Raw genomic sequence first — 226,028 nt, 5'->3', positions numbered from 1 at the left:
AACAACATTGCATTGTCGTGATAGCTACAGTGTGGTCGGATGATCTCATTTCTTTTGCAAGCCTTTTTCATAAAGGAACCATATATTAAGCTCTCACGTCACATATTACAAGACGTGATAGAGCTATGTAGCTATGGTCGGGCATTCTAAGGTCTGTTGCTACCTAAAAACATGCCCCTGCCCAGTCACCTGTTTGAGCAAGTGATCTGTATTACGGGGTTGACCACTTTTCTCACACCCAGACAGAAGCTAAAGGTTACTGCTTAGGAGCATCAGTCCATGGGTAGCTCTCACTGTTGCTGAAGTCAGTGTCAGTATTTTTATTTGCTTTTATTGGTTACTCTGTCTTCAAAAGAGAACATTACAATCAATATTTTGACTTTACTTCCTGAACTTGTCAAATAAATAACCAGACGGACAAATAATGTCTCAGTCAATTCTCTCAAGGTGGTTGTGAGTCATTAGGTGGAATACGATCAGTCTTACCAGGGGCTGGAAGACCTACTGTAGACTCAAAACAAACAATACAGTTCTTCTCAAGAGAGTGTATAGTACTAATGTTTTTAAGAATCTATGATGACATACACCAGAGTATGTGAGTGGAGCGGCGCTGGAGTGGAGCGAGGAGAGGAGCCTGCCCAATTTGACTGGAGAGTGCAGAGAGATTCCCAAAGGCTGGAGTGTCCAATTTCGCACCAATAGCTTCTCCAGTAGCACTCACTTCACAAACTCAGGGCATACCCGGCCCAGCATGCATTTGTAGTCTACTTGTGGGCTGCTTTAGGCCCTTGCTTTAGCTACTGTCATGGAGTTCGCTAAATATTTTCATAAAGAAACTGAAAAAACAAGGTGACTTACAAAGATGAGGACCAAGAGCAAGAGAGGGAGTGCGGTGATGTAATGTCCACAAATAAAGAATCATTGTGGATTCTGAAAAGACACAAATCCTGAAAGCTTGATGGTGTACTTACTACGTGCACATGCTAAAAGAAAGGAATGAGGTGGTTAGCTAATTAAGTCATTGCAGCCAAGTATTTATAAACAAAAAATCTGATCTCTTAAAAGTTTCCTTAATTTTTGTTCTATTATCTATACAATAGGCCATAATTGATTTTGGCCCAATAGGCCTGACATATTTAATCTTTCAAGCAGCTTACCGTTTGGTTGAGTTATTTATTTTATTATAGAAAATATTTTACCCCTTTTTTCGTGGTATCCAATTGGTAGTTACAGTCTTGTCCCACCTCTGCAACTCCCGTACGAACTCGGGAGAGGCGAAGGTCGAGAGCCGTGCGTCTTCCAAAACACGACCCCGCCTAGCCGCACTGCTTCTTTGACACAATGCTCACTTAACCCGGAAGCCAGCCGCATCAATGTGTCGGAGGAAACACCGTACACACTGGCAACCGAGTCAGCGCGCATGCGCCCGGCCCGCCACAGGAGTCGCTAGAGAGCAATGGGACAAAGACATCTTGGCCAGCCAAACCCTCTCCTAAACTGGCCGGCACTGGGCTAAATGTGCACCGTCTCATGTGTCTCCCGGTCGCGGCGGCTACGACACAGCCTGGGACCGAACCAGGATCTGTAATGACACAGCTAGCACTGTGATGCAGTGCCTTAGACCGCTGCACCACTCGTGAGGCCTGGTTGGGTTATTTTGCCTAAAAACCTTTAAAAATAAAAAAAAAACTCTGCATGCCTGCCCAGCCTGGCAAGAGTGGCCAAAAGGGTGTTCAACATCCCCAGTGGCTCTGCAAGCACAGAGAGGATATTCTCTACTGCTGACTTGCTCTCCAGGCACCATCGCATGACCCTGAAGCAACAGACTCTGGCCAAACGGGTGTTTCTAAAAATGAATTCAAGGCAATGAGGCATTGTTCATTTGATTTGTATTTAATTCAAAGTAAGTCACAGCTAATATGCACAATTATACACTATGATGATTTAATACAACAAAGTGTTGTGCAAATGCTGAGCGCTTAATATCCCTGACCCCCTACAAGCCTAGCGTGTCGCGTTCACTAATTCGACACAATATATTCCTTTATAGGCTATAGCCTTGAAGTATTTGAAATAATATAGCCTAAAAAATTCATTTCCATTTCTTTTTAGGCTCCCTTTGTGGCTCCTGACCTATTTAGAGTGTTTATGTGCATTTTAACATGACATGTAGCCTATTTGAAATGATATGAGGCTTCATACATTCACCTTTTCATGTTTATTATAATGCTTTTCATTCAAAACATATGGTTTGGTTTCAATACTTCAAAACCAAATAGTATATCCAGGTAGTCACACAAATTGATGGGTGTTGGTTAAATTGTGATTTTAATGAATGAAGTGAATTTGGAGAGACAGTTTTTTTCCCCGTGAGCAAGGAGCGGATTTTAGCGGAGTGGTTGGAAAGGATATGGAGCACCGGAGCTTGAGCACCACTCCATGAGCAATGAGCGGGATTTCTGACCCCTCAACTCCACTCACATAGTCTGACAGACACTAATACAGTGAGTATCGTCGGGACTCATACCTTGTTTGCACACCTTATAAAGAATACCTAATGGTAAGCTGCTGAGCCTTTTATATACCAAGAGAGTTCCCAACCATAATTATCATGCCTGTCTACATCCATTCTGACATTCAACAAACTGTATGGGGACATAAACAAACAAGAAACCGCTCCCCCACAGGCAGTGTTTCTGGTGGGTGGAGACTAATGCGGAGAGGCATAAAACTGTCCTACCTCACTTTAACCAATACAAAGGGGCAATAAAACTCTAGACCACTTTTATTCTACCCACAGAAAGACATACAAGGCCCTCCATCGTCCTCCCTTTGGCTAATCTGACCATGAACCCATTCTCGTGCTTCCTGTTTACAAACAAAGGCTCAAACAGGAAGTACCAGTGATGCGTTCAATACGGAAGTGGTCGGATGAAGCAGATGTGAGGCTACAAGACTGTTTTCCTATGTTCTGAGATACATCCGATACCATTGAGGAGTTTACCACAACAGTCACATGCTTCATCAATAAGTGCATGGATGATTTCGTCCCCACCGTGACTATATGAACATATCCAAACCAAAAACCATAGATAACAGGCAATATCCACCTAGACTAAAGGCTATAGATACCACTTACAAGGAACAGGACACGGATATGGATGCATACAAGAAAGCCTGCTTCGACCACCAATGAGACATCAAACACGCAAAAGGACAATACACTCAGAAAAAAGGGTTCCAAAGGGGTTCTTTGCGGAGGGATAAGCTTCTACCAAGAACCTTTTTGATCAGAAGAACCCTTTTGGACAACAAGGGTTCTTTGTAAGGGAAAGGGTTATATAACCTTTAACGTCCTTAGCACCGTTTTTAGAAGAAAGGGTTCTTTGATGATTCTTTGAAGGCAAGAAGGATTCTTTGGAAGGCAGAAAGGCTTCTACAAAGAATCATATATAATATTTTACAGCATGCTCTACTTCAGGGATATTTTCAGAATTGTTTGTTTTACTGTTATATCAGCTGTTTTTGCATTGATTGGTTGATACATTTTATGCGACACAAAGATAAATAACATATCGATTTCTAAACCAATCGAATCTGTTAGTAATTGGTTGTTCCAGTTTTCAATCTTCACTTCCCTGGCAATCATTCTGAATGCAGGTTGCGGGTGATTAACAATTCTTCTTGTTGGATATCCTAACTCTAGCTGGATTCCAATAGGAATTACACATCACTTTGCAAGCCAGCATAATGTGACTTGCAGGCCTGATGTGGCCTGTAAACCAGGAGATTCCTAACACCCCTGTGTTTGGGTATAACTATGCCCTCAAAGAAAGGCCTTATATATGCAATGTATTGTCATAAATCATTCCATTTTAAAGGCTAATAAGGCTGGTCATAGCGGGTTATTGGAAGAACGCTTCATAGAGGGTCCTAGGTAGAACCATTTACAGGGGGTTACAGTGATCTGGTACTGCTACTCCCTGTACATAGCTCCACAGTGATCTGGTACTGCTACTCCCTGTACATAGCTCCACAGTGATCTGGTACTGGTAATCCCTGTACATAGCCCCACAGTGATCTGGTACTGGTAATCCCTGTACATAGCCCCACAGTGATCTGGTACTGGTACTCCCTGTAAATAGCTCCACATTGATCTGGTACTGCTACTCCCTGTACATAGCTCCACAGTGATCTGGTACTGCTACTCCCTGTACATAGCTCCACAGTGATCTGGTACTGCTACTCCCTGTACATAGCTCCACATTGATCTGGTACTGGTACTCCCTGTACATAGCTCCACATTGATCTGGTACTGCTACTCCCTGTACATAGCTCCACAGTGATCTGGTACTGCTACTCCCTGTACATAGCTCCACATTGATCTGGTACTGCTACTCCCTGTACATAGCTCCACATTGATCTGGTACTGGTACTCCCTGTACATAGCTCCACAGTGATCTGGTACTGCTACTCCCTGTACATAGCACCATTCTTGTGTATTTTATTTTATTCGTCGTGTTACTATTTTATTAACAAAAATCTGTATCATTGGGAAGGACTTGTAAGTACGCATTTCACGTTTTTTCTCAAATTTACTCTTGAGCCAACATCTGCAGAGTTTACAGTGAATGTGGTGCCCACGAACATTGTGAATATTGTCTTTAATAGGCACATTGTTGACAGAGTAACACGCTTCTCTATAACCCCGGCCTTTGTGTACGGATGACCGACTCTTACCAGTATATCCATGGGGAAAGAGTTAGTCATGCTACTTTGGGGCGGCTGAGTGGAGACATCCAACATGTGACATCAAAAACCCACTCTCCTCTCACCCTGTGCATCACCGCCAACGGTCTCTCTCCTAGTTATACGTTTTATACACACATTTTCTGTTAGCTTTGAAGATTGTATTTTCCCTCTTAGTATGACAGGGTCATGGGAGTAAACAATGGTGATGCCCAAACCCTCCCCAAGAAACCTCTCAAAGTACCGTGCACACACACAAACACAATGACAGCAGATATGAAGTAAACAATCATTTAAACCATTTTATTTGATCATCGCGTCTATTTTGGCTCGTAGCTATCACATTCATAAAGATATTTTCTTTTTTTACATTAAAACCACAATCACCATTGTCTTGATGATATTGCACTTCCGTCGTCTCCTTCACTCACTTCCTGGACCCTGGTCTCCTGTCACTTCTCCTCTGTGCCCCGTGTCCCTCGCCCTCAGTCTCTCCACCATGTCACAGTTTGCATGACTGGATGGCCATGGCGTCCTTGGGCCAGTGGTAAGAGTCCACAGCAAACTCGTCATAGTCGGTGCTGTAGATGAGGGAGCGCACAAAAGCCTCCTTATCCTCAGGCTCCGGGTACAGCGTCGCCATCTTGTGCTCGTAGGCAAACTCCACGATCTGTAAGACACACAAATGCGATAGTTCATAGGTGTACACTGTATAGACTGAGTAGTACACAAAACGTTAAGAAAACCTACTCTTTCCATGACATCGACTGACCAGGTGAATCCAGGTGAAGGCTATGATCCCTTATTGATGTCACTTGTTAAATCCACTTCAATCAATCAGTGTAGATGAAGGGGATGAGGCAGGTTAAAGAAGGATTTTTAAGACAACTGAGACATGGATTGTGTGTGTGTGCCATTCAGAGGGTGAATGGGCAAGACAACTCAATATTAGGAAGGTGTCCCTAATGTTTGGTCTACTCAGTGTAAGTGTGAAGACCTATTGAGGGATATGGAAGCATGAAGAACTAAGGACATGTTCGTGTGTGTGCGTGCAGACGTGTGTGTCTGTGTGTGCGCTCACTTTTACGGCCAGCTTGAGAGAGACATCTCTGATGGTGTTCAGGGGAGGGTACAGTCTTCCCTCCGACAGATCCTTCTCTGTCACCAGGTCAGCAATGGTCTGTCAGAGAGCAACCAAATGGATGAGTTATGCACACACAGTCAAACAGATATTCGGCACAAATAACACATACACACATTTTACTGTAAAGAGTATTGAGACATTGGAATGCATTTTAAATCAAGTTAGATTGGATTAGATGTTCTATATGATATACTGGCTAGGTAGGCATGTGGGTATAATGGGTGGCAATCCGTGTAGATAATGTGGCTAAGACTTGGCATTCATCCCGCCCTCCTGCTGTTGCGCAACCGCCCTCCATCCTCAGTCTACCTCATTGGCAGGCTGAGTGTGGCTCTCATACGCCTGAGGCCCATGATGACAGTATCAAATCAAATATGAAATTGTCATTCAGCACTGCACCCCCCCACTTATGCATCACTGTGAAGTTTTAATCGTCTCCCATGTCTGCAGAGCCAGGCAGCCGATTGGCATTCGCACAAGAACAGCCCTATGAGAGGTTATCAGTTTGGCCATTTTTTCTGACGGTTTATTAACTGGGCTCACAGGGATATTATTATATTTGCCACTGAGCTGGGGACAGACATGAGGACATGTTTAAGGGATTTCCTTAATGATCTGTAAGCACAGACTGGGTTTCACTGTAGTGTTATTGCAGACTTTAGTGTAGTATTTTTGCGGACTAAAGTCTGCAAAAACACCACAATGAATACTGTAGTATTTACAGTAGTATACTGTAGTATTTACAGTTAACTATAGTACACTGCTCAAAAAAATAAAGGGAACACTTAAACAACACATCCTAGATCTGAATGAAATAAATAATCTTATTAAATACTTTTTACTTTACATAGTTGAATGTGCTGACAACAAAATCACACAAAAATAATCAATGGAAATCCAATTTATCAACCCATGGAGGTCTGGATTTGGAGTCACACTCAAAATTAAAGTGGAAAACCACACTACAGGCTGATCCAACTTTGATGTAATGTCCTTAAAACAAGTCAAAATGAGGCTCAGTAGTGTGTGTGGCCTCCACGTGCCTGTATGACCTCCCTACAACACCTGGGCATGCTCCTGATGAGGTGGCGGATGGTCTCCTGAGGGATCTCCTCCCAGACCTGGACTAAAGCATCCGCCAACTCCTGGACAGTCTGTGGTGCAACGTGGCGTTGGTGGATGGAGCGAGACATGATGTCCCAGATGTGCTCAATTGGATTCAGGTCTGGGGAACGGGCGGGCCAGTCCATAGCATCAATGCCTTCCTCTTGCAGGAACTGCTGACACACTCCAGCCACATGAGGTCTAGCATTGTCTTGCATTAGGAGGAACCCAGGGCCAACCGCACCAGCATATGGTCTCACAAGGGGTCTGAGGATCTCATCTCGGTACATAATGGCAGTCAGGCTACCTCTGGCGAGCACATGGAGGGCTGTGCGGCCCCCCAAAGAAATGTCACCCCACACCATGACTGACCCACCGCCAAACCGGTCATGCTGGAGGATGTTGCAGGCAGCAGAACGTTCTCCACGGCGTCTCCAGACTCTGTCACGTCTGTCACGTGCTCAGTGTGAACCTGCTTTCTTCTGTGAAGAGCACAGGGCGCCAGTGGCGAATTTGCCAATCTTGGTGTTCTCTGGCAAATGCCAAACGTCCTGCACAGTGTTGGGCTGTAAGCACAACCCTCACCTGTGGACGTCGGGCCCTCATACCACCCTCATGGAGTCTGTTTCTGACCGTTTGAGCAGACACATGCACATTTGTGGCCTGCTGGAGGTTATTTTGCAGGGCTCTGGCAGTGCTCCTCCTGCTCCTCCTTGCACAAAGGCGGAGGTAGCGGTCCTGCTGCTGGGTTGTTGCCCTCCTACGGCCTCCTCCACGTCTCCTGATGTACTGGCCTGTCTCCTGGTAGCGCCTCCATGCTCTGGACACTACGCTGACAGACACAGCAAACCTTCTTGCCACAGCTCGCATTGATGTGACATCCTGGATGAGCTGCACTACCTGAGCCACTTGTGTGGGTTGTAGACTCCGTCTCATGCTACCACTAGAGTGAAAGCACTGCCAGCATTCAAAAGTGACCAAAAAAATCAGCCAGGAAGCATAGGAACTGAGAAGTGGTTTTTGGTCCCCACCTGCAGAACCACTCCTTTATTGGGGGTGTCTTGCTAATTGCCTATAATTTCCACCTGTTGTCTATTCCATTTGCACAACAGCATGTGAAATGTATTGTCAATCAGTGTTGCTTCCTAAGTGGACAGTTTGATTTCACAGAAGTGTGATTGACTTGGAGTTACATTGTGTTGTTTAAGTGTTCCCTTTATTTTTTTGAGCAGTATATAAATACTGTAGTAAAGTAACTAGTAACTATATACTATAGTAATTAATGTAGTGTTTTTGTGGACATTACTGTAATATTTACTATAGTGTTTTAATTTTATTGTCCTTGACATCAAAGTGGAGTCTTTCTCCTTCAGGAAACCTACTGGAGAATTTTAGGTTTCTCCAGTAGGTTGTACATAACCTGTAAGGAGGTAGGACTGGGGTCTGAATGGATAGTTCTGAGATTCTGCTCTTTTTTATATAACTGAGGTATATACTTTACCTGGCATGTAGGTTTCCCACTCCTAGGTGGCACAAATTGCGATATGGGGGAGGGGAATGGGCAAGGTATATGCACATTCGATACCGTAGAATATACTATAGTTAAAAAGTGTAGTGTTTTTGCGGGCTGTGTTTTTGCAAACATTTCTGTAGCATTTTGCGGATAATACTGTAGTGTTTACTATAGTATTCTACAGTAAACTACGGTTTACTATAGAATTCTATAGTAAACTGTAGTAGTTTTCATGTAGGGTCTCCAGAAAGGAGTGAAGATGAAGAGGGAAGAAGAAAGAGGGTAGAGGTATGGTGGAAGAATTATAGCGAGAGTGAGTGAAAAAAATTGAGAAAGAGATACGGAGGCAGAAAGAGCGAGAGATATGGAGTTGGAGAAAAGACATGGAGAGAGAAGGAGAAGAAGAGATATACAAAAGGAGAGAGAGATAGAGAGGGAGTTGAATAGGAAGTGACAGAGAGAAAGGAAGAGAGAGTGTTGAAAAAGAGACAGGCCAGATATAGGAAGATACAGAGAGAGTCAGTTGAAGAAGAGTGAAGAAGAGAGAGTTGGAGGGTGTGTGTGCGCGTGGGTGTGTATTAAGAGGATATTTTAATGAAAGTCTGTCACCAAGCTATTTGAAAGAAAATAAACTGATAATTGGATGGATGCATTTGTGTGTGTGTGTGTGTGTGTGTGTGTGTGTGTGTGTGTGTGTGTGTGTGTGTGTGTGTGTGTGTGTGTGTGTGTGTTACCTCTGCGGTGGTGAGGAAGATCTCATCGGTGACGTGTCGGATTGCACAGGCGGTGACGCCCAGGCCAACTCCAGGGAACACGTATGCATTGTTGCCCTGGCCAGGGAAGAACGTCCGCCCATCAGGGAGGGTCACGGGGTCAAATGGACTGCCACTGGCAAAGATGCCCCGCCCCTGGGCCAAACAAGTGTCAAGGGTGTCAACATGGGAAAATATATTATACTGTGCATATACTGTACCCCTCACCTCTAAATTAACTTTCCCCTAGGGTCACTGTAGTAAGTACAATATGTGCTCTTAATCAATTTAGGAGTGGCTGCATGTCCAAATTCTCTGGACGCCTCTTCCCGATCTCTAAACAACTGAACCTTCTGTACCATGTGTGGGATTACAGGCTGCTCTGGCGAACACAGGACGTTCGGCTGCCCAGAGGTTGAATTCTGGCAAATTTCAATCGTGCTGTCAATCAAATTGTGTGGTGTTGATCAATGATCAAAGTTGATCAATGATCAAAGTGAAATAACAGTTTTGTGGTTAAAATGCAGACTGTTTAGACTGTGTCCTGCTTATGTTTATGCTACCGCAACATCTTAAGTTACAACAGACAGTGGGTTGTGACCTACATCCTAAACGAACCTATAAAATATCAATTTTTTTTAACGTTACTTTAAATCGCAGCGGGGCTTTAATTTCAGCTGTTCAGAAATATGAGGCAGACGTAACCCAGACGTAACCTAACACTTGAGCAGAACGTGATTCCTTTGTTTAGCTCTGGGGAGGAGGCGCCCAGGTGGGCGGGACAGGGGGCGGAACTCAGTGGTTTGATTCGGTCACGCAGTCTCAGCCATCAATTTCACCAGTAAACACAATACATTCACATATTAACTTCTGTACACATACTGTTCAAGCACAGTGCTGTTGGACAGCACACTTCAGACCCACTCCAGTACCTCTGTGATGGCGTAGCACTGCTCGGCAGTGCACTCTGCCTTGCTGGTGGGGTTGCTAAGGGCGAAGATGATCGGCCTCTCATTAAACGAGGCCATGTCCCTTATGATTTCCTCCGTGAAAGCTCCAGAGATGGCCGCCACACCTAGAGAGCAGGTAGGCACCAAAAGCAAGAAAACGGACTGACACATGGAGGGACTACCTGAACTTAAACCCAATACGAAATGCTCACTATCATTTTCCGTTGCAAAATGTTTTGCTACGGTGTATCCTAATGAATAAGACCCACGAGAGAACACACTAACCATGCAGATTACAAACTCTAACCCAGGGGTTGTAAACCATCTCTATCCACCTGGAGAGATATTGGGTAATTGGAATTTCAATTAAATCTCAGTGATTTACTGGATTGTATTGAATTATAATCTCTATAAATAAAAGGTTAAAGGAAAATCCAATTGACCCCCCCCCCCCCTCCCCCCAGTGAGCTGATTAGTGTATTACCTATGATGGCTGTGGGTTTGAGTTCATGCACCACATCTACCAGATTCCTCATCTGCTCGTGCTCGTGGGCAAACCTCTCCTTCTCATGGGTCAGGTGGTCTCTGCCCTGAGAGTGGAAGAGAAATAGTTGGAAGACAGATTATGATGAAGCTTGTTTCTACACATGCCAACTGGCAGCTGCCAACAACTTATGCTCTATTTGATGATCTCTGAAATAAATACATAGAGGGATTCAAACACAGACACAGAAACACAAAGACTATCTGCAAGAGCCAAAGATTCTGAACTTCTCCACCCTAACCCACTTAAGGGAAATACGCTTGATGGGGTTTCAGTGGAGTCAAGTGCTATGTGTTCTGGTCACTAGAGGGCAGTGTTGACTCAATGCTGGTCTACAGAGTTGGTGACAAATGTACATCCAGCTTGCCAAAGGCTCCATGGAGTTATATTCCTATAAAGTTAATAACAACAGGCACCACCACTCTGCCTGCATGTCGGTCTTTCTGCCTGCCTGCCTGAAAGCCTCATCATTTAGTTGATCAAATAAGGATTACTTCTATAAACAATTCCCTCTTCATCTTTTATTGCGTCAACCCTGTGGTCAGAATGACCTTTTCAAGACAGACTGTCCTGGAAAAGGTCATACCGTGACAGAAGCATGGACACAATACCAGCTTCTGGTGTAATTGAGTGTGCGCTGTGCAAGAGTTATTTTTATCATTGACCGAACAGAATTGACTCCACAAACATGCCTCAGATGGCAATCTCCGGGTAGTTCTTCAGTCCCCAACCACATATGGATCATGACAGAGCTAAGACCGTGGCAGTTCTCGGTTGCAAGACATGCAATACCGTTGCCTGTGTCTAGACAACAACGGACTCAAAGGACTGGTAGACAACCAGGCTCAAACTCACCCACACCCTGGCAGCATCTGGTGAAACCCTAAATGAAATGCATAACACATCTACACCCCATGATATACTCTGCCTGTCTTGTTGAACTACGAGAGCAACTACTCTCGTTCAGACTCATGTCTGTCTGTCAGTCCATGACAAATGATGTATAATAAACATGGCTTGGGATCAATTCCATTTAAATTCAGTCAATTTACGAAGTAAACTGAGATTCTGTCAGTCACGTCATACATTGTGAATATATGCATGTCTATAGGTCCGGACAGTGGGGACTCCAGACAGAGCTGTGTCTACTCTAAAGGGGATGAGTGACCCTGGCCGAGTGGCAGAGCGGAGGTACTTGTATCACCTTGACGATGAGGCCCTTGGAATCAACCATCCAGATCTTCCTCAGAGCCTTGTCTTTTGGGAGTCCCTCCTTCTCCATCGCCATCGTGATGAGGTCAGCTATCCCCATCGCGGCCTGGGGACAAGAGGGAGAGAAAAGGGAGGGAGAGAGAAGTCAGATGTGATAAGAATGCCTCTGTGCCCCACCATTCACTTCCCTGATCAAACAAGGAATAAGTCCCTTGCTTTCACCCCTAAACCTGCAGACAATTGACCCAGTTATTATTCAGACTTATTGTAATCTTGACTCTAGTTATATTAATGCACACCTTTTATTTTGGGATTTAACTCAATGTAGGTCAGTGAAACGCTTGAAAGGCTCAACAAGTCCTTTTCTTCTGTTCTCAGCACAATAACCCTTCACTGTAAATGCCCTCAAACTCTACACATTACCATCTACTTCCCTTTCAATACAAAGTGGTCATGCATCAACATGGAAAACACATGAAACAAGGCATTTCACAGTCAGGCCAAGAGCCCCAGAGACTAAAAGACATTCTAAATGTCTCCCCATTACAAATGATGTTGTGCTAATCACAGTTTTATGGCCATGTTCTCCTGTTTATTAGAGACAGGGTCTGTTGTGCCACAGCCTAGTGGTGTACTAGACCTCAATAAAAAGCTCAGTGATTGGGAACGGGAATTTGAAGCATTGGTCTGCGGTTATTTCTGATTCTGTCATTAGGGGCAATCAGTCTGCCGTTTTTCTGAGCAGAAAAAAAACAGGAGTGAATTTGCACATTGACAAGAGCTCTGCACCCACCTCCCCTGCACCCTGGAATACAATGGTGTGGTCTGACATCTTGCTCTTGGTGACACGAAGGGCAGCGAGTAGGCCGGCCACCGCCACTGCAGCGGTACCTGAGGGGGGTTTGGGGGGGAGAGAGTGACATATATGATATAGACCTGCAAGTATGAGCTTTCCTCAAGTGAGTTACTATTGCAGTGAGAGAGAGAGAGAGAGTGTGTAAAAGACAGAAAACAGACAAAATAAAAGATGAGACATATTACAGAGCCACACCGTAACACAATCTCCTCAGTATATCATAGGGCTTGTACAGCAAAAGTCCATTTGCCCTTTATGTTGTCTGCAGTAATAGCATGCAGATTTACCAAGACAGAGAATTAGAGAGAAAATATGGTTTAGATTAGCCTGCAGAAATCACAACGCTACCAGGGCTAATTTCTGGGGAATGTAGTTTTATTTGACAGACAAACTAATGGCTACTCAGACATGGTGTGACTGACACTGTGGTCTCATTAACAGAGCGGATACAAAAAGTTTGGTCTGTGTCCCAAATGGCACCCTATTCCCTGTATAGTGCGCACAGGGCCCATAACGCTCTGGTCAAAAGTAGTCCACTACAGAGGGAATAGTGGTGCCATTGGCGACACAGCCCTAGTCCGGAGTCTCTGGACTTACTGTTACATTACTGTTGTTTTCCACAGGGCTCTATCAAACCCAACCCGCCGGAGAGAGAGCGATCAGAGAGAGCGATCAGAGAGAGGGATCAGAGAGAGGGATCAGGGGCTCGGTGTGTTCGTTTGAGATTTGAATTAGTGCTCCATGAACAAGCTATCTGATTTAAACTGATTGGATGAATGGGTGGATGGATGTGGGTGTGTGTGCGCACGCACCCGCGTGCGTTGGAGAAGAATAAAAAGTGATATAGGGAGGAAGGAAGAGAAAGTGGAAACGGAAAAAAAGAGAGAAAGGAGTATGATTGATCGAGAGGGAGTTTGAGTGCATGTGGTGTGTGTGTGTGTGTGTGTGTGTGTGTGTGTGTGCGTCGTGCGTGGGTTCTTGTGAGCACGTTATCGAGTCTCTGTGCAATTGACATTGGCATTTTGCAATTGAAGTATACGTGTACCTTGGATGTCATCGTTGAACGTGCAGAACTGGTTACGGTACTTGCTCAGCAGACGGAAGGCATTGGTATTGGCAAAGTCCTCAAACTGGATGAGACAATCCATTCCATACCTGTGGATAAGACAGCCAAGTCAGATAAGACAACATTCACATCCCTAGAGTTCAAAAAAAGGAGAGAGCTGAAAAATCAGAGTAATCACTTCCAGGACCGTGATAATGCTGTGTATCTACAGTAGAGGAATGTTGCCCACACACACACACACACACACACACACACACACACACACACACACACACCTCTGTGTAGCATGCTCTATATAGCGCTTGCCTATGCCAAGTCCCTCTTCTACACCATAGGAATAAGCACCTTCACAATTCTGTCCTGGAGAGGGCACTCCTACACTGTTGAGGAGTTACATTTGAAACGCGTGGAGTGGGATGCTGTATGAGCTTGGTGTGTTTATGCATACGACTAATTATGCATGCAAATAAGCATGTTTCAATGTGTAGGCTATACCATCCAGCGATCCACTTTGTCAATGACTTAGGCCACAAAAATACAGTAAGAAACTTGGTGTTCAGGACTGATTCCATGACAGGCTATTTGCCTCTGCTTAGTGGCCAATCCTCAAACAGCTGTCCTTCAGGTTACTAGACAGGTGAAATTGTCTGTCAAGAAGGGAGATCTACTAGCTACCACAAAGGAATGGAAACACTATAAAACCCTGAGTAATGGCAAGAATAGCAGGACCACCTAGTCAATCATCACCAGTCTACTTTACAAGCTAATCCACAGTCCACCCTGTTCACCAACAGACCTCGTCATCCACTAATACAAAACCCTACAAACACACGATACACAGAAAATAAGAAGTGCATTGCGAGTTGCTAAAATAGCCTTAGCAGAAAGTAACTCCTGGTTCCCATGCTCTCTTCTGCAGTGCTGTAAATCTGTGAAAACAGAGTAACATAAGCTCTATTAGCCAAGCCCAGTGTCACGCAGATACGATAGGGGTAGAGGGAGGGAGACGGTGGGACATTCATTTCTAATGAAAACTCCAGGGCTCGCATTTCGGCAGAGAGCGACGGCAGCCCAGAGTGTGGACCCGTCAACCACGAGGGCAAGGAGGGGGAGCGGCGATGTGAGTTTCATCCCCTTGTTCTTTATGGCTCTTTCTAGCTCCAATATAACTTGGTTGTCTCTCCCCTCTCTGTCTTTCTGTCCCTCTCCATTATTTCTCTCTCTACCCCTCTCGTTCGCTCCTTCTCTCCATCTTTCTGGAAAGCCCCACTTCGTCATACCCGGCATATGGAAAATATTCACCCCTAGCATTTCTGCAGCTTATTGTACAAATCACTAAAGCTGTTTCCCAGTTGGCCTTCTGCTGCTAAAAAGCTTAAGCATTCAGGGCAGGAGGAGGAGGAAGAATTGAGAGGGGGATGAGAATTGGAGAGGAAGGATGAGAGGATGAGAGTTGGGCTTCAGTGCTAATAAAACTTTAGCTCCAGATCAGAGAGGTGGGTTCCATCACTGTGTCTGTCTGTCTGACCCTATATTCATCAGACTCAGCCATCTGTGATACAGCACATTCTGTAAGTGACGATTGACGCAGGGAAGGACTGAACGAGCGCTCAAAACGAGCACAGCGGGACCGTGGAGAGAAAAATGTGTTTTCTATCAGGCAGAGGGGAAAGCAAAGTACTAAAGCAGTGCAGCTATGGCTACGTGGAGGACGCGAGAAGCAGCCAAAAAGGCACCAGAAACTTTTCATTGTCTCAGGGCTCAGAGAGGCGCACTGCGAGAGAGGCGAGGATGCTGTCGCAACTGCAGCACCACTACCGCCCCCTACCGTGCTTTAGTGTATCGCTACGAGGTCACCTCAGTTCATCCAGAAAAACAGGCGCCCTCGCATTTCTTCAAAGAGGTGGTTTTGGAGGCAGAGTGTTGTGGCTCTGTGGCTCTGAGACAGATGACAGCTCGTGTTGAATGTGACAAAATCATATAGTAAGGATTGGATAGCTTCGAGTTGAAGCACAGACTGATTTATCCTGTTGATAGATAGTACATGATCTACACAGCTCTGTATAGGAGTTCTAATGAGGACTGAATGGCCACAATCAATCAATCAAAACCAAAATGAGAATATTTGTGATGGAGGGAGAGACTGAAAACAGTGACTGTGTTGGATCAGTCTTGGCTAGGGTCAAGCCCCTGATCCTCAGGCCATACCAATAGAGAGAGGGGGGAGAGGGGGAGAAAAGGGAGATGGGGGAGAGGGAGTGAGGGCTAGAGGGGGGTTCCTCCGACCATAACAAAAACCCCTGGTATGTATTGACGATTTCCATTCTCCCCAAAAGCCTGTCGTCTTCCTCTGACGCCTGACGTCTGAATGGGCCCATCACTCCCACAATGCACCTCTCAGCTTACTGTAAAACACCCAAGACAAAGAGGCTGGATGTGCTTTAGGTGAGAAGCCTCTAGAAACTACCAATACGCCACACCCAGAGATGAGTAACATGCCTAGTAGAAATTCTTAAGTGAGGTTGGTGGAGAGAACACAGTCTCTCAGTGAGGAGGGAACAGAGAGAGGGCAAAAGAGAGAGAAACAGAGTGAGACGAGAAGACCTAAAGGTGTTGAGAGGAGCTCCTCTGCCCAGTGCTAAATCAGCCCATCAGCTCCTCTGTCAACTAGACTGTCCACTCAGACTCCTAGGAGACAGAGCGGCTGCAGAGACAACTGGAAAACACTCCATCCATCACTGTAGATTAGAGGGACAATGTGGAAAAATGATTCCTCCTTGCACCTGCTTATGGAAGTGTTCACAAGACAGTTCATCTAGCCTGGTCCCAGATCTGTATGTGATGAATAACCAACTCACAACAACCATAAGAGTTGGCAGATCTTGGACCAGGCTAACCACATCTCCCTGGCACAACACACACCTGTGAGCTAAGGCTGTGTGTGTGTGTGTGTGTGTGTGTGTCCCTGCTGAAGGGGCTCAGAATAGGTCTGGGTTGCTTACGCATTGGTTAAACTGTACCACATCAGGCCTTAACCAAAAAACGCAGTGTTCCGAAGAAAAGTTGAAGAAACACTCCCAGTAACGTAATGCAGATAAACCAATAGACGCACACACGCAAAAAAGCATTGCTGGTTATGTGCTACTGTACAAGGGAGAAGACGCCATAGATCTCAACTCAACTAGGTTGGTCTAAGTCTAAAAGGTAGGCCTAAACTTTACTACAAACTTTACCAGTCTCTTGTACACTGCACACTACACTATGGGGATAACATTTTAGTTGAGAGAACATTCAGGGAGACAGGTAGCCCTATGTTCCAAGAGGTAGCCTAGTTGGACAAAAAGTGCATTGGTAAGCAGCTTAGATAAATGACAGAGAACACTAACATATTTTTAGCCAAATATGATATAAATGTAGGCCTATATTTAAGTCCTTTTTTTATCTAATTCTTTTGGTGCGAAAATGTTCTAATATAATTGATTGAAGCGTACGTTGTGTAAATAACTCCAACACGTCTAGTGAACTGTCAAGCATGATCAACTTTAGATGACACATGTAAGATAAAGAGAACATTTGTTAAGTGGTTGATCACAGATTGTTTAAATCGGATTTGCATCTGTAGCCTATAGCTAGAGCCATCTTAAAGAATGTGAGGCACAAAAATGTAAGGGTTGAATTGAATTATTGATTAAAGGGTACAGTGGTATCTCTGTAGATTGGCTATCAATTCAAGTGTACTATTGTGTATAACTTCCTTGACTTGGTGACATCATCATGGTGACATCATCAAGGGTTGGCATGGTTATTATTGCTAAGCAATGCGAGGTTAAGTAAAACACAGTGTGGCGTTACTAGCATAATACCGTGATATCACAACAGTGTTGACATGGAAGGTTGACGTAACCGAATCATATGAGGTTACATTGAGGTCCCTATTAGAAGAGATCATGACAAGAACGTACCTAACCGAAGTACATATTGGCTGGACAGTGGGAGCGGCTCAGGTAAATTTTAATTTGGGATTAAGATACAGTACTTGCATAAAGTTACATGGAGAATGAAGGAAAGACGTGCTGTTGCCACATTTTCTGCGCTTGATACTGTATTTCTGACATTGTTTATCTCAATGGTGACATGTGATAATGACTAATGGATCTTTAGAGCTACAAAGCCTGATGTCATGAGAAGTGATCGCTTACAGGTTTTTTTTATTGCTTTGGTACTATTTTCACAAGTATGTGGTCAAATTTCACAACTCTTAGTGCAAAACTCAAAAAGATCAAAAACTTTAATCACATTTTCAATTGACTAATAAGCACAACACATAAAAATCACACAGTAACTTTTTCACCAGACCTGATCAGTGTTTCATCTAGAAATACCTTTCATATAAAGTAATTGCCTTTCACAATGCAATCTCAAAATACTTTTCATGTGATTTTCTCATTTGTTTAAATACTTTGACCATCACTTAATCCAACTGCGCTTAATGGTTAATCACTTAACCATTTCTTAAACTGGTTTGTCTATTATATATGGATTTTGATGGGGCCCATGCCCACCTATTTGACTTCTTTGATGGGGCCCATGTCCACCTCTTTGATGGGAAATAAAGCAGGCCATTGAGGAGAACGGTGACACCTTTGCCAATGTGGCATCCATCAGCCTACCAACAATCGCCTGGCTTTTGAAGAGGCACCAGGTATCTATGAAACACATTTACCTGGAGTCTTTTGAGAGCAACAATGACCTGGAAACAACTGCGGGTGAGTATTTTTTAAAACATTTTATTTATTTTTTATTTAACTAGGCAAGTCAGTTAAGAACAAATTCTTATTTACAATGACGGCCTAGGAACAGTGTGTTAACTGCCTTGTTCAGAGGCAGAATGACAGATTTTTACCTTGTCAGCTCGGGGATTCGATCTAGCAACCTTTTGGTACTGGCCCAATGCTCTAACCACTAGGCTACCTGCCACCCCTTTTGTTATATAGTGCTGTGCAGGTACAGCACTATATACTTCATTACTGTTACTATGATGCACATGCTACTTCACAATATCATATTGGAACTTTAAAAATAACTAACCAAAATATATTTTTAGAGGGTGATGGTGCTTGCTGCTGCTGTGAACCATCGCAAGTATATCTTTGTTGATGAAGCGGTCTTCAACCTGGCCTCATCAGCCAACGGTCGACCGTCCAAGTGCCTGGACAATGTGGGGGAAACATCTCCATGTGCGCAGCTATCTCTGAAGATAGTGTTGTAGGATATTAGGTCATTACATGGGTCCTACAACGCTGCACACTGTCAAGGTGAAGGGGACAAATATGGCATTGTGTGGGACAAGGTCAGGTTCCACCATGCAGAAGTGGTTCAGGCATGGTTTTGGGCCCATCCCAGATTCGTGACCCTACACCTCTCCCCATACTCTCCTTTCCTCAAACCTATTGAGGAATTATTTTCAGCATGGTGGAGGAAGGTGTATGATTGCCATCCCCAGGATTGCACCACCTTCCTTCTGGCCATGGATGAGGCATGAGACAACGTCAATGCAGACCAATGTCAAGCTTGGATTCGCCATGCCAAAAGGTTTTTCCCGCGGTGCATGAACAATGAGGATATTCACTGTGATGTGGATGAGAATTTATGGCCAAATGCTCAAGACAGACTTGAGTCAAATTAATGAGTGCTAAACGTTGTTATATTTTCATTCATATCATTTGTTTCAGTACATTTCTTACATTTGATTACAGATTGCAATTCTATCATGTTTTTTTTGTTGCATGAATGATTGTAGAGGATGTCTTTGAACACACATTGGATAGATATTATGGAAATTATAGATTTTCGGGCAATTTTGTAGGGTAATGTAAATGTATTGCCTAATGTGAAAATGGTGTAATCTACTGTAATTTACAGTACTGTAGTAAATTACTTTCAGCACTTCTAAGGGCGATTTAAAACCTGCATTGTTTGCTATTGGATTAACTGGTAGTTAAAAGAACTAAACTGAAAAGATATCAATATGTTGTGTTTTGGTGATTAAACCAATGTTCTCATTACATTTCACAATACACGTATATTTTGAATCAATGGTTGTGTGGTGAGAGATGCTTACAATCCAAATAAATGCACAATGGAAGGTTTTGAATGAAAGACTGGCTGCATTACAAGTGTGACCAGTTTGGAGTTGTTACCAAGAGTTGTGAAAATGTACCACATACTTGTGAAAATAGTACCAAAGCAATAAAAAAACTGTTAAAGGTGATATTTTTTGATATATTGGTATATACTACCCACCACTGCGACCTGTACGCTCTCGTTGGCTGGCCCTTGCTTCATACTCGTCGCCAAACCCACTGGCTCCAGGTCATCTACAAGACCCTGCTAGGTAAAGTCACGCCTTATCTCTGCTCGCTGGTCACCATAGCTGCACCCACCCGTAGCACGCGTTCCAGCAGGTATATCTCACTTGTCACCCCCAAAGCCAATTCCTCCTTTGGCCGCCTCTCCTTCCAGTTCTCTGCTGCCAATGACTGGAACGAACTACAAAAATCTCTGAAACTGGAAACACTCATCTTCCTCACTAGCTTTAAGCACCAGCTGTCAGAGCAGCTCACAGATCACTGCACCTGTACATAGCCCATCTGTAAATAGCCCAAACAACTCTCTTCCCCTACTGTATTTATTTATTTTGCTCCTTTGCACCCCAGTATTTCTACTTTGCACTCTCATCTACTGTCAAATCTACCATTCCAGTGTTTTAATTGCTATAATGTATTTACTTCGCCACCATGGCCTATTTATTGCCTTTACCTCCCTTATCTCACCTCATTTGCTCACATTGTATATAGACTTATTTTTCTACTGTATTATTGACTGTATGTTTGTTTTACTCCATGTGTAACTCTGTGTTGTTATATGTGTCGAACTGCTTTGCTTTATCTTGGCCAGGTCGCAGTTGTAAATGAGAACTTATTCTCAACTTGCCTACCTGGTTAAATAAAGGTGAAATAAAATAAAAAATATTCTAGAAGGTTGGAGTGTGTTAAAGATGCACTATGCAGAAATCACTCCGCCATTTCCTAGTTGTTTCAGTTTGTGACAAAACAAACAAGTTTCGTGTAGAGAATCATTGTACCATCTAAACCACTGTGAAATATATTTTCCATAACCTAAAATATTGTATTCTCAGCTCTTTGAAGATGGTGTACAAAATCTAAAGTAAAAGAGCAAAAAAACTAAACTTAAGAATGGGACGCATAGAAATAACACACAAGAACAGATCTACCACTTCTTAGACTTGTTTTCAATGAGAATGACAGATCTAACATTACTATGTGAATTCGGTCGCCCAAAAAGTTGCATATCTCAGCTTTAAGTGAAGCGTTAGTGAAGGGACATTGAAGAGGCTAGGTGAAAGATATCTTTGGATGTTTCCTATAATATGCTTCATGTAGCTGGATATTTAATTACTCTTTTTTCATCGTCATATTCATTTTATGGGTTAGAATCAAGTGCAATTGTTCGAATTTTGTGATTTTTCCTTTGTCTTATGTTTAGGCCTATGCTGTATGCCTATGTGTGTTTTGTCACATTGCTATAGAATTTGCACTCCTTTGGTAGCAACACAGAAGTTTGCTTACACTCAAAACCTCTCCATCTCTCCCTTAAAGAACATTCATTATAGAATGAAAAAGAAGACATTTGCTATAGGAGGAGGACGACTGGTGTTTCAGTGAGGAGATGGGCCTGCTGGAGACGCAGGAGAGAAACTTTGAAAAAGTATGCAGGCTAATGCGCAGACTCATGATGACACACGCCCCATTCAAAATCCAGCTCGGTAGAGGCATGAGGCTGGATGGAGAGAAAGGACAACGGGTATGAGAGGCTGGAGAAGCCTTAATAGAGGAAGATGGGTGAGAAGGTGAAGATGGAAGTGAATAGAATGACAAAGAACCTGCGGGTGATGTTGGAGGAATGGGCAAACGGGGAGAGAGAAGAAAAAAGGAGGGCGGATGAGAGGAAGAAGGAGAAGGGGATATGGGAGGTGGATAGAGATGAGTTGATGGACGAGGAGATCCTCAATTAGTGAGCAATCAAGATAAGTGGAAAAGGAGAGAACTGGAGGAGAGAAAGAGGATAGCGGAACTGATGGCCATCGAGAATGACGGAAAGTCGGAGGTCAAGTTGGGAGTGTGGCGATATCCAGACAGGAACAGTGAGGACATGCAGAGAAAGGAACTCAGTCTGCAGGAGAGAATTAGTAACTAAATGACAAAAGAGAGGAAGGAAGTCATGTACCTGGAGAGGATAATGGTACAAAGAAATGGGGGAGAGGTGATAAAAGAGAGAAGAAGAAGTGTGAAAGAGGTGATAAAAGAGAAGGCGATAAGTAAACTTACGTAAAATAGAAGGAAAGAGGAAGACATGGAAAGTGAGTGACGACATATTCCGGATTGCATGCCCTCCTGTGTGATTGGGAGACCGACGTTGAGAACACTGAATGGACTGATATTGATGATAGTGAGAGTTTTGAAACAAATTAGAAGAAGGAAGAGAAAGAGGGTGATGAGGAAAATAATGTGAATTTCCAGACAGATGAAGAACGGACAGGTGACGGTTGCACCAGGGGATTCAAAATCCACGAAATGACAAAGAAAGAGTGGGATGAGGAAAAGAAAGGAGACTAAGAGGTTTTGGGAGAAAGAAGAGAGTAATGAAGAATGAACAGACAGTGGGGATAGTGAGACCAAGAAGAGAGAGATGTAAAGACAGCCATGGAAAGAAATCACCCCAAAACTCTCCTTGGGGACCCCCAGCCGTGCCATGTATTTGAACTATTCCAGAGATAACAAACCTGATTCAACTTGTCAATTAATCCTCAATTAGTCAATCAGGTGTGCTCGTTCAGGACTACAATAAAATGGTTAAACGTCTGGGGGACCCCGAGGAGTGGTTTGAGAAAGGGATACGACCTAGACAATCCAGTAATGTGTAAAGGTAAAAAGGCTCTTGATCAAATCAAATATTATTTGTCACATGCGCCGAATACAACAAGTGTAAACCCTACAGTGAAATTATTAATTACAAAATAAATAAAAAAATGTGTTAAGTAAAAAATTGAAAATAAAAGTAACAAGTAATTAAACAGCAGCAGTAAAATAACAAGCGAGGCTATATACAGGGGGCACCGGTTAGTTGAGGTAATTGAGGTAATATGTACATGCATGTAGAGTTAAAGTCACCATGCATAGATTGTAAACATTGAGTAGCAGCAGCGTTAAAGAGGGGTCTGGGTAGCCATTTGATTAGCTGTTCAGGAGTCTTATGGCTTGGGAGTAGAAGCTGTTAAGAAGCCTTTTGGACCTCGACTTGGCGCTCCGGTACCGCTTGCCGTGCGGTAGTAGAGAGAAAAGTCTATGACTAGGGTGAATGGAGTCTGTGACAATTTTTAGGGCCTTCCTCTGACACCGCCTGATATAGAGATCCTGGATGGCAGGAAGCTTGGCCCCAGTGATGTACTGGCCCGTACGCACTACACTCTGTAGCGCCTTGTGGTCGAAGGCCGAGCAGTTGCCATACCAGGCAGTGATGCAACCAGTAAGGATGCTCTCGATGGTGCAGCTGTAGAAACTTTTGAGGATCTGGGGGCCCATGCCAAATCTTTTCAGTCTCCTGAGGGGGAATAGGCTTTGTCGTGCCCTCTTCACGATTGTCTTAGTGTTTGTACCATGATAGTTTGTTGGTGATGTGGACATCAAGGAACTTGAAGCTCTCAACCTGTTCCACTACAGCTCCGTCGATGAGAATGGGGGCGTGCTTGGTACTCCTTTTCCTGTAGTCCACAATCATCTCCTTTGTCTTGATCACGTTGAGGGAGAGGTTGTTGTCCTGGCACCACACGACAAGATCTCTGACCTCCTCCATATAGGCTGTGTCATCGTTGTTGGTGATCAGGCCTACCACTGTTGTGTCATCAGCAAACTTGCTGATGGTGTTGGAGTCGTGCCTGGCCATGCAGTCATGAGTGAACAGGGAGTACAGGAGGGGACTGAGCATGCACCCCTGAGGGGCCCCACGTGTTGAGGATCAGCGTGGCGGATGTGTTGTTCCCTACCCTTACCACCTGGGGGCGGCCAGTCAGGAAGTCCAGGATCCAGTTGCAGAGGGACGTGTTTAGTCCCAGGGTCCTTAGCTTAGTGATGAGCTTTGAGGGCACTATGGTGTTGAGCGCTGAGTTGACGTCAATGAATGGCATTCTCACATAGTTGTTCCTTTTGGCCAGGTGGGAAAGGGCAGTGTTGAGTGCAATAGAGACTGCATCATCTGTGGATCTGTTGGGTCGGTCTGCAAATTGGAGTGGATCTAGTGTTTCTGGGATAATGGTGTTGATGTGACCCATGACCAGCCTTTCAAAGCACTTCATGGCTACAGATGTGAGTGCTACAGGTTGGTAGTCATTTAGGCAGGTTACCTTAGTGTTCTTGGGAACAGGGACTATGTTGGTCTGCTTGAAACATGTTGGTATTATAAACTCAGTCAGGGATAGGTTGAAAATGTCACTGAAGACACTTGCTAGTTGGTCAGCGCATGCTCGGAGTACACGTCCTGGTAATCTGTCTGGCCCTACGGCCTTGTGAATGTTGACCTGTTTAAAGGTCTTACTCACATCGGCTACGGAGAGTCTGATTACACAGTTGTCCAGAACCGCTGGTGCTCTCATGCATGTTTCAGTGTTATTTGCCTCGAAGCGAGCACAGAAGTAATTCAGCTCGTCTGGTAGATTTGTGTCACTGGGCAGCTCGTGGCTGTGCTTCCCTTTGTAGTCTGTAATAGTTTGCCAGCCTTGGCACATCCGACGAGCGTCAGAGCCGGTGTACTACGATTCAATCTTAGTCCTGTATTGACGTTTTGCTTGTTTGATGGTTCGTTGGAGGGCATAGCAGGATTTCTTATAGGCTTCAGGGTTCCTTGAAAGCAACAACTCTACCCTTTAGCTCAGTGCGGATGTTGCCTGTAATCCATGGCTTCTGGTTGGGGTATGTACGTACGGTCACTGTGGGGACGACGTCATTGATGCACTTATTGATGAAGCCAGTGACTGACGTGGTGTGCTCCTCAATGCCATCGGAAGAATCCCGGAACATATTCCAGTCTGTGCTAGCAAAACAGTCCTGTAGCTTAGCATCTGCTTCATCTGAAAACGTTCTTATTGACCGAGTCACTGATGCTTCCTGCTTTAGTTTTTGCTTGTAAGCAGGAATCAGGAGGATAGAATTATGGTCAGAGTTGTCAAATGGAGGGCGAGGGAGAGCTTTATACGTGTCTCTGTGTGTGGAGTAAAGGTGGTCTGGAGTATTTTTCCACCTCTGGTTGCACATTTAATATTCTGATAGAAATTAGGTAAAACTGATGAGATTCCCTGCATAAAAGTCCCCGGCCACTAGGAGCGCCGCCTCTGGATGAGCGTATTCCTGTTTGTTTATGGCCATATACAGCTCACTGAGTGTGGTCTTAGTGCCAGCATCGGTCTGCGGTGGTATATAGAGAGCTACGAAAAAAATGGATGTAAACTCTCTTGGTAAATAGTGTGGTCTACAGCTTATCATGAGACTCTTCAGCTGTGTTCTAGTGTGGTCTACAGCTTATCATCACTCTTCCTCAGGCGAGCAAAACCTCGAGACTTCCTTCGATTTCCTGCACCAACTGTTGTTTACAAATTTACATAGGCCGCCGCCCCTTGTCTTACCAGAGGCCGCTGTTCTATTCTGCCGAAAAAGCTTAAAACCCGCCAGCTGTATGTTAATCATGTCGTCATTCAGCCACGACTCGGTGAAACATAAAATATTACAGTTTTTAATGTATTTGTAAAACAGCGGACATCTTCTTCGGCACCAAATTCACTCCTTGATGGTGGTACTACTGGCTTTGCTCATTGAGATTTGCAGTACTTGCACTTTTTGTTTTTGTTTGGATATCTGCAATTAGATAGTGTTAAGCTAAGTCTTATAAACATCAGAATTGTTACTTGTCTCATTATCATCCTCTCAGAATTCCCCATTTTCTCTGTAGGGAAACATAGACAGTGGCCAAGGCCTCTCCAGCCCAGTAGGTCTATAGGACATCACACCACAAAGGTAAGAACAAGACAAGGTAACACATGACTGGACACCTCTTTCACAGACCAACAGGTAACTGCAAAAATAAAGTAAACACTTGAGTTAATTAAGCAATTAACATCCTATCATATTTAGGGTAATGTATCAGAATGCCCAGTTGCCCATTATTTTGGTTACCATGTCTAGGAGAAGAGATCTCATTGACTTTGAAAGAAGGGTCTCATAGGAGCATAGGGTTTTAAAGTGTGTGTGTGTCAGTCAACAGATCTCAACCCAATTGAACACTTATTGGAGATTCTGGAGTGGCGCCTGGACAGCGTTTTCCACCACCATCAACAAAACACTAAATTAAGGAATTTCTCGTGGAAGAATGGTGTCTCATCCAGGGCTCTAACTAAATAAAAAAAATATTGGTAGTACTGGTGCTCACAACTTTAAAAAGTTAGGTGCACAACATAAAATCTAGGAGCACCAGAAAAAATTAAGCTTTGTATTAAAATCGATTGAGATATTTACGAATTATCTTTGAAAGACAGTTTACATGTTGATACAAATACCGGCCATTCATTCCTTGCTATGATCATCTCCTGAAGAAGCTATCCCTTTTCCTTTTTTTCTGTGGCCCCAAATGTTTGGATATACTGGTAAAGTTACCCGGGTGTTAGCTTGCTAGCTAGCTAATGAGGTTTGTGGGAGATTATTTTGAGTTAGTGCACGTGTTTTTTTATATATATTTTTTAAATAGTTTATTGTATGTATTGCATAGTTTCACATATAAATAAAGATGTGGAACGATGCAATATACTATAAAAAAACAACAAACCGTGACGACGAGGTACAACATGCACTAACTCTAAAGTCACAGTTTGTTGTTTTTTTATAGTATGTATTGCATCGTTCCACATCTTTATTTATATGTGAAACTATGCAATACATACAATAAACTATTTAAAAAATATATATATATATATAAAAAACACGTGATGAAGAGGTACAACGTGCACTAACTCAAAATAATCTCCCACAAACACTAGTGGGAAAAACAACAACTTAAATATGATCCCCAATTAGAGATAACGATGACCAGCTGCCTCTATTTGGAAATCATCAGAATTGTAATTTTTTGCAGACAACAAGTGTTGCTTCATGAGGTTTATATGTGACACACGCGCACACACACACACACACACACACACACACACACACACACACACACACTTTTCACTGATATCGGCTACTCATTGGCGAATGGACTAGGGGTGGAGTGCACAGATGAGGCCTCCATCAATATGATACTTTCCTAGCACTGCTAAAGCCATCTGGGGGACGTCACCAGCCCAATACAGACCTCTTTTGTTCTTGACACTTTCATTCTTCTGTGATTTACGGCTTGCGTGGATAATACACATTCGTACTGAAGGAAATAACTTGCCGAAACGGGAAAACACTTAAGACTATCACCTTTTGATGGGGCGCTGAGGTTTCTCACTAACTGCCAAACTTCCCCTACAGTGAGTGCAAAGCCTTTTGACACACTAAAATGTTTGATACTGGTCTGAAAAAAAATCCAAGATGGCTATGAGAGATGACAGCCGATTTCCCATGTGGAGGATCGCTCAGACGCGGCGGTGTTACGTCTGGACCGGCGCGTGGGATAAAGAGGACAAATTAAAGACCCTGGCTCCTCGAGGCAACTTAATTCCAGGCCCGATGAAACCTGAACTTGTACCTGGAATCTTTCCGGAAGTGTCCTCTATTTCCAGGTTTGAGGGGGCGACAGAAGGATGCATAGAGTGGGTCTTGTTCCTCTGCGTGAATACCAGGGAGCCGCTGGCCTCCATAAAGAATGTCATGGACAAGGGCACTCTGTCCAAGCAGGATAACTCACACTGTCCTAAACTTTACATATACCTGTACAGTACACACACACACACACACACACACACACACACACACACACACACACACACACGCCAGGGTCAGGCCCTGCTAGCTCAGTATTTGTTTCCATCTCCCTGTGTGTGCATCCACATTGGCTGCCTGTTCTTTAAGTGTCCCTGGGGGGCTGAGGGGCCTTGGGGGCTGAAAGGCCAGAGAGGCTGGGAACTAAGCCTTCTTAATAAAGCCCCAGCGTCTCGCCTCCCTCTTTCCTTCTCTCCCCCAGAGAGCAAACATCTCTCAGCAACACGCATTATTTCCCAAAATCCCCTCTCCATCATTAAAGACGGAAACAGTCTGCATTCCTTCTCCCCCTCCATCCCCATCCACCAAAGAGGTTTAACCCAAAGCTGGCCCTGTAACCATGACGATGGACAAACAGAAAGACGGATGACAGAGTTGTTGGGTTCAAAAGAGAGAATCTTTGCTCATTAAATTATTTGACATGGGGACAAAAACGTGGGGGAAATGGTCGAGAGGCACAGAGAGGGGCAGAAGTAAAAAAGATCCTCGACTTTTCAGGCATTGAAATGCCTTGCGTGCTGCCCTCTACACCAACCCCAATTCATGCAAACCTGAGGAGGCCAACTCTCATAGAACCAATTGGATTGCAAAGGAAATGTATCCTGTTAAGCAGTTAGAGAGGGCTCTTCACCCAAAAGATCAAAGACTTGAACAGTGTCTAGACTCTTGGTGGTCCTTGGTTCCTCTGGTTTAAAATATTGCGGGGGAGCGTGTTGACTGATCGGAGTGTTTCTTTCTGTATTCTTTTCCAATAGTCTGGCCAGCGACTAAAGGAGAGGGGACACACGTAGACTGTTTCACAGGAGCCACCTTGGACAAGACCTTGGCCTGAAATCAATGACAAATGCTTGCACGGCCTTTGATGAGCGAATATATAAAAATATACGAGGCAGCATGAGTATAAAAAGCAGCTTCAGAATATAAAGTGGTTCCAAATGAGTGCACGGCCCGCCTAAGAGCTCGCTCTGTTTCTCTCAAAATGAAACAAGAATATTATAAAAACTCCCAGACTATAATCATTGATTCACTCCTTCATTCATTCAATCTCCAACCCCATAATCATTTGTTTTCCACCAATCCGGCTCTTTCGGGGAAAAGCTCTGCCATTCCCCGGAGTTGTGAAGCCACCCGGTTATTAAGGAGTCATGTCTTTCCCCTGCCAGTTGGAGAGGCACCAGACCCTGGTCTCTGCTCTGCTCTGGCCTCTGTGGAGCTGAGCTGGTCTTACATTAAGCAAGGCAACACGTGACCAGGGGTGGTCAGGGACAGCTTTGTGTCACCGAAGCCAAAACTTCAGTCACTACAGTGACAGGACTGGACACACTCCAAGCCCAAGGGGAAAGTATAGGCCTCTCCATATTCATCCCCTTATTTATACAGTCATTGATCCATCCCCACAAAGTGATAAAATATCCAATATGAATGTACAAACCTAATGTAGATATGGAATACCAAACAGCCCTATATCCAGTTATGCATCTAAGCCCAGCGAGCCCATCTCTAACCAAACCTATCCTGCCATGTCAAGCACAACACTGAACGTTTTGGAGACTGGGATTTGAAAGGGCTAGATTGGTTACATCACTAGGCTGCAGGATATGATGGGTCTGTTGGTGTGTGTGTGTGTGTGTGTGTGTGTGTGTGTGTGTGTGTGTGTGTGTGAGAAAGAGAGCGTTTAGAAACATGGTGAATGGAGAACTCATAGTGTGGTCGGATATCTTTCTCAGTGTCTGACCACTTAAGTCAGCACTCAGAAAGGGCCTCTACCCACAAACCAGATGCACATAACACCCTCACATTCCAACCAGTGTAAACTGAAGGCTCAGATATGATGTATAAGCTCGGTAGACCCACAACACCATGTAACAGAATCAGCAAGAGGTCAGCTTGAGAACGACTCTGTGCTCTTTCGTCTGATGTATCATCGAAACTATAGTATGACAACATGTCGACACGCAGGCTTAGAACAGTATGTTGACTAAAGCTGGGCGACATGGACAAATATCCATATCGCGATAAATTGCCTGAATTGATGCAATAACAATAAATAGAAAGATAAAAACATTAATGTTAAAAAATAGTTTCTAACACATTAAGTTAACATTAATGTGCACCAGTTTTTTTATTTATCATCCTACTACTACTAGTTTGATGGTTGAAGCCATCAATTGTACCATTAACAATCACCCATATTAGCAAACTTATTTCATTTCAGTACTATAGGCTACTTATCGTAAACAATATCATCAAAGTGCCTGCAATAAGTGCCCAATAGACATTAATGGTAAATAACGTGCTGTGTAGTTTTGGAATCACTTTTATTGTAAATAAGAATAGAATATGTTTCTAAACACTTCGACATTAATGTGGATGCTACTACGATTATGGATAATCATAAAGAATTGTGAATAATGATGAGAGAGAAAGTTAGAGGCATAAATATCACAATCCCCCCCAAAATGTTAACCTACGCTGTTATTGGTAATGGTAAGAGGTTAGCATGTCTTGGGGGTGTGATATAAAATGTTAACCTACGCTGTCATTGGTAATGGTAAGAGGTTAGCATGTCTTGGGGGTGTGATATAAAATGTTAACCTACGCTGTTATTGGTAATGGTAAGAGGTTAGCATGTCTTGGGGGTATGATATTAAATGTTAACCTACGCTGTTATTGGTAATGGTAAGAGGTTAGCATGTCTTGGGGGTGTGATATAAAATTTTAACCTACGCTGTTATTGGTAAGAGGTTAGCATGTCTTGGGGGTGTCATTATTCACAATTCATTCATGATTATCCATATCATATAAGTGAATTCATCCAAATCATTTTGGTTGTCTAAAATGGGGGGGACTATGAACAAAAACCGCTGCCATTTCTAAATGGTTTACCCGATATTTAAGCTGACAGTCTGCACTTTAACCTTATAGTCAATGTATCATTTCAAATCCAAAGTGCTGGAGTACAGAGCCAAAACAACAACAAAAATTGTCACTGTCCAAATACTTGAGTCTCACTGTATATATATGAAGTGTTATTCAAAAACGCTATATATCCATTTTCAGAAACGTTGGTAAATTAGCTTTTATTGTTTAAAGAAATGATGTGACTGGTGAGTTTTTTTTCACTATCTAATCACGACTGATCATTGAAAGAAATGTATTTGTTTAAACTCTTTCACTTGGTTTCATTTCAGAGCCAAATAATCATGTTTTAAAGCAACATGCTATACATCCGCCTTACTCTCAGAGAAATAAGTAGTACTGCTAGGTTTTACACAGTCAAATATAACAAATAGCTTCATTCTTAATAAAGAACTGCACAAATGATACATTTGTGACATCAATATTTAAAACATGTTTTAAAAATAATTCTAAACAGTAATATGGGATCTGTATGCAAAACATTTGCATTTGACATTTTAGTCATTTAGCAGATGCTCTTATCCAGAGTGATTTACAGTAATTGCACTCATCTTAAGATAGCTAGTAGAGAGACATATCACAGTCAAATATAAAGCATACGAACATTCCATTCCAGCTAAACAATGGATATACAGCGTTTTGCCCACACATGAAGGTACCCATAAGCAATACTTTTTTATGAAAAAACACAAATGTGAAAAAAATTGGTGGATATAGCGTTTTGAAAATCAACTCTTCATATGCTGTTCCTAGGCTGATAAGGGCATTAGTGCATTAACCCTTTCAGAGTCACCATCCTGAACTTTAGATAAAACAGTGTAGAAGACGGAAATGTTGGTGTGATTCTTGGGCAGTAGTCATATACCTAATTTTCACTATAGGGTTAACCTTAACCATACTGTGCTGGCTCAGATACTTTTTTGGGCACGTGATCCTTTCCAGCTAGGTTCCAGTATATCTCGGCTTAGCTCGGCTTGGCTCAGTAGTGTGAAAATAGCTCTACTGTACCTGTCCGACACTGCCTTCATAAACTCCTCCAGCAGGTCATCATAGGCCTGGCCTCGAATCCTCTTGTGTCTCAGCCCGATATACAGAGGGTCCTTCAGCAGCTCCTAGAAAAATTGTGTGTATGGAGGAGGGGGGGTTGTTAGGGTCAGTTTGTACAGCTTTTCCATCTGCAGCAGCTAAGGGTATGTCACACATACTGTAGGAGCAGACATCACACTGTGAGGCATGATATGGAGAGATAGAGGTCTGATTGGATTCCATTTACTCCTGTATTTTAGACCACTACTTATCTAAAAAAAGACTGGGTTAGAGTTCACAAGGCCTCTATCCTTCAGACTCAGATACCACTGACCCTCACCAAATCAAAAGTGTTGGCCTTATCACCCTTGTTTGATTGAAATCCATTTCTGTTGTCACTTTTCACTCCTCACAAGGGCTATTATGGGAGAAACAAAGTCAGACTAGCTGATAACGCTTAGATCCCTAAATTACCTCATTGCTGTAGGTAAAAGTTCAAACTAAGCGTCGGGACAAAAATATGTAGAAGTAATTTGCTGAAAGTCATTGGAAGAAGTAATCCACTCTCCCAAAACTCTTCGTAGAAAACTGTCCTTTGGTCAATAAAGTGTTTTCTTTTGTCGGCCTATCATACCCCTTTACTAGAGATTCAAATGCCACTGGTGCTGGCTGGATTTGTATCAGACCTAATTCTTGGATTTAAAAAAACACCACACCCTTTCAAAGGATGGACCAATGGAGGAACCAATATGATGGGAAAGGTGAAATTAGGTTTGGTTACCATCAAAGTCCAGTTCACATCCTGAGTAGCTAGTCCATTTTATTGCGTTCCAAGCTGGCATGTTATGAAAGTTGTTTCGGAGACGGCCAGATTGAGACAGAGAGAAAGAGGGATTGACTAACTATGCTGGCACGTCAGCCCTTTTACTGAGGCCTGAGTTCAGGTTGAGTGGGCGTGTGTGTGTGTGTGAGAGTGGAGAGCAATGGCATCTGGTATTGTAGTGAATATTTAAAGGGTATAAGGGCTTTGAGAGGACAAGAGGAGACATTCTCTTCAAACAGACCAGGGTAGGACGCTGAGGAGTTGAATTGGCCAGCCTTAATATACCTCTCTGCTGTAGCCCCTCACATCTCTTCATGGAGTGGATGAGATGAGACTCTCCTCCATTCATAATGTTAAGTGCTCCCTTTACCCCAATGGATGGAGAGATGAAGGGATAAGAGGGAGGAAGGCGTGGAGTTGGGATAAGGATTAGGAGCAGAGGTCGCTGGGCGTGTGTGTGTGTGTGTGTGTGTATGTGTGTGTAGCTTGTCTGTATGTCTGTGGTGATCCTGATGGAGTGCTTGGTAAAGAGGAGCCTGGGATTAGAGGGCCCCTGTATGTGATTTATCTCACACACACACACACACACACACACACACACACACACACACACACACACACAACATCATGTCCACTCTACAATGTGTCTCTTCTTTGATGTGGTCAGCTAGTGTGTTTTGTGTGTTTTTATACTGTACTTCTATTTGTCTTATCTATCTCTGGCATGTCTGTAAAGAGAGCCACTTGGAGCCAGGTTCTAAATGCGGGATGTCCTCCCTAGGCTACTGCCAGTCTTCTACCCCCATCCACAATCCTGGCCACCCTGTCAGCCTCACTGTTTGCTTCAGGGGAGAACCATCCTCCTCAGTGAATTTCATTTTTAGATATAACTACACTAAATATATTCGTATGTCACCAAATAATTAATTAAAACACACTGTTTTGTAATGAAGGTCTACAGTAGTCTCAACAGCACTCTGTAGGGTAGCACCATGGTGTAGCTGGAGGACAGCTAGCTTCCGTCCTCCTCTGGTTACATTGACGAGGCGCATGGTTCTCACCCCCTTCCATAGACTTACACAGTAATTATGACATCTTCCGTAGGACGTCCATCAACCTATTAGAGTTCTTGTAGCATGAACTGACATGTTGTCCACCCAATCAAAGGATTAGAGAATGAATCTTGTACTGAAAGCATAAGCTACTGCTAGCTAGCACTGCAGTTGTGAGCTAGCACATGTTGTGAGTAGTTGACTCCGAGTGAGCAATACAATAGTTAAACAGTTTTGAACAAATTGTGACAATGATCTAGGCTGTGTGTAGCGGTTATGATACGGTTTGGCTTGGAAAGGTTTTTTTGCCTGGTCACATACAGCTGATGTGTTGTGAATTGAAGTCCACAAGCACAGGGAAAAAGGTGAGAAGCAGGAGAGCGCATAGATGTGAATAGGAATACAACGTGGCTGCTATGAAAGTGAACTCTGAAGGGACACCCCACTTTGGGTCCAGGAGAGCAGCCTACCCAACACATTGTGTGGGATGACATCACCGGGGTCTGATTTCAGTGTGTGTGTTGTGACACAGAGGTTATACCAGGTAATATCAGTGAAAGAGAAAGGGACAGAAAGAGAGAGTGAGTATGAGAACGAAAGAGCGAGATGAGAGAGAGCCAACTTTCCCATAACACTCACTGTTCAGTTTATTTCCCACAAGACACATTTAGATGAATGGCCATTTAGAGAAAAACAAATGTATGTGTTGTATACTCACTCTACAGATCTGTTTACTGGGAGGGAAAACAATGTGCAGACACAGAGACATGTCTTACTGATGAGTGTGAGTGTATACAGTTGAAGTCGGAAGTTTACATACAGTTAGGTTGGAGTCACTAAAACTCGTTTTTCAATCACTCCACAAATTTCTTGTTGACAAACTAGTTTTGCAAGTCGGTTAGGACATCTACTTTGTGTATTACACAAGTAATTTCTCCAACAATTGTATACTGACAGATTATTTCACTTATAATTCACTGTATCACAATTCCAGTGGGTCAGAAGTTTACATACACTAAGTTGAATGTTCCTTTAAACAGCTTGGAAAATTCCATGGCTTTAAAGCTAATTGACATCATTTGAGTCAATTGGAGGTGTACCTGTGGATGTATTTCAAGGCCTACCTTCAAACTCGTAGTCTGGCATCATGGGAAAATCAAAAGAAATCAGCCAAGACATCAGATAAAAAAACCGGAAGATCTCCACAAGTCTGGTTCATCCTTGGGAGCAATTTCCAAACGCCTGAAGGTATCACATTCATCTGAACACCACGCAGCCGTCATACCACTCAGGAAGACAGTGTTCTGACGTGTTCTGTCTCCTAGAGATGAACGTACTTTGGTGCGAAAAGTGCAAATCAATCCCAGAACAACAGCAAAGGACCTTGTGGAGATGCTGGAGGAAACAGGTACAAAAGTATCTATATCCACAGTAAAACGAGTCCTATATCGACATAACCTGAAAGGCCGCTCAGCAGGGAAGAAGCCACTGCTCCAAAACCGCCATAAAAAAAGCCAGACTACGGTTTGCAACTGCACATGGGGACAAAGATCGTACTTTTTGGAGAAATGTCCTCTGGTCTGATGAAACAAAAATAGAACTGTTTGGCCATAATGACCATCGTTATGTTTGGAGGAAAAAGGGAAGCCGAAGAACTCTATCCCAACCATGAAGCACGGGGGTGGCAGCATCATGTTGTGGGGGTGCTTTGCTGCAGGAGGGACTGGTGCACTTCACAAAATAGATGGCATCATGAGGCGGGAAAATTATCTGGATATGTTGAAGCAACATCTCAAGACATCAGTCAGGAAGTTAAAGCTTGGTTGCAAATGGGTCTTCCAAATGGACAATGACCCCAAGCATACTTAAAGTTGTGGCAAAATGGTTTAAGGACAACAAAGTCAAGGTATTGGAGTGGCCATCACAAAGCCCTGACCTCAATCCCATAGAAAATTTGTGGGCAGAACTGAAAAAGCTTTTGTGAGCAAGGAGGCCTACAAACCTGACTCAGTTACACCAGCTCTGTCAGGAGGAATGGGCCAACATTCATCCAACTTATTGTGGGAAGCTTGTGGAAGGCTACCCACAATCTTTAACCCAAGTTAAACAATTTAAAGGCAATGCTACCAAATACTAATTGAGTGTATGTACACTTCTGGCCCACTGGGAATGTGATGAAAGAAATAAAAGCTGAAATACATCATTATCTCTACTATTATTCTGACATTTCACATTCTTAAAATAAAGTGGTGATCTAACTGACCTAAGACAGGGAATGTTTACTAGGATTAAATGTCTGGAAATGTGAAGAACGGAGTTTAAATGTGTTTGGCTAAGGTGTATGTAAACTTCCGACTTCAACTGTATGTCTGTGTGTGGAAAATAGAGGAGAGAGAGAGATGTGCATCTGTGTATGTGCTTGTGTATGTGATGAGATGCAAGAGAGCTGAATGATGCGTCTATAACAGAAACAGTGTGTGTTTATGCGTTTGTGTGTTTGTGTGTGCGTGAGAGATGTCCACAGGTAGCAGGAAGCCCACAGCCCAGCACATCCAATAAATCACAAACATCCTATACAGGAGCTCTGCCATATCCCATCTGTTTACTGGACATGTTCCCAAAACATTACCCCTTGCTTTATCACGTTCTGGAATTACACACTACCACAGGGAGAACAAACTGACTGGGGGAGATCCAGGCTGAGTCTCCCATAGCACCCTACAGTATTTCCTAATTCCTATATACTTTTGACCAGGTCCCATAGGGAATAGGGTGCCATTTTGGACACAACCCAGTCTTTCCAGTCAAGGTCCAGACGTCGCATGCCAGACCTCAGTCAAGGAGTCCTCATACCTACCCAAGGTCAGAAATAAGCCGCTAATAACAGTCATGTTTTCAATTATTTACTGCCTACCTCCCGCCACCTCCTACCGCTGTGTAACCCTCTGTCTGTAGGGGCTGGAGCATGGCATCAGGCATCAGACCAGTGTGTCTGAGATAATATATTATGAGTCATGCCAAAGGAACTCCATATGGCTTAAGACACACAGGCACTCCATTTATCCTATTACAACTCATTTGGCCCGTCATCTCTTTAGAATAATGGAAAACTAGAGACGAGAGCGCAAGGTCCTAGTTCTCGTGAGGTTGTGTATCACATGCGCACACACACACATAAATCTGTGTGTGTGTCTAGGCATACATGGGTGCGCCAGTGCCTGAATGAGTGTTTGTGTGCCCGTAGTGATCCTGATGGAGTGCTGCTGGCACACGCTGCTGCCGGGGCGGGTGAGGTGATTTTTAAGGTAAATGTGCTTGGCCTGTCGTAAACTCTGACAGATGCTGCTGGGTGATATTATTTTGCAGTGCTACATCTGCAAACGCTTTACACATTTGGAAAACAACAGGCAGAAACCTGTAAAATCCTCTGAGTGTGAGGAAGAACACCTTTTCACACATGAAGGTTGCGGCCCATTCTAGCACTGTGTGATTTGAAGAACTGCCCATTATTCTCAACGGTTGCAGCACAGTCCCTGCCACAGACAATCATCATACAAAGGGAGAGTAGCATGAAATATGAGCACACACCGCTAAATGCACACATATAATAAAAAGATTCCATACAAGCATACATAAACTCAGCAAAAAAAGAAACGTCCCTTTTTCAGGACCCTATCCAAATAACATCACAGATCTTCAATGTAAAGGGTTTAAACACTGTTTCCCCATGCTTGTTCAATGAACCATAATTAATGAACATGCACCTGTGGAACGGTCGTTAAGACACTAACAGTTTACAGATGGTAGGCAATTAAGGTCACAGTTATGGAAACTTAGGACACTAAAGAGGCCTTTCTACTGACTCTGAAAAACACCAAAAGAAAGATGCCCAGGGTCCCTGCTCGTCTGCGTGAACGTGCCTTAGGCATGCTGCAAGGAGGCATTGAGGACTGCAGATGAGGCCAGGGCAATAAATTGTAATGTCCGTACTGTGAGACGCCTAAGACAGCACTACAGGGAGACAGGGCGGACAGCTGATCGTCCTCGCAGTGGCAGACCACGTGTAACAACACCTGCACAGGATCGGTACATCCGAACATCACACCTGCGGGACAGGTACAGGATGGCAACAACAACTGCCCGAGTTACACCAGGAACGCACAATCCCTCCATCAGTGCTCAGACTGTCCGCAATAGGCTGAGAGAGGCTGGACTGAGGGCTTAAAGGCCTGTTGTAAGGCAGGTCCTCACCAGACATCACCGGCAACAACGTCGCCTATGGGCACAAACCCATCATCGCTGGACCAGACAGGACTGGCAAAAAGTGCTCTTCACTGACGAGCCGCTGTTTTGTCTCACCAGGGGTGATGGTTGGATTCATAATTATAGTCAAAGGAATGAGCGTTACACCGAGGCCTGTACTCTGGAGCGGGATCGATTTGGAGGTGGAGGGTCCGTCATGGTTTGGGGTGGTGTGTCACAACATCATCGGACTGAGCTTGTTGTCATTGCAGGCAATCTCAACGCTGTGCGTTACAAGGAAGACATCCTCCTCCCTCATGTGGTACCCTTCCTGCAGGCTAATCCTGACATGACCCTCCAGCATGACAATGCCACCAGCCATACTGCTCGTTCTGTGCGTGATTTCCTGCAAGACAGGAATGTCAGTGTTCTGCCATGGCCAGCAAAGATCCCGGATCTCAATCCCATTGAGCACATCTGGGACCTGTTGGATCGGAGGGTGAGGGCTAGGGCCATTCCCCCCAGAAATGTCCGGGAACTTGCAGGTGCCTTGGTGGAATAGTGGGGTAACATCTCACAGCAAGAACTGGCAAATCTGGTGCAGTCCATGAGGAGGAGATGCACTGCAGTACTTAATTCAGCTGGTGGCTTCACCAAATACTAACTGTTACTTTTGATTTTGACCCCCCCTTTGTTCAGGGACACATTATTCCATTTATGTTAGTCACATGTCTGTGGAACTTGTTCCGTTAATGTCTCAGTTGTTGAATCTTATGTTCATACAAATATTTACACGTTAAGTTTGCTGAAAATAAACGCAATTGACAGTGAGAGGACGTTACTTTTCTTGCTGAGTTCACTTACATGCATACATACATACAGTTGAAGTCGGAAGTTTACATACAGTTAGGTTGGAGTCATTAAAACTCATTTTTCAACCACTTCACAAAATTCTTGTTCACAAACTATAGTTTTGGCAAGTCAGTTAGGACATCTACTTTGTGCATGACAAATAATTTTCCAGACAATTGTATACAGACAGATTACTTCACTTATAATTCACTGTATCACACTTCCAGTGGATACACTAAGTTGACTGTGCCTTTAAACAGCTTGGAAAATTCCAGAAAATGATGTCATGGCTTTAGAAGCTTCTGATAGGCTAATTGACATAATTTGCATCAATTGGAGGTGTACCTGTGGATGTATTTCAAGGCCTACCTTCAAACTCAGTGCCTCTTTGCTTGACATCTTGGGAAAATCAAAAGAAATCAGCCAAGACCTCAAAAATTAATTGTAGACCATCACAAGTCTGGTTCATCCTTGGGAGCAATTTCCAAATTCCTGAAGGTATCACATTCATCTGAACAAACAATAGTACACAAGTATAAACTCCATGGGACCACGCAGCCGTCATACTGCTCAGGAAGGAGATGCGTTCTGTCTACTTGAGATGAATGTACTTTGTTTGCGAAAAGTGCAAATCAATCCCAGAACAGCAGCAAAGGACCTTGTGTGCTGGAGGAAACAGGTACACAAGTATCTATATCCAGAGTAAAACAAGTCCTATATCAACACAACCTGAAAGGCCGCTCAGCAAAGAAGAAGCCACTGCTCCAAAACCACCATAAAAAAGACAGACTACGGTTTGCAACTGCACATGGGGACAAAGATCGTACTTTTTGGAGAAATGTCCTCTGGTCTGATGAAACAAAAATAGAACTGTTTGGCCATAATGACCATCGTTATGTTTGGAGGAAAAAGGGGGAGGCTTGCAAGTCAAAGAACACCATCAAAACCGTGAAGCACGGGGTGGCAGCATCATGTTGTGGGGGTGCTTTGCTGCAGGAGGGACTGGTGCACTTCACAAAATAGATGGCATCATGAGGCAGGAAAATGATGTGGATATATTGAAGCAACATCTCAAAACATCAGTCAGGAAGTTAAAGCTTGGTCGCAAATGGGTCTTCCAAATGGACAATGACCCCAAGCATACTTCCAAAGTTGTGGCAAAATGGCTTAAGGACAACAAAGTCAAGTTATTCAAGTGGCCATCACAAAGCCCTGACCTCAATCCCATAGAAAATTTGTGGGCAGAACTGAAAAAGCGGGTGCGAGCAAGGAGGCCTACAAACTTGACTCAGTTACACCAGCTCTGTCAGGAGGAATGGGCCAAAATTCACCCAACTTATTGTGGGAAGCTTGTGGAAGGCTACCCGAAATGTTTGTTAAACAATTTAAAGGCAATGCTACCAAATACTAAATGAGTGTATGTAAACTGCTGACACACTGGGAATGTGATGAAATAAATAAAAGCTGAAATAAATCACTCTACTATTATTCTGACATTTCAGATACTTAAAATAAAGTGGTGATCCTAAGACAGGGAATTCTTACTAGGATTAGATGTCAGGAATTGTGTAAAAACTGAGTAAATGTATTTGGCTAAGGTGTATGTAAACTTCCGACTTCAGCTGTACATACAGAGACGAATAGAGGAACATAGAAGGTAAACAGACCGAGACAAATCCAGACATGGCAGAGAAACACATTGCAAACATGCACGCACACAGACACTACAGACACATACTCTTAGAAAAAAGGACAACCATTTTTGTTTCCAGGTAGAACCATCTGTGAAAACCAAAAAGTTCCTGGAACCAAAAAGGGTTCCTCAAAGGGTTTCCATATAGGGACAGCCAAAGAACCCTTTTAGGTTCTAGATAGCACTTTGTGCAGACATATACACACACACACACACACACATATATATATGGTAATAAACCCCCATTTGCTCCCATCCTCTGGGAGCAGCTCCAGAGTGCATTGAGGACACAGACAAAGACTGAGGCAGCTAGTTTAAGTGGGTATTTTGATGCCTATAAACGTACGGGAATAGTTGAGAATCCCCCAAGCATCCCTAAACTGGATCTGTGCACCATAGATGGCTTCTGGATAGTCTATGGTCTTTCAAAATCTTTCAATAGAACAATAGAGTTCATGCATTGAAGAAGTGTGTATTGAGATGCCACTAAAGGGATGGGGGCCAAAGGTCATGGTATTTACCTCTGCTATGAGGTAGAACAGAGTGGGAGAACCTGGCAGAGAGAGGAAACATAATCCTATTCACCAAGATCCAATGCCACCTACTGTATTCATGCTGTAGTGTATGATCTTTCATTGATTTTCTCATAGGCCTTTTATGTGTGTTTTCTGAATAAGGGGGATTTCTGCTGAGTCTCAGTGTGTTTTGATGAAGTGTGAATTGTTCAGCCGACATAAGAGAACATGGAGAGAGTTTGTGGAGACCATCCGCACAGTGAATGCTACCGCTGACAGGGATAGGGCTAGTCCCTCTGTTCAACTCTGCTTCCCGTCTCTTTCCCTTTCCCTTTCCCTCCCCCTTCCTTTATTTATCCCCCTTTTATACTGGTGTCCTCGTTTTGTTGCTCATGGAGTGTCTCTCCATATCCATTGATTATTGCCAGTCGTTGACACCTTTGACCGGTCCTATACCCGGGTAACCCCAAATCCATCTCCCTCTTCTTTCCTCCCACCCTTTATCCATTTATCCTTCTTTCACAGCGATGTCTTCTTTTATGTCTCATTCTCAGCATCTTGATAACTGTCTAGATCATGTCTATCCTTGACCAGACCGACCCAACTAACCCCAAATCACCATTTATCCTCTCCCCAACTCTTATACGGAAACACAATCAGTGGCTAGGAGAGCAGGTCCAGGCCCAGGAAATCAGAAGATGGCTCAGAGTGGACTCAGCTGTGGCTTAAAAGCCAGGCAGCAGGCATGTGGTGGCAGTGCCACACCCTTGACATGGAGAAAATACACAGAGTTTAAATATAGCCGTGTACACAACACAGACTATTCTTAGTTTGCTCCTGTTTAACAGTGTAGCCACAGCACACGTGCCGCCCAGCCTTGAGTGAGGCTCCTCTTTTAGCTATAAAGAGAGGGCCAGGCCATACATATGACCAATGGGACCAGCAGGAAAAACCAAACCAAAAGGCCTCTTTGAATTCTGTTGACTGGCAGTGTTGGCGGGATGAATAGGTGCTTTTCTAGCTGGCATGGGTGAACGGTGCTGCTTTCCTCAGTTGCTTTTCCTGGTTGTAAAGTGTTAGAATTTCTCGTTTCTTGGCTGTTAGTGTTTGGAAATTGGAGTTTGGAGACTGAGGGGCTTACCTGATTATAACGTATTGACTTGAGGTTATTTACTTAGCTGACAAATTACATCTAGCATATATGTTACAAAGTTGACCGTTTTTTGTTATGTAGTTGACAAGTGTAGGATAAAGTAAAGTGTATCATCTTGTTTGCATGTAGCTATGTGTGTATTCATTTGGTTGTTAGGTGTGTCTCTTCTTACCTCATTGTCTGTGCCCACATCCAGCATGACTGGCAGACACTGCTGGGGTGGCATGCCTCCACAGGCCGTGTAGAGTGCCAGTTTGCCCACAGGGATGCCCATGCCGTAGCAGCCCAGGTCCCCCAGGCCCAGGATCCTCTCTCCGTCCGTGACACACACCGCCTGTCAATCACATCACATCTGTCAATCATACCTGTGATTCTATGTCAATCAAATACATTATCAGTCAGAACAGACTGTCTATGGCTCTAGAGAAGTAATTTCCTTTCGGCTTCCTGTTTGAAATGAAACAAATAAACTCTCAGATTAGCCAAAATTTGTATCATAATATCAGGCATTGAAAATACAGCAACTAGCAAATAAAGCCAACATATTCATTAGCCAATCAGTTACAGTAAGTGTACATGATTAAACAGGAAATATTCACACTACGTCAACAGTGAAGAGGTGACTCCGGGATGCTGGGTTCCTCTGTCCAATGTCTGTTCTTTTGCCCATCTTAATCTTTCCTTCTAATTGGCCAGTCTGAGATATGGATTTTTCTTTGCAACTCTGCCTAGAAGGCCAGCATCCCGGAGTCACCTCTTCACTGTTGACCTTTTTTAAAAAATTTTAAACATTTTTAGTCATTTAGCAGACGCTCTTATCCAGAGCGACTTACAGTAGTGACTGCATACATTTCATACATTTTCTTCGTACTGGTCCCCCGTGAGAATGGTGTTTTGCGGGTACTATTTAATGAAGCTGTCAGTTGAGGACTTGTGAGGCGTCTGTTTCTCAAACTATAGACTAATGTACTTGTCCTCTTGCTCAGTTGTGCACCAGGGCCTCCCACTCCTCTTTATATCCTGGTTAGAGCCAGTTTGCGCTGTTCTGGGAAGGGAGTAGTACACAGCGTTGTACGAGATCTTCAGTTTCTTGGCAATTTCTCACATGGAATAGCCTTCATTTCTCAGAACAAGAATAGACTGACGAGTTTCAGGAGAAAGGTCTTTGTTTCTGGCCATTTTCAGCCTGTAATCGAACCCACAAATGCTGATACTCCATGTTACGGATACAGGTAGTGTGTATCCTGTATGTGTATTTCTTTTCTCTCCTTCTCCCCTCACAGGTGACAATCATCATTCCCCAGTCAGTCACCAACCAAGACACCTGCTCCTCTTCCCTCAACCAATCACATCCCCTTTCCCTTGGTTTAAAAACCCAGTCAGTAGTTTTCTCCACAGTTGAATCTCACTCTCTGTATTGATCTATCTTTTGTTTTGCCCCTACATGTCACATTTGTCCGGTTATTTTGTGAGTATTGTTTTGTTGTTTGACTGTTTGTTTGTTTGTATGGTGGGCAAAGGGGGTAACCAGACCAGTCGCCCATGGGCCTACATTACACGTAGGAAAACAGTGTCTAAATACACTAGTTAGAACTGGGTGGACCACCCACTGTATTTTTGGTTAGTTAGCTAGCTGTTATTGAAATAGGCTAGTCTAGCTTAGGGGTGTTTTTGGAGTATTGTTTCTTTCCTTGGGTCCAGCTCAGCCCCTTTTCCTGCCCCCTTTACCGTGTGTTTAAAGAAATAAACCCTAAGAGTTTGACGGTAGACTTAAGTTGTCTGTGGTTTATGTTCTCACTGTTTCTTTTCACTATTATAATTTGCATGAGTTATGTTACGGGTCTCATTTCCATCCCCCCTAGACTGCAGGGCCAAAAGGATTCGTAACACTCCAGATACTCAACTAGTCTAAAGAAGGCCAGTTTTATTGCTGCTTTAAATCAGCACAACAGCTTTCAGCTATGCTAACATAATTGCAAAAGGGTTTTCTAATGATCAATTAGCCTTTTACAATGATAAACTTAGATTAGCTAACACAACGTACCATTGGAACACAGGAGTGATGGTTGCTGATAATGGGCCTCTGTACGCCTATGTAGATATTCCATAAAATAAATCAGCCGTTTCCAGCTACAATAGTCATTTACAACATTAACAATGTCTACACTGTATTTCTGATCAATTTGATATTTTTAATGGACACAAGTGCTTTTCTTTCAAAAACAAGGACATTTCTAAGTGACCCCAAACTTTTGAATGGTAGTGTATAAATATAGAATAAAACACACATCACGACAAAAGACAACACTACATAAAGAGAGACCTAAGACAACAACATAGCAACACATGACAACACAGCATGGTAGCAACACAACATGGTAGCAGCACAAAACATGGTACAAAAATTATTGGGCACAGACAACAACAGTACAAAGAGCAAGAAGGTAGAGACAACAATACATCACCCAAAGCAGCCACAAATGTCAGTAAGTGTCCATGATTGAGTCTTTGAATGAAGAGATTAAGATAAAACTGTCCAGTTTGAGTGTTTGTTGCAGTGACCCAGGGATGTGTGTGCTTTGGGGACCTTTAACAGAATGTGACTGGCAGAATGGGTGTTGTATGTGGAGGATGAGTGCTGCAGTAGATATCTCAGATAGGGGGGAGTGAGGCCTAAGAGGGTTTTATAAATAAGCATCAACCAGTGGGTCTGCGACGGGTATAGAGTTTTACAAGCAGTGGAGATACAGCTGAAGTCAGAAGTTTACATACACCTTAGCCAAATACATTTACATTCAGTTTCACATTTCCTGACATTTAATCCTAGTAAAAATTCCCTGTTTTAGGTCAGGTAGGATCACCACTTTATTCTAAGAATGTGAAATGTCAGAATAATAGTAGTGATTTATTTCAGCTTTTACTTCTTTCATCACATTCACAGTGGGTCAGAAGTTTACATACACTCAATTAGTATTTGGTAGCATTGCCTTTACATTGATTAACTTGGGTCAAACGCTTTGGTTAGGCTTCCACAAGCTTCCCACAATAAGTTGGATGAATTTTGGCCCATTTCTCCTGACAGAGCTGGTGTAACTGAGTCAGGTTTGTAAGGCCTCCTTGCACGCACACGCTTTTCAGTTCTGCCCACAAATTATCTATGGGATTGAGGTCAGGGCTTTGTGATGGCCACTCCAATATCTTGACTTCGTTGTCCTTAAACCATTTTGCCACAACTTTGTAAGTATGCTTGGGGTCATTGCCCATTTGGAAGACCCATTTGCGACCAAGCTTTAACCTGTTGTGGTATAGGGGGCAGTATTTTCACGGTCGGATAAAAAAACGTACCCGATTTAATCTGGTTACTACTCCTGCCCAGAAACTAGAATATGCATATAATTAGATTTGGATAGAAAACACTAAAGTTTCTAAAACTGTTTGAATGGTGTCTGTGAGTATAACAGAACTCATATGGCAGGCCAAAACCTGAGAAGATTCCATACAGGAAGTGCCCTGTCTGACAATTTGTTGTCCTTCTGTTGCATCTCTATCGACATTACAGCATCTGTGCTGTAACGTGACACTTTCTAAGGCTTGCATTGGCTCTCTAAAGCCACCAGAAAGTGGAATGGGGTGTCTGCTGTCTCTGGGCAAAGTACAACAGCTCTGTTTGTGAGTGGTCAGCCTGGGGACAGTGAGACTGAGATGCGCGTTCACGAGACTTCTCAATTTTTTTCTTTCAGCCTTTGAATGAATACAACGTTGCCCGGTTGGAATATTATCGCTATTTTACGAGAAAAGTAGCATAAAAATTGATTTTAAACAGCGTTTGACATGCTTCTAAGTACGGTAATAGAATATTTAGAATTTTTTTGTCACGAAATGCACTCGCGCGTCACCGTTTGGATAGTTACCTGAACGCATGAACAAAACGGCTGTATTTGGATATAACTATGGATTATTTGGAACCAAAACAACATTTGTTGTTGAAGTAGAAGTCCTGGGAGTGCATTCTGACAAAGAACAGCAAAGGTAATCCAATTTTTCTAATAGTAATTCTGAGTTTAGGTGACCCCGAAGTTGGCGGATGTCAAAATAGCTAGCCGTGATGGCCGAGCTATGTACTCAGAATATTGCAAAATGTGCTTTCGCTGAAAAGCTATTTTAAAATTGGACATAGCGATTGCATAAAGGAGTTCTGTATCTATAATTCTTAAAAAATTGTATGTATTTTGTCAACGTTTATCGTGAGTAATTTAGTAAATTCACCGGAAGTTTGCGGTGGGTATGCTAGTTCTGAACATCACATGCTAAAGTAAAAAGCTGGTTTTTGATATAAATATTAACTTGATTGAACAAAACATGCATGTATTGTATAACATAATGTCCTAGGAGTGTCATCTGATGAAGATCAAAGGTTAGTGCTTCATTTAGCTGTGTTTTGGGTATTTTTGATGCATGCTAGTTGCTTGGAAATGGCTGTGTGGTTTTTTGTGTCTATGTACTCTCCTAACATAATCTAATGTTTTGCTTTCGCTGTAAAGCCTTTTGGAAATCGGACAACGTGGTTCGATTCAGGAGAAGTGTATCTATAAAATGGTGTAAAATAGTCCTATGTTTGAGAACTTTGAATTATGACATTTTGTGGTTTTATATTTGGCGCTAAGTTGTCACTGGCTGTTGAATAGTGTGGGACGATTTCGTCCCACCTCCCCTAGAGAGGATAACTTCCTGACTGATGTCTTGAGATGTTGCTTCAATAAACCCACAATTTCCCCTCCTCATGATGCCATCTATTTTGTGAAGTGCACCAGTCCCTGCTGCAGCAAAGCACCCCCACAACATGATGTTGCCACCCCCATGCTTCATGGTTGGGATGGTGTTCTTTGGCTTGCAGGCCTCCCCCTTTTTCCTCCAAACATAACGATGGTCATTATAGCCAAACAGTTCTAATTCTGTTTCATCAGACAAGAGGACATTTCTCCAAAAAGTACGATCTTTGTTTCCATGTGTAGTTGCAAACCGTAGTCTGTCTTTTTTATGCCAGTTTTGGAGCAGTGGCTTCTTCCTTGCTGAGCGGCCTTTCAGGTTATGTCGATATAGGACTCGTTTTACTGTGGATATAGATACTTTTGTACCCGTTTCCTCCAGCATCTTCATAAGGTCCTTTGCTGTTGTTCTGGGATTGATTTGCACTTTTCGCACCAAAGTAGGTTCATCTCTAAGACAGAATGCGTCTACATCCTGAGCGGTATGATGGCTGCGTGGTCCCATGGTGTTTATACTTGCGTACTATTGTTTCTACATGTGAACGTGGTACCTTCAGGCGTGTGGAAATACATCCACAGGTACACCTCCAATTGACTCAAATTATGTCAATTAGCCTATCAAAAGCTTCTAAAGCCATGACATCATTTTCTGGAATTTTCCAACTGAAATAATCTGTCTGCAAACAATTGTTGGACAAATAAATTATTTGTGTCATGCACAAATTAGATGTCATAAACAACTTGCCAAAACTATAGTTTGTTAACAAGAAATTTGTGGTTGAAAAACGAGTTTTTATGACTCCAACCGAAGTGTATGTAAACTTCCAACTTCAACTGTAAGTAAGGCATTGGATCGTGATAAATAGTTTTATAAGAGGTCCTGTGAGCTCAGGCTGCAGAGGAAAATGCCATTGTGTTGACAGCTGTGAACAGGTGCAAGAACGGCTAGCGGCTGCAGCAGGTATATCTTTACATGCCAGGAATACCTGGAAGATTCTTCGTATTGACTCTATATGACAAGATCATGACTTGATATGGATGCCTGATGAAGACCTAAGGGTCAAAATGTTGTTGTAAATAAATATCACCTGAGAGCATGTGCAGCAGTGTGCTGCGTTTTCCTGTCTGTTTTCCATGAGTTTGTCTACAACTTCAGCACCTGTGGAAAGTACCTGGATGTGCGTATGTTCTTCAGCTTTGCACATAGCTGTACTGGCATATTAGAGCTCAGTTGGTTGTAATGGCCTCAAACAGGCCAGATCCTAACTGAAGATATCTGTTGAACTTATTGACATCAATGCACAATTGATGAGAAAGTTGGAAAGTATTCAGGCCGCTTGACTTTTTCCACATTTTGTTGTTTCGTTACAGCCTTATTCTAAAATTGATTAAATTGTTTTTTTTCCTCCATCAATCTACACACAATACCCAACTATGACAAAGCAAAAACAGGTTTACAGAAATGTTTGCTAATTTATTAAAAATAAAATAATTGAAATATCACATTTACATAAGTACTCAGACCCTTTACTCAGTACTTAGTTGAAGCTCCTTTGACAGCGATTACAGCATCGAGTCTTCTTGGGTATGACGCTACAGGCTTGGCACACCTGTATTTGGGGAGTTTCTCCCATTCTTCTCTGCAGATCCTCTTGAGCCCTGTTGGATGGGGAGCGTTGCTGCACAGCTACTTTCAGGTCTCTCCAGAGATGCTCAATCTGGTTCAAGTCTGGGCTCTGGCTGAGCCACTAAAGGACATTCAGAGACTTGTCCCGAAGCCACTCCTGCGTTGTCTTGGATGTGAGTTTAGGGTCATTGTCCTGTTGGAAGGTGAACCTTCGCCCCAGTCTGAGGTCCTGAGCACTCTGGAACAGGTTTTAATCAAGGATCTCTGTACTTTGCTCCGTTCATCTTTGCCTCGATCCTTGCTAGCCTCCCAGTCCCTGCCGCTGAAAAACATCCCCACAGCATGGTGCTGCCACCACCATGCTTCACCGTAGGGATGGTGCCAGGTTTCCTCGAGATGTGATGCTTGGAATTCAGGCCAAAGAGTTCAATCTTAGTTTCATCAGACCAGAGAATCTTGTTTCTCATGGTCTGAAAGTCCTTTAGGTGCCTTTTGGAAAACTCAAAGCGGGTTGTCATGTGCCTTTTACTGAGGAGTGGCTTCTGTCTGGCCACTACCATACAGGCCTGTTTGATGGAGTGCTGCAGAGATGCTTGTCATTCTGGAAGGTTCTCTCATCTCCACAGAAGAACTCTAGAGCTCTGTCAGAGTGATCATCAGGTTCTTGGTCACCTCCCTGACCAAGGCCCTTCTCCCCTGATTGCTCAGTTTGGCCAGGCGGCCAGCTCTAAGAAGAGTCTTGGTGGTTCCAAACATCTTCCATTTAAGAATGATGGAGGCCACCGTGTTCTTGGAGAAATTCAATGCTGTAGACATTGTTTGGTACCCTTCCCCAGATCTGTGCCTCGACACAATCCTGTCTCGTAGGTCTACGGACATTTTCTTCAACCCCATGGCTTGGTTTTTGCTCTGAAATGCACTGTCAACTGTGGGACCTTGTATAGATAGGTGTGTAACTTTCCAAATCATGACCAATCAATTAAATTTACCACAGGTGGACTCCAGTCAAGTTGTAGAAACATCTCAAGGATGATCAATGGAAACAGGATGCACCTGTGCTCATTTTCGAGTATCATCGCAAAGGGGGTGAATACTTATGTAAATAAGTACATTTTTTGGGGTGCAAAAATCAACAAAAAAAATAAATAATTTCGCGTGGTCATTATGGGGTATTGTGTGTAGATTGCTGAGGATTTTTTATTTATTTAATCAATTTTAGAATAAGGCAGTAAAGTAACAAAATGTGGAAAATGACATGGGGGCTGAATACTTTCCTTAGGCACTGTATATACAAAAGTATGTAGACACCCCTTCAAATTTGTGGATTCGGCTATTTCAGCCACACCTGTTGCTGACCGGTGTGTAAAATCCATCACACCGCCATGCAAACTCCATAGACAAACATTGGTAGTAGAATGTCTTTCCAACAAGTCAGTTCGTCAAATTTCTGCCCTGCTGGAGCTACCCCGGGCAAATGTAAGTGCTGTTATTGCGAAGTGAAAACGTCTTGGAGCAACAACGGCTCAGCCAAGAAGTGGTAGGCCACATAAGCTCACAGAATGGGGCCGCTGCGTGCTGAAGCACGTAGCACGTAAAAATGATTTGTCCTTGTTTGCAACACTCACTACAGAGTCCCAAACTGCCTCTGGAAGATAAGTCAGCACAAGAACTGTTTGTCGGAAGATTCATAAAATGTGTTTTCATGGCCAAGCAGCCGCACACAAGCCTAAGATCACAATGCGCAATGCCAAGCATCGGCTGGAGTGGTGTAAAGCTCGCTGCCATTGGACTCTGGAGCAGTGGAAACGTGTTCTCTGGAGTGATGAATCACGTTTTAGCATCTGGCAGTTCGACGGACGAATCTGGGTTTGGCGGATACCAGCAGAACGCCACCTGCCCCAATGCATAGGGCAAACTGTAAAGATAGGTGGATGAGTAATAACGGTCTAGGGCTGTTTTTCATGGTTTGGGTTAGGCCCCTTAGTTCCAGTGAAGGGAAATCTTAACTCTACAGCAGACAATGACAATCAAGACGATTCTGTGCTTCCAACTGTGTGGCAACAGTTTGCGAAAAGCCTTTTCTGTTTGAGCATGACAATGCCCTCGTGCACAAAGTGAGGTCCATACATAAATGGTTTGTCGAGATCGGTGTGGAAGAACTTGACTGGCCTGCACACAGCCCTGACCTCAACCCCATTGAACACCTTTGGGATGAATTGGAAAGCCGACTGCAAGCCAGGCCTAATCGCCCAACATCAGTGCCCGACCTCACTAATGCTCGTGGCTGAATGGAAGCAAGTCCCCGCAGCAATGTTCCAACAACTAGTGGAAAGCCTTCCCAGAAGAGTGGAGGCTGTTTTAGCAGCAAAGGGGGGGACCAACTCCATATTAATGCCCCTGATTTTGGAATGAGATGGCCGACGAGCAGGTGTCCACATACTTTTGGTCATGTAGTGTACGTGTGCCTTTCAGTAGCAGCTGGTGGGAGGAGCGATAGGAGGACGGGCTCATTGTATGTCTGGAACTGAATGAATGGAACGCTATCAAACATATGGAAACCATATGTCCTCCTATAGCTCCTCCCACCAGCCTCCACTGGTGCCTATCCCCAGTTATCCCAGTGTCCATACAGAGAATTTCCAAAAAGGCTAACCTCTGACTTCTAAGCCAGGGCTGCACATCTTCCTCCTGGAGAGCTACTCTGTTGCAGAGCAGAATTTCACTCTAACCCTGATCTAACACACTTGATTCTACTGTTTAGCAGTTCACCAGGATCTTGAGTCGCTGGATCAGGTGTGTAATTTACAACAGGCCTGGAGCAAAACCCTGCATACCCAGTAGCAATATCTGCCTTAAGCCATCAGATAGAACAACTAGGCCTAACAGTGTAAAGGGCATAGCACCCCTAATAGAGAGATAGGGTGCCATTTCAGAGACAACCAATTTCCGCACTATTAAGGGAAAAGGATGCCATTTCAGGTTTGACTATAGACTTACACGTATGTCCTTCTCTGGCCAGCTCTGGAGCACGGTGGAGATGTGAGTGAGGTCATGGATGGTGATGAAAAGCCCCCTGGAACAGATCAGAGATCAGATGAGTTATAATGAGTGAGACTAGATAAACTGTTTACAGTACCTTTCACATTGCGCATCAATTACCATCATAAGGAAATACTGTAATTTTGCTCAGTACGGAGAAAAAACATTGTCTTTGCATTCAGTTTCAAATGGTTCTTTGATACCTGAGTGGAAGCTTGGATTTAACTTTAAGCACCATTTCAGTAGCTTTTAAATCCAATTTTTCCCTCTACTTGTGCGGTAATATCCCAGAGCAGATGTCACCTGGAAAATGGATCGCTGGGCCAGGGACCCCTCTAGTGCTACTCTGCTTCAGGAAAAGCTAGATAGATACGCTTAGTCTGTGTGCGTGTGTGTAGGCGTACAAGGTGGGAGGTCCAGCCCAGAAGGGTTTCAGATCGGCCCAACAAAGCCATATGCCCATGATGTGGAGGCACCATCATCTTCATATGTGCCAGCAACAATAAAAAACATCTATATTGTAAAATCTGCTCATAAACTAAAAACACAGATCAAAGCTGGAAAGCGAGAAGGAAAATGTGAAGCACCAAACAGACCAAAACCCTGTTAAAAAAGAACCAGAACACAAAAAGAGTTGGAAAGAAGAAGAGAGACATGAACATGTCACATAAAAATAAACAAGTTAACTGTAAAGTTTCAGCGGAGGTTGACCCCAATGTCATGGCTGGGTATTAACTTACCTGCCAGACTTAGGTAACTAGAGGCAATAACAGTACAGAGATAGTACAACAAGTCTAATAGTAATGACAAACCTGTCACACCCTGATCTGTTTCACCTGTCTTTGTGCTTGTCTCCACCCCCCCTCCAAGTGTTGCCCATCTTCCCCATGTATTTATACCTGTGTTCTGTTGCCAGTTCGTTTTGTTTCGTGAAATCTAGCAGCGTTTGTTCCCCTGCTCCTGTTTTCTAGTCCCTTCCTGGGTTTTGACCGTTCTGCCTGCCCTGACCTTGAGACTGCCTGCCGTTCTATACCTTGCCCCACCTCATTGGATTATTGACCCTTCTGCCTGCCCTGACCCTGAGACTGCCTGCCGTTCTGGACCTTTTGCACCCTCTCTGGATTACTGACATCTGCCTGCCTTTGACCTGTCGTTTGCCTGCCTTTGTACTAGAAATAAACTTTTGTTTCTTCGGCACTGTCTGCATCTGGGTCATACCTGAAACCTGATGACACAATCCTTGTATCAAGGCCCACTAGATTAGAGCATTGGATTCTGTTGTGAGATTCAGTTAGCCATGAATAGTATGATAAAATGAGGGGTCACATGTCATCCCCCTGAGAAACTGCCAACCTTTCAACTACATCATATCATTTAGAAATGGAAACCTCTGGAGTTGAAACTTGGGTTTTGGGTTAGTCTCCGTGGTGTGTCTGTACGTGCATGTCTGTTTGCATGTGTGTGACTGTGCGTGTGTGCGCGCACATATACATCTATATGCATGTGTGTATGTGTGTACGAGGCTGATAGAGGACGAGTCAGTATGGGGGCCACATTACTTGAGTTAAAAGGTAGAGAGAGAGCCTCTCACACATGGTGACCCACGTCACTCACCCCGGGGCTCTACATATTTGGCCTCCATAGGTAAACACTGTGTCCTCCTGCCACGTTTCTGATGAATCCGAGTCGACATTTCCAAAATAAGAATAGAGAGAAAGAAACAGACAACGAGGAAATGAAGAGCAGGTAAGAGAAGTAAGGGATGGAAAATTGATTTTACAGCCAAAGAAAAGATTGAAAGGATGAGAGACATAAAACAAAAACGTCCATGGTCAGTCCTACTCTTTAAAATGTTTCAACTGGACCAGCAATGGCTGCCAGAGGCCACTCACATAACGAGAAAGCTAACGATCAGCAACAACTCACAAGTTTGACCATCAGTGATCAAACACATGCACACAAACACGTCATTGTCACGGATCCCTCTGGAACTGTCATTACGCACACCTGGTCCCCATTTCCCTGATTGCAATTGTATAAAATGTGCACTTTGTTTTCCATTGGGCAGTCGATTATTTTTCCCATGTCCGTTGGTCGTGTGAGTGCCTATGTGTTGTCTCAGCATGTCCGTTGGTCGTGTAAGTACCTGTGCGTTGTCTCAGCCTGTGCCGCGTGTTATTGTTCCCATGTCCGTTGGTCGTGTAAGTACCTGTGCGTTGTCTCAGCCTGTGCTGCGCATTGTGTATTACGGGTCTTGTCCCGTGTCGTTCTACAAGGTTTACCTTCGCTCTTTTGTTTGGGTACATCCCAGTGTTTTGTATACGTGTTTGTTTTGGGTGTATTAAAAACCCAGATGATGTATTTCCTGCACCTGTCTCCAAATCCTTTACATCAGCGCGACAGTCATGTTTGACACGCTTCATTGGTGGAACATTTGATCAGTCTGTCTCTGTGGCATTTAAACAGCTGTGAAGAGTTGGATTTGTTTGCAGTGTGTGTGTGAGAAGCCTGTGAGCAGTGTGTCAGAGGAGTGTGTGAGGCCTGCTGGGTGTGTTTGCCTGCAGCGTCCATGGGGCAGAGAGCTGAACTGCTGTCAATCCCACAGCTAAGAGATCCAGGCCAGGGAAAGGAGCATGTTGATGCTGGTGACGGTAGGGGATGGTCCTCACTGTCTGGACTGACCCCATTCACTGGTGTTGGTGAAAATGACTCGTCTGATATGTGATAGAAATGGACATGGCTCTTTAACACATTATGACCATAGATGTTCCTTATTACAGCATTTTAGCTTTATTATTTGTTCAAATATCTCACTTGAATTCTCCCAATCTGTCTCCGGTTTCACCTATCATTCTTTCTCTCTCAAACTATTTCTTTCCCTCTCACTGTCTGGCAATCTTGTCAGTCTCCCAATCTGTCTTGGGAGACGTTGACCCCATGACCCTGAGATGAGGGAGGAGGTGTCCTCAGCGCCTCTGATGCCTTTCCCCCGACCCCCTCTAAACATCTGGTGTTATAATAGGACATTCTTCTGATAATAGCTGCTAGAACAATCTTCAGCCACATCTCCTAGGCTGAACAGAAAGGGGTGAGATATTCCTGTGAGAAGGGGGTGAGAGCTGAGCTTTCACACCAAGAGTCTAATGACCCCATACTCATAATACCTCAGAATCACCTCATCTGGATCTCGGTGTAAAAATAAAAGCTAATCTTGAGAGGAAGGAGACAATACTGTTTAACAATGTATATGAGAGATCAAATGTGTTTAAAGAATGCACACCTTGAGATGGATTCAGAATGAGGTTGGTGTGGGGTGTTTTGTAACTGTCTGTAAGAACTTGCGCACTGATAGGTGGATGGTGTCATGACTGTCCTGTGAGGATCCAAATGGGTCAGACCAGCTTTGCTATAAATAACTTCAACCAGACCTCTCACCCACAGATGGGGATTGGGGGGGGGTACTTTCAAATTCACCCAGGGAATGTGCCTTTTGTCTTAAGATTTTTCCCAATGAAACTAACACATTCAAAAGCAACTATTGGAACAATATTTCTAACACAGAACGTGGTGAATGGGCCGAGGTGACCTAAAAGAACACTAATGTCATTGTGTGTTTGTGTTGTCATTAAGTGTTAAAGGAAATACTGTACCTTGACACGTATACCGACTGTGTGAAGTGTCCATCCAATGCATTGTGCGTGAAAAGGTAGAAAGTGTTTTTGTGAAGAGAGGGCCAATTTTAGGAGCCATAAGAGATAATACTTTTATTAAATTTGTACAAGTCACGCCCCTGAGTGAGGTCAAAGAGCGTGGCAGCCTGACGGAACCGCCCCTTTTGAATTACCTGTATAAAATGATGGGTAAAGAATTAACATATCAGACCAGAGAGACGTTGAGCTGCAGCTCACGTTTAAAGTGGTTTAAACTTTGAATCTCAACATGAGATAGAGACGATAGTCACCTCGCGGACAATCACTGGTACGGCTGATTAGCTGTCCTAAGTGAAGTATATAGAAAAGCAAATTTAAGTGGGACTCTGTTCAAATCATCGTATTATGCTACTCTCATCACCCCACTGGGAATCATTGACACGGCTGGCTGGCCTATCTTCAAAGAAGCATCTTCCAGAGCGAATGGAAGCAGAATAAACTCTGTAGTTCTGTTCAGGACTACACGACAAGTCACTGGATGACTGCAGAGGAGAACGGCAGTAGAATACAGGTGGGGACCCCTTTTGGGAAATCAGTGCTTTACAAGCGTGCCGCGAAAAGGCCCAACCAACCCCTTTTCCAAGAAGGCCCGGTTAGGAGAGATGCACGACAAACCAAGACATTTCCACGTAAATACATTAATGATTCTTACTCCAAGCGTGCGACGGTTTGTGTGCAATGTATAAGTGTGAGTAGTTTCTAAATGTACTAACATTGTCTCTGTCCCCCTTTCTCTCTCGCCCTTTTTGTAACAAGTAGCCATATTGTTGTCAGTCCACTAGGGACCTGTTTCTAATTTATTAAGTGTGTATGTTTATCCTGTGTTACCATTTAGTTAGCTAGTAAATACATAACTAAAACAATGTGTAGTCCTGAATCATAACTAAGGCTCGGGTTTGGATGTGATAGGTAAAGACCTTTAGAAATTAATTCGGGAGATGGTAACTCTTTAAAGAACTGCTCTCGTGGTGCCCTAAATCCTAATGAGTTAATTGCTACACGATTAATTTAATCAGGTAACAACTAAACATAGTTAGTGGATTAAATAACAGTCATCAGATTAATGACAGTGAAGTCACGACAATGGTATAGTCTTAGATAACAGAAAGGTAAAGTTTTGAGCCAGCCTATGTAGTTCCTCCTTGGAGACTTTGTGGAGAGAGAGAGAACAAGAGACCAGCGGATTGAAGGAAGAGCGAGAGAGAAGGAAAGAAAACAGCAGCGGGCTGAATCAGCAATACCGCTGACCCACAACCCAGCAGAAAACACAACCCAGGGAGTGTGTGCCGAGAGTGGGACCGCAGCAACAACACAGCCCCAGCAGGAGCTGCTCTCTACACTTGACCCACAACATGGCCAGAGCCCCAGAGAGACACCAACTTCTGACAGACTACCGACCCGTGTCCTCAACAAACACAGGGAGCCAGCCACTCACCCAAAATATATCCGCCCCCTGCACGCCACCGCTCACCCCATTTAAGACTCTCTCTGCTGCTCGTTAGCCGTAACCTCTGAACGGCTAAACTGTCACTAAGCAGTGTGAGCTGTGTGTGTGCACAGTGAGAATGCAATGGGAGGTGAAACAACCTGTGCCAGTTATGTGCTGTTCAATGCAACCTTTTTTTGTCAATGTTAATAGGATATTGAATGCATTCTAAAATGTCACTCAGAGAGACTTCTAAGTGCTTTTACCAGGCAAAAAGCCAAGGCCCAAACAGTGGGTTACATAAAACATCTGGGACAGTTTCCATACCTACAATACCATTGATACTAGCCTTCATTTAATGTGCATCTGTGATTGAAGTGGACAGATAGAGTGGAAAGATACAGGCATAGAGTGGACAGCTATGTACAGTACAGTTATACTGTGCAGTATCCACTTCTGGGTCCTGTGACAGCAACACAGCTATAAATGTTATGGTAGCCAGGTACCTACTGTATTTCTGTTAGAGTAATTAAAGTCTCATTATGAATAAGTGCTGTCATTGTTGAAATGCTATAAGGCTTATGAGTGTGTGTGTAACCCTGTCAGTTACACACACACACACACACACACACACACACACACAAAGGGCTATGACTAACCCTACACTGACAAGCTCTCACAGATGGTGAGACACATACCTCCCATAGTGATGTAATCCTATGGGTGTGTGTGTGGACGTGTTTGACCGGAGGTCCACACAAGAATAGTAAACAAACAAAAATTGGACTGGGGACATTTTGTTAGTCCCCACGAGGTAAAATGTTATTTCTAGGGGGTCTAGGGTTAAGGTTAGAATAAGTGTAAGGGTTAGTTTTAGGGTTAGGAGATAGGGTTAAGGTTAGGTTTTTGGGTTAAGGTTAGGGCATGGGTAAGATTACAGGTTAGGGTTTGAGTTAGGTTTAGGAAAAACAGGATTTTGAATGGGACTGAACTGTGTCCCCCCACAAGGTTAGCTGTACAAGACTGTGTGCGTGCGTGCGTGCGTGCGTGCGTGCGTGCGTGCGTGCGTGCGTGTGTGTGTGTGTGTGTGTGTTCCAGTGCATAGTTAAGGATGAAGCATTGCAGTCTGTTCTTAAAGATTTCATTTGTCTTTATGGAATGGAACAATAAAATGTGGTTTAACACATTCAAGACCTAGAATACAATGTGTTGCACCACACAGACTGATTTCCAATATGACCTCTGCTGAGACTCCACACAAATGGAGTATGAAAAACGTCTGTGGATCCCAGTGGAGATTATTTCAAAGCAGCTTAAAAAAACTGCTTATTCCAACTTTGTCCAGCTGCTGGGTAATGAAACTAGGATTCAGCTCTTTTCAAATGGCCTTCAGACTAAATGAAACACGAAGTCACAAATAACAAAAGATCAAAACTCTCAGATGTTCATTAGTAATGGTCTTATTTCACCACATCGCTGTAAGCCAATGGTCTAGAATAATAATGAGGACAATGCAGTGAAGGCAATAACTTTCCTCTGCAAAGAAATCATCTGTTTGGACTTGGAGATATTTTTCGTTTGGGAGGGGGGGGGGGGGGTTGTGACACAGCAAATATCTCTGGTCTTCACTCTTTCCAAAATAAACAGAACACTGTGGAATACCCTTTTGTCATAAGAGAAATCAACTTTTGTCTCCTACCAAAACATAACTTCTGTCAATAGACTGGAAAGATAGTGTGGGGTTGAGCACATGCTGTCATCCCTCTTAAGAATAATGTCTTGGGCAGCTCCTCTAAAGACCACTATATTGGAATAATTTAAGGGAAAGCAATATCAGAGACACACACACACAGAGACAGAGAGAGACAGAGAGAGACAGAGAGAGACAGAGAGAGACAGAGAGAGACAGAGAGAGACAGAGAGAGACAGAGAGAGACAGAGAGAGACAGAGAGAGACAGAGAGAGACAGAGAGAGACAGAGAGAGACAGAGAGAGACAGAGAGAGACAGAGAGACAGAGAGACAGAGAGACAGAGAGACAGAGAGACAGAGAGACAGAGAGACAGAGAGACAGAGAGACAGAGAGACAGAGAGACAGAGAGACAGAGAGACAGAGAGACAGAGACACAGAGAGACAGAGAGACAGAGAGACAGAGAGACAGAGAGACAGAGAGACAGAGAGACAGAGAGACAGAGACAGAGAGACAGAGAGACAGAGAGACAGAGAGACAGAGAGAGAGAGAGAGAGAGAGAGAGAGAGAGAGAGAGAGAGAGAGAGAGAGAGAGAGAGAGAGAGAGAGAGGAGAGAGAGAGAGGAGAGATGAGAGAGAGAGAGAGAATATAGAGAGAGAGTAGAGAGAGAAGAGAGAGGAGAGAGGAAGAGTAGAGAGAGAGAGATTGGACTGAGGAGTCATTTCTTTGACTGGATGTGGTATCTGACCGCAAGCTTAAGAAAAGGACTGACAGTACAATATTTGAGCCATGAGGTCGCTGGTTTCAGCTTTCTGCTTCTTCCTTCTCCTAGCGGTATTTAAAGACATGCTCCGGAACTTTTGCGACTAAGTATTATTTATACCTCTCTCTTTGGGCTGGATGTGTCAACTTGTAGTTCATACATGCATCATTTATGAGCAGAATTACTGTCTTACCTCAATTAGCCACGAAATCCCTAGTTTGAAAGCGACTGTTTTTCTGGAAGCCGTGCAGCGCCATTTTCCCTACATATTCCCCCACCTGCCCCAGGACCCTAGCAATTTGAGTTCAACCAATGAACTTCAGCCCCTCGACATTCGAGTGACAGATGGCAAGAGGCACATCATTCACACACAGCAGAGAGAGAGAGAGAGATATACAAATGACACTAGATGGCTTAATGAACTGGAGGTGGAGGCAAGGGTCAAACTGTACTCACGCAGATGCAACATACTCAATATCAATAAACATGGCTATTTTCATTATTTGTTTATCTTAACTAAAAGTTAAAACTAACTCAAGCAGGTTTCACATGACATACAAAAGAATGACATTGCACTAAGGAAGCCACGATAGGCTATACGGACACGCCTGATGCCCAAATTGATGACTTATGTCACACAGCTGAGAGTCGAGTGGAGAAGAATGGATTCGGTTCAGTCAGTTGTCCTGATGAGCCCTTCCCAGCTAGCTAGTTTATGCTTCTGGCTAAAAACTTAATCAAGAATTTGAAGCTTGTCTGCCAAAGTTGGGACTTGAGTGTTCAGAATCATTCAGTTTTTATCAGAGCAATTGTTATGTATATAAAAATAAATATGCAGCCATTAATGCCGCAGTTGTACATTTTCTGTGAAAATCGCATTTTAACCATCACTCTGGTCTGATATTGCATATTGGTAATGACTACACTATCTAGCAACATCGCTCTCAATTACTGAGGTATGTCTGACAAAGACTATTTGTTACAGGCTTTGATCTTGTCCCATCTTGATTACTGTCCGGTAAAATGGTAAAATGGTCAGGTTACTGTATGTATAGAATACTGTCATCATGGAATGCTCTGCCACCAGAGGTTACGCAGGCAAAAAGAAAGTTAAACTTAAAAACTAAAGACTTATATCAGTGTATCAATAATGTAACTGTACTGTATATAAGAATATGAATATTGTGTAAATTATATATATTTTTGTCTCTTGGTGTCTTTACTATATAAAGTATAACTTAATTTATTTGGAATGTAATATAATGTATTATGTTGTTCTTGTCTATGACTGTTCCGTACTTTGTTATGTATTTGTACGTTTTATGCGGTCCCCAGGAAAAGTAGCTGCTGCATGTGCAGTAGCTAATGGGATCCTAATAAACGAAACAGCCGGAGAGCAGTTCCCCTCTAGCGAGAGCAAAGGACACTCTGCCCCTTGATGTTGTGTTGCCCTCTTGCAGCACAAACTCATCCCATTGAGCAGTAACGTTAGACTGTATCACAGTGACATCCAGATGGCTACTACGAAGTAGGCAATATTACAAATGATTTATTGTGTAGGCCGCTATCCTACTCAAAATAAAATCAAGTGGGACAAAATTAATTGGTCACGTTAACTACCACTGGCGACATGTGATACAGCTGCCAAGCCCGCCTGATAGGAACCAACTACATAGCACCTTGATACAACATCGTTGCAACTGTAATTTGCACCGGCTTGTCGTTACGTTAACTAATTGCATGTCACGGTGACATCCAGAAGGTGACCAATACTACAAGTTATTTCTTCCTTGCCCATCGAAATAAACATCACTTTCTTTTACAAGTTTTAAATAGCGCCATGCTGCTGTGGTTGCCAGCTAGACGGAATAAACTTGCTAGCTGGGAAGGGCTCATCCGGACCAATTACTGCTGCTACATTTGACCCCACAGCGAGCTCAGTGCATTGCACATATCAAGTAAAGGAGCTTTTAGTGGCCAGTTACAGTGGTTCTTCCTGTAAAAGTTGCGTCTATGGCACGTTATTTAATTGTCAGCCATTGTTACCATTAATGCTAGTTAGACCACCAGAGGGCACCTTTGGCACGTTATTTAATTGTCAGCCATTGTTACCATTAATGCTAGTTAGACCACCAGAGGGCACCTTTGAGAAGCATTTGATAGCCTTCAATACTGGCTGTACTAGAGAATTTAAAACCTTTTTTTATAAGAACATAGTGTACAGGATAGATTTTAGGAAATGTAGATTAATTGATTTGATTAATATTATAGTGTTTCTATTCCAAGAAAAATGAAAACATCAGGGTTTCTGTAAGGAAAATATGGCACTGTGTGATGGTCAGGAGTAGGCTACAGTATTAAGAGCATAACATTTCCACACTCTAATTGTAGTCTAACCAATACCAAAACGAAGATTCAGTGAAAATATTTTTTTTTATATATATATTTCTTTTAAATCGCATTGATTTATCAAGACCAGTCCCCATGCTTGTCTCTGAGCAGCACGAAACGGTGCTGAAATAGATGACCACAGCGGGTATGCTATTGCTGCAAATCCTATTGCTTCTAACTTCAATATGCTTTTCAATTAAATAAGACCGACACCACTTTTAACTGCACATTACTCAACACTAGTGAAACTCATGTCACCTACGATAGGCCTACAGTATATTTTAAAATATATATTTTTCAATGACGTGACTTTCCACCAATAATTAGATTTAGAGAATTGGAGGATTATAAATGAATATATAAGGGGCATTTTTCTTTAGATATTCTCACAGATCAGATTTGCCCTAACGAAAAATGCCCCTTATATATTCTCACAGATCAGATTTGCCCTAAGGGGCTTTTATATAATTCTAAATTAATTAATTAATTAATTAATAATCACTTAGTTATTTTTTTAAACAATATTGGAGATTATTTTGTTTTCAAATAACCTAAAGTGAGCGATTGAAATCTGAATAAAGGGAAAAGTAATATTTATGAAGGCCAAAATATTTATTTCTGTTTTTAGAGGGAGAGAAACCATAAGCCTATCATGCCTATATTTTGGACAAGGACATCCCGGCCGGACAAACCCTCCCCTAACACGGGCGATGCTGGGCCAATTGTGCGCCGTCTTATGGGACTCCCAATTACAGCCAGATGTGATACAGCCAACCTAACTAAGAAATGCATTTGACGATTCAATTCTCCCCCTACCCTCCTTCTTGGCAAGAGTCTATTGTCCTACTAATAGCTCATAATGGCGCTGTACAACGTGACTGGTCGGGAGTAGGCTACAGTACTACAGTAAGAGCAAAATAATCCTAACATTTCCACACCCTAATTGTAGTCTAACCAATATCCAAAACGGAGATTCAGTGAAAATAAAATCATGTTGATTTATCAAGACCAGTCCCCATGCCTGTCTCAGAGCAGCCCTGTCTTGACCTCTGAATGCTGTCTCTTCCATTCATTTTGAAAGAGTATTTTCCAGTAAGCAGCAATTTGTTTACCTTTATTAGCCTTCGTTCCAATATTTCTGTCATTCAGTGATATTTATTCCCATAGTAATTCGTTATGGATCCATAACGAAATAAACATCTGCATTTTGAAAGAGTATTTTTCTAATTATTTTATTAACGAAAGCATAAAGATGCTGATGAAGAAATACAGTACTGTACAGTATATACTTACCCGACATTTTGCGGTTGCATGAGGTCGCTCACACACACTTTAAACATTTGGATAAAGCATTTAAAGCATTTTGAAGACACTTTGATTATGCTGTAGCAACATACTGTAGCACCATGACCAGGATCTCTTAATTTAAGTGAGCAGATTAGGGCTTTCAGGAGGAACAGAAAATCTAATACAGCCAATTGTCATAGCGTTTGCTGTCATTAAATGTTTAGACTAATATTATCAAATCGATTCAACGAATCACGAAATAGTAATTAACTAAGTCGGGGCACCACGGGAAAATTTTGTTTATAGAGTTTCAATTTCTCAAATATTCTCTTCAGATATTTTATAATCTTATTGATTACAGTCTTCTATTAATGTAATGGGTCCTAGGTGTAGCTGGTGTAGAGAGTCAGGAGCAGGACAGCAGATGAGTAATCAACGTATTTTTACTCAAAATATAAAATATACAAAGTAACAAATACACGCACACCATGACAGACCGAAAATACAAGTAACAATCACTCACAAAAAAACATGGGGGAACAGAGGGTTAAATAATGAACAAGTAATTGTGGGATTAACATCAGGTGTGTAAAACAAAGACAAAACAAATGGAAAATGAAAAGTGGATCGGCGGTGGCCAGCAGCGCGCCGACACCAACCTCAGGGACGACGCGGAGGACGAGACGCAGGGCGATCCGGATGGAGACGGTGGAAATCCCGCAGCAACAAAGGGTCCAGAACGTCCTCCACCGGCACCCAGCAGCTCTCCTCCGCACCGTACCCCTCCCAATCCACGAGGTACTGAAGGCCCCTCTCCCGACGCCTCGAGTCCAGGATAGCTCGAACAGCATACACCGAGGCCCCCTCGATGTCCAGAGGGGGCGGAGGAACCTCCTGTACCTCAGCTTCCTGGAGTGGACCAGCCACCACCGGCCTGAGGAGAGACACATGGAACGAGGGAGTAATACGATAATCTGGGGGAAGCTGTAACCTGTAGCATACCTCGTTCAGTCTCCTCAGGACTTTAAATGGCCCCACAAACCGCGGACCCAGCATCCGGCAGGGCAGGTTTCTTGTCGAGAGCCAGACCCGGTACCCCGGTGCGAACACCGGGGCCTCGCTGCGGTGGCAGTCAGCGCCCTCTTTTTGCTGCCTCACGGCCCGTTGTAGGTGCACATGGGCGGCGTCCCAGGTCTCCTCCGAGCGCTTGAACCACTCGTCCACCACAGGAGCTTCGATCTGGCTCTGATGCCACGGTGCCAGAACTGGCTGATACCCCAGTACGCACTGGAAAGGAGAGAGATTAGTGGACGAGTGGCGGAGTGAGTTTTGTGCCATCTCTGCCCAGGGGATGAACGCCGTCCACTCCCCCGGCCGGTCCTGGCAATATGACCGCAGAAACCTACCCACATCCTGGTTTATTCTCTCCACCTGCCCGTTACTCTCGGGTTGAAAACCTGAGGTGAGGCTGACCGAGACCCCCAGACGCTCCATGACCGATCTCCAGGCCCTGGACGTGAACTGGGGACCTCAGAGACTATGTCCTCAGGCACCCCGTAGTGCCGGAAGACATGAGTTAACAGGGCCTCCGCAGTCTTTAGGGCCATAGGGAGACCGGGGAAAGGGAGGAGACAGCAGGACTTAGAAAACCGATCCACAACGACCAGGATCGTGGTGTTGCCCTGTGAGGGAGGAAGATCCGTCAGGAAGTCCACTGACAGGTGCGACCACGGCAGTTGTGGAATGGGTAGGGGTTGTAATTTCCCTCTGGGCAGGTGCCTGGGAGCCTTGCTCTGGGTGCACACCGAGCAGGAGGAAACATAAACCCTCACCGTCCGCCCGATGCCAGGATGATGTGCACCAGGGACACATGCTCGGCGCGTGTAGCGGAGTATATCAGAATGTCATCAATATACACCACTACACCCTGCCCGTGCAGGTCCCGGAAAATCTCATCAACAAAGGCCTGGAAGACTGATGGAGCATTCATCAACCCGTACGGCATGACGAGGTACTACTAAATGCTGTCTTCCACTCGTCTCCCTCCCGGATATGCACCAGGTTGTAAGCGCTCCTGATATCCAATTTTGTGAAGAAGCGCGCCCCGTAAATTGACTCGATCGCACTGGCGATGAGAGGCAGCGGGTACCTTACCTCACCGTGATCTGATTGATCCCTCGATAGTCAATACACGGGCGCAGACCCCCATCCTTCTTCACAAAAAATAAACTCGAGGAGGCAGGTGAAGTGGAGGGCCGAATGTATCCCTGCCCCATGGATTCGGAGACATATGTTTCCATAGCCACCATTACCCCCTGAGTCAGAGGATACACGTGACTCCTGGGAAGTGCTGCGTCTACCAGGAGATTTATCGCACAATCCCCCCCGTCGATGAGGTGGTAATTTAGTCACCCTCTTCTTACAGAAGGTGAGAGCCAAATCGGCATATTCTGAGGGGATGTGCACGGTGGAGACCTGGTCTGAACTTTTCACCGTAGTCGCACCGATGGAAACCCCCACACACCTCCCTGAGCACTCTCGTGACCACCCCTTGAGAGCCCTCTGTTGCCACAAAATAGTGGGGTCATGATAGGCCAACCAGGGTAAGCCCAGCACCACGGGAAACGCAGGAGAATCAATAAGGAAGAGACTGATTCTCTCCTCATTACCCTCCTGCGTAACCATGTCAAGTGGAGCGGTGGCTTCCCTAATCAGCCCTGACCCTAATGGTTGACTATCTAGGGCGTGCACAGGGAAAGGCATATCCACAGGAAGAAGGAGAATCCCTAAACTATGAGCAAATGAATGGTCAATAAAATTCCCAGCTGCACCTAAATCAACTAGTCCCTTATGCTGGGAATGCGGGGAAAACTCAGGAAATTAAATAAACACATAAATACATGTGAACAACAGGGGGCTCTGGATGAGCCTGGTTCCGACTCACCTGGGGTGACACAATAGTGTCCTGCCTGCTGCCTCAACTCCCTGAGGAACCCCTCCAGCACCGACCAGCAGTGTGCCCTCTGCGGCCACAGATGGTGCAAGGAATGGCCCCTCCTCCGGTCGCCCTAAGTGCAGCACCTCCCTGTCCATGGGCGTCGGAGCGGAGGTGCTGGGGGAATGGAACTGACAGGTCCCGATCAGGACGTCCGCGGGCAGTCAGTAGGTTGTCCAGCCGGATGGACAGGTCCACCAGCTGGTCCAATGTGAGGGTGGTGTCTCGGCAGGCCAACTCCCGACGGACGTCCTCGCACAGACTGCACCTGTAGTGATCGATCAGGACCCTGTCGATCCATCCCGCACCTGCGGCCAGGGTCCGGAAGTCCAAGGCGAAATCCTGCGCGCTCCTCTTCCCCTGCCTCAGGTGGAACAGATGATTTTCACCCGCCGCTCGACCCTCAAGCGGGTGGTCGAACACTGTCCAAAAACGACGGGTGAACTCTGTGTAATGATCCAACGCCGCATCTCCCTCACACCATACGGCGTCGGCCCACTCCAGGGCTTTGCCTGAGGCAGGACACTTTCATGCCCCGAAGGAGCCGGGTGGACAGTCGCCAGGTAGAGCTCCAGTTGTAGTAGATAACCCTGGCATCCGGCAGCCGTCCCATCATATTCCCTCAGGAGCACGAGTCGAATCCCGCTGGGACCAGGGGAAATAGGGGTGGACAGTGAGACCTGTTGTAGTGGGGCTGGTGGAGGCGGTGAAAAACCTCCTCTCTCCAAAAGATCCATAGTCTGCCGCACGAGATCCGTGGCAGTGCCCAGACGTTGCAACATGGTCGCGTGCTGCTGAACGCGCTCCTCCACTGGAACTGGGAGGGCGTCTGCTCCTGCTGACTCCATTCTTTGGGTGAGTGATTCTGTAATGGGTCCTAGGTGTAGCTGGTGTAGAGAGTCAGGCGCAGGACAGCAGATATGAGTAATCAAAGTATTTTTACTCAAAATGTAAAATATACAAAGTAACAAATACACGCACACCATGACAGACCGAAAATACAAATAACAATCACTCACAAAAAAACATGGGGGAACAGAGGGTTAAATAATGAACAAGTCATTGTGGGATTGAAATCATGTGTGTAAAACAAAGACAAAACAAATGGAAAATGAAAAGTTGATCGGCGGTGGCTAGAAGGCCGTTGACGTCGACCGCCGAACGAACAAGAAGAGGGACCGACTTCGGCGGAAGTCGTGACAATTAATGTATTGTTACCTCATTAGTCTCATTTTTGAACATCGCAAACCCTTGGATATCTGCAAGAACCCTAACATAAATCAGCGATATAGAAATTGGCTTAATTATTTATTTACTAATTAACTAACCAATCGCAGAATTACATAAAACACACACAATAGGTCATACATTGGTTACTAACATGACACAAATTCAAGTCCCTAGTGGACGAAACCGATATGACGTCTTGATAGACAAAGGAAAGGGGTGGGGACAGTTCAAGAGCGGAAAACTCAGAGTGGATTCACTGTAATACAGTTTAACTACACTCATGACATGCTAATACTTTTAACATGAACAGCCGCTCATTAGAAAATAAATAGCAATTTACATATTTACGAGTGTATGCCTTTGTTGTCCCTCTCTGTGATCGCCGGTCCGTCTGCTGGATAATAGTTCATCAGAGAGTCTCTGGTTGCGTTCCCCAGAAGTCCCATGTTCTTTTGTGGTTGTAGCTTGTTATAATGGATACGTCAGAGTACTATTCGGAAATGCTCTTAGATCAGATGCGTTCACCAGACTAAAGTATTTTAACAGCTGCAGCCTAAACAATCTGGTCTTTAGTTTGTAGATTTCTTCACCATTTCAGCGTGGGGATGATCTCCACATTCTCTGGTCTTGTTCTTTTGTAGAGTTATAGTTTAAACCACTTCACACACCAGCGTCACCCGGCAAGTTTCGGTCTAGAGTAGTAGCCATTTCAACGTGGGAACCCTGTCCCAGCGTTATCTTGACTATATTTAAAATCTCCAACCATTTCAACATGTAGCGACAGCTCCATGTTTTCTGATCTAATGTACAATTTGTCGGGAGTCCTTTATAAGCACTCGCCTTGGAAGGTGGTTCCATGACGTTTGGGTATAATGTCTGTGCTCACGGGGGCATGGCCACTGACTAGTTAAAACTATATGAAAACCCATACTCTCATTTAGAAGGCAAACATCACATTTAATCTTTTCGAAAGTATTCCTATACTCAATCATTTATTTTACACAACATTCAGATGCAAACCCCATAATTGAGAAGTGCATACAAACAAAGAAACAGTATTGTGTGTCTCATGTCCGTCATGAGGTGAACAAATGAAACAAACTCAAAATGACTGTTCCTTAAGTGTCCACGGACCACTCCAACTGCTTGGAATATAGAAATACTGTTCAATTACTCAAACTTTTGATGTTACCGTACTGCAAAGTATTTCTCTGTGGTAACAAAGGGATGTCGGCACGGGTATCGAACCAGCATCTGTAGCAACGCAGTCTGCACTGCGATGCAGTGTCTTAGACCGCTGCGCCACTCAGGAGGCCCCATCCAAAGTTTTTAATGCTGATCATTTGCCTTGCACAACACAGAGAGGTGTTGGCAAGAGTCTATTGTCCTGCTAACAGCCCATAATTGTGTCCAGGTCAGGATAACCAAAACATTTCTTTATTAAAGACTATCAGAAAGAGTGTTGGTACTTATTTATTTTGAACCAAAGCCATGAATGAGTGATTCACTCAGCATTATGTAGGTGCCAAGGTTATATGACTGTGCCATCAACTTGATTATTTAGCAGACATCACTTGCTTATATTCAGTCAACACATATCTTAAGAATATCATGGAATATAATTGAACATTTTAATTTCTCTTAGAATAAAAGCCTTAGTGTAACAGTTTAGTAAGTAATACTAATGAGTAAAAACAAAAAATGTGTATTCAGGGTGTGCGCGTGCAGGACAGAGGAATAGCAATTCTTACACTATTGTTCTAAATTCAATCACCTTCTTCATCCTCATCATTCAGTTCATTGAAATTCAATTCAAGTCGTGCCCAATTATCAGTTTCTATTTGGTTTATGTTGCCCATTCACTGTCAGAGACACATTAGCGCCTTGGGACCGAAAAGCATAATCAGTGCTCTAACTCCCCCTTGCGCTGGTCTGAAGCAATGAAGCAGTGACGCAAGGTACCGTACTAAACCACAAATTACCTCTAAATCCCACAGCATAATCTCAAAAACTTTTAGTCGAGAAACCACTGTAGTCATCAGAGTGAGTTATGGTAAAGGTCAAAGACTAGAGAGGAGCCATGTGTACAGTAGAGGTCAGGTCAGTCATTAACAGCGTTAAGTAGAAAGGAAGTTTTAGATAAAAAGGGTTCAGGTAGAAATTCCCCCTACGATGTTTTGTGCAACTGTCTAAAAAGTTAAGAGACCTATAGGGGAAAAGATAACGGGGAAAATAACTTATGTGCAACTGTTGGCTGTAGGGTTCTGGAATAATAAACCCCCGTTTCAGTGAGTAAACCAGCGCCAACCAAATGACAAAATCAATAGCAGCAGCATACGGGGGAGGGAAAAGAGCCAATAGTAGGCACTGCCCATCAATAAACCGACCAATGCCAGTGCCTGTACTGACGTTCGTTCTGCTTGCAAGTTTTAAAAATAACTAATTACAACAGAACGGAGCGGCATCAAATAAGCTAAATATGCAGCAGAGCTCTGGGAGATGGAAAATAGCTCAGTTAAAATTCGAGACGGCGGGGGAATTTGGAACGGTGACGGAAGAATCCAGCATCAGCTGGACAAACAGTCCCTTTGCCTCCCTCCCCGATCTCCCCCTCTCCTGTATGCAGAGACATGAGAAGCATTCCCGCTGCCTGAACCGGCTGGCAGCCCCCCATTCCATAAAACCTCCGGAGTGAGAACATTCCCGGTCCGCGACGTCGGAAAATTATAACCCATAACCCTTCCTCCATCCCTCCCTCCCTCCCTCCCGAGTCACGTTTCTTTTTACTGCAGCCGTTGAGCAACAGCCAGAGCATCTTCCCATATGGAGCCTTCCAGGTCTACAGCCATTGACGCTGTGGTGGATGACATTGCATGACAATAGCAAACAGGACACTCTGCTGAGGACAGTGTCGAGTTTCTCTCAGGCCTTACGTTACAACAGGAGGAAAAGTCTCTCTTCCCAAAGAAAGACATCCTGCTAAAGGAATCAGAACCACAGACCTGCAGAAACTGACAAGCTCTCCGATATCTCTTAGCCATATGCAGCTACACTTTCCATTAATTAGCCCCTTCTGCAGAGATCATTACTTTTCTGGTGCGCGAATGACTGGATTGAAATGTATCAGATTTTAGATTTGACTGTGATCAATTACAGTGCGTTTCTGCAAAAGGCTACTTTGTGTTAGCAACAGAGGTCAAGATTGGATCATACCACATGAGAAAATTGCATTAGTCTTTCCACAAAGTTCAGATGGGATCTTATTTTTTTTGGGGGGGGGGAAATATCCTAAAAGTAGTATGGTGGAGATGGGAAACAGGTCAAAATGAGTTGTACAGCATCATTAAATAATGTATGTGAGACTATGATTTATGGAGCATTATATACTTTCTTACATTTACAGACAAATCTGGATTGAATTTTAGTAGATGTATGGGGGCAACACTGGGCAGGCTGCTACAACAATGTCCACTGTGAAACAGCTGTAGAACCACTTGTAACGGTATCCCATTCTGATTCCTCTTACATTACAGATGAGGAGATCACTTAGAACATTTATATGACACTATGACAGGCTTGGACTGGGACAAACATTTTATAACAAATAACCAGACATTCCACGCACAATCCAGATTTTAGTATTTTATTCAGATCTCCCATTTTCTTCCCCCAGAAGAAGAACAATGCTGTACTGGGCCAAGACTTTGTCTGGCTCTTGGAGATCACGATGACTGTTGGAATTCCGAGCCAACTAGGTGAAAACTATGTTGATGTTCCCTTTTAGCAAGGCACTAATTGCTCCTGTAAGTCGCTCTGGATAAGAGTGTCTGCTAAATGCTTAAAATGTCAATGGAAAAGTTGGTTTTTCGTTCAAAAACACAATTAGCCAGCATAAGACATGCACACCCTTATTGTTTTTTATAACAATATTAGTATTGGCATTTTCCATTTCAGCGTTGCTAGTTTTGACCTTTTAAATGATCTTTCATGTGTAGCAATGGTGGGGGGTTACAGGATGGCACGCCTTTGAACCTATCTTCAAGATTTACTTTACTACAGCAGACCTACTGTATGAGGTGATGAATGTGTGTGATGGGTGAACCCAACCCCACTAACACATATGTGGTCTTCTGTGGATTACATTGCAGGAGTATCTCCTAAAAGCTGAGAGCTAAATCAAAGGGATTGCTGAAAGACCAAGTCATGGGTCAGGTCAATCACAGTAGATCAAAGGAGTTTAGAAACTAAGATTGACCATGGTCAGTGTATGGTCAAAGTCACGTTAACAAAGTGTGGCATCTGTTGACAAAAACACAGTCGTATCCAGTAGGTAACCATGGAGTTGTCGATGTGACGTCATGTGAATGTGCCATATTTTCTCTCTTTATGCTGTTTCCAACATGACAACAACATATAAAAATACCGTCTAAAGGCAGAGCAAAGCTCCCAGAAAATGTGAATTCGCTTAGTAATGAAATGACACACAGGTTTAAAGGACAGGTTTAAACGACTGGCTTGAGAACCTGCCAACTGGTCATCTAATTTAAATTGAATATATCACAATGTTTATTTAATCTTATTATAGGCTATTGTGCAGTATCACTAGCCCATAGTTCATTTAATTAAGGACGGTTTATGAAGAATGGCCTGTCTCTAAACTGGTCTGTTTATACATACTTCAAGTGTCATTGTTGTGAAATGAAAAACATTGGTGTGTGTGTGTGTGTGTGTGTGTGTGTGTGTGTGTGTGTGTGTGTGCGCTTGTAATAGTATCCTTGTGGGTACTGGTAATCCCTAGGGGTTAGGTTTAGAGTTAGGGTTAGAGGTTAATGATAGGGATTAAGTTTGGGGTTAGAGGTTATGAAAATAGGAATGGAAATAAATGTTAGTTCCCCACAAGGATAGTAAAACATATACACTACTGGTCAAGTTTTAGAATACCTACTCATTCAAGGGGTTTTCTTAATTTTTTACTATTTTATAAATTGTAGAATAATAGTGAAGACATCAAAACTATGAAATAACACATATGGGATCATGTAGTAATGAAAAAAAGTGTTAAACAAATCTGAATATTTGTTATATTTGAGATTCTTCAAATAGCCACTCTTTGCCTTGATGACAGCTTTGCACACTCTTGGCATTCTCTCAAGCAGCTTCATGAGGTAGTCACCTGGAATGCATTTCAAATAACAGGTGTGCCTTAAAACGTAATTTGTGGAATTTCTTTCCTTCTTAATGTATTTGAGACAATCAGTTGTGTTGTGACAAGGTAGTGGTGGTATACAGAAGATAGCCCTATTTGGTAAAATACCAAGTCCATATTATGGCAAGAACAGCTCAAATAACCAAAGAGAAACGACAGTCCATCATTACTTTAAGCAGGGTTGGGTAGGTTACTTTCTAAATGTAATCCGTTAGTTACAAGTTACCTATCCAAAAACGTAATCAGTAACATAACTTTTGGACTACCCAAAATCAGTAACGTAATCCGATTACATTCCATTACTTTTAGATTACTTTCTACTTAAGAGGCATTAGAAGAAGACAAAAATGTATGTTACCAATTGAAAGACATCTATTGCAGGATAAATCGATGTTAAAGTTTATATAGCTGGCCATAAATGGATGTTACATTTTACTTTATGGGTTGGTTATGTAGGCTTTTTCTAACCCATCGCTTTCTACTACATATAATAATGCGACTAAATCATATCTTTACATTAAAACCAAAGTCTATCAGAATTCCAGTCATTCCAATAAATGTTATACCCCTTGATCTTCAAGAATAGGACTTGGAAATATAGAAGTATAGATTAGCCAAATTGTTTTACCTGAGCATGACCACAAAACTAAGGATTTATTAGTCAGCCCTACTCTGTTGTTTATTTTGTTGTCATGGAGGACTGATTGGGCTCATTGGTTCGAGTTGAAAAATAAATGCTGCACTCATGGAATGGCATGCTTTGCCAAGAGTGTGCAAAGCTGTCATCAAGGCAAAGGGTGCCTATTTGAAGAATCGCAAATATATTTTGATTTAACACTTTTTTGGTTACTACATGACTCCATATGTGTTATTTCATAGTTTTTTTTCCTGTAATGTAGAAAATAGTACAATAAAGAAAATCCCTTGAATGACTATGTGTTCTAAAACTTTTGACCGGTAGTGTACTCTCTGTGTGTGCGTGTATATGTTAGGGAGTTCAATTAAAAAGGGTTAGCAAATAAAAATGAGGCACTATAAACCTAACTTATTATCGCTTAATCATGTTTTCCCACAGCTTAAGAAATTGTGGGAACTGAGATCAAACTGCCCACAAACCAAGTTATTGAAACTTTTTACTAAATAAGATTTTTCACTGAGACACATAGGAATTATTGGTGTTGATAGTATAATATCAGCCTAAAATGTCCAAAGGAACCAATATGGATGGACAGGTCAGGGAGAGTAAGCTCAGATAAATGTATCCTCTCTTAGAGGTCAATGTAACTGTGACACCATGGGGAGTAGGGTAAAGTAGATCTATGGACTGCCATTGAGAACCAAATTGAAAAACAAGTATTGATTTGCATTTTACAGGCGGTTAGTGAACCAACTCTGGCATCGATAATCTATTCCCTAACAAATAAATTGGATATTTAATCAGTGTCCAAACACCATGTTCTGATCGCCCATATTGCCAAACATACTGCCAGCAAAATTGGTGGTGGTGGAGAAGTATGGTGACAATCAGGCACATGCAAACAGTCTGGCTAGCCATTTGATTAGCTGTCTTATGGCTTGGGAGTAGAAGCTGTTTAGAAGCCTCTTGGACCTAGACCTGGCTCTACGGTACCGCTTGTCGTGCGGTAGCAGAGAGAACAGTCTATGACTAGGGTGGCTGGAGTCTGACAATTTTCAGGGCCTTCATCTGACACCGCCTGGTATAGAGGTCCTGGATGGCAGGAAGCTTGGCCCCAGTGATGTTCTGGGCCGTTCGCACTACCCTCTGTAGTGCCTTGCGGTCGGAGGCCGAGCAGTTGCCATACCAGGCAGTGATGCAACCAGTCAGGATGCTCTCGATGGTGCAGTTGTAAAATCTTTTGAGGATCCATACCAAATCTTTTCAGTCTCCTGGGGGGGGAATAGGTTTTGTCATGCCTGCTTCACGACTGTCTTGGTGTGCTTGGACCATGTTCGTTTGTTGTTGATATGGACGCCAAGGAACTTGAAGCTCTCAACCTGCTCCACTACAGCCCCATCGATGAGAATGGGGGTGTGTTCGGTCCTCTTTTTCCTGTAGTCCACAAACATCTCCTTTGTCTTGATCAGGTTGAGGGAGAGGTTGTTGTCCTTGCACCACATGGTCAGGTCTCTGACCTCCTCCCTATAGGCTGTCTCATCATTGTCATGATCAGGCACTGTTGTGTCATCAGCAAACTTAATGACGGTGTTGGTGTTGTGCCTGGCTGTGCAGTCATGAGTAAACAGGAAGTACAGGGGGGGGGGGACTGAGCACGCACCCGAGGGGCCCCCGTGTTGCGGATCAGCAGTTGGGGATGTGTTGTTACCCTTTTGTAGTTAATAAATCCAATGTGAAACGTGATAAATAGACCTATAGTATCCTTAACTAACATTGAAAAAGTGAATCCATTATTTTCCAGCTAATTAAAAGTATCACTCCCCATCTTCTGCATCAAACGTGTAATGTCAGTACAGTAGCCTATGCTTCGAGGGGGGTGGGGCAAGTAGCCTAAACACAGACAGACACTGGAATACTATTTCTGAGTAACAGAGAGGGCTTTGCATAGGCGCTTTGTTGCATTGTGTTGTGGGACTAGAAAAAAAATGACTGGAACGTTAAACAATGTTATTAACCAGTTCCCATGATTTTAAAATAACGGAACAGTATAGATCACTTTCGTACCAGGTTCCATTTCTGTTCCTTGAAAAAGGAGAACACTGTTTTGGGTTCACACGGTTTTGGGTTCTGTTCCCTGAACCGGTTCTAACCCCCGCTATTGACCAATAAACATTCACGTGGGCGTGGTCTGGCACATAAATGCATATAAAAATCATTCAAGGATATTCGTATTGTAACAAAATTTGGTAAGAACATTCATATGCTAAATGACTGACTAAAATATCGATCACACGATGGTTCTATAACGGCCACATGTTTATATCTCTTTATCTGTTCGACTCAAGAGCGATGAAATTTTGCACATGCTCAGGGATATGATTGTAGCTAACCCACATGATATCTTAGACACTACTGGCTTGATTTTGAACAAACTTGGGTGAATGATGCGTCTCGCAATAGAGATCCATCATACACACTGATTGGCCAAAGGGCGCTGCATCATTCATGTAGGACGACATGTTTATTGTTGCCTTGTCTGACAATGGTTTAATCCAGGGGTGGGCAAACCCAGTCCTCGATGGCCGGATTGGTGTCAGTTTTGCCCCAGCCTCAGCTAACACACCTGACTCCAATAATCACCTAATCATGATCTTCAGTTTAGAATGCAATTTGATTAAATCAGCTGTGTTTGCTAGGGATGGAGAAAAAGTGTGACACCAATCAGGCCCTGGAGGACTGGAGTTGCCCACCCCTGGTTTAATCAGTGACTTGGCTTAACCTTGAAACCATTAAACATTGGCTGTACTAAACTCAACTTCTTTGTTTGGGGAAAAAGTGTGTATCCAGAGCTGAAGCCTGAAGTGCCAGAGCTGGAAAAACAGTGACTAAAGTTAACCATGTGGGTTGTAGACTCAGTGGCCATAGACTTCCATGGAGCATCAGGTTCAGTAGAGCACATGGCCCAAACAACCAATCCCTCAGCATGGATTTTATTAATCATCATGAAATGGATAGTTTGGGAAAGTAACTCAAAAATGATGTACTGTAGCTAGGGATAGCCACGCAACACTACAGTTGTATTGAGATTGAAAATGCATCGAGTCCTGCTACTGAAGCTTGCATCAGGCTCATTTGGTGTAACAGCTCTTTAAATACAGTAAATTGTGTTGTATATGAAATGTCATGCTCCTGATATATAGACGAATTCCTCAGATTGGCAACATGGGTTTTTAGCCCGGGTCAGAGAGAAAGGAGAAAGAGAGGCAGAGACTGCAGATGATGCTGTGCTAATAAGGTTGGGAGTTGGAATGCGAATGGGGCTTTTTTGGGGGGGTTTCCATTCACCCTGGGGGAAACAAAGCTGGATTCAACAAACCAGCAGTGAACCCTTTCCGTGAACAGACAAATGCTTGGTGTTAAGATGTTTCTGCTCGTTTGCAGTGGTCCTGAATCCCCGGTCATACGTGTGGTCATGTGTTCACACACACACACACACACACACACACACACACACACACAGCTGGCCTTTAAAAAGCTACAGAAGAACGGGCCTAAGACAGGTCATCGGCTTAAAACATATCTACTGGGGTATAGCAGCACAACACTGGCTCCCCTCCTTTCTAAACACTCTGCCAACATCTGCTCTGGCATCACTGCAACACACACATGCAAAACACACCCAATCGCACATATGCATGCATGCATGCATTTTTTGTCTGAAATTATTCAGACAAAAAATATCATTAAAAACGCACACACAATAAAGTTAGTGGAAGTAGCCGACGTGCCAACACAGGGTATTCCATAAAGCACCGTATTTAACTCTGCAACTTCTCCCTACTTGATGCTTTATGGTCCCACTTCTTTTCTCAAGAAAGGAAGAGGAATTTCTTCATCTCTGCCAGCTCCAGTTAGTATTGTGGAGGGAGGAAGCTTTGTCTGGGGTGTTGTGAACTGATTGTGTTTAGGGAGAGGCAGAGTGTGTGGTGTTCAGCTTTCATGAACTGAAAGGTTCTCTTGGACCTAATCACATGCCATTTTCCATATATTTTCTCGTGTTCCAAAACACCTGCTACTAACGTGTACTTAAAATAAAGAGGTACAGTAAATCTGAATTCAATAAAATATAAAAATGACTATATTTAGAATTGATATATAGAATGATGACGCTGAACTAACCTGGGAGCTAGTTTTCAGTAAATCAATGCATTGAAGGTTTGCTAAGCATTGACATGTTTACGCCACATCGAGTGTAAAGTTAGCGTGCTTGAAAATTCTATTTGATTATTGAATTGACTGTAAACAGTGATGCAGTCAAATCACTAAATCACTTTAGTTTTCCCCTGAAGCCTATGTGTGCAGCATTCCTGTGAGCCAAAGTCTTTTGTCACCCCAGAGAGAGCGAGAGCGAGAGCGAGAGAGAACAGTACAGTACAGGCTCAGTACAGGCTCAGTAAGCACAGCCTTGCCATTGAGAAGGGTAGAAACAGGAAAACCTGGCTCCCTGTAGAGGAAAGGCTGTGCAACGACTGCAAAACAGCAGAATCTGAGAGAGAGCTGCATTTCCTGACAAAATGTCCAAAATATAAATCAATTAGAGTGTCATTTCCCCAAATTTGAAACCCAAGGTTTCAAAGACCTCTCTGATGAGGATAGGCTACTCGTCCGGTTGGGGGAGGACGCAGAAAGCTGTGGGTTGGCAGCGCACTACATTGCTGCCTGCCATAAGATGAGGGACAGTGTCTGACAGACCAATCAACCTGCACATGTCCTCTATGCTTATTGTTCAATGTATGGTTATTTTGACCCTTGGTTATTGTTGTTCCGTTGACAATTTTGATTCTTATTATTTTAATATTGTACATATCCAAAGTAAGCTTTGGCAATATGTACATTGTTACGTCATGCCAATAAAGCACATTGAATTGAGAGAGAGAAGGAGAAGTGTGAGCCAGAGCCTAACTTATCCTCCCCCACAGAGAGAGAGAGAGAGAGAGAGAGAGAGAGAGAGAGAGAGAGAGAGAGAGAGAGAGAGAGAAATGGGGAGGAGGATGGAGATGGCTGGATCGGAGCGGAGAGTGGACGAGGTGATTGTTCAGCATAGCTCCGTTCCAGGACTGCAAGCTAAAGCTTGGCCAGAGGAGGTGAGAGGGAGCATCAGTCTGATGACCTGACGCTGTGTGTGTGAGCACACTGACCCTAATAGAATCCAGAACGCTGGAGAGGAGAGCCCTGCTTGTCCAAACATCTACAAGTTGTCTGCTATTAGGCCAAGTAGCATGGCTAAACCCACAAGGTCCTATAGTGACTTGGAGTTCTCACATACAATACTGTAAGAGTTAATCCTCCCTTAGCACCAAATCCTGTCATAAGTGCTCCAATACACACACAGGAAATTCAAAACCTGTAATGAAAGAGGAAAGGATATTAAGCTAAGGACCCTGGGACTAAACACCTCCCTCTGCAACTGAATCCTGGACTTCCTGACGGGCCGCCCCAGATGGTAAGGGTAGTTAACACATACGCCACGCTGATCCTCAACACAGGGGCCCCTCAGGGGTGCGTGCTCAGCCCCCTCCTGTACGCCGTTCACGCACGACTGCACGGCCAGGCACGACTCCATCACCATCATTTGCTGATGACACAACAGTGGTAGGCCTGATCACCGACAACAATGAGACAGCCTATAGGGAGGAGGTCAGAGACCTGGCCGTGTGGTGCAAGGACAACAATCTCTCCCTCAACGTGATCAAGACAAAAGGAGATGATTGTGGACTACATGTAAAAGAGGACCGAGCACACTCCCATTCTCATCGACGGAGCTGCAGTGGAGCAGGTTGAGCGCTTCAAGTTCCTTGGTGTCCACATCACCAACAAACTAACATGGTCCAAGCACACCAAGACAGTCGTGAAGCGGGCATGACAAAACATATTCCCCCTTTGAAGACTGAAAAGATTTGGCATGGGTCCTCAGATCGTCAAAAGGTTCTACAGCTGCACCATCGAGAGCATCCTGACTAGTTGCATCACTGCCTGGTATGGCAACTGCTCGGCCTCCGACCGCAAGGCACTACAGAGGGTAGTGCGAACGGCCCAGTACATCAGGTCCAAGAGGCTTCTAAACAGCTTCTACCCCCAAGCCATAAGACTCCTGAACATCTAGTCAAATGGCTACCCAGACTATTTGCATTGCCACCCACCCCCCTCTCCACACCACTGCCACTCTCTGTTGTCATCTATGCATAGACACTTTAATTAATGGTTTGAAGTCAGGTAATATCTGCAGCGGAAATTCATGTATTATCACAAAGGTTAGTGTAGAGAAAAAGGAGGAGGTGAAATTCAAGGTTTTTTGCTTATCCTGTCTCCAAACTTTTTACCAAGCAGACCCAAAGACATATGCTCTAAATTGTTTTACAAGGTCCTCAAAGTCTGTGGTAATTAATCCCAATGTTTTGCCACGTTCCTCATGAGGTCAGTGTAATTCCAAACCTTTCTAATTTTGCCTCCTTACCACACCCCCCCATTCCCTCTCTCTTTCTTTATGAAGTCTGATTGTATAATTTACAATACAACAATTCTGTTTCCTCCATGATGTGTGATAGCATGCATAACAAAAGAAGGAACAAAGTTATGAAGTGGTCATAAAATAGGTCACATGATTAACTTCTCAAACGTATTCGTATAAAAGGATTTGTGTAATATGGCAGTTACTCATTCCGGCTATCAAAGACTTGTCCCAGTCGAATGCTCTCGCGTCTCATGGATTAAACATCCAAGAGGGCAATTTTCTACTTAGCTACTTAACCTAAATGCTCATCGATCCAAAGGACACTCATCTTACATGCTTACAGCAGCAATGTGTGTGGGCCTGAATGCTTGCATCACACCACTTAAGCCTCTACCCGGGGGGCTGAAGCGCTTCATTGAGCACGTTGCCCCTGCAGACTCTGGAGGTAGCACAGTGGAAACGTCATCTCATGTTTATCATTAAGACATCATAGCCATTTATACTGTATGTTAATAATGTCCTTTTATAATCTCGCCTTTTGACTATGTAAGTCTAATTATGCTACAGCTTGTCCATCATTGGCATGACTGTAAAGCTCGCCACCATTGGACTCTGGAGCAGTGGAAACGCGTTTTCTGGAGTGATGAATCACGCTTCACCATCTGGTATTCCGACGAACAAATCTGGGTTTGGCGGATGCCAGGACAACGCTACCTGCCTCAATGCATAGTGCCAACTGTAAAGTTTGGTGCAGGAGGAATAATGGTCTGGGGCTGTTTTTCATGGTTCAGGTTAGACCCCTTAGTTCCAGTGAAGTGAAATCGTAATGCAATAGCATACAATGATATTCTATACGATTCTGTGCCGTTTGGGGAAGGCCCTTTCCTGTTTCAGCATGACATGCTCCTGTGCACAAAGCGAGGTCCATACAGAAATGGTTTGTTGAGATCTGTGTAGAAGAACTTGACTGTCCTGCACAGAGACCTGACCTCAACCCCATGGAACACCTTTAGGATGATTTAGAACGCCGACTGCCAGCCAGGCCTAATAGCCCAACATCAGTGCCTGACCTCACTAATGGTCTTGTGGCTGAATGGAAGCAAGTCCTCGCAGCAACGTTCCAACATTTAATGGAATGCCTTCCCAGAAGAGTGGATGCTGTTATAGCAGCAGAGGGGGGGACCAACTCCATATTATGGCCATGACTTTGGAATGACATGTTCGACGAGCAGGTGTAAACATACTTTTGGTCATGTAGTGTATTTATCTTCAAGGCCTCTCATTTCTCCCCCCCCCCCCCCCCCCCCCAACCAACCAAAAAAATATTGCAGTGGTCATTGTGAGTCATTGACACTTGACCTCTACTGCCGAATCCACTAAGGGGTTTTAACCAAGATAATCAATCTTTATTAATAAGATGGATTGGTTATCAGCGCTCACCTTAGGAGGTTCTTTGTTGGTGTTATTTAGTGTCGGTGAAATTAACATTTGTGGTGGTAGTTGTAGCAATACTGGTGGCAGTTATGCTAGCAAACAGCTCCTGCATTTAGTGAGTGACTAGCCACAAAGTCATTAGTTTAACTGAAATAAACAAAAAATGCCCTGTGTATCCTACACTTATGAGCTTATAGGTCCCAAAACTTAATGGATCCAGTAATCTCTGTGTTGTGAATGTTTATCTTCTCTGCCTACGATTAGCCCACCCAGAGATCAGTGAATCAGCTCTGTTCTGACACTTCATGGGGCTTGACCTCTGCCCCCTACAGTGGAGCCTAGTATTGACGTGTTTAGTCAGCGTGTAGCGGATTACAGACAGTAAGCCTGGGTAGGACCAACACGGCGCCTCTCCCACAGAGTGCTCTTTATACCTGAGAGGGAGGCAGTGATTAGAGAGCTAATATCAGTCTGTTCAGCCACTCTGATGGTCTAGACAAGCATATTGTGACGACCCTCCCACTCTGTCTGCCGTATTCTCTCTCTTTGTTCTTGTTTCTTTATTAGGATGCCGGTGGGCGGAGTTGGAAGGGTCGTCAGATAAATGGGAAACACCTGGGCTCGGGTGTGTCCCAGGATAAAGGCACCTCTTCCACAGTCATTGGGGGGACTCTCTCCACACAGACACCTTGTTGATTTTGGTTGTGTAGTTTTGTGGCTTTTTGGTTATTTGCTTTGGCACCTTTCAACACCCTGCATTATTACATTCAAGAATGCAAAACACTCACTTACACTACTGATTACTGATTACACATACCACTGTTAATGACTTAGTTACTTTATTTAATAAATATATATTTTTGTTACCCTTTGTCTCCACGTTGTCTCCCTTTTGTTGCGAACTCTGAGCCGGTTCGTAACAATATACACACACACACACACACACACACACACATCCATCCAGGCATAAGCACACACGAAAGCACGCACGCAAACTCGAATCAGGAATTCATTACTGTTACATCTAGATGGTGCTGCTTGTGCGTATAAATCTGCTATAAGAGTTAGAGAGAGAATCACAGAGACGGATACAGTTGAAGTCGGAAGTTTACATACACCTTAGCCAAATACATTTAAACTCTGTTTTTCAAAAACTCCTGACATTTAATCCAAGTAAAAATTCCCTGTTTTAGGTCAGTTAGGATCACCTCTTTATTTTTAGAATGTGAAGTGTCAGAATAATAGGAGAGAGAAATATTTATTTCAGCTTTTATTTCTTTCATCACATACCCAGTGGGTCAGAAGTTTACATACCCTCAATTAGTATTTGGTAGCATTGCCTTTAAATTGTTTAACTTGGGTCAAACATTTTGGGTAGCCTTCCACAAGCATCCCACAATAAGTTGGGTACATTTTGGCCCATTCCAACTGACAGAGCTGGTGTAACTGAGTCAGGTTTGTAGGCCTCCTTGCTCGCACACACTTTTTCAGTTCTGCCCACAAATTTTCTATAGGACTGAGGTCAGGGCGTTGTGATGGCCACTCCAATACCTTGACTTTGTTGCCATTTTGCCACAACTTTGGAAGTATGCTTGGGGTCAATGTCCATTTGGAAGACCCATTTGCAACCAAGCTTTAACTTCCTGACTGATGTCTTGAGATGTTGCTTCAATATATCCACATAATTTTCCTGCCTCATGATGCCATCTATTTTGTGAAGTGCACCAGTCCCTCCTGCAGCAAAGCACCCCCCCCCACAGCATGATGCTGCCACCCCCGTGCTTCGGTGTTCTTCGGCTTGCAAGCCTCCCCCTTTCTCCTCCAAACATAACAATGGTCATTATGGCCAAACAGTTCTATTTTTGTTTCATCAGCCCAGAAGACATTTCTCCAAAAAGAACAATCTTTGTCCCCATTTGCAGTTGCAAACCGTAGTCTGGCTTTTTTATGCCAGTTTTGGAGCAGTGGCTTCTTCATTGCTGAGCGGCCTTTCAGATTATGTCGATATAAGACTCGTTTTACTGTGGATATAGATACTTTTGTACCCGTTTCCTCCAGCATCTTCACAAGGTCCTTTGCTTGTTCTGGGATTGATTTGCACTTTTCGCACCAAAGTACGTTGTCAGGTGTGTGCGTACTGGTAGCGATGTCAGGTGCAGGAGAGCAGAGATTTGTGAACAGGCGCACACTTTGAGGTAAAAGTGCAAAACGCGCGAAACAGTCACAAGAATTATGTTTAACAATAAACATCTTCGTGAAATACCACGGAAAAAACAAACCAGTCTGGCGCGTCAACAACAAACACGTAACACAAACAATCTTACACAAAGACATGATGGGGAACAGAGGAATAAACACATGTACATTGATTGGGGAATAAAAACCAGGTGTGCAGGGAACAAGACAAAACAAATGGATACATGAAAAATGGAGCAGCGATGGCTAGAAAGCCGGTGTCGTCGCCCGCCGAACAAGGAGAGCAGCCGACTTCGGCAGAAGTCGTGACATACGCTCATCTCTAGGAAACAGAACGCGTCTCCTTCCTGAGCGATATGATGGTTGCGTGGTCCCATGGTGTTTATACTTGTGTACTATTGTTTGTACAGATCAACGTGGTACCTTCAGGCGTTTGGAAATTGCTCTCAAGGATGAACCAGACTTGTGGAGGTCTACAATGTTTTTTCTGAGGTCTTGGCTGATTTCTTTAGATTTTCCCATGATGTCAAGCAAAGAGGCACTGAGTTTGAAGGTAGGCCTTGAAATACATCCACAGGTACACCTCCAATTGACGTCAATTAGCCTATCAGAAGCTTCTAAAGCCATAACATCAACTTAGTGTATGTAAACTTCTGACCCACTGGAATTGTGATACAGTGAATTATAAGTGAAATAATCTGTCTTTATACAATTGTTGGCAAAATTACTTGTGTCATGCACAAAGTAGATGTCCTAACCGACTTGCCAAAACTATAGTTTGTTCACAAGAAATTTGTGGAGTGGTTGAAAAACGAGTTAATGACTCAAACCTAAGTGTATGTAAACTTCCGACTTCAACTGTATGTAGACAAAGACAGTGCTAACAGAGACAGCTAAGTTGTCCCTATAAGACCAGTTGACCATTTAAAAGGTGCTCTGAGAGGCTATGTGATCTTTAAACAGTACATGCAGGCTCGAGCTCCCCGACTGAGTTCCCTGTGAATCTAGGCTGTGAGTTCAACCTTGACTCAGGGGTAGACTTACCATAGTAAATGTCCAGGACACTAATTCGTATGATATATTACATTTCACATGGTAGGTATCAATCATTCTGTATGATATGTTCAGATTTCCAATTCATATGATAGGTTACGATTTGCAATTTGTACAATATGTTACAAATTTACAAAATGTATGATAAGTTATGAATTCCAATCTGTTTTGGCTAACGCTAACGTTAGCTAGGTGGTTAATGTTAGCGAGGCTAGGGGTTAGGGTTTGAGGTTAAAGGGTTACGATTGGGGAAGGGTTAGCTAACATGCTAAGTAGTTGCAAAGTAGCTAAAAAGTAATAAGTACTTAACATTTGCTAATTAGCTAAAATGACCAACCAACCTACTTTTGTTTTTGCCTTAAGTAACCTTCTGTCCTGTGTAACCATACCGGAAGTTGGGAAGAGATTTTCAATGTACCGATTCTATGGCACATGGTTTATTAACTGATACACAAAACAATGCCGTATTCAAAACTTAGAAGTTTTCAATTTAAATTATTATTCAAAATTCTTGCAACCAATAGAATGTTCTATATATGGAGGACACAACCATCCCAGCTCTGCAGATTTAGCTGTGAAGAGACAGAATCATTAGATCATTTGTTTTGGTACTGTCCATCTGTAGCTTGTTTTTCCTCGCAGGTTCAGAAATAGCTGAAGAATTGCAGAATTTACCTGGAGCTAATGCTGCAAATAGCACTGCTGGGTGATTTATGACTTGTTGCAGGAAACTAGGCATATGTCGCGTGTCACTACTTCACAGGAGAGGCATTTGAATGTAAGCTTTAATTTTTTTTATCAAAATGCATTTTTTTGTCAGAAATGCCTTCTGGAACATGTGAACAATAGAATGTTCATGATGTCACTACGACAACTGTCGATAGACGTAGTATAAACCAGCCTTTAGTCTTGAAATCTTTGGTTGTTTAGCACATGGCCTCACATGTGAATCCTTAAAGAGATGGGTGGGGCTGCGGCTTAAGAACATTGCTGAATGGGTGTAGACAAAGAGCTCTCCAGTAGGTTTACCAAAACATTCAAGGGCCATTTTGAGATTACAAGTTTATCAAATTTCAAAATCAGAATTACTTTCCCATTGTTCCTCAACTGGATTGTATGATAGACTTTTCTAGCTCTGAGTCTCTACTTTTATCCAATGTAAAAAACACAATTTCAAATTTTGCTACACAATACCAAATCCAGCCGGTTGGTCACATTTGATAAGTCATAGTCAATCGATCAATATTATAATAATCATTTTTGAAAAAATGCTTATCTTTCATTTACAATCTGTAGAAACTATAAGAATAGAAAGGTTGAGAACTTGTGATTCATCACAGCACTGTTGAAAAATATATGGCAAATAGAAATCAAAACGATATGGTGTTAAGAGATAGAGGGGAGCGGTTGAGTGGAGTTGAAGGATGGGACTAAAATAAACAAGATAACTAATGTAAAATATACTGTGTCCGTAAAATGTATATAGTATGTATAAAGCGGAAGTGGAAGCCATTAGTTTACTCCAATTAGGGGAGGGGTGGTAGGATTAGGGGGAAATAATAAATAAAAATATACATACAAAAAAAAAAAATGGGGGAAACTATGCAGACAATTACATTGATGGAAGCTACAATCTATCTGCAATATTAAAGCTGAACTACCCCCTATAAAAAAAAAAAACTTTCCAAACATCACACTAATTTGGCTGTCCCGGATTTACATTTACTATGTTACGTCTAGTCTATGAGACCAGGCTGGTGAGTTCCCTATCAGTTTCAGCAATAATGCTTTACAACCCTGGGTTCCCCACAACTCCACCTGCCTCCTCCACCCCCCTCCCTGGGCTAGATTTAAAAAAATATATTTAACCAGGTAAGTTGATGGAGAACACATTCTCATTTACAGCAACGACCTAGGGAATAGTTACAGGGGAGAGGAGGGGGGATCAATGAGCCAATTGTAAACTGGGGATGATTAGGTGACCGTGATGATATGAGGGCCAGATTTTGAATTTAGCCAGGACACCAGGGTTAACACCCCTACTCACGATAAGTGTCATGGGATCTTTAGTGACCACAGAGAGTCAAGACACCCGTTTAACGTCCCATCCAAAAGACAGCACCCTACACAGGGCAATGTCCCCAATCACTGCCCTGGGGTATTAGGATATTTGTTTTTATACCAGAGGAAATGGTGCCTCCTATTGCCCTCCAACACCACTTCCAGCAGCATCTGGTCTCCCATCCAGGGACCAACTAGAACCAACCCTGCTTAGCTTCAGAAGCAAGCCAGCAGTGGGATTGAGGGGAGAGGCCTGGGTCTAGGACTGGCTGAGGACCAGGTTTGTCTGAGAGTCAGCAATAGTCCACTGGCCCTCTCCAGTGTGTCGAGTCTACAGAGCCTGCTGCTAACTGACCCAATGTCACAAGTCTACCAGTCCCAAGTTCCCCACCCCCGGGCTCTGGCAGCTCGCAGCACGTCTTGGCCCACTGCATTGTGGGTCTGCGGGGAGATATAAGATTACTCCTTCAGCCCAGTGTCAGAGGTAGGGGAGCTTGGAGCATAGAAGCATGCTAAACATATTTTCCACACTTGCTAGTTCTGGGGAAATTGTGGAAAAGGGGGTTGTATAACTCCAAGTGTGTGCGCTTAGGTTTCCAAACACATTTTAAATGTGCCCAAGGTAAGCATTTCAAATAAAACGGCTTTGGATTTAGCATTCGCTACTAATCAAAAGCATCCCTGGTTATGATCAGTTTATTTGGGGTTTTAGACTTGAGACCCACAAGGAAAAGTTCACTGAGGATATGAGTGAGGTAGAGTGAGTGAGTCCATACAGTCTATATAGTCCATACAGGGAATAGGGTGCCATTTGGAACACACAGTGTGTCAGTGTGCGACTGACTGTGACTGACAAGAGAGTGAGAGGGTAAAGAGCATTTCTAACAGAGGTACTAATCAAGCCAATAGAATGTCCCCTTCTGCCTCTCCCTAAGTAGTTGACTACAGGACAATACTGGCGGTGGTCTTTCTTGGACCATGTTAGTTCTACTGTCTAAGACTCAAATCCAACACCTTTACAACACAGCACAGTCTAGATATGTTAAAGCCAAACATGATCAGCTCCTTAACATTGTCTGAATGTGTGTTATATTCATTTGATCTCCATTATGACACTAATGAGGGAGTTCAGTGGTGACAGAGAGACATGGACCTAATTGTTTGAGGAGAAACAGACACATAACTGAGCAGACTGAAGAGGCAAGTCCTGCTTTATGCAATGCCAAGTCCATTCAAGGTGAACTGTACACTGTGACTGCTTAAACTGGCCTGAGCTGCCCATGGACTCGCAGAACCCAACTCGACACAGACCCGCCCCACCCTCTGATTTTGGTTGAGAGTTTGTTGCAATAGGCCAACATACACAGATGTTTGAAGATTCAAAAGGATTTATGTTTCATAAGAATGCATCTAAATGATTTGACAATTGATGGTAAAATCTTAAAACAATGTTTAGGCTGGCCAAGAGCAGCAACTGTGTGTGTGACAGTATATCCAGGCCTATTCAGTGTGTGTGCATGCATGTGGTGTGTGTGTGTATTAGTGCTCGCATGTGTGCGTGCATACATCCATGCGTGTGTGTTTCTCTCTCACCTGGGTCTCCTGAAGGCAAGGCCATACATCTGGCAGGCCAGGCCCACGGTGGGGGTGTAAACGATAGGCATGAACCTCTCAGTGTCGGACGTCAGCACACGGTAGAACAGCTTCTCGTTCCTGTCCTGGAGCCCCATCAGAAATACATATCTGGGAATGGCAGAGGGGGAGGAGGGGGTGAGGAAAAAGGGGACAATCTTTAACACTGATTCGTAAACTGTGCATGTAAAATGGACTTCAGAGTGGCTTTATGAAATACAAATCTCAGAGAGCGCGAAAGAGAGAAATAAGAGAGAATAAGTGTGTGTGAAGGGGAGAGAGAAAGAGACGTCTGGGGTGACTCAAACAGATTGCACCATGTGAGAGCAATACCTCACTCTATCGTGCGCTACTTTCCATCTGAACTTAAAGGCCCAATTGAAAAGAAATGGCCCATAGGAAGTGGGGGAGAGAGAGAGAGAGAATGCCATGCTGACTCACTCCTTGCCTTGATGAATACAAGCCCTGCTCACCATGTGATGATAGTGCCATGTAGTACAATAACTGCTGGATAAAGTTGCTGCTGCTTATGTTACAAATGCTTAGAAAAATACAGAGCACAGGAACACCGATCAGATATCCTTCACAAGCTCCTTGTTACGATCAAACATCGACAGGGGGACTGAAGGTTTACGTATGACCCGAATGAACTGCTAGACCACGCCACAGGCTCTAGACTGATGATAAGAAAGCTTTCCTCAAAAGCTGGAGTATAATGTCGCTCTTGTTGGGATGATAGAAAGTATGCATGGCCTTCTCCCACATGGTCATTGGATACAAGGTGTTAACAATCTCTTTAAAAAAAAGGTTGATGGTGTTCCAGCCAGATAGAGTCACGGCTTACATCATACCAGAGGGATTATCAACTAGATTCAGACGCGGGATGATTTTCTATTGAGCGGATGGTCAGGGGTCCGGAACATAATTACAAATCATTTGTAGACTGCAAATTGACCGCAAGAAGCCCGAACCGAGATAATATTTGAATAGAACATAATAATTTCTAATCTTGCTTGCATTTGTATATGATCATGTGTCTCTCTATTATGCGTGGGAATGAGACAATATATATATATATATATATATATATATATATATATATATATATATATATATATATATATATATATATATATATATATATATATATATATATATATATATTTTTTTTTTTTTTGCTCAGCAAACTTGGGTGGCCAAATAAAACCACCCGCAGGCCAAATTTGGGAATAGTGCCATACCACCACAATTCAGTCATGAACTAGGGACACAGAAAGAGACCGACTTATTGGTGCCCAACGTTGTGTGATTGGTGATGTGACTTTGAGACCACGTCAAGGCACAGTGTCAAGCTAGGATTGTACCACTCGCATGCCACTAGGAAACAGGGTGGCACAAAATGGATATTGCAAGTACAATTTGGTATTTCAGTCTAGGTGGTCTAGACCCATGTGATTATTTTGATTTCACTTATCTAGTTATGGCAGGACAGCAGGTCTCAATAACCATGATGAGTCTAGTTGTCTTTTCCATGAGCGACTACAGCTTGAGCCTGTTGTGGCTCTCTCTCGGCCTGAAAGCATATCACAGTCGCACACGTTTTCTTTTCAGATAAAGTGTGCTAACAAGCGTGTGAAACTCTGCTTAAACTTGGCATGGGAAAATAACTTTCCCCTCGTCCAACCCCTTCTTTCTGCATCCAAATTCATGATTCTTTGCAGACACTCCTGCCGGTTGGTTTTTATGATGTTCCTTTAAACTGCTAGATAGCAAATCACAAAATGGACATTTTAAGAGTTGACCCCTATGACTTTTTAGTATTCGTGAGTCCTTCTCTTTATCTCTGCAACTGTGTCTTCGTGCATAGAAGAGGATTTCTCCAATAAAGACAGCCTAGGCGCCATCTCTGTTATTATAGACATGTTTGGGCTTCAAGCCAGTGATGTCCAGAGTCCAGCCTGCTTTATCAATGTCCAGACATCAGAATGAATCCCTGCTTTAGGGAGTAGTAAAAACAGTAAATAGCTGCTGCTTGGAATAGAATGGCATGTATCGTTTAGTGAGAGTTCTGAGCAACGGTCATGCAAAAATAAAGTGACACGGTCGGGTCCAGCAAATACCACAGAAGGCTTGAGAAAAAAGTAAGGCCCAGACTGCAATGGAAATACTATGGCCAGAGGCATGAGGACAGGCAGGGCGAATACCAGCTCTAATAAACTGGTTCGAAGCCCTGAGTGGACTGGAAGGCATCGCCGGACTATGAGACAAATTGTTGATGACATTGAAAGGGCATGGGAAAAGGAATAATACACGGCTAATTGCTGTTTTGGAGGATTGGTGTGGTACAGTATAGCAACCGTGCCTCAGTCATCATACCACCACGCTGGAAAATCAAGTGGGCTAAAAGCAGTGGTGGAAAAAGTACCCAACTGTCATACTTGAGTAAAAGTAAAGATACCTTAATAGAAAATGACTCAAGTAAAAGTGACTGTCACCCAGTAAAATACTACTTCAGTAGAAGTCTAAAAGTATTTGGTTTAAAATATACTTAAGTATCAAAAGTAAAATAATAAATAATTTCAAATTCCTTATATTAAGCACCATTTTCTTGATTTTTTACATTTATGTAAAGCCATGGGCATTTACTCCAACATTCAGACATCATTTACAAACGAAGCATGTGTGTTTAGTGAGTCCTCCAGATCAGAGGCAGTAGGGATGACCAGTGATGTTCGGTTGATAAATGCGTGAATTGAACTATTTTCCTGTCCTGCTAAGCATTCAAAATATAACGAGAAGTTTTGGGTGTCAAGAAAAATGCATGGAGTAAAAAAGCACCATTTTCTTAAGGAACTTAAGTAAAAATACTTTAAAATACTACCTAAGTATTATACACCACTGGCTAAAAGGTCTTCCTGACCACAAATCCTGTCTCTCTCTGTCCCATTAACCAACCCAACCAGTCCTCACACTAACTACACATCCACAGGTCACAAATGAAGACTGCAGATACCATGGTTATTGAGACCTGCTGTCCTGTCACGATGGAAATGTATCCAACCTCGGGATTACAATTACTTGAAGCCTTGTAGTGTCCGAAAGAGATGTACTGCTCGTCAGCAAACAAGTTTTCAAGATACACTACATGCTCAAAAGTATGTGGACACGCTTTCAAATTAGTGGATTTGGCTATTTCAGCCACACCCGTTGCTGACAAGTATATAAAATTGAACACACAACCATGCAATCTCCATAGCTAAATATTGGCAGTAGAATGGCCCGTACTGAAGAGCTCAGTGACTTTCAACGTGGCACCATCATAGGATGTCACCTTTCCAACAAATCAGTTTGTCAAATTTCTGCCCTGCTAGAGCTGTCCCAGTCAACTGTAAGTGCTGTTATTGAAAAGTGGAAACGTCTAGGAGCAACAACGGCTCAACTGCGAAGTGGTAGGCCAAACAAGCTCACAGAACGCAACCGCCGAGTGCTAAAGCGCACAGCCAAGCGTCGGCTGGAATGGTGTAAAGCTCGCCGCCATTGGACTGGAGCAGTGGAAATGAGTTCTCTGGAGTGATGAATCACGCTTCACCATCTGGCAGTCCGGCGGACGAATCTGGGTTTGGCGGATGCCAGGAGAACGCTACCTGCCTGAATACATGATGCCAATTGTAAAAATGGTTTGTTTTCACCCGGTGTTGAAGAACTTGACTGGCCTGCACAGAGCCCTTACCTAAACCCCATCGAACAACTTTGGGATGAATTGGAACGCTGACTGCCAGCCAGGCCTAATAGCCCAACAACAGTGCCCGACCTCACTAATGGTATTGTGGCTGAATGGAAGCAAGTCCCCACAGAAATGTTCCAACATCTAGTAGAAAGCCTTCCCAGAAGAGTGGAGGCTATTATAGCAGCAAAGGGGGGGACCAATTCCATATTAATGCCCCTGATTTTTGGAATTAAATGTTCAACAAGCAGGTGTCCACATACATTTGGCATGGGAGTGTATGTAACTTTCAAAATAAAGAAATCATCTCTGTATGATGCATTGTGTATTTTGGAACTATGTCAACAATGGACTAATGTCCCAAATACCAAAATATAATTTATGGGTGAAATCTTCCTTTAAAACAGAGGGATCAACACAGAGAATATGGTACCCACTCCCATGATTCAACATGTTAAATTCACTCTGCATGACTAACTACAGGAATGTGGTATCTGTGACCGAGCTGCCAATGATCAAAGAAATCAGCCTGGGACATAAGTAATGCAGCATTACATAATACTAAACCTTTGTGACCCTAATCAGCTGCAGTAGGGACTGGAGATTAAATCAGCATTTATTGTATTACATTTACATTTTAGTCATTTAGCAGACGCTCTTATCCAGAGCGACTTGTATGTCTTAAAGAAGATTGTAAAATGCTGTGAAGAAGAAGAGGACAAGGAAGAATGAAGCCATAGAAATTGAGAAAAAAGGAGAAAAAAGTAGTAGTGGTTTGTTCAGTAACCAGTAGGGTGCTAGGGTGGATTGAATAAAGAGCTCAGAGGACTAGTCCGTAATCCTTCCCTTAAATCTCAGTCTCTTTGAAGGCTTCCAGGTGTGTGATCTTTCTCTCTCGCTCTCTCTGCAGCTGGGCTCTCCCTGCACACGCACACACACACACACGACAGACAGGATCTCAGTCTCACCTGTCCAGGTCGTCCCTCTTCATCTCGTAGTTCTTGAGGACCCGGAGGAGCTGCACGTCCTGGCTTAGGAAACAGGGAGGCAGCAGGCCGTGGATCCCCAGCTGGAGTCGTTCCTCCAGGGAGAAGGCCATGCCCTAAAACACACAGAACCATAGGAAGGACATCTGTTAGACCACCGCCATAACACCGTGGGGAGATCTGTTAGACCACTAAACCACTAGAATACCACAGAGCACTGTTTAAGGCCACCGTGGGCTAGCTTCCGTAGGGCTACTGGATGAGAAAGACTGAGTCTGACAATGTATACGGTAAGCCCTCTTGTCCCAACTACTCAACATTATCGTGCTGCTGTATGTATTGACGATAAACTGTGTACTTGAGTGTATGCATTTTGTCTTTGATTGTACTTTAATTGATAAACTTCACATTGCAAATGAACTTTGTGTAAAAAATATAGTTATTCTAAGTGTACAAGTCTAGGGTCTGTGTAATGCTATGTACATAGGCCTACATTCTAAATAGTTCAAAGTCCAGTTCAAGTCCAAAGACAGCAGTAACTGGAGGACGAATGGTTTAAACCACAGATCAGATCTCATTACCTACTTAAAATGTCTCTTCTACAACCCTGCTATCCTCTTTACATTTGACTGGCTGAGACTGCCCTAGTGAAACTTCCTTTGAACTTTTAGCAAAAGTTTGTATAAGCAGGGACATTTCCATTCATCCCTCTTCAGAATCCCTGGAGTGAGGATACTCAGGCTACTGCATCATCTGTCCTATCCCAGTGTTCGCTCTGGATGGGGGGGGGGGGGGGGGGGGGTTCCCCTCAAGTATTAACCCTATTGGCTGATCTGATGTTCTGATGGGGCAACCGTCTGCTCACATTCTGCTGTGATGTCCGTCCCCGCGAAGATACACACTGCAGTCATGAGACCAGTCTCTGTCTGACGACCACAAGCTTTGACCTTTACCACAACCCTGACCTCCAGATGGGCATATCGATAAACATGCACGTTTAACTTCTGGGTCATGACCTTGACCACTACTGGATCTGTGAATCGGCTGTTGCCACTGTTGCCCCTCCTCTCTCTCACGGAGTCTGGTGGAGGGAGAAAGAGGGTAGGCTCATTGTTATGACTGAAATAGAATAAACGGAAAGGTATCAGATCAACAACATGGTTTCCATCGAATTCCATTCCAGCCATTACAATGAGCCCAACCTCTGATTAAAGTGACACCAGTCTCCACTAGTCCATAGAGGTGCTGCCACCGCCCCATAGAGGGATCAGAGTGTGTGTAGCTGTGAGAGACAGTGTGTTGAAGATTCTCTGGCTGTATTTTTTACATCTATGCATAATACAATACACCAGATCCTGTCGCTGCTGGGATGGAATTGAAGTTGTGGTGCAACTTCTGTGTTTTGGAACGCACATCACGAGGGCTTGGCTGAAATGTACAGCTTTTTTAAGGAATTGGCACTTTTAAATCTGGTTGAGTGGTTTGATTACATGGACGCAGAGCAAGAGTGAAGTAGAAAAGCATACAGTGCAATAAAATGTAGTGTTCCTGACGTCGTACTAACCATCAGAACTGACCACAGGCACATTTTCAAACCTTGGCAGATTTTCTTAAAAAATATATATAACATTATTGGGTTCGGTCTCAACTGAACTTGGGGCTAATGACTCTGGGACACACACAGGTTACAGTGCATTCATACGCAGTGCACAACATCACAGACAGGAACACACACACACACACACCTCTTGGCAGAACACCTGAGGAACAGGCTAAGTATTTGCCTGATCACTTCACTTCTCAAATTAGCAATGTTTTTTTTGTAAAATGTATATCGAGGAGCCTTCACACAGATTCTATTATAAATACCGGGGGACGTTTGGGCTGAGAGGTTGACAGCTTGGATGTTATCTATTGTACCTGTGACTTTCAGTGGACCCATGGTCTGATGTCAATGCACTCAATTTCTGTCAGCAGGCCAACAGCGTGTCTATTCACAGCCCAAAGCCTACACTAGTCATGGATTTGTGGTTTTCCATACTGCCACATAACAGTACATTATAGTACAGTAAAGCCTACAGTACATCAACCACTTTTGGTCAGATGTAACCACTGTAGTAGTTCCTATACAGCATTGACACTTGTCCCTTGTGTTAGAGCTAAAAACACATACAAAACACACCGCCCTGAATGCGATTTCAATGACGATTAGGTGCAATCATCTTTTGTTCTGCTGTTTAAGAACATTGTTTGTTATTTCAATAACGTTCTGTTCCCTCTTTGTGCCCGTCCTTTCTCCAGGCTTGACTGAGTATGTACTTAAATAACCTGAGGAGCAGACACTCAATACTGCCAGCTCGGAATTACTACCTTCCCCATAATCAAAAGATACATTCTATTTTGCTGAGAGCCAGTGGTTGACATCAGAAAGGGTGTCTCAGAGGCTTTGGACTATACTGGGCCATTATACAGCTCTGTTTAGCTGACTCATACAACTAACCATGAGACATATTGGAGACTAGAAGCTCTGGAAAGGAAGCAAGGTTTTTTTTTTTTTTTTTAAATACATGAATCGAGCTACATATAATGCGGTAACATTATATTATGAGATCAAGCCTCAGATGTATGAGTGCATACGCCACATGTGTCAAACCAGAGAGGAAGAGGCGAAGCGAGAGGGATAACTAGGCCCAAAATCTGTCTTCTCCAGCAGGTGGCATTTGTTTTGTATTTTTCTCTCTCTTTCTCTCCGAGCGAAGAGTTTTTACATGGAGGTCAACGAGAGTGTCGAATTTGATTAACAAAAATGTAATGGCTTGTTTGCTACATGTGGCTTATTCGATCAAATAGACGTTTCGTAATGCTTAGCTTGTTACGAGCGTAAGGATATAAGTAGGACACGTTACCTCACGGAAATTTTGAGAAAAAAAAAACACTTTATATCGGAGTTGTGCCTGTTGTTCACGCGCATATCTGCCCTCTCATTAGCTAGAATGCGCTCACCTGATCTTGCCTCCTCCCGACGGCGCTTCCATTTTTGAAGACATTTAGTTTCATTGTTAGATCACTAATTAGTAAGGAACTCCCCTCACCTGGTTGTCTAGGTCTTAATTGAAAGGAAAAAACAAAAACAACAGCAGACACTAGACCCGTCATGGCATACGCACACAAGCGCACCCAAACGCACAACCTTGTTCTCTTGAATAATTGTGTGAATTTGGAAAAGCATTAAAACAAAACAGTGGCCCACACAGTAGCAGCTCTGACACAGTTACGGGTTTGTCTGTGTCAGAGCTAAATGTCAGGGCATGTCTGAGAGAGTCAGATGACCCATGGACTCAGTTTTATTAAGAATAATTACTCGACACAGCTCTGTGGTCGCTCAAAGGTTCCCAATGTCATACGTGAAATGGAGACCCTCCATGGAACCTAGCCCAAACGAGCAATTCATGGATCAGGGAGCCTGGGCCGACAGGGCGAGCCACTGGGTATGGAACTATGGAACCACCTTCCGATTGGGGACATGGATGGCTGGGTTAGTGACGTGGAAGGGGGAGGAGAGAAGGAGTAGGAGGCGAGGGTAGGGGTAGGGCACTGCTTTCCCACTGTATGCTTGGATGGCAAGAAATATTAGATCGACATGGTCTGCAGCTCCTGGCAGGGTCACTGTGGGAACTGGCAAGTGGATTTGGCGTGTGACTGACTAGCTATATATCGGCCTGCATCAACCCTGAACTTAGCCCGTAAATAGAACTGGCTATCCTCTCAATCAACCACCACAGACCCTCAGTCAGTCACTACAGCCTGGCGAGGCCCTCAGATAGCTACTGACAAAAGCCATTCTCCAAAACAAACCAGATAACAGCTGGAGAGTGATGAGAAGAGGTGGTGAAGGAGGATTGTGTTCCTAATATGGGTGCCATATTTTAAACTGTTCAACTCACGCAAACACTTCCACTTGTTGATGAGGTGGAGCGGGTATTAGTTTGTTGAGAAACAATGGAACAACGTGTTGTCAAACACTCTTTGCTGTTTCAGTCAGTCAGGGACTTGGGTTGAGTTCTGGTAAGCCCAGGCTCTTGAAAGGAAAATATACAAATTGGAACATTGTGAGAGAAAATAGAAAACCGATTAATAATAATAATAATAATAATAATAATAATAAAGGTTTCCACTTTCCATGAATCAATGGAATAGATTCCTCCGTTCATTGTTGTTGAATGTTTGCACTCAAACACAAGCAAAGATGCATTCTTGACCGAACAGACACACATACACTACATGACCAAAAGTATGTGGACACCTGCTCGTCGAACATCTCATTCCAAAATCATGGGAATAAATATGGAGTTGGTCCCCCCTTTGCTACTATAACAACCTCAACTCTTCTGGGAAGGCTTTCCACTAGATGTTGGAACATTTCTGTGGGGACTTGCTTCCATTCAGCCACAAGAGCATTAGTGAGGTCGGGCGCTGATGTTGGGCGATTACGCCTGGCTCGCAGTCGGCGTTCCAATTCATCCAAAAGGTGTTCAATGGGGTTCAGGTCAGTGCAGGCCAGTCAAGTTTTTCCACACCGATCTCGACAAACCATTTCTGTATGGACCTCGTTTTGTGCACGGGGGCATTGTCATGCTGAAACAGGAAAGGGCCTTCCCCAAACAGTTGCCACAAAGTTGGAAGCACAGAATTGTTTAGAATGTCATTGTCTGCTGTAGCATTAAGATTTCCCTTCACTGGAACTAAGGGGCCTAGCCCGAACCATGAAAAACAGTCCCAGACCAGTATTCCTCTTCCACCTATCTTTTCAAATGGGCACTATGCAGTCGGGCAGGTAGAAATCTCCTGGCTTCCACAAAACCCAGATTCCTCTGTTGGACTGCCAGATGGTGAAGCGTGATTCATCTCTCCAGAGATAGCGTTTCCACTGCTCCAGAGTCCAATGGCGGTGAGCTTTACACCACTCCAACCGACGCTTGGCATTGCGCATGGTGATCTTAGGCTTGTGTGCAGCTGCTCGGCCATGGAAACCCATTTCATGAAGCTCGCAACGAACAGTTCTTGTACTGACGTTGCTTCCAGAGGCAGTTTGGAAGTCGATAGTGGGTGTTGCCACCCGAGGACAGACGATTTTTACGCTCTACGTGCTTCAGCACTCGGCGCTCAGGTTCTGTGGGCTTGTGTGGCCTAACACTTTGTGGCTGAGCCGTTGTTGCTCCTAGATGTTTCCACTTCACAATAACAGCACTTACAGTTAACCGGGGCAGTACTAGCAGGGCAGAAATTTGACAAACTGACTTGTTGGAAAGGTGGCATCCTATGATGGTGCCACGTTGAAAGTCACTGAGCTCTTCAGTAAGGCCATTCTACTGCCAATGTTTGTCTATGGAGATTGCATGGCTGTGTGCTTGAATTTATACACCTGTCAACAATGGGTGTGGCTGAAATAGCCAAATCCACTAATTTGAAGAAGGGTCCACATACTTTTGTATATATAGTTTACACACTCAAGTGGACACGCATAGACACAGCTTTTGTCTTTTTGTTTGCTTGCCCTATAGTTTTAAAGTTTGATTGTTGCAAAGCATTTCTCTTTCGCTTAGGGAGTCAAGGGCTGGGCAGGGTTGGGCTGGGTGGACTAGAATGCTTCCACATGTGCCGTACCACATCTAAAGTGCCCGCACACTGTGCCAACACATGTCGCCAGCAGATCCATGTTCCAGGAGCTAGTGGTAACCAAGCAGACCTGTAATCTGCCCATGGGGCAATGCCACCCTCCAGCTAAGGCCACACTGCCACGGCAAAGCCTACCCCAAGAACACACAGTCCACAAGGAAACGGGTAATTAGTAGACCAGATGGTGAAAGCTTGGAAGATAAAAGTATGTTCTTTTCAAACTGATAAAAATCCTTCCGTGTGTTCCAGAAAGTTCAAAGGCAGAGTTGTTTGGGATATTCATTCTGGAGGGAGCGTTTCAGAAGTTTGACTGGCCCTTCTCATGCCCCAACCATGTAATCTCACATCTCCCACAAACCCAAATACAGAGATCGGTTCAGGGGCCTGCCTATTTAAACCTCAAATACACTCAACATTTAAAATGTCCAGCACTGCAGGAACGTTCTCCTGCAACAGGGTGATCATATTAAGATCCTACTGTAACACTGCTCATAATTAGTATTTTCCACTCCTTTCTTTTCTTACAGTATTGCTGAAATAAGCTAAAAAAGAAAAAAAAGCACGAACTGAACCTGATGTACAGTTTGCCCTCCCGCTGTTGACATTTCCTGAATTGCCCCCCTCTTTCCTGTGTGTCCTCTGAGCATTCTGTTTCAGTGGAAGCGAAGCCCCCTCTTCTCGAAGAGAAAAGACCCCCATTGAGCGAGTCCTGGGCCAGACACCCCACTCACCCCAGTCTGAGATTAGATACAGAAACAAAAGCCCTTCATGGAAGACAGATGGATAATGTTTGGCAGAAAATAGACTCACTGGCACAAGCATGTGATCAGAGAGGGTTGGACTCTGCTGCTCCTCCTAGCGCTATGGAAGGGGGACTGGAGTTCTCTCTTTACATCCCAGAGAGACCGAGAGCGCTGAGCTGAGCTGACCCCCTGCACCTCCACTGATGCTTTCCCTGCTGTAGGGTGTATAGGGCACAAGGGAAGTGCACACACTCGAAAGGACGAAGTGTGGATAAAGACTCATTAACTCGGTTTACTGCAACTCCACTGTGTACAGCCTTGGACTTATCAGCCCACAAAGGGCTCTTCTTGGCACATTTGGCTCATCGATTCACATGGCCAACTGCTGTATGAAACTGCTGAAGATGCTGACAAGGAACTAAGAGGTGTTGTAGTGTTGAAGCCCTGTCTTCAGATTTAAGCTGATCTGGCTGGTGTTCAGGAGGTGAAATGATATGTAACTTTGCAGATAGAAATGTCCTCCATAGAGCTGACATGATTCCCTATTCTACATGACAGTGAAGCATTTCTGTTCTACATACAATATTTATACCTGAACACTACGTAACGTTGCACCCCAATGGAGGTGGCCTTGGAGTTTCTTCTGGGTCTAGGCTAAGTCCCAGGGGAGTACTCACTCTAGAACCCTCCAGCTGACCAAACAGGGAATGAAGGCTATTACCGTAAACCCTGGCCAACCATCAGCTAAACCACACTATTACTACAACGTGTTCTTCGGACCACACTCAGAACCACGCAACACCTTAACCCAGATGATGCATGTCATTGGGGTCCACTGGGTCTTCATTGGTGGACAGTGAGAGCAGGGATGGGTTTGCTTTTCTACTGAAATGAAATGACAAAGAGTTTCATGTCTGGAAACCTGCCCATATGGACACCATTATACTTTACTAGAATAAATATATGTTTGAGAAATGCAAAGTAAGATCATTTGGAAGAGCTGAGACGATTCCAGAAACGGCTGAAATTGTATAGTCGGCAAATTGTAAGTTAAAGCATGCCATCATAGGAAGTATGAGTAGTTTGGTTGTCTGTGACCTGACTGGGTTTCCCACAACCAAACAGCTTGGGGAGAGTCTGACTCACACACCTCATTCCAATATGTTTAAAACGACCTGACACACAGACAAACTCAGAAGAAATCAAGATTGTGCAATGCTACAGAAGCAGTGGGGAAGAAGTGCTGTTTAGCTCCGACTAAGAGAGAAGAAACGCACTACATTACTTCCTTATTGTACAGCGGCGTACCACATCATTCTTTTGTTTGATCAATTGTGGCATGTGTGTCTAGACGCTGTAAAAACAGTGGGGCTGGAGCAGGGCTGGGGGAGGGGTGTGTGTGTGTGTGTGTCCAACAGAAGGGGCCGGGCTCCCAGTTATCACAGGAAGGGGATGAGGAGACAGAGACCGAGTCCAGAGAATCCAAAGAGTCCAGAGAGAGGCTCTGTTATTCTGCAGCTCAAAGACAAACTGGTACCAGAAGCAACCAGGCAGGCCACTGCTGGCTGACTGCATGAGACAATACGAGCCAAGACAGGACTCAGCCATTCACGGTCCACTCGCCTCCCCGGCTTGACCCCGGCCTGATTAGCTCAGCCAGTACGCCTGTTATATAAACCCTCACCACCTCCCTTTCTCACTGTCTCTCATGCTGCCACGTAGCCAAACAAGCAAGAGAAAAAGAGAGTAAGCGAGAGAAAGAGAGGGAGCAAAGGAGAGAGGGAGGGGGAGAGAGAGAGAGAGAGAGAGATGAGAGAAGGACTCCCTGGCACTATGAGGCTTACTGGGTGATCTGAAAGGACTCAATGAGTCAATAGCAGATCTACAATACAGGCCGCTCTCCCTCGTGAATATAACTTTCCCTCTCTCTTTCTCACACTCACATATGCATACGTTTGCATTCACACACACAGACACACACACATGCCACACTTGCACTCACTATCTCACGCACAGGTATGGAAAATAAGTTGGCTCAGCCTGGAGAGTCCACCTCACACACACGTACAAACACGCACGCCCACACCATCCGATCCAGCCCCAGTTCTTCTCTCAACACCTGCCTCTCCAATGGGGTGTTAATCGTTAATTTAGAGTGTAACGATTCCGTAACTACAGACGCTGGGAGACAGGAAGCAAGTACATTGTGAGGATTTAATAATAAATAGACATGCGCCTCTCGAGCCAGCTGAGGCATGGGAGCCTGACAAGCCAGCTGACGCATCTCCGGTTGCGTCGGCAGTGGCACCCGGCCCCGACGTCACCAACAAAAAACAAAAAACTCCCTGATGCTTCCAATTGTGGTGTCTGCATTCTGTAACGTTTCCGTAACTACAGAAGCTGGGAGACGGGAAGCAAGTACAGGGTGAGGATTTAATAATAAATAGACATGAAACTAAACAATAACAGCGTCTGGACAAGAGAAACAAAACATCAATGCAGGCAAGGGAATAAAACTGAGGAAGTTAAAGATATAGGGGAGGCAATCAATGACGTGATGGAGTCCAGGTGAGTCCGATGAAGCGCTGGTGCACGTAACGATGGTGACAGGTGTGCGTAATGATGAGCAACCTGGCGACCTCGCGCACCAGAAAGGGGGAGCGGGAGCAGACGTGACACAGAGTCCCCAGCGAGGGAGCAGGGGGCAGTGTTAGCTAGTTGGTGCACTGGCCTAGCACCCTGACTGAGCCAAGGCAAACAGGGCTGATCTGTGATGGACGGCATGGGGAGAGAGTGACAGCACTGCACCACAGCAGCATAGAGGTAAAATAGAAATTGATTTTGATACATGACATGTAGTATTTTCATATTTTAGTATACACTTTCATATTAATTCGAAATTCAGTTCTTTCTCAAAGATTTCTCACAAAAACAAGCTTGTCTCTGAAATATCAATGCAGCACTGAACATATACCAAGCTTTTAATTTTCAAAGCCTTTTTTGCGACCTGCGGAAACAACTTTGAAGACGACATCCACAAAATGTAAAATCCTAAAAAGTTGTTACGAGAGGGTGGCGCTGGTGAGCAGCAACATGTGAAGACGCGTTCTCAGTGTTCCGATCCAGGGCGAACAATTTACTATTAATACTTGACCAACACCTCCCCCACCGTGTTTTGGGAATTTTGGAACATTTCATTTGGAATTGAATCCAATTTAGACAAACTGGCTTTTTTTTCCCGGAAATTTTGGACCTTCTACTCAAAACATTTAGAGACAACAAAGGCCGGGGGCCACAAAAGAGCAGGCCTCTGATGAAGCCTTGGGCTCACCTGACACAGACTCTGATCCCCCCAACCTAGCCATGGTAATGGCGGCTATCATTAACTCTGAACAGACTGTACTGGCTAAGGTGGAGTCATTATCCACTGACTTATCCGCACAAATAGCTATTCTCGCCACCGAGGTCAACATAAAGATCGACTCCATTAATGAAGACTTGGCGAGACATGACACCCATCTGAATAGCCTGGATGATGGCGCAAATATTTACTCCGACAAAGTGGTGACACTGGAAGAGCAAGTCCCCCGGCTATCATCATGTCTTCAAACTCACTTCCAAGGTTGAGGACTATGAACAGACAGCCCCCCATTTTCGGCGTGAGAAAGGGACTTGAGACCGTATGCGGAATGCGGTCTACCCTGTCCATAGCTAAACTGCTACAGAAAATTCTAGGACTCGATTACGCCCCCACCCTTGAATGCGCGCACAGACTGCGCCGAAGAATGGGGAGCCGCCCAGACCCATAGTAGTTAAACTCCACTACCTTCAGGTGAAGGAGGATGTCTTCCGTAAGGCAGTGCGAGCGGCTCCCATCACCCAGGACTTCCAGAATATTTTAATTTACATGGACTACACGGCGGCAGTCATGAAGAAGAGGTCAGCCTTCAACGAGGTGAGGGGGCTCCTACACTGCTGTCTGGACACCAAGTTTGGCATTCTTTACCCAGCTGTACTGAAGATCACTACTCTCTCCGGGAAAGCAGAAGACATTCTTAGACCCAACCAAGGCCAAAGAATACATTGTTGCGCACCTACATCCACAGGAGGACAAGCGATATAATACTAACTAGCCCTTGTCGGCTCATAGCTTTTTCTTTGCAACTCTGCCTAGAAGCCCAGGGATCGCCTCTTCACTGTTGACACTGAGACTGGTGTTTTGCGGGTACTATTTAATGAAGCTGCTGGTTGAGGACTTGTGAGGCTTCTGTTTCACAAACTAGACACTAATGTACTTGTCCTCTTGCTCAGTTGTGCACTGGGGCCTTCCACTCCTCTTTTTATTCTGGTTAGAGACAGTTTGCCGTGTTCTGTGAAGGGAGTAGTACAAAGCGTTGTACGAGATCTTCAGTTTCTTGGCAATTTCTCGCATGGAATAGCCTTCATTTCTCAGAATAAGAATAGACTGACAAGTTTCAATAGAAAAAGTTTTTTTGAGCCTGTAATCAAACCCACAAATGCTGATGCTCCAGATACTCAACTTGTCTAAACAAGGCCAGTTGTATTGCTTCTTTAGTCAGTACAACAGTTTTGAGCTGTGCAAACAAATTGCAAAAGGGTTTTCTAATGATCAATTAGCCTTTTAAATTAAAAACTTGGAATAGCTAACACAACGTGCCATTGGAAGACAGCTGTGATGGTTGCTGATAATGGACACATACCTATACCGCCTTTTTTTTATATATTGTTTTACTATCCTTCAAATATGCATATTGCATAAGATACCTTAGATAACTGAGGTGGTTCCCTCAGAATCCCTTCCTTAGGTGTAAACTTGATTATATTCGCCCTGGATAGAGGTCTACAGAGGTTCAGTTTAACATGGTAGCATTTTGCTCTAGTCTAGGAGAGGTAGATGCAGACTTCCAACAGGGGGAAGGCCAGCATAGGGGTCCAAGGTTTTCTCTTGGTATTTTGTTGTTTTTAGCTGTTTTTTCTTTGCTTTATATTTTATTACTCTGACCTTCCAGCACATTGGCCATATGATCGTACTAACATTCATTTCTGATTACTATGACTATGCCGAATTCACATGCTCTATGCTCCACATGCTTTATCAGCTGGAACGTGAAAGGAATTAACCAGGTGGTCAAGCGTAGCCGAGTGTATGCTCATCTTAAGTCCTTAACCTTTTCATACATGAGTTCCAAATATCTTTAACGGTCGCCCCCAGCGTGAGTTGTTTTATACACGCGCTGTCAGAAGGCACTCACTGTTCCAAAATGTGATTATTACGCAACAGGACAGTTAACCTGTTGGGGATAGGGGGCAGTATTTGCACGGCCGGATAAAAAAACGTACCCGATTTAATCTGGTTATTACTCCTGCCCAGTAACTAGAATATGCATATAATTATTGGCTTTGGATAGAAAACACCCTAAAGTTTCTAAAACTGTTTGAATGGTGTCTGTGTATAACAGAACTCATATGGCAGGCAAAAACCTGAGAAGATTCCTTACAGGAAGTGGCCTGTCTGACCATTTCTTGCCCTCCTTGATCATCTCTATCCAAAACAGGGGATCTCTACTGTTACGTGACACTTCCTACGGCTCCCACAGGCTCTCAGAACCCGGGAAAAAGCTGAATGATGTAATTCCAGCCCCAGGCTGAAACACACTAGCGCTTTTGACAAGTGCCCTATCAGAGGGCCATCAGACTGAGGCTCGTGCATGAGGGGATCCCATGCTTTTACTTTCGCTCTCTTTGTAATAAAAAACGATTTCCCGGTCGGAATATTATCGCTTTTTTACGAGAAAAATGGCATAAAAATTGATTTTAAACAGCGGTTGACATGCTTCGAAGTACGGTAATGGAATATTTAGAATTTTTTTGTCACGAAATGCGCCGTGCTCGTAACCCTTATTTACCCTTTCGGATAGTGTCTTGAACGCACGAACAAAACGCCGCTATTTGGATATAACAATGGATTATTTGGGACCAAACCAACATTTGTTATTGAAGTAGAAGTCCTGGGAGTGCATTCTGACAAAGAACAGCAAAGGTAATAACATTTTTCTTATAGTAAATCTGACTTTGGTGAGTGCTAAACTTGCTGGGTGTCTAAATAGCTAGCCCTGTGATGCCGGGCTATCTACTTAGAATATTGCAAAATGTGCTTTCACCGAAAAGCTATTTTAAAATCGGACATATCGAGTGCATAGAGGAGTTCTGTATCTATAATTCTTAAAATAAAAGCTGTTTTTTGATATAAATATGAACTTGATTGAACAGACATGCATGTATTGTATAACATAATGTCCTAAGATTGTCATCTGATGAAGATCAAAGGTTAGTGCTGCATTTAGCTGTGGTTTGGGTTTATGTGACATTATATGCTAGCTTGAAAAATGGGTGTCTGATTATTTATGGCTGGGTACTCTGCTGACATAATCTAATGTTTTGCTTTCGTTGTAAAGCCTTTTTGAAATCGGACAGTGTGGTTAGATTAATGAGAGTCTTGTCTTTAAAATGGTGTAAAATAGTCATATGTTTGAGAAATTGAAGTAATAGCATTTCTAAGGTATTTGAATAACGCGCCACGGGATTCAACTGGCTGTTGAGTAGGTGGGACGATTTCAAGAGTCCCACCTAGCCCAGAGAGGTTAACACGCGCTGCCTGCTAATTATCTATAGGCTGTTTGAACTTGTCAATTTAAAATTATTTTCTAACAACAGTTTGAATTGAGGTGTGTTCCGCCTCCTCAATAATTCACATAGAAGTAGCCCATTTCAGCGTTGCGGACAATTTATGTTTGAGGCTTTACTGAGCCGGACAAACTTCTCCCTTTGAGGACAGCCCACGCACTTCAATGTTTGCGCAGATCAAGTATGAAGATATTTGCAAAGTCTTGCACGAATTAGAACATTTTCTGGGTGGTGCTCGCATTGCCTTGTTTTCCTGACAAATAATAACTTTGGAGATATATGCGTTCCTAGCAAAGTAAGTTCCATATTTTCTGTATATCGTGTTGTCATTTTTTACTGTAGGCGCATACAGTATGTATGTACTTATTCATTTTTTTATTTAACTAGGCAAGTCAGTAGTTTATGTTGAAGTTGGAAGTTTACATACACTTCGGTTGGAGTCATTAAAACTTGTTTTTCAAACACTCCACACATTTCTTGTTAACAAACTATAGTTTTGGCAAGTCGGTTAGGACATCTACTTTGTGCATGACAAGTAATTTTTCCAACAATTGTTTACAGACAGATTATTTCACTTATAATTCACTGTATCACAATTCCAATGGGTCAGAAGTTTACATACACTAAGTTGATGTTATGGCTTTAGAAGCTTCTGATTGGCTAATTGACATCGTTTGAGTCAATTGGAGGTGTACCTGTGGATGCATTTCAAAGCCTACCTTCAAACTCAGTGCCTCTTTGCTTGACATCATGGGAAAATCAAAAGAAATCAGCCAAGACCTCAGAAAATAACATTGTAGACCTCCACAAGTCCGGTTCATCCTTGGGAGCAATTTCCAAATGCCTGAAGTTACCACGTTAATCTGTACAAACAATAGTATGCAAGTATAAACACTATGGACAAAGCAGCCGTCATACCGCTCAGGAAGGAGATACGTTCTTACTCCTAGATATGAGCGTACTTTTGTGTGAAAAGTGCAAATCAATCCCAGAACAGCAGCAAAGGACCTTGTGAAGATGCTGCAGGAAACAGGTACAAAAGTATCTATATCCACAGTAAAACAAGTCCTATATCGACATAACCCTAAAGGCCGTTCAGCAAGGAAGAAGCCACTGCTCAAAAAACGCCATAAATAAGCCAGACTACGGTTTGCAACTGCAAATGGGGACAAAGATTGTTCTTTTTGGAGAAATGTCCTCTGGTCTGATGAAACAAAAATTGAACTGTTCAGCCATAATGACCATTGTTATGTTTGGAGGAAAAAGGGGGAGGCTTGCAAGCCGAAGAACACCATCCCAACCATGAAGCACAGGGATGGCAGCATCATGTTGTGGGGGTGCTTTGCTGCAGGAGGGACTGGTGCACTTCACAAAATAGATGGCATAATGAGGATGGAAAATTATCTGGAAATATTGAAGAAATATCTCAAGACATCAGTCAGGAAGTTAAAGCTTGGTCGCAAATGAGGCTTCCAAATGGACAATGACCCCAAGCATACTTCCAAAGTTGTGGCAAAATGGCTTAAGGACAACAAAGTCAAGGTATTGGAATGGCCATCACAAAGCCCTGACCTCAATCCCATAGAAAATGTGTGGGCAGAACTGAAAAAGCATGTGCGAGCAAGGAGGCCTACACACCTGACTCAGTTACACCAGCTCTGTCAGGAGGAATGGGCCAAAATTCACCCAACTTATTGTGGGAAGCTTGTGGAAGGCTACCCGAAACGTTTGACCCAAGTTAAACAATTTAAAGGCAATGCTACCAAATACTAATTGAGTGTATGCATGTAAACTTCTGACCCACTGGGAATGTGATGAAAGAAATAAAAGCTGAAATAAAATCACTCTACTATTATTCTGACATTTCACATTCTTAAAATAAAAGTGGTGATCTAACTGACCTAAGACTGGGAATTTTTACTAGGATTAAATGTCAGGAATTGTGAAAAACGGAGTTTAAATGTATTTGGCTAAGGTGTATGTAAACTTCCAACTTCAACTGTATGTATTATTATGGATTTATAATCAGCTATAATGGGGCTGTCATTTTGGACCTGGAACACAGAATTAATTAATCATGAAGCGAACAACATGAGGTTAAAAAAAGACAAGAATCCCTTAGACTGTGGCTCATACCGCCCTATATGCCTTTTGTGCTGCGATAAAATTCTCACTTAGGTCCTCTCGCGCCGTTTAGAGACAGTGGTGCCTAATATAATTAACTGACCAAACCAGATTTATCTCAGGTAGGCAATCTTTCTATGATATTTAATGTTCTTTATTCTGCCCACTCAACCCTACAGCCAGAGATCGTCATCTCTCTTGATGCTGAGAAGGCTTTCGACCGGGTTGAGTGGGAATATCTATTTACAGTACTGGAGAGAGTTGGGTTTGGCCTGTCATTCCTTTCCTAGATTAAGATGTTGTACTCGTCCCCAGTGTCTTCTGTTCGCACCAACAATGTTACCTCCAGCTACTTCCCTCTCCACAGGGGGGCCAGGCAGGGTTGCTGTTTATCCCCTTTCCTATTTGATATGGCTATTGAACCTGTTGCTATCGCCCTGTAGGCGGAGGAGAGGATCAAGGGAATATTAAGGGGCAACATAACTCACAAGGTGTCCTCATATGCAGACAATCTTCTTTTATACATCTCTAACCCTGTGTAGTCTATACCCTCTCTCTTGGACATGCTACAAGGTGTTGGAACATTCTCTGGTTGTAAGATAAACCTAACAAAAAGTGTGCTCCTCCCCATTAATCACTTAGCAGAAGGAATTGGGTATGCTAATTTCCCATTTAAGGTGGAGCATCAGGTCTTTACTTATTTGGGGATAAAGGTCACTTGCTCATTTAAGGCTCTGTTTAAACATAACTTCAAAACACTCCTGGAGCGCACTATGCAGGATTTCATAAGGTGGTCGTCTCTTCCCATTTCATTAACAGGTCACATAAATTTGGTTAAGATGACTGTACTACCTAGGTTTTTGTGCTTATTCCAAATGATTCCCATTTTTCTGCAAAAGTCGATGTTCAACCAACTGGACAGCTAAATTTCCAACTTCATTTGGAATAAGTCAAATCCACAAATGAGAGTTTTTTTTTGAGAAACCTAAGCCTGCAGGCAGGCTGGTCCTTCCCAATTTTTTACATTACTACTGGTCAGCAAATATATCTAAATCTTGTTTATTGGGTGTCTATATTTGAAAACAAGGATGGCCCAACTTGGGCCACCATGGAGTTAGTCAATCCTTCCAACTTCTCCAGTCTCGCACCAGTGCTCCCCAATGCCTATGAACCTTGGCACCCATGTTTTGAACCCCATTGTTATGAACTCCCTTAAAATCTGGTCCCAATTTCAAAGTCACTTTAGCCTTAAACAAGCAAGCGGCATCTCTCCATTAACATCTAATCATCGCTTCCCAGCGTCACAGATTGACACGGCATTCCAGTTGTGACCTATTTGTTGATAACACATTCATCTCATTCGATACGGAGGGTTGACCATAATATTCCCAATACCCACTTTTTTAGATACCTGCAAACTCGCAGCTTTGCCAAAAAACATTTCCCTTCATTTCCACTCGAGCTTACTAAGTGTCTAGTCGAGAGGTGCTTAGATCTTAACCGTCTCCAGATAATACTACATAATACAGAACATTAATCCACCCTCCTTTGCAAATACACAATCTGCATGGCAGCAAGACAGGTGGCGAGCTACCCAATGATATATGGCAACAAAGTACTGAACGTATCCACACATCATTTTGCATAAGGCATGGGCTTACTCAACGCACCATCTCCATTACTCAAATGACAGCTTGTCAAAAATATACCCAAATGTTGACCCCAAGTGTTTGAGATGCCACCAGAGTCCACTAGACCAGAATGCTACCACGACAAGTCTGCTAGCGCGCCGCCTTGTCCTCTTTCACTGGAAGTCTGCAAAGCCGCCCTGCTTTATGCAGTGGGTTAAGGAGGTGATGTCATCTCTGCCTCTGGAGACGGTTAGGTACACTGTGCATGGGTCCCGACAAAAGTTAGACTAAACCTGGTCCCCATTAATACAATACGTGGAGAGCCTGTCTTTTACTTAGTGTAACTTGCATAGTTTGGTAAGCAGTCATGTCAGTTCTAGTGGCCATTTGTGCTGATAAGATTTTTTATATAACTTTTTTCCCCCCATTGTTTTTTTTTTATTACTGTTTGTTTCTTTCCCATTTAACTTACTTTTATAGATGCCTTGGTGGGTGGGTTGGAGGTGGTGGCGCTTGGGAGGGAGGGGATGGATGGATGGGAAAATGAGGGGTTGGAGTTGTACGGTTTTTGTTGTTATATCTGAAAATCTATAAATAAAGTTTAAAAAAATAACAAATACACTTGTTACGATGTCAACAGAACTCGGTGCTTATTATCGGATGCATTAGGTTACGAAATCCGACTTTTTGGCTATAATGTTAATATGATTGAGAAAGAGCCCACTGAACAATTCAGAACATGATTAATCATATTTATCTTGGTAAAATGTATTTCATAACATAAGGAAGTTCAATTTCATCACAAAATTGCAGAGAGGGTGTGGTACCTAACTTGGGTTCCCGCTTCCTATAATGGGGAGCTAGGTCAGGCAGTGTTTTCAGTCACCTAACGACAGAAAGGCTGACAGATTAATGAAAAACATTACAAAAAGGAAATTCCTGACAGGAGAGAGAGAGAAAGCGAGAGAAGAGGGAGAGAGAGAGGAATGTGGAGAGAGAGGGGTACAGAGAGAGCAGGTGTGAACCCTCAGCGGTGTTGTGTTTAGTGGTTTCCGTTCCATAGCAGAGTTGGGATAACGAGCCGGTGAAGTATGACGTGTCACAGCCATGTACTGAAAACCCCCAATCATATGGACCCAGTGCCGATGGAAAAATTGATAGCAAAACACATTAGGTTGTCAACACCATTCTGTATGTGTATGTACACCATCCTGTCTACAGTCGTGCCCAAAAGTTTTGAGAATGACACAAATATACATTTTCACAAAGTTTGCTGCTTCAGTGTCTTTAGATATTTTTGTCAGATGTTACTATGGAATACTGAAGTATAATTACAAGCATTTCATAAGTGTCAAAGGCTTTTATTGACAATTGCATGAAGTTGATGCAAAGAGTCAATATTTGCATTGTTGACCCTTCTTTTTCAAGACCTCTACAATCCGCTCTGACATGCTGTCAATTAACTTCTGGGCCACATCCTGACTGATGGCAGCCTATTCTTGCATAATCAATGCTTGGAGTTTGTGGGAGGATTCAGTTCATTTGCATGGCAAAGAGGGACTTTGCAATTAATTGCAATTCATCTGATCACTCTTCATAACATTCTGGTGTATATGTAAATTGCCATCATACAAACTGAGGCAGCAGACTTTGTGAAAATTAATATTTGTGTCATTCTCAAAACTTTTGCCATGACCGTATATGCATGTATGTCTGTATGTGAGAGAGAGAGAAAGAATATGTGCCTGAGTGTTTGACCTCCGCTTTGCTGCTATGGATCATCCAGTAGGGTGCTGCTGCCCGAGATGGAACACCACTCACTCAGTACAAAGACTTGGATCAATCAAATGACTGGTTAGATGTAGGAACAAGACACGCATGAGAAATGAAAGCATCTGTCCTATGTTTAAAATAGCTAAATCTGGAGATTCCTTCTGAAAGCGAGGCCAGGAAACCACATCTGATTACTAAGAGAGACTGCAGGCCGACAATCGGCCAGTACATGTTCACAGCAAAACAAACTATATCCGTCTGTGTCAGTCCTTCAGTCAGTCAGTCATTATGTTTCTATAAAAACAAATCCAAATGGTGCCAAATACTTGTCAATTAGGCTACAATGACTACATAACATTAACAATGTTTTCAAAATATGCTCTCATAACCTAGGCTATGATTAACGTTGATGACAGAATTATCACATTTGGTATGGAGAGGCACACCTCCCCCTACAAAACAGGAGCCTGAACAACTTCTACCCCCAAGTCATAAGACTGCTGAGTATTTAGTTAAATAGCTACCCGGGGCCTCCGGGGTGGCGCAGTGGTCTAAGGCACTGCATCATAGTGCTAGCTGTGCCACCAGAGATTGTAAGTTTGAGCCCAGGCTCTGTCGCAGCCGGCCGCGACCGGGAGGTCCATGGGGTGACGCACAATTGGCCCAGCGTCGTCTGGGTTAGGGAGGGTTTGGTCGGCAGGGATGTCCTTGTCTCATTGCGCACTAGCGACTCCTGTGGCGGGCCAGGCGCAGTGCACGCTGACCATGTCGCCAGGTGTACGGTGTTTCCTCCGACACATTGGTGCGGCTGGCTTCCGGGTTGGATGGGCGTTGTGTCAAGAAGTAGTGCGGCTAGGATGGGTTGTGTTTCGTAGGACGCATGGCTCTCGACCGTCGCCTCTCCCGAGTCCGTACAGGAGTTGCAGCGATGAGACAAGACTAACTACTACCAATTGGATACCACGAAATTGGGGAGAATTATTATTTTTTTTTTTAAATAGCTACCCGGACAATCTGCATTGACCGTTTTGCGCTCACCTTTTTGACTCATCACATATGCTGCTGCTACTGTTTATTATCCATCTATCCTGCTGCCTAGTCACTTTATCCCTACCTATATGTATATACAGTTGAAGAAGTCAGAAGTGTACATACACCTTCGCCAAGTACATATAGTTTGTTAACAAGAAATGTGTGGACTGGTTGAAAAACGAGTTTTAATGACTCCAACCTAAGTGTATCTAAACTTCCGACTTCAACTGTATCTACCTCAATTACCTCTTACCACTGCACATCGACTCTGTACTGGTACCCCGGGTATATAGCCAAGTTATTATTACTTATTGTGTATATAATGTTACTTTTCTATTATTTCTGTTTTCTTTCTCTCTGCATTGTTGGGAAGGTCCCATAAGTCAGCATTTCATTGTTAGTCTACACCTGTTAAGGAAGCAAGTGGCGAATAACATTTTAATTGAAAAAGGCTAATAAAACATTTACAAGGGCACACCACATTTTTACTGGGACCGTAAAATGTGTAAGAATCAGTCCTATAGCCTAGGGCTAGGCTATAGTAAGATGCAAACGTCAAGTGAAGTCCGCTTTCTCGATTATACAGGTTCTAATTATAACAGAGGACAACACTGACTGTAGTGCCACCTTCGTCGTAAGTTGATCCTATATTTTCAAATGCAGGAAGAAAGGAGTAGGCCTAACAGTCAGTAGTTTCTCTGAAAGACATGCAGCCAAGGTACACAGACACCATTGATGGAAGCTCCTCCTCCTCCACTCATAACTCTACCCACCTTAAATAATCATGGCATTGGCCTACGCCATCTGACACTGAGTTGAAAACACAAGTGGCTGCTATGGTCTCTCTCTCTCACACACGCACAGCCAAAGCAAGTGAAATAGATAATAAACAATAAATGATTAAACAAATATAGGTTGAATTTACAGTGGCGTTTGTTCTTCACTGGTTGCCCTTTTCTTGTGGCAACAGGTCACAAATCTTGCTGCTGTGATTGCACACTGTGGTATCTCACCCGATAGATAGCTGTATTTATTAGGGATCCCAATTAGCTTCTGCTCCTGGGGGCCAACAACACCAAAGCACCCACATTAAATATAAAACAAAAAGATCAAACAGTGAACTGTTTGTGCTGAATGACCTGACGATAAAACAGTACATCATATAACATCCCTACACCACCACATGTCCACAACACAAAATGTTCAATACTACCATACAACATCGTTGTGTGCCTATGCAATGTGTGCCTATGCATGTCTGCACCTTTGTATGTGTCTCTTCACAGTACCGTTGTTCCATAAGGTGTATTTTTACCTGCTTTTTTGTTTTTAAATCTGATTCTACTGCTTGCATCAGTTACCTGATGTGGAATAGAGTTCCATGTAGTCACAGCTCTATGTAGTACTGTGCGCCTCCCATAGTCTGTTCTGGACTTGGGGACTGTGAAGAGACCTCTGGTGGCATGTCTTGTGGGGTATTCATGGGTGTCCGAGCTGTGTGCTAGTATTTTACACAGACAACTCGGTACCTTCAGCTTGTCAACACCTCTTACAAAAACAAGTAATGAGGAAGTAAATCTCTCTTCCACTTTGAGCCATGAGAGATTGACATGCATGTCATTTATGTTAGCGCTCTGTGTGCTTTGAAGGGCCAGCTGTGCTGCCCTGTTCTGAGCCAAATGCAATTTTCCAAAGTCCCTCTTTGTGACATCTGACCACACTACTGAACAGTTGTCCATATGTGACAAAACCAGGGCCTGTAGGACCTGCCTTGTTGATAGTGTTGTTAAGAAAGCAGAGCAGCGCTTTATTACGTACAGCCTTCTCCCCTTCTTAGCTACTGTTGTATCAATATGTTTTGACCATGACAGTTTAAAATCCAGGAATACACCAAGCCGTTTAGTCACCTCAACTTTCTCAATTTCCACATTATTCATTACGAGACGTAGTTGAGGTTTAGGGTTTAGTAAATGATTTGCCTCAAATACAATGCTTTTAGTTTTGGAAATATATAGGTCTAACTTATTCCTTGCTACCCATTCCGAAACGAACTGCAGTGCTTTGTTAAATGTTGCAGTCATTTCAGTCGCTGTAGTAGTTGACGCATACATAGACACACTGGCCAGTGTCATGTCGTTAGTAAAGATTGAAAACAGCAAGGGGCCTAAACAGCTACCCTGGGGAATTCCTGATTCTACCTGGATTATGTTTGAGAGGCTTCCATTAAAAAACACCCTCTGTGTTCTGTTAGACAAGTAACGATTTATCCACATTATAGCAGCGGGTGTAAAGCCATAACACATACATTTTCCAGCAGCAGACTGATCGATAATGTCAAAAGCTGCACTGAAGTCTAACAAGACAGCCCCCACAATAATTGTAGCATCAATTTCTCTCAGCCAATCATTTGTGTAAGTGCTGTGCTTGTTGAGTGTCCTTCCCTATAAGTGTGCTGAAAGTCTGTGGTCAATTTGTTTACTGTGAAATAGCATTGTATCTGGTCAAACACCATTTTTTCCAGAAGTTTACTAAGGGTTGATAACAGGCTGATTGGTCGCTATTTGAGCCAGTAAAGGAGCTTTACTATTCTTGGGTAGCGGAATGACTTTAGCTTCCCTCCAGGCTTGATGGCACACACTTTCTACTAGACTTAAATTGAAGATGTGGCAAAAAGTAGTGGCAATATCATCCGCTATTATCCTCAAGTCATTTTGCATCCAGATTGTCAATCTACAATGACAAGCCACTGGGGTCTGACAATCACATTTTTTTCACCTCTTTCACACTGACTTTTCAGAATTCAAAAGGTACAATTCTTGTCTTTCACAATTTCGTCAGATATACTTGGATGTGTAATGTCAGCATTTGTTGTCATTAAAAGTAGTTGGCAATATCAGTGGGTTTTGTGTTGAATGAGCCATCTGATTCAATGAATGATGGAGCATATACTGTATGTAAACTTTCGACTTCAACTGTACATTATCAAGCATTTCACACATATTATCCAAATACTGACTGTTAGCACTTGGTCGTCTATTGCAGCTTTCCACAAGAATGGGCTTTTGGTGAGGCCGATGAACCTGTAGAGATATTACTTCGACAGTACGTACCATTAGATTGTCTCTAGAATTTAACATCTCTTTTTCTGGATTTTGATAATTAGCGGGTATCGGCCTAATTCTGCTCTTCATGCATTATTTGGTGTTTTACATTGTACACGGATTATATATTTTTGCATGCAGAATTCTCCATGCCGTCTCACTTTGGTGTTTGTCCCATTTTGTGAATCCTTGGTTGGTGAGCGGACCCCAGACCTCACAACCATAAAGGGCAATGTGTTCTATAACTGATTCAAGGATTTTTAGCCAGATGCTAATTGGTATGTCGAAATTTATGTTCCTTTTGATGGCATAGAAGGCCCTTCTTGCCATGTCTTTCAGATCGTTCACAGCTTTGTGGAAGTTACCGGTGGCGCTTATGTTTAGGCCAAGGTACAGTATGTATAGTTTTTTTGTGTGCACTAGGGCATTTGTGTCTAGATGGAATTTGTATTCATGGTCATTGTAACTGGACCTTTTTTGGAACACCATTTTATTTTGTCTTACTGAGATTTACTGTCAGGGCCCAGGTCTGACAGAAACTGTGCAGAAGATCTAGGTGCTGCTGTAGGCCGTCCTTTGTTGGATACAGAAGCACCAGATCATCAGAAAACAGTAGACATTTGACTTCAGATTCTAGTAAGGTGAGGCCGGGTGCTGCAGACTGTTCTTGTGCCCTCGCCAATTTGTTGAAATACATGTTGAAGGGGGTGGGGCATAAGCTGCATCCCTGTCTCACCCCCTGGCTCTTTGGAAAGAAATGCGTGTTTTTTGCCAATTTTAACTGCACACTTGTTGTTTAATGGATTTCATAATGTATGTTTTTTCCTCAATGCCACTTTCCATCAATTTGTATAGCAGACCCTCATGCCAAATTGAGTCAAAAGCTTTTTTGAAAACAACAAAGCATGAGAAGACTTTGCCTTGTTTGTCAATTAGGGTGTGCATGGGTCTCTCTCTCTCCCCCGCTCTCCCTCAGGACAAAGAGGGTCAGAGCACAGACCTACCGTACAGGCTAATATAGGGGAGACATGTCATTCAGTGCAACACATGAAACTGTGGGTGAGTAGAGGGGAAAGGGTCTTAGTCAGATAAATCAAGTAAGACAAAGCTTTTGTACAGTGATTTGTGTTTGGCTAAGAAGGCTCAATATCCATGTTGCTAAAGAAAAGGAATACGCAAGCGCACACACACACACTTACTGTATAGGCCTAGCCCTCCTTAATTTCAGAACAATTACTTATTATTTGAACAGCGATAATATTTAACTCGTTCAAATCTTTTTTCAATAATTAAACAAAGCCTTTCAAATGTGAGCACATTCATTGTGTAAATTGTTTGCCATTTGATTAATAAATGTTTATCAATTCCCTACCACACACACACACACACACACACACACACACACACACACACACACACCAGATTGGGGTCACTTAGAAATGTCCTTGTTTTTGAAAGAAAAAGCAATTTTTTTTACCATTAAAATAATAAAATAAAAAACTGGCCTTCTTTAGGCTCGTTGAGTATCTGGAGCGTCAGCATTTGTGAGGTCGATTACAGGCTCAAAATGGCCAGAAACTAAGAACTTTCTTCTGAAACTCGTCAGTCTGTTCTTGTTCTAAGAAATGGAGGCTATTCCATGCGAGAAATTGCCAACAAACTGAAGATCTCGTACAACACCGTGTACTACTCCCTTCACAGAACAGCGCAAACTGGCTCTAACCAGAATAGAAAGAGGAGTGGGAGGCCCCGGTGCACAACTGAGCAAGAGGACAAGTACATTAGTGTCTAGTTTGTGAAACAGAAGCCTCACAAGTCCTCAACTAGCAGCTTCATTAAATAGTACCCGCAAAACACCAGTCACTGTCAACAGTGAAGAGGCGACTCCAGGATGCTGGCCTTCTAGGCAGAGTTACTCTGTCCACTGTATGTGTTCTTTTGCCCATCTTAATATTACATTTTTATTGGATATGGCTTTTTCTTTGCAACTCTGCCTAGAAAGCCAGCATCCCAGGGGTCGCAACCTGTGAGGCTTCTGTTTCTCAAACTAGACACTAATGATTTGGTTTCTCAAAGGGAGGCTGTGTAGTCTTGCCCTCCACTTGTGTCTGTTCAGATAGGACAGGTTAAGCCTGATACAGAGGCTATTTCTTTAGGGCTGTTGCCCATGTATAGTTCGTAAATCTACTCGTTTGATATATGGCGCCTTCACTGTTGGATCGGGGGGGGGGGGGTCAGACATGTTCAGGGCCAGTAGATAGACTCACAAGGTCTTCTGGAAAGGCTACGAAACTTTCCCAACATACGTCACAACTGACTCATGTCTAAACTAAACAGGCAAATTTGACATAACACACAATTTTGCTCTCAGGAGTAAAGGCCAGCCTTAGTTTCGATCATTAAGCTGTCAATCTTCAAAAGCACCATGCTGTAGACTTCACAATATCCAGAACCTCTGTTGACAGTCTGACGAGTACATTTCATTTCTAAATTGGCTTCGTTGTCAGTTGCTTATTGCCATTGTGTTTAAGCCTGCTTGGACGTGGCGTCACCTTGGATGACTGAGACGTTCTTGAGACCGGATGACAGCGTGACCAGCAATCAGCCCCACACAGCGTCCCACAGGACTCGAACAACATGCAGAGTATACAACCATCACAGACACGTTCATATGGCATACCACAGCCCAGCGCTGTTCCAAAAACCCTATTAGTCAGCACAACATTAAAAGCCTATTTAGGTTATCTCCGCTTCCAGTAAGTCATCCTCATCCTGAAAACTCCACCCATCTGGGCTCCCATTCTCTTTTGACTGAGAGGAGCTTCTCAAAGTCATCTTTCGGAGCAAACATGTGAACCACGGGGCTCTGAAAATCAGTGAGGTGTCAACTAGTGAACGTATGGACCCTTGCTGGTTAAACAGCTTTGAAAACAGAGATGGCGTTGACTAAAGAGGGGGCAGCCGGGGTGTGGGATGTAAGTAAGACTTTTCAAATGCAGCCTTCCGCTGCGGTCTTCTCTTGAGACTTTTCATGCTCTGTGTATGGGGGGTCCTTCTACAGTCTTGCCAGGCAAAAGTCCAAGTCTCTAATCAAATCGGCAACTCTGAAGCCTTGGGCTAAACATTCACATACTTCAGGTAAGTACCGCTTCAGCACACGTTAGTCTAGTTCCAAAAACAGTCTGGGTTGATATGGCACGACTGATGGACAGCGCTAAGCACAAGTATTTATGCAAACAAGCCGAGCTGTCACAAGGCATTCAAATCCTTCTGTCACATTCAACACGGTGTTCCTTTGTGACAGCTGAAGCGAGCCTACACCCAGAATGCAGCTGAATCCATATTAAAGGAGCTGTACATCAAGGGTCGTGAGGTCATTTCTGAGCAATGTCTGTCTATTTTAGTTTTCACCTTTTGGCTCAGGAGTTCCCCCAGATGTAACATTTCTGTAGAGCCTTTAAGTATAAAGTAGGCTATAGAAATGTTTTATGGTAGGCTAGATATGAGGAAGAAACTTACCTAAGTCTGTTAGCTACTGAATTGCTCTTCTCAGTCTAAATTCCCTGGAAAATCCCTAAACAATTTGGCTTCTGTTCTGTTCCCAGTAATAAGTAAATGCTGCTACAGTAAATCCTTGTTGATTTGCCATCTCAAAATAACAACACAACACTGAATAAATCAGGTGGGCTGATTTATTTCCAGTTGTACAATCATCAGAATTGAAATGCTTTGGGCCATGTTTTAATGACAGCCATCTCTAGGCCTACACCATGCTGGAGTATAGCCTTGGGATAGCCAGTGTGAATGGGATTCCAGTTAGAATAGGATGCATGGCATAAGTTCACCATCAATGGACATTGTGTGTTGTGAACATCAAACATATGAAAGGGAGGCACTGAAATGGTTGTCCCATCTCCCATAATCTCTTCCATCCACAAGACAAGGCCCACCTACAGTGGTTGCTCCACTAAAAGTTTTGCGATTATGCTTCAGGACTTAGAGGTAATTTGTGGTTTAGTACGGTACCCTGCATCACTACTTCATTGCTCCAGACAAGCGCAAGCGGGAGTTAGAGCTCTGATAATGCTTTTGGGTCCCAAGGCGCTCCTATGTCTCTGTATTACTGTAGCCTACTCCCGACCAGTCACATTGTACAGTGCCTGAATGGGGCAGCGGTCTATGACACTGAATCGCAGTGCAAGCTGTGTTGCTACAGTTCAATAGTCATGCAGGCCTCAACTGGGAGACCCATGAGATGGCTGTAGGTTTTTGGTTTCTCTCCAACTAAAAACAGAAATAAATCATTCTAAATAAGAAACTGGCTTTATTTACACATTAGTAACAATGTCTCACCCCATGTTCAAGAATGGCTTTTTTCCCCCCACTCATTTTACGTTATTTGAAAACAAAATCTCCTAAATATGATTTTTTTAAACAAATAAATTACTATTATTATAATAATTTAGAATTATATATACTACTAACCCTGTTAATAGCAGGACAATATATATTGGTCATATTGGTCAGGGCTCCCGAGTGGCGCACAATGGGATTGCCTTGCAGTTCTCCAGCTGTATCCACTGAAATAGTGGTGGGTGAGCAAGATTCAAGGCAAGAGGGCAGGGGACACGGGATGGGCCGCAGAGCCGCGCACAGAAGACGGACCTAGCCCATGGGGAAGGGAGGAGGTAGCACAGAGCAACACTTTAAGGGGCATTGCACTAATAATGGCGCTGACTGGGGAGACATTCTCGCTGTTCTTAGTGCCAGGTTTCACGCGTGAAATCGGAGGGCAGATATTATTAAATATTAAAGCGTTAGACCTCTCACTAAAGGCATCACTCAAAAGTTATAATTAAATCCGAACTGGATTTAACAAAAAATATTGTGAAAAGCACACATTTGTAAATCCCAAACTCTAAAAGTAATTGTAAAGGTAGGTCGAAATTATTTGTGACATTGTGGTTACAATAAAGAATGTAAACAAGCTGTTGTGTTTTTATTTACAGTAGTGGATGGACAGCTGGTGGCATTTTGAAAACAGGTTTTCAAACACTTGTAGCCCAATTAGCAGGAGATGCAGGATCCCGGCTACTGTAGATGTGAAAGTCACACCTTTCCAGTACTCCTCACACCGCACAAAACGCCACCCTTAACACAGTTACCATTCAAAAACAAAGTTGTTTATCTAAAAAAAAAAACAAAGGGTAGCCACCAAAGGGAACAGACGAGATGGACATCGTTTTCATCAAGCCAGCTTCTTTCTATGGTGCTACCCGTTCCAGGGTTAGGATCGTAACCATGACTTGAAAATAAGCAGGAGCTGAGGGGATCACCAAAACTAAAAAGGTATTTTGGTTTCAGTGCATTTTCTTAAAAAATGCACTTAAAAAAATCAATGTGTAGGCATACTGTGTAATAAAATCAATAATTAAATAAAGGTTAAATAAAATAAATAAATCCTTGTGTACTAAATACGTGAATGTGCTTTTTGCAGAGCATACAACCATGCCGACAACCATCCGTGGAGATCAGTGGACGAAGGCCTGGACAACGGGCCGCACCGAAAAAACGCATTCCTTGCCAAGAAAGCGATCAGTTTTGATAGATTATTAAAATGTGCCACGCAGCATGTGTGTTGGAGTCACTGTTAATTCTTAATTGATCTACCGTTTCTATCCCAGGCCACTGTAATCGATGGGGGCTCAGGGCGGTACCATTCTGCTCATCTGATGAAGATGCACATGGATCAGATTCAAACTTTGAAGACTGAGATCGAGTCATTGAAGGCAGACCAGCAGAAAGAGAAACATTATCTGAAGGCAGAGATACGGGCGACAACCATTGGTGACTCACATTCATGGCTTTGGATCAAAATCAATAAGTACCAACATTCTTTCTGATAGTCTTTAATAAAGAAATGTTTTGGTTATCCTGACCTGGGCACCATGTACAGTATTATAATAGCCCTCCCGATTGGCGCAGCCGTCTAAGACACTGCATCACAGTGCAAAATGCGTTGGTACAGATGCAGGTTCGCCACAGATGCCGGCCGCCACCGGGAGACCCATATGTAATTATAGGCCATTACGTCATTGAACAAAACTATTTTCAGATATACTTGTAGGCTTACCATAGGCGACTTGAGTCTCACTAGTGTTGAGTAATGCGCTGTTAAAAGTGGTGTAGGTCTTATTTATTTAAAGAGCACATTGAAGTTAGAAGCGATAGGATTTGAAGCATTAGCCTACAACTATTTTATCACCGTTTCGCACTGCTCTGAGACAAGCATGGGGACTGGTCTTGATAAATCAATTAGATTTTTATTTCCACTGAATCTCCGTTTGAGTATTGGTTGGACTATAATTATACAATTAGGGTGTAGAAATGTTATGCTCTTAGTGTAACCTTTATTTAACTAGGCAAGTCAGTTAAGAACAAATTCTTATTTACACGGACAGCCTACTCTTTCCTCCTCGTCGGGGAATTGAACCCCGGTCTCCCGCATGCCCGCGCGACACAGGGATTCTTTACCTAAATAGCCCAGTACTGTAGCCTTCTCCTGACTGTCCCGTTGTACAGCGCCATATTTTCTGTTCCATCCTAACGGAAACCCAGAGGGTTTTTCGTTTTTCTTGGAATAGAAACACCATGATATTAATCAAACTAATTAAGCAACATTTCTGAAAATCAGTCCCATATACTACGTTCTTACAAAAAAGGTTTTAAATTCTCTAGTACAGCCACTATTGAAGGCTATCAAATGCTTCTAAAAGATGTCCTCTGATGGTAAAACTAGCAATAACTAGCTTTAATGTTTACAATGGCTGACACTTAAATAACGTGCCATAGAATTCTGCAGCACCATGCAAGCTGTGCTGCAGTAAGCACGCTGCAACTTTGAAAGGACGAACCACTGGACATCTGTGCACTGAATTCATCTTTACAAAAAAACACAAAGGAAAAAAAGAATGAAGCATTGAACTTGTTTCTAGCTATGCAAACACCTTCACCATTATAATGAGCAAAGGCTGTAACACTGTAACCCCATACCATAACTCCATTGCCAGTGGCTCAGGGGGATAGAGCATTGGTCTTCAACAATCACATAACTTTCCCTGTGACAGCATTCCAGTTCCCAGTGATGTGCTTGGTGGCGAGCGTGTGCTGCTGCCTATGTAGGCTGGGCTGTGTTTATCCACTGTATCCTAGAAAGTGGATATGGAGGCCCATTGACCAGGTTGACTTTCAGTCATTGACGTTTGGTCATATTCAAAGTCCTTTGGCAATTGTGCCAAAACCAGACCCTCAACCTGTTTATCAGACAATGTCCTCATACAACATATTTTATGATACAATAGGAAATCTTTTGGTTATTCCCTTGGCTCTCCAGCTCTAGACCCATATTGATATCAGGACTTTCCAACTTTCCCTTTCAAACAACAAACAAAAGCTGTATTAAGGAAACAAGGGAGTAACAAGAGCAACAGATGGGTGGGGATGGGAGGTCTGAGCCATGCTTTATAGTCAGGTGATGGGTCCATCACTGTCTCCCTCTATGTGTCTGGGGCCAGTCTAATGGCGTGTCCATTGTCCAGACCTGAAAAAAAATGTCTTAGAGAAAACACAAAGCCTCAACGAACAGGCAGGTTAGGGGATTTAGACAGGTCTGTCCCAGAGAAAAAAAGGCCAGAATGAACAGGCAGATGGAGATCTTGTGTGTGAGTGTGTATGTGTGAGAGTGTGTCAGACAGGGTAAAATGAGGCTGCTTGGCAGGTGCCACCGAGGTTGAGTTATTGAAGGGGAACAGGGTTGCACTTTCCCCGTCTGGCCGCTCCACTCCAGTCCATCTGTGGAATGTCTGGCGGCCGGTGATGCGTGCGGTCGCACCGCCACTCCTGGAGACACCTGGCCACACCTGAGATACCTGTGACATCACACACACACAGTCCTGGGAGTTCTAGGGGCCGCTTAGAGAGGGAGATTGACAGGACCATCTGACCTATGATAGAGCAAGAACACAGCACTCTTTGTCCCATAGCCACTCATCAGTTTAACAGTGTCATGAAAGCGTATTGCCAGCTAACACCCACCTCAATCTCACATTGGCCCTAAAAAAAGTTTCTGTACTACTCATAATAGAATGGCCTATGTCTTTAGAGGACAGTGTACACATTATACACATCAGCCATGGCTACACACGGCCCCAACATAGAGTTGTGAACTTGTGACCTTCCGTCAATAGTTTCCCAACATCACAAAATATTTGGAGAGACATGCTCATTCTGTAGGTGAACAAGTCAGGGCTAGGCCCCACACTCCCACAAGTATCCAATGGTGCCTTTTTCCAATTAGGACAGCATTATGTTATACCTTGGTCCAAGTATTACAGCCCAGACTGGAACACATCCAATAGGGTGGCGCACAATTGGCCAAGCGTCGTTAGGTTAGGGTTTGGTAGGCCGTCATTGTAAACAAGAATTTGTTCTTAACTGACTTGCCTAGTTAAATAGGTTAAATAAAATACATTTTAAAAAAAACTGGATTCACACAAAGCCAGTCCCTCTCAATCACTGGCTGGTCTTCCAACCAGCAACCCATAAAAAGTGCTTCAAAATCCAAAGTTAAAGCTTTAGAAATGTTTCCATTACAGATTTGAAAGCTATTTGATGCCATCTGTTTGTTTGTTTCTAAATGTATTTATTCTAAACTCAAGGCTTGTGAAAAAGACAACTATAGGGAGAGAAAACCAATGAGTGTAGCAACCAAAGAACAGTTCGATTCAGAATCATTCAAGCTAATGATGACTTCCATTTGTTAGAGCCAGACGGTTATGATAACCCAGCTCCATTGCCAGGGTCAGACAGTTGGCATTCCAGCACATCCAATCAGATACAGTGTTGTTCCACAGAGTTTTCACTAAGCCAAGAACACAGATTAATGGACGTCTGTTGTCTGATGAACCATCTGCGATGTCATGTGGAGCCTGTGGTTACAAATGGGGCATCCAATTTCTGTTCTGGATCTTCAACACAATTTGTATTTTGGGCTGAAATGTTACGTAACACCAGCTATTTTAAACCTCAATAAACTGCATATTACTTCTTAAATCAAAGGATCTCCATTTTCTGGAGAGTTGAAAACTGATGCCAGACTGCACCATTCCACACTATTTTGGTGAAATCGAATACCAATCCATGATGAACAGCAGAATATCTTCTGTGCATCATAGGGGTCTTCTGAGGAGAGCCATATTCGTTAACATCCAGAGATGTCAGAGGACTGTCCCAGGTCAAGGTCTTAGTTGATGCTAATGAATGCTAAGGGCAAAGTGTCCATCCTTACCATGACTACACTCAGCACAGGGTTAGCTTAGTTAGCACACAAAGACCCACTGAATGGGCATCTGTTGGATCACCTGCGCTCCACTACCTCGGTGTTTGAAGCAAAACACCATCCCTGATAGGGTGCTCAGAGAGCGTATTTCACTTCTTCTTGTTTTTCATGCCAGCGTTTCGTGACAAGCCAGCCGGCCCAGCAAGCGTCAGAGGGCTGCAGTGTGGCCTGGGAGCTTGAGATTCACACAGGCTGCTCATTAATACCTGATCAACGCAGAGAGACAGAGGACGTCTGTGGAGTCCGGCCAGCTCTCTCTTCCTCCCCACAGAGACCCCCTTTCTCTGCCTCGCTCCCCACTTTGTTTCTTTATTGCGTGGTGTGCACATAGAAAACACCTATAATATCCTGTTCCACCTTTTCAGAAAGGCGGAGTGAGTGTTGAGCGAGAAAGGAAGGGTACGAGGTGAAGGGAGAGTGAGTGGAGGGGGATGAAAACGAAATTGACTCTTGCAGATGTGAGGACACGCCGCTTTTAGCAACCTCTGTCCCTCAGCATTAATTAGTGTGTTGTCCCTCTAACTGGCTCCTGTCTGAGGCTGAAGTGGATCAGGTGAGGGATGTAAACACATATCCCCAGGGTGTGCTGAACCCAGGAGAGGGCAACGATGTCCCACTGCTGGACCCACAGAAGGCTGCCTGTTGTTGAGAAGCAGAACATGCTTTAGCAGTCATTTCTTACCTTCTCCTCTAATTTCCTCCTGCTGGTTCATGGACAAGGTCGACAGTGAATGGTTCACTCCGCTGCATAAAAAAAGCCTTTTTCTCCTCAGAGGAGAAAACGCTAGTCTTACCTGTGCGCTTGTGTGTTTAAGCGTGTGTGCCTACGTCTGTTTCGACCTGACTTATGAGGGTATCAGGTTGCTCACACCAAACCAAAGCTGATGCATTCAAGAAGGCAATCTCAGTGTCTTTGCACTCAGTGTTTATGCTTTATTGACTGCTGGCGGTCAAAAGTAATTGTGGTTTAGCCCTACTTATATAAAAATAAACATTCTTTACAGTTTTTCCCAATTGTTTACACACTAAAATTGGATCTTGAAACGCAATCACCAAAACCTGAAACTCATGTACCAAATCCCTACACCAAGTCTGCAAAATTGCAAGCACAATTCCTGCTTTACACTGTTTTCAATTCTATATCACACTTTTTGCAAAACACTACACACAATTCTCTACATTAGGCACAGCATTCAAAATTAAAATCTCTTTAGTCCCTTCGGAAAGCAACGCCAATCACAATGCCAAGTTCTAAACACCAATTGGCAACACCCACTCCTCACAGGTGTAAACACTAGTTGCTGAATTGTTCACTTAGAAATCAGAGCTTTAGCACTAGAAAAGGCCACGGATGGGCTCTCCTGTTTTGGAGGAAACTGGAAGTCGATGGTAAAGCAAGAGCTAGAGGTGAAGGAGTGCGAGTAAGAGGAGGAAGAGGAGGACGAGGAAGGACAGTTGTCTCAGATGAGATCAGAGCCACATTGGTTGACCATGAGCTCAACCATGGATTGAGTATGAGGGAGGCTGGGTAGAGTTCAGCCCAACCTGAGCCACTACACGGTTGCATCTATCATCCGTACATTCACAAATGACAACCGGTAAGTTACCTACCATCTACACTATGCTCTTTGTGTATGTATACTGTAGTATACTGCAGTCTGACATATCAGTAGGCCTATGCTACTCAGTGATTGTCGGCCAATGTTACAGTAATGTCATTTCATATTGAAAGAAAATTTATTATTTTTGCTTACTGTAACCAATCATATTTTATTTGTGGATCTTCTACAGAACTGAGAGATGGCCAGGCCATGGTGGAAGACACCGGCTGTTCACACCAGAACAGGAGACCGCTATTGTGAACATGGTGGCAAACAATACCATTAGACTACGAGAAATTCCCTGTAGCCTTCCCTACAGCCTTCCCTGTAGCTCAGTTGGTAGAGCATGGTGTTTGCAATGCCAGGGTTGTGGGTTCGATTCCCACGGGGGGCCAGCACATAAAAAAAAAAAAGGTATGAATTGTATGAAATGTATGCATTGGATAAGAGCGTCTGGATAAGAGCGTCTGCTAAAATGACTAAAATGTAAAATGAGAAATCCAGAACCACATAATTGCAGACAACACAATACTCAATAACATTCACCAGGTGGGCTTGTCTACATTGGACCGTGTATTACAGCGCAACCGAAACAGGTCTACAGGGTGCCATTTGAGCGAAACTCAGAGTTAAAGAACAGCGCTATGAATATGTGCAAGTAAATACTAGACTGTGAATTTACTATCAAGCAAATACTATCATATCAGTACTGTAATCCAGTGTATTGTGCCTCACCATATTGACTGCTCTAGGTCTATGTGACCACCAATGTCTATTTCAGAGAGTCTTGGAGTTGGATGCTGCTGCAATTCAGCACGTTTAGATTTACATTGATGAGGCTGGCTTCAACCTAGCCAAAAGAAGGTGACTGGGACGGAACGTTATTAGCCACCGTGCCATTGTGAATGTCCCTGGACAGCGTGGAGGGAATATCACCATGTGCGCAGCCGTTAGCCAGCAAGGCGTCCTCCATCACCATGCCAACCTTGGTCCCTACAACACCGCCCTCCTCATCACATTCCTGGACACACTACATAGCATCCTCATTCCAGCTGATCAGAGGGGTGGACCAGAGCAGCCCAGGTATGTTGTCATCTGGGACAACGTGAGTTTCCACCGGGCTGCTTTGGTCCGCAACTGGTTCATCCACCACCCACAATTTATTGTTCTATACCTCCCACCATATTCCCCATTCCTAAACCCAAGTTTAGGAATGTTTTTTTTCCCGAGTTTCCCCTCGCACGCATGCCTCTTCTCCAGGCAATGGAGGATGCATGTGGTGAAGTTGATGTGGGGGCTTTCGGCGGTTGGATCAGTCACTCCAGAAGATTCTTTCCCCACTGTTTAGCCAGGGAGAACATGGCTTGTGATGTAGATGAGGTGCTGTGGCCAGACCCAAATAGGAGGCAGGATGCAGTCTAATGTCTATTTTCTTACATTTTGCATGTGTTTTTCACTGACTGTGTTTAGAGTTCTGAAAGAATGAGCCACTTTCATTTTTTTTGTACAGAAAACCAGGAAAAACATTCAGTAAGATAAAGGGTTTTCTCCTGTTGGGTATGGAAAGTGTTACATACAAAACACTAGTGTTTTTTTGGAAATAAATGAATGTTTTTGTTACTGTATTGCATTTGTGTGTGTTTATGTATATTTGAGTAGGTATACATTACTGTAACAATATTTTACAACCGGCTACAGTGTAATACTGAAAAGGCATAAATCTACTGATGGGAAATTCATAGTAGTGTTTTGTGTTGAGCACATCAGTGTATTGTTGGTTGGTAGACAGATCTATTCATATGATGTGTGTGTCATTTTGATGCAAAAAAAATATTTTGGAAAGACAATACAGTTTTGAATGCAGTGTTTGCTTTTGCTAGAGATTTGTAGAGTTTTGTGGTTTTGTGTTTAGAGTTTTTGGAAAATGGCCCAAAGATTCAGCAAATGTGAGTAAACAATTGTGGAAAACTGTAAAAGAAAGTAGCCTAAGCATATTCATATAGCCTCTCTTTTAAATTCGGTTATTATCAATTGACAAAGAGAAACACATTGTAGCCTGCTTTGACTGATGCAAATAGACCTGCCAATTTTTTTACTCACACTGACTAAGCCTGTACTTTGGTCCTGACAGTCTTTTGGTGAATTAGGCCTAACTTAACAACGTTTTCCAAACAAAGCACATTTACTACAGAAGGAGAGTTAAATAAATAGGTTGCTGCACTCGGTCTCCAATGACTCCCAAATGAAAGCAGTTTGAAAGAAGTGTCTCTTAATTAATCTCATTAAACCCCCAGTCTTCTCCAAAACAAAGCAATAACACATGCTCTAGCTAGCTCATTACGATGGGAGACATAGAAGTAACATGAAAAGCCTCACCATAAAACATGAAGGACTGTGGGTCTCGTAACATTCACTCTCCATACTCCGACACAGAGAGAGATGAGCATAGAAATATAATGAATAGACCAGCCAGGGTCTCAGATAGCTCATAGCCTAGTTCATGTGACCAAATCCAGTATGACCACCCAAATAAAATATTGTTGTGCTGACAAGTGTCTCTGTGGTTTGCACCTAGTGAAGCATGCTTGAGAAGTTGTGCAACTCAAATAAAAAATCTCAGCTATTCCTTCTGGAATTTCAACATTCAATGCCATTCCAGAATCAAATTCACTGTGTTTGTCTGACCAATCAACTTGTCAAATTCACTGTCCAATTTCAAATTCAAGCTTGCATTGGAGGGCCAATTTTCTTACCAAAGAGGCCCAATCACAAATGAAAGATAATTTGGGGTACACTAAACACAAATCAGTAGACCAATCAAGTTTCACCATACACTAACGTGTCCAATCTGAGAGCCTCTAAGACCTCTACAGCTCTCTTGTACAGACGGTCCATTCAAACCACTGGAGTGCAAAACGGGGATGTGCGGCAGGTAGCCTAGCTAATAAGAGCATAACTGAAAGGTCGCTGGCTTGAATCCCTGAGCCGACTAGATCGATGTGCCCTTGAGCAAGGCACTTAACCCTAGTTGCTCCTGTATGTCGCTCTGGATAAGAGCGTCTACTAAGTGAATAAAATGTTAATTTAATGTAAACAACCAGTTTACTAGATGTAAACAAACAATTTAGACAGGGTTCAGAGCTGACATGACCAACTTGAGTCAAAACAGCAGAAGCAAGTACCTGGCTAAAGCTATTAGTCTATCAATGATTGGGGATTAGAGGCAGATTCAGTGCTCCCAGTGACCAAAATTACATGGTTTTTGTCAAGGGCAGCCTATTTCTTATTGGATTAACAAACTGAGGTATGGAATTGTACAACACAAAGCAAAGCCTAACCATACTCCAACTGCAGCCAGTCACATTCACAGTGTAAAAAAAGACATCACTCAAAACCATAATGTGGTAGAAAAATGTGACCTAATTTTCCATCATATTATACACACACATGCATGCACGCTCAAACACCTGTGCATGCACTCCTTGTGTGAGAGCTCGTCTTAGAAGAGTGGACTCATTAACCTTCCTGACAAACTGGGCTCAGTGTAAGCACTGGGGCCTTGGGCCCCCCTCCAGGAAACAGGATGTTTGAACTGCACTGACAGACTTATCAGCAGCTAGGTAGGAACAAGGACCCTGACAGCCATTTCAACAGTAGTAAATGCCACTCTTTATCAGATAAGGGAGAGCTTTCACCCAAAGACTTCCTCTGCTGAATGGCGTCATGCCGTGCTTCAAGGTAATCAGAGAGGACATTCGAGACAAAGGGTGGGGAATATAGCAGGGTCATTCAATTTTCTCTTACATAATTCTTAAAATATCATCTATTGAAATGAAATAACACTAATATTTACATGTATTGTGTTAGCTGAAATACAAGATAAGTATCCTAATTAGCAGTTGAAAGGCAAGTACTCAACTAAAGCTTACAAGTGACCTACAAGTCCTTGTTCTTCTCTTTCACAGCGTCAAAGGAAACATACTGTATGACACAAGCCCAAATCAGCCTGGTCTCATAGACTAGAAGTAACATAGTAAATGTATATTCGGGACACTCAATTTAGTATGATACTGTATGTTATGTTTGGTATGGTTACATAAGACAGATGGTTAACTAAGGCAAAAGCGAAAATTGGGTGGTTAGTGTGCCTTATAACGCCAACGTCTAGCAACCCAAAGGTTTCGAGTTCGAATCCCATCACGCCCAACCTTTAGCATTTTAGCTAATTAGCAACTGTTCAACTACTTACCACTTTTTAGCTACTTGGCAACTACTTAGCATGTTAGCTAGCCTTTCCCCTAACCTTAACCCTTTCAGCTAACCCTTCCCCTTTAACCTAACTCCTAAACTTAACCCTAACCCCTAGCCTAGCTAACATTAGCCAGCTAGCTAGAATTTGTAACATACAGTAAGTTCTGCAAACGTGTAATATATCACACGAATTGTAATCGTGATGACCTGATCAGGACCATGGACAGGGATAGTAAGGTGTCACTCTCCCCCCACCGTTGACCAACATGTAGCCTCACTAGCCTGTGACGGTAAATCTGTAGGGGAGGCGAAAGCTCCCTCGGTTACCAAACTCTGACACAATGACTATGCTTTGCAGCCTAGCAATGCTACCTCCTGACATTTTGGCTCATTTCGTTAAACCGTTTTGCCAGCCCCTCTGTGCTACTTTGAAAACATATTCCTAAAGTGGCAGCCTGTGACAAAAACTGGAAGAGTTTTCGAAGTCTGACAAGCAAGTCGAGAAGGGACCTATGCTTCGTTCCACTCGTGCAACTTGCGAAGGTTAGCAGCTGACCGACTTTAGTTATTCCACTCACCAAATTAAAAAGAATATATTGTTCGCACAAGTCTCAATCATCCACAGAAGGCTGACAGTGGGCTGGCTGTCATTTCATATTTGAAAAGCTGAATTTGTGTAATGGGTAATACGTGGGGAGGATGTGCTTTCGCGTCATTTCTTGTAGCTAAGGGCTACTGGAAGAAAAAAAAACCGTAAAGGCGAGAGTGGAACAACTTCATGTAACCCGCTCCGGAGGGGCACTGGGCTCCTTTAAATCTAAATATAGCCCGCTCTGAGGCTGATACTCCTAAACATGTAGGCTAAAGCTAACACTTCGTTTAGAAAAGAAACGTACAAAGTAAACGCAAAAAAAAAAGCACATGTTTTGGTTACCTTGTTCAGGTAGGGGTTACGTGTAACGTCATACCCCCTCTTCTTCGTGTAAACAAACATCTTACTTTGGTCTTCGGATTTATGCATCTCACTCTCGACCGATTCCCGTTTGACTAAACCGTGTGCCATGTTGCCTCCCTCTTTAAATAGCGTACAGTAACCCTGAACTCTGTTGTGAACCCAAGTCAACAAGTGGATCCGCCGGTGAACGCTCTCTTGGGCACGTTGACACCTCTCCCTGTGACAACACAGAACGATGAGCGCAAACGGATCAGTCTACCGACAGTGGGGAATGAAGTTAGGCTATATGAATGAACAGCACTACTATTTTATTGCTTGGATAAGATAATGCAACTATTTAATTGTATTTAATAAATGTCAAATGCATGTGGTAATATTTTTATGATGATGAATTCATTTTATATTCCATCCTGAAAAGAGCGAGGGGCTGTTATTAATACTTTAATTTGAGGGAATATTGGCTTTTATCCCTTACAATAGGAGCATGAAAATGATGAGCCATGAAATCTTGAATAGCCATAAGGTTTATGGCCAACCTTGAGCACACACACACACACCCGTGTTGTTGATAAGGAGTGAAGGCAAGGCTATGTGTGTGAGAGTGTGTTGTTCAATAGGGGGTAAGAAACATTTTATCAAAGCCTATTGGATGACAATTTATGACAGCAGATCCCTTTATTGTATGAGACACTTTTAAATGTGCCTTTACAGGCCATGGAATTCAATACTCATCTTTAAAACAAAAGCAATTTAGGCCAAAATAATTCATCTTACCAAAGGAAATAGAGGGATTTACAGATAGATAGATTTACAGATAGATAGCAAAAAAACGGTACTATAGAGGCACAGAATATGTTAGAGAAAAAACTGAAAGAAATGGAGGAACTTATTCAAGAAAGATAAAGTGTACTATATTATAAAAATAAAGCGAACTGGATGAAATATGGGGTAAAATGCACCAAATTATTTTTCAATATTCAACAAAGAAATGCTACCGAAAAGAATTTACTGAAACTTGTTACCCATGATTCACCAAACAATATTTTGAAAGAGGAAGCAAAGTATTTTAAGCATATGTTTTTGTTTCAGTCTCCTCCATTTCCAGTAACCGTAGGTAATTGTAAGGATTTTTTTTCAATTAATAATGTGAAATTAACAGCTGTACAGACAGACTCATGTGAAGGCTAAATTACAGAGGAAGAACTTCTTGATGCAATTAAAGCTTTTAAGTCTGGGAAAACTCCAGGGCTGGATTGCATACCAGTTGCAGTATATCAAACCTTTTTTTATGTACTCAGAGGACCATTATTAACATGTTTTAACCACTCCTATAAACATGGTAGATTATCAGATATCAGTGTTGTGATGCAAAAATTCTAGCAAAATGCATAGCGCATAGAATTCAAAAGGTATTGTCAGATATTATTCATCCTAATCAGACAGGTTTTTTTTACATGGACATTACATTGGAGATAATATAAGACAAGTACTGGAAACAATAGAACAATATGAAACATCTGGGAAACCAGGCCTGGAATTCATAGCTGACTTTGGAAAGGCTTTTGATAAAGTACGACTGGAATTTATATATAAATGCCTGGGATATTTCAATTTTGGAGAATCTATTATACAATGGGTTAAAGTTATATGTACTAACCCTAGGTGTAAAATAGTAAATAATGACTACTTCTCAGAAAGTATTAAACTGTAAAGAGGAGTAAAACAAGGTTGTCCACTATCGGCATATTTATTTATTTCGGAAGTGTCAGCAATTAAAATCACATCCAGCAATAATATCAAGGGGCTAGAAATCCAGGGATTAAAAAGAAAGATGTCATTGTACACTGATGATGAAGTTGTAGAAACATCTCAAGGATTATCAATGGAAACAGGATGCACCTGATCTCAATTTAGAGTCTCAACGCAAAGGGTCTGAATACTTACGTAAATAAGGTATTTCAGTTTTCCATTTTTTATCAATTTGCCAAACATACTAAAAACCTGTTTTTGCTTTGTAATTATGGGGTATTGTGTGTAGGTTTATGAGGAAAAACATTAATTTAATCAATTTTAGAATAAGGCTGTAACACAACACAATGTGGAAAAAGTCAAGGCGTCTGAATACTTTCTGAAAGCACTGTATAAGCTGGAAGTAGAAACGTAAGTGTTATTGTCCATTAGTTTCCTCTAATTAGGGGAGGAGTAGTAGGGTTAGGGGAAAATAATGAAGGAAAATATATAAAAAATTATATTGGGGATTGGAAATCATGCAGAAAATTACAATGATTGAAGCCATAATCAATCTGCAATATTAAAGCTGATCCACCCCCTAAAAATAATCTAAAATCTCAAATATATTTTGATTTGTTAAACACCTCTTTGGTTACGACATGATTCAGTATGTGTTATTTCAAATTTGAGATTCTTCGAAGTAGCCACCCTTTGCCTTGATGACAGCTTTGCACACTATTGGCATTCTCTCAACCAGCTTCATGAGGTAGTCACCTGGAATGCATTTCAATTATCAAATGTGCCTTGTTAAATGTTAATTTGTGGAATTTCTTTCCTTCTTAATGCATTTGAGCCAATCAATTGTTTTGTGACAAGATAGGGGTTGTATACAGAAGATAGCCCTATTTGGTAAAAGACCAAGTCCACATTATGGCAAGAACAGTTCAAATAAGCAAAGCGAAATGAGAGTCCATCATCACTTTAAGACATGAAGGTCAGTCAGTGAGGAAATGTAAATAACTTTGAATGTTTCCTCAAGTGCAGTTGCAAAAACCATCAAGCCCTATGATGGAACTGGCTCTCATGAGGACTGCCACAGGAAAGGAAGACCCCAGAGTCACCTCTGCTGCAGAGGATAAGTTCATTAGAGTTTACATCCTCAGAAATCAGCAATTATCTGCACCTCACAGAGTTCAAGTAACAGACACATCTCAACATCAACTGTTCAGAGGAGACTGCGGGAATCTGGCCTTCATGGTTGAATTGCTGCAAAGAAACCACTACTAAAGGACACCAATAAGAGAGACTTGCTTGGGCCAAGAAACACGCGCAATGGACATTAGACAGGTGGAAATCTGTCCTTTGGTCTGTTGAGTCCAAATTTGAGATTTTTGGTTCCAACCAACGTGTCTTTGTGAGATGCAGAGTAGGTGAACAGATGATCTCCACATGTGTGGTTCCCACCATGAAGCATGGAGGAGGAGGTGTGATGGTGTGGGGGTGTTTTGCTGGTGACACTGTCTGTGATTTATTTAAAATTCAAGGCACACTTAACCAGCATGGCTACCACAGCATTCGGCAGCGATATGCCATTCCATCTGGTTTGCCCTTAGTGGGACTATCATTTGTTTTTCAACAGGACAATGACCCAAAACACCTCCAGGCTATGTAAGGGCTATTTGACCAAGAAGGAGAGTGATGGAGTGCTGCATCAGATGATCTGGCCTCTAAAATCACCCAACCACAACCCGATTCAGATGGTTTGGGATGAGTTGGACCGCAGAGTGAAGGAAAAACAGCCAACAAGTGCTCAGCGTATGTGGGAACTCCTTCAAGACTGTTGGAAAACCATTCCAGATTAAGCTGGTTGAGAGAATGCCAAGAGTGTGCAATGTAGAATACAGTAAACATAAGGAAAAACCCTTGAATGAGTAGGTTTGTCCAAAATTTTGACTGGTATTATATATACTGGAATTTAAATGCAATTCATACAGGGTTGGGATGAATTCCATTTAAATTCCAGTACTTCCTGAATTGACTGGAACTGTCACACCTGCTCCCGCTCCCCTGTCCGTTTTCCATTAAATGTTCACTGTTTCTGGTAAGAAACCAAGGTAAAAAAACTCTAAACTGCATTCGCAGTGTTATACAGGATTAGGCAATATGGCACATAGGCTACATATGGTGTCAATGTCCATTACCCGTTAACTAACTGTGGTGTTGCAGTAGTCTCGGAAACCCACACCCTAAACCAGAATAATGGTTTGTTCGTAGGAGGAAACCTGTCTGTCTACAGAGACTAGTGTTACAGGATTAGGGAAGTGATCACTTCCACTTTGCACACTGAGTCACTCACGCGCCATTTACATGTTCCTAAATAATTTCATAGCTTTATCATCTGATTTAATAGCATAGGCTTATTCCATACTGTACATCTTTTTATGTTATAGTGCTTGCCTCTAGAGTAAGTCTTTACTGTCCCATATTTGTCCAATTAGTTTTACAATCACATTTAACAAGACATCAAGAGAGGTTTAAAATGTGCTAGAATATGAAACCAGATTCGGCCTTTGTGTGTCAGCACTCATATTGTCTCTGCAATGAGGACAGGCTGTTGTCCTTCTGTTTCTACTTGCTTGTGCCTGTTCAACTGTAGCGTATTGCTGTCCCTAAAATTGAGATAAGGAAAGATTATATGGGCTGTGGATGTGCACGTGAAGCTGTTCCATCTGGACCTTGATCCGTGCTGGTGCGTGTGTGTGCAAGCTTGTGTGTATGAAGACATGGACAGACACAGAGACATACCGACAGAGTGAGAGAGAAGAGAGAGAGAGAGCTCAGCTTGAAAGCCAGCTGAACAACAGTACGGCTGGCTGGCACTTAGCTTTGCGCTGACTCACAGATCAAACAGTCAGAGTCTGCTGCTGATTCACTGTGACTGACTGTAGGCCTGGCTGGCACTTTGTCCTCCTTGGCCCTGAGTCAGCGCTATAGAGCTCTGCTGCCTACCTACTGGAAAAGGAGGGCCGAACACGCCCCCGTTCACATCGACAGGATTCCTTGGTGTCCACATCACCAACAAACTATCATGGTCCAAACACACCAAGAAAGTCGTGAAGAGGGCACGACAATGCCTTTTCCCCCTCAGGAGACTGAAAAGGTTCTACAGCTGCACCATCGAGAGCATCCTGACTGGTTGCATCACCGCCTGGTATGGCAACTGCTCGGCATCCGACCGCAAGGCGCTACAGATGGTAGTGCGTACAGCCCAGTACATCACTGGGGTCAAGCTTCCTGCCATCCAGGATCCATATACTAGGCGGTGTCAGAGGAAGGCCCAAACATTTTTCAAGTCATAGACTGTTCTCTCTGCTACTGCACAGCAAACGGTACCTGAGTGCCATGTCTAGGTCCAAAAGTCTCCTTAACAGCTTCTACCCCCAACCCATAAGACTGCTAAACAATTAATCTACCTAGCTTACATCAGTGGATAAATTCTATTTACGCACGGTTATTTTATTAGAGAAACTGTCAATGATGAATAATTGTGGGTAGTTAATTGTTAAGATAGACCTGTTCTTATACCAATGGATGGTGACATAATGGTGACATACATGCCATTCAACAGGCCCCTTGCAAGTCAGACAACTTCCCTCCGTGTCAAAACACTCTGGGTTGGAGCATATCATTGTTCATTGGGCTGGGTGCTGCAAGATTTCTCATTTTTCTGAACTGAGTAGTTAGTTTACGGTGTCGAGTGAAATTTCAATGTGTACAACTACAGGCTGGAAGAGCAAAAGGCCAAGAAGCAAAACCTGCACTACAAGAAGTGAAACCTGCACTACTGAAGCCCAGGTTTAACCCTGCAGCCAAATCAGCTCTGCATGCCCAGTGAGTGTAGCCCATAGAAGGGCAAATGGAAACCCATTACTCCCTTTTCCCCCTCAATAGAACGATAATGTATCAATCAGACTTTCCAGCTAAATCCCTCCCGAAATGTAGCAGTTTGATAATGGCTGAGCATCCCGGCACTCCACACTGTCAGGAGATTTCCACCCAGAGTCTGAATGATTTATCCAGACGACTAACAGCTGTCGTCTCCAAAGGGACCGGGAGCCGGGAGTAACTGTGTTGCAGGTTGGGCAGCTAGCCAACTGGCAGAGGGAGGAACAATTTGGGAACCACCTCCACCGACCAAATCAACATGTTGGTTAGAGAGGGGGGAAGGAGCTGATCACAGTGCTGGATATGACCTACAGGAAGTTGTACACGTCTGGTGATAAAGCACTGGTGGCAAGGATCCCTTGTGTGCCGTTCGAAGAAAGAGAGGTAGAGGGAGCTGACAAATAGAGAGGAAGACTTGGAGTTTTGGAGGGGTGGTGCATGTACAGCATAGGTCTTGGGGGCATGGGGCTGGGCAGAGGCTGGGTTGGTGTGTACCGATATAAAATAAATTAACAAAATAAACAAACAAGGTAAGGCCAAAGGTCACCTTTTAAGCATCAATATGTCATCAGGCTCTCTGACCTTGTGATCGTCGGGTAAATTGATGTTCCTGGTTGAATAACATACTGTACATGACATGGTCACTCCCTCTACATAACACTGCACAGGCCTCATACCTGAGTAAATACCCCTGTAAAAGCTAGTACATTCCCCTATGGATAACTTTCATTGTTTTTCCTCACTCATTCGTAGGATTGAGAGGTAAATAAATTGAGAGGTGAATAATGTGTGTCTGTCTCGAAATCGGTTCAAGCTTTCCATTTAATTACCCGGTGAATAATGCTTATGTAATGGCCACAATCCTGGTTTAAATTTATCCACGCCTGAAGCCTTTATTGATAGATCATTTCCTGCGATAACAAAAAAGTAGTTTAAGCTTAAATTGACAGGTTTTTGATAACAGTCTGTTTGTCCCATCATGGCATTGTAATGACAGACTCTCTGATTTAAATACACTTGCCACACATAGCCTGTATTTGAGTGAAAATTATAAACTCCATTCACGTACAACATGTAGCTCAGTTTCTTCTGTGTGATGTGTTTAACCCTTTAGGGCACTGCTAACAGGAGAGGGAGGGGAAGGATGAACAGAGACGAGTGAAATTACAGAGGATCAGAATGTCTGCTCAAACAGGATTACCACACTTCCTCCGCACACTGTATCACAGCAGCCACACTTCCGTAGCTGGGGCTGATGCTGAAGGATTTATTCACAGACATGCTTATTATATTTGATTACAGCCCAACTGACAGGAATGAGGAAACCCACCAGGCCTGGATTTACACCTGCCAATACAAACTATGCATACAGTAAGAGTTCATAGCATGAAAAAAAGAACACTAGAAATGCATAGAATGTCTCCGTTTCAGTCCCCCTGGCGGAAATTACTTTGGTAAGTTTTAACAGGCTGACATCCACATTGTGAAGTTCGCTGGTGTGAGTGAGAAAGACTGTGGTGGGGTACAAAGAAGGGGAAATATGAAAACGGCTCCGGTGGTTTGGGGTGTAGGATGAGGGCTGAGTGGGCTGTGGGTGTGTCTGGACCGGGAGTGACTGTTGGAGAGATTTGGATGGGGGAAATATTGCTTGTTGGGGTACGGTGTTGAATGGCAAAAGGGTTTAAAAAGTTCTGTGAAAATTCCCAAGGTCAAGGAGTAGGATTAGCAATAGCTATAGACTAACTCTCTCAAGTGTGTTAACCTGCTTTAGTCCTGTAAGGTGTAGCACTCTTCCTCTCCTCTTCTCATTGACGACCGCTGTGGGCCATATAGTAATGTGAGTTTCTGTGTGTGTATTCTGCCTCATATGCCTAGCTCCATGTACTAGACATGTTCATTATCCTGGAATGGGCCCACAGATACGCACAGACTACGTAACATAACTTCCTTCTCATAGTTAAAAATACCTGAGATATATAATGTACTTCCAGCAATCTGAACTTTTACCCTAACATTCTGATCGATGCCAGAATAAGAAACACATTTCTTCCCTCTGGGTGGGTATTAAAACCGAATTGTTGTTCGGTTCCAGATCAGAACACACACAAAGGTACTTCTGGGTTTGGCAGGTTGAGAGCCTCCCTATGGAGGAAATGGGTGGCTGTTTTTGAGAGTGTCCTGTGGGATAGTGCCCTTCCAGGTCTGTAGCCATGCAGCTCTTACCACCAGCACTTTGGCTCTGGTTAAGATATCATACAACTGGCCCTGTATGGCATATGGGCCCACTTAACACCACCAGCCCCTTATTCAATGGGGCCTTTCACTGATCATGGGAATTAATGACCCAGTGTTTGAGCCCATGGATATTTTAGGGATGTGGAAAATAAGAATAACAACTATAAGAAATCTTGAAAGTGCAGAGTTACTTTCTTGCTTTTATGCAGAGAGTTGGGTTGACATGCAGGTATAGATCAAAGAGGAGTCTGATCATTTAAAGGCTAGTATGATTTAAGGTCCGGTTCAACATTTCCGCAGAAAAGCAATCCTGAACCTATAATTTAATGAACGATTTGAACAGGTTTTTCAACCAGTTTCATTCTTTTAGCAGCCGGTTGTGTGTCTGTGTGTGTGCTCGTGTACGTGTTTATGTGTGTGTGCGCATGCTTGCCTCTGTTAGTGTGTGTGTGCGTGTGTGCGTGTATGTGTGTGTGCCTGTGTGCGTGTGTGCGTGTGTGCATGCACATGATAGAGAGAGATTTATGGAGAACTCCACAAAGAGACCTAGACCCGCTTGAGACCCAACAGTCTCAGCACAGGGTGTACTGAAAGGGGTGTGACTGTACAACTAGTTGGTGGGTCAAGGTCCTACACTGATATCCACAGGAGATTCTGAGTGATCTTTGATTTCATAGGCAGAGGATAGGCCTGATGAGTAAAAAAGCTTTTGTCTTGTCTCAAGCAGAGCCCGTGGTCGAGTGGTAACACTCCAAGCTGTCGGAACATACATGACCGTCTGAGACTGTGGTTCATTCCCCACACCCACCCTTCCCACTGTTTCTTCTACTTGTCTATTTTCCTCTCTAAATTCCTGTCTAAATAATGTGTCCAAATATGAAGAGGAGAGTGGAATTCCATTCTCCTTTATAAAATAAATGTGTCTCTCAAAGCAGCTAGCTGAACGCCCATGGCAGGGGTAGGGCAGGAAACGTCATTGATTTGCTTCAACAAAACCCCCTTTCTTCTACTGGGCAGAGGACATTGATTTACATAGGGTGGTGGTGTTTGTATAACCAGTTTGACCTCAAGGAATATGTATGTTAATGTCTGTGTGTGTGCGTGCATGTGTGTGTTTTTGAGTGTTGAGTATGCGTGTGTGAGTGAGTGTGTACATGTACTGTTTGTGTGAGTGTGTGTGCATAAGTTGCTCTGGATAAGCGCGTCTGGTTAGTTTACTAAAATGTAAATATAAAACGTGTGTGACAGGCCTGCTTGCTATTGAGTTGGATCCTCTCACTAAGGGTGTAAATCATGTCCGGGCTTCAGAGAGCAACTATGCACAACATCTGAACTCGTCATCCACCGACTCCTCTCTTCTCCCTTCAACTGTCCAGAGTGCTGGCTGGCGGCAGTATACACTCTCTAAAGATAACACCTCCTCTGTTCAAGTCTTCACTATAAACAAGAGGCCTGTCAGCCTGACTACATGTCCTACGTCAGCTTGTTTGTCTCCGCGTGTATAAATGTAGTCAGGGATTGTTGTTTGCACAGTCCTTGAGGATGTGTTAAGGCTTTAGCGTAGAATAACAGTATACGGCAGTTTACAGTATTTTAGTAAACCAGTTTGTGTTTGTGTGCGTGTGTGTGTGTGTGTGTGTGTGTGTGTGTGTGTGTGCGCGTGTGTGTGCGCGTGTGTGTGCGCGTGTGTGCACGTGTGTGTGTATGTGTGTGTGTGTGTGCGTGTGCATGTGTGTGTGTGTGAGTGCGTGTGTGCGCGTGTGTGTGTGTACCTTATTGGATTGCCACGATAAGACATAAGGTTTTGTATATACTGCACAAATGCTGCGTTGGATCTGGGGGGTTTTGTGTGTAGCACGCACTGGGATCATGTTGGGTTTGTGTTGCCTCTTTTCACGCATGAACCGTTCAGCTGCGCTGTGTATGTTGGCACTGGGACCAGAGATGATGGGGGAGGAGATTTTTTTGACTGTAACGGGGCTGATTGCACCAGACCACTTTGATGGCAAGAGTGATTTCAGTGCTTTGCCAAAGCATGTTCTGTATGTGGTATAATGAGGCTTCTGTGTGAGAAATCATTGAAACAACAAAGTCAGGGCCCTTAAATGTATAGATTCGCAAGCTTGATGTAATCATTGCGTGCTATGAATATGGGACCTAATACTTAACTTTTTACTAGTGTATTTGTCCCAATACTTTTGGTCCCCTAAAATGGGGTGACTATGTACACAAAGTGCAGTAATTACAAATTATTAACCCAATATGGATGAAAATACCCTCAAATTAAAGCTGACAGTCTTCACTTTAACCTCATAGTCATTGTATCATTTCAAATCCAAAGTGCTGGAGTACCGAGCCAAAACAACCAAAAATGTGTCGCTGTCCCAAGAATTTTGGAGCTCACTGTACATGTGCATGTAAAAGTAGAGACACACAGTGCACATGTTGTCCCACTCCTCTTCAATGGCTGTGCGAAGTTGCTGGATATTAGAGGGAACTGGAACACACTGTCGTACACGTCGATCCAGAGCATCCCATACATGCTCAATGGGTGACATGTCTGGTGAGTATGCAGGCCATGGAAGAACTGGGACATTTTCAGCTTCTGTAATTGTGTGAAGATCCTTGTGACACGGGGCTGTGCATTATCATGCTGAAACATGAGGTGATGGAGACGGATGAATGGGACGACAATGGGCCTCAGGATCTCATCATGGTATCTCTGTGCATTCAAATAGACATCGATAAAATGCAATTGTGTTCGTTGTCAGTGGTGTAAAGTACTGAAGTAAAAATACTTCAGTACGATCCCGCAGGTGAAGAAGCCGAATGTGGGGGTCTTGGGTTGGCGTGGTTTCACGTGCTCTGTAGTTGTGAGGCCGGTTGTACACACTGCCAAAATCTCTAAAGCGATGTTGGAGGCGGCTTATAGTAGAGAAATGAACATTCAATTATCTGGCAACAGCTTTGGTGTACATTCCTGCAGTCAGCATGCCCATTGCACGCACCCTCAGAACTTGAGACATCTGTGGCAATGTGTTGTGTGACAAAACTGCACATTTTAGAGAGGCATTTTATTGTCCCCAACAGAAGGTATTATGTTGGCATAGGAGAAATGCTCACTAACAGGGGTGTAAACTAATTTGTGCACAAAGTGTTTGAGAAATAAGCTTTTTGTGTACATGGAACATTTCTGGGATCTTTTATTTCAGCTCATGAAACATGGGACCAACACTTTATATGTTCTGTTTATATTTTTGTTCAATCTACGTAATTTTTCACAAAAGACTATATCAGGGGATGACCTATGCAGTCCCAGTGGTCAACAGTTCCTCAAAAGGTCCATAGGTGTGGACGGTAGTTGAACAGTATCTAGTTTATTTAGCTCTCAGGTCTACAATGATAATGAACTATTATTGAATTACTTTCCAGTGGTTGTGTTTGTTTGCACCATTTAAGATGTCTCATAGGGTGTTCGGTAGAGAGGTATCCTTGAGTTCAAGGTCAGTCCTATGGTCCATGCGTGCATAAGTCCATAAGCACATGTGAATGTGTGTTCTGTCAGCCTTTCATCAATATGGCTACAGTTTCTACTGTAAAACTTGGCATTCTAAACTTCTACTCAAATATTTACAATTACAGTTTTTTCTTGATTGCGAAGACACTTTTAATGAAACTGGGGTCCACTCCATCATAACCTAATGAGCACAACACTATTATTTTTTGCAAAACGTCATTTCTCATTGCTTTCACACACACTATGCAAATTCTAAGCACATAAAAGGGGTCACCTCTGAGCTACTGTTTGTAAGAATGGACCAAGTAAGAGGCCGAGGGCAAGGACAAAGGAGAGGCAGAGGGGAAGATAGTTCATCTGGGAAAAAAAGGTCAAATAAAGCCTTTGTTTCTGGATTTTCATATTCAGCGACATTCTTTCTGCATTGGTCATCTTTGGTAAAAATCATTTTAGGACAAAAGAAGACAACCCATGCTGTGATAAGATGTTTACTTGCCTTTTATGGTGCATACTATAATTATAGTATAAACAAATGGCACAGATATATAAAAGATGGTTAACCATGTTAGGGTAAGGGTTTTAATGCATTTTGCAAACGAAATGTGTCATTTTGGCCAACGTGTCTCACTTTGGGGCTGCGTGTTAATTAATTTTGAAAAAGTGAATTCTGTTTTGACAAATTTGCTCAAGCAATCGTGAAAAACGGTAAAGAGTTTGATCCAAGTGGGACCTTTCACCACTGTCCCATAAGTGTGTGCGTATGTGTGTGTGTGTGTCTTTGAATGTCTCTGAGCACTCATGACATTTGTTCATGTATACGTACACAAGTAATCCAAATGAGTGTAACCCTACTAAACAGATCAGGTGGATGGAACGGACCTGCTTTTCAGGCTCTCAGAGGCCTTATCACTCAAATACACTTGGCAAAAGTTCATTATCTACAATCAATTCAGTTTCATATAAAAAGAAACAAAAATAACCATTTATATCAAAACACCAACATCCATTCAGAAACACACTCTCTCAATCTTTCTCAGGGCCATAGGTGTCCCTATAGGACTGAACGTGCAACAAGAAGTCAGAGTATTACCCCACCCATACGCTATAATAACCTATGGCTGTTGTCATGGCAACCACTTCAACGTGAGACAAAAGAAACACAGTAACTTTTCTGTTTGCAGTCCAAAGTCAAAGGTCGTGAATGTGGGGTGAGAGAGGCTCTAAATGGAAAAGCAGTGAGTGATGTTTCTGGTTATGGTTAGGGTCTGCAGGGTGCATAGACGGGCTTTTGTGCCTCGGGAACACCCTTGCAGGAAGTCCTCCTTCTGCATTCAGAAGTTCAAAGGGTGTTCTAGGGAGTTGAGGCAGCTCAACGTTTGGGTGATGTATGATGGTGTATGTTTTAGACGAAGGAGCCAGTGTCCAGTTTCAACATAATAAATCACTATGAATCCCTAAGACCTGAACATCCAGCTGTCCTCTTACTGTACAGAGGGTATAGAGATTAACTGCAGGGGACATGGAGGCATATCTATTCATTTTCAGTTTAGAAGTAAAGTACAGGGTACTGATTTACAACTTTGATTCAAACAATAACCTAATCAATTATGACTTCGGTCTATTATATGGGCAGACCACACCAATTAACCATCTCAGTAGGCAGTAATGACCCAGCCTTCGCTGCCACATGCTTTATTTGGCCATTTAGCCTTGTCTTCACAATTCACACTGAACACAGACTGCCATTGATCAGCAAGGCTTCTAAAGTTTAAACCTCTCTCGCTATCACTTTCTCCATGACTCTCTCTTCCAGCCTCTCTCTCTCGCAACCTTACCTTTCCCTCGCGCTCTCTATTGCACCCTCTCTCAATTTTGTTCCTTATCAACCTCTCTCTCTCTCTCCCTCGCACGCATGCACACACACACAACCACACATGGAGGAGGGGCTGATGCGCTCTACAATGTTTGTGAGAGCATCAGTGAGTGTAAGCCTACTGTGCATCAAGGTGAGTGACAATGTGACTACATGTGGATCAGTTTCCAAGTGACATCCTGTAATCCACTGAGTCAGCTTGGACCAAATATGCATTACTCTACCTCCCATTTCTCTCCATTGAACACATTTCTTCCATCTCTCTTTTCTTGGCTCCTTGGGGCTTTGCCAATCGCCACTGCATTCCCATCTTCCAGAGTCCCTGCATTTTCCCACTGGCCCTGGCCTGACCTCACAGGTCCATAGACAATGTGCTGACATGCTTAGCTATTCCACCACTCAACTTTGAACACATACTCTCTCAATCAGGAATTAGTTGCTCATCATCACAATGTCCAAGTCCACTATGATACAGACATTCTTTAGAAGCAAATACGGGACCTTTTATTTCCATCAACACATTCTCTTCCAAAGGATATTGTTGTCATACACGTCGATCCAGAGCATCCCAAGCATGCTCAATGGGTAACATGTCTGGTGAGTATGCAGGCCATGGAATAATTGCTACATTTTCAGCTTCCAGGAATAGTGTACAGATCCTTGCGACATGGGGCTGTGCATTATCATGCTAAAACATGAGGTGAAGGCGGCAGATGAATGGCCCAACATGGACATCAGGATCTCATCACGATATCTCTGTACATTCAAATTGCCATAGATAAAATGCAATTGTGTTTGTTGTATGTAGTTAAGCCTGCCCATACCAGAACCCCACCGCCACCATGGGGTACTCTGTTCACAATGTTGACATCAGCAAATCGCTCGTCCACACGACACAATGCACATGGTCTGCGGTTGTGAGGACGGTTGGACGTACTGCACATGGTGCACCTGTGTAATGATCATGCTGTTTAATCACCTTCTTGATATGTCACACCTGTCAGGTGGATGGATTATCTTGGCAAAGGAGAAATGCTCACTAACAGGGATGTAAACATATCTGTGCACAGAATTTGAGAGAAAGAATATTTTAGTGTGTATGGAAAATATCTGGGATGTTTTATTTCAGCTCATGAAACATGGGATCAACATGTTGCATTTATATTTTTGTTTAGTTTATACACACTGCATATTTATTTATGTACTGGATTCTTGACATAGCTCACTCTAATATCTACTGCTGTACATATCATTCTTAGTATATCTTGTGTAAATTCATCTGGTGTAAAGGATATACATCTACAGAAGATTGCACTTGGATTACTGTTACAGTGCTATTTGTGTTGTTAATTTGATTTGTTCTGACATTTCTTGATTTGTTGTAGTTTTTTTTATAATTATTTGTGTACTGTTTGACTTTATACAGCATTGTTAGGAGCTGGCATTTCGTTGATTTGAATTGACATTCAGATATAGATCTCTCTGTATCACTTACCCTTCCATTTCTTGACCAGTTGTCTGGGACAAAGATGTTGTTTTGATGTGCCAATTCATAGGCAAGTTCTCTGCATTTGAGGCTACTAGGCTACTAAGAAATTGGTCCAAGAGTTCCTTGATATGTTTAGCAAGCTAAAACTCCATGTCATCAGATAAGACCTTGTGTGCCTCTGCTTCTCATAGCCTCTCTTTCGCACAGGTACATGTTTGTATCAGGTTTCAGGAGACAAGGGGCAGTCAGACATGGTTAACTTTAGACACAGAAAAGCTAGGAAAAATACGGAGGGTACGGGGCAACAGAGGACGAACAGCAGAGGGGCTAATGATCTTGGAGCAGGGGGGAAAGGTCTCAACTTCCGGGGTAGTAACTGCGGCACTATAGCAGTGTGCCAGCACCTCAGGCTTAACCTTCTTGGATACCGGAAGCGAAGTGGCCCAGGCCTTACTGAACCCTTCATGGAGGTCCTGGTACTCTGCGGAGCTGGCGGAGAGGTCCGGGGCAATTTCCAAGCCCCCAGGAAGACGTCATTGGACCGGCAGAGCTGACTTCAGGCAATGAGTGTAGCAGGACGGGCCCACTATGGCACCAGTAGCCCAGTCAATTGAGGGATTGTGTTGCTGGAGCCAAGAGAATCCCAATACCACGGGAACCTGCAGAGACTCAAGCAGCAGGAATTGGATTCTCTCGCTGTGATTCCCCGACACTCGTAGGTTGACGGGGGTGGTTTGGTGGGTGACCCGGCCTATAGAGCGCCCATCCAGCGCTCTAACGACTATGAGACTCACATCTGCCCCCGAGTCGATGAGTACCTGGAGAGACTTGGACTGGTCGCCCCACCGCAGGATGGCATGGAGAGGGGGGCGAGCAAGGGGTGATGAAAAATTATCTGTAAGATCCACCAGTTTACTCACTCCAACAAATGAGCTAAGTCTCTTGAAGGGACAGGTAGACACATAATGGCCGGCAGTACCGCAATAGAGACAACTCTGGGTCTCAAGTCTGCGTATGCATTCGGCTGGAGACAGCCTAGCCCTGCCAAGCTGCATCAGCTCGGGAAGAGGTGAATCGGCAGTCTCCGGAGGCTCTTGAACAGACTCGGGTAATCTTGGATCCTCTCAGGGACATAGATGCCGGGGACTTCCAGAGTTCATCAGATGCAAGGTGGGATCCCTGAGTGAGCGATTGGGACCACTTCTCCCTCCTACGTTCCCGTAGTCGACCATCGATCCGGATGTTTAAAGCAATGAGTGAGTCGAGATCCGTCGGTAGTTCTCGGGCTGCCAGCACATCCTTTACCTCCTCCTATAATCCGTGCAGGAACATGTCGAACAGAGCTTCCGGGTTCCAGGTAGCCTCCTCTACTAGCGTGGGGAACTCCACCACATAGTCTGCCACACTGAGGGTGTCCTGCCGAAGCTGGAGTAACTTCTGGGCAGACTCTCTCCCGGACACCAGAGCCTCAAACTTTTCTCACCTCCGCCACGAATACCTCCAGACTGAGGCAGACGGCGGATTGTTGCTCCCACAATGCCGTGGCCCAGGCGAGTGCCCTCCTCAGAGGCCTTATCACTCAAATACACTTGGCAAAAGTTCATTATCTACAATCAATTCAGTTTCATATAAAAACAAACAAAAATAACCATTTATATCAAAACACCAACATCCATTCAGAAACACACCCTCTCAATCTTTCTCAGGGCCATAGGTGTCCCTATAGGACTGAACGTGCAACAAGAAGTCAGAGTATTACCCCACACATACGCTATAATAACCTATGGCTGTTGTCATGGCAACCACTTCAACGTGAGACAAAAGAAACACAGTAACTTTTCTGTTTGCAGTCCAAAGTCAAAGGTCGTGAATGTGGGGTGAGAGAGGCTCTAAATGGAAAAGCAGTGAGTGATGTTTCTGGTTATGGTTAGGGTCTGCAGGGTGCATAGACGGGCTTTCAGCGTAATAATGTACGCTATCTTCGAGCGGTCTGCGGGGAATGAAGAAGGCTGCAGCTTGAAAACGAGGGAGCACTGGGAGAGAAAGGCCCGGCATGTTCTGGAATCTCCATCGTAGCGCTCCGGGGGAGGTAAGTGGGGTTCCCAGGAAACTGGGGTGATGGCGCTGCTACCAGCCGAGCTACTGAGGGGCTGGGAGGTTACTGTCATGGTAGGCTGCCTGGTAAGCAAACCAAGGAATTGCTACGGCAATGCGTCTAATGCTAGGTCGTGACGTTCGGCCACATCCTGGAATCCTTCCATCAAACTGCGAAGCAACTCCTCGTGTCTACTAAAGATGGCTCCTTGGGTGGAGATGGCTTTGCGGAGCTGGGTCAGTCATGACCAGTTCGAACTATCAGGTTTCAGGTAAGACCCAAGTGCAGACTGTGTTGAAGTAACAATGTTTATTGCAACAACAGGGGCAGGCAAACGACAGGTCAAGGCAGGCAGTGGTTGATAATCCAGAGTAGCGGCAAAGGTACAGGATGGCAGGCAGGCTCAGGGGCAGGCAGAGTGGTCAGGCAGGCAGGCTGAAATTCAAGACAGGCAAGGGTCAAAACCAGGAAGACGAGAAAACGAGAGACTGAGGAAAAACAGGAGCTGAGAAAACGCTGGTTGACTTGAACAAACAAGACGAACTGGCACAGACAGACAGAAAACACAGGTATAAATACCCAGGGGATAAGTGGGGAAGATGGGCAACACCTGGAGGGGGGTTGCACAAGGACAGGTGAAACAGATCAGGGCGTGACAGTTTTTTTCCCCCCAATGTACCTCTTCTGTTTTTTTTTTAATCTCTTGCTGCTGCTCGAAATGACATCTCCTCTCACTTCCTTGGCTGCTCTCTCAAGAACTTAAAAGGGGGCTAGACCCCTGCTTGTTTTATGTTTGTGTACAAGGGGCATGATGATGCCAGCTCTGTAACAATAAGAATGCACTATCTTGAGTTCATATGCATGACACATTGCATAAAACTGACAAAATGTAATCATGATTTGTATGGGGTATGGTGACCATTGGCTTAACTTACCCCAGGTCAAACATTTTGACTATATTAGCCCACTCAGCTACAAGGATGCACTTTCATGCTAGGTTTAGGACCTAATATTGTAGCTTATCGAGGCCCCAGTTGATGTATAAAACAATCTTCAAGCTATCTGCTTTGGTTAAGATACAAGCTCATGAAACCTATAACAGAAATTAATTTGACTTTGTGAAAATCAGTTTTTAGAGCTAACTTGCATGCCACTTAATCCATGTGGCTTCTTCCTTCACAGACTCCTTCACAGACAGTACTGTTTCCTAGAAACAAGGGGTGGCTGAACTAACACTTTGGCTCAGCTTACCCCACTCTCCCCTACAGTGTTCCCTTTCAAACATTAATTTGTAATTCCACTCAACATGTTTTTATACATTCAGCTCACTGTGAGCAAAGCTTGTTGAGTGAACAAATGTTCACACATCAGCTCAATTCCTTGTCCTTCTGAAGTCCACCCAACTCACCAAATAATGCAGATTCATTTGGCTTTTTTTACAGTACATGAATAGTCAAGTGTGGCAGAGGAGGCTGGTGGGAGGAGCTAGAGGAGGACGAGCTCGTTGTAATAACTGGGATGGAATTCATGGAATGGAGTCAAACAGGTGGTTTCCATACAGTTTGATGTGATTGATACCTTTCCATTACTCCATTCCAGTCTTTACAATGAGCCTATCTTCATACAACTCCTCTAACCAGCCTCCTCTGATTAGTGTGGGTGGTTCCCTTTATCTTTACACATGATACATGTGAGGACAGATGCAGATCCAAGTGAAGCACATGTTTTCGTGAATAGTGCTCTCTGTCACGGCATGGGAGCATATAGCGCAAAGACCCCCTGCCAGTGTGTTTACCACCTCATCGAGCACAGAAACAAGTGCAGCAGATGTGGAAGTTCAGACGGGCGACAATGAAAACAGTCTGCGAGTGCCATTGTGGGCTCCCTGGAACTAATTCCAGTCCCCGGTCGAATGAAAGCTCCATTGAATAAAGCGCACAAAATGACACTGAAATGTAATATTTATTTCATAGGGCGCAACGACATCTCATGAACACAGTATCCCATTGACGACCATATAGGACTATTGGGTTGCATAGACTGACAAACACTCACTCATTCAATCAATCAATCCAGCATTTTTTAGCTGAACCGGCTGGTCACTCCCATGTAGGCCTATGTAAACAGCTTTGTCGAAAGTGAAAAAATCTTTTTCAGACTTTCCTTCCCTCCCTCCTCCCTCTCTCAGCATCAAGTGCAGCCCGCACGGAGGGCTCTGGCTGCTGCGACTTTCTCTCAGCCTCTTTGGTGCAAATGCGATGAGGAGAAGGGAACTTTGTCCACTGATAAGAAGACGTCTTAGATGCAATAGCAGTTTCTTTCTGGAAATAAAAAACAGATTTGCGGATTTGTCATATCGATCAATCGAATGCAAGCAGGTATGGAGCTGCAGAGTCTTTTGTTTATTTTGTTGATGGAGTCACTTGGACAATGGGTCTCATTATTTTCATAATACGGTTTTTGGTTTAGTTTCTTCATTTCTGGTGGTCTGGTTTGATAATGGTGATATTGAAAATTTGCTAAATTATATATTGATGGGAATTTTCATTTTATTATATTCATTACTTGGCTAATATTGTTTTGGATAATAATTTTTGTTTGTTTGTTTGCCATTCCTTAAAGCATTTTTTTGTACTATCTAAATAGTCATTGAGACAATAATATGGAACAGGTGAGAGTTAGCTTTTTACATGCAAATGTGGTAGATTAATTCAGTAACTAATTTTCTTGTATTCTTGTTTCGTTTTTAGGATACAATCTTATATATATATTTTCACAAAGACTTCTTAAAAATAAAATATTTTAGATATAGTAGCATGAAAACAATTATTTATAATTCACACAATTTATTTAACCTTGAGATTAGAAACCTATTTTGCAAGGTTATTATACATTTTTATTTTAATAGCCAACTCATGGCTTTATTGATAACCAATAGCTGATCTCATTTTCCATTTCCAAGATAGGTTGCGTGATAGTCTAAAGTTATTAGCAAAAACATATTTGCATCATAATTACTGAAGTTAGCGCTACTTTAGGACCAAGAGGACACCCTTGCTTGCAGTGATTTTTATTGTATCGACATTTTTCCAAAATGATTTTAGAGGATATTTTCCCATAAAAATCCAAATTATGAACAAAGAAATTAAGGAACGCGCGAGAGAGATTGCAATCTAGCACCATCTTTTGGTGGATTTGTGCGGGATTCTTTCGACCATGCGCTGGATTGGAAAATGGTGCATGGGATGGCGTTTGAGAGATTATACTGTAATGGAAAATCTATCAGTTAAATGCAGGCCTTCTTTAACAGAAAATTATACTGGCAACCTATCAGTCTCCACTCTATCCTCAATAATTTCACTTTTCTGTTGAATTTGTGCTATTTCATGGTCTGGGAGAATGTGTCTTGTTGGCCAGAAACCTGGATCAAATTCCTGACATCACATTTCCAATTCATTGAGTCATTCTTATGACATTTTTTATATTCTACCTTGTTTTATTTAAGGGTAAGGTTGGTTCGAAGATGTATGGTGTTGTGTACATGGCTATCCCATCCACAGTTGAGCGATTTGATTTGAAGACAAAAACCGAGGCCAATAAATCAGAATCCTCAGGTGTCAAAACCTACCATTGACAGAACTGCATTAAGATTACATAAAATGGCACAATACATGCTATTCTGGGATAGGTCATGTGTGACCTTTGCCCTTACAGTAGACATACATACCACTTGTCTGAAACAGACAGGGCATATGGTTTGCTACATGAGGTGGAAGAAGGATAACTCCCCTGTGAGAAGTGTGGTTGGATAATGCCAAACTGACCTGGTCCCCTGTAGCCTATGGTTGGTGATGCAACAACATATCCTTTGATGGGATTATTTCCTACCATCCATCTCCTTCATCCGTCCACCGTGCAACGCCTGGCGGCTTTTCACTTTAACACTGCCTAGCATCTGATTGAATGGGAATGCAAGGAAGACACCTGGCCACCAACGCTCGCCCCTCCCTCACAGGCTCGGCCTCAAGCTGGAAGGCCAGATGTTAGCCAGCATGCCAAAGACTATTTAGGCTCTTCGAACATGCTGGATGAATGTACTGTAATCACGTCGTTTTTTTTTCTTCTCATTTTACCTCTATCCCATACCTCCATTGTTTCAAATGGTTGTTGGATTTGCACTACTGCACTGCAGCAGTACTGCTTAGGCCCCTTTATGAACTACACTGTAGGTGAAATGACTTCCCCCGTTCCATTCTCTGTATAGAATTGTGGTTGAGCTACATCTCCGCAGCTGCTGACAAAGGGCTATTTCTCTGCTCAGTAGTGCAGTGATGGTCTGTTGAATGAAATGAAATTCCCTCCACAGCTATCAGCCCCATTAGCACCCTCACACTTAGCGAGTTACTCCTCAGTTTGGCCACAGTCTAACTCTCATCTTGTGTGATGTCATGTCGGCCAACGTCTCCAAACTGTGGGCGGAATGAAGCAGAGAGCAGCATAGAGTCAGAGAGAAACCAGATATGGTCATTACTGACAGCTAAAGGTTAACCATGTGGCTAAGCTCCAAGCCACCGTCTCAGTACAGTCAGAGCCCCAGGGATGGTCCTCTCCTCCTCCTCTCTTCCCCACAGGCCACAGTCTCCACTCAACCTCAGGCTCCATAAATCTCCTCTCAACCACACAGCTCCTATGTCAACTTAAATGAAATGCTATGATTTCTTGAGAGACTGTCGGTTATATTTAATCGTTTCCATGTGAAGATGCTGCTACACCTTCTATTTGTTGATATGAGCATTTTGAAGATGGTTGTCTCCATGAAAACATCTGTGCTAGTAAATAAGGAGTGCTCTTGTGTCTTTTGTTAGCCACAGGCACGGCCCACTTTTTTGACAGCTTCGCTTCTTCTCAGCGCTCTGAATTTGGCAACTGTGAGAGTTAATTTTCTAGATTACATTGCCCTCCTGTGGATGTGGCACGCTGGTGCTGGATGTATTTTGGGGAAGAGAGGATTTGACCTCATTTATCTTTGTCCGAGTATGTTTCTATTCAGAGTCCGACTTATAAAAAATACCCTTCAAATGAAATGCCATCCCATCCCAGCTGAAAAGTTTGACCAACAACAGATGGATGCCTCAAACTGTAAATTGGCAACAGTGGTTTCTGTAACGACCACATGAAAATGTGTTTCAGTAGAACGTTTTTACTAACCCATCTCAGATTTGGTTGGCTATACTGCTTGTGTGTGTGTGTGTATGTTGTGGGCGTAGAGCAGCAAACACATTTTTTTTCTTCTTTCCGTCTATTCTATTCAGTAGAGACATATGAAGCCATTTGAAAAAAAAACTTCATGCATGTTGACAAAGCAATAACAGCACACTGTATTTGCACCTCAGCGTCCTCCACCATCTCTTATAGTGTCTTTCTCTCCTCTCCCCTCTAGAGCCAGGCCCATCTGTACAATGGGCCCCGTACCCCTGTGTCTCCTGCTCTCAGTGACGTCGCTGGTCGTGGTGGTGGCTGTGGAAGCCCAGGAGGCCACAGGAGGAGATGATGAGTATACCTGGCCGCAGTGGAAGGTACCGCTGGTGAGGAACAGGAGGACGGTGGCCCTTAGCAGCCCCGGCTTCATGGCCAAACCTCAGGGAGAGCTGAATGGGACCTGTGGGATTGAGTGCCAGCGTCGCCTCCCCGACCCCTCTCTGGCTGACCTGGAGGAGTTCCTGTCCTATGAGACGGTGTACGAGAACGGAACGCGCACCCTGACCTCCGTGTCTGTGCAGGGCCTCAATGAGGTCAACGCTTGGCCTGCTGGGAACTCCTCCACTTCCTCCAAGTCACGCCGCAGACGGGAGGTCTATGGCACAGACACCCGCTTCAGCATCGCTGACAAGCAATTCTCCACTAAGTACCCCTTCTCCACCTCCGTCAAGATCTCCACGGGCTGCTCTGGTGTCCTGTTATCCCCCAAACACGTCCTGACGGCCGCCCACTGCATCCACGACGGACAGGACTACGTGAGCGGAGCACAGAAGCTACGCGTGGGCATCCTCAAGGAGAAATCCCGGCGTGGGAAAGGAGGGAAGGGGAAGAGAGGACGGGGGAAAGGCAAGAGGAGGAAAGGGGGAGAAGACAAGGAAGAAGAAGAGAAAGATGGTGGGAAAGAGAGGAAAGGAGGGAAAGGGAAGGACAGAAAGAGCCGCAGTCGTCGCAGTGCAGAGGTCGAGAAGCCATCCTTCCGGTGGACCAGAGTGAAGCAGACCCAGGTCCCTAAAGGTTGGTTCAAAGGCGGGGCGTCGGACGGTGTGGCGGCTGACTATGACTATGCCGTGCTGGAGCTGAAGAAGGCCCAGAAGGTCAAGCACATGGACCTGGGCGTCATCCCCTCAGTCAAGAAGCTGCCCGCCGGCAGGATCCACTTCTCAGGCTTCGACGACGACCGGCCCGGCAACTTGGTGTACCGCTTCTGCTCGGTGTCGGAGGAGTCCAAAGACCTGCTGTATCAGTATTGCGACGCCAAGCCCGGCTCCAGCGGCTCCGGGGTCTACATCCGCCTCAAAGAGCCCGGCAAGAAGAAATGGAAGAGGAAGATCATCGGGGTGTTCTCAGGCCACCAGTGGGTGGATGTCAACGGCAATGGGGCGCAGCAAGATTACAATGTGGCGGTGAGGATAACGCCCCTCAAGTATGCCCAGATCTGTTACTGGGTCCATGGGGATTCCAGCGAGTGCCGGGACGCCTGAGAGACACACAACATGCCACAACACCCCTCCACCCTCCTCCCTCCATCACAAACGAAACAGGGGCCCGCCCGCCCGACTGCCTTCCTCTGTCTTCTTCTCTATTACCTCCTGTGCTTCCCACTGGCAACTGCCACAGATTGCCTCATCACAGCATTCATCGCACACAAGCGGCCATACAGACTCACTGTTGTTGATTACAGGAACTCGTCAACAGATCAAAGAGAACTACGGCTGTTCTGCCTTGTCTAATTTATTAAATTATTAAAAAGCAAACATTCTAGAAATTTATGAATACAATGATTATATATTGCCAGCTCCTACTAGGTGTGTGTTTATGCTAACAAGAATATTTTGACAGATTTTTAGGTTTGACCAATTTTGATAAAATGTTGTATATTCAGCTGTTTCAGGGGAGTGATGCTTGTTATTTCGTATATTCCAGGCAGCCTTAATGAACGCAGAGATGTTAACATTTTCAAATGTGTTCCCTTTTCTAGCAAAAGGAACAAGAAAGTTAGTATTGGCTTTGGTGAACATCCCAGAAGAAAGCAAAAAAAATTCGGAGAAATTAACATTTGAGTATATTAAGAGGTTTTAAACTGACTTTTTTTCTAAATATTTTCTAAATCAACGTGCTGGTGTTTAAAATAATTGATATCTAGCTCTTTGAGTTTCCTGTAATGTCCCTTTTTGTAAAACTACATTTTCTTATAAGATTATGCTTCTATGACTAAATAGTGAAAGGTTCCAGAGGGATCCTGGATAAAACATGATTGTTTTCAGTCCTACCGTTCGATCTTTTTTTTTACTCTAGCAGTGCATTCAAATGTGGCTTCATTGCCATACACATAAAAATGATGGTGCTTATCCAGAGACTTGGTGCTAATTTCATAAATATAAAATTGTGCACTTTGGGGAGACCTATCGGAATATATTTTTGATAGCCTAGTACTGTAATGATGTATTTAATATGAGGCTACACAGTGGGTTTAATGTAACAGAGCTTTCAGATTAAAAACGCTATTTTGATATTCAGTTTTCCATCATGTAATTTGAAGGCTAGTGGTGATAACAAATGCCATAATGTTACGTGATGACAACAATCATCCTTCTTAAGTGTTCATGCTGATGCATCTTGTTTATTATGTGCCACAATGTATACGAGTTTGCCATTGATGACCAAATACAATAAATTAGTAACATTTCACCATGATTGAAAAAAACAACAATTAAACCAAGATTACAACTTGTGTGTGTGTTTACCATGAGGAGAAGTGATGTACTGTAAGTATCTATGACACATCTATGCCTGTAGCCAGGGTCATGATCATTAGGCACTTCTTGGACTTGTTCAATAAGAAATAGTCATTTACATTTTAAAATGTTTTTCAGTTGTGCGCCCAAATGAACACAACCCAGGTTACGCCTATTGATGTCATTCCTATGTCATGACATTTAGTGCACCAGATTAAAAATGCAATGCGTCCATGATCTGATCTATCAATATAAGAAAAAGATGGGCGATCAGTAATGGTCCATTCTTTCCATCATTGAGTTTATTGCATCTAAAAGGGCTTACATGCACTGGGGAGGGGCATAGTAAATAATAATAATAATAAAATAAAAATGTAACTCAATAATGAAAATGATGATGTTTTCCCATTTTTCTAATCCATATTTTTTTCCCACAACAATTGTCGAAACAGTCTTGCAATGACACAACACAGTATTTGTTATATCTGGGGTTATACAGCACAGGACTGGTTTCACAGGTTCTAAACAGCTGTCTAGATTGACATGGAAGGCACACTGTTCAACAGTGTCCTCTCCTGACTGGGTATACACAGGCTCTCCGCTCCGCCCATGTTACCATGTACAATATTACTGATTCACTAACAAGGGGGAGGAAACGGAACAGAAACATGTAACAAAATCTGGGGTGGGGGAAATAGGGAGATAAGGATGTTTCTGTTTCTTCTCAAATACAAAAAGAACACTACATATCCAGTACCAACCGTGGTCTAGTCATAGTAATAATGCTAATAATAAAGAACGAGTAATTCTGAAAATCAAACAACAGATCACTGATGAGGAGGACAGTGATAGGTCCATAGGGAGAGTACCGGTGATACCAGGAAGTAAACTGTACACAACTTGTTTTAGTGGTTTAACAAAAGACTGTTCTCCTCTGTATTGAGATATGAGATACTGGCAAGATTTGGCTCCTGGTATGCACTGTTTGACCTTCCTCTTGAATAGGAATAACTAAAATATAAACACATTTTCTCTGAAAATAGGCGGTAAGATATGATCTGTTGATAAAAATATCCGACAACGTTTTACAGTAGATTCACAAACAATGTCAACAGAGAGAGAATGTACAAATAAAGCTGGACATGACGCCCCAAATCAACAAAAAATAAATGTAAAAAAATGAAATAAACGGTGACAAAAAAAACTAATAAATATACTGAACATCATAAAAAAATAATTGGATGGTAATTTAGGATTCATACATGTTGCTTATTTATATTAATCATATATTCACATCATATTTGTTTCTAAATACGTTCAAAAGATGACGGGAAATAAGATAATGGTCACATGACTTCTTACAATTTGATATCAGATTCACATCAATATGCTCTTCCACAGACACACTGTACAGAGTAGAGACAAAATCCTTAGAGATTTCCCAGTGTAATGTATATACACCACCGAAGAAGAACTTCTATGAACGACACATTGCACATTTCATCCAAAATTTAAGGGGCTGCTTTGCTTACCCCTCTTATCCAATCAGGGTGAGGCAGGGTGGAATCCCCTCCCCCTCTAGAGTGATCAGAAGGCCAGTGCAGGGCCGAAGGCGGAGCTGAGGGCATCAAACAAACACGCATCCAACTCGACACGCCAACACTACTGGAAAAAATTATCTAAATACATACAGCACATACGCCTTCAGCTTCTGCTCGGATTTCTGGCTTGCTTTTATAGACTGTTTTTTTGTAGGTTTTGTGTGGTTTTGTTTAGACAAAGGGTTACATCTAGTTAAGCACACACTTGTTTTTTTCTCACTAAGGTTTCACTTTCACAGTTTGTGCTACAACATTACACAGGGGGCTGGGGTGGTGTGGAGGAAGGGGGTCTCCTATGGGTGAGTAGCGTCTCTGGTGTCCCGGGATGTACAGAACGCCAAAATAAGACAGGCAGCCAGAGGGCCCAGCTCCAGAAAAACAAGAGCTGGAAGACAATAAGGAGAAAAACATACCCTAAGTTTGACCACTGACACAAGACTAGCATTAGCCTGGTCCCAGATCTCTTTGTGCTGTATAACCAACTCCTATAGCCATTGGCATGACAATGATCATAAGTTGTCAAAACCACAGAAACAGATCTGAGACCAGGCAAGACTAGCATCACACCAGGATGACAGCTTAATGTCCTGAACACACACCTGGGCTGGGTGATTACATTAAGTCCTTGAGGTTGAGGTCTGCCAGTGGGTCCTTGGGCTTTTTGCTCTGGGCGGCAGCAGGTCCTGGAGACAGCTGGAAAACAGAAAAACGAATTGAGTACCACTTCAAATACATTGCCTTTAAAATATCTTTATTTTGCACATACAAGCCTCATTGCTTTCCAAATAGCAAGCCTGTGTTTACTTTGTAGAAAAGTCTTAGGATGATGTTTTGCACTTTGATTTTGGTCATCAGGAGAATAAAAGCAATATATCTTGAAAACATGAATGTTGACATGCATCGTTTTATGGGACTGTATCAAAAGTGGACTAATGAAGAATATATGAGTATATTTCCCCTTTTAATAAGTTTATGACTGAAGTAGTAACAGGTGATTCTGTATACTTACGTGCACTTTCCTGTGTATGTTTGAGGGTTTGGAAAAAATGTATCTGAGAATGAATGTGAGTGTGTATCTGTGTGCGTGTGTGCATGCGTGTGTGTGTGTGTGTTACCGGTGCTCCTGGTGCTGCAGCTCCTGGCAGGGGTGGTCTCATGGGTTGACCCATCATTGGCTGGCCCATCATCATGGGAGGCATCATGGGAACTCCAGATCCAGCTGCTGAGGCCTGGAAAGAGATGGAAGGGGTTCATGGAATTGACCAATAACTACTTCCTGACTTGAATAAGAGCACTGAGCTCATTTATAAGTATAGCTGTCCATGTTGGTTTCTGGGCATCCAGTCCAGTATCTCACCATGCCAAAGCCAGGCTGTGCTACCATGGGCAGAGGCATGGCTCCAGGGGCACCTGGGGCTCCAGGGGCGGGGCCACCCTAGAAACAGGAAGTCAAGACAAAACAGTTCACAGCTCTATGTCATAGAACATCATTTCCATTCCTGAACAATCCTTTCCCATTCAGGTCCACAGCTTATTTCCAACGTACAAAAATTCTACTCTCTCCAGGCTCTACAGAGGGTGGTGAAGACTGCCCAGTCCATCATTGGGGATTGATTCTCTTGATAGCTGCACCTAAGAGACTTTCACTCATCCACCCTTACACACACACCTCACACACCTCGCACGCACACACAGACACACACACACACGCACAAACCCGTGCACCATTGCTGTTACTATCTATCTAAGCTGCTCAACCATATCACTACTCACTCGAGCACATTTCATAGTCTACACTGTATATTCTTATTGTGTAAATTTCAAAACATTACTATTTTTATTATTTGTATTCCTTTTATTTTTTTGTATAAATGTGTATTGTACTGTTGAGGGGAGCTTGCAAGTAAGCATTTCACTGTACCATTTACAACCTGTATCCTGTGCACATGACCAATAAAGTTTGATTTGATTTCAATTTTAAATGTCCCAATAACGGTTCTTTGCTAATATTGGGAGGCTTGTGGAGGCTTTTACCATCATAGGTCCAGGAGCGCCCCAGCTGGGAGGGGCTACCTGGGGGGTCCAGTTAGATCCTCCTGTCAGCTTCTTGTCATTCCACTGATGGTCCCTATACGAGACACACAGGACACCAAAGTTGTCATCAGCTAGCTGGAAGGTTTGGGAATACACACTAGATACCGCGTGACTTTGATTGTTATTTAGGAAGCACACAAAGAAAAGGAGAGCACATACATGCACACACACACACATGCAAGCACGAACACAGAGAAATTCCGTACGTACTTTTTCTGAATCCCCAGATCTGCAAGAGAAAAAAAATGAAATTTCAGAACTCATTTTAAAACTGACATAAAAACAGTAATCAGAACCATCAAGGCTGTCCAGGTGTGATCAATACATGCCTCCAACCAGGTTTGCCAGTGAGGAGTCCAAGTCGCCCCCGATGGATGGCCGTTTAATAGCTGTCATGCCACCCCCGACCGCGGGTGCCACCTTGGTATTCCCCCCAGCACTGCCTGTGCTGCCTACACTACCCCCAGTGGACTGGGGTGTTATGGCTGGCATCAGTAGGTCCCCTAATCCACCAAACACTTATAGGGAAAGGGTAGAAATAAGAGGAGTAAGATGTTAGAAACATACAGCATGGATTAAAATCTTTATAATACCTAATCTTCACAAAGAGGGGCCAGATGTGAAATCATCACCATACAATTCATCACCACAACAATTGCATTCAGTACAGTACTCTGGTGTGCAATGCATGCACCGAACAGGGCAGAAACAATATGCACCTAATCTCGGTTAATCCAGAATACAAATCTTGCGTAATTTGGTACCTTTTGTGTTTATGTAGTCTGCCCACGAGAGATTAATATAAACCCACTGTAAGGCCATCACTACAACATTATCTGAACATTCAAGTCTATAACTGTGTTTAAATGTGGTTTAAGACCACCACAGTGCCAGCATCGCAGCTTCAAAGGGCACTATGTTGACTTGAGGGTAGAATCTGGCAAACGTTACAAATGGGAGTAATGCGTACATTACATTGTCTCATACGTGAGACAAACATATTGAAACATGCAAAAAGGGAATATTTAAAAACAAATGGGGAACGTGTCAAAACAGCTCATACTGCAAAGCACTAAGGGGAGGAAGGCTTGTGAACTCACCAATTACGCAGTAGACAGCAAGCAATGACCCAGCAGTGACAGAGAGAGAGAGGGGATGGCAGAGAGACAAGGGCAGAGTGGGCGAGAGGAGGGGATTGAAGGGGTGGACAAAGAAAGGATGTGAGGAGAGAAATGTGGAAAGGTAGTATGTGACAGAGAGAGAGAGAGAGAACAGAGAGAACGCGAGGTGGGAGGGAGGGAGAACAACATATAGAGAAAGAAGGAGTTGAAATATGATGGGGAGCACAGTAGTAAGTATCGGCATGTGCGCATGTGAGATGAGTGAGAGAGAGAGAAGCAGTGTTGAGGAATTAAACCGTCAGAAGCGGTGACCGTTGAGCCCTCAGCGTTACATAATAGGGACAGTGGCGGTGATTCTTGGCAGCGTCAGTCATGCATGCAGAACCCACACACACACTTCCCTTAGGATATACACATGGAGCAGACAGTGTCCCCTACCTGATGCATCAAAGCCACCAGAGGGTGCTGCTGTGGCCGGCACTGTGTCTGCAGCTGCTGGGGTGGCGGGGATTAGTGGGGGCAGGGAGCCGAGGGTGTCGAAGCCCCCCTCCAGCAAGTCATTCTGGGCTGAGACAGGAGCCAGGGTAGGGGCGAGGGCCGGAGCCAGAGTGGGGGCCAGAGGAGCAGGGGCCGCCGTTGGAGTCAGGCTGGGAGACATCAGTCCTGGAAGTGGGGAACCATTTGAATGAGAGTATTATATACGATGATAATGATTTTCATTTCCATTGGTTAGAATTTCATTGATTTAAGTTACGTTGTGTCATGGTACTCAATATTAATATACTGTACGTGCAGTAGGAATCACAAATGGCAGATGGCTGTCTTAGAGCAGGGGCTCCCAACCCTTCTCCTGGAGTACTACAGTCCTGCTGGCTTTTACTACAACCCTAATCCAGCCTACTTTATTCTACTAATTAACTGCTCACCGGGACATTGATTATGGTGTTACAGCTAAAGTGTGTGTGTGTGTGTGTGTGTGTGTGTGTGTGTGTGTGTGTGTGTGTGCGTACCACCCAACAGATCCTCTTCTGGTCCCCCGGGGGCAGCGGGCGTAGCGTCCAACAGAGTAGGACTACTGAATGTGTCTATAGAGCGACAGTAGAGAAGAGTTAGTTAGCCATGAGCCAGGAAGGAAGGGGGAGGCAGACAGTAAACCAGGTTTGGGTGGGTGACTTTCTAATTGTAATCCGTTACAGTTACAAGTTACCTATCCAAAAATGTAATCAGTAATGTAACTTTTGGATCACTCAAATTCAGTCATGTATTCCGTTACTTTTAGATTACTTTCCTCTTAAGAGGCATTGGAAGAAGACAAAAATGTATGTTACCAATTGAAAGACATCTATTGCAGGATAAATCAATGTTAAAGTTTACATAGCTGGCCATATATGGATGTTAAATTTTACTTTATGGGTTGGTTATGTAGGCTTCTTCTAACCCATCGTTTTCTACTACATATAACAATACAATTAAATCATATCTTTACATTAAAACCAAAGTCTATCAAAATTCCAGTCATTCCAATAAATGTTATACCCCTTGATCTTCAAGAATAGGACTTGGAAAAATTGAAGTATAGATAAGCCAAATTGTTTTACCTGAGCATGACCCCAAAACTAAGGACTTATTAGCCAGCCCTACTGTGTTCTTTCTTTATGATTTTGTTGTCATAGAGGACTGATTGGACTCATTGATTCGAGTTGAAAAATATATGCTGCGCTCATGGAATGGCATGCTTTGCCAAGAGAGTGCAAAGCTGTCATCAAGGAAAAGGGTGGCTACTTGAAGAATCTCAAATATAAAATATATTTAGATTTGCTAACACTTTTTTTGGTTACTACATGATTCCATATGTGTTATTTCATAGTTTTGATGTCTTCACTATTATTCTACAATGTAGGAAATAGTAAAAAATAAAGAAAAACCCTTGAATGAGTAGGTGTGTCCAAACTTTGTAATAATACAAAAAGTGTTAAACAAATCTAAATATGTTTTCTATTTGAGATTCTTCAAAGTACCAACATTTTGCCTTGATGACAGCTTTGCACAGTCTTGGCAAAGCATGCCATTCCATTGCACAAGAGCGCATTTTTCACTGGCTGTCCACTGGTTTCAAAAACAATGATTGACAGGCAGCTTAAACTTCTTGAATTCAACCATTATTGGGTTCAAATACACATTTAGATTTGTGTACAGCCATACACAACAACCACAATCCGTAAGGCGCAAATAGCTAAATGAGAGAGCAGCAGTGTGATTCACATCAATGCGCTAAAGTAATGTAGATATCAATAATAAGTCATATCCATATCGCCATAGACTACACCACTGCTGTCATCCTTACCTCCAAGCGTTTATTCAAGTTGGATAATCTTTGGATGCCGACAGCAGCCGCACCATTGGAAGACATAGCTTGGACTGTAGCCTACAAAAGCCTTTTCCTTCTCTTTTCCCCCGATCCATCAAACACATTTGGTGTGTCATCATAGTGGTCTCTGACTTGTGGTCAGACTCAGTCAGGTGGAACCAACTTAAACTTGAGCCTTTTTTCAATGCTGATTTGAATGTCATTGAGAAAACAGAAGTGTCAAAGATTTTTTTTCTCGCAAACATCCTTTCTGAATTTAAAAGTAATCCTCGAAGTAATCATCTAGTTTTTCAAAAGTATCGGTAATCTGATTACAATATTTTTGCTGGTAACATAACGGATTACAGTTACCATTTTTTGTAATCCCTTACTCCCCAACCCTGCAGTAAACACAAGCATGTGCACGCATGCACGAAAGCATACACACACACACCTCTAAGTACCATGCAATTGCAAGAGGATAGAATTTCCGTCTCAACCCGTGTATGAACTCAAAACTCTCTGCACACCAAAACAACGCAACTCAAGAAGCATTAATACCGAAACCTGAAAATCCAAAGGTGTTTCTTGATGCGGGAGACAGTACTTTTAGGTTTCAGGGCGGGTGACAGTCACTGCACAATGGCTGCTACTAACGCATACACAGCTAACTAGCAAGCAATGTTACATTGGCTACATAATCCAAAACCAGTTGCAGAGGAAAACTTCTGGTATATACTGCTACACCAAACATATTACACTATCTCTCTCCTAGATCCAGACTTATCTAGGGTCTGTTACCCTGGCTACGAAGATACTTACACATGAACACCTCCCCACATACAAATATCCTTCACACCTAACAGCTATACTTAACAATGGAGAAATGGCAATAAAAAAAAAAAGTACACAAGACGAATAGAGTATGGAAAAGGTCATATGTTACTCAGCATGAGTCAAATCAACCCATGAAGGTGTACAGGAAGTGGTGGATTTTGTGGTACAGTACGCACCTAGCAGGTCAATGACAGGTGCAGGTGCACAGGGCTCAGGTTTGGGAGGAGAGACAGTTGCAGGGGCAGGAGCTGGATCTGGATCCGGTTCTTGAGCTGGCGCCACTGCTGGCGCTGGAGCCATAGCAGAGAATGCATCTACAGAATGAGAAAGGAGAGCATTTCACCACACTTTGAAAAAAGCAGCGTTATATACAGTACCAGTGAAAAGTATGGACACACCTACTCATTCAAGGTTTTTTCTTTATTTGCACTATATTCTACATTGTAGAATAATAGTGAATACATCAAAACTACGAAATAACACATACGGAATCACGATGGACTGTCATTTCTCTTTGCTTATTTGAGCTGTTCTTGCCATAATATGGACTTGGTCTTTTGATTTGAGATTTTGGTGTCATGGAGGACTGATTGAGCTCATTGATTCGAGTTGAAAAATAAATGCTGCGCTCATGGAATGGCATGCTTTGCAAAGAGAGTGCAAAGCTGTTATCAAGGAAAAGGGTGTCTACTTGGAAAGAATCTCAAATATAAAATATATTTACATTTGTTTAACACTTTTTTTGGTTACTTCATTATTCTATATGTGTTATTTCATAGTTCTGATGTCTTCACTATTATTCTACAATGTAGAAAATAGTAAAATAAAGAAAAAACCTTGAATGAGTAGGTGTGTCCAAACTTTTGACTGGTACTGTATATACACTAACGTTCAAAAGTTTGGGGTCACTTAGAAATGTCCTTGTTTTTGAAAGAAAAGCACTTTTTTGTCCATTAAAATATCATCAAATTCATCAGAAATACACTGTAGACATTGTTAATGTTGTAAATGACTATTGTAGCTGGAAACGGCAGATTTTTAATGGAATATCTACATAGGTGTACAGAGGCCCATTATCGGCAACCATCACTCCTTTGTTCCAATTGCACGTTGTGTTAGCTAACCCAAGTTTATCATTTTAAAAGGCTAATTGATCATTAGAAAACCCTTTTGCAACTATGTTACCACAGCTGAAAACTGTTATTCTGATTAAAGAAGCAATAAAACTGGCCTTTAGATTAGTTGAGTATCTGGAGCATCAGCATTACTGGATCAAAATGTCCAGAAACAAATAACTTTCTTCTGAAACTCATCCGTCTATTCTTGTTCTGAGAAATGAAGGCTATTCCATGCGAGAAATTGCCAAGAAACTGAAGATCTCGTACAACGCTGTATACTACTCCCTTCACAGAACAGCACAAACTGGCTCTAACCAGAATAGAAAGAGGAGTAGGAGGCCCCAGTGCATCACTGAGCAAGAGGACAAGTACATTAGTGTCTAGTTTGAGAAACAGACGCCTCACAAGTCCTCAACTGGCAGCTTCATTAAATAGTACCCACAAAACACCAGTCTCAATGTCAACGTCCGAGCTGGTCATGGGTGCACCTCAGCCACGCTCAAGGTCCTAAACGATATCATAACCGCCATCGATAAGAGACAATACTGTGCAGCTGTATTCATCGACCTGGCCAAGGCTTTCGACTCTGTCAATCACTGTCAATCACCACATTCTTATCGGCAGTCTCAACAGCCTTGGGTTCTCAAATTACTGCCTCGCCTGGTTCACCAACTACTTCTCAGACAGAGTTCAGTGTGTCAAATCGGAGGGCCGGTTGTCCGGACCTCTGGCAGTCTCTATGGGGTGCCACAGGGTTCAATTCTCAGACCGACTCTCTTCTCTGTATACATCAATGATGTTGCTCTTGCTACTGGTGATTCTCTGATCCACCTCTACGCAGACGACACCATTCTGTATACTTCTGGCCCCTCTTTGGACACTGTGTTAACTAACCTCCAGACGAGCTTCAATGCCATACAACTCTCCTTCCGTGGCCTCCAACTGCTCTTAAATGCAAGTAAAACTAAATGCATGCTCTTCAACCGATCGCTGCCCACACCTGCCCGCCCGTCCAGCATCACTACTCTGGACGGTTCTGACTTCTGAATATGTGGACAACTACAAATACCTAGGTGTCTGGTTAGACTGTAAACTCTTCATTCCAGACTCACATTAAGCATCTCCAATCCAAAATGAAATCTAGAATCGGCTTCCTATTTCGCAACAAAGCATCCTTCACTCATGCTGCCAAACATACCCTCGTAAAACTGACTATCCTACCGATCCTTGACTTCGGCGATGTCATTTACAAAATAGCCTCCAACACTCTACTCAGCAAATTGGATGCAGTCTATCACAGTGCCATCCGTTTTGTCACCAAAGCCCCATATACTACCCACCACTGCGACCTGTATACACTCGTTGGCTGGCCCTCGCTTCATATTCGTCGCCAAACCCACTGGCTCCAGGTAATCTATAAGTCTTTGCTAGGTAAAGCCCCGCCTTATCTCAGCTCACTGGTCACCATAGCAGCACCCACCCATAGCACGCGCTCCAGCAGGTATATCTCACTGGTCACCCCCAAAGCCAATTCCTCTTTTGGCCGCCTTTCCTTCCAATTCTCTGCTGCCAATGACTGGAACGAACTGAGAAAAAAAAAAAAATCACTGAAGCTAGAGACTCATATCTCCCTCACTAACTTTAAGCACCATGTCACACTCTTCTTCGTCAGACGATAAGGAAAAATCATTGTCGGACCAAAACGCAGCGGGATCATGTGTACTCATCTTCTTTATTTAGGAAAAGAAGGGAAACCAAAATAAACACGTACACAAAACACAATGACGCATAACAGGCTGGTAAGGCAACTAAGCTATACCTAGCACAATCTCCCACACACTCCCAACACAAAAACACACACCTAATTATAGGACTCTCAATCAGAGGCAACTAGGAAACACCTGCCTCCAATTGTGAGTCCAACACCTAAACATAGAAATACTAAACTAGAAAGAAAATAGAAATACAAAAACATAGAACATAACCCAAAACCCAGAAATAATAAATCAAACACCCTTCTAAACAAACCACCACCCCGAACCACATAAAACAAATACCCTCTGCCACGTCCTGACCAAACTACAATAACAATTAACCCCTATTACTGGTCAGGACGTGACAGTTACACACCCCCCCCCAAAGGAGCAGACCCCGGATGCACCTCACATGAATAAACAAAATACCCCCAAAACAAAACAATCCCCCTAAACTAAAGGGAGGGAAGGGAGGGTGGCTGCCGTCACCGACGGCACTCGTGCAACACCCCCCCCCCCCAACCCACCTAATACTGGAGGTGGCTCAGGTTCCGGTCTACAACCCCCACCCAACCTATCCACCCCTGCATAATGCTCAGGGCTGTATAACGTCTCTGGGGGCTCTGGACTGTAGGCCGACTCTGGAAGCTCCAGACTATAGGCAGACACTGTTGCCGGATACTCTGGACTCGACACTGTTGCCGGATACTCTGGACTCGACACTGTTGCCGGATACTCTGGACTCGACACTGTTGCCGGATACTCTGGACTCGACACTGTTGCCGGATACTCTGGACTCGACACTGTTGCCGGATACTCTGGACTCGACACTGTTGCCGGATACTCTGGACTCGACACTGTTGCCGGATACTCTGGACACTGTTGCCGGACACTCTGGACTGGACACTGTTGCCGGATACTCTGGACTGGACACTGTTGCCGGACACTCTGGACTGGACACTGTTGCCGGATACTCTGGACACTGTTGCCGGATACTCTGGACACTGTTGCCGGATACTCTGGACACTGTTGCCGGATACTCTGGACACTGTTGCCGGATACTCTGGACACTGTTGCCGGATACTCTGGACACTGTTGCCGGATACTCTGGACACTGTTGCCGGATACTCTGGACACTGTTGCCGGATACTCTGGACACTGTTGCCGGATACTCTGGACACTGTTGCCGGATACTCTGGACTGGACACTGTTGCCGGATACTCTGGACTGGACACTGTTGCCGGATACTCTGGACTGGACACTGTTGCCGGATACTCTGGACTGGACACTGTTGCCGGATACTCTGGACTGGACACTGTTGCCGGATACTCTGGACTGGACACTGTTGCCGGATACTCTGGACTGGACACTGTTGCCGGATACTCTGGACTGAGTACTGTCGTCGGAAGCTCGGGACTGGATTGATGCACTGGAAGCCTGATGAGTGGTGCTGGTACCGGATGTGCCAGTTTGGGGACAAGCACTTCAGGGCTAGTGCGGGGAGCAGGAACGGGCTGAGTTGGACTGGGCTGACGCACTGGAAGCCTGATGCGTGGTGCTGGTACTGGAGGTATCGGGCCGTGGAGGCGCACTGGCGGTCTCGATCGCACCTCCTGCACAACCCGTCCTGGCTGGATGGAACTAGTAGCCCTGTACGAGCGGAGTGCTAGTACAGGGCGAACTGGGCTGTGCAGGGGCCTGATGGTTGCCGTGTGTAGAGCGGGCGTAGGGTAGCCTGGACCTAGGAGGCGCAACGGTGACCAGATGCGCTACACAGGCATCCTCCTACCAGGCTGGATACCCACTCTAGCACGGCACTTGTGAGGGGCTGGGATCACTCGCACCGGACTGTGCGTGCGTATGGGCGAGATCGTGCACACTTCCGCATACCTCGGCGCTCTCCACTCCAAATGCTTCCCATAAAAAGCACGGGGAGCTGGCTTAGGTCTACTGCCTGGTCCAGCCAAACTACCCGTGTGCCCCCCCCAAAAAAATTCTTGGTGGTGCCTCTCCAGCTTAAACGGCAGTCGTGTTCCCCTGTAGCGTTCCCGGTCTTCGCTCCACTTTCTCCATGGGCCCTCTCCGGCCATAATCACCTCCCACGTCCACTTTTCCCGATAGTCCACATTATTATCTCGTTGCTCCTTACCCCGCTGCTTGGTCCTTGGTTGGTGGGAGATTCTGTCACATTCTTCTTCGTCAGACGATAAGAAAAAATCATTGTCGGACCAAAACGCAGCAGGATCATGTGTACTCATCTTCTTTATTTAGGAAAAGAAGGGAAAACAAAATAAACACGTACACAAAACACAATGACACATAACAGGCTGGTAAAGCAACTAAGCTATACCTAGCACAGTCTCCCACAAACTCCAAACACAAACACATACCTAATTATAGGACTCTCAATCAGAGGCAACTAGGAAACACCTGCCTCCAATTGAGAGTCCAACACCCAATACCTAAACATAGAAATACTAAACTAGAAAGAACATAGAAATACAAAAACATAGAACATAACCCAAAACCCGGAAATAATAAATCAAATACCCTTCTAAACAAACCACCACCCCGAACCACATAAAACAAATACCCTCTGCCACGTCCTGACCAAACTACAATAACAATTAACCCCTATTACTGGTCAGGACGTGACACACCAGCTGTCAGAGCAGCTCACAAATCACTGCACCTGTACATAGCCCATCTGTAAATATCCCATCCAACTACCTCATCCCCCATACTGTTATTTATTTTATTTATTTTGCTCCTTTGCATCCCAGTATCTCTACTTGCACACTCATCTTCTGCACAACTATCACTCCAGTGTTTAATTGCTATATTGTAATTATTTTGCCACTATGGCCTATTTATTGCCTTACCTTCCTTATCCTACCTCATTTGCACACACTGTATATAGACCTTTCTATTGTATTATCTACTGCATGTTTGTTTATTCCATGTGTAACTCTGTTGTTGTTTTTGTCGCACTGCTTTGCTTTATCTTGGCCAGGTCGCAGTTGTAAATGAGAACTTGTTCTCAACAAGCCTACCTGGTTAAATAAAGGTAAAATAAAAAATATTTAAAAAACAGTGAAGAGGTGACTCCGGGATACTGGCCTTCTAGGCAGAGTTGCAAAGAAAAAGCAATATCTCAGACTGGCCAATAAAAAGAAAAGATTAAGATGGGCAGAAGAACACAGACACTGGACAGAGGAACTCTGCCTAGAAAGCCAGCATCCCGGAGTCACCTCTTTACTGTTGACATTGAGACTGGTGTAGATATTCCATAAAAAAATCTGCCGAAAACAATGTCTACACTGTCTTTCTGATCAATTTGATGTTATTTTAATGGACAAAAAAAAAGTTTTTCTTTTAAAAACAAGGATATTTCTAAGTGACCCCAAACTTTTGAATCATTGAAAAATGATTGTGTTTCTTCTGATCACAAAAAAAGTTCCGGTCACTTCCTGAAGAGAGACATTGATTGACAGGCTGACAGGGAAGTGCACTACCAAGCTTGTACTACTGCATGCTGTAGTCATGCAGGCAGACTTGGAGATACAGGAAGTATACCCATAGGTGATCATGAAGTGAGGTCAGCTTAGCACAGTGGGCAGATAGTGTAACTCACCAGTCACACCAGACAGGAGGTCTTCATCAGCATTGGCCTCGGGAGGCAAAGGAGAGGGCCCGCGAGAGATAGTAGGGAGATCTTCCAGGGAAACACCCGAGGAAGAAGGTCGAGGAAGTAGGAAGAGTGAAGTAGAAGAGCACAGAGGAGCATTAGCATAACAGAGAGAGTGAAAGCTGTGGTAGGAGTTACTGTTATTAAGCCAGTGGGTTCAGGGTTGGGATCAATTCAAAGTCACTCAGTACAGGAAGTAAAATGAAATTCCGATGTAATAATTGAAAATAAATCAAATGAATGAATTCTCATTAAACTGAAAAGAAGAAGCTATTTGTTTCAAACAATTCACCAATTTTGAATGTTCAATTCAAATCACTTCCTGAATTGACTGACTTCAATTCAAATTGGCCCAACCCTGGATTGGGTGCATGCACAGGTCGCATACCACTATGGGGACAAACCAAGACGTGTGGTAAAACAGATGGTTGAGGAGGAAGGACAGAAGAGATGAAGAAAAGGTTCCAAAAAAAGAAAGCAATCCACATCCTGTACCTGTCCCAAATAGGTCTACGCTAGGAGTGACAGCAGCATCAGCTTTTTCTGCAGTAGGGCTTTTCTCAGGAATAGAATCAAACATAGAATCTATAAACAAGGACACACAGTTACAGTCAGTTTACAATCTATACAGCATTAGTTCAGAGGGAAACGGAGAAAAGCAACAAAAAAAAGGCCTAAATAAAAAAAAAGACATCTAAAGATGTATCGTAACACTTTATAATAACTTCCACGAATAAGCATTGCATTACTTTATACTTGCTTATTCATGAAAGTCATTACAAAGTGTTACCGATTCATCTTTTAATTGCAAACTGATTACTGAAAACGAAGGAAAGGATTAACTAAAATCAGGTGAAAGATAAAATGAAGATATGCTCAGATGAAGGGTGTTGATATGTACAACCTTGGTCAGAGGTTGGAGGTGAAGAAAGCAAAGGTTGTCATGCAGGCACACTGCAGCTAGAGTGACTATAACAACTAGGTCAAGTTCAGTGTCAGTATCAAACACTTTTTGCAACCGAAAATGAAAATGTGCGTTCTTATTGAACACATTCCGGTAATACCTCAAATCATTTTCTCCCTACTAAACACAACTCTGCTCACTTCCCTCTAGCTTTGACTGACTATAATGGTTCATGATTGGGGTTGAAATCGCAACACGTTGAGCCAACCCTATGAATGTAAACAGTTGACAGGCCAATATCTGGTGCTGACAGATTACTTAATCAATGCCTCTGGAAGCTTATACAAATAATGGCCTCACATCGATTTACTGACAACTGAAAAGGTTTATTTTGTAACAGCCTGCAGGTATAATGCTTCAAAACCTGTTATAAGCATGTCTGAGGCTTTATAATGTCTAATAATAAGCCCTATAATGTGTTTTGTCTCATATTTCAACTGACTCATTCTGGCTGTTATTTAGTCACGATCATCATAAAATGATTATAAGACATTATAAGGGGCTCATAGTCATGTATGCTCATGACATCTTACAATACACGATAACGGCAGTCTTTGAAGTAAAGTGTTACTGTTAGTTTCAATAGATGTAGTATACCATTAGAAGGCATCCAGTTTTGAGATCTGTGTATTTACTCCTTGTCTGCACAGGAATGATGCAGAGAAGAATCATCATTTGATAGATCCATATACTGTACCCATCATCATATCCATTTCATTTCTCATTTGCAGGGGCGGTCAAAATGTGAAAAAAACATAATTCTAAAAACAAATCTAAAATGTAGGGAAGTTGCTGTATCATCGTCATCATTGACATAGCGCAGAGCAATGCAGTGTGCGAAGTAGAATGTGAACTTTACCACCAAAGAGGTCTAGAGTGGGGATGGCAGGGGCGGGGGCAGCTGCAGACTCAGTGCTGGCGGTAGTGGAGGGAACGGGAGTGGCAGCAGGGGGCTCGATGGGGGCGACGATGATAGGCACTGCACTAGAGGTGGGGCTGGCTGCTTCTGGGTCAGCCAGCGTGTTATCGAACTTCATAGCAAAGAGGTCCATCTCTGGAGCCATGTTCGCACTCCCCTCCGATGGAGCGAAGGGGTCTTCAGGAGGAGGGAAGAAGGGGGAGGGCGGAGGACGGGGGTTAGGGGGTTTAAGGGATATGACCAGAGAGGGGAGGAAGGGAGGGGAAGAGAGTAGGGGGAGTTGAGAGTTTGTTAAAACAACAAACACTGTAAAATACATATTATTGTGAGTCTAGCGGAGCTTCCATAATGAGGTTTAGGGGGAAGTAAAGAAAAGAAATCATTAATCTTGTACTACAGCCACAGGTTAGAATACTCCCTGTCTCACACTCAGACTCATTAAAGGGAATGGGCTACAGCTGGTTTGGTAAATACTGTAGTTAAATAGACAGGCCACAGAGGGCGAAGTCTAATGGTTACATTAGAACTGTATACACAAAGAAAGCAGAATCATACCAAAACAAATAATAACATTTTGGCATGAATCTGCTTCCACACTAATAAGCTCTGTCTACATAGAATCCAAATGCATGATAAAGGCGCAGAATAAAGTTAATGTAGAAAAATATGCGTAATTCAATGGAAAACTGTCCTACTACTCTAAGCTGTAAGACCAAAGCCCTACACACACACAGTAATGGAGACATGTGAATTACACACACCGTACTTTTGGACTTCTACAGTAGTCGATTAATACTTACACATTCAGGCCAAAGAGAGAAACAAAACAGGGTAAATAAAGATGGTCAGTTAGTATGAAGTGGTATCACTTATATGAAATATAAACAATTCTAGGATTTGGGCGAAAATTATACAACTGTGTTTTACTCGAGTATTCATCACCAGGTGAATATTACGAGGTGAGAGAAGCAGGGGGACTGTTCTGAAGCAGGGCTGAGTGGCGGAGGGAGGCCGAGGCTTGGGCCCCCAAGAGTGGGGTTAGGGTCGGGACGGTAGGCCCCAATGCAATGTGTCAGATGATTTACTACTGTCCCATATGGTAGCAGAAGCAGCTTTGAGCTACCCAAGCTTCAGGATCTCACACATACACTCTTGCACAAACACACACACACACACACGTGTGTTGGAAGAGTGCACACACGTACAAGCATATGCTCACTTAAACACATGCACGTGCGCACACGCGCACACACACACACACAGAGCAATGTTATCACCCACCAGATCCTGCACATGCATCAGCAGCAGGCGCCCTGCTGGGCGGGCCGTCACCTGGGGAGGGTGCAAACGCATCTGGAGTACCGGACATGAGAGGAGGGGACAGCGGACACAAACCACAACGCAACACCCAGAGAAAAACAGGGGGAGGCAGGAGAAAGAGAGACGAGGAGGTAAATAAAGAGCAGGGGAATAGAGAGAATGAGAGAAACAGAAAGATGAGAGATCAGCATTAGGAGAAAACAGAGAAAACAAGATGTATTGGTGAAATTGCTGATCTTATTAGTATCATATGGATAGGGCTTGTACTTTCCAGGCTGCATAAAGCTGCATTCAGTGTGCACAATGTTTGTACACGCTGGGAAAGTGAAGAGATAACGCTATCATAAGCTTGTGACAGGAAATGCCAAGCTCAGCGATGGGCAAAGCAACGTCTCTCATCGACAGAGGCTTTTTTTCCATGGAAAAGAGGCCCGCACTTTGCTATACAATTTTGATAGGGGATTTAATTCCGTATATCTACTATTAGAAATGGGAGTGAAAAGAGGAGATATGCCGAGTACAGACTACAGTTTCTACTGTTCTCCATACAGTGCAGAGCAAACACTTCCTCACCTGCTTGCTGTCTTGGATAAATAATTGACTGACTGATGTAGTGCCCAAATAATGAATAATCTGTCAAGCTAATCATTGTTTAGCGAGATGGAACATTTGGAAATGAGTGTCCTTATTAGATGTCAGTAACCATGCCAATAACTATCCAAGTAGAATTTTGCACAAATACAGAATATCATGAACATAATGTTTTTTGTTAATGTGTATGTAGAGTGTATACTGAAACTCGTAAGAGTGGGAGAACCAGGCGGTGTAACTACATGTGAGCATGTCAGCGGTTGTTACGAACAAGCAGGCGGCTACTGTGTAGTCAAGTCTGCCATGATGATCCCTCCCATGAGGCTGACCCCCACTGACCTCCGAACAGATCCATGTCTGAGGTGGTGGTGGCGGGCACGGGCAGCACCACCGTGGGGGCCACAGAGGGCGCGGCGGGGCCATCCGTATGGGCCACTGTAGGCGTGGCAGCCGGAGCGGCTGCGGCATCAGCAGCAACAGCGGCTGGCTCAGAGGTGCTAGTTGGATCAGCGGGGGTATCTAAGCCTACACCCCCCCCCCCATCCATCCCCACCCAACCCACCCCCAATCACAACAGGATAGAGGAACAGGGGGTATATAACAGGGAGAGAGAAGTAGAGCGATTGCGTTGAGAAAAAGAAGATAAGCGTAAGATATGCCAAAGAAAACAGTGGTAATAGAGAAGTGTTGGAGAGGAATATGTTACACCTTGAGAGACATTGTTAGAGATCACAGAGCAAGAATAAGAAGAAGGCTGATCCTCTCAGATCTTAGGTCTACAGCTGGAGTCATGCACTGAAAGCACAGTCAACCACAGATACAATGATCACGCTCCAGACCGACTACATTGCAGTACATCGTTGCATCAACTTACAGTTGTGTGAAACGCCATTGGCTGCGCAGTCGGTATCAGATTGCTATATCATATGATGTGGCTAGCTGATGATGTGGTTAGCTGATATGTTAAACCCCTATCCAGGTGTTTAATGCAGTCAGCCTGGAATGTGGCCTTAAGCCTCCAGATAGGCGTTAATCATAACTTCAGGTGTAAATCCTAGCAGTTGTCATGCTCTGCTGTGGATGGGAGCTGTAAAGAACAGAATGCTCCTCGGTACTCACCGCCTCCAAGCAGATCTGTACAAGACAATGAAAGAGAGAGAGAGAGAGCGAGCAAGACAGAGAGAGAGAGAGAGAGCGAGACAGAGAGCGAGACAGAGAGAGAGAGAGAAAGAGGAAGAGCGATAGAGAGGGAGAGAGGGAGAGAGAGAGCAAGAGAAGACGTGAGTGAGGGATTACATACAGAGAATATAAACATAGAAATGCCTATCAGGGTCAATAACTCACTACCATACCACGTAACTACTGTACTTCTGATTTTCCAACTGCCATCTGAAAACAACAAAACACTCCAAGGAAAAATACAGTTTTATATGAGTAAGAGGCCCTGAAAGCAATTTCAATCTGCAGAGGGGCCAGGTTTGAATATATGCCAATATCAGCCCTTCCCTTGAGTAAGGGTGGAGAGGAGGATGTAGGTAGAAAGCATGAAAGAAAGCAGGGTGGAATTCATTAGGCGCCAAACGGAAGAAAACTAACTGAAACAGGGAGGGAAGTCCTCGGCCTGCAATGAGAAACGCTCATGTAAAGAAAATATATATATTGTGTGGCATAAAGAATGCAACCCAGATATGAAATGTATTAAAGGCCTTACCTCCCCATGATGAGATAGACGCTGCTGCTCCACCTGCTGATGGGGAGGCTGACAATGGATCCAAGTCTAGCAGAGCACTGCAGATAGAGTGAGAGAAAGAGAGGAGGAGATAGAAAGAGAGTAACAGAGAGAGAGAGAGAGAAAGAGACAAGAGACAAAATGAAGAAGGGGGAGAGGAGAAGGAGAGACAGGAATAGAGGGAAAAATAGAACGACAAAAGAGTTAAATGTAAATTGGAGACTGTAGATTGTACAACATAGCTAATGGTTAAAGCTAGTGTGGCCCCCGAAGTGGCACTTGAAGTGGCCAACCTAAGAGCCCACAGCAGATGGGCACCTACTTGTTGGAGCTCTTGAAGGTGGGTGCCGCCGTGGGTCTGGCAGGTGGTCCAGGGCGGGCAGGAGCAACTGGAGCAGTAGCAGCTGCAGGGGCCGCTGGAGCTTTTGTAGGCGTGGCTGCTGCGGCCGGGGAGCCATTTTCTTCACACTCCTGTCAGACAGAGGGTTAGCGTCGTTGTAGTTAGTTACAATGGCGACGCGCCACAGTTACAGAAGCAGACATGGCTATGCTGTTTTACTCATAATTGAATACACTCATAAACAAATGATCATCAAATTGTCGGCAGTTGTCGAAAAGATTTGTCGGGGTGCAGAGACAGAGTAAAATAAGGGGTAGCTGACTCACCTTGGTTGGTGACCTGCAAAATGAAACAATAAGAATGAGTTAAAGCCATCATAGCATCACCAGATGATATGCACGGTGAAGCACAATGGCTGTTACGGAGCTGTGTCAAATTGACAGCTAAAGAAGCACTGTTGTTTTGGTTGCAAAGTGCAGGCATTTCGAGGCAACTCCATTGTGAAAACATACACGCTTAGAAAAAAAGTGCTATGTAGAACCAATAAGGGTTATACGGCTGTCCCCATAGGAGAACCCTTTGAAGAACCCTTTTTGCTTCCAGGTAGAACCCTTTTGGGTTCCATGTAGAACCCTTATCACAGACGGTTCTATACGGAACCCAAAAGAGTTCTACCTGGAACCAAAAAGGGTTATCCTATAGGGACAGCCGAATAACCCTTATGGAAGCCTTTTTTCCAAGAGTGTACTGCATCTGTAGAGTTTCGATTTGCAACACTGAGCAAAACAATATTAAATCACTTCCTTGCACAAAGCTTTTCATTCTTACTTTCCACACACAACAAACCCATGTTTAGCAATGACATGCATCAAAAGCTTTGAGGAGGTGGGTTGGTCCCAATAACATGACAATTAAGTTAATATGAACATTGAAGAGCTAAGCCACCAGATTCACGTCACATAAAAAACTACGCAAAGCGAGTCAGCTGTCAAAGTTCATATTAATATTGAGAGAGAGTCAAAACTCAGGAGAGATACCAAACAATCACAAATATGCCAAGTTCACATAAACTCTATAGAATCCCATTTGAACTTCACAACACTGCAAAACATGACTTTAAACTGGAGGTTGAAATGTCAATTCCATAGAATCCTCATGTGAACATCACGAAACAATTGGGGAATTATTATTATTTTTTTACAGTTTCATTCATTTCAATACAAGACAACAGCAAATAATGACCCGGCCCTCCCCGTCAAGTCATTCTGTAGTAGATCCAGCAGAATACTTACGCATCCTCTCTGTGAACATCCTCTCTGTAACACACATTGACAATCACTGGTATTTGCTAAGACTTCATCTGCTAAGTTTCTTTCCATACTTCTGGACGCAAGGTCATCGTATGAAATATCATCCGATTTGATGATGCCCTCCACAAATACTATCCTGGATCATTGCCCTACTAAGGTCCTGTCGAGAACACACGACTGACAGTCTGGTGATGACAGATTCAGTCCAAACACGGTGTGATTTTTATGGGCAATCTAGAGGGCATACACCGGAAGTCTTCATGATGTTAATTGAGAGAGGCTGAGCCTAATTAAAGCCTATGGGACATCAGGGTCAAGCACAGGTCTAATTTAGGTTCACTGGATGGTCACATACTATTTTCACACCCTGATAGAGGCTCTTTAGCCGAAGTGTTGGTCAAATAAATCCACAGCAAAAAGAGTCAGAATGTTTCCATTTCAGTCATTTAACAGATGGACTCATCCAGAGCGACTTACAGGAGCAATTGTGGTTAAGCGCCTTGCTCAAGGGCACATTGACAGATTTCTCACCTAGTCGGCTCAGGGATTCGAACCAGAGACCTTTTGGTTACTGGCCCAATGCTCTTAACCGCTCTTAACAGTTAGGCTACCTGCCATCCCCAGTACGACTTTCTGTTTCACATTTAGGGTGTGTGTTCTTTATTTATTTACTCCACCGACTTGAAGTATGTGCATGCATGCATATGAACTGTACTGAGATTGCCGAATTCTCAAATATGAAGTAAATAGGAAGTAAAGTAGTCCCACTCCCAAGTAGCGCCCTGGTTACAAAGACGCCCATGGGGTAAGGATACAAGTGTGGTTGGTGGAGATTGTGGTTGGTACTTACGGCTTCTTCCCCTCCAGAGTGTTCAGGTGAGTCTCCAGGGACTGCAGGAGACTCTCAGGGGCCTGGAGAACGAGAAGAGATGGGCAACATATTACTACAGGGGCCACAGGGCTATAGTATATCGTACAGTACATGGATCAGACACACAGGTTATGAGCAGGGGTCTCCAACTTTGAACCTGGAGAGCTACTGGCGGTGCAGGCTTTTATTCCAGCCCAGCAGGCTTAGATGGGAAAATACCATAATTAGTTGATTATTTGTAATTTTAGTGCGATGGTGCTGGGCTGGAACAAAAGCCTGCACACCCTGGAGGACCCTGGGTTAGGGAAATGTTCAACTCTAAAACATGAAGACTCAAGGGAAAATTGATGTCAGGGCACACAGAGTAACAGGGGAGCTCTTGACAGGTGATTACACTTGACTAGATGAAAGGGTCTGGAGGGAAACACATAGAGGGATGAGAAGAAGAGCCAGAGGAGGTCTGACACAAAGAATGCTCACATTGGGGCTAACAGGGAATATAGAGAATGGTCACATTGAGGCTAACAGGGAATATAGAGAATGGTCACATTGAGGCTAACAGGGAATATAGAGAATGGTCTCATTGAGGCTAACAGGGAATATAGAGAATGGTCACATTGAGGCTAACAGGGAATATAGAGAATGGTCACATTGAGGCTAACAGGGAATATAGAGAATGGTCACATTGGGGCTAACAGGGAATATAGAGAATGGTCACATTGGGGCTAACAGGGAATATAGAGAATGGTCACATTGAGGCTAACAGGGAATATAGAGAATGGTCACATTGAGGCTAACAGGGTACACAGAGAATGGGTACATTGGGGCTAACAGGGTACACAGAGAATGGGTACATTGGGGCTAACAGGGTACACAGAGAATGGGTACATTGGGGCTAACAGGGTACACAGAGAATGGGTACATTGGGGCTAACAGGGTACACAGAGAATGGGTACATTGGGGCTAACAGGGTACACACAAAAATTATCACATTAGGGCTAACACGGGACATACAAAGAATGATCACTTTGGAGCTAACAGGGTACACTGGGGCACACAGAATTATCACATTGGGGCTAACAGGGGACACAGAATGATCACATTGGGGTTATGGAAGTAATGGGGGACAATTGGAAAACAATGCTAATTGTGTGCCACTTCAAAATGTCTTTCACACAGCAGTTCAGTCCATTCATTACATAAATGTAGTAAACTACTCATGCTCATGTTAAAGAACAATGCTTAACAATGCGGATATACTGCCTGCTCAGGCTAAAAGACAGACAGTAAAAACATCATAGAAAAACATGCTGCACAGCCACAGATGGCAGTACACCTGATAGGCTAAGAAGTTAGCATCTAGCAAGCCATATGTGCGCTGTCAAAGCTAAATGGGCCAGCTAAATAAGTCTCACACACTTCCCTCTTAAATCACTATTATTTTCCTGACCCATTTACCTTGGTCTACTTCCTCTGATAACCCAATAAACGTCTAGGCCTTTTCAATATGAAAGAGGACAACTCATTTCAGAACTAAGTACCAGTAGTAGTGTGCCTACTCTGACCTTTCTTCTACAGCTGGGTCATTTTTATTAGGTCACACTGTAGAAAAACATTTTACAACGGACAATAAAACCAGCGTTTCTTACTGGACACATTCAGATAACACCTCCCAATTTAACCTCGTTTTGGACCGTTTTCTTCCATTTCGTGCCTATTGAAAACAACCCAGGTGTGTGATTGACTGTCACAAAGCTTCCAGAGGGAGTAGCGACAGTTCCATCACTTCCAGAGGCCAACTGGGCCATGTACAGACCCACAGGTGTCCTTGTATTAAACGGGTGTCTGAACCTGATACAATCCAAAATGACATACCTTCTTTCGGACTGCAAGCTGTTCAGGGAACATGTAGGTACATTTATGGAGGGTCTGCTCTACACTGTTGGCAGTGATATCGCTGTAATGACTTTCCAAGCGTCTTCACTGAGCATTCAAAGGAAAATAATGACTATATGAATTGGAAGAGTTTTTTCCTAGAATCTGCTGGATTCTGTTCAGCCTACAGTACACTTATGATGTGCACATATGTAATGAATGCATTATGAAGATGGCTGTAATGTAAATCGTTACTCAGCATTTGCCACTGCCAAGTGATACACTCCAAAGAGGGGTTAATAAGAGATCTGACGATTAGACGCTAATGCGATCTATTTAGATGCAATTTAGATGCTATTACAGACAATACACAGCCAAAAACATAGGAGAGGGGTGCAAGTATGTTACGTCCCTGCTTCACGCCGTTCCAGTGCTTTTGTATTCCCTACAGCACTGTGGGATCATCAAGATCCACCTGGAATTGACATATCGGTCTATCAGTCATAGACAAGAGGTTGCTGTTTCCATACATCAGAGAATAATGCAATACACATGCTTATGGCTTTCAGGTAAATCCAGTAATAAGAGAAATATATAACATCCGGTGAGACGACATGATTTGTTTTCATTTCACTTAAACTAATTCTATGGCTTTCTTATTCGATTTCTAATAGTTACCGCTAAATCCCCAGGTCGTTTAACTGCCCAAATGGTGACTCATGGGACGGAGAATTCAGTAGAATTTATTGTGGAGCGTCACTTGTCTCAATTGCCTATGCACTGGCACTTGGAGTCTAATAACCTCTAGGCCAGGACAGCATCCCTAAAAGGATACTGCCTAAGAAAGCCTTAAAGGATACTGCCTAAGAAAGCCTTAAAGGATACTGCCTAAGAAAGCCTTAAAGGATACTGCCTAAGAAAGCCTTAAAGGATACTGCCTAAGAAAGCCTTAAAGGATACTGACTAAGAAGGAGCCAAGTCTAGACATAGTGTATGTAGGCTTTCTCTTTGCCTCTCCACCACATGCATACAAACATACATGAAGACACATAGATTGTTCAACGAGCCAGTTATTTCATTTGACAGTTTATAAACAACTAGTAATAGTAATAGTGCTAGTAATATGACAGCAATCTCTCTACACAATAACCCTAATCCATGCTCCACAACTCCCCCAAACCCAGTTATGAATCAATGTATCATTACCATGCTTTAACCAGCTCCTCTTTAGAGTAATACCATGACATAACAGTAAGCCCAACCCCCCCATGTCACATCTCACCACCCTCCCGGTTGGCTAGTAGTCCAAACAATCATGCATGTTAGTGTGGTCAAACCCCCTGCAGATCTGCATCTGCCCAAGGCTGTGATATTAAAGCAATCCTTCTCACTCTACAGTGCACAGTCCACACGGTCATCAGTGCATCATGCTCTCAGTGTAAAGTCATCCACACTGACCGCATTTGCAACGGAAATAACCTAGCCATGTCTATAGAGCCTTCATAACGTGAATGAGTGAGAGTATACCCCTTCCCCTTGGCCTAAACCCCTTTGATGTTTGGAGATCTGAAGGGTCTCCAGTGCGTAGGAAAAGGTAAAAGCAGTGTGGGGGTTGAGCTTCAGATCTGCAAAAAATTGAAGCTTTATAGGGCCAAAGGGAAGGGTTAGGGAGTAGTTGGGACACACAGTCACGTGTGCTCCATCTCCGGCCTCTAGGTCACCAGGCTGCTCGTTATGGCGCACACCTGTCACCATTGTTACACGCACCTGCGTGTCATCAGACTCACCTGGACTCCATCACTTTCCTGATTACCTTCCTTATATATGTCACTCCCTTGGGTTCGTTGTTGTTTCTGTTCCAGTGTCATGGCTGTGCGATGTTTGTGTTTCTTGTTTTGTATTTAGTTGCATTTATTTATTAAAACACTAACTCCCTGAACACTCGTTACACACACAGTGAGCTACTACATACTTAATTGAGGGACGTATACTGCCCATGGGATTTCAGATACCATCTCAGGTGATTCTGACAGGGGTGGAAATCCCGGGGGGGACGGGGGGGACACGACCCCCCCATCCTGGGAAAAATATGATTTGTCCCCCCCAATATATCACTGAAACATAACTATGTAATTTAAATAATATTAATAATACGCAATGAAAGCAAGTGTGGCTGTCAATCACAGGGGAAGCACAGCTCATTGGCTGCATGGAGGACAGAATGGATCAATGGGATACGCCCCCACTCTGAATAGCTCACCATTGGTCAGGTAGACAATGACCTGTCAGCTCTGTTCATGACTGTGATTGGCAGGGCTGCTTGTTCCAAAAAAATGACCAATACTGTGATTGGTCAATGCTGCTAGAGAAGAGATTTCTGAGTTGTAGGCTATGCCCAAAACGCATGCTACCATAGGTTAAAGAAAACCATAACACTGAGATGCAATGCTGGTACAATGTAAGTACAATGTGAATACAATGTTAGTAGATTAGGAGTTAGTGTATCATCCCACTGAAAAGTTAGGAAATTAGGCTTAAAAGGTCAAACAGGACTTACCTGGGTGAGCTCGGGGATATCGTTTTTGTCAATTCCTATGGTCTGTAAAAGAAGATGTTGACATTTCAGCTGAGCCTTCATTTACCATGTTGGTCATACAGGCTGTGGATTGAACTTTTCAACAGTAAAGTGTATTGTCGGATTTGTCTTTTACCTCAGCGATTTTGAAGACCTCAGAGACTCTGGTCATCCGGGTCAAGAATCTCTTGTAGATCTCCAGCCCGTCTTTGCACTGTCCTCTCTTCATCTGGAAAAATTTCTCTGTGAGGAAAAAGGGGAATGAACATGTCTATTATTACATTGAGACATTGCTATTACATAAAATGAACAGGACCACATCTATTTCCATGTCTTGAATAAAATTAAGCCTGCAATATTTATCAAATATAAAAAGACATGATTATTGTCCCAGGACGTAGAAGAAAACGGTCAAGCCTTGCCTAATACATTAATGATCCCATCGTTGTAGCAGGCATATAACTTGATCAGGTCTTTGAACATCAGGAGGAAACAAGCGTTGATCACCCCATTAGTCAGTTCATTGGGATGGACCTATAGATAAACAAGGTGAGATTAGATCACACTGAGGATGGGAGATTGGAGTTGAACGGTAATATGTTTGTAGGTAACTGCTTGGCAATGGTGGAAAAAGTACCCAATTGTCATACTTGAGTAAAAGTAAAGTTACCTTAATAGAAAATGACTCAAGTAAAAGTGAAAGTCACCCAGTAAAAAATACTTGAGTAAAAGTTTCAAAGTATTTGGGTTTAAATATACTTAAGTATCGAAAGTAAATATAATTGTCACAGAATATGTCGTACTCTTCGGCGAATATGTCGTATTTGAGAGAGAAGGACCAAGGCGCAGCGGAAGTGTGGATACTCATGTTTTTAATGTTGAAAACAAAAGGAGTAGAGCATCCACTGAAAACCAATAAACAAAACAATGAACGGTACTCACAATGTGACGGTGTGGCAGGCTATACCAAACACAGCAGTGCTCACAACAATTCCCCACAACCCCAAAGACAAACACACACACCTATATAGGACTTCCAATCAAAGGCAACTATACACACCTGCCTTCAATTGGAAGTCCCAATCATCAACATTAAACAAACACAAACCACCTGCCACATCCTGACCTAGACTAAGCAATATGCCCTCTGCTGGTCAGGACGTGACAGTACCCCCCTCTCAAGGTGCAGACTCCGGGATGCACCTAAAAAAGAAAAACACAAGAAAATCCCCAATACCCCAACAAAACCAACAAACAATACCCCCTAAACAAAAAGGGAGGGAAGGGAGGGTGGCTGCCGTCACCGACGGCACTGTGCTACACCCTCCCTCCCCAAACCACCTATCCTGGAGGTGGCTCAGGTGCTGGCCGTTCCAGGCAGTCGGGGCAGTCCGGCCAGTCTGGCAGCTCGGGACAGTCGGGGCAGTCTGGCAGCTCGGGACAGTCTGGCAGCTCGGGACAGTCTGGCAGCTCGGGACAGTCTGGCAGCTCGGGACAGTCAGGGCAGTCTGGCAGCTCGGGACAGTCGGGGCAGTCTGGCAGCTCGGGACGGTCGGGCAGCTCGGGGCAGTCTGGCAGCTCGGGACGGTCGGGGCAGTCTGGCAGCTCGGGACGGTCGGGGCAGTCTGGCAGCTCGGGACAGTCTGGGCAGTCTGGGCAGTCTGGGCAGTCTGGGCAGTCTGGGCAGTCTGGGCAGTCTGGGCAGTCTGGGCAGTCTGGGCAGTTCAGGGCAGTCTGGCCACGCCGGCAGTTCAGGGCAGTCTGGCCACTCCGGCAGTTCAGGGCAGTCTGGCCACTCCGGCAGTTCAGGGCAGTCTGGCCACTCCGGCAGTTCAGGGCAGTCTGGCCACTCCGGCAGTTCAGGGCAGTCTGGCCACTCCGGCAGTTCAGGGCAGTCTGGCCACGCCGGCAGTTCAGGGCAGTCTGGCCACGCCGGCAGTTCAGGGCAATCTGGCCACGCCGGCAGTTCAGGGCAGTCTGGCCACGCCGGCAGTTCAGGGCAGTCTGGCCACGCCGGCAGTTCAGGGCAGTCTGGCCACGCCGGCAGTTCAGGGCAGTCTGGCCACGCCGGCAGTTCAGGGCAGTCTGGCCACTCCGGCAGTTCAGCGCAGTCTGGCCACTCCGGCAGTTCAGCGCAGTCTGGCCACTCCGGCAGTTCAGCGCAGTCTGGCCTCTGACTTGGCGGGCAGCTCTGGCGACTGTTGACTGGCGGGCAGCTCTGGCGACTGTTGACTGGCGGGCAGCTCTGGCGACTGTTGACTGGCGGGCAGCTCTGGCGACTGTTGACTGGCGGGCAGCTCTGACGACTGTTGACTGGCGGGCAGCTCTGACGACTGTTGACTGGCGGGCAGCTCTGACGACTGTTGACTGGCGGGCAGCTCTGACGACTGTTGACTGGCGGGCAGCTCTGACGACTGTTGACTGGCGGGCAGCTCTGATGACTGTTGACTGGCGGGCAGCTCTGGTGACTGTTGACTGGCGGGCAGCTCCGTCACACAGCCCTTGTGCCCCCCCCTAAAAAAATTATTGGGGGTGCCTCTCGGTCTCCCAGTCCTTGCCAGCCTTCTTCCGTTGCTTGGTCCTGTGATGGTGGGGAATTCTGTCACAGAATATGTCGTACTCTTCGGCGAATATGTCGTATTTGAGAGAGAAGGACCAAGGCGCAGCGGAAGTGTGGATACTCATGTTTTTAATGTTGAAAACAAAAGGAGTAGAGCATCCACTGAAAACCAATAAACAAAACAATGAACGGTACTCACAATGTGACGGTGTGGCAGGCTATACCAAACACAGCAGTGCTCACAACAATTCCCCACAACCCCAAAGACAAACACACACACCTATGTAGGACTTCCAATCAAAGGCAACTATACACACCTGCCTTCAATTGGAAGTCCCAATCATCAACATTAAACAAACACAAACCACCTGCCACATCCTGACCTAGACTAAGCAATATGCCCTCTGCTGGTCAGGACGTGACAATAATATAAACTACCGTTCAAAAGTTTGGGGTCACTTAGAAATGTCCTTGTTTTTGAAAGAAAAGCAAATTTTTTGTCCATTAAAATAACATCAAATTCATCAGAAATACACTGTAGACATTGCTAATGTTGTAAATGGCTATTGTGGCTGGAAATGGCAATTTTTTATGGAATATCTACATAGGCGTACAGAGGCCCATTATCAGCAACCATCACTCCTGTGTTCCAATGGCACGTTGTGTTAGCTAATCCAGTTGATCATTTTAAAAGGCTAATTTGTCATTAGAAAACCCTTTTGCAATTATGTTAGCACAGCTGAAAGCTGTTGTCCTGATGCAAAAAGCAATAAAACTGGCCTTCTTTAGACTAGTTGAGTATCTGGAGAATCAGCATTTGTGGGTTTGATTACAGGCTCAAAATGTCCAGAAACAAAGACCTTTCTTTTGAAACTCGTCAGTCTATTCTTGTTCTGAGAAATGGAGGCTATTCCATGCGTGAAATTTCCAAGAAACTGAAGATGTCGTACAACGATGTGTACTACTCCTTTCACAGAACACGGCAAACTGGCTCTAACCAGAATAGAAAGAGGAGTAGGAGGCCCTGGTGCACAACTGATCAAGAGGACAAGTACATTAGAGTGTCTAGTTTGAGAAAAAGACGCCTCACAAATCCTCAACTGGCAGCTTCATTCAATAGTACCAGCAAAACACCAGTCTCAACAGTGAAGAGGTGACTCTGGGATGCTGGCCTTCTAGGCAGAGTTGCAAAGAAAAAGCCATATCTCAGACTGGCCAATAAAAATAAAAGATTAAGACGGGCAAAAGAACACAGACAGTGGACAGAGGAACTCTGCAAAGAAGGCCAGCATCCCGGAGTGGCCTCTTCACTGTTGATGTTGAGACTGGTGTTTTGCTGATACGATTGAATGAAGCTGCCCGTTGAAGATTTGTGAGGCGTCTGTTTCTCAAACTAGACACTCTTCTGAGGGTGGTAACTACTGAACTTATCCTCTGCAGCAGAGGTAACTCTGGGTCACTCTTTCCTGTGGCGGTCCTCATGAGAGCCAGTTACATCATAGCGCTTCATGGTTTTTGCGACCGCACTTGAAGAAACTTTCAAAGTTCTTGTAATTTTCCAGATTGACTGACCTTCATGTCTAAAAGTAATGATGGACTGTCATTTCTCTTTGCTTATTTGAGCTGTTCTTGCCATAACATGGACTTGGTCTTTAACCAAATAGGGCTATCTTCTGTATACCCTCCCACCTTGTCACAACACAACTGATTGGCTCAAATGCATTAACCTCTTATGACTAGGGGGCAGTATTTTCACGGCTGGATAAAAAACGTACCCGATTTAATCTGATTATTAGTCCTGCCCAGAAACTAGAATATGCATATAATTATTAGCTTTGGATAGAAAACACTCCAAAGTTTCTAAAACTGTTTGAATGGTGTCTGTGAGTATAACAGAACTCCTATGGCAGGCAAAAACCTGAGAAGGTTCTGTTCAGGAAGTACCCTGTCTGAACATTTCTTGCCCTTGTTGATTCTCTCTATCTATTACAAAGGATCTCTGCTCTTACGTGACACTTCCCACGACACCAATGGGCTCTCAGAGCCTGGGAAAAACAGGAATGACGTAATTCAAAGCCCTGGCTGAAGCACACGAGAGCAAAAGCTAAGTGGGCAATCAGTGGAGAATTGCTTAGGCTCGCGACCTGCCCCGCCCCCGTCTTTCGGTTTTTCCCTCAGTTTACAGACATGCAGATTCCCGGTCGGAATATTATCGCTTTTCTACGAGATAAATTGCATAAAAATTGGTTTTAAACAGCGGTTGACATGCTTTGAAGTACGGTAATGGAATATTTAGAATTTTTTTGTCACGTTCTGCGCCATGAATATTGCAAAATGTGCTTCATCCGAAAAGCTATTTTAAAATCGGACATATCGAGTGCATAGAGGAGTTCTGTATCTATAATTCTTAAAATAATTGTTATGCTTTTTGTGAACGTTTATCGTGAGTAATTGAGTAAATTCACCGGAAATGTTCGGTGGGAATGCTAGTTCTGAACGTCACATGCTAATGTAAAAAGCTGTTTTTTGATATAAATATGAACTTGATTGAACAGACATGCATGTATTGTATAACATAATGTCCTAGGTGTGTCATCTGATGAAGATAATCAAAGGTTAGTGCTGCATTTAGCTGTGGTTTTGTTTTTTGTGACATTATATGCTAGCTTGAAAAATGGGTGTCTGATTATTTCTGGCTGGGTACTCTGCTGACATAATCTAATGTTTTGCTTTCGCTGTAAAGCCTTTTTGAAATCGGACAGTGTGGTTAGATTAACGAGAGTCTTGTCTTTAAATAGCTGTAAAATAGTCATATGTTTGAAAAGTGGAAGTTTTCGGATTTTAGAGGAGTTTGTATTTCGCGCCCCGCCCATCATTGGATATTGGAGCAGACGTTCCGCTAGCGGAACATCTAGATGTAAGAGGTTTAAGAAGTAAACAAATTCCACAAATGTACTTTTAACAAGGCACACCTGTTAATTGAAATGCATTCCAGGTGACTACCTCATGAAGCTGTTTGAGAGAATGCCAAGAGTGTGCAAAGCTGTCATCAAGGCAAAGGGTAGCTACTTTGAGGAAGCTCAAATATAAAATATATTATGAGTTGTTTAATACTTTTTTGGTTACTACATGATTCCATATGTGTTATTTCACAGTTTTGATGACTTCACTATTATTCTACAATGTAGAAAATAGTAAAAAATAAAGAAAAACCCTTGAAAGAGTCAGTGTGTCCAAACTTTTGACTGGTACTGTAGGTATACTGGCATGCTATATGACAGAGAGAATTTCCTATGGCAGTGTATTTTGTATCCTAGTCCTGGGGACCCAAAGAGGTGCACATTTTTGTTTTTGCCCTGCAGTAGCACTGCACAGCTGATTCAAATGATGAACTCATCATCAAGCTTTGATGAATTGTATCAGGTGTCTAGTGCTAAGGCAAAAACAAAAATGCACTTCCTAACGGATACAAATATCCTTCTCATCATCATCATCATAATACTCACGTCAAACTCCAGCAGGGCATCGATCTGGCTCTGCAGAGTGGGCATTCCTTTCAACAGTTTCTCTACGGGCATCGTCCTCATCACCCCCTCAGCTCTGAGACAGACAGACAGACAGACAGACAGACAGACAGACAGACAGACAGACAGACAGACAGACAGACAGACAGACAGACAGACAGACAGACAGACAGACAGACAGACAGACAGACAGACAGACAGACAGACAGACAGACAGACAGAGGAGCAATTGGTACTTGTTTGTATTATCTGGTGTAGTCAAATTTCCCATTAGCGGATCAATACTAAAATCTTTCTTGATACAGTATGATGAGTTAAACCATAATGAAGGTCTATTGACGAATACATCGGTTTAAGATCCATTAAAAACATTGTGGCGCATACAATAATGTGCTGCCATTTCTTTTTCCAGCGATATGAGATGAGAGGAAACAACTTAATACTCTCTACATTGGGATAAATAACATTTCGACCTCTGGGACAGCGAATCTATAGGGAAGTACTGTAGATAGGTGTGATCCTGTGGTGCTAGCGACACAAAGGGAGTGTCCTGTGGTCCTGTATGGCTCAGTTGGTAGAGCATGGTGTGTGTAACACTGGGATTATGGGTTTGATTCCCAGGAACACCCATATGGATGCATGACAATAAGTTGCTTTGGATAAATGTCTGCTAAATGGCAAGTAATATTCAATTATTGCATGGATCACATGCACATACTAAAGACTTATTGTTAGTGGCATTGCATGAAGGCTTCTGCTAAGTGGCATTTATAATTATATTATAAATGCCACTTGCTCTCACCACTGGTGTCCCCCAGGGCTCAGTTCTAGGCCCTCTCCTATTCTCGCTATACACCAAGTCACTTGGCTCTGTCATATCCTCACATGGTCTCTCCTATCATTGCTACGCAGACGACACACAATTAATATTCTCCTTTCCCCCTTCTGATAACCAGGTGGCGAATCGCATCTCTGCATGTCTGGCAGACATATCAGTGTGGATGACGGATCACCACCTCAAGCTGAACCTCGGCAAGACGGAGCTGCTCTTCCTCCCGGGGAAGGACTGCCCTTTCCATGATTTCGCCATCACGGTGGACAACTCCATTGTGTCCTCCTCCCAGAGTGCTAAGAGCCTCGGTGTGACCCTGGAAAACACCCTGTCGTTCTCCGCTAACATCAAGGCAGTGACCTGATCCTGTAGGTTCATGCTATACAACATTCGCAGAGTACGACCCTGCCTTACACAGGAAGCGGAGCAGGTCCTAATCCAGGCACTTGTCATCTCCCGTCTGGATTACTGCAACTCCCTGTTGGCGGGGCTCCCTGCCTGTGCCATTAAACCCCTACAACTCATCCAGAACGCCACAGCCCGTCTGGTGTTCAACCTTCCCAAGTTCTCTCACGTCACCCCACTCCTCCGCACACTCCACTGGCTTCCAGTTGAAGCTCGCATCTGCTACAAGACCATGATGCTTGCCTACGGAGCTGTGAGGGGAACGGCACCTCCGTACCTTCAGGCTCTGATCAGGCCCTACACCCAAACAAGGGCACTGCGTTCATCCACCTCTGGCCTGCTGGCCCCCCTACCTCTGCGGAAGCACAGTTCCCGCTCAGCCCAGTCAAAACTGTTCGCTGCTCTGGCACCCCAATGGTGGAACAAGCTCCCTCGACGCCAGGACAGCGGAGTCAATCACCACCTTCCGTAGACACCTGAACCCCCACCTCTTTAAGGAATACCTGGGATAGGATATAGTAATCCTTCTGACCCCCCCCCCCCCCCCAAAAAAAAGATATAGATGTACTATTGTAAAGTGGTTGTTCCACTGGATATCATAAGGTGAATGCACCAATTTGTAAGTCGCTCTGGATAAGAGCGTCTGCTAAATGACGTAAATGTAAATGTAAAATTATTACTAGAGATCTGCCAAGGCCAAGGCCTTGCGATGCAACACTAACACAGCAACAGCTTTAGATGGATCCAGCTTCCTAGCTACTTTAGAAAATGACACCTGACATGAGACACTTGGTCAGAGCTCTATCTGCATACCTGGCTGTTCTGTCTGTCTGCCGCATGGCTGGCACAGACTGTGCTGTGGGACCTTGTGCCTGCCACCAAAACGCAACAGTCTGGACAGGAGCCTAAGTAATAGCTCACTGTCTGTATTCAGACTGTGTAGTCTATATTCATCTGTCTGTTTCTGTACAGGCACAGGCATGGACAGCCCACTCACTCTGCCCTCATCCACAGTGCAATCACAGAGTTTCTAAACCCAGAGGCACAACAGTGCGATACTTCCAGGAAGGCTTGTGAAACAGACCAAACAGACCAGACTAATGTTTGGGGTTTGAGAAATCAATGAGAAAAGGGAAAAACTCTTTCTTAATTGTACATTTTCGGGAAAACTAAAGGCACAACCTGGATTCAAGCCAACATGTTATTACTCCAACCTTGTGAAAGTGATTAACTGACACGTTTTCATTTTCAAAAAAACAACAACTTTATATCGAAGGAATACCTTTGATTTGACGGCCTGCACATGCGCTGTTCGTCACGAGACAACCATTAGAGCATGCTAGCCAACGTTGCCATGATATCGCCTACAAATGTCTGGCCCAGGAGTGTGAAGGTGAACGGAAAGGCACTGGAGCAACAAACCGCCCTTGCTGTCTCTGCCTGGCCGGTTCCCCTCTCTCCACTGGGATTCTCTGCCTCTAACCCCATTACAGGGGCTGAGTCACTGGCTTACTGGTGCTCTTCCATGCCGTCCCTAGCAGGGGTGCATCACTTGAGTGGGTTGAGACACTGACGACGTCTTCCTGTATGGGTTGGCGCCCATGTTCTGTTATAATCTCCACCCGGCACAGCCAGAAGAGGACTGGCTACCCCTCATAGCCTGGTTCCTCTCTAGGTTTCTTCCTAGGTTCTGGCCTTTCTAGGGAGTTTTTCCTAGCCACCGTGCTTCTACACCTGCATTGCTTGCTGTTTGGGGTTTTAGGCTGGGTTTCTGTACAGCACTTTGAGATATCAGCTGATGTAAGGGCTATATAAATACATTTGATTTGATTTGAAATGTGATCAGGAATTTCTATTGGAGAAGCAGTTTAGCCTATTTTCTTACTGTTCTGTCTTTGATGCAACCCTGGCTTTAAGACGAATCACTCCCACCTACTGACCTCTGAGACTGACAGACAGGTCAGGTGGCTGTGATTCTGTCAAGTGTTGTCTCTATGAGAAATATAATATAAATCTATTTCTATGTTTTTATACTGAACTAAAATAGAAACGCAACACGCAACAATTTCAACGATTTTACTGAGTTACAGTTCATATGAGGAAATCACTCAATTGAAATAAATTAATTAGGCCCTAATCTATGGATTTCACATGACTGGGCAGGGGTGCAGCCATGGGTGGGCATGGGAGGGCACTTGAGAGCAAGGCCCACCCACTGGGGAGCCAGGCCCAGACAATCAGAATGAGTTTTTCCCAACAAAAGGGCTTTATTACAGACAGAACTACTCCTCAGTTTCATCAGCTGTCCGGGTAGATGGCCTCAGATGATCCCACAGGTGAAGAAGCCGGATGTGGAGGTCCTGGGCTGGACTTGTTACACGTGGTCTGCGGTTGTGAGGCCGGTTGGACGTACTGCCAAATTCTCTAAAACGACGTTGGAGGCAGCTTATGGTAGAGAAATTAACATTCAGTTCTCTGGCGACAGCTCTGTTGGGCATTCCTGCAGTCAGCATGCCAATTGCACACTCCCTCAAAACTTGAGACATCTGTGGCATTGTGTTGTGTGACAAAACTTCACACTTTAGAGTGGCACTTTTATTGCCCCCCAGCACAAGGTGCACCTGTGTAAGGATCATTCTGTTTAATCAGCTTCTTGATATGCCACACCTGTCAGGTGGATGGATTATTTTGGCAAAGGAGAAATGCTGACTAACAGGGATGTAAACAAATTTGTGAACAAAACTTACAAGAAATAAGCTTTTTGTGTGTATGTAAAATTTCTGGGATATTTTATTTCACCTCATGAAACATGGGACCAACACTTTACATCTTGCGTTTATATTTTTGTTCAGTATATATGATTCTGAGGGGGTGGGAGGGTGAGGGGTCAAAACATTATCTTGTATATTGCAGCTAGACTGTGTGTTTTGCTCTGATTGAAGCTTGATCATCTTTTTCAAAAACCCATAAAGAGAAGAGGTTGAAATGAAATGTATAAAATGTAAGCAGCCCTGATGGCGAGGATACACAGAGTTATTGAGAGACAGCATACCCCTTCTTCACTCTGCCAAAGTCGAAGGACATCTGTCTGTAGGCGAACGCCTTCTCGTTGAGGTACCGGCTGTAGCGTCTAATAAACGTGGACATGTCGTAGCCTGGGGGAGGAACAACAGGCCAATGTCACCCCCACGTCTCCATAGCAACGACACCTCACAGAGGACCATTTCCATCACCAGAGAAACCAGTTTACATGGCCGTGGGAGCTCATATTAACACAGTTTTCACAGTGGTCACCCCGGGTGACAGCTTGACTCGACGTCAGAGCGGGTTGTTTGGTAAACGCAGGGAGGGGAGGAGCTGCCAGAGCAAGCGTTAACTCACCATGGGAGCCAGTTTTGTCCAGGAAGTTACTGAGGTTGAAGAGGGTGTTCCTGGAGGCAAGGAACTGGAGGAACCTCTGAGAGAGAGAGAGAGAGAGAGAGAGAGAGAGAGAGAGAGAGAGAGAGAGAGAGAGAGAGAGAGAGAGAGAGAGAGAGAGAGAGATAATACACACCAGTCAGAGGAGGAGACTGGATCAATACACTAAAACAACAAACCAGCTCAGCAAATGATTGAGTCTGTTATGCTAAAGAACCAGACATTTTGACAGGTATTAAAACACATACACATATTAAAACACGCTCACACACAAACACATAACAGCCTTTAAAGATCATTATCTTCAAAGGATCGAATGAGTCCCAAAAGGAAATGGATGAGATGTGTAATTTCAGAGGAGCTGTTTCATATTGCAAACACATAACTGTGTTGAAGAGGAACTGGAATTCATGTGAAAAGTGTGATATGATCATGCTGCAGCTTAATTGATTACAGAAAGCCAACATCAAAGAAAACAGTGCCTGAGTGGGAGGGTGAGAATGGTTCTGTTGAAATACAGAATGTATCACCCACTAAACAGTAATACATGAATGACAAATAGGCTTTGTATGGAGGAATTGTGACACATGACAAGAAAAGCATACTCTGCACACACACACCTATACACATGATATGTGCACGCACACACACATACACACCTGGGTTTTCGTTTACACTGTTAATCCAGAAGTCTAAGCCCAGTTTAATGAAGTGAAATAAATGAGAGATGCTCTCTAGGGCGGCAGGTAGCCTAGTGGTTAGAGCATTTGATTAGCAACCGAAAGGTTCCTAGTTCAAATACGCAAGCTGACTGTGTGAAAAATCTGTTGAGGTGCTGTTGGTCAAGGCACTTAACCCTAATTTTCTCTGGGGGTGCTGTACTACTATGTCTGACCCTATAAAGCGACACATTTCACTGCACCTATCTGGTGTAAAACATATATTTTTGTGATACTGTAGTACAGTCTCATACCAACAAACATACTCCAGATGTCGCGCTAAACCCCACACATCTGTCTCTACTGGCCAGTCAAATACACACCCACACACACAAACATGCACAAACACAGATGCACGCACATACATGCACACACTGTGATGAGATTAATAATGGTGGGGGGAGGGGCATATGAATGAAGAGATCTCTCCCTCCCTCCCTCTCCTCCATCCATTGTTTCAGTGTGGCCATAGACAGACTGGACAGGCTAAACAGACAGTAAACAGAACATCTGTTTATCTGACTCTGTTACCCCTTGTTGACAGCAGTGACATAACAATGGAGGTCAGGATGAATGATGAAATTACTGAATATCTAAATGGCTGACTGAACACCTGCTCTTTCCAAGACTGACCAGGTGAATCCAGGTGAAAGCTATGATCCCTTATTGATGTCACCTGTTAAATCCACTTCAATTGGAGATTTTTGATATCTGCAAATCATTTTTTTCCAGCAGGATAATGCCGAATGCCACAAGGCTAGGAGTTTCCAGGAATGGTTCCACAAACAGGACAATGAATTCAGCTTACTGCATTGGCCTGCCCCGTCAACAGATCTCATTCCAATTGAGCATCTGTGGGATGAGACGGAATGAGCTATTCGGACTAGAGATCGACCCCCAGCCAACTTGACACAACTGTGAAGAAGCAAGTCAAGATGGGCCAGCATCGCTGTGGAATGCTTTAGAGACCTTGTAAAGTTTATGCCTCGAATGAATTGAGGCTGTTCTGAGGGCAAAAGGGGGTGCAACTCAATATTAGGAAGATGTTCCTAATGTTTTGTACACTCAGTGTATCCAGGAGGAGGGTTGGCCAACTGAAAACGAAAAACTCAGCATGTCCAATACAACCAAATGATATAAACAAGAGCCAATCACATCCCAGCCCTTTTAACTACAGGCCCTCCCATAGGATCAGTAGTGGTGGTGCTGGCTTTCACTCACCTCATTGCCAGCAACCATCATGTGATGCGTAGTGATCAGGGCCTTGAACACCACCACCCAGCTGGCATTGGTGGCCCTCTCAAACAACGTGTCCGCCATCTGTGGGATGTTCACATTGGACTCCTTGGTGGCCTCAATCAGGTCTGAGGGAGAATAATGAAGAGAAATGTAGTGTTTAATTACCTTTTCCCATACATGTAATGTACAATCCCATACATAACCAGGCTTGGTCAATTTGTACCTCGATCAGGTCTGAGCGAACAGCGGCAATGATCGGTTACACACTACAGACAGGTTACAAACTGTACAAATAGGTTACAAACTCTCCAAGTACTTTACATTGAGTGTAATCTATGTCATTTTGACAATTTATTTCCCACCGGCCCTATCGCTTTAAACCAGATCTTCTGCTTCCTGGAAATAGTTACATTGGTCCTGAAGAGACAGACAGACAGACAGACAGACAGACAGACAGACAGACAGACAGACAGACAGACAGACAGACAGACAGACAGACAGACAGACAGACAGACAGACAGACAGACAGACAGACAGAGCATCCTATTGTCAATAGTGTCCTTTCATCACCCAGGTTACACTGATACAGGTACAGAGTGAGGAGAAGAGAGAAGAGAGTGGAATTTCCCTACAATTGTGAGAGAAAGGCATCACTCAGGGCAGAGCTAGAGACAGAGAGAAAGAGAGCCAGAGAGAGCGGTGGTGCCATCTGAGCAGACAGACAGGGTGGGAAATTTCAAGCTGTTCTGCCTCCCCCTCACCAACACAAATCAGCCAACATATGCTCAGAGAAAATCTATTTACTGTGGTGGGATAGGATGGATTCCTGTCGTGCTTGGTAGTTTTCAGTCAAATTCCTCATATAAATGACACATATAAATGCCTAATATATGAGATATTGCAGATGAGTTTGGAGTAATAGAGAGAAGGAGGGAGGTAGTGATAGACGGATGAATAAAGAGGAGAGGGATGCTCTGAAGGTCAGGGTTCTGTCACCGACATGTTACAGTATGATGTCTCCTTCAACCTTTTAGCATCATGCTATCATCATTTTGGGGCGGCAGGTAGCCTAGTGGTTACAGCGTTGGGTCAGTAACCAAAAGGTTGCTGGATCGAATCCCTGAGCTGACAAGGTAAAAATCTGTCATTCTGCCCCTGAACAAGGCAGTTAGCCCACTCTTCCCTGGTAAGCTGTCATTGTAAATAAGAATTTGTTCTTAACTGACTTGCCTAGTTAAATAAAGGTTACACAAGGGCTGATTGGTGTGGATGTCCCCTCCAGTGAGGTAGGGGGCCTCTTGTGTGTGTATTGATGAGCCAGCAGCCTGTACTCCACCTCCTCTGTTTCTCTCTCCCTCACTCTTTCATTCTCTCTCAAAATACACACACTGAGTCATACACACATAGACATGGACAAACACACAATGGCCAAGTTAAAATACAGATTCAGATTATCTATACACCAACAAACAGAAACCTCTGGGCCAAAGGCTACGCATAATGTCTGGGGGCTAACCAATGGTGACTTCAACTCGACTCCTCACAGAGACCCAAACCAAGCCAGTGGCCAATTGTGGTTCAAAGCTGAGTCTCCCGGGTGCCTCAAATCTGCTACCCTGCTGAGCCAAGGCATTCACCAAACCACCATAAATTAAGGCCCACGACGTGCAGGTTGGATAGGATAAAGTTGAATAGCAAGCAGACAGGGTCCCCCATGCATCATTACACTGATAAGAAATCCAGCACCGTTAATTACCTGACCTTTGTTCTAATCATTGTAGCTAATCTCATTGCCTTGTTAGACCAATCCTGCTGCTTCCTCTGGATTATCTGGGCACAGGAAGTAACACGTGCTGTTCCCAGAGCAACATATCAGAGTGCAACAGTCCAGAGATAGACTACGTTGAAGTCTTGTTTTTTCTCACCTAGACATCCACTGTGGTCAGCAGGATCAACATAACAGCCAGAGTGGTCACAATAATACATTCCCAGAGATGCATCGACATGGGAGAGGGAGTGAGGGAAATAGAGAGGGAGAGAGAGGAAGGTAGAAAGAGATCATTTAAATAACATTTGGAGAGAGAAGAGAATGGAGAGAGAGGAAGAAAAGAGAAAGAGCAGAGAGAGAGAGAGCAAAGAGATAGAGAGTGAATGGAGAGAGCAGATGGAGAGAGAGAGAGAAAGAGGAGGAAGAGAGCGTAGAGAGAGAGAAAGGGTGGATTAGAGTTGAGGAGAAACGTGACTCGGGGCTGAGCTATTCGGATTGGGATGCTGAGCAGTCGGGAACCCCAGCACACGGCAGCCCTGACTCACTGTCCCGGCACACTGTCCCCCTCTCTCCATTATTCATACTGAGAGAGATGAGATAGAGAGAGAGAGATATAGAGTGTGTGTGTGTGTGTGTGTGTGTGTGTGCGCGCACAAATATCCCCTATTCACAAAGTCCCATACATGTAGCTTAGACCCACAAGGGATGTACAGTAGCTACTCACGCTACACAAATACAAACACATGAATATGCACACACAGTAATGCATGCACGTAGACAATGTTGTCATAGCAGCAGCACCGTTGGTAACGGCAGTAACACTGCCCTAGTTAATAGGGACTACTTGCATGTAGTGTACTTGCATGAGACAGACAGGGTGAATCACCACCCTGTGACACTACTGGAGCCAACACGTGAAGGAGGAGGGATTCTAAAGATTCCTGTCATGGATCCAGTATAATTGCCTAGTTGAAATAGCCTAGTCATATTGAAATGAGGAGGAACAGTCAGTGTCAAGGGTGTTCTATTCACTGGGTGGGCACTGAGCTCTTGAGATAATATCATAAAAAGCCATAAATGGGATTATAAGCCTTGGAAGAAGCAACCAGAGCAGTATGTTATCAGTAGGGAGCCATAGAGAAAGAGCGGCGGCTGCAGTAGTTGCAGTGCCAGTTAGGAAAGTGGAGGCAGTAATAGGAGCGGCCTTGGCAGTGATTACTGTAACAGTCACATCCCCACCTCCCCACTGCACCAGACACGACTCAATGGCACCATCATAATGCAGCAGAGGGACAACACATACTCAGATACACGCACATAGTTCAGCTAGTATGTACCTCGCACACACACAGACATACACACACGCACACACACACATTATCAAACACACAGACATGTGTTACTAACTGACTAGCGCACAGAAAGACAGTGTTAGCCCACTGAGCTAAAACGTATGTGTTTTCAGGATTGATTTAGGCAAGGTTGTTCATCGCACAAGCGTATGGAAATGCATCTCTACTACTAAACGTACACAAACACAGTACACATACTACACATAGCTCCTCTGCTCTATTTATAAAGCCCCACCACCTGAGGCGTCATCGTGCAGCAGAGCGAGCAGAAGAGGAACATCATGGGTCTGACATAATCTCATCCTCTTGTTGTACTGGAAACAAAGGCAGGAAGGGGGAGGAGTAGGCAGGGAAACCTGTCAGCGTCAAAGATACTACTACTCTACCTCAAATGCATCTATGGCTTACACCGGGGCTCAGTACGGCAGTCAATTAGCCACGGCGTGGACTGGGAAATCGCAATCACACACACTCTGCTGTTAGTATGCATGACCAGACAGAGAGCATCCAACACCACACGGTGACAGTATCATCATCATCACACTGCCATACTGCTGCTCACGTTGTGTTTTCATCACTTATTCATCTTTGAAGCAGGTGTAGTGTCACAGTGTGACTGGAACTTACATTGAGGTTGCTTACTCTAAGCACGGGTTCAGACGAAGGTTAAACACAGACATGGCGCCCGCTACTGATCCAATGAGCTCTCATTGACACAGCTTTTACTGTAGAGCCATGTGTGTGTGTGTGTGTGTGTGTGTGTGTGTGTGTGTGTGTGTGTGTGTGTGTGTGTGTGTGTGTGTGTGTGTGTGTGTGTGTGTGTGTGTGTGTGTGCGTGCGTGCGTGTGCACACCTGCGCATGTGTGTGTGTGATCTATTGACCGATATCATGTCGTTGACATCATGCCAGTGAAAACCACACCACAACACCCTGCCATACGTCCAAACTGAATCGAACAGGCCCATTTCATTCATCAATAGCTGAAAGTGATACTGGTGCCACAGGACACAAAAGGGACACACAAAGTCACACACATAAGCACATGCACGCGCACGCACACACACATAGGCACACATGCATGTGCACACTCACTCACACAGGAAATGGAAATGAGGAAATTAATCCTTTTTTATCAACGGGTTTAGAGTACAAATGGGGATGAGCCAAGACTGTTTCCTTGGCAACTAGAAATCTCTCATAGTTTTGCCTGGCATCAAGGTTGCAGTAAAATACCTTTGCAGAACATGTTACAGGTATATTTTCACTGCAACAGTAATAGACATAACATAGTAGTGCCAGGCTACACAGAAACACAAGTTTACCTGATTTTTCATGTCCCAATCTACCCCATTTCACATACAATGCATAACAAAGTGTATCACCAAATGTATAACATGCAATCAAATGAACAATACAAACGGATTCGAAAAAATAATGATTTCAATATATGCCATGGCCTCTCTTCAGTATGTCCATATTGATTGGTGTCAGATACACCAGAAAACTAAACCATTAAACCAAAGCATGTCAAATGTCCTGTTTCTGGGAGTGGTCTAGTATCTGATGGAGGCATGCACAGTAAGATCATGTTCCACTGCACATGAATGGACCATGAAAGGCCCATGTTATTTATAGACCTCTTCCCTGAGCAGAACCCCCGCTGGCCAGCCGATTGCAAGCATATCAGCCAAGAGAGAACCAGCAAAATCCAGAGCAGACAACGAGAGGAGAGGGACATTGGGGAAAGAGAGACACACATTTGAGGAATAAATGTGTCACTGTCACTTCCAGAGCACTCTGATTTTAATCCCTTGTGTGTACCACTGTGAATCACGTACACTATCTCATTCTGTACATCCTACTATCCAACACTTACCCTACTACCCTCACTCCCTAAGCACCATAGGGACCATACATTCAGCCTACCACCTCTCCCTAAGCACCCTACATTCATCCTACCCCAACCCCTTTAGCATTCTACACTCAACCACCCTCTTCCTAAGCACACTACATTCAGCCTACCCTTACTGCTAAGCACCCTAAACTCAGTCTACTCTCTGTCCCTAAGCATCGGACACTCTGCCTACTCCCACTTACTACATGCCCTAATATCCCTTCAATCCCGATAGGTCTAAATCAGTCCCGTCAATTTCTGCGCTCTCTCCCTCCCCCTCCCCTTTCTCAATCCCCATGGGGCTGCCCTGCCCCGGGTTTCCTCCTGGGTGCTTGTAGCAGTGCCCCTGGGAGCAAAGCGGTGAGGCTCCAGGGTGTATAAACAGGAAACACAAGCGTCCCTAAATTATTGAAGCTCAGCGGGCTAGCACAGTCTTTAGCTCAGCAGACTAATACAGTTTTTAGGTTATAATGGACTACTTTTTGGAGGATGATCGTGCCATGCTGACTCTCTCTGACTCTGAAAATGAATCAGACTGTCACGTCCTAACCAGTAAAAGAGGTTGTTTGTTATTGTAGTTTGGTCAGGGCGTGGCAGGGGGTGTTTGTTTTATGTGTTTCGGGGGTATGGGTATATGTTCTATGTTAGTATATTTCTATGTCAGTGTCTAGTTTTTCTATTTCTATGTTTAGGTTTTTTGTTTGACCTTCAATTGGAGGCAGCTGTTTCTTGTTGCCTCTGATTGGAGGTCCTATTTAGTAGAGGTTTTTCAGCTTGTGTTTGTGGGTGGTTGTTTCCTGTTTTGTGTTCGTGCACCTGACGGGACTGTTTAGTGGCGTTTGTTGTTTTTTTGTATACGTGTTTCTTTTGTTTTCCTTCTTTAATAAAATGAGAAGATGAGTTTACACGTTTGGTCCAATCCCTACGACACCCGTGACACAGACGATGGGGAAATCCCTGATTTAGGTAAAAACATTTTAATTGAACCAAACATTGTAGAGTCTTCTGATGACAGTGGTGGGGAAGAAACGGTGATCAACGGTGTTGCTGTCACGGAAGAAGTTGACAGAAATCAGTGGAATGCCCGGTGGAAGCAGAGAGATGATTGCAAATGCAGAGGGAGTCGAACAGATAACACAGAAGGCTGTTGTATAAAACATGTCTCTGGATAACATCTTCAAACTAAAGGCAACCATGGCAGAGAGGGGGAAGCACTCATCCATGTATACAGGTAAGAGTCTAGCTACATTTTCAGATATTATCGTTTTCATTGCAAGTTAAAGCATACTGTTAGCTAGTTAGCTAGCTAACGTTATGTCTATGATCTGTGTAGTAATATTAATCATATCTCAGAAAGCCATTTGCATTGCTAGTTATGGCCTAATTGGTTAGGTAGTTGATTAGCTTTAGCTACATGCAGATTAATTCATGGTGCATGGGATTATGGTTCATTGTTTAGCTAGCTACATGTCTAAACAAAAGACTCCACTATACAAGTAACCATTTCACTGTACCGTTTACATCTTTTACATCCTCTCCATGTGACAAATGAACTTAGATTTTATTTGATATAGTGTGTGTTTACCAGAGATGGTAATGTGAAGCACAACATGACCTGCACCAAAGTTAGATTAGGATATTGGCCAAGGACTAGATAAAGTGTATTTGTACTACTACTTTTTGCTACTACTTTTAGTCTTGAAATACTTGGTTGTTTACTACACTACCTTACTCACTCTGTTTAGCACATGGCCTCACATGCGAATCCTTAAAGAGATGGGTGGGGCTAAGGTTTAAGATGGTGTGAACAATGCTGAATGGTTGTAGACAAAGAAGAGCTCTCCAGTAGGTGTACCAAAACATTTAAGGTCCATTTTCTCAATAATGGCATTACAAGTTTATTAACTTTCAAAGCCGAATACATTTCCTATTGTTCCTCAACTGCAGTGTATGATATACTATTTTCTATTTCTGACTCTCTAATTTTATCCAATGTAAAAAAACACAATTTCAAATGTTGCTACATAGGACTGAATCATAGGTGGTGGGTTACATATGTGCTGCCACCTCTCACCTCCTCCTCTGTGCCATCCAACCCCTACTACTACATAAAACCTGTTAATTGGAATGACTGTTGATTTAGATTTAGGCAGTGCAGGTGATAATTAACAGTGCTGGTGATAATTAACATCATATACACACACACACAGATGGGTATTCTGCTACAAATGCCTGTTGGTATGTCATGATAGAAGATATAATCATGAATATTGACTGCGTGTGTGTGTTGTTGTGTATGTTGGTGTGTGTGTACGTGCGTGCGTGTGTGTCCACAGCCCTGCTCTTGACTCATGTACACTCCTCAAACAGCTGTTGTAGCAGGGCAAGAGGATGGGAGCCATATTGTTTCAACCGCATTGGATAAAGATGGTGGTTCTTCTGAGCAGCAGGGTGGGAGGTCTCCTCCTTCTGAACCATCTAATTTAGCAGTGATACAAATCCTGCCAGTGCACTACCTCCCTCTGGGCTCAGGCTAAGGCTGTCCTTCTCATCCTCTTACTAGGGCCTTAACCTTTGAAGTTCATCATTGTGAGGTATTGTTTGTTTTGTGACACACTTCTATATTCTGTTTTTCCCATAATTTAATCCTCCCGTGTATGATAGTTTTTGCATGCCTCACTAACGACGCCTTTTGCCTATTCCCTGCCTGTACTTTAGCCTATTGGATTCCCTGTTATCAACCTATTGCCTGATCTCCCGGTTGACATTACTAGCCTTTTCCTTGCCTGTATTGTTGCCTTTTTGGACCCCCTGTGTATGACCTTCTGCCTGCCCCTGGACCCAGCTACCTGCCTCCTCCTGTGGTCCATTACAAATAAACACCTACTGCGCCCTACGCTTGAAACCAGCTCTCTGTCTCCCAATGTGTTCATTACAGCCATGAGTGGCATAGACACACACAGCTGGGCTTCTTAATCCATAGCGTCCCCATACAGTTGTGTTCTCTATCTCCTTCCACACAATGAGAACTTGGCAGGAGAACGTACTTGGCATTCGCACAAGCAGTGTAACAGCTCTAAGATTGCTGGAGCCTGCACTGAAGACACAAGCAGGCCCTGTCGAGCCACCATCAAGAGTGTTGAAAGATGTTAAAGCACCTCCTTGCTGCTCAGCTGTAATGATCACAGTTCTAAAATAAGTAACACATGGATCTTTCACACAGGTGTTTCTCCAATCCCCTGCTAAGATGATAGCTAACCTGACATCTCACTCTTTTCAAGGCTTTCAATGTCAGCTGTGGTGTGAAGCTGGTTACAAGGACGTCTACACCATCTTCTAGGTGTGAAGGTGTGCTCTGAGGAATCCTGACAGACGGACCATTACAGTCTACTGTGTTGTCTGGCAGGAGGAAGACCCATTTCTGTTCAGAGTCATGTTCTCAAGAGAGAAAACGTTTTGAAATAGGGAGATTTTAAATGCAAAATGTTGCTTTCCATTAGAAAATGTTTTGCTACGGAGTACCCTACTGAACACGACCCAGGTGACCTAGTTCAGCTACTACACTGGTGTCCTATTACACTACTACTGTATTATGTATAGTGAAAGCCCTTGTCCAGTGAGGGTTGGACACCTGAGAGAGGTTGGAGGCTCTCTCTCTCTCTCCTCACTGCAGCACACTACTAGCACTGCATCATTTAACTCTCTACTGGGAGAGAACGAATAGGGGTGGGGTAAGGAGGGTAGGGAGAGAGAGCCTCTCTCCCTCTCTCTCTTATGGGTCAGCATGGAAAGCTCACAGGCCTGGTGCTTGATGATATCACACTCACAAAATCACCATGGAAACATACCAGTGCACAGAGTCTTCAAATGAAAAAGACCTGAGAGACCTTTCAGCTTTTTATATGGCACCACTCTACATCCAGACAAACTGGTCCATCACAAGATAACACATAGGATTGGGAAAGGCCTTAACATTAAGTGTGCTTTGGTGTACATCAATCAGCCAAGAACATATTCTGAATGAATATCAATTTCCAGTCCTCCTCTAGCCGACGGGGAAGCCTTAATGAACAAGACTTGGGAGGACGGCATCGCAACTAGTTATAAATAAACAATAAAACAGTAGGATTCCCATTTTGCTCAAGAGTTGAAATAAAAGAGTTAAAAGAACATTCCCCATTCATTTGAGAAGAACTAATGTTGTTCTATAAAAATCCTACTTTTTGTCTACTTCCTTTTTTTCTCTCAATTATTGAAGTCTGAGTGGAAAATCTGCTGGATGCGAAAGTTATTAAATTCATAATGTTGTTAGATCTTGTGAGGGGTTCAAATCACAAGTACATATTTTTTAAAAATGAAAAACATTTTAAAAAATATATATATTATTTGTCTTGTCTGTCCCATCTCCCCCACCCCTCTTAGTAGGTTCCACCCATTCCTATTTCCCCCTCCCTCCTCACTCCCCCTCCCCACCTCCCTCTCTCCCCCCATGAGCTCATGTTGGGGACATATCTATGCATAAAACAAAACATAATGGGTAACTCATCTTATGTTTGAAAACAAATTGTGGGACCAAGGCACACATGAATAGAATCAGCCCGCATGCATCGATACTCTATACCGACATTCAAAATACAATTGATAAATTCAAACAATTCTACATTTTCGACTACTCTATTGAATGTATCTGATGTTGTTTCCTTGGCATTGGAGAGCTCTAGGGAAAGAACGTCAAGGAAGTTTTGTAGCCATTGTGTTATGCTGAGGTTATGTGGAGGCTTGCGTCTGGTCACTAACATTCTTCTTGCCGCAGTCAGTCCAGACAACCATTCTCGTTTCTGGGGTACTGTGAAAGTCAATGAAGTGTCATCAGTCAACAATAAAATACTGGGGAGATGGGGAATGGCAGCACCAACTTTGCTCAATACAGACCTGGCAACCTGCGACTAAAAGGTTTTTAATTGGGGCAGTCCCACATCATGTGCATGTAGGTTCCAAAACTCAGTGAGTGGATGGAATGGGGTTCATAAGTGCAAATGTTTTAAAAAAATGACACACCAAATTATACATATTTTTTAAATTCATGAAAGGATAATAAACCTTCATCATTCATTATGTCTGAAAATCTATGAATTGTTTGTTCAGACCGTTGTTTAAAAATAATAGGTTTCCCTCCCAAAGGTAGGGAGTTATTTCTAAATAGTGGTGTTTGGGCATGCCATTGCACTTCCCAATTTGTTGCCAGGTCTGTACTGTGTGGGAGATGATTGGTTCTAACTGAGTACAGCAAAACTTAGGAGATAAGGAAGAGAATAATGTATCTCTCAATGTAAATGGTGACACTATATTTCCATCAATTTCCAACCAAGGAAGACATTTATCTTGATCAAACCATTTCTTAAGTGGGCAGCGCACTGGAGACAAAGCATATTACTTGAAGTTGGGTAATCCTAGACCCCCAAAACCTTTGGATTGTTGGAGTGTAGTCATTTTAATGCTGGGACATTTCCCTTTCCATATAAAATTCAAGATTGAACTTTTAATATTTTCCCAGTACCCTAATGACATGGGCAAAGGAAGATTTTGAAATTCGACCTGATAAAGTTCATCTTAGATTAAACCATCTGATGATATCTTCTGTAATTGCAGCTGGGACTTGTTTGTAGTTCTTCTAAACAATTTTATATACAGAAGGAAAAATGTCAATGCCCAGGTATTTAAAATGGGTCACAATTGGCATCTTCAATTATATATTGAGGTTGAGCATTGCTTTGTTAAGTGGAAGCAGAGATGATTTAGTGAGGTTAATCTTATAACTTCATATACTGCTAAATTGTCGGAATATACTTAATACATTAGGGAGGGATTGTGATACATTGTCAAGGTACAATAATACAGTGCATTCGGAAATATTCAGACACTTTCCCTTTTTCCACATTTGGTTACATTGCAGCCTTATTCTAAAATGGATTTAATAAATAAAAGCCTTCAACAATCTACAGCCAATACCCCATAATGACAAAGCGAAAAGAAGTTGTTAGAATTTTTTGCAAATGTATTATAAATAAAAACAGAAATACCTTTTTATATAGGAAAAAATACAATTTAATCCATTTTAGAATAAGGCTGTAATGTAACAAAATGTCGAAAAGGTCAAGGGTTCTGAATACTTTCCGAATGTATGTCATCTGCATATAATGAGATTTGGTGGTCCGTGTCCTCAACTGATATTTGCCATATATCTTGGGATTGACATATTTTTTTTAGCTAAAGGCTCCAGTGATAGAGCAAATAGGAGACTGGACGCTGGACAGCCTTGACGAGTTTCCCATGTGATGGCGAACTGTGAGGAGCATTGATTGCCCATCAAGAATATTGCAAAGTGGTTACGATACATATTCATAAATATTTATCCAAATGCCATTCTTTTCACAGAATACCAGAGACGGTCAAATGCCTTCTCCGCATCAATTCGCATGACTGCACAGGGGGATGGTATATTAGGATCAATGTGCATTATACACAGGAGACCTCTCAGATTGTCTAACGCCAGTCTATGTTTGACTAAACCTGTTTGATCAGGAATAACTAGGTTGGGTAAATTGTTTCAAGACGTTTGGCTAGAACCTTTGCATACAATTTCATGTCACTGTTAATAAGGGAGAGGCCTATGACTTGGATAGAGAGTTGCATCTTTACCTTTTTTATGTAACAGAGAGATAATTGCAGTATTAACATCACTATTGAAAAGCCCATTTCAATAGATGTTTGTACCATTTCTAATAATATCGAGCCAAGTTCAGACCAAAAGGTTAAATAGAATTCCGGTGGGATGCCATCCCATCCAGGGGATTTGCCTCAGTTCATGTCTTTCAATGCATCGTGCAGTTCATTGAGCATTATACTGTAGGTGCATTTAGAGTGTGTATCATCGGAGCAGAGTTGCGGTAAATTCAAGCCCTCGAAAAAGGGTCTCTTGCTTTTTGCTGTATTTTGTACTTCAGAACTGTATATTTTATTCATATCAATTTTTTCTATGTAAATTGATTGATGGTGAATCATGCAAGAGAACACACGTCAGACTCAATGGAAACAACGTCAGCAAGACTATCATTATTGCGTCATTTACTAGCTAAGAGGAAGCTAGGTCTATTACCGTCCACATAATCAGTTTGTCTGGCTCTGTGAATTAGAAATTCTGCTCTTAATCTGGGTAAGGAATTTAACTTTGATGATTAATAATCATCTCTCCTTCTCGGGCGGAAAACTGTTCTGCTGTTGACGAGTTAGTAAGGATAAAGTGAGACTGTTGAGACTTGTTCAAACCAGAAGCAAATGCTATTGTATTGTTTCTAATGAACCCTTCCATTGTCATTCACAGACTCTTTGATGAGGAGGATAAATTCATGTAAATCAGACATGAATTGATTACAGAAATCCACATTTTTTAAGAGAGTGAGATTACTTGTGGCATGATTTGGAGCATTGGTTATAGTTTGCATAAGTTTGCGTGATGATCAGACATAGACATACAGTATGCACAATTTCCACCTTTTGTACAAGATGCAGTGACTGTGATGAAAGTAATATGTAATCAATCTATCCTTGAAAATGATCTGTGCCTAGCTGAATAAAAAGTATATTCTTTCAGTTGTGGATTATGCACTGTCCATATTGTATATCTACTAGTGAAAAATCAGAAACCATATTTTGCTACGCTATAGTGGCTAGTGGTGCAGTAGCTGATTTGTTAGATGTATCCATTGTCGGGTTTACGGTTGTATTCATGTCACCACTTAAGACCACATGGAAATCAGATATTCCAGAAAGTATTATGTGTAGAGAAACAAAAAATCGTAAGTATTGGGGGCATATGCAGAAGCAAAAATATATACAGTACCAGCCAAAAGTTTGGACACACCTACTCATTCAAGGGGTTTTCTTTATTTTTACTATTTTCTACATTGAAGAATAATAGTGAAGACATCAAAAGTATGAAATAACACATATGGAATCATGTAGTAACCAAAAAAGTGTTAACCTGTTTAGGATAGGGGGCAGTATTTGCACGGCCGGATAAAAAACGTACCCGATTTAATCTGGTTATTACTCCTGCCCAGAAACTAGAATATGCATATAATTGTTTGATTTTGATAGAAAACACCCTAACGTTTCTAAAACTGTTTGAATGGTGTCTGTGAGTACAACAGAACTCATATGGCAGGCCAAAACCTGAGAAGATTCTATACAGGAAGTGCTCTCTCTGACCATTTCTTGGCCTTCTATAGCCTCTTTATCAAAAACAGAGGAGCTCTGCTGTAACGTGACATTTTCTAAGGCTCCCATAGGCTCTCAGAAGGCGCCAGAACGGGGATGATGACTCTGCAGTCCCTGGGCGGAAAACGGTAGCGCATTTGGAAAGTGGTCGATCTGAGAACAATGACACGGGCGCGCGTGTGAAGACACCATTTTCTTCTTTCAGTCTTTGAACGAAAACAATGTCTCCCGGTCTGAATATTATCGCTATTTTATGAGAAAAATCGCATAAAAATTGATTTTAAACAGCGTTTGACATGCTTCGAAGTACGGTAATGGAATATTTTGAATTTTTTGTCACGATACGCGCCGGCGCATCACCCTTTGGATAGTGTCTTGAACGCAAGAACAAAACGCCGCTATTTGGATATAACTATCGATTATTTGGAACCAAAACAACATTTGGTGTAAAGTAGAATTCCTGGGAGTGCATTCTGACGAAGAACAGCAAAGGTAATCCAATTTTTCTTATAGTAAATCTGAGTTTGGTGAGTGCCAAACTTGGTGGGTGTCAAAATAGCTAGCCTGTGATGGCCGGGCTATCTACTCAGAATATTGCAAAATGTGCTTTCACCGAAAAGCTATTTTAAAATCGGACACTGCGATTGCATAAAGGACTTCTGTATCTATAATTCTTACAATAATTGTTATGTTTTTTGTGAACGTTTATCGTGAGTAATTTAGTAAATTCACCGGAAGTGTTCGCTGGGAATGCTAGTTCTGAACGTCACATGCTAATGTAAAAAGCTGGTTTTTGATATAAATATGAACTTGATTGAACAAAACATGCATGTATTGTATAACATAATGTCCTAGGAGTGTCATCTGATGAAGATCATCAAAGGTTAGTGCTGCATTTAGCTGTGGTTTTGGTTTTTGTGACATTATATGCTAGCTTGAAAAATGGGTGTCTGATTATTTCTGGCTGGGTACTCTCCTGACATAATATAATGTTTTGCTTTCGTTGTAAAGCGTTTTTGAAATCGGACAATGTGGTTAGATAAAGGAGAGTCTTGTCTTTAAAATGGTGTAAAATAGTCATATGTTTGAAAAATTGAAGTTTTGGGATTTTTGAGGAGTTTGTAATTCGCGCCACGCCCTATCATTGGATATTGGCGAGGCGTTCCGCTAGCAGAACATCTAGATGTAAGAGGTTTTAAACAACTCTAAATATATTTTAGATTTGAGATTCTTCAAATAGCCACCCTTTGCCTTGATGACAGCTTTGCATACTCTTGGCATTCTCTCAACCAGCTTCATGAGGAATGCTTTTCCAAAAGTCTTGAAGGAGTTCCCACGTATGCTGAGCACTTGTTGGCTGCTTTTCCTTCACTCTGTGGTGCAACTCATCCCAAACTATCTCAATTGGGTTGAGGTGTAGTGGTCTGGGTGTAGCTTGTGCAGAGGAGTCAGGCACAGGACAGCAGAGATGAGTAACACAAGTAACTTTACTCAAATATTCCAATAACATGTCGTAATACCGAGCCCACAATAACGGACCGAACATACATAAAACAATCACGCACAAAAACCATGCGTAAAACAGAGGGTTAAATAATGAACATGTAATTGGGGAATTGAAACCAGGTGTGTAAAACAAAGACAAAACAAATGAAAAGTGGATCGGCGATGGCTAGAAGGCCGGTGACGCCGACCGCCGAACGCCGCCCGAACAAGGAGAGGGACCGACTTCGGTGGAAGTCGTGACATGAGGTCGGGTGATTGTGGAGGCCAGGTCATCTGATGCAGCACTTCATCACTCTCCTTCTTGGTCAAATAGCCCTTACACAGCCTGGAGGTGTGTTGGGTCATTGTCCTATTGAAAAACAAATGATAACCAGATGGGATGGTGAATCGCTGCAGAATCCTGTGGTAGCCATGCTGGTGAATTGTGCCTTGAATTCTAAATAAATCACTGACAGTGTCACCAGCAAAGCACCCCCACACCATCACACCTCCTCCCCCATACATGTGGACATCATCCGTTCACCTACTCTGTGTCTCACAAAGACACGGCAGTTGAAACCAAAAATCTCAAATTTGGACTCATCAGACTAAAGGACAGATTTCCACCGGTCAAATGTCAATTGCTCATGTTTCTTGGCCCAAGCAAGTCCCTTCTTCTTATTAGTGTCCTTTAGTAGTGCTTTCTTTCTTTGCAGCAATTCGACCATGAAGGCCTGGTTCACGCAGTCTCTTCTGAACAGTTGATGTTGAGATGTGTCTGTTACTTGAACTCTGTGAAGCATTTATTTGGGCTGCAATCTGAGGTGCAGTTAACTCTAATGAACTTATCCTCTGCAGCAGAGGTAACTCTGGGTCTTCCTTTTCTTGTGGAGGTCCTCATGAGAACCAGTTTCATCATAGCGCTTGATAGTTTTTGCGACTGCACTTGAAGAAACATTAAAAGTTCTTTAAATTTTCCGGATTGACTGACCTTCATGTCTTAAAGTAAGGATGGACTGTAATTTCCCTTAGCTTATTTGAGCTGTCCTTGCCATAACATGGACTTGGTCTTTTACCAAATAGTGCTATATTCTGTATACCACCCCTACCTTGTCACAACACAACTGATTGGCTCAAACGCATTAAAAAGGAAAGAAATTCCACAAATTAACTTTTAACAAGGCACACCTGTTAATTAAAATATATAATTTTTATTTTGTTTACCTTTATTTAACCAGGTAGGCTAGTTGAGAACAAGTTCTCATTTGCAACTGCGACCTGACCAAGGTAAAGCATAGCAATTCGACACATACAACAACACAGAGTTACACATGGAATAAAAAAAAACATACAGTCAATAATACAGTAGAACAAAAGAAAACAAAAATGAGGTAAGTTAAGGCAATTAAACACTGGAATGGCAGATGTGCAGAAGATGAATGTGCAAGTAGAGATACTGGGGTGCAAAGGAGCAAGATAAATAAATATATAAATACAGTATGGGGGTGAGGTGGTAGATAGATGGGCTGTTTACAGATGGGCTATGTATAGGTGCAGTGATCTGTGAGCTGCTTTGACAGCTGATGCTTAAAGCTAGTGAGGGAGATATGAGTCTCCAGCTTCAGAGATTTTTGCAGTTCGTTCCAGTCATTGGCAGCAAAGAACTGGAAGGAAAGATGACCAAAGGAGGAATTGGCTTTGGGGGTGACCAGTGAGATATACCTGCTGGAGAGCGTGCTACGAGAGGGTGCTGCTATGGTGACCAGTGAGCTAAGATAAGGCGGGGCTTTACCTAGCAGAGACTTGTAGATAACCTGTAGCCAGTGGGTTTGGTGACGAGTATGAAGCGAGGGCCAACCAATGAGAGCGTACAGGTCACAATGGTGGGTAGTGTATGGGGCTTTGGTGACAAAACGGATGGCACTGTGATAGACTGCATACAGTTGTTGAGTAGAGTGTTGGAGGCTATTTTGTAGATGACATCACCGAAGTCGAGGATCGGTAGGATGGTCAGTTTTACGGGGTGTGTTTGGCAGCATGAGTGAAGGATGCTTTGTTGCGATATAGTAAGCCGATTCTAGATTTAATTTTGGATTAGAGATGCTTAATGTGAGTCTGGAAGGAGAGTTTACAGTCTAACCAGACACCCAGGTATTTGTAGTTGTCCACGTATTCTAAGTCAGAGCTGTCCAGAGTAGTGATGCTGGACGGGCGAGCAGGTGCGGGCAGTGATCGATTGAATAGCATGCATTTAGTTTTACTTGCATTTAAGAGCAGTTGGAGGCCACGGAAGGAGAGTTGTATGGTATTGAAGCTCGTCTGGAGGTTAGTTAACACAGTGTCCAAAGAGGGGCCAGAAGTATATACAGAATGGTGTCGTCTGCGTAGAGGTGGATCAGAGAATCACCAGCAGGAAGAGCAACATCATTGATGTATACAGAGAAGAGAGTCGGCCCGAGAATTGAACCCTGTGGCACATCTATAGAGACTGCCAGAGGTCTGGACAACCGGCCCTCCGATTTGACACACTGAATTCTATCAGAGAAGTAGTTGGTAAACCAGGCGAGGCAATCATTTGAGAAACCAAGGCTGTCGAGTCTGCCAATAAGAATGTGGTGATTGACAGAGTCAAAAGCCTTGGCCAGGTCGATGAATATGGCTGCACAGTAATGTCTCTTATCAATGGCGGTTATGATGTCGTTTAGGACCTTGAGCGTGGTTGAGGTGCACCCATGACCAGCTCTGAAACCAGATTGCATAGCAGAGAAGGTACGGTGGGATTCGAAATGGTCGGTAATCTGTTTGTTAACTTGGCTTTCGAAGACCTTAGAAAGACAGGGTAGGATAGATGTAGGTCTGTAGCAGTTTGGGTCAAGAGTGTCACCCCCTTTGAAGAGGGGGATGACCGCGGCAGCTTTCCAATCTTTGGGAATCTCAGACGACACAAAAGAGAGGTTGAACAGGCTAGTAATAGGGGTTGCAACAATTTCGGCAGATAATTTTAGAAAGAGAGGGTCCAGATTGTCTAGCCCGGCTGATTTGTATGGGTCCAGATTTTGCAGCTCTTTCAGAACATCATATATCTGGATTTGGATGAAGGAGAAATGGTGGGGGCATTGGCGGGTTGCTGTGGAGGGTGCCGGGCAGTTGACCGGGGTAGGGGTAGCCAGGTGGAAAGCATGGCCAGCCGTAGAGAAATGCTCATTGAAATTCTCAATTATAGTGGATTTATCGGTGGTAACAGTGTTTCCTAGCCTCAGTGCAGTGAGCAGTTGGGAGGAGGTGCTCTTATTCTCCATGGACGTTAGTGTCCCAGAACTTTTTTGAGTTAGTACTACAGGATGCAAATTTCTGTTTGAAAAAGCTAGCCTTAGCTTTTCTAACTGCCTGTGTATATTTGTTCCTAACTTCCCTGAAAAGTTGCATATCACGGGGGCTATTCGATGCTTATGCAGAACGCCACAGGATGTTTTTGTGCTGGTCAAGGGCAGACAGGTCTGGAGTGAACCAAGGACTATATCTATTCCTAGTTCAATTTTTTTTAAGTGTGGCATGCTTATTTAAGATGGTGAGGAAGGCACTTTTAAAGAATAGCCAGGCATCATCTACTGACGGGATGAGGTCAATGTCATTCCAGGATACCCCGGCCAGGTCGATTAGAAAGGCCTGCTCGCAGAAGTGTTTTAGGGAGCGTTTGACAGTGATGAGGGGTGGTCGTTTGGTCGCAGACCCATTACGGATGCAGGCTATAAGGCAGTGATCGCTGAGATCTTGATTGAAAACAGCAGAGGTGTATTTGGAGGGCGAGTTAGTTAGGATGACATCTATGAGGGTGCCCGTGTTTACGGATTTGGGGTTGTACCTGGTAGGTTCATTGATAATTTGTGTGAGATTGAGGGCATCAAGCTTAGATTGTAGGATGGCCGGGGTGTTAAGCATGTCCCAGTTTAGGTCACCTAGTAGCACGAGCTCAGAAGCTAGATGGGGGCCAATCAATTCACATATGGTATCGAGGGCACAGCTGGGGGCAGAGGGAGGTCTATTGCAAGCGGCAACAGTGAGAGACTTGTTTCTGGAAAGGTGAATTTTTAGAAGTAGAAGCTTGAATTGTTTGGGTACAGACTTGGATAGTAATACAGAACTCTGCAGGCTATCTTTGCAGTAGATTGCAACACCACCCCCTTTGGCAGTTCTATCTTGGCGGAAAATGTTATAGTTAGCAATGGAGATTTCAGGGTTTTTGGTGGTTTTCCTAAGCCAGGATTCAGACACGGCTAAGTCATCCGGGTTGGCAGAGTGTGCTAAAGCAGTGAGTAAAACAAACTTAGGGAGTAGGCTTCTAATGTTAACATGCATGAAACCAAGGCTTTTACGGTTACAGAAGTCAACAAATGAGAGCACCTGGGGAGTGGGAGTGGAGCTAGGCACTGCAGGACCTGGATTAACCTCCACATCACCAGAAGAACAGAGGAGAAGTAGGATAAGGGTATGGCTAAAGGCTATACGAACTGGCCGTCTAGCATGTTCGGAACAGAGAGTAAAAGGAGCAGGTTTCTGGGCACGATAGCATAGATTCAAGGCATAGTGTACAGACAAATGTAAGGTAGGATGTGAATACATTGGAGGTAAACCTAGGCATTGAGTAATGATGAGAGAGATATAGTCTCTAGAGACATTTAAACCAGGTGATGTCAAATATGTAGGAGGTGGAACAACATGGTTGGTTAAGGCATATTGAGCAGGGCTAGAGGCTCTACAGTGAAATAAGACAGTAATCACTAACCAGGACAGTAATGGATGAGGCATATTGATATTAGAGAGAGGCATGCGTAGCCAAGTGAACATATGGGTCCAGTGAGTGGTTGGGCTGACTGGGGACACGGCGATTCAGACAGTTAGCAGGCCGATGCTAACAAGCTAACAGTTAGCAGACCGGGGATGGCAAGCTAGCAGTTAGCAGACCGGGTTAGCCAGCAAGCAGTTGGCAGACCGGGGCTAGCAGTTAGCAGACCGGGGCAGGCAAGCTAGCAGTTAGCAGACCGGGGCAAGCAAGCAATTCCAGGTGACTACCTCATGAAGCTGGTTGAGAGAATGCCAAGAGTGTGCAAAGCTCTCATCAAGGCAATTATTCTACAATGTAGAAAAAAGTAAAAATTTAGAAAAACCCTTGAATGAGTAGGTGTGTCCAAACTTTTGACTGGTACAGTACGTTTGCCAGAAAACATTTATTTCACATAGGCAATCCTCCCTTCTTGATCATTGAAACTTGAGATTACGGCGAAACACAACAATTACCACTTTTTATTATTAACAGAAGAAAAGGCAGCCGCCTTGAAGTTGTTGTTTTCTATTTTGCTTATATCATCCTTCCTTATATGAGTTTCCTGGAGCATGGCAATATCTACTCCTTTCCTATTCATAATATCAAAACAAATAGTACGCTTTTTTTTCTCCTCTTATGCCCTGTAAATTCCAAGAAAGCAAAGTTAGCTTAACCATTAAACATCTGGAAAATACTTTGTTGCAAATGTAATAATGAGTACAATCCCATTTGAAAGTAAATAAAAAGTATAGAATACAGAATAGAATACAGTATGTATAAATAAAATATAAACTACATTTCCCGAGAGCCCTCCCAGATCGCAACTCATATAAACCTCCCCCTTTCCCTCCCCTACCCTCCCACTAAAAAGTGAATATCGGTGATTATATTGCATTTGTATTAGACTCGTAATATCTACAGCATTGTTTGATCTAATTATGAGACAATTTACCATATGTACTATTTTGTGTGTGTGTGTGTGCGCGTGCATGCGTGCGTGTGCATGCATATATATGTGTGTGAACCTGTTGTGTATTCAGTGGAGAACATTGTCCCTTAGAGCTAGTCAGTGGGCAACATCACATACACTCAGAGCACTAAACGAGAGCAACTGGCTATGAAGAGCAGAGGAGACTGAGTCCGCACTTTCCGAGATGTCAAAAGATTGCTGACGCATCATTGGCCGAGGGTGGACTTTCCAATCGCCCAATCCCATGATTAAGGGGAGTGCATAAATATGCTTTACTCCCAGACTCAAGAAGGATGGATTGGGTGGATAGATTTTTCCTAGTGGCGTTTTGAGTTATGTATTGCCCAGGTCACTCTTGGTTTTCATATTGATGAGAAACTATAGCCTTAGGTTACCTAGCTGGCAGAGTATTGGGCTATCATCCAGGCAAGCAGACTATCTTGGCCTAATTGCCACAGACTGATCAGTAATGGTTCTGTATGGAGAAAGCGAGGCTAACAAGCCATCTGCCATCAGTGATAATGTAGGCCTGATGCAAATCAGAGGCCTTTGGATTAAATTGATCTGGTGCCTGGGAACCCCTGACAAAGATTCTCTCAGGTACAGTAGGAGTGTATGATCTTTTAAACGCTTACACATAATCACATACAGGGGTATACATTTAGTATACAAAACATTAAGAATACCTGCTTGTTCCGTGACATAGACTGACCAGGTGAATCCAGGTGAAAGCTATATGATCCCTTATTGATGTCACTTGTTAAATCCAATTCAATCAGTGTAGATGAAGGGAAGGAGACAGGTTATAGAATTAATTTGAAGCCTTGAGACAATTGAGACATGGATCGTGTATGTGTGCCATTGAGAGGATGAATGGGCAAGACAAAAGATTTAAGTGCCTTTGAACAGGGCGCACCAGTGCCAGGCTCACCGGTTTGTGTCAAGAACTGCAACGCTGCTGGATTTTTCACCCTCAACAGTTTCCTGTGTGTATCAAGAATGGTCCACCACCCAAAGGACATCCAGCCAACTTGACACAACTGTGGGAAGCATTGGAGTCAACATGGGCCAGCATCCCTGTGGAACGCTTTCAACACCTTGTAGAGTCCACGCCCTGACAAATTGAAGCTGTTCTGAGGGCAAAAGGTTTGGGGTGCAACAAGGTGTTCCTGATGTTTGGTATACTCAGTGTATATTGGGGATTTCAGACATTTAGTAAAATACAACTCTGAAACTAAGAACTAAACTCAGCACATCGGGTTTCCTATGTCATTGTAAGGCAAAACCTGCAAAAAAACTCTTATTCTCCTCACCATCAAACAAAGTGGGGCTTTGATACTAGACACAGCTTCTAAATCTGGGTTAAGGGTTGACAGACAGTGCCACTCCGCCTCCTGTACCTCCTCAAACTGGCCAGGTCCCCAGATACAGGCCTGTGTTACTGGTCGTGACAACAGGACCTTTGACCTTTTGCATTATGCATTTAGCAGCACTGGAGCAGGAATCCATGATTCAGACTGAGATAGAGGCCAATGATCCAATGCTTTAAAAACACACCCTTCCTTCATTCTTTCCTTCCTGCCTTTCTTACTTGAGGTAATCCCTGATCTAACGAAAATTGCTAGGTGTAAGCAATGGTTCTATCCCATAGCTTCCACCATTCCAACCATATCAGATCACTTATTTCTCAAGTGAGGGTGGAAGGACGGATGTAGAGGGATGCAGAGGTAGGAGGCTGGTGCCTCTGTTCTGTTCAATGTCCTGGCTCGGAGTTGGCTACTTCTAGTCTAACTGCACAGCAGGCATCAATATTGATCGGTGATGCCTGGCAAGGGGCCTGGATAGTCTGGCTAAAGCAAAACTTGATTTGTTTTAGGTCTACATAATGAAAAACTGTATTTCACACAAGCAAATAAAGATGGGGAACCATTATAATTGATTTAATAATATTATAATATGGGTATAGGTATCACAGGAGGTTGGTGGCACCTTAATTGGGGAGGACAGACTCGTGGTAATGGCTGGAGCAAAATGGGTAGACTAGTATCAAATACATGAAACACATAGTTTGATGCCATTCCATTTGCTCCGTTATGAGCTGTCCTCCCCTTAGCAGCCTCCACTGACAGGTATACCATGGGAACTTCCACAGGAACACACACACACACACACACACACACACACACACACACACACACATAGCAAGGGAACCAGTAATTGTAAGGTGTGTGTAGAGATGGGAGGAGAGGCCATGCTTACATTCCAGGTGTTTTTTCTTGGGTGCTGTCTGCTCATGAGTGGTGGCTTTGCAGACAGCTCGAGCAACCTCCGATCCCGTCAAGCTGTATTGCGCCGCGGCAATGCGGTCCGTCAGCGTCTGCCCCGACATCTTCTCTCCGTGGCGTCCAACCTTACGAATCAAACGTCAAAAATGGTCCCCCCCCAAAGCACAACCAGTCGTCGTATTCCAGGCTGCCCCTAAAAATCCACTGTGGAGGTGGATATAGGAAAAATACTCTCAGCCTAGATATGGGGAAATGTTGTAGGGATATTTCTGAGATCGGGAATTAAACGACAAGTTGAAAAGGATGCTTGACATGGATAATGGCAAATACGGTTGCGTCGTGCTTTCCTCTCGAGTCCAATTTACCAATAGCCTATACCTTACTTAGGCCTGGCCCATGCTATATGAACTGGATTTGATAAATAAGATTGGTCTATAGGCTATCAGAGGTGTAATTTTTTATCCTGAATATGCAATACAACAAGGCAAAGGGAGAGATGAGGTCGATTTATTTTCTATGATACCTTCTCGTTGTAATTGTCTACAAACGGGTATTTGTTTTTTGCAATGTTTGATTTGTATAATTCTACATTAGTAATAAATGTTTTACAATGAAACATCCATTCAATTACCTGTAGGCTATTCTATTCTAAAGTCCTTACTGTAACGGTTTGGATGGTTGCCTCCTTATACAATGATGGTTCGCTGTGGATGATGCTCGACCGACAAGGCGTCCTTCTCTCTTCCTGCGAAGGACTATAATCCTCGCCAAGGACCCCCGGTTTCAGCCAACTCTTTTGCCTCTCAATTTATGGGCCATTAAATAATAGTGGCGTTCTTTCCCCCCCAGTGATCCCGCCGTTCACCGCCGACGATGCTTGAATCAGAGGAGGTGGATGGTGGCGTTTCGGTGGACTTGCCTTGTTTGTTTCTTTATTTATTATCTCACTCCTCCCCCTCGTCTGATTCAGATGACACGTCATTTAAGATCCCAGTAGGCTAGTAGCAGCATCCCTATAAGCAGCGGGCAGCATCCCCATGGCGAGACTAGTTCTTAAAGGGTTATTAAAGGGGACCACAGAAGCCAACGATGTAACTGATAGGCAGATACGCACGGGTAACCAAAAGCTGATCTGGCCAGTCCTGGAGAAGGATGTGGAAAGCTCCCTGACTCAACTGTATTGTGTTACGCTGCTTACTATGCTTTCATAACTAATCCCCGTTGGAAGTCTGTCTTTTCCTCTGGATTCCCTGACAAGAATGGTTTGTTCACAATGATATGTTTGCGCAACTATTGGTGGTGATAGAGAAACCTTCAGTTATTTATATTAGAACCATTTCAGCACCATTGCGCTATCCACATGTGCTGCCCAGTCTATGGGCCTCGAAACTTTTCAGCATCATGGCGCTGTCCTCAATTGGTTTCCACTAAAGATGAAGAGACGTAGAGAGAGGGTTTACTCCCGTGAAAATCTGTCCACAATAAGCAGACCACCTGCCTTCAGGCCTTTGGGAGGACTACCGTTGTTAGGGTGGAGACAAGACGATCTCGTCATTATATATACAGTTGAAGTCGGAAGTTTACATACACCTTAGCCAAATACATTTCAACTCAGTTTTTCACAATTCCTGACATTTAATCCTTGTAAAAAAGTCCCTGTTTTAAATCAGTTAGGATTAACAATTTATTTTAAGAATGTGAAATGTTAGAATAATAGTAGAGAGAATTATTTATTTCAGCTTTGATTTCTTTCATCACATTTCCAGTGGGTCAGAAGTTTACATACACTCAATTAGTATTTGGTAGCATTGCCTTTAAATTGTTTAACTTGGGTCAAACGTTTCAGGTAGCCTTCCACAAGCGTCCCACAATAAGTTGGGTGAATTTTGGCCCATTCCTCCTAACAGAGCTGGTGTAACTGAGTCAGGTTTGTAGGACTTCTTGCTCACACACGCTTTTTCAGGTCTGCCCACACATTGTCTATAGGATTGAGGTCAGGGCTTTGTGATGGCCACTCCAATACCTTGACTTTGTTGTCCTTTGCCACACCTTAAATGTAAGTATGCCTTGGGTCATTGTCCATTTGGAAGACCCATTTACGACCAAGCTTTAATTTCCTGACTGATGGCTTGAGATGTTGCTTCAATATATCCACCTAATTTTCCACCTCATGATGCCATCTATTTTGTGAAGTGCACCAGTCCCTCCTGCAGCAAAGCACCCCAACAACATGATGCTGCCACCCCCGCGCTTCACAGTTGGGATGGTGTTCTTCGGCTTGCAAGCCTCCCCCTTTTTCCTCCAAACATAACGATGGTCATTATGGCCAAACAGTTCAATTTTTGTTTCATCAGAACAGAGGACATTTCTCCAAAAAGTACGATCTTTGTCCCCATGTGCAGTTGCAAAACGTAGTCTGGCATTTTTTTATGGTGGTTTTGGAGCATTGGCATCGTCCTTGCTGAGTGGCCTTTCAGGTTATGTCAATATAGGACTCGTTTTACTGTGGATATGGATACTTTTGTACCTTTTTCCTCCAGCATCTTCACAATGTCCTTTGCTGTTGTTCTGGGATTGATTTGCACTTTTCGCACCAAAGTACATTTATCTCTAGGAGACATAACACATCTTCTTCCTGAGAGGTATGACGGCTGCGTGGTCCTATGGTGTTTATACTTGCGTACTATTGTTTGTACAGATGAACATAGTACCTTCAGGTGTTTGGAAATTGCGCCCAAGCAGTCTGTAGGGCCGTAGGGAGACCGGGCAGAGGAAGGAGACGGCAGGACTTAGAGAAACAATCAACAACAACCAGGATCGTAGTGTTTCCCTGTGATGTAGGAAGATCGGTTAGGAAATCGATCGACAGGTGCGACCATGGCCGTTGCGGAACGGGTAAGTGGTGTAGTTTACCTCTGGGCAGGTGCCTAGGAGCCTTACACTGGGCGCACACCGAGCAGGAGGAAACATAAACCCTCACGTCCTTAGCCAAAGTGGGCCACCAGTACTTCCCATTCAGACAGCGCACCGCCCGACCAATGCCTGGATGACCAGAGGAGGGTGACGTGTGGGCCCAATAGATCAACCGGTCACGGACAGCAGATGGAACATACAGATGCCCAGCGGGACACTGGAGTGGAGCGGGCTCTGCATGCAACGCCTGCTCAATGTCCGCATCCAGCTCCCACACTACCGGCGCCACCAGGCAGGAGGCCGGGAGTATGGGGTGGGATCCATGGACCGCTCCTCTGTGTTATACAGCCGGGACAGTGCGTCTGCCTTCACGTTCTGGGAACCTGGTCTGTAAGAAAGGGTGAACACAAAATGGGTGAAAAACATGGCCCACCTTGCCTGGCGAGGGTTCAGTCTCCTCGCCGCCCGGATGTACTCCAGATTACAGTGGTCAGTCAAGATGAGAAAAGGGTGTTTAGCCCCCTCAAGCCAATGTCTCCACGCCTTCAGAGCCTTGACAACAGCCAACAGCTCCCAGTCCCCCACGTCATAGTTTCGCTCCACCGGGCTGAGCTTCCTTGAGAAGAAGGCACAGGGTCGGAGCTTTGGTGGTGTACCCGAGCGCTGAGAGAGCACGGCTCCTATCCCAGCCTTGGACGCTTCCACCTCCACTATGAATGCCAAATAGGGATCCGGATAGGCCAGCACGGGAGCCGAGGTAAACAGAGCCCTCAGGTGACCAAAAGCCCTGTCCGCCTCAGCCGACCACTGCAAACGTACCGGTCCCCCCTTCAGCAGTGAGGTAATGGGAGCCGCTACCTGACCAAAACCCTGGATAAACCTCCGGTAGTAGTTGGCAAACCCTAGAAACCGCTGCACTGCCTTTACCGTGGTGGGAGTCGGACAATTACGCACGGCTGAAATGCGGTCACTCTCCATTTACAACCCTGAGGTGAAAATGCGGTACCCTAGGAAAGAGACGGACATTTGGAAGAACAGGCATTTCTCAGCCTTGGCATACAGGTCATGCTTCAACAGTCGACCAAGCACCTTGCACACCAGAGACACATGCTCGGCGCGTGTAGCGGAGTATATCAGAATGTCATCAATATACACCACTACACCCTGCCCGTGCAGGTCCCTGAAGATCTCGTCTACAAAGGCTTGGAAGACTGATGGAGCATTCATCAACCCGTACGGCATGACGAGGTACTCATAATGCCCTGAGGTCGTACTGAACGCCGTCTTCCACTCGTCTCCCTCCCGGATACGCACCAGGTTGTAAGCACTCCTGAGATCAAGTTTGGTGAAGAAGTGTGCCCTGTGCATTGACTCAATCGCCATGGCGATAAGAGGTAGCGGGTAACTGTACCTCACAGTTATATGATTAAAGCCTCGATAGTCAATACAAGGGCGCAAACATCCCTCCTTCTTTTTCACAAAAAATAAACTCAAGGAGGCGAGTGAAGTGGAGGACCGAATGTACCCCTGACGCAGGGATTCGGAGACATATGTTTCCATAGCCACCATCTCCGCCTGTGACAGGGGATACACGTGACTCCTGGGAAGTGCGGCGTCTACCAGGAGATTTATCGCACAATCCCCCCGTCAATGGGGTGGTAATTGAGTCACTTTCTTTTTGGAGAAGGCGAGAGCCAAATCCGCATATTCGGGGGAAATGCGCACGGTGGAGACCTGGTCTGGACTTTCCACCGTAGTAGCACCTACGGAAACCCCTAAGCACCTCCCCGAGCACTCTCGCGACCACCCCGTGAGATCCCTCCGTTGCCATGAAACAGTGGGGTTATGACAACCTAACCAGGGTAGACCTAGCACCACGGGAAACACAGGAGAGTCAATGAGAAAGAGACTGATTCTCTCCGTGTTACCCCCCTGCGTCACCATGCCCAGAGGAGTGGTGGCCTCCCTAATAAACACTGACCCTAATGGTCGACTATGTAAGGCGTGAAGTGGGAAGTGCATAGCCACAGGAACGATGGGGATATCTAAACTATGGGCAAATGATGTGTCTATAAAATTCCCAGCCGCGCCTGAATCAACGAGCGCCTTATGCTGGGAATGCGGGGAAAACTCAGGAAAAGTAACAAGATGATGCACGAGACAGAACCTCCTCCGGTCTCCCTGAGCGCAGCACCTTCCAGCTCCATGGGCATCGGAGCGGTGGTGCTGGGGGATGGAACCGACAGACCCCGCTCTGGATGTCCGCGGGTAGCCAGCAGGTTATCCAGCCGAATGGACAGGTCCACCAGGTGGTCGAAGGTAGGGGTGGTGTCCCTGCAGGCCAACTCTTGACGGACGTCCTCGCGCAAACTGCAGCGATAGTGGTCGATCAGGGCCCTGTCATTCCATCCTGCTCCGGTGGCCAGGGTCTGAAAGTCCAAAGCGAACTCCTGTGCGCTCCTCGTCCCCTGCCGCAGGTGGAAGAGACGTTCACCCGCCACTCTACCCTCGGGTGGGTGGTCGAAGACTGCCCGGAAGCGACGAGTGAACTCCTCGAAGTCGTCCAACGCCATATCATCTTCTCCCCACACGGCGTTAGCCCACTCCAGAGCTCTCCCCGAGAGGCACAAAACGAGGGCGGACACCCTCTCCCTTCCCAAGGGAGCCAGGTAAACGTTGCCCAGGTATAAGTCCAGCTGTAACAGGAAACCCTGATCCACCCGAGATGGTGGATCATCGCCGCTTGCTCCTGGAGGCGCTCCTCTACCCCTATACCAGGGGCACCTGCTCCTGCTGACTCCATATGGTTGGTGTGGTATTCTGTCAGGGGTGCGTAACTGGTGGCAGGGAAGTCAGACGCAGGAGAGCAGAACTTGGTTATAGCCGGAGCAGTTTAATAGTAAAACCAACGGCATAAAAAATACAAAATATGGGCACAATAACCCGACGTGCACCAGTCAAACAAATGTGCACAAGCACTTACAACAAAACAAATACCACACAAAGACATGGGGGGAACAGAGGGTTAAATACACAACACATAATGAGGGAATGAAAACCAGGTGTGTGGGAAAACAAGACAAAACAAATGGAAAATGAAAAATGGATCTGCGATGGCTAGAAGACCGGCGACGTCGACCGTTGAACACCGCCCGAACAAGGAGAGGCACCGACTTCGGCAGAAGTCGTGACACTGATTGCTTGTAAGATACGGTGAAGGCTTATTATGACATCATCTTTATGACACCTCCACGTGTTGAATTTATCATCTGCATACACTTGTCCATATTTTGCTCATAAGACCTTTGTAGCCTACTGTGATCAGATGTGTTTTAGCAAGTGGAGCGAGATTTTGAAAATAACATACATTCCATGCTTCCAGAGCAGGTGGAAAGCAAGTAGAGCATGAAGTCTACAGTATACAGTGAGTTCCAAAAGTATTGGGACAGTGAAATATGTTTTGTTGTTTTCGCTAAGTACTCCAGCACTTTGGATTTTAAATGATACAATGACTATTAGGTCTAAGTGCAGACTGTCAGCTTTAATTTGAGGGTATTTTCATCCATATCGGGGGGAACCGTTTAGAAATTACAGCCCTTTTCAAACATATTCCCCCAATTTTTGGGGACCAAACGTTTTGGGACAAATTCACTTATATGTGTATTAAAGTAGCCAAAAGTTTAGTATTTGGTTCCATATTCCTAGCACGCAATAATTACATCAAGCTTGTGACTCTACAAAGTTGTTGGATGCATTTGCTGTTTGTTTTGTTTGTGTTTCAGATTATTTAGTGCCCAATAGAAATGAATGGTAAATCAAGTATTGTGTCATTTTGGCCAGTTTTATGATGGTCATAAATACCTTGCAGGAGCTCTCTCCCCCACTCTGTATAAATGGAAGTTAAAAATCCCTTTGTTACAACAGAGAGAGATTTTCCAGTACTGTAACATCAAAAGGTTAGACATTGAAACAATATTTCTAATGTAAATAAAGTGGTAAATGGTTCGTGGGGCTCTAAACAATAAT

General features: G+C 43.7%; 3 protein-coding genes across 9 annotated transcripts; 1 reads left to right on the top strand and 2 right to left on the bottom strand.

Annotated features, from left to right (window-relative positions):
• Positions 1-5,026: 5,026 nt before the first annotated feature.
• Positions 5,027-131,838, bottom strand: LOC115177385 (NADP-dependent malic enzyme). Its single transcript, XM_029738111.1, has 14 exons — positions 131,586-131,838; positions 92,600-92,733; positions 87,869-88,018; positions 51,643-51,718; positions 42,425-42,586; positions 31,905-32,008; positions 13,870-13,979; positions 12,762-12,859; positions 11,961-12,074; positions 10,697-10,802; positions 10,195-10,337; positions 9,245-9,418; positions 5,831-5,929; positions 5,027-5,419 (listed from the first exon to the last, which is right to left on the bottom strand). The coding sequence occupies exons 1-14, from the start codon at positions 131,712-131,714 to the stop codon at positions 5,252-5,254; spliced, it is 1,767 nt and encodes a 588-aa protein (XP_029593971.1). The 5' UTR covers positions 131,715-131,838; the 3' UTR covers positions 5,027-5,251.
• An 18,820-nt stretch (positions 131,839-150,658) lies between these two features.
• On the top strand, positions 150,659-156,481 carry LOC115177382 (inactive serine protease 35). The gene is made up of 2 exons (XM_029738107.1): positions 150,659-150,869; positions 153,932-156,481. The coding sequence occupies exon 2, from the start codon at positions 153,951-153,953 to the stop codon at positions 155,229-155,231; it is 1,281 nt and encodes a 426-aa protein (XP_029593967.1). The 5' UTR covers positions 150,659-150,869; positions 153,932-153,950; the 3' UTR covers positions 155,232-156,481.
• A 435-nt stretch (positions 156,482-156,916) lies between these two features.
• On the bottom strand, positions 156,917-220,089 carry LOC115177381 (clathrin coat assembly protein AP180). Of its 7 annotated transcripts, none has more exons than XM_029738100.1 (30): positions 219,721-220,089; positions 219,064-219,293; positions 196,218-196,360; positions 194,242-194,317; positions 193,913-194,015; positions 189,606-189,699; positions 183,962-184,073; positions 183,676-183,782; positions 183,522-183,563; positions 179,069-179,130; positions 178,201-178,224; positions 177,235-177,247; positions 176,891-177,039; positions 176,551-176,627; positions 175,959-175,973; positions 175,179-175,364; positions 174,210-174,281; positions 172,869-173,105; positions 171,541-171,630; positions 170,992-171,072; positions 164,662-164,799; positions 162,312-162,386; positions 161,740-161,964; positions 160,510-160,698; positions 160,391-160,409; positions 160,121-160,214; positions 159,444-159,521; positions 159,202-159,315; positions 158,686-158,779; positions 156,917-158,471 (listed from the first exon to the last, which is right to left on the bottom strand). In XM_029738100.1, the coding sequence occupies exons 2-29, from the start codon at positions 219,191-219,193 to the stop codon at positions 158,699-158,701; spliced, it is 2,826 nt and encodes a 941-aa protein (XP_029593960.1). In that variant the 5' UTR covers positions 219,194-219,293; positions 219,721-220,089; the 3' UTR covers positions 156,917-158,471; positions 158,686-158,698. The 7 variants fall into 7 exon arrangements, with proteins under 7 accessions (XP_029593960.1, XP_029593959.1, XP_029593962.1 ...); XM_029738099.1 differs by having other exon boundaries at positions 219,751-220,089; XM_029738102.1 differs by lacking the exon at positions 219,721-220,089 and having other exon boundaries at positions 219,064-219,700.
• Between the last annotated feature and the right edge of the window lie 5,939 nt (positions 220,090-226,028).

This window comes from Salmo trutta, chromosome 37 (genome assembly GCF_901001165.1).
Source record: "Salmo trutta chromosome 37, fSalTru1.1, whole genome shotgun sequence".
NCBI lineage: Eukaryota > Metazoa > Chordata > Actinopteri > Salmoniformes > Salmonidae > Salmo > Salmo trutta.
Note: the sequence above shows the minus strand (reverse complement) of the source record. Positions and strands in the feature narration are given on the sequence as shown.

What these genes read in the sequence shown, in the direction of transcription:
- LOC115177382 (XM_029738107.1), top strand. Translation starts at nt 153,951, where the DNA reads ATGGGCCCCGTACCCCTGTGTCTCCTGCTCTCAGTGACGTCGCTGGTC.
- LOC115177381 (XM_029738100.1), bottom strand. Translation starts at nt 219,193, where the DNA reads ATGTCGGGGCAGACGCTGACGGACCGCATTGCCGCGGCGCAATACAGC. An exon ending in TGATGGTTGCTGGCAATGAG is followed by an intron (nt 194,318 to 196,217) that starts GTGAGTGAAAGC and finishes TCTCTCTCTCAG; the next exon opens with AGGTTCCTCCAGTTCCTTGC. An exon ending in ACCTTCAAGAGCTCCAACAA is followed by an intron (nt 176,628 to 176,890) that starts GTAGGTGCCCAT and finishes CTCTATCTGCAG; the next exon opens with TGCTCTGCTAGACTTGGATC.
- LOC115177385 (XM_029738111.1), bottom strand. Translation starts at nt 131,714, where the DNA reads ATGGCACACGGTTTAGTCAAACGGGAATCGGTCGAGAGTGAGATGCAT. An exon ending in AAGAGGGACGACCTGGACAG is followed by an intron (nt 88,019 to 92,599) that starts GTGAGACTGAGA and finishes TGCCATTCCCAG; the next exon opens with ATATGTATTTCTGATGGGGC. An exon ending in AGTGCTACGCCATCACAGAG is followed by an intron (nt 9,419 to 10,194) that starts GTACTGGAGTGG and finishes TGTTTGGCCCAG; the next exon opens with GGGCGGGGCATCTTTGCCAG.